The sequence below is a fragment of the Vipera ursinii genome (genome assembly GCF_947247035.1).
Source record: "Vipera ursinii genome assembly, chromosome: 6".
Taxonomy (NCBI): Eukaryota; Metazoa; Chordata; class Lepidosauria; order Squamata; family Viperidae; genus Vipera; species Vipera ursinii.
This window is the reverse complement of record NC_139515.1, coordinates 35,195,970-35,484,327: the sequence shown is the minus strand read 5'-3', so window position 1 is coordinate 35,484,327 and position 288,358 is coordinate 35,195,970. Positions and strand designations below refer to the sequence as shown.

The following is a 288,358-nucleotide window of genomic DNA, read 5'->3' as shown; positions in this document are numbered from 1 at the left end:
AGGCCCGGTGGAGCCTCCACGCTGTGCGGCTTTGGAGGAGCAGTAGCAACGCCTGCCTGCCAGGTGGAAGAAACAGGAAGGTTGGTGGTGGCAGCAGTGGCTGCTTTTGATGCAGCTTACTGCCCTTGCACAGATACTGGGCCTGGAGCACCTCCAGTATCTGTGCAAGGGCACTAAGCTGCTTCAACAGCAGCAGCCACTGCCACCGCCAACCTTCCTGTTTCTTTTGCCTGGCAGACAGGCATCGCTACCCCTCTGCCAAAGCCACGCAGGGGCTGCAACTTCCCCTGGCAAGGCAGCAGCATTGTGTGCGGAGGAGAGGAGCCAAGGAAGTTGCAGCAGACGGAAAAAGGGCCAGATGGCCCTGCTGCAAAAAAGTGGGGTGGAAAGAGAGTCAGGTGAGACAGCAGCGGTGTGTTTGGAGGAGGGGAGCCCGAGGAACTTGCAGCTGATGGAAAAATGGCCGAACGGCCCTGCTGTGAAACAGCGGGGTGGAAAGAGAGTTGGGTGAGATAGCAGCAGTGTGTTTGGAGGAGGGGAGCCCAAGGAACTTGCAGCAGGTGGAAAAGGGGCCGGACGGCCCTGCTGCAAAAAAACCAGGTGGAAAGAGAGTCGAGCAAGACAGCAGTGGTGTGTTTGGAGGAGGGGAGCCTGTGGAACTTGCAGCAGGTGGGGAAAGGGCCGGATGGCCCTGCTGCGAAAGAGCGGGGTGGAAAGAGAGTCGGGTGAGACAAAAGCGGTGTGTTTGGAGGAGGGGAGCCCTAGGAACTTGAAGCAGGTGGGAAAAGGGCCGGACGGCCCTGCTGCAAAATAGCCAGGTGGAAAGAGAGTCGGGCGAGACAGCAGCGGTGTGTTTGGAGGAGGGGAGCCCTAGGAACTTGCAGCAGGTAGAAAAAGGGCTGGACGGCGCTGCTGCAAAATAGCCGGGTGGAAAGAGAGTCGGGTGAGACAACAGCGGTGTGTTTGGAGGAGGGGAGCCCTAGGAACTTGAAGCAGGTAGGAAAAGGGCCGGATGGCCCTGCTGCAAAATAGCCAGGTGGAAAGAGAGTCGGGCGAGACAGCAGCGGTGTGTTTGGAGGAGGGGAGCCCTAGGAACTTGCAGCAGGTAGAAAAAGGGCTGGACGGAGCTGCTGCAAAATAGCCGGGTGGAAAGAGAGTCGGGTGAGACAGCAGCGGTGTGTTTGGAGGAGGGGAGCCCTAGGAACTTGCAGCAGGTAGAAAAAGGGCTGGACGGAGCTGCTGCAAAATAGCCGGGTGGAAAGAGAGTCGGGTGAGACAGCAGCGGTGTGTTTGGAGGAGGGGAGCCCTAGGAACTTGCAGCAGGTAGAAAAAGGGCTGGACGGTGCTGCTGCAAAAGAGTGGGGTGGAAAGAGAGTCGGGTGAGATGGCAGCGGTGTGTTTGGAGGAGGGGAGCCAAAGGCGGCAGCTCCGCCAGCCTCTGGCACCCCCTTCCACTTTGTTCGGTCCAGGCAGTGGAGGGAAGGTGGCAGCAGAGGCTGGCAGAGATTCTGCCTTCACCTCCTCTTCCTTCAGGCCAGGCAATGGAGAGAAGAGGGAGGTGGAGGCTGGTGGAACTGCTGCCTTCTCCTCCTCTTCCTTTGGGCCAAAGACGGAGAGCACAGCAGCTACCACACCAGCCTGGAGCACCTCCAGCGTCTCTCAGCAAGTGCACTAGGCTGCCCTAACAGCAGCAGCCACCGCTGGAGCGATTGCTCAGCCCTTGGGGCCCGCTGCTGCCATGGGGGCCAGCCCGGGAATTTATTTCTGCAGGGGAGGCGGAGGCTGATGGAGATGCGGCAGACCTCCAGCGTCTCTCTTGCCGCCACCTCCACCGCTAATGTCAGCTTCCACTATGGCCAAACCTGGGCAGCCTCCTCCACCCCCAGCAGTGGCATCCGGGGGTTCTCCGGTTTCATCGGAACCAAGCAGCAAGTGGAAAATTTAGCAGTAGCAGCACTACCGGGAGTGGTTTCAATCGGCCCCTTCATTGCCAAGTGTCCCCATGGAAGTCAATGGAGGCGCCGCAGCTGGCCTTTCGAGTGAATGAGAGCGAGAGAGAAGCTTTTCCAAACAAAACGTGAGTGAATGAGAGAGGAGGGGACAGGGTATTTGCATATCTCGCCTTGGCTCCACTCTTCAGTCAAACTGTGTTTTGCGCATGCATGCATGCGCACACATTTTTTGTGACTCCCAGTTTTTCCTTTTGTGAGGGAACCGGTTCCGAGTGGCTCTTTCACTGTTTCAGGTTGCTGACCCCTACAGTGGCCCAATGGATGTTCCTGAACTTCACAGCCAATGATGAAGGATACTGAGAGGACTTCTGAGCATGGATTTCCCAATCCTTATTGGAACTCAGTATCTTATGTATGCTTTAATGTTAAACTACTATGTAGCACTATGATATAAACCTCAGTTGATCTAGATATCAAAAAGTATTGATAGATGGCAAATAAAATGCATACATTTAGAGGGATCTTTATAAATATATATCATATTTATAGAGGGTGCATACTCCCACCAGGGTTTTTGTTAATTGTTGGTATGAACTTAATATGTAATTGGTATTTGGGAGAAGGGCTTCTACATACAAATGAGTTCCAAGTATATTTATTATACATGGTATACAAGTGTAACATCTTATTGAAGTATTTCACTAAATGTCATACACAAACACAGGCAGGCATATAATTCTTAACTACTACAGCCAAAAGGAAATAGATGGAGCTTGATAAAAAAAAAACTTCTGCTTAGGTAAGTAATCACTCTTGGGAGCCATTTAATCTTCCTTCTCCATGACATGTAGGTCAGTTCTTTCCCTTCCAAAATGGATTTACCTGCTACATAACAATGGCTTTCAGACATGATTGAGCCTGTGGATATGTTTGTCTCACTCCAATTTAATCTTATAGGAAGCACTTAATAGTTTCTAGCCTTCTTCAGCTTATCCAAGATTGCAACATTGGAGAGAAAAATATATTAGTTTCCAGTTCTCAGCATATCTGTTGCTATACTTTTCAGTAGTTTGTATAACGAAAATATTTCTGTCCATCCTTTTTCTTTTTTTTATTGAAAAGTTTTTCAATACATTTTATCTTTAACAAAACAACCCCTCCCCACCCCCACCCCCCCTTCCCAACCCTCCCCCCTCTCCTTCCCCCCTCCCCAACTTCCCAGAGCTAAATACAAGGTATAAAAGTAAAAAACAATCATAAACTACCATATACTAACAACAATAAACTATTAGGTCTATCGCACTTTAGCTCTTATAAAATGACTACAAGCAATATAAATGTCACATCGATACTTATTCAAATGCTAAATGAAACTTTTTAGTCCCATATTTATTCTGGATGTAATCAATCCATTTTTTCCACTCCACGATATATCATTGTTGCGAATGGTCTTTCAAATACGCCGAGATCTTTGCCATTTCCGCCAGGTTAGAAACTTTTAAAGTCCATTCCTCTATAGTCGGCAGTTCTTCCTTCTTCCAATATTGCCCTACTAAAAGTCTTGCTGCCGTAATTAAGTTCAACATCAACTTAATGTCCACAACAGTAGTATCAGTAATAATACCCAGTAAAAACAATTGCGGACAAAACTTTATCCTTTTTTTAAATATCTTCTGCATATTCCACCAGATTTTAATCCAAAATACTTTAACCTTTTTACAGGTCCACCATATGTGAAAATACGTTGCGTCTTCACCACCACACCTCCAACATTTAGGCTGGTAGTTCGGATACATACTTGCTAGCTTTTTGGGATCTAAATGCCACCTATAAAACATTTTATAAAAATTCTCTCTTAGATTTTGGGCTTGCGTAAATTTTACATTTCTCACCCAGATCTTTTCCCACGTATCCATTGTAATAACTTCTTGAATATTCTGAGCCCACTTTATCATGCAATCTTTAACAAGTTCTGTTTCTGAATCAATTTCTATCAATGCAAGATATATCCGTTTAATATGTGCTTGACCCTGATTTCTAATTTGCTTTACCAAATTTTCATCAGTCATTGAAAAACCAATTTTCTGGTCTTCTTTCCACCTGGCCTGTAGTTACCCATACTGAAACCAGGTTTGAACAATCTTTTCTCCTCGCAAAAAGTTATATGGCTTCAAACGCCATACATTCCTCTCCAAACTTAAAATTTCCTTATATGTAGTCACATCATGTTTAAACCCAACATTTATGTTTTCTATTGCGTGTTTCGGTATTGCCCATAAAGGTATCTTGTAATTTAACTTATATCTATACTTTTTCCAAACTCGCAACAAAGCATGTCTTAAAATATGCACCTTAAACACATTATCTACCTTCTTATCATACAATAAATATGCATGCCAACCAAATAACAAGTCATGACCTTCAAGATTTAATAATCTCCCTTGTGTTAAGTTAATCCAATCACTTATCGCTGACAATGCAGCAGCTTCATAGTATAATTTAAGGTTGGGCATTTTAAGACCGCCTCTTTCACGCGTATCCTGCATAATCTTAAATTTAACTCGTGGCCTTTTCCCTGCCCAAACAAATTTATTAATACCCTTTTGCCATTCCTCCAAATTTGAGTCCTTTTTAAGAATAGGTATCATTTGAAATAAAAATAGAAATTTCGGCAAAATATTTATTTTCACTGCTGCAATTCTTCCCAATAAGGACAATTGTAGTTTTCTCCAGCTGTCCAATTCTTTTTGAACTTTACCCCATAGCTTTTCATAATTATTTTTATATAACTTTGCATTTGAGGGTGATAAATATACCCCCAAATATTTAACCCTTTGACAATTTCAAATCCAGTTAACCCTTCTAAAACAGCCTTTTGTAATACTGTCATGTTTTTAGACAGCATTTTAGTTTTTTGTATATTAACCTTAAGTCCAGAAACTTTCCCATATTGCATTATTATCTCCATCAATTCTACAACGGAATTTTCTGGCTGGGTCACCGTAACAACCAGATCGTCTGCAAACGCCCTCAATCTATAATCCTGATCTCTTATTTGAATTCCCTTAATTTTTTCCGAATTTCGTATTTTAATCAATAATATCTCCAATGTTAAAACAAATAATAAAGGTGATAACGGACACCCCTGCCTTGTGCCCTTTTCAATATTACATACTTCGGTCAAACTGTTATTTACTATTATATGGGCTGTTTGCTTTTGACATAATGCCCTAATTGGTTGTAAAAATGTATCCCCAAAATTCATTTTATCTAATACTTTCATCAAGAATTGCCAATCCAATTGATCAAAGGCTTTCTCAGCGTCCAAAAAAATCAGCGCAGCAGGGATCTGGTTGTTTCTTTCCAGAAATTCCAACAAGTTAACTATATGCCTCACGTTATTTTTCATTTGTCCACCACTTATAAACCCAGTTTGGTCACCATGAATTACCTGTTGCAGTACCCTCATTAGTCTGTTAGCTAAGACCTTAGCAAATATCTTGTAGTCCGTATTCAAAAGTGATATTGGTCTATAGTTTCTTGCTTGAGTAACATCCTGATCTTCCTTCGGGATCAAAGAAATGAAAGCAGTTTTCCAGGACGGAGGCACCCCTCCTCCCCTTTGAATTGTCTGAAACAATTCCCTTAATGGCTTTATCATCTCAGACTGTAAATTTTTATAATACACAGCAGTCAGTCCATCCGTGCCTGGCGCTTTACCCACTTTCAATTGTTTAATTGCTAAAAGAATTTCTTCCTCAGTTATCAATTGATTCATCTCTTCCTTTTGTTCTTGCGTAAGAACTGGAATACTAGCATTTCTCAAATATACCTCAATATCTGCTTCATTAATCTTATCTCTAGCATATAATTTAGAATAAAAATCAACAAAGGTTTCCTTAATAAGATTCTGTTGATACACAACTTTACCCTTATGTTCTATTTTGTCTATATTAGAAGCCCTTTGCTTCTTCCTTAGCATATAAGCTAACCATCTACCTGGTTTATTGGCATTACAAAAAATATTATGTCTAGCAAACCGTAAATTAGTTGCCACCTGATCAGCCATCAACTTATCAAATTGTCCCCTTAATAAATTAATAACCTCTTTAATCTTCACATCCGATGGATTCAAAATTAAGGCCTTTTCTTTTTCCCTAATTTCATTCTCTAATTCTTTCCTCCTAAATTCCAAATTACGTCTATATTTATTATTCAAATATATTAACACACCTCGCATGTAAGCCTTACTAGCGTCCCAAACCATTTCCATAGAAGTACCCTTATACATATTAGTTTCAAAAAAAACCTTCATCTGTTTTTTACATTCTTCCACATTTTCCTGATTTCTAAATAGGTTCTCATTTAGACGCCAGGAGCGCCTATCTCTGTTGTCCTTATCAATCTCTAACCAGACTGGACTATGATCAGACATAGTTCTTGGACAAATCTTTATCTTCTTAATCCTAGAAAAGAAATCATTAGTGATTAATATAAAATCAATCCTAGAAAAAGATTGATGTCTATCAGAAAAAAAGTATAATCCTTTTCTTGTAGTTTTCTTTCTCTCCAGATATCTCGCAGCTCCAAATCATCCATCATCTCAAAAAAGGACTTAGGCAATTTAGCATGACTTGGAGTACTTCTAAAAGAGCCACTCTTGTCCATTTGTACATTCAAGACACCATTCCAGTCTCCCATAAAAATAAAAGATTTGTAATCCAATTGAGTGATCTTGCTGTGTAATAAACTATAAAAGTCTGCTTGTTGTTGATTAGGAGCATATAATCCAACCAAAAGCGGGGTTTTTGCCTTCTATTAACAAATCTACTATAACATATCTTCCTTGTTTATCTGCTTCAATTAACTCCGCTGTAATAGTATTCTTGACATAAATAACCACTCCATTTTTCTTATTCATTGCAGAAGCAATAAATTGTGTGCCCAATCTTGAATTTAATAAGTACTTTTGGTCCATAACTCTAATATGTGTTTCTTGTAAGCAAATAACATCAGTCTTAAATTGTTTTAAATATTGAAAGATTTTCTTTCTCTTCTGTGGTGAATTTAAACCATTGACATTCCAAGTTAGAAGCTTAGTTGCCATCCTTAGCGACCCGAAGCTTTTGGAGCACATCTTCCAGGATCCCCTTGACATTCTTAGGCCGTGCCCCTCCCACAGCTTCGCTATAGGTATGCTTTGGAGGTTCCATAACTTTCTGCTGGTCTTGTTCTTGATCTCGTCTCATTCGTCTCGAAGCAGCACGCGTCTTCCTCTGGTCTCTTGCTTCTTCCGATGATACTGAAACTTGATCCACTCCTGTAGCTTTCCCATCTGTCTGGGTTGTTCCTTCAGCACCTTGAGGCTTTCCCTCGCCATTCTTCTTTGTAGATTCCAAAAGTGGTATGGGGGTTGCTTTTAAAACATTACTATAAAAATCACGTGCTTGCATCACTGTAATAAAACGATGTCTCGTGACTTCATACATCACCACCATACCCACTGGTATCTCTCATCTAAACTTGATATCACATCGCCTGAGCTCTTGTGCTAGAAAAGCAAACTCCTTTCTTCTCCTTAAAATTTTTGGAGGGATCTCTTTTAAAACCAGAACTTCTTGCTCAGCAATTACAAGCTTAGTATTGTAAGAAGCTTGGATAACTTCATTCCTGATTGCTCTCTTTGTAAAATAAACAACCACGTCTCTAGGTAATTTCCTTTGTCTTGCAATCCACGAATTGACACGAAAGATTTTATCTATGTCTCCCACAATTCCATCTGCTGGCCGTCCCAGCACCCCTTCCAGAGCCTCAGAGACTATTTCCTTCAGATCTTCTTTAGGATTCTCTTTCAAGCCTCTGATTCTAACAGCAAACTCCATCTCGTGGTACTGCACCAAGGTCAAGTCACTGTCAATTTTATCCACCACATTCTCAGTCTCTAACATTTTTGCATCTAATTTAATATTATTTTGGCTGAGATCTTCCACTCTTTCATCCAAGCGCTCGATACATATTGCCTTGCCTTGAAATGCAAGCAAGATGTCCGCCCTTATTTCTGTTAACTTCTCATCCAGCTTTTCATCCATAACTTCAGCTAGTTTTTCTGTTAACTTCTCATCCAACTTTTCATCTATAATCTCAGCTATTTGCTGTGAGTGCTTTTCCAAAGCATCTTGCAAAACTTTAACTGTCAGAGCAGGCGAAGGTGGAGGTGCAGGAGGCAATAAAGCTTGCAACGAAGACTGCTGCACTGGGGAAGCCCCCGCACTTCTAATAACTTTGGAAGATTTAGCCGCCATTTCCCCCCACTATTACTTACTACTCACTTTCACTTTCAAAGTCTGCAAAGTCCGTTGAGCTAAAGATCAAAAGTCCACTTTCACCTTAATCTCCTGTATCGCTCTGCCTGCATCCTCGTTCTCCAAAATTCTTTCCTGCTGGCAGGGATGGTTGCGAACGCCTTGTTCTGCTCCTAAAAGCACGGAGCAGAAATGCTGCGCAGCCTGGAGCAAACCCAGGCTTCGGGGGGGCTCAATCCTTCAGCTGCCAGAACTTTAAGCTCTGGCGGCCCCAGAGAGCTCAACCCCTACCTGGGTACTCACCCCCTCCTCTTCTCCCGAGGAGGGGGCTTCCGAACTGCCAAAACAGCTGATAGGCGCTGTTTTCGGCGGTTCTACAAAGCCACGGAGCAGACAGCCTGAAAATGGCTGTCTTTGGCGGCGCCTTGCCACCCGGAAGTCCCTCCATCCTTTTTCTTTTAAAATGAAATGTAAGGTCCCAGTCCTTTTCTTAAACTTGAGATATCATATCAGTCTAATCAGATAACCCAAGCGGAGACTTCTTGATCAAGCAGCACTTTATTTGATCAAATTAAGCAGCTGGGTGGCCAACAATCTGGAACGCTGGCAGTTACATCCAGAAGTGCCACCCTTCAGAAAATTTTTAGCATTGCTTTATAAATTTTATTAGCCAATGAAAATCAGACAACAGAGCCATTACATCATAAGAAAGACATCAATCATTCCTGTACACTCCCTTATTCCCTCCTTCAGTATATCGCATCCATGTACATGTTTCCCACACTTGCATGGAATTTCTCTGGTGCCAAAGCTGATTACAAAAAGCAAGAAAGCAACAGTTAGACTAAACAATTTCCCTTCATCCCCCCCCCCGCCTTTATTTTTGAAATAGAATGCTTTCTGTTACTTGGTGATTGTAGTGATAATCAGGAGCTTGACTGGCTTATGGGGTTTATCACTACTTACAGAGGATTCTATGACCTCCATCCCTGAGATAGTAGAAGTAACTGTTTTTTTGATATCAAGAATCAAAGATGAAAAAACCAAAAGACCTCTAAATGCTAACATAACCAGAAAATTTTCCTTCACCAATCACTAAAGATCTCTCCAAACCAGCTTGTGACCATGGCAGCTGTCCAGATTTCCAAAGAAGCTGGGAGTACTTCCTCCACACATGTAGGCAGCAACATGTAAAAAGGAAAAACATATGCCCCTTTAATTTTGTACTGTTATTTTAACCAATTAATGTTCTTTATCTTTCTGTATGTGTACTTCTCACCTCGGACTAATGGAGGTTCCTGCACAAGCATAGTATAGAGAAGCAAAACAGCATTATGTTATTCTCAATGCCCTTGATTTGTAATTATTTCTAATACAGCTTGCAGTCTAACAGTTCTATTAAGCATATAAACAAGAGTCCTATAACTTATACATTCCATCTTCTTGCCACGTATTAGGTCCATCAATGGCAGTTCAGTTGAAGGTGGCATTTGTTAGATTGGTCCATCAGGTAGACAGTTGTGGAATGTTTGCCATGGGAGTTTGGGGTTAGGCCGAACCAGTGGTAATCCACCAAAAGGATACTGAGTGCTCACCTACAAGAGATGTTCACACCTAAGTGTCCCCAAGGTTTTTACTAGAGCCTTCTCTTTTTAAAATAGAGTCCCACTATGTTGAGACTCTGAAAGTCTCACTATGAAAGTGGTCAGAGTCCAAATGTTGGGTCTATTGGTGGCTTTTCCCAGTAAGATTTTGACTAGTCAGGACAGTAAAATTTATTTCATGTGCTTCGCCATTGTTCACCCATGCTAGTACCCACACACATATAGCAGTTAGTCACATTCAGAGATGAAGCAATTCTTTTGGACCAGATCAATAAAAAGATTCTTTGATACTGATGGAATTTCAATTGTGGTTTCCAGTTCATCATAAAAAGAATGAAAAACTCAAAAATGTTTTTGGGACGGTGGTATAATAGTGTCAAACTGAACCCATAATTGTGTCTGGTTTAATCGATAGCTGGTCCAAATGATGCTAAGAAGTCTGCTGCTCTAGTTATCTCGAAGCACACCAGGTTGCAGGAATCAGAGTTGTACTGAGAAGTGCTGACTTCTTTAATCATATTGAATTTTCCTTCGATTGTGTCAGGTTGGGTAGGATGTAGTTTGTGTTAAATGAGTAAGCCTGTCTCCATACTTAGTCCACTTATCTTGATTATAGTCAATAGGTTTAACATGCATCAAAGGAGACTCTGGCACTATCCATAAGTCTCGTGTTATTCTTCTCAAGAGGTATAGTCTTTGCGTCCTTCCATATATCTAGATTTGAAATTGTTGGTAGGGCTTTACTGTATTGACAGGAGCACAACAAATGACCCTATCCCCCACTTTGCAAGTGGAATACGTAGTCTTGTTATGAATACAACTCCCTTTTCTTCCTTTAAGTATCGGACCCATGGTCTGAAGAAAGGTGTGAGGGAAACAGCAGCAACAAAAATGTAGCAATACAGAGTCTAGATATTACGAACCCAAGTTCCTGGGTAATCCAGTCCATTGAAGCTTTTCTCCTGACCTAGTTAGATGGAAACAGTTCAATAGGCGAGGCAGATTGAAATTTCACTTTCAGGCTGTCCAGCTGCAGAGCTTGTCACTGGAGAGGGAATGATGGGACTTTCTATGGACTAATAGAAAGTCCATGGCTTCCATGACGGCCATGGACCTGATGCAGGTTATTCAGGGCCCAACTCATGGGGGGGTGTCACATGCTCGATTTGTTTTTTTCTATCCGGACGGTGGATAGATGATCTTGGGGGGGGTTCCCCAATTATTATACCCCTGTCATGGACCGAACATCATCTCCTGTGGCTGGTCTTCCATTTTGCCACTCCCCGTCATGGGGTTGCTGAGCCAATGAGATGGTTCCGCTCTAGGCGCCTGATGGACCCTGAGCGGTTTCAGGCGGCGCTTGGGCCCCCACCTGCCTCCTTTGCCCACAGCTCGGTCGATGCCCTAGTGGAAGCCTGCGAAAGGGCGGCCACAGAGGTACTCGACCAAGTTGTACCCATGTGGCCCTTGACCCGGCACAGATCCCAATGGGCTCCATGGTTCTCCATGGAGCTCCGGGAGATGAAGCATCGGAGACGGGGCCTAGAGAGCTGTTGGAGATCCAGCCAATCCAAATCCGACCGGTTACGACTAAGGTCGTTCACGAGAATGTATCTCGTGGTGATGAGGGTGGCAAGGTCTAACCACTTTGCCACCCTCATCGCGTCCGCAGATAATCGCCCGGCTGCCCTGTTTAGAGTAACTCGCTCCCTCCTTAATCAGGAGGTGAGGGAGGAGCCCTTGCAGGGTCGTGCCAAGGAGTTTAGTCGATTTCTGTCGGACAAAATCGCTCGGATCCGGACCGGTCTGGACTCCGACTGGGCAGAGTTTGACTATGAGGATACGGGCAGTCTTGTCGATGTTATCTGGGAGGAGTTCAATCCTGTGACTCCTGAAGAAGTGGACAGGATCATGGGGAAGCTGAGCTCCACCACGTGTTTGTTGGGCCCGTGTCCCTCCTGGCTGATGCGGCCCGGGATGGGACACGAGGCTGGCTCCAGGCAGTGATTACTGCCTTTTTGAGTGAGGGTAGCTTTCCCACCGCCTTGAAGGAGGCGGTGGTGAGACCCCTCCTCAAGAAGCCTGCCTTGGACCCAGCAATATTAAACAACTTTCGTCCGGTCTCCAGCCTTCGCTTCCTGGCGAAGGTTGTTGAGAGTGTGGTGGCGCAGCAGCTCCCTTTGTTCTTGGATGAAGCTGATTATCTAGACCCGTACCAATTGGGCTTCAGGCCCGGATACAGCACAGAGACGGCATTGGTCGCGCTAGTGAATGATCTCTGGCGGGCTCGGGACAGGGGTTGCTCCTCTGTCCTAGTCCTTTTAGACCTCTCAGCGGCTTTTGATACCATCGACCATGGTATCTTGCTGCGACATCTCAGGGGGTTTGGAGTGGGAGGCACAGTTTTTCAGTGGTTCTCCTCCTACCTTCTGGGACGTTTGCAGTCGGTGTTGGCAGGGGGGCAGAGGTCAACCTTGAGGCCTCTCATTTGTGGATCCCTGAATCCCTCAGGGATCGGTCCTCTCGCCTCTCCTATTCAACATCTATATGAAGCCGCTGGGTGAGATCATTCGTGGTTTTGGAGTTGGGTATCATCAGTATGCTGATGATACCCAGCTTTTTATTTCGACCCCAAACCACCCCAGTGATGCCCTCGACGTGATGTCCCGTTGCCTGGAGGCGGTCCAGGTCTGGATGGGGAGGAACAGGCTTCAGCTCAACCCTGACAAGACTGACTGGCTGTTCGTGCCGGCATCCCGGGAAATTCTGATTATTCCATCTCTTGCCATGGGGGTGAGCTATTATCCCCCGTAGATAGGGCGCACAACTTGGGGGTCCTTCTAGACTCACAGCTCTCTTTAGAAGAGCATATTGGAGCTGTGACTAGGGGGGCCTTTGCCCAGGTTCACCTGGTGCGCCAGTTGCGACCCTATCTGGACCAGGATGCCTTGCGTACAGTCACTCTTGTGCTCGTGACCTCTCATCTGGACTACTGTAATGCTCTCTACATGGGGCTGCCCTTGAAGACCACTCGAAGGCTCCAACTGGTGCAGAATGCAGCCGCGCGAGTTGTGCTGGGAGTCTTCCGATACTCCCATGTTACACCTTTGCTCCGCGAGCTGCATTGGCTGCCGGTTGCCCTCCGGGTGAGATTCAAGGTGTTGGTAATGACTTACAAAGCCCTACATGGCATGGGTCTGGATTACCTACGGCAACACCTGCGGCCGGCGTCAACTTCCCTGTGTCCAGTGCGCTCCCACAGAGAGGGCCTCCTCAGGGTGCCTCCGATCAAAGTATGTCGATTGGTGGCCCCCAGGGGGAGGGCGTTCTCTGTGGGCGCGCCAGACCTGTGGAACCGCTTGCCGGTTGAGCTCCGGATGGCCCCCGACCTCCGCTCCTTCCGGCGCAATCTAAAAACTTATTTATTCGAGCAATCTGACCTGGTTTGATGGTTTAGGGTTGGGGTTTTAATATGTCTTTTAATTACTGTTTTAAATTTGGGCATAATATTTAATTGTTTTTTAACTTTTGTATTTCGTTTTTATATTTATTGCCCTGTACACCGCCCTGAGAAGGGCGGTATAAATATAAATATAAATATAAATATAAATATAAATATAAATATAATGCTTCATTCCTTAACTCTGACTGCAGTTGAGTTCAAGAAGACTTGGCATGGTTGGGACCACTTGGGACTGTTACTTATAGGTGACAGTTCTTTTCACCTGAACCCACACTCCAGGAACAATGATCAGAGACAGGTGGTAGGGCAGCCTGGGCCTGTACTGGAATAGAAGACAAAACCTGTCCCAGATTGTGCAAATACTGAATAACATTCTTCTCTTCTTTATTGACATTCTTGAACCTTTGCGCAACTCTCCCATCCATCATTTCAAACAGGACAAGGTAAATTTTCCAGAGTTGAGGCCTTTATTGAAATGGCCTCACCACTAGATGTCACAACCTGTCCAGCCATTGTGTACCATCCACAACATCAGCCCAAAACAAAACACATAACTCCTCCCCCTCTCAACATTCGTTTCCTTCGTGTACCTGCCTTCAGCCTCCCATGTGTGTTCTCTTCTCTCAACTTTATGTAAGTAACTTTTTCCCTTTTACTATTAATCTTTCCAACTTTCAAAACTATCCATAAGTCTCTTCTCCTTCTTAGCCTGGCTCAGAACCCAGAACTACAGGGAGGGAAAGCCTCCCCCACAGCCTCTACTAACATTCTTTTCTCCCCATCCAACATTCACCACGTCTCTTTCTTATTAACTTTGCTATAAGTGTCTGTCCATAAATAATCAGGCTGAACCTTTATCTGCAATTCTATCCAGAATCAACATTCATAAAGAGATAGGACTTCCGGGTGGCTCTTCAGTGTCGCGGACGGTCGGAATCGACCGCCGGCCCTTCGTTTCTGTTTAAACTGTGGAGCAGCTGACAATCAGCTGCTCCACGGTGTGAAAACCCCACTCCTCGGGTGAAGAGGGGAGGGGGAGTTCCCAGGTAGGGGTAGAGCCCCCTTAGAGCCCCAGAGCATTTGTTCTGGGGCTTGAAGGGTGAGGGTTCCTCCAAAGCCTGGGAATCTCCGGAGTGAAGGACTCTTCTGCTCTTTGCAGAATAAGAAGATGAATCCACTCCTGCCAGATTTGATTGACATCTAGAAACATTGTTGCAGCAGAGCGGAGACAGGAGCCTATAAACAGCAAGTACAAGGCTTTAACCCTCGAAAAACAATTCTTTTTTCGTCTTGCTTACTATTTGGAAAAGAAAAGGGAAATGGCGTCTGAGTGAATAGGGAAGAGAGAGGGGAAGAACTTTTTTCCCCTTTTTTATAAGAGGTGAAGGGGTTTTTCTTTTTTCTTTCCCCTCTCTCACTTTTTTTTATAAGAAGGATATATAATGCATTGATAAAAATTGACTCAGAAGTGGAACTGGTTAAGGACTGCATGATAACATGGGCCCAGAACTTTCAAGAACCAATAATAATGGATACTTGGGAGAAAATTTGGGTTAGGAATGTTAAATTCACACAGGCACAAAATCTAAGGGAGAATTTTTACAAAATGTTTTATAGATGGCATTTAGATCCTAAAAAATTAGCATGTATGTATCCAAATTGTCAGCCAAAATGTTGGAGATGTGGTTGTGATGATGCAACGTATTATCATGTATGGTGGACCTGTAAAAAAGTTAAAGCTTTTTGGATTAAAATTTGGTGGAACATCCAGAAGATTTTTAAGAAAAAGATAAGATTTTTACCACAATTGTTTTTGTTGGGTATTATCACTGATTGTACTGCTATAGAAACTAAATTGATGTTGAATTTAATAACAGCTGCAAGACTTTTGGTAGTGCAATACTGGAAGAAGGAAGACCTGCCTACAATTGAAGATTGGACTTTGAAAGTTTCAAACTTGGCAGAAATGGCTAAAATTTCAGCATATGTGAAAGATCACTCGCAACAGAGATATATAGTGGAATGGAGAAGATGGATAGATTTTATTCAGAACAAATATGGGACTACAAAGTATCATTTAGCATTTGAATAGTTATTAGTTATTGTAATTAGAGGCTATATTATTTTTTTTCTATGGTTAAGGAGAGTTAAAGCGTGATAGGGTTTAAAGTAATTATAGTAATTAGAATATTTTAGAGTAAGATTGTATGATGTAATACCCTGTATTCGGCTCTGGGAAGTCGGGGGGGTGTTGGGAAGGGAGGGGTGGGGAGAGGGGTGGGGTAGATGGGGTATATGTTTCAAAAATATATTCTATAGAAGAGAACAACATTAGAACACACATCCTAGATACACAAAAGGGATCTCCAGCCAAATAACAAAAGAAAAGGTTTTTTTTTTATAATTTTGATATATTCCATAACATTGATTTGATTTGATTTGATTTTGATTTTGATTTTATTAAATTTATATGCTGCCCTTCTCCCTGAGGACTCAGGGCGGCTCACAACAATAAAAATTAAAAAACATAGAATAAAAATTTCTAAAAAAGAATTAAACAATAAATGCAAAATTATGAGACAATTTAAACCAGTAAAAAGCTTAATTAAAAACCATAGTCAGTCCAGGCCCACCTGTTGGAACAACCAGGTCTTCAGGTCATGGCAGAAGGACTGAAGGTCAGGGGCCATCTGCAGCTCCAGGGGCAGTTCATTCCAGAGGTTGACAATGGCAGCAGGTGGTCTCGCAAGTACCCCGGGCCTAAGCCATGTAGGGCTTTAAAGGTAATTACCAGCACCTTGAATTGCACTCGGAGGGTAACCAGAAGCCAATGCAGCTTGCGCAGGAGTGGTGTAACATGGGAGTACCGAGATACTCCCATAAGCACCCACGCAGCTGCATTTTGCACCAGTTGAAGCCCCTGGGTGCTCTTCAAGGGCAGCCCCATGTAAAGAGCATTGCAGTAATCCAAACAAGAAGTGACAAGGGCATGGGTAACCGTGCATAGGGCATCTCGGTCCAAAAAGGGGTGCAACTGGCTCACTAGGCAAACCTGTGCAAAGGCCCCCCTGGTCACAGCCATTAGATGATCTTCCAAATTAAGCCGTGAATCCAGGAGGACACCCAAGTTGTGAGCCCTTTCTGAGGGGGGCAATACCTCCCCCCCATCAAAAGAGATGGAACTTGTTGGACAATACAAGATGCCAGTATCCACAGCCACTCGGTCTTGGAGGGGTTCAGCCTGAGCCTGTTCCTTCCCATCCAGACCCACACTGCCTCCAGGCACCGGGACATCAGGTCAAGGGCATCACTGGGTTGGCTCGGGGTGGAGATGAACAACTGGGTATCATCTGCATATTGGTGATACCTCACCCAAAAGCCATGGATGATCTCACCCAGCGGCTTCATATAGGTGTTAAACAGGAGGGGGGAGAGAACTGACCCCTGAGGCACCCCACAAGCGACAGGCCTCGGGGTAGATCTCTGTCCCCCTGCCAATACAAACTGTGAGCAGCCCGAGAGGTAGGAGGAAAACCACCATAAAACAGTGCCTCCCCCTCCCAACCCCTTGAGCCGTCGCAGCAGGATACCATGGTCGATGGTATCAAAAGCTGCTGAAAGGTCAAGTAGGACCAGGACAGAGGAACAGCCCCTGTCCCAGGCCCACCAGAGATCATCCACCAGTGCGACCAATGCTGTTTCCGTGCTGTAGCCGGGTCTGAAACCAGACTGATATGGGTCCAGATAGTCTGCTTCATCCAGGAATTGCGGGAGCAGAGACACCACAACACTGTCAACAACCTTCGCTACAAAGCGAAGGTTGGAGACAGGACGGTACTTATTCAATGAGGCTGGGTCCAGAGCAGGCTTCTTGAGGAGCCACCACCACCACTTTTAAGGCTGAGGGGAAGACACCCTCCATCAAAGAAGCATTGACAACTGCCTGGAGCCAGCCCCCTGTCACCTCCCAGGTGGCCGAAACCAGCCAGGAGGGACATGGGTCCAGTAAACAAGTTGTAGTGCTCAGTCTACGCATGATCCCGTCCACATAATCCAGAGTCACAGGGTCAAACTCACCCCAAATGGTATGATCAAGATCTGCCCTCTCTACTCCGCCGGATTCTGCCCAGTCGGAGTCCAAGCCAGTCCAGATCTGAGCGATTTTGTCCTGCAGATACTGTACAAATTCCTCAGCCCTACCCTGCAAGGGATCATCCCTCGGTCCCTGATTAAACAGGGAGCGGATCACTCTAAACAGGGCGGCTGGGCGGTTATCTGCGGACGCAATGAGAGCGGAAAAGTAGGCACATTTTGCCACTTCCATTGCCACTAGGTAAGACTTAAGATAAGTTCTTAGCTGTGTTCGATCAGATTCGGATCCGCTGGACCTCCAACAGCTCTCTAGGCATGTTTTCCGGTGCTTCATCTCCCGGAGCTCCTCGGTAAACCAGGGGGCCACCTGGGGTCTTTGCTGGGTCAGAGGCCACAAAGGCACAATCCAAGGCCCCAGCAGCCGCCCTCTCCCAGGCTTCTACTAGGGCCTCAGCAGAGTCATGGGCAAGGGAAGCAGGAAATGTCCCAAGCTCTGTCTGGAACCTTTCAGGGTCCATCGGGTGCCTGGGGCGGAATCACCTGGTCGGTTCCGCCTCCCAGCGGCGGGGGGTGGCGTACTGAAAGTCTAGCCAGAGAAGAAAATGATCAGACCATGACAGGGGTTGGATGATTAAATCCCCCCTAACCAGATCAGTAATCCACTCCCCAGAGATAAAAACCAGGTCGAGTGTGTGCCCTCCATTATGGGTTGGGTCCTGAATTATTTAAGTCAGGTCCATGGCCATCATGGAAGCCATGAACTACCAGGCCAACTCAGACGCCTCACCCAAGGAAGGCAGATTGAAATCCCCCAGAACTATAAGCCTGGGGAACTCAATCGCCAACCCGGACAAGACATCGAGAAGCTTAGGCAGGACCAATGACACGCAGCTGGGAGACAGGTACGTAATCAATAGGCCCAACTGAACTCCAGGACCCCACTTCAAAAGGAGAGACTCACACGCGCCTATCTGAGGGACAGTGGCCACTCGCGGACAAAGACTCTCCCTAATAATAACTGCCACCACCACCCCTGCCCCTGCCCTGGGCCCACGGCTGGTGAAGCACCCGGAAACCTGGTGGGCATAATTCCGAGAGAGGGACACCCCCCTCTTGGCCCAACCAGGTCTCCGTGATGTTTAAATACTAAATATTTTTTTTTAAAAAAATACATTAGAATGTATGTGTTATTGTTCTGACAGTTGAAACCCTTCAAAAGAACTTTGAGGCATTGTTTACCTTAAAGAATCTTTTATTCAAGAAACAAAGTATCAGCACTACATATTTGAAACCAAAAACTAAATTCCCCTCTCCTGGATACAAAGTAACAAAGCACAATTCCCTCCTCCAATAAACAGTCATAAATCACATTCCCCTATTAGGGGGAGTTTGGGAAACCGAGGGTCCCTGAGGATATTCAGGTATTGGGCTGAACTCTTTTCCTGGGGCCACTTTAAAAGGCATTAAGCTTGTGCTGCTGTGAACAGAGTTATTGTAAGCCACCTCTGTGAAAGGGAGGTCAGTCCAGTTCATTTGTTGATAGCATCGAAGATACTGTTCTACCATTGAGTTCGCAGATTCAGCCACGCCATTGGTAGATGGGTGAAAGGCTGATGATAGTCCTTGAGATGAGCCAATTAGTTTAAGAAAACTCCTCCAAAACCTAGCTGTAAACTGCACTCCCTGGTCAGAGTTTATTCGTTTATTCGTTTATTCATTTTGGTGCACCATGCAGTCTGTAGATGTGTTTTAGAAACATCTTGGTTAATCTCTGGGTGGATGGGAGCCCTTTGCAGGCAATAAAGTGAGCTTGCTTTGAAAACAGATCTATCACAGTCCAGATGACTGTATTTCCCCTACTTTCAGGTAGATCTACTATAAAATCCATAGGATCCGCCACCGGTTGTAATAGCCCAGGGGTTTTCCCAGAATTCTTTTCATGGTGGCACATACATCACAAGTCCAGACATAGTTTTCTACATCATGTTTCAATCCTGGACACCAAAATTGCTGAGGTGTAGTGTTTTTAAATATCCAAAGTGCCCAGCCTGTTTTACATCATGGCCATGCCAGAGCTGGTTCTTTTCCAATAGCACCACATTGCTGGCATCAGCGTGAATCACAAAGGGCTTCCCTGGCAAGGATGCTTTAAGACCGGTTCGACCACAAATATCCTTTTTAAATTCTCAAAAGTGGTTTGACAGTTCATAGTCCATGCTAGTGATTGGCCCGGATGTGGCTTTCCTCCCTCTTTGCCTATTTTCAGTAATTCCATTAGGGGTAAGGCAATTTCGGCAACTAAGGGGATGGTGGTAGAAGTTGGTGAATCCCAGAAAGCTTTGGAGCTGTTTGCAAGTCTTTGGGGGCTGCCATTCAATTACGGTTTTCACTTTGGTTGGGTCCATTTCAATGCCCTCACTGGAAATTCTGTAGCCAAGATAATCTAGTTTGGTCTGGAGAAACTCACACTTTGATAGTTTAACATAAAGTTTGGCATTCAATAGTTTCTTTAGTATGCCTCTTATTAGTTTTACGTGGTCAGCCATATTCGTGCTGTATATCAGGATGTCATCAAGATACACCAAAACCCCTTTGTATAAATGGTCATGTAGTACCTGATTGATCAGCTGCATGAAGATAGCTGGAGCCCCCTGTAGTCCAAATGGCATGACTTTAAATTGGTAGCTCCCCATGGGACAGTTAAAAGCAGTCTTCTACTCATCTGTTGTGATTCCATGCCAGCCAGTGGACCCGGCAGCTGAGTCCAGGGAATCAGAGGAGGAGGGGCCTGGAGAGCCATCAGAGTTGGAGGAAGGCTCTGGTGAGCTCCAGGACTTACAATCTAGTGAAGAGTCTGGCCCTTCCATTCGTGCTCAGGCTGAGACCCAGCTGTGCTGGGAAGCTGAGTAACACTCTGAGGACTCACAGCTGGAAGACATCATAGATGCTTGCAAACACTGAAAGGCACCAAGAGCAGAACAGAGGGAGGCAATGGGGGCAGCTCCAAGGGAGGAGGAAAAGGCATTGAGAAGCCACAACTTGGGGCTACATAATAAAAAGGGAAGGTGTGAACAGTGCTGGTTGCTGAAGGCAACCATTTGCAAAGGACTCAAGTTTCATGGGATCATGTTCTGATTGCCTTGCCTGTGAACAATTCTCTGTTTGAATCGTGTTTTGTTTGCCTTTTGCTTTGGGACATTTTGCAGGTCTGCAAATACTATTAAAAAGGGGGTTGTTTTTCCTGCATTTCCAGCCTACTTGTTGAAAGAGGGGTTGGTCCTTGTGAGTTAACAGGACTCATGTAGGCTGAAACAGAACATCATCTCCCTCCTTTATCCTTACTATGTAATATGCCTCTCTCAAGTCCAACTTAGTGAAGACACTCCCCTTCCCCTGTATTTGTTTTCCACGCTTACCACATTTAATCCTTTATAGTCCATGCAGAGAGGAAGCGACCTGTCTTATTTTTCTTTAAATAACACTGGGGTTCCCACAGAAGACCTGGCCCATTCAATAAATCCTCTCACTAGGTTCTTGTCCACATACTGCTGCATCTCCACCATCTCAAGGTGAGACATAGTGTACATTCTCTGTCGTGGGAGTTTGGCTCCCAGTAACACTTTAATAGAGCAATCATTAGGTTGGTGGGGAGGCAGGGTGTCACATTCTTTCTCACTAAATGCTTCCACTAGGTCCCGGTACTTGCTGGGGATGAGTGGCTTGACTGGTTGAGACAGGGTGTTCTGTTCCAGCCTACGACTAGCAATGTTTGTGTGTCAGGGACAACCCCTTTTTCCTTTTTACAGTCAATAGGCTGGAAAAAACCCAACCCAAATTTATTTACAGTTCAAACAAAAAAGCAATAAATAAATCCTTCAATAAATAAATCAAAATATCAAACAAGAGTCAAGAAACAAGAGTTAAACAGAAGTATCAAGAAGAGACCAGGAATTCTCTTAGAATGTCTCCAAACGGTTGCCTTCAGCAACCAGCCCCGCCCACACCTTCTCCCAAGGTGTGGCTTCTCACTGCCTTCTCCTCCTCTCACTAAGTTGCCTCATTGATTTTCTCTGCTCTGCTTTGCTGGATTGCCTTCTGCTTCTAGCATCTCTGAACAGATTCAGCTGTGACTCATCTAAGTCCAACACCTCATACTCACAGCTGAGCCTCATGAGGAACATGACTGAAGGGGCCAGGCTGAGAGTCCTGCAGTGCATCAGAGCCTCCTTCTGACACCAAAGGCTATCCAAACTCCTCTTCCTCCTCAGATTCATCAGACACAGCTGCTGGGAGCACAGGCTGACACTGAATCACAACACAGGGCAGCTACTTGCACTAGCTTGTTAGGTGGGCTAAGCTCTCCTGTAACATCCGTTGAGTTAAGTGGGGGCTTGGGTCTTAGAGGTAATCTCACAGTCCTCATTCCCTTCTCCCACCAGATAAATGGCTTCCATTTGTCTAACCAGGCTAGCCCTAGAATCACGGCCTCAGTCATTTTTGGAGACACCATGAAATGAATGTTCATTTCCCAGTGCTCACCTATTTCTAAGCGTAGGGATTCAGTTAATTGTGTGACTAAAGTTCCTCCTATTAGGGAGCCATTGGCTTGCTCAAACCTCATGGGTTTGGAGAGCAGCCTAGCTTGTATGCCCATTTTCAGGGCAAGTGGCAAGCTAATAATGCATCGGGAGCATCCTGAGTCCTCTAGTACTTTCAGATCTACCTGTGCCTGCATCTTAGGGATTATGAGTTTGGCAGGTAGTGAAAAAGGTGGAATGGGTCGACTCACCATCAGGTTGTTCTCTCCTTCGTCATCGCTGTCATAGGAGGGTAGAGCGGCGGCAGGTCCGGCTTGAGCCTCAGCACTCTCCTGTGTGGAGGACATGCCTTGGGCAATGGGTTCCTGCACGATCCAGTTGGATTTCTCTTTCGTCGGCTACTGGGCTGGTTTCTTCCTCACTGGTGGTTCCAGTCTATTCTATTGTTAAGGGTAAGGGACTGGGCAACTCGCTGTTCAATATCCCTATTGTCCACATCTGAAGCATTTGATCGGTGGGCCTGCAGGTTGCTTGGGATTTTCAGTAGCCACGGTGGTTGGAGGCTTTTGGGGGGGGTGGCCGTTTGGATTGATCTGATCTCTGCCCAACTTCTTGTGGTGGTGGCTTCTTGTAGTGGGCAAGCTGGACATCCAGTCTTACTGCTGCCTGGTACAATTCTTGCAATTAATTAGGGACTGCTCGATAGACACAAGCTTGGGAGAGGTGGTCATCCAGTCCCTCCTTGAAGTGATGAACTAGGGATTGCTCGGGCCACATCTCTATTTGGCCAGCTATCTTGCAAAACTCTTGCATGTATCCAAGTGCAGGCCTGCCAGCTTGTCTTATCTTATGGACTTGTTCCTCTGCTTTGAGGGCAATGGATGGGTCCTCGAACCTTACTCTCAGTCCTAGGAGGAGGAGATGGAGGTCCCCCAACTTGGGTGCTTGCTCATTGTATAAATTGTTCAGCCACTTGGATGCTTCCCCTTCCATGTTGGATGCAACCCCGTCGACCATGGTGGCTCGGTTCAGGTAGAAATAGGCACAGTGGTTCTTGTGGGAACACACCTGGCTGAGGAAGAAGATCAGCTTCTCTGGGTCTCCATCAAAAGTTGCTCTAAGGGGGTTGCGCCATGAGCGGTTGCTGCGCTCCCCAGTGGCTTGCATTCCCGGTGGTTGCTGGCCTCCCCATGGTGGCTGCTGCATCCCCAGTTGCAGCAGGCCTCCCAGTGGTTGCTGCACATTTGGGGCCTATTTCCACCCCCACTACTGCTGACCTATGGGTGGTTGTGGCATCCCTGGTTATAGGCCTCCTGCAGCCCTGGCAGTGGTAGTTGCAAGATCCCCAGTGGTTGTGGGCCCATCAGCAGTTGCTGCAAATTTGGAGATGGCGGCCAGCCCCACTACTGCTGTTGCACTCCCAGCAGTTGCAGACCCCCTGGCAGCTGTATCATCCCCGGTTGCTGCAAGCCCCCCATCTGCTGCTGCTGACCATTCAGGGGCTGCGGCCACCTCCAATGTGGTTGTTGCACTGTCAGTGACTGTTGGTCTCCCAGCTGTGGGGGCTGTAGCATTCCCCCATCTCTGTATAGGCCTCAGTCTGGGTGGCCAGTAAGTATGTAGGTCCGGGCTTTAGCTGTCCTGGTGATGGCTTGGGCTCTTGTCTCGCCGGTGGCGATTCGGGCTTTTGGTGGGATGACGATTGAAGCTGTCCATCTCCGCAGGGCTGAAAGCCATGGTAGGTGGCTTCATGGATGCGGAAGCTGCTTGACCTGCACAGGTGGGGCTGGGGCTTTTCCTCATCATGAGTTGGTGGTTGCCTTGCTGATCATCATGATCACTCATATATGGAGAACGGGAGGGTTGTTCCCCACTTTTCATCTCTAGCTCCTCAAATCTTTCCACCAACGTCTCCACTGATTGACTGCAGACTGTGGACAGGTACTTCCACTCACCAGAATCCTCAGTAATATTCGATTTCGTGTCTCTCCACCAGTCCAGGGAATGTGCTTGCAGCAAGCCCTTTTTACAGCTCGACCTCTTCCGCCTTTGAAGCACTTGATTGTGGCAAGGCTGTCGCGAGGTGTCTGGAGTCTCCACTGGGTAAGGTCCATTCCGATGACTAGATAAGTTGTCTTTGTGGCTTGGGTCTTGCCCCCATCTGGAAGACCTGAAAAGGTTCCTTCTCCACTGGCATGCTGGCCTGCGCTCCCTCCTCTGAGATAGCAGCCACTGCCAGAGTGCTGGTTTCAGGTGCCCTTTCCTTTTCCATGTTCAGATCTTCCCCGAATCTTTGTCAGTCTATCCTTCAACTCTAGGGACAGGGACAGGGGCTCAGGACCTCAAGATAGATAGGTAAAAATTGTAGTTTTTGGTTTAATGTCATTGTTCTGACAAATGAAACCCTTCAAATGAAACTTCAAGGCATTGTTTACCTTAAAGAATCTTTTATTTGAGAAACAAAGTATCGGCACTACATATTTGAAACCAAAAACTAAATTCCCCTCCCCTGGATACAAAGTAACAAAGCACAATTCCTTCCTCCAATAAACAGTCATAAATCACATTCCCCTATTAGCTTGAAGTGTGGGCTTTCTCCCCAGCTCTCCAGCCTGCCAAAACACTATCAACTCTGGGCCCAATGTCCTTGGGTTCCCATGGCTGAGTTATTATTGTTATGACTAGCTGGACTCTCATCCCTATTCCCCCTCCCAGCACTGACTCATTATAAAAGCATAGAGAAAATGGTTGTATTTCCATCTGTTTTCAAAGCAAGGATATCTGTTGTTAGCAGCATTGACAGTATGTGTTAGAACCCACTTCAACCCACATCTTAAGAAAGAAGGACTCTTGAAGACAAGATTTTCCAAGTAGGAACTTTTACTAAGAAATAGGAGCTAGCAGGCATAATAGACAGGATCTGAGAAATTCCTTCACAGATCGATATTTTTAAATGTCCCGAAGCAAGCCCCACCCCACAGTTCATTCAGTCAGTTCCGGATCAGCCAAGTTCCAGGTGGTATGGCCCTCGTGGGAAGAGGAGAGACATCACTCCATTCATAGCAGGATCATTTCCACCCCCTCACATTCCATCCGGAGAAAGAAACCAGATTCCAGTGGGTTTCATTCCTCCCTTTCCCACCCCCTTTCTTAGTTGCCTATAAGATGAGAGGGAAATGCCTAGTGAGAGAGTAATTGGTTATACTGTGATGGATAGCAGGCAGGCAGAATAAACAAAAGGTTACATTTGAGGAAGGAAGTGAAAGCAATAAAAACCCATGCTTGTTCCCTCTCCTCCTTGGGAATGGCAGAATCCTGGGGAGGGGGGGGATGAGATTTGGGTTTTGCACAGAAGAGATAGTTAGAAATGAAATATAAATGGATTCTGACATCCTGCCCCCCTTAAAGATGGGAGAGATCCACCTGTAGAGGAAACAAAATTATAAATGTTAGTCTGGCTTGTTGGAATATTCTGTATGAAACTTCCTTAGCAGCTTCGGTGCTCTGATGTGGTGTTTATTGACCCACTCGTTTTCTGAGGAGGGAATGTGTTTCCAAGATACTAGATATTGAATTCCCCCATGATACTTTCTAGAATCTAGGATTTATTTTACTTCGAAGTGTTGTTCTCCTACAACCATGATAGGAGGTGGTAGTGGTGGGTTTTTGGCCATTAGAGTGACTGTGTTTCCCTTTTTAGCAAACTGCAGTGAAAGATTGGGTGTATTTGCCTAAGGTTTTTGGGTAGTTCTAATTCTACTGTTACTGAGTTTATGATTCTTTTAATTGGGGAGCTTACAAGGGGAGGAAACTGTATTTGCCTGAAGCCCTCCATCTTAATGTTCTCAAACACAGCCATGACGTAAAACAGGCTGGACACTTTGGATATCTAAAAACTCTATATCTCATCCACTGGCAATTTTGGTGGCCAGGGCTAAAACAGGGAAACTATGTCAAGAGACAGTGATAGCGAACCTTTTAGAGACCAAGTGCCCAAACTGCAACCCAAAACCCACTTATATATCGTCAGGTGCCGGGTGGGCATGGCCCTTTGGGTGGGTTTGGCCAATTGGTCGACGTGGCCCATTGGGTGGGCATGGCTGCAGTGGTAATGGCAGACTGGGTGGGACTAAAAAGTTCAATCAATCAATTCCTACTTTGCGAGAACTTTTTTCCCTGCAAGAAGTTGTAATTGACTGATTGAACCTTTTTTTTTGCACATGGTGGTGGAGGCCTAAGCGAAAAAGTTTTATAAAACCCAGCTGAAGGCCTAGGACTGGGGCGACAGCACACGTGCCCACAGAGAGGGCTCTGCGTGCCACCTGTGGCACCCATGCCATAGGTTCGCCACCACAGAGCTATGGACTTTATAGTAGACCTACCTGAAAGTAGAGGAAATATTGTCATCTGGACTGTAATAGACTTCAAAGGCAGAGAAGGTGGAGAGACGACACTGGCTACACACCTTTCAGTATAGCCACAGGAAAAGAATTCAGCCCAATACCTGAATACCCTCAGTTGCCCTCTGCTTCCCAGACACTTGATCCAATGGGAGGGGGGGTGGGAAGAAGTTTGGAGAAACACAAAAACTTCTGAGACCTATAAAAAGCAGGCTGATAAAAAGATGACTTCCCAAAGAACATTCCAAGTTGGGGAAAAGGTTTATCTGTTGACTAAATATTTACGCCTCAAATTACCCAGTAAGAAATTAGGATCGGAATTCTTGGGGCCTTTCCCCATCGTAAGGATCATCAACCTGGTCACAGTAGAATTGAAACTCCCTAGGCTTTTAGGAAGAGTTCACCCTGTTTTCCATTGCAGCCTGCTGAAACCTTTTCAGGGCTCCACTTTAAAACCTCCCCCTAAGAAGGCACCCAGGCCCCTTGTAGTGGTGGGTCAGACTCACTATGAAGTGAAATGTATTCTTGACTCTAGAATTTTTAAGGGGAAATTGCAGTATTTAGTACAATGGAAGACATACTCATTGTCTGAAGCCACTTGTGTGAAATCTAGCGATGTGAAAGCTGACAGACTCATCAAAAGCTTCTATAAGAAAGATGCCAACAAACCGAGAGATAGTCCCTAACATATGCTTTTGTTTACATTACATGATCCATCCTTTTTGTAATGGGGGCTGGATGTCAATGCTGCTATAACATTGGATGTTCTTTGACAATATATGAAGATGCAGCCGTTTTCTCTTTAACCTGTGTGTTACTTTTAGAGTTAGAATTAGATGATGCTGGGGGGAAGATGTGTATGGGGATTAGTTAGACATAATAACATAGCAGTAGAGCATTTTTCAAGGCTGTTTTGAAATAAGAGATGATAAAGAAATCGCGGGATGGAGAACGGGAGAGAAAGCTTGCATTTCAAACTAATTGGAGAATGTGAGTTATGACTGTAAATTAGGGGAGTGAATTGTGCTTTGATACTATGTGTTTAGGGGAGGGGAATTCAGATTTCGGCTTTGACTATGTATGTGCTGAAGCTATGCTACTCAAATAAAGTTTCTTTAAGGTAAACAATGCCTTGAAGAACTTGGAAGAGTTTCATTTGTTGGAACTATGACAATATATATTGTTTTCAAAACATATACATAAACATATTCAGTTAAGTGAAGCTCAGCCCAAAAAATGACCTCACTTTTTACTTTAAGAAATATTGACTTGCAACTATGTAGTATCAGTTTACTGTTTCCAATTCAAGGATCAAATAAACTTTTTTTTTTAAAAAAAAGCCATTTTAAAGGAAGCTAATAGTCATGTAAATAGATCAGGGCTTTTCAACCAGTGGTAGTGGTACCACCTGTGGTACATTGGCACCTGGCAGGTGGTACGTGACCAAACTAGAAAAGTGATAGCAGGGGAGGGGAATGAGCCGAATTCAGTAGCAGCACCGCTGAAGCCTGAGCAAGAGATTGCTGGAGCTGCAGGGGCTGTCAGGGCTCAGTGGAAGTGCCAGGATCAGCACCAGGCTCCAGGTGGAGCTTGGTGCTGATCCTGGCGCTTCTGCTGAGCCCAGAAGAAGTGCCAATCAGCTGGAATGTTGCAGCATCTCCAGGGTCTTGTGATTTACATTCAGATGCTTGGCAACTGATTCATGTTTATGACGGTCACAGTGTCCCAGTGAAGTGACCAAAAACTGCTGTAACCACCCAGCAGACAGGGGGAATAAAAACCAAACACCCCCCCACTCCACCCCCACTGCCAATGCTCAACAGAAATGCTCACAACAGTGAAAACCTCGGACAGGAGGAAGCGCACCACCTGGTGGGCAGGCAGGTGTCTTGCTCGGCTATGGCTTGGGGGGCACTTTTTTCAGTGACATTGTAACTTCGAACAGTCACTAAGCAAACTGTTGTAAGTCGAGGACTACCTGTACTTCATCACTTTTTTCCTCTTTTTTTGGGTCATCAAGTTTTTGACACCTTGCTACGCAACTGGTGGTACTCAGATGTTGCCATATCCTAAAAGTGGTACAATGGTTGAAAAGGTTGAAAAGCCCTGAAATACATAATTCAAAAAGTGTTTGGTCAGAAACAGAACATTAAAATAATGCAATTGCATTAAAGCTTAAATTAATGTAACATTTTTTTTATTGAAAAGTTTTAAAATACAGTTTTCCTTTACAAAAAACCCCCTTCCCCCTCCCTCCTCCCCCCCTACCTCCCCCCCTCCCCCCCTCCCTCCTCCCCCCCTACCTCCCCCCCTTCCCCCCTCCCCCCCGACTTCCCAGAGCTAAATACAAGGTATATATATAAAAAAAACAATCATAAACAACCATATACTAACAACTATAAATTCTAAAATCCATCACTCTCTAGCTTATATAGGATAAAACAAACCTTAGCAATATTAAATATATATAAAAAACTAAAATAGAAAAAGAAAAAAGAAAACGAAAGAAGACTTATTCGAATGCTACATAAAACTTCTTAACTCTATACTTGTTCTGGATAAACTCAATCCATTTTCTCCATTCCATAATGTAACGTTCTTGCGAATGATCTTTCAAATAGGCCGAAATCTTCGCCATCTCTGCCAGGTCGGAAACCTTTAAAGTCCACTCTTCTATGGTCGGCAGTTCCTCTTTCTTCCAATATTGACCTATCAAAAGTCTTGCTGCCGTAACTAAGTTCAACATCAACTTGGAGTCCACAACTGTAGCGTCAACAATTATTCCCAACAAAAAAAATTGCGGACAAAACTTTATCCTCCGTTTAAAAATCTTCTGCATATTCCACCAAACTTTTATCCAAAAAACCTTAACCTTCTTACATGTCCACCATATGTGAAAATATGTTGCATCTTCATCACCGCACCTCCAACATTTAGGCTGGTAATTCGGATACATACTTGCAAGCTTTTTAGGATCTAAATGCCATCTATAAAACATTTTGTAAAAGTTCTCTCTTAGATTTTGAGCTTGAGTAAATTTTACGTTCCTCACCCAAATCTTTTCCCACGTGTCCATTGTAATAACTTCCTGAATGTTTTGGGCCCATTTTATCATACAATCCTTAACAAGCTCTGTTTCTGAATCAATCTCTATCAATGCAAGATATATCCGTTTGATATGTGCTGGTCCCTGATTCCTAATTTGCTTTGTCAAGTTTTCATCAGTCATTGCAAATCCATTTTTCTGGTCTTCTTTCCACCTGGCCCGTAACTGAATATATTGAAACCAAGTTTGAACAACCTTCTCTTCTCGCAAGAGACTATATGATTTGAAACACCAAACATTCCTTTCCAACCTTAAGATTTCCTTGTACGTAGTCACATCATGTTTGAAACCAGCATGTATATTTTCTATTGCGTGTTTTGGAATTGCCCACAATGGTATCTTGCAGCTCAACTTATGTCTATACTTCTTCCAAACTCTCAGCAATGCCTGTCTTAAAATATGCATCCTAAACACAGTATCTACCTTCTTATCATACAACAAATATGCATGCCAGCCAAACAACAAATCATGACCCTCAAGATTTAATAACCTCGGTTGCGTCAAATTAATCCAGTCACTTATTCCTACTAATGCAGCAGCTTCATAATATAATTTAAAATTAGGCAATTTAAGGCCACCTCTCTCACGAGTATCCTGCATAATCTTAAGTTTAACTCGTGGCTTTTTCCCTGCCCACACAAATTTATTGATACCACGCTGCCATTCCTCCAAGTTAGAATCTTTCTTAAGAATCGGTATCATTTGAAATAAAAATAAAAATTTGGGCAGGACATTCATTTTCACTGCTGCAATCCGTCCCAACAAAGACAATTGCAATTTTTCACAACTCTCCAATTCTTTTCGAATTTTCCCCCATAATTTTTCATAATTATTTTTATATAACTTTGTATTAGAGGGTGATAAAATCACCCCCAAATATTTAACCCTTTTAACAATCTCAAATCCAGTTAATCCTTCTAAAAGAACCTTCTGTGAAACTGTCATATTTCTAGCCAAAATTTTGGTTTTCTGTATATTTACTTTAAATCCAGAAACCTTCCCATATTGTGTTATTATCTCCATCAGGTCCACAACAGAGTTCTCTGGCTGGGTCACTGTAACAACCAGATCATCTGCAAATGCTCTCAATCTATAGTCCTGATCTCCAACTTGTATCCCCTTAATTTTTTCCGAATCCCGAATTTTAACCAATAATATCTCTAATGTTAACACAAATAACAAGGGCGATAACGGACACCCTTGCCTTGTGCCCTTCTCAATATTACATGCTGCTGTCAGGCTATTATTAACTATAATTCGGGCAGTTTGTTTTTGATATAATGCCCTAATCAGTTGTAAAAAATTTTCCCCAAAATCCATTTTGTCTAAAACTTTCAACAAAAATTGCCAATTCAATTGATCAAAAGCCTTTTCAGCATCTAAAAAAATTAGCGCTGCAGAGATCTGGTTGTGCCTTTCCAAAAACTCTAACACATCAACTATATGTCTCACATTATTTTTCATTTGCCTACCACTAATAAACCCCATTTGATCCCCATGAATCACCTGTTGCAGAACCCTCATCAGTCTATTAGCCAAAACCTTAGCAAATATCTTATAATCTGTATTTAAAAGCGATATCGGTCTGTAATTTTTAACTTGAGTAGCATCCTGGTCTTCCTTCGGAATCAAAGAGATAAAAGCTGTTCTCCAAGACGGTGGCACCTTTCCCCCCCTCTGGATTGTCTGGAACAGTTCCTTTAACGGTTTTATCATCTCTAATTGTAAATTTTTATAATAGGCCGCAGTCAAGCCATGCGTGCCTGGTGCTTTATCCACCTTCAATTCCTTAATTGCTGTAAAAATTTCTTCTTCTGTAATCAGTTGATTAATCCCCTCTTTTTGTACTTGCGTAAGAACCGGGATGCTAGCATTCTCCAAGTATATATCAATATCTTTTGCATTAATTTCCTCTTTGGTATATAATTTCGAATAAAAATCCACAAAAGCATCCTTAATAAGATTCTGTTGAAACACAACCCTTCCTTTATACTCAATCTTATCTATATTAGAGGCCCTTTGTTTTTTCCTCAGTCTATAAGCTAACCATCTGCCTGGTTTATTAGCGTTACAAAAAGTATTATGCCTAGCAAACCGCAGATTGGTCGCCACTTGATCAGCCATTAATTTATCAAATTGTCCTCTTAGCAGTCTAATAGCCTCCTTGATCTTCACATCCTCTGGGTTCAAAATCAAAGCCTTTTCTTTTTCCTTTATTTCATTCTCCAGTTCTTTCCTTCTAGTTTCCACTGCACGTCTATGTCTATTATTCATATATATCAACACCCCTCTCATATAGGCCTTGCTAGCATCCCAAACCATATCCATAGAGGTACCCTTATTCATATTAATCTCAAAAAAATCCTTCATCCGCTGTTTACATTCTTCCACATTTCTCTGATTTCTAAACAAATTCTCATTTACACGCCACGAGCGCCTATCTCCTTTCTCCTTATCAATCTCCAACCAAACTGGACTGTGGTCAGAGATAGTTCTTGCACAAATCTTCACCTTTTTAGTTCTCAAAAAAAAATCATTAGTCAACAAAATAAAATCAATCCTCGAAAAAGATTGGTGTCTGTCAGAATAAAAAGTATAATCCTTCTCCTGCAAGTGTCTCTCACGCCAAATATCTCGCAGTTCCAGGTCATCCTTCATTTCAAAAAAAGATTTAGGCAGTCTAGCATGACTTGGAATGCGCTTAAAAGCTCCAGCCTTATCCAACTGTACATCCAAAACACCATTCCAGTCCCCCATAAAAATAAAAGATTTATAATCCAACTGGGTAAGCTTTGTGTGAAGTAAGCTAAAAAAGTCAGCTTGTTGTTGGTTAGGTGCATATAATCCAACTAAAAGCGTCTTTTTACCTTCTAACAACAGCTCAATCATAACATATCTTCCATGCTTATCTGCTTCAATTAAGTCTGCTGTTAAGGCACTTTTAACATAAACAACCACTCCATTTTTCTTGTTCTCAGCAGAAGCAACAAATTGCGTACCCAGCCTCGAGTTCGATAAGTACTTTTGATCCAAAACTCTAATATGCGTTTCTTGCAGACATATAACATCTATCTTAAATTGTTTTAAATATTGAAAAACTTTCTTCCTCTTCTGCGGTGAATTTAGTCCATTAACATTCCAGGTTAAAAATTTAGTTGCCATGCATATCCTCCAAAAGCTCTTGGACCACAGCTTTGATAGGACTAACTTCTTTAGGCCGTGCTCCTCCCACTGCTTGGCTATGAGTACATTGTGAAGATTCTTGCTGATCTTGTTCTTTTATTTTCTTTGCTCGTTTTAAAGCAGCACGCGTTACTCTTTGCTCTCTAGGATCATCCAAAGAAATTGTAGCTTGATCTCCTCCAGCACCATTTTCCTCTGTTTCATCCTCTTGATGTTCTCCTTCTCCAGGTCCCTTTGCAGCTTCCAGAAGTGTTAATGGGGTTGCTTTTAAGACATTATTGTAAAAATCACGCGCTTGCTTCACAGTAATCAGCCGATACCTTTTACCTTCATGCATCACCATCAGCCCATCTGGAACCTCCCATCTGAACCTTATATCTCTTTGCTTGAGCTCATGCACGAGAAAAGTATAGTCCTTCCTTCCCCTTAAAATCCTTGGAGGGATTTCTTTTAAAACCAAGACTTCTTGTTCAGCAATCACAACTTTAGCATCATAGGCAGCTTGTATAACTTGATCTCTAATTTCTCTTTTTGCAAAATAAACCACCACATCTCTAGGCAACTTTCTCTGTCTGGCAATCCATGAATTCACCCGAAACACTTTATCCATAGCTGCTCTTATTTCAGATGCTGGCTGGTTTAATACCACTTCGAGAGCCTCAGAGATCAGCTGCTTTAAATCTTCTTTAATATTCTCTTTTAAACCTCTGATTCTGACAGCAAACTGCATCTGGTAATATTGGGCAAGGCTTAACTCCCTTTCCATTTTGTCTCTTGCATTTTCATTCTCCCGTGCTTTTACTTCTAATATTGCATTCCTTTGAGCCAGATCATCCATTTTTTCATCTAAATCTTCCACACATTCCGCCACTTTATGCACTGAAGACAAAATGTCTACCTTCATCACGCTGAACTTCTGTTCCATCCTCTCTTCCATTCTCTCCTCCAGTTTCTCCAATTTCTCCTCCATCTGTGCAAATTTATCACCCATTGATTGATTAATTGATTCCAAAAGTACCTGGGCATGTTTATCCAAAGCATCTCGCAAATCCTTCGGTGTCAGCACTTCAGGAGGGTGCAATGCCTGTAGTGATGATTGTTGCACCGGCGAGGATCCACCACTCCGAAGAGTTTTAGGGGGAGGTTTAGCCGCCATCTTTTACTCCTCAATTATGACGCACTTTCACTTAAAGTTTAAAAAGTCCAACAAGCTGGAGAGTATAGTAAAATAATCCTCTTCACCTTTTCCTCTTGTACCGCTCTGCCTGCTCCTTTAAACCATAGTCCTTTCTTCAGGCAGGGATGGTTCGCAGACGCCTGGCTCTGCTCCAAGAAGTCCGGAGCAGAGACGCCAGCTAGCTGGGAGCAACCCAGGCTTCGGGGGAGTTCAATCCTTCAGCCGCCCAAGCTCCAAGCTCAGGCGGCCCCGGAGAACTCTACCCCTACCTGGGGCCTCACCCCCTCCTCTTCTCCCGAGGAGGGGGCTTCAAATTTGCCCGAACAGCTGATCGGCGCTGTTTCAGGCGAAAAAACAACAGCTGAGCCGCGGGCAGCCCGGGAAGGCTGTCTTCGGCGCCGCGCCGCCACCGGAAGTCATTAATGTAACATTTTTAAAAGGCTGGAGAAAATAAGATTCTTTGCTTGAACTTTTTGGGTTCTGCATTTCAAAGGAAAACAGAGTATATAATTAACATTTATTCTATTTAAGTGGTGGCTCCAAAGAAGAGTTTCAAATATGACTAGCAAGATTCGTTAAACTGTTTGGGATAACTAACAGCATTTAATATTCTGAACTATATTTGTACTATTAAAAGATGGTGTGTCTAACAATGAAAAGATGTATGGAGCCAAAAGAGGATGGCTTTGAAACCAATGAAAAAGTATTTTATTAATCAGTTCTTCTGAAAAGTATGTCACACATTCTCATTTTTCTGTGCTAAGCTTGCACTGAAAAAAAAACACATTACATTGCTGCTTCTGTTATTTATTGTAAAATATTCTAAGTTGATGTCTTTCCAAGACATGTAATATAAACTTCCAAGAGCAGTGCTCAGATCATGAGTTTTGAAAGCCAACCATGTGGTTGTGGTGCTGCTACCACAGCAATTTGATGCCCAGTTCTTTTTAAATGCAGATCAACCCTGTGCTTTCCATATTAAATGACAGAAACCAACATGTATCTGCATCAAGCAGCAATGTTCCCACTGAACAATGCAGATGTCAACTCTGCAACAAACCTGGCTGCAGCCATTATTATTTTTTGGGTGGCCACAAGAAGGGGAGGGGGGAGAATGTATTTCTGGTAGCCTAAACATGAGTAACTCTTGTGGGAACCAAGGTCATTCCTATGTCAGAGGAATGGAGGAGGATCGTTGAGTTAGAAAAGCCCACCAAGGAGTTCTACTGGGCAGCATGATCAGTGGGGGTGAGAATTGTTACATAGTATTACTTTGATTCTTGGGGGGAAGGTTTAGATCTGGTTTCACGTTTGAACATGCTGATATTATATATCCAATAAACATGTTCTTTGAGGAACTTTCTTGCCTCAAAGTTCTGATTTATTTTGTCTTATTGATTGGAACCTTAAAGCAAAGCATTGTGAGACAATATTGTGACATTTCCCAGGTGTTTTGCTCCTTGAATATGTGACCAAAAGCATATTAGGGGAGTCTCAAAAATTGATTAGATGGGCAGGAGCTAAATATTTAGAAAAATCTAAACCTCATTATGCTTTCTGTAATGTACGGGCTAGTCCACATGGGAACATATTGAATAGCTTTATTGACCTAAAGTTTGGTTTGAAAATTTTAATTTTAAAATAAAGCTTACTTTAACAGAGTTATTTGGATACAACTATTATATGCTTGGCAAGTTTTCACTTTTTAGTTGAAAAAACTATGGAAAAACGTCCTATTGCATTCAGAAAATAATCAAGCAATACAGTATAAATCAGTATTGTAAGCTTTGTAGAGCAGTAAATATTATTCAAAATGTTTTTAAATGAGATTATAGATATGGAAACATTTTTGTTTTGTGTAAAACTACAAAATATCCCATAAAATTGGAGATTATTAACATTAAATGCAAAAAAAATCTATTGATCACATAGTACAATTACAGTACAGATTAAAATTAAAGTCCATTTATAAAAATCCCACCCCATCCCATCAGGCCAGGCCAGCTTGTTTAAAGAGATGGGTTTTAAGTTTGCGCCGGAAGGAGCGGAGATCGGGCGCCATCCGGAGCTCGACCGGAAGATGGTTCCATAAATCCGGTGCACCCACAGAGAACGCCCTCCCCCTGGGGCCACCAGTCGGCATTCTTTGAACGGTGGCACCCTGAGGAGGCCCTCTCTGTGGGAGCGTACTGGGTGGAGGGAAGTTGACGCCGGCTGCAGGTGCTCCCCAAGGTATTCCGGACCCATGCCATGTAGGGCTTTGTAGGTCATTACTAACACCTTGAACCTCACTCAGAAGACAACTGGAAGCCAATGCAGCTCGCGGAGCAAAGGTGTGATATGGGAGTATCGGGAAACTCCCAATACAACTCTCGCGGCTGCATTCTGTACCAGTTGGAGCCTCCGAGTGGTCTTCAAGGGTAGCCCCATGTAGAGAGCGTTGCAGTAGTCAAGACGAGAGGTCACGAGCGCATGAGTGACCGTACGTAAGGCATCTCGGTCTAGATAGGGCCGCAACTGGCGCACCAGGCGAACCTGGGCAAAGGCCCCCCTAGTCACAGCTACTATATGGTCTTCTAGGGAGAGCTGTGAATCTAGGAGGACTCCCAAGTTGCGAGCCCTATCTACAGGAGGTAATAACTCACCCCCCATAGTGAGGGGTGGGATATCCTGAATATCCCAAGATGCCGGTACGCAAAGCCACTCAGTCTTGTCAGGGTTGAGTCAAAGCCTGTTCCTCCCCATCCAGACCCGGACCGCCTCCAGGCATTGGGACATCACATCGAGGGCATCACTGGGGTGGTTTGGGGTCGAAATGAAAAGTTGGGTATCATCAGCATACTGATGATACCCAACTCCAAAACCACAAATGATCTCACCCAGCGGTTTCATGTAGATGCTCTGCCCCCCTGCCAACACCGACTGCGAGCGTCCCAGGAGATAGGAGGAGAACCACTGAAGAACCGTGCCTCCCACTCCCAATCCCCTGAGACGCCGCAGCAGGATACTATGGTCGATGGTATCGAAAGCCGCTGAGAGGTCTAATAGGACTAGGACAGAGGAATATCCCCTGTCCCGAGCCCTCCAGAGATCATTCACCAGCGCGACCAATGCCATCTCCGTGCTGTACCCGGGCCTGAAGCCCGATTGGTACGGGTCTAGATAATCCGCTTCATCCAGGACCAGAGGGAGCTGATGCGCCACCACACTCTCGACAACCTTCGCAAGAAAGCGAAGGTTGGAGACCGGATGAAAGTTATTCAACACAGCCGGGTCCAAGGCAGGCTTCTTGAGGAGAGGTCTTACCACCGCCTCTTTGAAGGCGGCTGGAAAACTACCCTCACTCAAAGAGGCAGATATAACCGCCTGGAACCAGCCTCGTGTCCCCTCCCGGGCTGCATAAACCAGCCAGGAAGGGCACGGGTCCAATAAACATGTGGTGGAGCTCAGCCTCCCCATAATCCTGTCCACTTCCTCCGGAGTTACAGGATCGAACTCCTCCCAGGTAACATTGACAAGACCGCTTGTGTCCTGATCGTCCGATGCTGCCCAGTCAGAGTCCAGACCGGTCCGAATCTGAGCGATTTTGTCCGACAGATGTTGACTAAACTCCTCGGCACGCCCCAGCAAGGGTTCCTCACTCACCTCCTGATTAAGGAGGGAGCGGGTCACCCTAAACAGGGTGGCCGGGCGATTATCTGCGGACGCGATGAGGGCAGCGAAGTAGTTAGACCTCGCCACCCTCATCGCTGCGAGATAAGACCTAATATGGGTTCTTAGTCGCAATCGGTCGGATTCAGATCGGCTGGACCTCCAAACGCTCTCTAGGCCCCGTCTCCGATGCTTCATCTCCCGGAGCTCCGCGGAGAACCATGGAGCCCATTGGGATCTGCGCTGGGTCAGGGGCCGCAAGGGTACAACTCGGTCAAGTGCCTCCGTGGCCGTCCTTTCCCAGGCTTCCACTAAGGCATCTGCCGAGCTGTGAGCTGAGGAGGCAGGTGGGGACCCCAGTGCTGCCTGGAACCTCTCAGGGTCCATTAAGCGCCTGGGGCGGAAACATCTGGTTGGCTCAACAGCCCCACAGTGGGGAGTGGCAAAACGGAAGACCAGCCGCAGGAGATGATGATCGGTCCATGACAGGGGCATAACAATTGGGGAGCCCCCACCAAGATCATCTAACCACTGACCAGATAAGAAAACCAAGTCAAGGGTGTGGCCTCCCTTATTAGTCGGTCCATGAATTACTTGCGTCAGGTCCATGGCCGTCATGGAATCCATGAACTCCCGAGCTAACTCAGATGCTCCTCCCAGGGATGGTAGATTGAAGTCTCCCAAAACCATAAGTTTGGGAAACTCAAATCACCAGCCCTGAGAGGATATCGAGAAGCTCAGGCAGGGCTGCTGCTGCGCGACTAGGTGAAAGGTACACCAGCAGCAAGCCCAACTGCACCCTAGGACCAAACCTCAATAAGAGAGATTCGCACCCGACTATCTGAAGAACGGTGGCCTCCTGCGGACATAAGGTCTCCCTCATAACCACAGCCACTCCCCCACCCCTACCCTGAGTCCGAGGCCGGTGTAGCACCCGGAGGCCTGGTGGGCAAAGATCAACTAGGGGGATACCGCCCTCTGGGCCCAACCAGGTCTCCGTGATGCAGGCCAGGTCCGCATGCTCACCCTCGACCAGATCCCGGATGAGAGGAGCCTTGTTAGCAACGGACCTGGCATTCAGGTACACCAGCCGGAGCTCAGGTGGCTGCACATCCCCGCTCCCAGAACCTTGGGTCGAAGACAGAGGGTCGGAGCGCCTCACCGCTTGTAAATAGCAGAGCAGCCCTCCCGGAGGTCGGTACGGCCCTCTGATCTTACACCTGCTGCCATTCCCTATCGTTGTGGGAATAGGCAATCCCACCACCCGCTCCGGAGCTCCAGAGATGGCCGACCCCGGCTCCCTCTCTACGCGATCTATCCTGGGCCTGGCCTGAACAACAGTTGGTGGATTACCCCCCGTCTCCAACCAACCACAACCCTCCCCCTCCCTAACCCTACAAAAAATTTGGCTAAAAAAGTAATCAGGCCCCTGTTCCTGCCCAGCCATCTCTCAGGGTGTCCTTAAGAAAACAAAGGACAAAAACAGTGGTAGAAGATAAGAAAATAATTCAGCTATTTTTAGAAATACAAGTACATTTTTTCCTCGTCCATAAGTAGAATGAACATGGTATGAATTTTTGCCTAGATATGCTGTCCAAGATATTAATCTCTAAAAAAATTGCATGATGCCTAGGAAACTATATACTAGTAGGTTTCTCATAGAAGCATCAATATGGCATGTTGCTAAAAATCCCAAGACACTATGATGAGATGCTTTGAGATCATACTATGAATGTCTGCATAGGAGGCCTACTATATAATATGTCACCTGATACAACAGCAGAGAATTTGCAAGTTGGAATATAATATAAATAGAAGCCTGTAATACATTTAAATACTATATTTTTAATTACTTGTGCATTAGTTTTTCACATGTCAAGCAAAAAAGGTCTATCATAACTTTATACAGAGGATTCAGACATGTAATTCACATGTATATTCACATTTTTGAACTACCCATCTCCTTCAGGACTCTGGGAGGTATAAATGAAATGTTAAAATATAAAAACAGCATATAGAAACTGAAAATTTAGAATTTAAAATGAGGCAAGAATTGTTTAAATTTAGAAGTTTTAGAAATGTTAGAAATTAGTTTAAAAAGTGAAGGAGGGCTGTCAGGTCACTAACCACCCAAGGTTGTGCGTGCTTCATGCTTAGCTGCATGCTCCTCTATGTTTTAACTCCTTTGTGGAAGGCCAGGAGAGTGGGGGCTATCTCACTTGGGTGGGGCAGAGGATATTCCACAGAGTGAGGGAATGCCAGAGAAGGCATATTATTATGCCTATTATCACATAATTATTACAGCTTTTATAAAAATTGTGTTTCTAGAACACAATTTCTTTGTTCATCAATATTTTTTCTCAGGGCTTTTTTTCTCATAGAATGCTCAGAACGGCGTTCCGGAACCTTTTTTTTTTTGCAAAACAAAACACAACAAAACAAACAACCCAGCTCCCTTATTGGTTTTCCTAAGCCTATTGCAGGGCTAGCAATCTTGGCTCTTTTTTATGACTTGTGGACTTCAACTCCCAGAAATCCTGAGCCAGCCATGCTGAGGGGAAAGCGAGAGGTTTCCAAGCTGAGCCATGCTGGCTCAGGAATTCTGGGAGTTGAAGTCCATGAGTCATAAAAGAGCCTGCACTAGAGGAGGACATTAAAATTATTTACAGGATTACTTCTTTAGGAACTAAACTTTTAGAATCTAAAACAGCTAATTCAGAAAAGCCAACAGGAAAGAACCTCACATTTTTCATCTGCTTCTGTCTTTTGGAAGGTAAAATTAGATAACAAAATAATCTATTTCTTATGTTAACATCTCTGCAATGAAATCAAAGGTAACAGGAAAGAAATGAGAAACATTTTTCTCAATGTAATATGTCTAATTTAGCTGATTCTAGAAAAAACAGTATCTTTTGTACACTCTTGAAAACTATTTTGAATCTAAACAATTCTTAAGAATGAAATATTCTTAATTTGGACTTTACTTTTACTGTTTGGACTGTTGTGTGTTTTGAAAAATAGATTATTTAGAATCTAGTTACGTTGCACTTCAGTCTTTAAATAATTAACCTAGTATATACATAACAATATATGATGTTTTCCCTGGTGAGCTTAACATCAATAACAACATTTATTAAAAAGGCTAAAATAATTTCTCTGGGTATTATCTGTATAGTAAAATTTTGGACAAGCAGTGATCATGTTACTATGTGCATAAGCATGGTCAGTAGCATATGCCTTTTTAAAAATATCAAACATGCAAAGAAACAAAAATAAGTCCAAAATATCTGTATTACATCCAGAAATGCCAACTTTGCAACCAATATTTTTCATCCATAACTATGGCACCCTAAGGATACCTGCATACATGCAAATGTTTCTCTGGGATCAGTAATGCAACAGGGATTACTTTTTCCTTCCAGTAACATATACCTAAAACCAGTTTATTGCATTTGGCAATTGTACTAAAAAAATCTCATTCATTTAATTTGAAAAATTGATTAAAATTATTTTATTAAAACAAATTAATGGCAATTCTTTTATAAAAAGTTGCCTCAAACAAACTGAGTTTGGCATGCCTGCTCTAGATAGTTGAATGCTCCAAAATAAATTCTAGACCAGGCCTGTACATGCAGCCTACCAAGCACCCTTGGACAGAGCACAAACTTTTTTTTAAAGTAATAAAATCACCACCACTGCCCTGAAAGTCATGTTGCCTAGTGCCTCCATGGCTTACGATGACTACAAGCTCCAACACTGTAGATGCTCCTCTAGTCACCAAATCATTGATTAGCCCACCAACATTCCTTTGCAGACCACAAAGATTTTTAATTTATCACTGTGGGCCTTTCCTTTCTACAAGATAATAATAATAATAATAATAATAATAATAATAATAATAATAATAATAATAATAATAATAATAATAATAATAATAATAATAAGAAGAAGAAGAAGAAGAAGAAGAAGAAGAAGAAGAAGAAGAAGAAGAAGAAGAAGTAGTAGTAGTAGTAGTAGTTGGAAGGGACCTTGGAGGTCATCTAGTCCAACCCCCTGCTCAGGCAGGAAACCCTATACCATTTCAGACAAATGGCTGGCCAGTCTCTTCTTAAAAACTTCCAGTGTTGGAGCATGCACCACTTCTGGAGGCAGGTTGTTCCACTGGTTAGTTGTTCTAACTGTCAGGAAATTTCTCCTTAGTTCTAGGATGCTTCTCTCCTTGACTAGTTTCGATCCGTTGCTTCTTGTCCTGCTTTCAGGTGCTTTGGAGAATAGCTTGACTCCCTCTTCTTTGTGGCAGCCCCTGAAATATTGGAACACTGCTATCATGTCACCCCTCACCCTTCTCTTCATTAAACTACACATACCCAATTCCAGCAACCGTTCCTTATATGTCTTAGCCTCCAGTTCCCCAATCATCATTGTTGCTCTTCTCTGTACTCTTTCTACAGTCTCGACATCTTTTTTACATCGTGGTGACCAAAACTGGATGCAGTATTCCAGGTGTGGCCTTACCAAGGCATTGTAAAGTGGTATTAGTACTTCATGTGATCTTGATTCTATCCCTCTGTTAATGCAGCCTAGCACTGTGTTGGCTTTTTTGGCAGCTGCAGCACACTGCTGGCTCATATTGAAGTGATTGTCCACTAGCACTCCAAGATCTCTCTCACAGTTACTACTATTGAGCAAGGTACCACCTATACTGTACCTGTGCATTTGATTTTTCCTGCCTAAATGTAGAACCTTACTTTTTTCACCATTGAATTTCATTTTGTTAGATAGTGCCCAGTGTTCGAGTCTGTCCAGATCCTCCTGTATCTTAAGCCTATCTTCTGGAGTATTGGCTATTCCTGCCAGCTTGGTGTTGTCTGCAAATTTGATGAGTTCCCCATCTATCCCCTCATCCAAATCATTGATGAAGATGTTGAAAAGCTGCACAGACCTCTTCTAGATTTTCTTCTTGCCTTTCCGAGTTAACTCCTTGGTCTGTCATTGAGCAAGAATTGACTGTGTAGGGAAGCATATTATCATTTGATGTATATTTAACATATGTTCTACCTTTATTTACCAATTATATAATATTTGTATGCAATCCACATGGCGAGGTTTGGGGAAACTTACAATAGAAAAAATATATATTTAAAATCATAAGATTAAAACATCGCCTAGCCCACACTGCCTCCGCTGCCCGCATTGCACAGCCCCACCATATAGAGTGGGCTCTGCTGCTCCCACAGCACCAGCCGCACCGGCTCCAGCCCCAGGGAGGGGAGCCCGCTGCCAACACCCTTCGTACCTGTGACTGCAGCAGCACTGTCCCCCCACCCCGCCTCCTGCGCCCACCAAGATGAGAGTTCCGTCACCTTTTTTTTTTTTTAGAAAAAAAGCACTGCTTTTTTTCATAAAAAACTTTTGTAAAGAACAAGTTTAGCCTATATCATGAAACATGTTTGTTAGAGGCAATGGCAATTTAATATTTTAGGAAGTGTAGAAATGTCTTCTATTTGTCTCAATTTCTGTGGATAGAATGTACTTCTTCCCTGTTTCATTTATTTATATACTTTTTATACAGTGCATTAAGAAAGTATTCGGATCCCCTTCACTTTTGTCAATTTTGTTATGCTGCAACCAGATTTTACAGTTGTTGACATTCGTTTTTTCCACATTAATTTATGCTCAGTACTCTGGGGAAGATCCCATCATGGAGAAGGGAAAATTGCCTGAAGCCAGTCCCCAGCACCAGCAGCCACCCCAGGTGGGGAAGGGCCAGTGAAGAAGCCAGTAGGAAAAGAGTTTCAGCAATCCTCCCAGCTGGGAGCTAGACCCAAACAACCAGGAGAATTGGTCTGGTCATCAGAGTGGATTAAGCCCAGTGGATACTCCAGATGCGCTGAAGCAGCCTTGCCATCCCCAAGGGCTTCAAAGGCAGAGGAGGAGGAGCGACAACAAAGAGACATTTGACAAAGAGACAACACTAGCAAAATGCCTTTCAGAATAGCCACAGGAAAAGAATTCAGCCCAATACCTGAATACCCTCAGTTGCCCTCCGCTTCCCAGACACTTGATCAAGGGGTGAGGGGTTGGGAAGAAGTTTGGAAAAACACAAAGATGGCCTTAAAAAAGAACTTTGAGACCTAGAAAAAGCAGGCTGATAAAAAGAGAGTTCCCCAAAGGACATTCCAAGTTGGGGAAAAGGTTTATTTGTCGACCAAATACTTACGCCTTAAACTACCCAACAAGAAATTAGGACCAAAATTATTGGGGCCTTTCCCCATTGTGAGAATCATCAACCTGGTCACAGTAGAATTGAAATTCCCCAGACTTTGGGGGAAAATTCACCCGGTTTTCCAATGTAGCTTACTGAAACCTTTACAGGCCTCCACTTTAAGACCTCCCCCTAAGAAGGCACCCGGACCCCTCATAGTAGCAGGTCAGACCCATTATGAAATGAAACATATTCTTGACTCTAGAATTTTTAAGGGAAAATTGCAGTACCTTGTACAATGGAATGGATACCCATTGTCTGAAGCCATTGGGTGAAATCTAGCGATGTGAAAGCTGACAGACTTATCAAAAAGTTTTATGAGAAACACCTCAACAAACCAAAAGCCAGCTCCTAATTTGTGTTTTTGTTTACATTACAAAATCTGTCCTTTTTGTAAGGGGGAGGGCATATGTCAACGCTGCTAACATCGGATGTTCTTGCTTTGGCAAAAGATGAAGAAGCAGCTATTTCATATTTAAAACTTGTGTGTTACTTTTAGAGCTAGAATCAGTTGATGCTGGCAGGAGGAGGAAGAATGTCTCTCAAGGCTGTTTTGAAATAAGAGAAGATAAGAATTTGGTGGGTTGTCTAACAGAAGGGAAAACTGACCCTTCAAACTAATTGGAGAATGTGATTAATGACAGCAATGAAAGGAGGAGAATTGTGTTTAATATTATTGTGCTAAGGGGAGGGGAATTCAGATTCCAGCTTCCAGCAAGCATTGCCGATGTTATAGGGCTCTAATAAAAGACTTTTAAACAATGTCTCAGAGTCTTTTGAAGAGCTCATCTGTTGGAAACTTGACAGTGAAAACAAAATTTTAGAAATATCTGCAAATTTATTAAAAAGAAAAAACTGAAATATCATATTGGTATAAGTATTCAGAGCCTTCCCTCACTACTTAGTTGAAGAACCTTTGGCAGCAATTGCAGCCTTGAGTCTTTTGGGTATGATGCAACAAGCTGTGCACACCTGGATTGGATGGCAACCATCGGTGGACAAACATTTCAGGGTCCCTCCAGAGATCAATAGGGCTTTGGCTGGGCCACTCTAGGACATTCACTGAGTTGTCCCTAAGCCACTCCTGTGTTGTCTTTTCTGTCTGTTTAGGATTGTTGTTATGTTGGAAAGTGAACCTTCAGCCCAGTTTGGGGTCCTGAGCGCTGTGGGACAGGTTTTCATTGAGGATATCCCTATACTTTGCTGTATTCAGCTTTCCGGCAACCCTGATCAGTCTCCCAGTCCCTGCTGCTGAAAAACACTCCCACAGCATGATGCTGCCACCACCATGATTCACCACCATGGGATGATCTTGGGCAGCTATGCCTGGTTTCCTTCAGGCATAATGTTTAGAATTGAGGCCAAACAGTTCAATCTTGGTTTCATTAGACCAGAGAATCTTGTTCCTCACAGTCTGAGAGTCCTTTAGGTGTTTTTGGTTGGGGTTTTTTTTTGCAAACTCCAAGCAGGCTTTCATGTGTTTTGCACTGAGGAGAGGTATCCATCTAGACACTCTGTCATAAAGCCCAGATTGGTGGAGAGCTGCAGTGATGATTGTCCTTCTGGAAATCTCTGTCCCATCTCCACACAGGCTCTCGGGAGCTCAGTCAGAGTGACCATTGGGTTCTTGGTCACCTTACTTACTAGGAGCCTTCTCACCTGATTAACTGTTTGACTGAGTGACCAGCTCTTGGAAGAGTCCTGGTTGTGCCAAACATCTTTCATTTGAGAATTATGAAGGCCACTCTGCTCTTAGAAACCTTCAGTGGAGCAGAAATTTTATTGTAGCCATCCCCAGATCTGTGCCTTGCAATAATCCTGTCCTCTGAGCTCTACATGGAGTTCCTTTGACCCCATGGCTTTTGCTCTGTTACAGTATGCATTGTCAACTGTGAGGCCTTCTATAGAGAGATGTGTGCCTTTCCAAATCATGTCCAATTAATTTAATTTACCACAAGTGGATTCCAATCAAGGTGTAGAAACATGTCAGTAATGATCAAGAGAAATGGGAGGCACCTGAGCTAAATTTCAAGCATTGTTGCAAGGGGTCAGAATCCTAATGCCAATGTGATAGTTCAGTTTTTTCTTTTTTAATAAATGTACAGACATTTCTTAACTTCCTGTTTTCACTTTGTCATTATAGGGTATTGAGTGTAGATTAATGAGAAAGAAATGAATTTCAACAACTGTAGAATCAGGCTGCAGCATAATAAATTGACAAAAGTGAAGGGGGTCTGAATACTTTCTGAATGAACTGTATATATCAGCTATCAGCTGCCTATCTTTGTCTTCTTTGAAGCTCGCTAGCAACTGCCATAACTAGGGCACTTCGGAGGGGAACAGTGCTGGAGGTATGAAAGAATCTTGTGGGAAATTGGGGAGTATGGACACTGACAGGCACCAGAGGTGCTAAACTGAGTCATCATCCTGCCTTCAAAGACACTGGTCCTGGAGAATGAATTTGATGTGTCGCTGGAGGCACCATATTCCCAAAACATTGAAACAAGACCTGATTGGACTTCTCTCCCAGTGGGGAAGGTTTTGGGTATCAGGGATTGCTTTCAATATATGATTTTCATGCATTTTTTCTTTAGAGCTTGCCTTGCTCATGCTGCACTCAATGAGTTCCCTGTTGCCCTAGAGATGGGTTCAGCATGTTTGGTTTCTCTCTGCTGCGCTACTGCTCAAGATGGGATTGTACTTGATACTGGTTGGAGGCTGGAACAGGATTTGGGATGTTTCGACATTTTCCTGTTCCTGTGACCTCCCTGTGATATTCTGGAATGAGTCTGGGACAGAACCGTGTTGAGAGGGCGGCCCTGGACTGGCTACCAACCCCCTGCTGGTGTGAGAGACTAGCAGGGGAGATTTCTGTTTATCCAGCAATGTTGCCCTTATCCATCCCAGGCTGGATCTCATGGCTAGGTGAGAGGACAGTTATGGGCTGTTGTCTGGACCAGCTCAGGTGAGAGCAGAGCTGGATTGGCGGATTGCTGGATGAAGACATGTTTCCGGATTTAACGTTTTAACATCTTAATTAACATTTTAACATCTTAATAACATCTGACCCCATTTGTGAACAATGGCTTATACGGACATTGTTATTTCATGGCTTGGTTGCAATATTCTAGTTCGGACTTGTACGCCCTCAGGGGTTTTTTCCCTCCTGGATACAACCAGCCTCCCTTTCTATTATTTCCCTTGATGACGGGCCCAATTGTTGGGACCCCGAGAGGTGGCTGGGCTTAACTAGGGGACTCTGGTGGAGAAGCATTAAGAGGCCCCTGATACATTTTTAGCTGGGTATTTTAAAGGGTTAGGGAAGGGGAGGGATAGTAGGGTGGGGAGGGAATTTTTAATCGGTACTCAGTCTGGGCCTGTGAGGGGTCCCGGCGGGATAGGGTTGGGGGTGGAGACTGCTGGTTCTGTGTGTGCTGGGGTAGGGTTTCAAATCCCCATGACGATAGGGAATGGCAGCAGGTGGTTGCACGGAGGGCCGCATCAACACCTGGGATCACGCCCCTGCTGTCTTCACGCGGTGGCACACTCCGACCCTCTGGTTAGCACCCTCTCGCCCGGGGATGAGGGTGATCAGGTCCCTGAGCTTAGGCTGGTTTATCTTAATGCCAAATCTGTTGTTAATAAGCCCCCCTCATTCGTGACTTGATCGAGGAGGAATGCACGGATCTGGCATGCATTACGGAAACTTGGTTGGGCTCAGAGGGAGGAGTCCCTCTGACCGAGTTATGCCACCCAGGTTTCCATGTGCTACACCGGCCACAGGCTCAGGGTAGGGGTGGAGGGGTGGCGGTGGTTATTAGGGGGACTCTATGTGCACGGGAGACCACCATTGGCCAGATTGGCGGGAGTGAGACCCTCCTCCTGAGATGTGGCCCCCGGGTTCAGATGGACTTGTTACTCACATACCTGGCACCCAGCTGTGTGACAACAGCCCTGCCTGAGCTGCTCGACACCCTCTCAGGGTTGGCGGTGGAGTTCCCCAGGCTTATAGTGCTGGGTGACTTCAACCTGCCTTCCCTGGGAGGGTCGTCAGAGTTAGCCCAGGAGTTCATGGCTTCCATAATGGCCATGGACCTGACCCAGGTAATTCAAGGCCCGGCTCATGTGGGGGGTCACACTCTTGACCTGGTGTTCCTGTCCGGACAGTGATTGGATGATTTGGGAGGGGGTTCACCAGTCATTGTTCCCCTGTCATGGTCCGACCATTATCTCCTGCGGCTGGTCTTCTGTTATAGCACCCCCTGCCACTGGGCTGCAGAACCGACCAGATGGTTCCACCCCAGGCGCCTAATGGACCCAGAACGGTTCCAGATGGCACTTGGGTCTATATCCATCGCCCTCACTCACAGCCCAGTTGATGCTTTGGTTGATGCCTGGGAAAGGGCGGCCATTGAGGCACTCAACTGTGTTGTACCCTTGCGACCCCGTTGGGCTCCATGGTTTTCTGTGGAGCTCTGGGAGATGAAGCGTTGGAGATGGTGTCTAGAGAGCGGTTGGAGGTCCAGCCGTTCCAAATCTGACCGATTGCAGTTAAGAACCTCAAGATGAGCTTGTTGCTTACATACCTGGCGCCCAGCTGTGTGGCAACAGCTCTGCCCGAGCTGCTCGACACCCTCTCAGGGTTGGTGGTGGAGTTCCCCAGGCTTATAGTGCTGGGAGACTTCAACCTGCCTTCCCTGGGAGGGTCATCGGAGCTAGCCCAGGAGTTCATGGCCTCCATGACGGCCATGGACCTGACCCAGGTAATTCAAGGCCCGACCCATGTGGGTGGTCACACTCTCGACCTGGTGTTCCTGTCTGGGCAGTGGTTGGATGATTTGGGAGGGGGTTTACCGGTTGTTACTCCCCTGTCATGGTCCGATTATCATCTCCTGCGGCTGGTCTTCCGTTATGCCACCCCCTGCTGCTGGGCGGCGGAACCAACTAGATGGTTCCGCCCCAGGCACCTAATGGACCCTGAACGGTTCCAGATGGCGCTTGGGTCTATATCCATCGCCCTCACTCACAGCCCAGTTGATGCTTTGGTTGATGCCTGGGAAAGGGCGGCCATTGAGGCACTCAACTGTGTTGTACCCTTGCGACCCCGTTGGGCTCCATGGTTTTCTGTGGAGCTCTGGGAGATGAAGCGTTGGAGATGGTGTCTAGAGAGCGGTTGGAGGTCCAGCCGTTCCAAATCTGACCGATTGCAGTTAAGAACCTTTATAAGGTTTTATCTTGCTGCAATGAGGATGGCGAAGGTAGGGCTGCAACTGGTGTACCAGGCGAACCTGGGCAAAGGCCCCCCTGGCCACGGCTCCTATATGGTCTTCAAAACTGAGCCACGAATCCAGGAGGACACCCAAATTGCGAGCCCTATCGACGGGGAGTAACACCTCACCCCCCAATGGTTGGCCATTGGGGGCAGGAGTTCTGCCTGGGCATTATGATGTTACCTTTCATGTGTGTATTCTTCAGACCTTGCTTTGCTCTACTGCTATCACTAACTCTCAATAATTTAAGTTTCTTTTGAAACAATGCCTGTTTCAAGAGTTCTGCTTTCTTGGTGGATCATCATCATCATCAACAACAACAACATCAGACAAGGAATCTTCCAGGGGACTCACTTTCACCACTACTATTCAACATCGCATTAATTCCATTGACAATATTACGAAACACAAAACTGGGATACTACATCTCAAGCCAGCATGGCAAGATAAACCATCTACTATACATGGATGACTTAAAACTGTATGTGAAAAGCCACACTGAACTTGAATCAATACTCAACGCAGTTCAACTGTTTAGTAGCGACATCAGAATGGACTTTGGACTTGGAAAATGTGCTATATTATCCATGCAATGAGGAAAAATGGGGAAAATAGAAGGAATAGAACTGGGAAATGGAAGTATTATGAAAGCACTAGCAAAGGATGACGGTTACAAATACATAGGCATATTGGAAGCAGATAACATCTTGAATGGAAAAGTCAAAGAGTCAACACAAAAGGAATACATCAGAAGAGTCCGCAAAATACTAAACTCAAAGCTGAATGCAGGAAATATAATTAAAGCCATTAATACATGGGCAGTCCCAGTGATATGCTACCCAGCTGGAATTATCAACTGGACATTGGCTGAATTGGAACACCTAGACCGGAAAACGTGTAAACTTTTGAAAATGCACCATGCTCTACATCCACGAAGTGACATCGACAGATTGTAACCGCCAAGAAGAATAGGGGGCAGAGGGCTACTGCAAATCCACCAAACTGTAGAAGAAGAAAAATGAAGTTTGAATGACTATGTGAATCAAAGTACAGAAAAATTGCTGCAGGCTGTGAAAACAGAGAGCATTATCAAAATAACAGAAACAAAGGCAGAAAATAAGGAAAAATGGCTGGATGACAGATTAAATAGATGGAAAACCAAAGGTGTGCATGGACAACATTTGAAAAACATTGAAGGAAAATGTGATAACAACTTGGCATGGGCATGGCTTAAGATGGGAACCATCAAGAAAGAAACGGAAGGCTTAATACTGGCTGCTCAAGAACAAGCACTACAAACTAATGCCATGAAAGCGAAGATACAAAAATCTGACAATCCAAATTACCGACTTTGCAACAACAAAGTTGAAACTGTTTCACATTTAATATGTGAGTGCAGCAAAATCGTGCAAACTGATTACAAAGCTAGAGATGACTGAGTTGCTAAACTAACCCACTGGGCATTGTGTAAAAAATACGACTTGCCTGTGTCAGAAAAGTTGTGGGAACATAGGGTGGAAAAAGTTGTCGAGAATGAGAGGGTGAAGATCTTGTGGGACTTCCGAATACAGCCAGATTGCCATTTGGAACACAACACACCAGATATCGCAGTTGTAGAGAACCGAAGCATACAGCTGATTGATATCGCTGTACCAGGAGATGCCAGAGTCGAAGAAAAACAACTGAAAAAAATTATGAAATACCGCGACCTGGCCATCAAAACTGCATGATTATGGATGAAACGTGTAATGGTGATACCCATTGTCATCAGGGCACTGGGAACTATGTCCAAACACTTTGCAAAATACATCAAGAAATTGCAGCTTCCTGCAATAACTCCAGCAAAGCTACAAAAAACTGTGCTATTCAGAACATCTTACATTTTAAGGAGATACCTGGTTGATATCTAGGATTCTGGCAGCAACCTGTGTCAACCATTAGTGCCAGTCAATTTGAGTGTTCAGTTGACTGAGTTTCATGTTTTATGAATAAAAGTTTTATAATAATAATAATCATCATCATCCCACACCTAGTTGGAAAACTGGGGGTTCCCTTAAAAAGACTCAAAGACCCAATTGCTTTTTATCAGCTCAATGAGTCTGTGGCAGGGGGCATCCCAGCATTCTTTGTCACCGAACCCCTGGGACTAACCATGGGAAGCCACTCAGAGACTTTAGCTTTCATCGTGGCTCCTGGCATGGAGTGGCCTCTCGTTCTGGGGCTGACATTGCTAAAAAAGCGGAATCCCCTAATTGATCAGGGGCGATTAAAGTTCCCAAAGAAGAGAACCCTTTCCCAGGGTGTGCATGATTGTAAAGTAAAGAGCTCAAAGTGGGAAATGGCTTCTGTGCTGAGTGAGCAAGAGCTGCAGAGCATCCCAAGAAAATACCGTGATCTGGTCAAGATTTTCAGTGAGAAGAGATCAGATGAGCTCCCCCCTCACTGACCTATGGACTGTGTGATTGAGATCATTCTGGGGGCTAAGCTACCAAAGCCAAAGCTATACTCTATGATCCCAAGGAAGCTAGATGAATTACAAAAGTTTATTGATAAAAATTCAGCCTGGGGGTTCATTCAACCAGCCAGGTCCCAGGTGGCAGCCCCTGTTCTTTTCCAAGAAAAAAAGGATGGGTCTCTTTGTCTCTGTGTGGATTATAGGTCCTTGAACGCAGTGTCCATGGAGAATGTGTACCTCCTGTCCCTGATGAGGGACATGCTAGCTCATTTGTCAAAGGGGATTTTTTTTTGAAGCTAGAACTGTGGGATGTGTACTATTGTATCAGGATCAAGGAGGGAAACAAATCAAAAACAGCTTTCAACTGCCCCCTGGAGTGTTTCTAATTCAGGGTGCTCCCTTTTGGATTACAGGGAGCTCCAGCAGTGTTCATGCAGCTGATCAACAAAGTCCTCCATGAGAACCTATATAAAGGCATTTTGGTGTATTTGGGCAATATCCTAATCTACACCGAGACCAAAGCAGAGCATGTGAAACTGGTTAGGGTAGTCCGCTCTGCCAAATTATATGCTACATGTTCAAAGTGTGAATTCCACTGAGATAAAATTATTTGGGTTATCGCATTTCACATGAGGGGCTGGAGATGGATCCAGAAAAGGTGTGGGGTGTCCTGGAGTGGGCACCTCCCCACACTAGAAAGCAGCTACAAAGCTTTCTGAGGTTTGCCAATTTCTATAGGCAGTTTATCCCCTCATTTGTGCAAATTGCACTCCCCATTACAAATCTATTGAAAACGAAGGGAGAAAACAAGCCAAAACATGTTTCAAGAGTTCTGCTTTCTTGAGAAATCTAGTTGAGGCAAATCCTTATAGGAGGCCCCGAAACCCCAGTGGTTGCTCACCGTCAGAATGAAGGATGAGGAGATGGAGGAGAAAGCCCTCGGTATGACCTACACTCAAGGGAGCCGTGGAGCCAGGTGATATGAACCAGGTGGTTAAGGCAAGTCAAGAATTATTTCTCTTAACAAATGTTCCAGCCAATGGCCCTCCAACAACTGGTAAGGCTCCACCCTCAAGCTACCCTGAAGGCAGCCACCCTCAGTCCCCCAAGCAACAGCTCCTATCATACCAAGAAAGCACACAGAGTAGGAGCACACTCAAAGGGCAAACTCCAGGGTTCCAAGTCCAATCCATCAGGCAGGGTTCAGGCACATACAAAGGCAGTCCTCAGGCCAAGAAACAGTTCCCAGAAAACAAGCAGTTTCAAAGCCTCAGTGAAGCAAAGGCCAAACATAGGCCATAAGAGAAGGGCATGGTCCAAAAGAAAATGTGAACAGCAATCTTCCAAATGAGGCAAAGAAAAAGACAACAGGCATGAGTAAAAGCTGGGGAAGTGTAAGCCAAAGCAATTTTTCCTGGCAAAGACTGACTTCCCACAGCTTCTCCTGAAGTTACTCCCCTCCAGATAATCCTTGTGCGGAGGGGTGGGGCGATCTCCCAAGTAGCCTTGCAACCCTTCTCTGGGCTTGCTTATGCTCCACTCTCCTTTCCCTTGAATTGAGTGGAGTAGGCAGCTGCTCCTCATCAGACAAGTGTTTGGGCAGGCAGGCAGCTCTCTGTCTGGTCAACCACCTCCCCCAATGCCTGAGGGGCCCAGGACAGCATCATCCTTAGCCCCTGGTGTGCCTTCCCTGTTGGATGACCAACTCCAACTCTTTCTCCTCCTTCTCTGGCCTCTGAGGGGGCCATGACATCAAGAGATGAGAGTGGCATGGGGGCCAGGGTGAAGAAGAGCTTTGGGGGGAGTTAGACAAGCAGGAAAACCTATGGAACAAGTCTGAAGAGTGCTGAGAGACACCTTTGGAACCTGGCAAACCAAGGAACTCCTCACCCAACTGACCTACTGCAGGGCCAGCGGGAGATGGAGCCACAGTGCAAGTAGCTACAACCGGAGAGACAGCAATCCCACTTGGACCCATGCTGGCCCAGACTGCCCCGCCACCAGCAGCTCAAGCCAGGCTGCCTGTCCCACCAGGGGCCCCATCCTCTTGAGGCAGGGGATGCCAAGAAAGACATTCTGCCCTGGGTTTGAAATATGAAGGAGTCCATATTCCTCGCCCAGGTGTGGAACTATATGTAGGAATATGGAGCATGTCTTGCCACTGAAGCAGCTAGGGTCAAATGTGTGACCATGGCCCTGGAAGGCACCGTAGTGAAGTGGATGGTCTCTTTTCAAAACGACAATGCACCAGAACTCCAAAGCTTCGATTGATTCATGATGGTCCTGTGCAAATGATTCAAGGATCCACTCGTTCAATGCAAAGTGTGAACTTGCATCAAGACTATCAATCAAGGCAGCAGAGGGATAGCTGCCTACAACTAGGAGTTCCACAAATAGGCCTGCCAACTTGCCAAGACATCCTAATAGAATGCTTCCAAGATAGGCTTCCAGTTTTAATGTTGCAGCAATGCAGACGCAGGAAGACAGGGCTCCATCTTTCACGTTTGATTTCACCCCGCTCAATGACCCTGGAAATGGTGGAAAGTCATCCCATAGATGCGGCAAGCAAGGAGGGGACCCTCATTGATCATGGGGGGCATCAGCCCTCCCGTTTGATCCAAGGAAGCCCTCCAAACCAGCAGGGGAAAGACTGACTACATTCATGTAGCCAGTCAGAAGCTGCTGTCAAAGGAAGAAAACAAGCACTATCAAGCAATCTTACAGCAATTTGGATGAAACTGGGTGAGACCTAAGCCTCTCTTTATGACTTTAAGACTTCTTCCTGAAAATCTGCCCAAAGCACTCCCCTTGAGGAGGAGTGAAAGGGAATTTCCACCCCATTCCCTCAGGAAAGTGGTCAATTAATTACTTGGAGAAAAGGAGAAACCTACAAGATTAATTTGGGCTAGGTACATCGATGATACTTTTGTCATTATTAAACACCAAGATAAAACTGGATTCATGAAGAAACTTAATTCCATCTATCCTGACATCCAGTTTACAGCAGAGGAAGAAGCCAATAACACTCTGGCCTTCCTAGACACTGATCAGTCATGAGCATAATGGTGCTTTTTCCACCAGTGTCTACCGCAAAACTACAAACACTGACCAAATTCTTCACAATGACAGCAATCACCCTACCATGCACAAAATCAGTTGTATCCAGACACTGTTTAATAGAATTAACACCCATTGTAGCACAATAGCAGAAAAGTCCAAAGAATGGACACACCTTTACCAGGTAAGCATACAAAAAGGATATTCAGCAGACTTTATCTGACACTGCTTCTGGCAACGAGCACCATAACTTGTCGATGACAGAACAACGACTACCACCTGGGTGACACTTCCCTATGTCGATGGAGTTTCAGAGGCAGCCGCACGAATACTCTCGACTCACAAGATCAAAGTAGCACATAAACCTAGCCAGACCCTGTGCACAAGAATAATGCACCCCAAGGAACCCCTACCCAAAGGCGATATATCATCTTTGGTCTACCAAATCAATTGTAATGACTGCTCATGCAATTACATTGGACAAACCACAAAACGCCTCCAGACAAGGGTCCATGAGCACAAACTGGCTGTCAAGCACAACGAACAATGATCCCAGGTGTGGGCACATATAATCGAGCATAACCATACATTCAACTTTGCAGGGGCCAAAGTCATTGTCCATGATTCGATGAAAGGCGACCGCCTGCTGAAGGAAGCTGGTCAACACTCTATCAACTGACACATTGAGATGTTGCCAGCTTACCAGGCATTACGGCAACATGAATCATCACGCAGGGGGCCAGAATGGGTGAATCAACTATCACTTCTCTCCTGTGTAAACAGGAGAGTGAAAGGCCACGATTGCACATCAACTGACATATTGGCGCGGAAGGGGGCTACGTTGATTGGACAGACGGAAGAACAGACTGGACTTACAAACTCCAGGAGAGGACATCGAATTAACATGACCAATGATGCTGGCACAGTGGATAGATTGCAAGCTGTAATAATGGCACTGCATGCGGGGGACATACCCAGGCATGGCAGTGGGGAGAACAGTCAGGCGGTGGCGTTAGATGATTGTGCGCCACAAGACGAACGTTCTTGGCAGGATGGGCAGGTGGGGAGAGGCAGAGCAGTAAAATTCAAATGGATGTTGGCCAGCACAATAGAAACAGGATCGATGCAGCCAATTGTGGGTGGGCAGGGGACGGACAGACCTATGACATGCTCATTGTCCAAATTGTTAGCTTCTCAAAGACTATAAAGGCGAGTGTTCCCAGATCCTGGCTTATACTTTGACAACATCAGCAGTCGCTGATGAAAGCTAAGTTTTTAATAAAGTTTTTAGTCTCGGTGATCATGTTTTTATGACTTATGACTGTTGCAGCATCCCCAGGGTCATGTGATTTACATTCGAATGCTTGGCAACTGATTCATACTTATGACGTTCAGTGTCCCAGGGTCATGTGATCACCTTTTGCTATTTTTTGACAAGTGGAGTCAATGGCAGGGGGGCCGTGGCCAGCTCATCACTCAGATTGCAGGATGCCTGTGTGTGTGGGGGGGGGGAATCCGTGGGTCTCTGGTAGAGGGGGGTGGGACTGGGGTGGGTGTTTTCCTTCCCTCCCTCCCTCTCTCCCATTATCCCTTCCTTCCTTCCTTCCTTCCTTCCTTCCTACCTTCCTTCCTCTCACCTTTCACCCTTTCCTTTCTCTTTCCTTCTTTCCTCACCTTTCTCCCTCTCTTTTCCCTACTTGCTCTTCTTCCTTGTTTTCTCTCACATTTCTCTCTTCCCTTTCCTTTTCTTTCCTTCCCTTTTTCATCTATTTATTTCTTTTCCTTCCCTTCCCCATCCACGTGCTTTCCCTTTCCCTCCCTCCCCATTTGGTCAGCCCATAAAATTGTCTGACAGATCCTTTACTATCTGACAGGTAGAGACTCGAGGCTGCTCCTCTTTTTGATCCTGGCTGGAAAAGGTGTGTGTGTGTGTGTGTGTGTGTGAGAGAGAGAGAGGGGGGGGGGGAGACAGAGACAGAGACACATGGGATTCGGGCACAGGATGCATCTCCCCAGTCTGGAGAGCCCTGCTTTCCCCAGCATGTTCCTCCTGCCCTTATTCACAGGAGAGGAAGGCCACCTGCCATGCTGCCTTGGGACCGTTTGCAGAAGCCAAGAGGGCCAGGAGCGAAAGTGCAGCTTTGGCCAGGGGGGTTCAAGGAAAGGGTGCCTGGGAGCACTCTGGGGGCAAAGAGCTGGAGGGCTCCCCCGAGGGCATCTGGCCAGGCCACGCCACCATGAGGCCCCATTGGGGGCGGCAGACTCTGGCTTCCGGGCTCAGCTGGCAGAGGGTGAGCGGTGTCCGCAGGCCGCCCAGCACTCCCACCTCCACCAACCAGGCGAGCACAGGGAAGTGGAGCTGGGCCTCCCCCGACAGAGCTCAGTGCCTCCCCTACCTGGCCAAGAGGGAGCGGTGCCTGCCCTGCCTGCCCACCCGCCTGCCCCTTGCCAGGCGGTGGCTACTCCCTCCCCGCCCGCCCACCACCCTTTGCATTTCAGTTCACAGCATCTCCAGCCAGCAGAAGCCCCCTCCCCAAAAACCCTCTGTGCGGGACCAGCGGGGCTTTCCCTAGATAGAAGTCAATGACATTCAAGGTGACGGGGGGGGGGGAAGAATCCAGCAAGGTGAGGGTCTGCCAGATGTTGCAATACTGCCTCCTTCCCGTCCTCCCTCCCCTCCTCTCTTTGGGCACGTGCACCAAAGTTGCTGCTCATCTCCACGACTTGCTCAGTGGCAAAATGCTCTGTTTGGCTTCCTCCTTCAGGCAAAACTGCTGCTGCAAGGGAGAGCCAGCTTCAGTATTTCCTGTGGAAATCCCACAGCATTCAGCTCCTCCTCTCAATTCCTCCCCACCCCCGCACGTTTGCGGGTTGGGGACTGAGGAAGGAAGGGAGGAAGGAGCAGAGCTGTTGGCTGTTGTCACTTCTCACTTCTGCATCTGACTGCTGCCCCCTCCCCCTCCCTGCAGTGGAGACCCCGCAGAAACCCTGCTCAAGCATTCAGGAGGAAAGGCAGGGCTCCCTCCCTTCTTTCGGCAGGCACAAAAGACATCTGGACAGAACAAGCCTAGCCAGGTTGTGCCAGCTCCCACCCCCGCCCAGATGCCCTCACTACCCCAAGCGCTTTTTAAATAACCTTTCACTGCATTCTGTTTCTCTGCTTCTCTGCCTTCGCCACATGTTTATGGGACTAACGGTAAAAAAGAAAAAAACGTTCCATGAGACTTTCTAACTTCTCGCAAGATTAGAATGTCTCATGGAACTTTTTTGTCCCAAAAACATGCGGCTGAGAAGCGAATGGAGAAACAGAATGCAGCTGAAAGCAGGTTAGTAAAAAAACGCTTTTTACTTTTTTTTACAGTGCTGTTCAACCAGTCCTATGCATACCATCAGCCAGGTGCTAGTGGTACATGTACCACCAGTTGAAAAGTCCTGCTCTACATACACACACACGACTTGGAAATTTGGGGGCTGAAAGTGTTTTTAAGACCTTTTTTTAAAACTAAAGGCTTGAAAAGTTTACAATATAAGTTTTGGATTTAAAATCTGAAACACGGCATTGATGACATCTAGTGGTGAATTACAGAACTACAACTTATTGATGCCTAAAAGTAACCTGGCTTGAAGCCCAGAGTTAGATAAGACTTTGGCTGGCCTTGGAAGCTTTTACTTTTGAGAATTGCAGCTGAGAAAAAGGAACAGATTCGGGGGCTGCTTATCTATGTGGCAGAGACGATAATATTACTCTAAAATTGGCCTGTTTGAACTATGAACATAAATACTGACTTTCAGAACTGTATTGTGGAACTATTTTCCTGTAGAAGAAACATACACAATTGCCTGATATGATGGAATACTTTGGATTATAAATATTGATTGTTAAACAAACTTTAATGGTTCTTTTTTCTCCCTGGACAGAAAGGATATATTTCTCATTGGACAGAAAAATTTAAATTTTACTTATATCTACTTTGTTGTTGTTAGTTGCAAAGTCGTGTCCGACCCATCACGGCCCCATGGACAACGTCCCTCCAGGCCTTCCTGTCTATTTAAGCTATTTAAGTCCATTTAAGCTCATGCCTACTGCTTCAGTGACACCATTCTCTGTTGTCCCCTTCTTCTATTGCCCTCAATATTTCCCAGCATTAGGCTCTTCTTCATTGAGTCCTTCCTTCTCATTAGGTGGCCAAAGTATTTGAGTTTCAACTTCAGGATCTGGCTTTCTAAAGAGCAGTCAGGGTTTATCTCCTCTAGGACTGACCGGTTTGATCACCTTGCAGTCCAGGAGACTTGCAGGAGTCTTCTCTAGCACCATAGTTCAAAGGCCTCAATTCTTTGGCGTTCAGCCTTTCTTATGGTCCAACTTTCACAGCCATACATTGCAACTGGGAAGACCATAGTGTTATGTATCCAAGCCATCTGCATAGCAACAGCCACCAGGTGGCGTTGGCCTGGACGGTTTTGGCGGGAAACCTAGTTTTGGCAGGAAACCTAGGACCAACCCGATTGGCTGGTCGCCTACCTGGCTGGGTGTTTAAGGAGGCCAGGTAGCCGTTGTTCCAGCAGTACGCTACCCCCCCAATAAAGAGCTGAACACGTACTCCGGCTGGCGTCTCTTCTTTGCGTCAGACCCACTACATTACAGTGGCGATGAAGGTGGGATTTGCTGCCGACAAGGAGCTGAAGTCACTTGGGGAGTGCACCGCACGCTGAAGGAAGGAGGAATCTTCCCTTCCTCCCAACGCGACCACTAGCCACCGCCACCGGCCACCGCAAGACACCAGCTCAGGCCACCACGCTAGCAACGGAACCACATGCCGCAACAACCGATGGGACAATGGCACGAGCTGGGCAACCCCGCGAGTTCGACACCTGCCACCCAGAGAAATGGGCCCGGTACCTGTCGCACGTCGAGCTGTACATGAGATTTAACTAAATCTTGGAAGACGGCTCGAACGCGGCAGCCCTGCTCTGCCTGGGCAGACCAGCACTCCTCAAGGTCACCGCAAACCTGTTCGCTCCAGAAGCCATCGATACAGTCTCGTACCGGGACCTCGTAGCTAAGCTAAATGCCAATTTCTGGCCCCACAGATCCAAGCTGGCTGCCCAAGCCCAGTTCGAGAGGAGGAACCAGCGGCCTGACGAGTCCGGGGCCGATTTCATCACTGCCTTATGAGAAGCCTCTGTTGCCTGCAAGTTCTCAAATTTGGAGGAGCGGCTACGAGACAGGTTGGTTTGCGGCCTACGGGACACAAGGCTGCAGGAGCGCCTGTTCGAGAGGGAGGAGGTTTCGCTCCAGGAAGCCCAGGACGCCATCCTGGCCCATGAGGCAGCCTGCAGGGCCATCCAGGCCGTTCAGGAAGCCAAACCCAGTGGCCTGGCAGCCAGCGTCCACCAGCAGGTCGCCTCAGATAAGGGCGGACAAAGCATCGACCTCCTCCAGCGGAAGTCGACCCCCGACCATCGAGGCGGACACCCAGACAAGCCCAAGCCCTCTAGCAATGCTACCAACCCACAGAAGTGCGCAGGGTGTGGGGGAAACCACGTGCGCAGCAACTGCAAGTTCTGGTCGGCCACGTGTCGGGCCTGCAAGAAAACAGGCCACATAGCCGTGGTCTGTCATAGCCGCTGCCCCTGAGAGAAGATCCATGAGCTGCAACCGGAGGAATCGCTGTTTGAAGGTACTGGGGCCCCGACCAAAACGCAAATTGGCTATGTTGAGAGCCGGCTGGCCATCCACCACACGGGTAGCTGCCGGCTGCTCAAACCCAAAATTAGATTAACAATCCGCTTGCAAGGTGTTCCTTGCAGCATGGAGCTTGACTCCGGATCCACGGTCTCCATTATTTCGGACGAGACCCTTAACTACATTAACAGCCCGAGCAAGCAGCAGATTAAATTACGGCCTACCAAATTAACCCTGACCGATTTCCAGAATTCGCCGGTGAAGGTAAGGGGGGAGGCCACCGTTTCGGTGGGGTTTAAGGGTCGCAAAGAGCACCTGGAGGTTGTAGTGGTAGAGGGCCAGAGAGCCAGCCTAGTCGGTTTAGACTGGTTTGAGGCCCTGGGAATCACAGTCTCCAGGATCAACCGGATCCAGGGAGACTCCATCGAGGCCATCTGCAAGGAGTTCGCAGACATCTTCGATGGGATGCTGGGCAGGTACACAGGGCCCCCCATCTCGTTCAAGCTAAGCCCGAACGTCCCCCCCGTTAGGGTCCGGCCGCGGCAAGTCCCCTTCACGCTCAAACACAAAATTGAGTGCGAGCTGGATAAGCTGGTGGCCCAGGGAATCTTAGAGCCCGTAGATGGGGGGGAGTGGGAAACCCCAATCATCACCCTGCTCAAATCCAATGGGGAGATAAGGATCTGTGCCGATTACAAGTGCTCGGTGAACCGCGCCCTAAACCCGCACGCTTACCCGGTCCCCACGGTCAGCCACGTTCTCGCTTCCCTCCAAGGCGGCGCCATTTTTGCAAGGCTCAATCTTGTGCAGGCGTACCAGTAACTCACGGTTACTAGGGCAACAGCTGACATTCAGACTATAGTAACACACAGGGGAGCGTTCCGGGTGAACAAGCTGCAGTTCGGGATCAGCGTAGCTCCTGGCATTTTCCAGGAAATTATGGAGAAAACACTCAGGGGCATCCCAGGAGTCTGCCCTTATTTTGATGACATCCTGATTGCAGGAGCATCAGCAGAAGAGCTGGCAGGTAGGCTGAGGGAGGTACTATCCAGGCTGCGCACAGCTGGCCTCAAACTAAAGAGGGAGAAATTCAGTATAGGTGTTCCCTCCACAGACTTCTTGGGATTCAGGGTAGATGCCAAGGGAATCCACCCCACAGAGTCCAAGGTTTGGGCAATCAAACTGGCACCCACACCCAAGAACAAGGCAGAGCTACAGGCATTCCTGGGCTTGCTAAATTTCTATCATACATTTCTCCCACACAAGGCAGCCATTGCAGAGCCACTTCACAGGTTACTGGATAAAAAGGCAGCATGGGCCTGGACTTCCGTCCATGAGCAAAGCTTTAAAGCATTAAAAGCACTGCTGTCTGACAAGTCCACAGTAACACACTTCATAGAGACAAAGCCCATATGCATCGCATGTGATGCATCCCCTTATGGTGTGGGCGCAGTACTCAGTCACCTCGAGCCTAACGGGGCTCAAATCCCCATAGCCTACTATTCAAGGACGCTGTCTGGAGCAGAGAGGAACTATGCCCAAATTGACAGGGAAGCCCTGGCAATCGTGGCCGGAATCAAGAAGTTCCACGATTATCTGTATGGCAGGGAGTTCACTGTCTACACAGATCACAAGCCCCTGCTAGGCCTATTCACCACGGACAAGCAGACCCCCCAAATGCTGTCCCCCAGAATACTCCGGTGGTCCATCTTCCTTGCAGCTTACAATTGCAAGCTGGTGCACAAGCCAGGGAAGGAGATGGGCCACGCTGACGGCTTAAGTAGGCTACCCCTTGACACCACTGAACCAGACCCGGCACCAGCAATGCAGATCCTAGCTCTGCAGGAATTACCAGAATGCCCAGTTCATGCCAAGGACATTGCCAGCAACACAGCCACTGACAATATCATGAGCAGGGTACACGCATGGGTTTGCACAGGGTGCCAGGACAAGTCCCCAGGGCCTGAGTTCCAGGCCTATTTCACCAGGTGTCATGAGCTCTCCACACACAGGGGTTGCCTCCTCTGGGGAAGCAGGGTCATTATCCCCACCGCAGTCCAGGGCAGGGTATTGGAATCATTACATGAAGGACACCCGGGGGTGGTTAGGATGAAGGTGCTGGCCAGAAGCTACCTCTGGTGGCCAGGGCTAGACAAGGACATTGAGGAATGGGTCAAGGCCTGTTACACATGCCAGAGATCCAGGCCGGAAATGCCACACGCACCAGTACACAGGTGGGAGGCCACACACACACCCTGGTCCCGCATCCACATTGACTATGCAGGGCCATTTCAGGGCCAACTGTTCTTAGTGGTAGTGGACAGCCACTCCAAGTGGCTGGAGGTAGTCCCTGTTACCAACATGACCTTGGCTAGGACAATCCAGGTGCTCACAGCTCTCTTTGCCACACACGGCCTCCCCGATGTCATTGTATCAGATAACGGGCCTCAGTTTACCGCTACTGATTTCCAGGTGTTCTTGAAGGCGAATTGGATTAGGCACGCCACCTCCGTGCCCTTTCATCCATCGACTAACGGGCAAGCTGAATGGATGGTAAGGACGATCAACGACGCACTCCGGCGCATCATCAGCAGGGACTGGCATCACAGACTGGCGAAATTTCTACTTGCCCAACACACTACACCATGCGTTACTACCGGAAAGAGCCCAGCAGAACTTCGATGGGGACGGCGTCTCATCACCAAGCTGGACCGTTTACACCCTGACCGGGTAGCAGCAGAGATGGATAGGCCACCACCATCATCATCTTCATCAGCACACAGGGTTCTCAACATGGGGGACCTGGTCTGGGCAAGGAATTATGGGGCAGGACATCCATGGATTCCGGGAACAGTGGTTGAGAAAAATGGACCCCTCTCTTACATTGTGGGGGTGGAGGGGGACAGACACATAAGGCGACACATCGACCAGCTCAGAGGAAGGGTCCCTGAGTGCACCACACATGCCCAACAGGATGGCCACGCCCCAGGGGAGGTCAGCCCAACTGGAAACAACTCAGAACTGGAACCAGAGGAGGAGGGCCTCCTGCAACCATCTCTGCTCAACCCAACACAGAGGCTTCATGAGCCGGCTGTCCAAGTCCAGGGCCAAGCCACACCCAGATGGTCCACCAGGCCCCACAGGACACCTGCCTATTTAGCGGACTATGTGTGTAAGTGACCACCCCACAGTTGCATTGTATTAACACACAGTGTATATAGTTATAAGATTGTTCTATAGTTGTAATGTGGTTCTTCTCTAAGGGGGGAGGGGTGTTATGTATCCAAGCCATCTGCATAGCAACAGCCACCAGGCGGCGTTGGCCTGGACGGTTTTGGTGGGAAACCTAGTTTCGGCGGGAAACCTAGGGCCAACCCCATTGGCTGGTCGCCTACCTGGCTGGGTATTTAAGGAGGCCAGGTAGCCCTTGTTCCAGCAGTATGCTACCCCCCCCCATAAAGAGCTGAACACGTACTCCGGCTGGCGTCTCTTCCTTGCTTCGGACCCACTACATTATACATAGCCTTGACTATATGCACTTTTGTTGGCAGGGTGATGTCTCTGCTTTGTAGTGTGCTGTCTAGATTTGCCATAGCTTTCCTCTCCAGGAGCAAGCATCTTTTAATTTCTTGGCTGCAGTCTCCATCTGCGGTAATCTTGGAGCCCAGGAAAATAAAATCTGTCACTACCTCCATTTCTTCCCCATCTATTTGCCAGGAATTGAGAGGGCTGGATTCCATGATCTGTTTCTTGGTTCGTGTCTTGTTTGTTTTTGTTCCAATAAATTTGGCAGGCGTAATTCCAGCCTCTTGCCGTTTGTGGAGGGGTTGTCCCTGCCTTTTCTGCAGGGCCGGTAGCAGGCTGGTACAGAACAGTTTGCCTTCAGCCTCCCACCCCTTACTATTATTATGGAGCAGCTACGTGCTGAGAATGCTCAGCTCACCCAGGAACTCACTTTGCTGGCAGCTCAAGTGGCTCAACTGCAAGCTCAGGTTCATGCTGCACCCCCACCATCACCCCCACCCAGGAGAAAATGCCAAGTTGCAATGCCGGATAAATTTACTGGCAATCCAGAACTGTTTCCTGCTTTCCTGGGACAATGCCAGCTCTTTATCAGCGTGAGAGCAGCTGATTTCCCCACTGACTGGGATAAGGTGGGGTTTGTGTTAAGCCTTCTTTCGGCTGATGCAGCTCGTTGGGGCACGCCTCTGCTGGCTCAACCTAGCCCATTGTTGGACAACTTTGTGGGGTTTTGTGATCATATGCGTCTGATGTATGAGGACCCTATTAAGACGCAGACTGCTACTCGACGCCTGAAAGCTCTGAGGCAGGGTCATATCAGCGATTTCTGGCTGCTTAGCCAGGATTCCACCTGGAATGAGGCTGCGCTCGTGGATGCCTTCCAGGATGGATTGTCGGAGGAGATGTTGGATGAGCTGGCCCGTGTGGATATTCCCTCAGACCTGAATGGGCTGATCCATCTCTGCCTGCAGATCGATGCTCGGTTGCAGCAGCGAAGGAGTCGCCGTGCCACCCCACAGACCCCTGCAGCCCCTGTTGTGCGTGAGCCCCCAGTTCAAAGGGAGGAGCCAATGGAGCTGGGTGCCGCCAGCTCTCGTCTATCGGTGACTGAAATGAACAGATGACGATCGGGGGGGTTGCGTTTTTACTGTGGGGACCCTGGGCATTTGGCTGCTTTTTGCCCAAAGAAGCGACAGCGGGCATCAGTGACCAAGTCTGCCCCGAGAAAGTCCCCTACTTTTCTGTCGGGAAACACCCCAAGCCCGATCTAGACAGTGTGATAGATCGGGCTTCCCACAACAACACTGAGTGACGTCTTTCCGATGCTGCCTGTGGACCTCCACGGCATCTGATTTTGGAGGCATGTCTGATCCTTCCTGGCAAGCCAGAGGGGATTCCAGTCCATGCCTTAATTGACTCTGGGGCCACCACAAATTTTATGGACTCAGCATTTGTGGCCAAATGGGCTGTTCCCCAGTGCCCGGTGGATACGCCCATGTTAGTGGAGACTATCGATGGTCGAGTGCTCCTGTCTGGGCCAATTACGGCTGCCACGCAACCATTATGTATCGCCATCAGTTCCCATGTGGAGGCCATCCAGTTCTATATCACCTCAGATCTGCACTTCCCCGTGGTCTTGGGACTGGCGTGGCTCCGGGCGCATGACCCACAGATCTATTGGTCACAGAACTTGGTCACCTTCCCAAGCTTGCAGTGCGTGGACCACTCCCGCCATATCTGTGCCGGCCAGGTGGAGGGTTCCCCAGGGGTTTCCTTGCCTCCCGAACTGTCCGACTTTGCTGATGTGTTCAGCGAGACAGAGGCGGATCAATTATCCCCGCACAGGCCCTATGACTGCCCCATTGATTTAGTCCCTGATGCACCTCTCCCAGTGGGGCGTTTGTATTCCATGTCGGACCCTGAGTTGGCTGCATTGTGGGACTTTCTGGAGAAGAATTTGGCTTGCGGTTTCATCCGGCCCTCGTCCTCGCCAGTGTCTGCACCCATTCTCTTCGTCAAAAAGAAGTCGGGTGAATTGCGGCTTTGCTGCGATTATAGGAAACTCAACGCCATCACGGTGCGCAATCGTTACCCGCTGCCCCTCATCCCCGAACTCTTGGACCGACTCCGGGAGGCTAAGATCTTCACGAAACTGGACCTGTGTGGAGCTTACAACCTCATCAGGGTTCGGCCGGGTGATGAGTGGAAGACGGCGTTTGGTACTCGCTATGGACATTTTGAGTACACGGTGATGCCGTTTGGCCTGACCAACGCCCCCGCTGTGTTTCAGCATTTCATGAATGACATTTTCCGGGATTTGTTGGATCAGTTTGTTGTGATCTACTTGGATGACATCCTGATCTACTCCCCGTCGTGTGAGGTGCACCATCAGCATCTCCATCAGCTCCTGCAGCGACTCCGAGAACATCGGCTGTTTGCCAAGTTGGAGAAGTGCCAGTTCTATCGGGTGACCATCGATTTCCTGGGTCACCGCATTTCTCCTGAGGGCATCGCCATGGAGCCGAGTAAGGTTGAGTCTTTGCAGAGTTGGCAACCCCCACGTCGTGTGAAGGATGTTCAGCGACTTCTTGGGTTCACCAACTATTACTGAAATTTCATCCCTGGGTTTGCTGCCTTGACAGCCCCCCCACCCGGCTCCTGCAGAAGAAGACTCGGTTCCAGTGGAACGCTCCAGAACAATGGGCTTTCCAGACTTTGAAGGAAGCCTTCATGAAGGAGCCCATCTTGAAGCATCCTGACCCGCAACGGCCGTTTGTTGTGGAGGCGGACGCCTCCGACATTGCCATTGGGGTGGTGTTACTCCAGGCAACGACGCCCAGCGGTACCCTCTTCCCTTGCGCGTACCATTCACGAAAACTGAACCCTTTGGAGCGCAATTATACAATCTGGGAGAAGGAGCTGCTGGCCATCAAAGCGGCGTTCGAGGCCTGGAGGCATCATCTGGACGGAGCGCGGCATCAAATCGAGGTCCGGACGGACCATAAGAATTTGGAAAGCCTGCAGACCGCTCGGAATTTGAACCAACGCCAGATCCGGTGGTCTCTTTTCTTTGCGAGGTTTGACCTCCGGGTTCGGTACATACCTAGCGGGCACAATCAAAGAGCGGATGCTCTGTCCAGGAAGCCCGAATATTCCCAAGTGGAAGACAAGCTTCTGCCCAGGACAGTGATCCCCGTCGAGTCTTTTGCTGTGGTGTGGGAGCCGGTTGATATATGGGCTCGGATCTGGGAGGCACAGCAGCAGGAGGTGTGGGTGGCTCAGCAGAAGGAGGAGGTGGGGCCAGATTCTCCTTGGACGGTCACGGATGGACTCTTGTATTATCGTGACTGGCTCTACGTTCCGGGAGGGCCACCCAGGGGACTCATCCTCAGCTAGTGTCACGATAACCCGGCGGCGGGGCATTTTGGCCTGTTCAAGACCCTGAACCTGGTCTCCCGTACCTTCTGGTGGCCCCGAGTCCGACACGACGTCCAGTCCTATGTTACCTCCTGCATCCCCTGCAGGCAGGCCAAGTCAGCGACAGGGGCCCCGCCTGGATTACTGCAGCCTTTGCCGACACCCAAAAGACCCTGGGGGGCTGTGTCCATGGACTTTCTGACGGATTTACCCCCATCCTCTGGTTTTACGACAGTGTATGTGGTGGTGGACATGCTGACCAAGATGGCGCACTTCATCCCATCGCGGCTTACCGTCAGTCCGCGCTACTAGTCGTATGTTCATTCAGCAGGTGTTTCGGCTGCACGGCCTCCCTGATAGAGTCGTCTCCGATAGGGGGCCCCAGTTTACAGCCCGCTTCTGGCAGGAGTTGATGCATGTGTTGGATATCAAGATTTGCCTCTCGTCCGCACATCATCCTCAAACTGACGGGGGAACCGAGAAGGTCATTGGTATCCTGGAACAATATCTGCGCTGCTACGTCAATCTGCAGCAAAACAATTGGGTGGACTATCTGGCCATAGCTGAGTTTGCATTTAACAATTCGCAGCACACCTCCACACAGATGACACCGTTCTTGGCCAATGTGGGATATCACCCCCGGTTTTCCCCCCTTTCTCCCGTGGACTCACCGGAGCCGGCAGCGAACGACTTCATGGCAGAGTTACAGGCGATCCATTGATTAGTGCGACGTCAGTTAGAGAAGGCCAAGGCCAATTACAAAAGGTTTGCTGATCGGTCAAGACGGGATACGCCTCCACTATCGGTGGGAGATCAGGTCTGGTTGTCCACCAGGAACCTACTGTCAACAAAGTTATATCACCGATATTTAGGACCGTTCCCAGTCGAGGCTGTCATCAATCCAGTCGCCAATCGCTTAACTCTGCCACGTTCCCTGTGCATGCACCCAGTCTTTCAGCGGTCTCTGTTGGTCCCCGAGCAACCGGCCTGTCCACTCCGCCGAGCGGAACCTCCCCCATCAGGACCTCATGATGGAGGCAGCACCCCTGAGTACGAGGTCGCCAGCATCAGGGATTCCCATTAGCCGAAAGGTCGTTTCCAGTACCTGATTGAATGGAAAGGTTACGGACCAGAGGACTTCACCTGGGAAGACACGACTGCCGTTCATACCCCTGCATTGGTGACCGCTTTTCATGAACAATTTCCATCCCGACCGCATCCGGATCGGCAGACCTGGGGGAAGGGCCCTGTGGTGCGGGATAGTGTTGTGATTCAGGGTCAGCCTGTGGGTTTGGCAGTTGGGTCGGACGACACAGAGGAGGAGGGGGGTGTTGAAGACCTTGCTGAGGGGGTTGAAGATCTTGCTGATGATAGCCCTCAGCCAGGCCCCTCCCACTTGGTCACCACAGAGACCCAGCTGTGTGAGCCTGACAGTGTGGATGAAGATGACCCACAGCTGGCCCTGTTCAAGGATGCCCGACGGAGGAGGCAGTCAATTAGGAGTAAACAGAGGAAGGCAATGGGGCTTCTCGGAAGGAGGCAGAGAGAAGCCACGCCCTGAACTCTATATAAGGGGAATGTGGGAGGGCTGGTTTGCTGAAGGCAACCGCTCGGATGGTTCATGTTTCTTTAAGCTTCTGTTTCTTGGTTCGTGTCTTGTTTGTTTTTGTTGCAATAAATTTGGCAGGCGTAATTCCAGCCTCTTGCCGTTTGTGGAGGGGTTGTCCCTGCCTTTTCTGCAGGGCCGGTAGCAGGCTGGTACAGAACAGGGAACCTTTACTTTACCTTTACTCTTCACCTGCATCAAGAGGCTCTTTAGTTCCTCTTCATTTTCTGCCATTAGAGTGGTATCATCTGCATACCTTAGGTTGTTGATATTTCTCCTGGCAATCTTAATTCCAACTTTTGATTCATCTAGCCCTGCCTTTCTCATGATGTGCTCTGCATATAAGTTAAATAGGCAGGGCGACAGAATACAGCCTTGCCGGACTCCTTTCCCAATTTTGAAACAATCAGTGGTTCTGTGTCCAATTCTCACTGTTGCTTCTTGACCCGCATATAGGTTTCTCAAGAGACAAATAAGATGGTCTGGTATTCCCATCTCTTTAAGAACTTGCCACAGTTTGTTGTGATCCACACAATCAAATGCTTTAGCATAGTCAATGAAGCAGAAGTAGATATTTTTCTGGAACTCCTAGCTTTCTCCATGATCCAGCATATGTTGGCAATTTGATCTCTGATTCAATCTGCCTCTTCCAAATCCTGCCTGTAGTAAGTTTGTTCTTGTATAGTTCTTCTGTGTAATTTTGCCACCTCTTCTTAATCTCTTCTGCCTCTGTTAGGTCCCTGCCATTTTGGTCCTTTATCATGCCCATCTTTGCATGTAATGTTCCCTTCATCTCTTCAATTTTCTTGAAGAGATCTCTGGTCCTCCCTATTCTATTGTTTTCTTCTTTTTCTTTGCACTGTTCATTTAAGATGGCATTCTTATCTCTTCTAGCTATTCTCTGGAATTCTGCATTCAGTTGGGTGTATCTTTCTCTTTCTCCCTTGCCTTTCACTTCCCTTCTTTCCTCAACTATTTGAAAAGCTTCCTCAGACAGCCATTTTGCTTTCTTGCATTTCTTTTTCTTTGGGATGGTTTTAGTTGGTACTTCTTGTACAATGTTGCGAACCTCCGTCCATAGTTCTTCAGGCACTCTGTCTATCAGATCTAATTCCTTAAATCTATTTGTCACCTCTACTGTATATTCATTAGAGATATGATTTAGTTCATACCTGAGTGGCCTAGTGTTTTCCCTACTTTCTTCAATTTAAGCCTAAATTTTGCAACGAGAAGCTCATGATCTGAGCCACAGTCAGCTCCTGGTCTTGTTTTTACTGACTGTATAGCGCTTCTCCATCTTTGGCTGCACAGCACATAGTCAATCTGATTTCTGTGTTGACCGTCTGGTGGTGTCCATGTGTAGAGCCATCTCTTGGGTTGTTGGAAAAGAGTGTTTGCTATGACCATCGTATTCTCTTTACAAAATTCTATCAGTCTGTGCCCTGCTTCATTTTGTACTCCAAAGCCAAACTTGCCTGTTATTCTGGTTATCTTTTATATCTGCTTAGGGGAGGTTTAAGAATGGCTAGTTGGTTGGATAAATTTATAAAGGCTACTTAGAAAAATAAAATAGATGTTCCATACCTAGCTCTAAATAGTAAAAAATCATCTTTAACACCTGTCTCCAGAAGCCTCAGTTTTCCAATTCACTAAGAAAATACTGATGAACCACAGAAAGAAATTCTCTGCATGTTGAAATTAATACAAGAAACAATTGCTTTAGCTTGTGATGAGATTAAACATAACACAAAGGAGATAAAAGAACAATTTTCTAATTTAAATCTACAAACTCAGAAAATAACTACAGAGAAGGAACCAGTAACCCAGAAAATAGAATGCTGATACAAACATTGAGGATCTAAAGGAAGAAACTAACTACCAGACTCAGATAAATGAAGACTTTAGAAGGCACAACGATAATATTGGAAATGGAAAAGACATTTAACAGCTTTGACCTATTAGAGGGGATGTTATATTACCAATTAGATGTTTGAATAGAATAGATTGGTTAAGAATAGATTGCTAGAAATAGAAGTATTATTATAACTAGATAAGATAGGATTTGTAATCAGAATATAATATCTTGGTATGAAAAGGGAAATAAGAATATGCTAAGAACTTTGAATAAGGGAAACTTTTGGTTTCCCAAATATAATTTGTTCTGAAATTATAAATGATTGGGATACTTTGAACATGGATGGGAAATTAAAATTGAAAAAAAAACAAAATAGGATATGGACTGAATAAATGGATATTGAGTGCAAATGCAATTAAGATATGCTTTGGTTAGAAAAGATATTCTAAACTGATATTATTGACACTATTAGAAAAATGTAACAAATGTTGATAGGCAATTGTATATTTACAACAATAAAAATTGTATTTGTTTAGTGTGGGAAAATGTCTATTACTAGAAGAAGAAAGGAAGTTCTGGAGGGTATAATATTGGATTTAGTTTGAAGAAGCTTACATGTACCACGGAATCACTAATGGATTCAGTCATCACCTTGTCTATTAGATACTTGGTTGTAAAAATAGAAAATTAATAAAATATTTATATATATAAAAAAGAATTTATCCAAGATAGGCTCAATGACTATGTGTACAACACCTCTTCAGGGGTGCCTCCTGCACCCTCCGCCAGTGGTACATGCTAGGTGAAGAAGTGGAAATCGACCTGGCCAGGCCCTACAACTGCAACACCCATGGATGGCCCATCCTGAAAATGACATTCTGATTTATTCCAAGACAAAGCATGAACATGTCAAACTCATGTGAGCAGTATTAAAGAAACTGCAGGCAACTGAGCTGTATGCTAAGCTCTCAAAGTGCTAGTTCCACAAAGACAAGATTGAATACCTCGGGTACTGGATCGCAAATGAAGGGGTGGAGATGGACCCAGAAAAGGTTAAAGCGGTACTGGAGTGGGCCCCTCCTTGCAGGAGAAAGCAACTCCAAAGCTTCCTAGGGTTTCCTAACTTTTACCAGCAGTTTGTCCCTTTTTTTTTTTGCATGAATCGCCAGGCACTTGGTGCCAGCTTTAAAAAAAAAAAAACCTACGGAGCAGCAGCTTCCCATTTTGACACCACCACCGCCCCGCCATTGACTCTGCACCTGGACTCTGGCCTGCCACTCGATTGGCTGGGGGCTATTTGTCCTGTGCAGCCAAAGACCTGAGTCAAATGTTGTCTGGGCAAAAGGGCAATAACGAAGGGCCAGGGGCAGAGGGCCATGGAGAATGGCCAGAGGAGGGCCAGTGAAGGAGGAAATCTGGCTGTAAATTGGCTGAGGTGGGTGGCTGGGGGCCAAGGGTTGATGCCTAAACATGCCATTCCTGTTCACTCTTTTAATCTCTGTTTTCAATGTTCAGTGTTCAATATAACCAATTTAATCTATAATTTATTCCCATTATTGCTGTTGTATGAAAAAATGTTTCTGTAGTGGATATCCAGGATCTGAAACCATGGTTTAAATTAAAATTTTAATCAACACGTGAGAGTGAAGGGGAAAAAAATTAAATGGGAAGCATGCAATTCCAGTTCATATATTCACATGATTAATTAAAAAGCATTTTTCCTAAATTATACTATAATGTGTTAAAGCATAATCTGCATATAAAGTTACTTAATTCCAAAAATATTTTTATTTTTTCTTTGCCCATTAGAGCATGGTTAGCATGTAGAACCTTATTTCTGTTTTGTTCTAAAACACTCCACATGATTAGAAAAGCATTTTACCACTTTGAAAAAATAACCTAGAATAAAGTACAAGTATAGGACCACAGATAGTATGAAATCTGTGTGTTTTGAAGTAATAGCTACAGTATGCTTTTTATTGCAATATTTAACTTTTGAACTGTGTTTTTCTAGAACTCTTAATTGATGATCTACAACTGAACATCTTGATACTGTTCCACTGACCTGTGTCTTTTGGAAATGGAGCCAAAAGTTGGCAATTGTACATCTGGCTTCCAACGAAGTTCAACATCAGATGATGATTCTGGATGTGCCTTAGAAGAATATGCCTGGGTTCCTCCAGGTCTTAGACCAGAACAGGTAAGGGCCAATATTAACTGGCGTATGTTTCAACTGTATATTCAGAAACTAATTTTGTACTTAGGTTACCTTGATCTTCATTTTTCTTCATATAAATAATGGACAAAAAAGTGATACCCTTAAAATATATTTTTATTATTTTGGTTTTATATGGTAGCATTGTCATGATTAAAAAAGATAAGTAAACTTTGAAGTAAGCTAAGAAAGAAACAAAAAGACCATAACACATCTTCCTCATCAGCCAGTACCAGATAAGAAGGGATTAACACCATGCAGCAATAAAGCCGAAAACAATGCCCTAATCAAGGAACTATCATGGACGAAACCACACCCCCATTAAAAGTGGCTGGGCAAATTATTGTACTGAATTGTAAATAGGGAATAAATCACACATTCACTTACATTGATGATGTTTCCTGATTGAGTGGTGAAAGCCTGCAAGCAAACAACCAAGCTCAGCACCAAGAACTCAACCTTTCAACCCTGAGCTACATATATTATCTTCATATCAATTGAGAAGCTATGAGCATCCTAGACCAAGCTGAATCCTAGGAATTCCTGGAAGCTTGACTTTCAGACAAATAAGCCATCAGTAGACATATAGAAACAAGCCATATTTACATACCATTCAAGAGACAATAAACTGAGAAGGAAAGAAAAAGATCAGAACACATCCTTTCCAGCAGCGAACAGTCAAATAAATAGGGATTAACATCAGGCAATCAATCAAACAGAAAACAATATCCTTATCAAGGGGAAAACCAAACTACCAAAACTGGCAGGACAAGTTATTGTATATAAACAGGGAGCAAACCCTACACTTTTCTGGGTAGCTTTACACTGTTGTGTAATAAAATGCAGAGAGAGTATGTGGAATTTTAACCAACCTGCCAAATATCCTGAAGAAGGTGGAAGTGAGATGTGCATAATGGCAGCTGTAATTGCCACTGAAAATTGCATTCCAGGGAAGCAATTCAACAGCTGGGTGCTAGTAATCTTAGGTAACGTAGTTTTGCTTAGTTAGCTTAGTTCTTCTTTCTAAAAAAGGAATGCAAATTCTGCTAAAGATGCAAAAAAAAGTAAAATAGACTTAGCATACCCTATAAATAAAATACAGGTGAAACTCGGAAAATTAGAATATCGTGCAAAAGTTCATTTATTTCAGTAATGCAACTTAAAAGGGGAAACTAAGATATGAGATAGACTCATTTCATGCAAAGCAAGATAGTTCAAGACGTGATTTGTCATAATTGTGATGATTATGGCGTACACCTCATGAAAACCCCAAATCCACAATCTCAGACAAGCTTTATGGGGATTCTGACTTCATTTTCCAGCAGGACTTGGCACCTGCCCACACTGCCAAAAGCACCAAAACCTGGTTCAATGACTGTGGGATTACTGTGCTTGATTGGCCAGCAAACTCACCTGACCTGAACCCTATAGAGAATCTATGGGGCATTGCCAAGAGAAAGATGAGAGACATGAGACCGAACAATGCAGAAGAGCTGAAGGCCGCTATTGAAGCATCCTGGTCTTCCATAATACCTCAGCAATGCCACAGGCTGATAGCTTCCATGCCACGCCGCATTGAGGCAGTAATTGCTGCAAAAGGGGCCCAAACCAAGTACTGAGTACATATGCATGCTTATACTTTTCAGAGGTCCGATATTGTTCTATGTACACTCATTTTATTGATTGCATGTAATATTCTAATTTTCTGAGATTGTGGATTTGGGGTTTTTATTTTATTTTATTTTTATTCCATTTATATCCCGCCCTTCTCCGAAGACTCAGGGCGGCTTACAAGCTTAACAGTAGCCTTCATTCTATGTATATGCCTGCTTGTTAGGGCTTTCACACATACCCCAAGCGGCATTATTACAAAGTCAGCTTATTGCCCCCAACAATCTGGGTCCTCATTTTACCTACCTCGGAAGGCTGGAAGGCTGAGTCAACCTTGAGCCTGGTGGGATGCGAACCTGCACTAATTGCAGGCAGCTGGTGTTACTTAAGGAGGCATCAGCCCACTGCTCCACCAAGGCTCATGAGCTGTACGCCATAATCATCACAATTATGACAAATCAGGGCTTGAACTATCTTGCTTTGCATGTAATGAGTCTATCTCATATATTAGTTTCCCCTTTTAAGTTACATTACTGAAATAAATGAACTTTTGCACGATATTCTAATTTTTCGAGTTTCACCTGTATATAAGATAGCAGATGAAGATTTCTTACAAGGAAGTGCATGAATCAGATATGTGTTTGGCTTCTAATTCAGGTTCAGCTTTACTTTGCTTGCCTGTCAGAGGAAAAGGTCCCATATGTTAACAGTCCTGGAGAAAAATATCGAATTAAGCAGCTTCTCTATCAGCTACCACCCCATGACAATGAGGTAGGTATAGATAATCATGTTTGTTCTGTTGGGATGAGACAGAGGGACATATTCCCTTTTTGGGCAATAAGTCTATGGTTTCTCAAATACAATCTGATTCCCAAAACTATGTGACAAGATGTAACTAATTACAGTAAAATCTTGCCATGATAATTCCAGATTAAATACTGAAACATGATGGACTTTGAAAGTCTCCAATTGGTAAGTAATACAGTTCAGTAATTCTGACTGCGCCTCTGATTTAATTTGCATTTTGCTTCATGCAGATGATCTTGACTGATCTCAAAAAGTTAAGTTGTATCATATCTAACTAGTTTTTGGATGAAGACCACCAGGAAATTCAAGGATTTTAAGTTAGATTAGGAAGTTGAAAAAATTGTGTAAGATCACAAAGATACACTACTTCTATACTGTTAACAAAATACACATCCATCTGGTAACTAGGAATGAAGTCTCTTGAATGGAGGGCTTCTGCCTTACAGGAGCTTAATTTGTGGTGTGTTTCTGAGTCCAGTTCAGAGTACTAGAACACAAGTGCAAAGGTTTGTTCCTCCACTTCATTCCGCCAATGACTTTTGCTGTCTTAAAAGCCAAGGATGAAATTTTTTTCTAGATAAGCCCTTGGCCATCAGTATCAACAGTTAATACTTAGGGTTTTTTTAAAAAACAACTTGCTACCAGCAATGTGGCTTATTGTATTATTTTAGTGTTTTTAAATGTTTATAAATACTGTAGCCCCTTAATAAATAATAAAAATAAAAAATAGAGAATGGGCGGGGTGTGAGGAAAGGTATACTTGCCAGAAGGGCTTTTTTCCCCTCATAAAACGCCCAGAACAGAGTTCCGGCACCTTTTTTGGATGGAACCTTGTAGGGCTGGCAAGGCAGGTTGTATAATGTTTGTGAGTTCCAGCACTTTTTTTTTTTTACAAAAAAAAAGCACTGCTTGCCAGCATATAGAATAATATATGCAAATTGCATTTATATTTAGCACCCTAAAACTCTTAAATAACATTTCAGTTTACATCAAATGCATCCCCTTAAGCCTTATTTTTATGCTTTGCTTTCCACTTTGCAACAGTTAGTTACTGTGCTTTCCTACAGTAGCATCTGTTCTATGGAATAATAACTATTCACTGTTGTATCAGGCACCACTCCTGGTGTAATTTAGTGTTGTTGTTTTTTAAAGTATAATAACCTTGGTTAGCTTTCTCCCCAAAACTATTTTCTATCAATACTTTTATTTTTTCCTGCTATTGGATGGATAATTTTACATCATCATGAGTGCCTGAATGATCCCTCCTAGACAAAATAGAAGTATCTGATAAGAGATACATCAGTGAGATGGTCTTAGAAAATCAAAGGCATAGTTTTTATCATTATATATTCTGAAATGTAAGATGTAGGCAGATATTTACCATATAGCTCAATTCTTTGAAATAGATTCAAACAGCAAAGTTTAATTTGGACAGGCTGAGTTTAGAAAATGATTTTGTAATTAAAACCGTCAGTGATCTCATGTCTACTGTGGATGGAAATAGCACCAAAACTCTATGGTGCCACTTCTCCTTTCTTTTTATAGAGCATGAAGGAATAATATGCTTCTTCACTCTATACTTGTATGCTATAGAAATTTATCTTATATCCATAAACTAGTAAAACCAAATGCAGAAAAACTTTAATCTTCAAAATATGTCAGTATCAAGGGTGGAAATGCATAGACTGTAGCAGCTCCAATTGTTGAGACAGATCATTACATTGTGGTGAAAGCATAAGAAATTAGCTGTGTATGCAATTCTATTTGTAAATCTGACACAAATCCAAAAATGTGTATGTACACCTATTCATGCATGTTAATTCCAAATAGAACTTGTGTAGATTCTAAACATGTTACTTGCTTCTTTTGTTTTTTTTTTAGTTTTATTTTTTATTCTTTACATACATATATTAGTTTTTCAAACAGCATGTGAGCTGGGTTTATAACACACTGATACATATACAAATTCTACTCTTTGGTTCTCTCTTCTAACCATTTGTAAAATAGATTCCAGCTTTTATAGTATTCTGTTTCTTCTTTTTCTTTTAATCTCATTGTTAATCTGTCCATCTCTGCGCATTCCAATATCTTCTTTATTACCTCTTCTTCTGATGGTATTTGTTCATTTTTCCAGCATTGTGCATAACTTATTCTTGCTGCAGTTACAATATGTAAAACCAAATATAAATTTTGTTTGTTAGTCTTTTCTGGTACAATACCTAATTAAAATAAATCAGGTTTAAATGCTACATGTTCTTCTAACATTTTTTCTAGCCAAGTATGTATTTTTTTCCAATAAGCCTTTACTTTGTCACATGTCCACCAAATATGAAAATATGTACCTAAATTATGTTTACATTTCCAACATTTACCTGATACATTTTTAAACATTTTTGCTAATCTAGTGGGGGTAAATGCCATCTATAAAACATTTTATACAAATGTTCTTTGTATAAAATGTTTTATAGATGGCACCACCACATGTTTATTGGACCCGTGCCCTTCCTGGCTGGTTTATGCAGCCCGGGAGAGGACACGCAGCTGGTTCCAGGCAGTTATATCGGCTTCTTTGAGTGAGGGTATCTTCCCCGCCGTCTTGAAGGAGGCGGTGGTGAGGCCTCTCCTCAAGAAGCCTGCCCTGGACCCTGCTGTATTGAATAACTTTCGTCCTGTCTCCAACCTTCGCTTTCTTGCGAAGGTTGTTGAGAGTGTGGTGGCGCATCAGCTCCCTCTGGTCCTGGATGAAGCGGATTATCTAGACCCGTACCAATCGGGTTTCAGGCCCGGGCACAGCACGGAGACGGCATTGGTCGCGCTGGTGAATGATCTCTGGAGGGCTCGGGACAGGGGGCATTCCTCTGTCCTAGTCCTATTAGACCTCTCGGCGGCTTTCGATACCATCGACCATGGTATCTTGCTGCGGCGTCTCAGGGGATTGGGAGTGGGAGGCACAGTTTTACGGTGGTTCTCCTCCTATCTCTTGGGACGTTCGCAGTCGGTGTTGGCAGGGGGGCAGAGGTCGACCGCGAGGTCTCTCATTTGTGGAGTTCCTCAGGGGTCGGTCCTCTCGCCTCTCCTGTTCAACATCTATATGAAGCCGCTGGGTGAGATCATTCGTGGCTTTGGAGTTGGGTATCATCAGTACGCTGATGATACCCAACTTTTCTTTTCGACCCCAAACCACCCCAGTGATGCCCTCGACGTGATGTCCCGTTGCCTGGAGGCGGTTCGGGTCTGGATGGGGAGGAACAGACTCCAGCTCAACCCCGACAAGACTGAGTGGCTTTGCATATCTTCATCCCGGGTTTATTCGGACATTCCACCTCTAACTATGGGGGGTGAATTATTACCCCCCGTAGATAGGGCTCGCAACTTGGGGGTCCTCCTAGATTCACGGCTCACCTTGGAAGATCATATAGGAGCCGTGACTAGGGGGGCCTTTGCACAGGTTCGCCTGGTGCGTCAGTTGCGGCCCTATCTTAGCCGGGATGATCTGTGCACGGTCACTCATGCGCTCGTGTCCTCTCGTCTGGACTACTGCAACGCTCTCTACATGGGGCTGCCCTTGAGGACCACTCGGAAGCTCCAACTGGTACAGAATGCAGCCGCGAGAGTGGTGTTGGGAGTCTCCCGATACTCCCACGTTACACCTCTACTCCGTGAGCTGCATTGGTTGCCAGTTGTCTTCCGGGTGAGATTCAAGGTACTGGTAACGGTATTCAAAGCACTCCATGGCATGGGGCCGGAGTACCTCAGGGAACATCTGCTGCCGGCATCAAGCTCCCTGCGCCCTGTGCGTTCCCACAGAGAGGGCCTCCTCAGGGTGCCACCGATCAGAGAATGTCGATTGGTGGCCCCCAGGGGGAGATCCTTCTCTGTGGGCGCTCCGGAGCTGTGGAATCAGCTACCGGTAGAGCTCCGGATGGCGCCCGATCTTCGCTCCTTTCGCCGCGATCTCAAGACATTTTTGTTTGTACAAGCCGGCCTAGCCTGAGGGGGAGTGTTGGGGTTGTTTTATTTTTTGTTTTTTAATTTTTCTGGGGGTTTTTAGCGTTGTATCATATTGTTTTTAACTAGGGCAATTGTTTAATCTGTTTTTAATGTTTGTATTGGTTATTTTATTCTGCCCTGTGAACCGCCCTGAGTCCTCAGGGAGAAGGGCGGTATATAAATGTTATTAAATTAAATTAAATTAAAGTATGCAGTTGACATTGTCAATTTATAATTTCTCTCCCACAATTTTTGCCATTCTTCTAGATCTATGTTATAACCAAAGTTTTCCGCCCACCTTGTCATTGTCCCTTTAATTTGTTCACTTTCCATCTCTAAAGTTAACAACAATTATACAATCATTTAATTAATTTCTCATCAGAAGTTAATAATATCTTATCACATTTTGTTCTTTATAAAATCCATACATTTTCATATCTTTTTCATATCTGTTTTGTATTTGTAAGCGTACCCACCATGACATGTTGATACCCTGATGTTCCAGTTCTTGTTTCGATTTTAATGTCCCATCGATATTTAAAATGTCTCTATATGTCCAAGTTTTTTCAAAATCTAACAAGTTTACATGTGAAAAAGCTTCAATTGTTGATAACCACCCTGGAATTTTTACATATATTTTCATTTTAATTTTTTCTCATACTGTTATCAAAACATAACTTAAAAGCACAAAATTATAAACTATTGGAATATTCAAAGATTGGAAAACTTTACTATGCATCAGCACAACAGAAAAAAAGAGGAGTAGCTCTATATATTAAAGAGACAATAAATTCGAAAATGATATATTCAGATGAAGAAGGAAGAATATTAATGGTAGAAATTTATCTGCATCAAAAACAAATATTATTAGTGGCAATTTATGCACCAAATGACAATCAAGAAAAGTTCTATAAAAATCTACATAGAAAAATAATAGAAATGGAGTATCAAAATATTTGTTTACTAGGAGATTTTAATGCAATAAAAGATGGAAAAATTGATTATAAAAGTAACAAAACAAGGAAAAATGGTAGAAGAAGACTACCTAAGACATTTTTTGATATGGTGGAGGAAATTGGAATTCAAGATATTTGGAGGGAAATAAATCCACAAAAATTACAATATACTTTTTATTCAAATAGCCAGAAATCCGGGTCAAGAATTGATATGATTTGGATGACTGCTGATTTGAGAATGAATGTGCAGGACATTGAAATAGAAATAGGCACATGGGCAGATCACAACCCTCTGAAAATGACTTGGAAAGGGATAGAAAAAAGGCTAAGATGGACTTTAAACTGTTCCATATTAAAGGAAAAAGAATTCATAGAGTTAATAAAAAAGAGAAATGGAACTTTTTAAAAAGAAAATAAGAAAGAAATACTATGATACAAAATCTATGGGACACAGCTAAAGCATACTTTAGAGGTATAGCTACATTGTATATGGCAAGGAAAAATAAACAGAGAAAACAGCAATATGTATTATTAAGAAAAGAATTTGGAAAGTTAGAATCAGAATTGCAAAAGAATCCGCAAAAAAAGACTTTAATAAGAGATATGGATATGATAAAACATAAATTAAATTTGTTAGATTCAGAAAAAATGGCAGAACAGATAAAAAGAGCGAAGCAGAATTTCTTTGAAAATGCCAATAAGCCGAGAAGGTGGTTAGCTTACCAACTTAAAAAACAGAAAGAAAAAAAATGATACATAATCTATTGGATGGGAAAGGTCATTTACAATATAAAAATGAAGAAATAAAAAAGATAGTTAAAGAATTCTATAAGGATCTGTATGATAAAAAGGAGACTTCAAGAGAGAAAACTGTAAAATATTTGAAAGATAGTAACCTTCAGAAGGTTTCAGAGACATTTAAAAATATGCTAGATGAAGGAGTTACAATGATGGAAATAACAGAGGCTATAAAGAGACAAAAAAAATGATAAAGCTCCTGGCCCAGATGGACTCCCGGCAGAACTATGCAAAAGTCTACAAGAGATATTAAGTGATCTGTTGAAAGATGTTTGCAATGGTCTTTTATTAGAAGCTAAAATGCCGATGACGTGGATTGAAGCAAACATTACCTTAATACCAAAAGATGATTCAGATTTGACTCAGGTTAAGACCGATTTCACTACTTAATGTGGATTATAAAATTTTTACTTCAATAATGGCAGAGAGACTGAAAAAATATCTAGTTGAATTTATCCACCTGGATCAAAATGGCTTTTTACCAAAAAGACAAATTAAAAATAACTTAAGAATGATACTAGATGTATTGGAATATTATGAATTACATCCGGGGAAACAATTGGCATTAATATTTTTAGATGCTCAAAAGGCATTTGACAATCTTTCATGGCAGTTTTTGATTCATCAATTACAAATAATGGATTTTGGACAGAACTTCATAAATATGGTAAAGACAATATATAATAAACAAACCGCCAAAGTGATTGTGAATGGAGATTGTACTGAGAGTTTTGAAATAAGGAAAGGCACAAGGCAAGGATGCCCTCTATCTCCTCTGTTATTCATTTTCACCTTGGAGGTTTTAAATTGGAATATGATGAGATGCAGAAATTAGAGGTTTGGAGGTAAAGGGTGAAACATATAAATTACAAGCATTTGCTGATGATTTGGTATTTATTTTGGAAGAGCCCTTGGAGATGATTCCAAAATTGTGGGGGAAATTAGAATATGGTGAAGTAGCAGGATTAAAAATAAACAAGGAAAAAATAAGATAATAGTTAAAAATGTTACGGATAAGCAAAAAAGTCGAATATCAGAAGTGACAGAGGTACAGATAGTGAAAAAGGTAAAATATTTGGGTATATATTTATCACCTAAATGTTCAACATTAAAAGAAGATAACTATACAAGGTTATTGAAATAAATAAAGTTAGACCTGGAAAAATGGAAGAATTTAAAATTGTCTCTATTAGAAAGGATAGCTACAATTAAAATGAATATATTGCCTAAGATTCTGTTTTTGTTTCAGAAAATTCTGATAAAACTTGGGGGAATTTTTTTTAAAGAGTTGAATTCTTTACTTTTGAAGTTCGTATGGCAAGGGAAAAAAGCTAAAATAAAGAGGAAAACTCTGCAAGATACTAAAGAAAATGGAGGTTTTGGTTTACCTGAGTGGGCTTTGTATTATCAAGCATCTGTATTGACATGGGTGAAAGAATGGATAATGCTTAGGAATAAAAGGTTGTTATCCTTGGAGGGACATGACTTACAATTGGGATGGCACGCGTTTTTGTGGTATGGGAAAAACAAAATTCATGGATATTTTCAAAACCATTGTATTAGAAATGCTTTGATAATAGTTACTTGCTTCTTTTGATGAAGGTGCGATACTGCCAGTCTTTAAATGAAGAAGAGAAGAAAGAACTTCAACTATTTAGTGCACAACGTAAAAAAGAAGCATTGGGGCAAGGCTCAGTCAAATTACTCCCTAGAGCAATAATGCATGCACTTTGTGAACAGGTAACATTACTATTGTTAAAATAGAATTCTGTAATTCTGTGAAATTCAGGTACTGCTGAACATGGAATAAAGCACATTTAAATAAAACATGGGTTCATGCCTTTTAGGTTGAAAACTGATCAAACAGCATTTCTTGGCTTACAAAACCTATTTCTGTTCTTTACAGTATAACAATATGCTTAAAATATTGATCAAGAAAAATCTGATAAAGAGCAAGGTAAATCAAGGGGATAATAAAGATTTGATTAAAAGATGTTGATGAATCAGTATGAGTGTGCATGCATGCTTAACGTAATGGAATGCTCAAAGGAAGTGTTTAAGAAGTTATTTTACTGACAGTTAATATGAGTCAGTAATCTTGTATCAAGGAAGATCATAGTAATAGCATATGCTCCTTTAGTGTCCTGATCTGTCCTTTCCTCTCAGATGTGAGGTGGTCCCATTGTTCTAAGTTGTATATGTATACAAATTAAAATGCATGTGTGCAGGTTTATCTAGATGGATGGGGGAAAAATACTTAAATCCCTGTTTTTATTTCTAGTGTGGTACAAAAATAAATGGAGGTGAAGTTGCAGTATTTGCTTCAAGAGCTGGGCCTGGAGCGCTCTGGCACCCATCCTGTTTTATATGTTTTACATGCAATGAACTTCTTGTTGATCTAATCTATTTCTTCCAAGTTGGAAACATTCATTGTGGTAGACACCATGCTGAACTGCTCAAGCCACGGTGTTCAGGATGTGATGAGGTAAATTTCACATTCTCATGAAACTCACTTTCAAGTGTGATCTGCAATTTTTTCTTCTATAGCCCTCAGAAATATTGGAATCTAATTGCAGAAATGTAGGAATAATGGGAGATTTGACTGAATTTGTAAATTTTGTAATACTTGGAACATTTGTTGGGTCTTATTTACAGACTGTTCATGAAGACTCCAGGCCTTAACAAGTCAAAGACTATATAATGGATGCAGAATTAGAATATACAATAGAGATGCAATGAGAATTGTAATAGAAAAAGATAATTAAATTTACTCAGAACATTATACTCAGAGAAAAATATTTTATCATTTATTTCAGTTTTGATTGCTAAACAGGACAGTTTATCTTAAAAAAATTACTGGAAATCTAATGAGCAAATGGGGTCATTTGTTTCTCATATTTGGCATTAAGCTTTAATGCTGTACAACTCAACAATTTTGTAAAAGGATTCAGAATGAAACAATTCTTATATGCTCGAGATTCATCTTAGCTTAAACTATTCTTATTAAACTGTCAAACTATATATCCCTTCAAAATACGGTATATATAGATTTTTATGATAATTGCTGCAAAGATATTATGTGTTTCTTATTGGAAATGTCTGAACCTTTCAATGGAAAAATGGCTAACCAAGTTGTGGGAGTATACTCTGATATTAAAATAAGTTTGCACCTTAAAAGTAAATCAAACATAAATTTTAGCTTAAACTAGAAACTGTTTTTCAAGTATAATACACAGATTGGGAGCATATCCAATATTAGGGCTTGTCTCTGCATAGAAGTTATGCTTCAAGATACTTATTCAGAATAATTTTTTTACTTATTTTATATCCCAGCTTTATTATCTTTACAAATAACTCAAGGTGGAGAACACATCCAACACATCCTCCTATTGCATCACTTTGGCTGAGAGAGAATGACAGGCTCAAGGTTATCCAGCTGGCTTTTATGGCCAAGGCGAGACTTGAATTCATGGTTTCCTGCTTTCAAGCTGTGACTTAATCACTAAACCAAACTGGCTTTCTAATTCTTCTCTTATACATCTTTTAATAAGATTATAAATTATTATAAATAATAATTCTTAGCAATATGCACTGAACTTAATATATCATATAATTTATATCGTATTGACTATGACCGGCATGGGGGCTTAGTGGTGAAAACTCTCACCTCCCACTTGGAAGGTTGAGAATTCAATCCTAGGTAGTGACAGATGTTTCTCCCTTAGAGCACAAAGAAAAAATATCTGCTACAAACTCCGCATGAGTGGCAGAAAGGGCATCCAGCCAGTAAACGCTCAGCTCTAGTCACCCAAACCCTCAGCTCCATTCAGTCATCCACACCCTGAATAGGGACTACAAAGTTTTAAAAAAGGGAGGGTTTTTTTAATTGACCATAGTTCTTGACATTCATTCATTGGCCATTACTAATATCATTGGGTGGGTGGAAACCATTTATACTGTTGAAATAATGTGACATAATTATTTCTCTCTTTTAATATACCTTGCCAGCATTTATTTCCTAATTGCTACCTGTACCAAAAATTGCTGCTGCTAAAAGGGAGGTCTTGTCCACAGGTACACAATACTAAGTATCAATTGCTAAGTATCTTGGAAGGAACAGAGTCTTCTGTGAGTGCATTTGATTATGACTTATCATCTGATATCACCACACATACCCTTTGGGACAAAAATGATTCCCCACATCACTTAAAAACTAAATTTCACATACTCTTTTTTTTTTGTCCAAGATGGCGGCGGCTGCGGTCTGAGTCTCCTGCGCTCCGCAGCGGGCTTTATATGGGTCGGTAGGGACACCCGACCGAGGCACGAGGCGGTGGTCAGCTTTGGGGGAGTTGGATATGGAGATGGGCGCTGCTTCTGGTGGCGCTGGGCTCTCCCCCCCCTTGAATAGTGGCGTCTGCCTACCAGCTCGGAGTTTGTTTGCTTGTTTGCTGTGGTCGGGCCTGTCATCCGGGACTCGTCGAGTTTGCTGCAGGCTTTCTCCGGTTCCTGCGGCTTTCTTTGTTGCTTTTTCGCCATGAGCACTCCCTGCTTGTTGGAGGAGCAGTGGCGACAATCGGGTGACCTGAGGACTCGGTTTGGAGCTGAGGTTCGTGTCAGTTTGACGGGCGCTGCCTTCGGCGGTGCGGAGCCCTCCCTCTCCTCCCAAGTTGCAGCGGTGGCTTCCTTGTTTGGAAATCGGCCAGGGCTTGCTTGCAGGCTCTTTTCGTTATCTTGCCGTGGACATCTCTTGCCTGTCGGAGGAGCAGCGGCAATGATTGAGCGATCCGGAGACTTGGTCTGGAGTTGGGATTTAGATCAGCTGGCTGTTGCTGTTTTGGCGACGCGGAGCCCTCCCTCTCCCCGAATGGCAGAGGTGGTTTTCCGGCCTGGAAACTGGCCGTGGTTTCATCCTACCGTCATGGATTTGCTAGATCTGTTGGATTTGCTCCTTATGCTGGTTGGCAGGCACTGCTGTGGCCTGAAGATCGGCCAGGATTACGCTTCAATGCCCGGTTGGGGGTTAGTGCTTCCCATTAATATTCCGGACTGGACCTGGGACTGGACCGTAGTGGCAGGACGGTCTTGGATTGATCATCAACCGCCCCACTGGTGTGAGAGACCAGGTGGGGTAGGTTTACCCCGGGATCCTTTACTCTATCCATGATAGACTGGATTCCTCAGCCGTAGTGAGAGGACGGCTGGGGTTTCTTTTCTTCAGTTCCACCTCAGGTGAGAGCTGATCTGGACTAATGGACTGTGTTACATCTACCGGATTTTGTTATTAATACCATCAATCCACCCACTATTAACCATTATTAACATCAGCCCTATGCGGACATTTGTCACTATTGTATGGTCTCCTTACATTACTCTGGAGCTGACAGGGGGGTTTCTTCCTCCTGGATTCGACCTGCCGCCCTTTCCTGCATTCCCCTTAATGACGGGCCCAATTGTTGGGACCCCGAGAGGTGGCTGGGCTTAAATAGGGGCCTCGAGCGGAGACGTATCAAGAGGCCCTCTGATCTACTTTTTAGCCGGTTATTTTAAAAGGTTAGGGAGGGTGAGGGAGGGGAGGGGATTACTAACCGGCACTCAGTCCGGGCCGGTTTGGGGTCCCGGCAGGTCGGGGCTTGGGTTAGAGGCGGCTGGTTCTGGATGTGTTGGGGTGGGGCTTCAAATCCCCACAATGATAGGGAATGGCAGTAGGTGTGTGCACAGAGGGCCGTATCGACATCCGGGATCGCACCCCCGCTGCTTGCGAGCGGTGACGCGCTCCGACCCTCCGGTTAGCACCCTTTTGCCCAGGGGTGAGGGTGATCAGGCCCCTGAGCTCAGGCTGGTTTACCTTAATGCCAGATCCGTTGTTAATAAGGCTCCCCTCATTTGAGATTTGATCGAGGAGGAATGCGCGGATCTGGCATGCATTACGGAAACTTGGTTGGGCTCGGAGGGAGGGGTCCCTTTGATTGAGTTATGCCCCCCAGGTTTCCGTGTGCTACACCAGCCACGGGCTCAGGGTAGGGGCGGAGGGGTGGCGGTGGTTATCAGGGAGACTTTATGTCCGCGGGAGACCAACATTGTCCAGATTGGCGGGAGTGAGTCCCTCCTACTGAGATGTGGTTCTCGGGTTCAGATGAGCTTGTTGCTTACATACCTGGCGCCCAGCTGTGCGGCAACAGCTCTGCCCGAGCTGCTCGACACCCTCTCAGGGTTGGTGGTGGAGTTCCCCAGGCTTATAGTGCTGGGAGACTTCAACCTGCCTTCCCTGGGAGGGTCATCGGAGCTAGCCCAGGAGTTCATGGCCTCCATGACGGCCATGGACCTGACCCAGGTAATTCAAGGCCCGACCCATGTGGGTGGTCACACTCTCGACCTGGTGTTCCTGTCTGGGCAGTGGTTGGATGATTTGGGAGGGGGTTTACCGGTTGTTACTCCCCTGTCATGGTCCGATTATCATCTCCGGCTGGTCTTCCGTTATGCCACCCCCCGCTGCTGGGCGGCGGAATCAACTAGATGGTTCCGCCCCAGGCGCCTAATGGACCCTGAACGGTTCCAGATGGCGCTTGGGTCTATACCTATTGCCCTCACTCACAGCCCAGCTGATGTCTTGGTGGATGCCTGGGAAAGGGTGGCCACTGAGGCACTCAACTGTGTTGTACCCTTGCGACCTCTGACGCGGCGCATATCCCGTTGGGCTCCATGGTTTTCTGCGGACCTCCGGGAGATGAAGTGTCGGAGACAGGGTCTAGAGAGCGGTTGGAGGTCCAGCCATTCTGAATCTGACCGATTGCAGTTAAGAACCTTTATAAGGTCTTATCTTGCTGCGATGAGGATGGCGAGGGCTAATTACTTCGCTGCCCTCATCGCATCTGCAGATAATCGCCTGGCCGCCCTGTTTAGGGTGACTTGATCCCTTCTTAACCAGGAGGTAAGGGAGGATCCCTTGCAGGGACGAGCCGAGGAGTTTAGTCATCATCTGATGGACAAAATCGCTCAGATCCGGGAAGGCTTGGACTCTGACTGGGCGGAGTCTGACGTGGAGAAATCGGACGGTCTTGAGCATGTTATCTGGACTGAGTTCGATCCTGTTTCCCCTGATGATGTGGACAGGATCATGGGGAGGCTGAGCTCCACCACCTGTTTGTTGGATTCGTGCCCCTCCTGGCTGGTTTATATGGCCCAGGAGGAGACACGAGGCTGGTTCCAGGCAGTAATAACTGCTTCTTTGAAGGAGGGTGTCTTCCCCGCCGCTCTCAAACCTCGTCCGGAGAGCAGGAGATTCAAGCAACCGAGACGAAAGCTGAGTTTCCAAAACGGTTTAATAAGCAAAAGCAAACGATCTTCAAACGGAACAAAGCCAGCGTTGGCTGCTACCTGCATCCAACGCTGTTAAATACACATTGCAGGTACACACCCACGCCCCACCCGGTCGCACCCACCTCCGCCCATCCCCTACTTAACCCCCGTTTCTCCCAAACACCTCCCTTTGCGACACGCCCACCACCCAGCACCCTCCACCTCCCAGCTGAATTCCCTCGCGCACGCTCGTCCCGACGCCGCTCGCCGCCACCCCCACACCCGTCCCTGGACCCGGCAACCACATACAGCTCCACCCTGCCGCTTGCTGTCCCTACGCAAAGCTGGTGAGCCCCCAGTCCTCTTGTATTGGAAACGGGCTCCGCTGCCGTGGGCCCCGTCCGCCAGCACCGCAAAGGCCGAATCACAAGCTGGTCTAGGCCCAGGAGCCTGCGAGGCCACCGTAGCCGGCAGGACAAGGCTGGGCCTAGGACCCTGCGAGGCCACCGTAGCCGGCAGGGCTGGGCCGGGCTGCACGACGCACGCGCGCATCGTAGAGGCTCCAGCCGGCTCGGCGTGCACGAGTGGGGAAGCGCAGATGTCAGCCGGAAACTGATTATCTGGACCCGTACCAATCGGGTTTCAGGCCCGGGCACAGTACGGAGACGGCATTGGTCGCGCTGGTGAATGATCTCTGGCGGGCTCGGGACAGGGGTTGCTCCTCTGTCCTAGTCCTATTACATCTCTCAGCGGCTTTTGATACCATCGACCATGGTACCTTACTGCGACGCCTGAGGGGGCTGGGAGTGGGAGGCACTCCTGGGTCGTTCGCAGTCAGTGTTGACAGGAGGGCAGAGATCCGTCCCGAGGCCTCTCGTTTGTGGAGTTCCTCAGGGGTCGGTTCTCTCTCCCCTCCTGTTCAACATCTATATGAAGCCACTGGGTGAGGTCATTCGTGGTTTCGGAGTGGGGTATCATCAGTACGCTGATGATACCCAACTTTTTATTTCCACCCCGAACCAACCCAGCGATGCCCTCGCCGTGATGTCCCGTTGCCTGGAGGCGGTCCAGGTCTGGATGGGGAGAAACAGGCTTCGTCTCAATCCTGCCAAGACTGAGTGGCTGTGCATATCGGCATCTCGGACTAACCAGTTCATTCCACCTTTAACAATGGGGGGTGAGGTGTTACACCCCATTGATAGGGCTTGCAACTTGGGCATCCTCCTGGATTCACGGCTCAATTTTGAAGACCATATAGGTGCCGTGACCAGGGGGGCTTTTGCCCAGGTTCACCTGGTGCGCCAGTTGCGACCCTATCTGGACCGAGATGCCCTACGCACAGTCACTCATGCGCTCGTGACCTCCCGTTTAGACTGCAACGCTCTCTACATGGGGCTGCCCTTGAGGACCACCCAGAGGCTTCAACTGGTGCAGAATGCGGCTGCGCGAGTTGTGATGGGGGCCTCCCGATACTCCCATGTAACACCTCTACTCCGTGAGCTGCATTGGCTTCCGGTTGCCCTTCGGGTGAGATTCAAGGTGCTGGTGATGACCTATAAAGGCCTAAATGCCTTGGGTCCGGGATATTTGAGGGAACACCTCCTGCCAGTATCAAGTTCCCTTCGTCCAGTGCGCTCACACAGGGAGGGTCTTCTCAGGGTGCCGCCGGTAAAAGATTGCCGGCGGATAACACCCAGGGGGAGGGCTTTCTCTGTGGGTGCGCCTGCCCTCTGGAACCAGCTGCCCGTGGAGCTTAAGACCGCCCCTGACCTTCGTTCATTCCGCCGGGACCTGAAGACCTGGCTCTTTGAGCTCTCCGGCCCAGGCTGAGAATTTTTAACTGGGGTTTTTATTTAAGGGATAATTTAATCTTTTTTAATTCTTTTTTAACTTTTGTATTTTGTACTGTTTGATTTTAAATACCCTGTAAACCACCCTGAGTCCTTCGGGAAAGGGCGGTATATAAATTTAATAAAACTAAAATTAAATTACTTTATTATGCATTACTTCTAGTAAAAGTAATAATTAAATTGAAGAAATGTAACTTGCAAGAATACTGTTGGATTGTATATTACAGATAGTCTTATGTGTCAGTTTTGCCCCTCTGCGCTTTTTTGATATTTTAAATTTAAAAAAAAGAAAAAAGAATTAAAAATGATAGAATATCAGTAAGTAGACAAAGAAGTTGTAGAAGTGGTACACTAGTGATCAAATATATTAATATATCTGCTTCTATTAATTTTCATTAAGTTACTTTCAACAAGGGGAATGGTTTTAAAGATCCTTTATAACCTCTGAACTGAATACCTTATTTATACAGATAATCCTTGAATTATGACTGTAATGGAGCCTGTTGTAAGTCATAACAGTTGTAAAATGGGTTGTCACATGACCAACCTGGTTTTGCAACTTGTGTGGTTACATGAATACAGTGGTCATAAAACAAATGCCATGGTCACTAAGCAAATGCTGTGTTCCTTAAGCAAACCATTTATTCATTATGGCACATTATAGGCAAAAGCCAGAATTAAGTGCCATTTTTGGCAAAACCACTGTAAAATGCACTCACGTGACCATAAGATGTTGCATACAGCTATAAATGCAACCATATTGTGAGTGCCTGAAGTGCAGTAATGTGACCGTGGGGGAACTCTGTCGGAACTTTGGAACCATGTTGTAAATCCCCCTTTTCAGATAGGTTGTAACTTTGAAGGGTCACTAATTAAAATGTTTTATCATTAAAATGTTTTATCTCCACTGTTTAAGGATAAATCATTATCCCCCCCCACAAAAGAGTGAGAAATAAGAGAAACTCCTAAAAACTAAACTATTTCCTCCCCACTTACCATAGATCATTTTTGCTGATGAATGTACAGAAGCAGAAGGTCGTCACTGGCACATGAAACACTTCTGTTGTCTTGAGTGTGAAACCATTCTTGGAGGACAGAGGTATATTATGAAGGATGGACGCCCATTGTGCTGCGGCTGCTTTGAGTCTCTTTATGCAGAAGATTGTGAGACTTGTGGGGAACATATAGGTAAGTTTGCATCTTGACTGGCAAAAAATATTTGTTGAAGCTATTTAATTACAAAATCATGTTTTTAACCTGAGGAACAAGTTAAATCTCCTTTTGAATGGCTGTCATGACTCAATTGATAATTGACTTTTAGCTTATTTGTAGAATCTGAGATCCCTAGAATTATGTCTATTATTTTAAAATTACCATCCTGATGAGAAGAACATTTCAGGCCAGCAGCATCAATGTTGGCTGTTGATGCCAACATTATCATACTTCAGCAAAAATTCAAAGAAAATAAGATTAATTCTGTAAATGCAGGCTATCAGCAAATTGTTTTAATAGAAATTTTAGTATGGTGATAGTTTTTATATTTTTTATTATTCTTGCTGTTATTTTTAATTGCTGTGGGTAGCCCAGAGTCATGATAACTATACAAACTGAATGAATAAATAAAAATTAATTAATTCCACTCTAATTGGACAATCTTTTTTTAGCCATGGTATGTTAATGTAATTTAACTAATATTAACTGCCAGACTAGTTTGTGACTACTATTCTGATTCATGTCTATGCTCAGAAATATTTATTAGATTGTCTTTTATCTAGTTCTCTCTGGATATTAAGTTACCAAAGGCTAAAAATTAATCCTTTATTTTAGTGTATTTTAAAAATAAAATGATAGATGACTATCTGTAGACTGCTTTACTTATTCAAAATGAAAATAAAACTTTATGCCACAGCATATAGTTTAGTTTAGTTTTTTTCACCAGTGTAATGTAAATACTCAATCTCAAGTCTGAGTAAATAACATATTAATGTATGTTATTATTGAAGTATTTTATCTAATGACAAAGAAAAGTCACAAGAATCTTAGCAAACAAATTTAAACAGAAATCTTGTCTTAACAGGGCTTGATCACGCTCAAATGACTTATGATGGACAACACTGGCATGCTACAGAAACTTGCTTTTCTTGTGCTCATTGCAAAGTTTCACTACTTGGTTGCCCTTTTCTTCCCAAGCAAGGACAGATTTTTTGTTCTAAATCATGCAGTCTAGCAGAAGATGTTCATGCTTCAGATTCTTCTGATTCTGCTTTCCAGTCTGCTCGCTCAAGATACTCCAGAATGAGTGTTCGTATGGGAAAAAGCAGTCAAACCGCAGATCAGTGCAGGCAATCTCTCCTGTTGTTTCCAGCAATGAATTACAAATTCCCTGGTCTTTCAAGCACAGAAGATGATACACTTTCACGGAAACTGGATGACTTAAGTCTTTCTAGGCAAGAAGTAAACTTTGTTGACAAAGAACTCTGGAAAATGAGGGAAGATGAAACACCTCATGATCCAGAAGAATGGGCTGAGCATGAAGATTATATGACTCAGCTGCTCTTCAAATTTGGTGATAAAAATCTATTTCAGCAGCCAGTGGAAGCCCATGTTAGATCAAATGATCAATGGATTTGTGAAAATGTGGCTAAAGGGAGATTAGAATTGAAGAAAAATAACCAAAGCTTAGCAAGTAAGAAATACCAGGCAAATATGTATTGGGCACAATCCCAAGATGGCCTGGGTGATTCTGCATATGGTAGCCACCCAGGGCCTGCTAGTAGCAGGAAAATCCAAGAATTAGAGATCGAACATGGCACAAGATACAAACATGATCAAAAGCAATGGTATAATGATTCACTGGAATATTTATCAAACTTGAAACAAGAGCAGTGTGTTCAAGACTCAATGGATTCCCTTGTTTTATCTAACATCACAGGTAAAGCAGCTAATAACTAGGATTTATGGTTCATTCATTAAACATTTGTGATATATATACAATCAATTTTCATACCATAAAGCTTGATTCTAACCAGTGTATGCAAGGGTTTACAGATTAAGTTTTCTGTTTTTATGCATGCTCCTTTTACAAAGAAAGCCTGTTCAATGACTCAATGGCACAGGGCCTCAAGTATTTTATAATAGAATTTAAGTGCTTATGAATTTATCTTTTCCTTATTTATCAACTTGTACAAGTTCTTAAGATCATTGGTGACCTTCAAAATTACAATAGCAGTAAAAAAATGCAATCCCTGCATTTACAACCATTGCAGTGTCCTGGCGTTCATGTGATTAAAATTTGAGCACTTCACAACCAAACATATATTTACTATGGTTGTAGCATCCTGTGGTCATGTGATCATTTGTGACCTTCTCAGGAGTTTATGACAGTCAATGGGAGAACTGGATTATTTGTATTACTTAATTGGTCGTCCCAATTATAGTTGTAAATCAAGGACTACCTGTGAGTCACTTAATTATTACCTTGATTACCTTGACCCGTACCAATCGGGCTTCAGGCCCGGATACAGCACGGAGACAGCATTGGTCGCGCTGGTGAATGATTTCTGGCGGGCTCAGGACAGGGGTTGTTCCTCTGTCCTAGTCCTATTAAATCTCTCAGCGGCTTTTGATACCATTGACCATGGTATCCTACTGCGGCGTCTCAGGGGGTTGGGAGTGGGAGGCACTGTTTTGCAGTGGTTCTCCTCCTACCTCCTGGGCTGCTCGCAGTCAGTGTTGATGGGAGGGCAGAGATCCGCCCCGAGGCCTCTCGTTTGTGGAGTTCCTCAGGGGTCGGTTCTCTCTCCCCTCCTGTCCAACATCTATATGAAGCCGCTGGGCGAGATCATTCGTGGTTTCAGGGTGGGGTATCATCAGTATGCTGATGATACCCAGCTTTTTCTTTCCACCCCGAACCAACCCAGCGATGCCCTCGCCGTGATGTCCCGTTGCCTGGATGCGGTCCAGGTCACCCATTGATAGGGCTCGCAACTTGGGCGTCCTCCTGGATTCGCAACTCAGTTTTGAAGATCATATAGGACCCGTGACCAGGGGGGCCTTTGCCCAGGTTCGCCTGGTGCACCAGTTGCGGCCCTATCTGGACCGAGATGCCCTACGCACAGTCACTCATGCGCTCGTGACCTCCCGGTTGGACTACTGCAACGCTCTCTACATGGGGATGCCCTTGAGGACCACTTGGAGGCTTCAGCTGGTGCAGAATGCAGCCGCGCAAGTTGTGATGGGGGTTTCCCGATACTCCCATGTAACACCTCTGCTCCGCGAGCTGCATTGGCTTCCGTTTGCTCTTCGGGTGAGATTCAAGGTGCTGGTGATGACCTATAAAGCCCTAAATGGCTTGGGTCCAGGATATCTGTGCGCTCCCACAGGGAGGGCCTTCTCAGGGTACCGCCGGCAAAAGATTGCCAGCGGGTAACACCCAGGGGGAGGGCCTTCTCTGTGGGTGCGCCTGCCCTTTGGAACCAGCTGCCCGTAGAGCTCAGGATTGCCCCTGACCTTCGTTCATTCCGCCGGGACTTGAAGACCTGGATCTTTGAGCTTTCCAGCCAGGACTGAGAATTTTAATTGTAATTTTATTTAATTGGGTTTTAATTGGAGTTTAATAGGGGTTTTATTTTATTCAAGGACTAAATTTAATTATTTTAATTGTTCTTAACTTTTGTAATGTGTATTGTTATTTTAAATTCCTTGTGAACTGCCCTGAGTCCTACGGGAGGAGGGCGGTATATACGTCCAATAAACATAAACATAAACATAATTGTGATGGGCAGTATAGAAATTTGATAAATAATTACATAAATTAACAAAACCATGTTCTCCAACAGGGATCAGAGCTAAGACAGCAATAGAGTAGAAGCTTCCCTCTTGAACCCCTTATGATTGTATCAATGAACACTTGACTGAGCTGCACACTTTATGGATATACAGTAATTGCTTTGAATTGGAAGTGAGATCGTCAGAATCCAAGAGTAACATTTTGTGGTTACTTGGAAGAATTTTTTTTAGCCTATACTGTTAAGAAAGTGGACAACGTCCTTTGTTATATCAGTTCTGCTACTTGGAGGCTCTTACTCTTCATTGTTGGTTCAGGCTGTCAGGGAGGAGAATAACTAACTGAATCCTAGTGATAGTCAACCCTATTGTGGAAGGAAAATCATGCTTATGTTGAAAGAGGTGGTTTCCCTAAGAAACCTGCTTTGAAACCAGCAATTTCAGTTATCACTAATAATCAAAAGTTATTTCAAAATTTTATTGTCAATTTTGTTTAATATCTATAGCTAATGGGAAAGGCAATTCATTTTATTCTGAAATATGCATGTGGTTGATTGTATATCACCAAGTTAGTTGTCACTGAAATAATTCAGAAATCTGATACATTATGCTGTTGTTTTGTTCTCCTTGCACTGTGTTTGAAGAAGGAAAATTTGAATAGATAAGTAATTCACACATTCCACATTCAAAATCCAAATATGGCTTTTTAATAAACTTAAATTACATTTTTAGAATTTAACTGGATAAAATAATTTTTCCAACTGAAATTTAAAAAAATTCTTTTAATTCTTAGGTGCTTCAATTAATGAAATCAAACCAAGACCACCTCTGTACTCCTTTGAAGCCTATCAGGAGCTAGAGGCGGAGGATTGTGAGAAAATGAGCAACATGGGAACTCTGAATTCATCAATGCTTCATAGAAGCACTGAGTCTTTGAGAAGTGTGAGTTCTGAATTATGTCAGGCTGAGATACTGCCAGAAGAAAAATCAATGCATGTGCCAGTACTAAGAAGATCCAAATCGCAGATTAGGCCTCAGCAAGTAAAATTTTCAGATGATGTCATTGATAATGGAAACTATCACAATCTTGATATTCACCACCCTCCTATGAGTGAAAGGACTTGCAGACGTGTTTATCAGTTTGAAGACCATGGAAAAAAACATCATCAAAGGAACAGAAAGTCTCGATCTGACAATGCACTTCATCTGGTTGCAGAAAAAAAACCTTTTCCAAAACAAAGGCTTAATTTTTATTCCTCTCAGGATTATAATGCATTTATTCAGAATAAAAATCCTCAGGCAGTTCGGGCATATACTCCAACTTTTATCAGCCAATATAATCATCTTGCGCCTGACTATGCAATGGGGAAACCAAGAGATCAGTTTTTTGAATTTTTGGCTGAAGACAAAGATTCTTGGTGTTCATCTTCATCATCTTCAGATTCTGAAGAGGAAGGATATTTTTTAGGACAACCCATTCCACAGACAAGATCTGTGAGATATCCCTGCTATGCAGATTTTGTTTCTAGTCCAAGTGCTGAACTTCCTACTACCCAACGACAGATAACAAAATCTAAAAAAAGGAAAGCGCACAAAGGCAAAAACTGTATAATTTCCTAAAATGTACTGCCTATAAACTTTGTGTCTACACTGTGCTTCAAATCGTGTGTAACTAAATAATGTCAGCACAATCTGTAACATGGATAAATTTTGTCTATGTTCTTCATCAAGGCTTTGAAAGCAGTTTTAAGACACTACATCAAAAAATAAAAAATAAAACCTTTGATATTGATTACCTTCTTTAGAACTATTCTGGTTTGCATACAACTTGAGATTTAGGGAAAATAAACAAACATTTGAAATTTTCCCTCTGATTATATGAAAAGAGTATATGAATGCCAGGCTCAGGACACAGTCTTCCTTGTTTATGGTTGTTGTTAACTGCGAAGTCGTGTCCGAACCATCGCGACCCCATGGTCAACGTTCCTCCAGGCCTTCCTGTCCTCTACCATCTTCTGGAGTCCATTTAAGCTCATGCCTACTGCTTCAGTGACTCCATCCAGCCACCTCATTCTCTGTCGTCCCATTCTTCTATTGCTCTCAATCTTTCCCAGCAGTAGGCTCTTCTCCAGTGAGTCCTTCCTTCTCATTAGGTGGCCAAAGTATTTGAGTTTCAACTTCAGCCTTGTTTATGGATATAGTACTAAATCAGAGATGAGTCTGTACTTTGGATTTTATTGGATTCTTGTTCCCATCAGCTCTGTTAACATGATCAATAGAGATGATGGAAACTGGGCAGCTTTCCAAACAAAGATGAATAGTATGAAGAATTAATATTTTAGACAGATCCTGGCCTAATTTCAAAAGTTTCTGTTTTGAAGGGAGAAATGCAATATTTTAATTGGAATAAATTTTCCAAAGGATCAATTCAAGCTTCTGGCAAAAACAAGCTATCCAATCCAGTTTGTCTTTTCAAAAAGAAAAAAGAAAAATGGTCCTATTCATGGCATGAATCTTCAGAGAGACTATTACCCTCTGAGGGAATATGACCATTGACAGTAATGATTGCCCATTTAATGTTATGTGCAAATAATTTGATTTTTGCAATTTCTTTCCCTATATATGTATGTTTAATGTAACCCAACCATTTTGATGCCAAGCAATAATTACCTGATTCTGTGCTAGACATTAAACTGCTTCTTATCAAATTGACTATTCTTTTATATCTTCATGGGAGTGAATCCCAGGCAAATTTTGCTTAATATAATCTTAATCTACAGCTTGTAAAAATTTATGTGATGTGAGCTAATAATCCCTGCTTTCAAAATAAGATGTCACTGAATTTGCTTAAATTAAAACTTATGAAAATATGTGAAAATATATTTGGAACAGTATTTCAAGTTTCAAATGTAATACGAGCAGCAATTAAGAGTTATCAGAGATTTATTGTGTAGTATTTTACAATTTCCTCTATTCATAACTTAACAGTGCAATTAATGTATATATTGTAAAATTAAGATTTATTCAACTATTTTTATATTCCTGAATTACAAGGCATTTGTTTAAAATAGACAAATAATTTTTTTAGAAGGTTTAAGATCAGTTTGGTTTAGGCAGGAGTTTGTTAAATATTCATACATTTATAATGAAATGTTTAATTTTTGATAGTAAAGCTCTGTATGCATAGTGCAGCTATGTAAATAATGTTTTAGCTATGGTTCACAATATTAAATAATTATTGATGGGTCAATAAACTTTGTGTAAATTAAACAAGAAAAACTGGCATGTATAAATTGGGCTAAAGATTATAGTTTAAGCTAAATTTCAATGCTAGGTTCTAAACCTAAAACAGATAACATATTGCTTTCTTAAAAGGTGATTTATACAGGATACATTGTTATATCCTGTTTGGTTAAATTGTTGTTGTTGTTAGTTGCGAAGTCGTGTCCAACCCATCGCGACCCTATATGGAAAACGTTCCTCCAGGCTTTCCTGTCCTCTACCATCTTCTGGAGTCCATTTAAGGTCACGCCTACTGCTCAGTAACTCCATCCAGCCACCTCATTCTCTGTCGTCCCCTTCTTCTATTGCCCTCAATCTTTCCCAGCATTAGGCTCTTCTCCAGTGAGTCCTTCCTTCTCATTAGGTGGCCAAAGTATTTGAGTTTCAACTTCAGGATCTGGCCTTCTAAAGAACAGTCAGGGTTGATCTCCTCTAGGACTGACCGGTTTGATCGCCTTGCAGTCCAAGGGACTCGCAGGAGTCTTCTCCAGCACCATAGTTCAAAGGCCTCAATTCGTTGGCGCTCAGCCTTTCTTATGGTCCAACTTTCACTGCCATACATTGCAACTGGGAAGACCATAGCCTTGACTATATGCACTTTTGTTGACAGTGTGATGTCTCTGCTTTTTAGTGCGCTGTCTAGATTTGCCATGGCTTTCCTCCCAAGGAGCAAGCGTCTTTTAATTTCTTGGCTACAGTCCCCATCTGCAGTGATCTTGGAGCCCAGGAAAATAAAATCTGTCACTACCTCCATTTCTTCCCCATCTATTTGCCAGGAATTGAGAGATCCGGATGCCATGATCTTGGTTTTCTTAATGTTTAGTTTCAACCCAACTTTTGCACTCTCCTTCTTCACTCGCAACAAGAGACTCTTCAGTTCCTCTTCACTTTCTGCCATTAGAGTGGTATCATCTGCATATCTTAGGTTGTTGATATTTCTTCCAGCAATCTTAATTCCAACTTTTGATTCATCTAGCCCTGCCTTTCTCATGATGTGTTCTGCATATAAGTTAAATAGGCAAGGCGACAATATACAGCCTTGCCGGACTCCTTTCCCAATTTTGAACCAATCAGTGGTTCCGTGTCCAGTTCTCACTGTTGCTTCTTGGCCCGCATATAGGTTTCTCAAGAGACAAATAAGATGGTCTGGTACACCCATCTCTTTAAGGACTTGCCACAGTTTGTTATGATACACACAATCAAAGGCTTTAGCATAGTCCAGGGGTGTCAAACTCAATTTCATTGAGGGCCGCATCAGCATTGCGGTTGCCCTCAGGGGGCCGGGTGGGTGTGGCCTGGGTGGGCGTGGCCTACTGGGTGGGGGTGGCCTACATCATTCACATCAACGGTGCCTATGGGGGCCTGGGCAGGAGTGGTGACAGATCTGAGGATCTCTGGGCCAGGGCCAAGGCAGTGGGGGCCGTTCCCTCACTTTTCCCAGGATGGCTTTGCGGGCCGGATCTGGCCCCCGGGCCTTGTGTTTGACATGTCTGGCATATTCAATGAAGCAGAAGTAGATGTTTTTCTGGAACTCTCTAGCTTTCTCCATGATCCAGCATATGTTGGCAATTTGATCTCTAGTTCCTCTGCCTCTTTGAAATCCTGCCTGTACTTCTGGTAGTTCTCGATCCACATACTGCTGAAGTCTAGCTTGTAGGATTTTAAGCATAACTTTACTAGCATGAGAAATGAGTGCAATGGTGCGATAGTTTGAACATTCTTTGGCACTGCCTTTCTTTGGAATTGGAATGTAAACTGATCTTTTCCAATCCTGTGGCCACTGTTGAGTTTTCCAAATTTGCTGGCAAATTGAGTGTAGCACTTTTACTGCATCGTCTTTTAAGATTTTGAATAGCTCAGCTGGAATACTGTCACCTCCACTAGCTTTGTTGTTGCTCAGCTTTTCTAAGGCCCACTTCACTTCACATTCTAGGATGTCTGGCTCGAGGTCAGTGACCACCTCATTGTGATTATCAGGGACATTAAGCTCATTCTTGTATAGTTCTTCTGTGTAATTTTGCCACCTCTTCTTAATCTCTTCTGCCTCTGTGAGGTCCCTGCCATTTTCGTCCTTTATCATGCCCATTTTTGCATGACACATTCCCTTCATCTCTCCAATTTTCTTGAAAAGATCTCTGGTCCTCCCTATTCTATTGTTTTCTTCTATTTCTTTGCACTGTTATTGTTTTCTTCTATTTCTTTGCATTGGTTAAATAGCAGTACATAAAAGCTGATTTGGATGAGTGAGTTAATCTCACTCTACTTTGAACTCAGATTAATAAATTGCCCAATATATTCTTCTAACAACCAAAAAAGTGAATGTTTTCACAATCAGCAGAAAGTTATTTCTAAGATCAATTATATAAAATTATACCATACTTTCTACTAAGAATGGTTAATGGTGCACTGAGTTCAAATCTACATTTGTAGTTTCTTTGCTTAGTGTGATATGGATTTGTTTATTGAGTCTATCTTAAGTAGGCTCAGGTTCCATCAGCATGCAAGTGATATAATTTTCTACTGGCTTTTGCTGAATTTTATTTCTATTTAATTAGTGAGATCAATTCTTTAACTCAGTTTCTAATAACTAGCTTTCTGTAATTAGAATAGAATAGAGCTGGAAGGGACCTTGGAGGCCTTCTAGTCCAGCCTCCTACTCAAGCAGGAGAACCTATACCATCTCAGACAAGTGACTGTCTAGCCTCTTTTAAAAAAAACTCCAGTGATGGAATGCCCACGATTTCTGGGGGCATTTGTTTTCATAATTTATAAATTTGGTTTATTTCCATATTCTGTGTATAGCTCAGAACATTGAAATGTAATCTAGTATGTTCTAGCTGCTTTCAGTTAAAACTTTCACAGTCCCTTTCACTGGTCATTAGTTAACTGAGGTAAACTGAGGGACAGACTGAAGTGTTCAGAAGCATATCTGTATGTTTATCCATTTTTATGTGTTTAAACTACAAACTTACACCACGTTTCTTCCCATTCCTATGAATACAGGAGGTATTGCCGCCAAATCATCCATCTGTTTAAACAGAGGAAACTTACTTTTTGTTACTTCAGGATTGGGCAAACAACACTTGAATTTACAAGACCAAAATTGTTCTGTATATTACATGTGGAAAGTACACTTGAACTGTAATAGATAATCCTGCTGCCCATATGGCAGTCAATCATTTTATCAAGTATGATATGTGAATGTAACCAACCTTGTTGCAATTCTGGAAGAATCCTTTCAAGTACCCTAGACTCAAATTGTAACAGCAACATGATGTTGGATAAAGTTCAACAACTGCCATTGAATTGCAATTATGAGCTTACTTACTCTTCTACCCCACAATTATGGGAAATATCATCTTGTCTGAATTACAGTACCATTTGTGAAATGATGAATTACACAATTCTTATACTTTGAAAACACTTGTGTTGCCTTCACTAGACCCATTTCTAAAAATAATATCCCATAGTGGACTGGAAATTACAGAAACTGCAGAAGCAAATAAGAATATATATTTTCCATTACTATTAAAGACAAATATTGTTTATACAACTGTACAAACCTTTCAAGAACATTTTGACACAACTCTGAAGGAGTTATATTATACAGGCTATTTGAACTTACAAAACCATTAAGGTAAACAACTAGCTTAATGGAACTGTCCAAACAATGGTTTCAATCAAATTTATATAGCTACTCTAATTAAAGGCAACACATATGTAAAATTTATATACAGGTGCACATTACTATTTTATATACATTCATCAATATTAATAAAATTACCAAAAGGTCAGTCATACTCAAATAGCAACCTGTTTCAATAATTGGAGCAGCTCTTTTTGTTAAGGATTTTCAAAACATGGCTGACATGAATTGAACTTCATATATTCAACATATTTTCAAAATGGAACCAACTAAGTAAATAATATTGTATGTTTTGCAATTAATTCAATTTTATGAAGAGATCAAATGCAAGATGAGCAAATTTAGATCATTAGCATCCATGAATCAGGTAGCCTTTATATTTGAGTAACCCATAATTTATCTTACGTTTCTTCAAATTCTTGACTCGCAGAATCATATTCTGCAATGAAGTGTTTAAGTTCTTCGACACATCGCTCACCAATCTCATGCAAATTTTGTCTCAAAGAAAACTGAATGGGTTTTTCTAATGCAGGGTCTTTTTCGATCAGCATCTTCACCACAGCACCAAAAGTTTCACAATCCTGCCGATATACCTAAAAAAATGAGTTTTAGAAATGCATGCAATGAAATACATTACTCTATAGTATCTACCCCTAACTGAACTAAAGCTAGATTTATAGATCTTATAAAAAATGGTCTAAGTTTACACTTCCATTTTTTGGAATGAAGAAAAATGTATTTAGGAGGAGTGGCAGAACCTGGGAATGGAAATAAAAGAGGGAACAGCCTAGATCAGACACGTCAAACACAAGGCCCGGGGGTTTCATGTGGCCTGCGAAGTCATCCTGGAAACAGTGATGGAACGGCCCCCACTGCCTTGGCCCTGGCACAGAGACCCTCCTTCTGCCAGAGACCCTCAGATCTGTCCCACTCCTGCCCAGGCCCCCATAGGCACCCTTGATGCGAATGATGTAGAGCTGGCCACGCCCACCCTGTAGGCCATACGCACTCTAGCCATGCCCACCCAGTAGGCCACGCCCATCCTGGCCATACCCACCCAGCCCCCTGAGGGCAATCGCAATGCTGATGCGGCCCTCAATGAAATTGAGTTTGACACCCCTGGCCTAGATTCCCTACATAGCCACAAGCAGACTAAGTCCAACTGCCCCTTGAATTCTGTTGACACTCAACTAACTCCAAGCAGGTACTAACCATTAGTTGAGAAGATTCCTGTGCATAGGCTTTTTAGTAATAAAACCATGTGTGGACCTAGTTTTCGTGCCTGTTATTATGCATGTTTTCTGAGATTTGAAAACAAGTGTTAAGATATTGAAAATTTAATAGCCGGAGCAGTGAAGGGTTGAACAATGAGTAAGAACACACACTTATATCTAATTGGTTAAAGAGAGTTGGCTACTGCATGAGGGAATCTGAGCTGTAATTTGTTACTATGAGTTTTCTTGTTTCCTGCTTTTTTGCCCTGTGTGCCCTATATGCTCTATGTGATTTACCTGATGATGGAAGAAATAAGAAGATTAAAAGATTCCAGAAAGAAAGCAGAGATCAAAGAAAGAAAACAGATTTCTGTGGTGTAGGCAAACAAAAAACAATAACAAAGACATTTGGTTATTGGACAGTAGGGCTAAGTGAGCATATTATAAATAACCCATAACTTTTTTTCTGTCTGAGACCTGCTGCCCAGGAACATGTAAGCCTGGCAAATGGTAATCATTCTTTTGTACAAGGACAAGGAACAGTATATGTACCATGTATTGGTAAATTGATAAGGTTTTATATGTACCAGATTTAGATCACAATTTGCTGAGTGTGTCTTGCTTAGACAATGAAAGGTATGAGGTAATTTTTGCAAAGGGTACATGCAAGGTCATAAAGAATAACAGGGTGTGTGCACAAGGTTTGAAACTGAACAGTTTATATATTTTGAACCACAAGGAAACTGGTGGCAGTGCAGAGACAATCTTTTCTAATGAACCAAAGCCTAATGGGTGTGCACATTTATTGCACAGAAGGCTGGGTCATGCAAGCTTTAAAGTATTGCGGAAAACACCTGATGTGGCTGCATGCTGATTAAATTGGCTCTCTACTCCCATCAATGGGAGAGACCAAATTTGCTTTGGTAACTGTTGATGATTTCTCTAGATATGGATTTTGTAATTTACTAAAAAGCAAAACAAATGTTTCAACAATTTAAGCAGTGGGTAATGTTTATAGAGAGGAGGTATAATCAAAATGAATGTTAGCTACAAACACAGAGGAGCAGAATTCATATCTAACATGTTTCAGCAGTGGCTGAGAAAGAAAGGTACAACCCATAGAACAGGGCTTTTCAACTTTTTCACCCACTGTACCACTTTTAGGATATGGCAACATCCAAGTACCACCAGTCGCCTAGCAAGGTGTCAAGGTTTTCATTGTTGTGAGCATTTCTGTTGAGGTTTGGCAGTGGGGTGGGGTTGGGGTGTTTGTTTTGTATTCACCCCGTCTGCTGGGTGGTTGCAGCAGGTTTTGGTCACATCACATGACCCTGGGACACTGTGACCGCCATAAATATGAATCAGTTGCCAAGCATCTGAATGTAAATAACAAGACCCTGGAGATGCTGCAACATTCCAGCTGATCGGTGCTTCTTTTGGGCTCAGCAGAAGTGCCAGGATCAGCACCGAGCTCCAGCTGGAGCCTGGCACTGATCCTGGCGCTTTGACTGAGCCCTGACAGCCCTGAAGAAGCGCTGATCCTGGCGCTTCCACTCAGCTCTGACAGCCCTGCAGCTCCAGCCATCTCTCGCTCAGGCTTGTGCAGTGCTGCCACCGGTTCAGCTCATTCCCCTCCCCCGCTACTTTTCTAGATGGTCGCGTACCACCTGCCAGGTGCCAATGTACCACAGGTGGTACCCGTACCACTGGTTGAAAAGCCCTGCCATAGAAGAACCAATCTGTACACTTCAGCAGAGAATGGAGTTGCTGAAGGCAGGAATGATATGCTACAAACTATGAATGATGCACTGCTAGCAGATGCAGGAATGAATAAGCTGTATTGGAGAAAGGCAATTTTAACTGCCAATTATTTGGTCAATAGATTAATCAATTAATCAAGCTCCATATTACATGTCATATGGAAGACAAAATCTTTGGAACTTTTAAGAATCTTTGGCCACAGTGCATGGGTGAACATTCCCAAAAGAGTTAAAAAGAAAGGACAGCCAAAGGCAAAGAAATTAAAATTTATAGGTTATCAATCATGATCAAAGACAAACTTCCGGTGAAGACATGGCTGGCAGCTGAGACGCCCAGAGAAACTCCTCTCTCTGGACTGTCATTTTTCCAGCTCAACAACAGAAGGAACAAGCTTCCTCTTATTTTTTTTTATCCTCCTAGATTAGGGAATATCTCTGAATCAGCTCTTACAATCCTCCGATAAAGCATCAGTCAGCAAGCCATTTTAGAAGCTGAGCTGCAAAACAGCGAGTGAGCTGAAACTTGGGGGCAGGGTAGATAAAACAGCTGTTTGGGAATTTATTTTTCAAATGGACAATAAGCCGTGCCCTTCATTTCTTAATCAATTTATGAGACTATTATCTTTTTTTTTTAATTGAAAAGTTTTAAAATAGTTTTCCTTTAAAAAAACCCCCTTCCCCCTCCATGCTCCCCCCCTACCTCCCCCCAACCTCCCTCCCTCCACCCCTCCCTCCACCCCCCCCCCCAACTTCCCAGAGCTAAATACAAGGTATATATATATAAAAAGGCAATCATAAACAACCATATACTAACAACTATAAATTCCAAAATCCATCACTCTCTAGCTTATATAGGATAAGACACACCTTAACAATATTAAATATATATAAAAAACTAGAATAAAAAAAGAAAAAAAAACGAAAGAAGACTTATTCGAATGCTACATAAAACTTCTTAACCCTATACTTGTTCTGGATAAACTCAATCCATTTTCTCCATTCCATAATATAACGTTCTTGCAAATGATCTTTCAAATAGGCCGAAATCTTCGCCATCTCTGCCAGGTCGGAAACCTTTAAAGTCCACTCTTCTATGGTCGGCAGTTCCTCTTTCTTCCAATATTGGCCTATCAAAAGTCTTGCCGCCGTAATTAAGTTCAACATCAGCTTGGTGTCCACAACTGTAGCGCCTGCAATTATTCCCAACAAAAAAAGTTGCGGACAAAACTTTATCCTCTGTTTAAAAATCTTCTGCATATTCCACCAGACTTTTATCCAAAAAGCCTTAACCTTCTTACATGTCCACCATATGTGAAAATATGTTGCATCTTCATCACCACACCTCCAACATTTAGGCTGATAATTCGGATACATACTTGCAAGCTTTTTAGGATCTAGATGCCATCTATAAAACATTTTGTAAAAGTTCTCTCTTAGATTTTGAGCTTGAGTAAATTTTACGTTCCTCACCCAAATCTTTTCCCACGTGTCCATTGTAATAACTTCCTGGATGTTTTGGGCCCATTTTATCATACAATCCTTAACAAGCTCTGTTTCCGAGTCAATCTCTATCAATGCAAGATATATCCGTTTAATATGTGCTGGTCCCTGATTTCTAATCTGCTTTATCAAATTTTCATCAGTCATTGTAAATCCATTTTTCTGGTCTTCTTTCCACCTGGCCCGTAATTGAATATATTGAAACCAAGTTTGAACAACCTTCTCTTCTTGCAAGAGGCTATATGATTTCAAACACCAAACATTCCTTTCCAGGCTTAAAATTTCCTTGTACGTAGTCACATCATGTTTGAAACCAGCATGTATATTTTCTATTGCGTGTTTTGGAATTGCCCATAATGGTATCTTGCTGCTTAGCTTATGTCTATACTTCTTCCAAACTCTCAGCAATGCCTGTCTTAAAATATGCATCCTAAACACAGTATCTACCTTCTTATCATACAACAAATATGCATGCCAGCCAAACAACAAATCATGGCCCTCAAGATTTAATAACCTCAATTGCGTCAAATTAATCCAATCGCTTATTCCTACTAATGCAGCAGCTTCATAATATAATTTAAAATTAGGCAATTTAAGGCCACCTCTCTCACGAGTATCCTGCATAATCTTAAGTTTAACTCGTGGCTTTTTCCCTGCCCACACAAATTTATTGATACCACGCTGCCATTCCTCCAAGTTAGAATCTTTCTTAAGAATCGGTATCATTTGAAATAAAAATAAAAATTTGGGCAGGACATTCATTTTCACTGCTGCAATCCGTCCCAACAAAGACAATTGCAATTTTTGCCAACTCTCCAATTCTTTTTGAATTTTCCCCCATAGTTTTTCATAATTATTTTTATATAGCTTTGTATTAGAGGGCGACAAAATCACCCCCAGATATTTAACCCTTTTAACAATCTCAAATCCAGTTAATCCTTCTAAGAGAGCCTTCTGTGAAACTGTCATATTTCTAGCCAAAATTTTAGTTTTCTGTGTATTTACTTTAAATCCAGAAACCTTCCCATATTGTGTTATTATCTCCATCAGGTCCACAACAGAGTTCTCTGGCTGGGTCACTGTAACAACCAGATCATCTGCAAATGCTCTCAATCTATAGTCCTGATCTCCAACTTGTATCCCCTTAATTTTTTCCGAGTTCCGAATCTTAACCAATAGTATCTCTAATGTTAACACAAATAACAAGGGCGATAACGGACACCCTTGCCTTGTGCCCTTCTCAATATTACATGCTGCTGTCAGGCTAATGTTAACTATGATTCGGGCAGTTTGTTTTTGATATAATGCCCTAATCGGCTGTAGAAAATTTTCCCCAAAATCCATTTTATCTAAAACTTTCAACAAAAATTGCCAATTCAATTGATCAAAGGCCTTTTCAGCATCTAAAAAGATTAGCGCTGCAGAGATCTGGTTGTGCCTTTCCAAAAACTCTAACACATCAACTATATGTCTCACATTATTTTTCATTTGCCTACCACTAATAAACCCCGTTTGATCCCCATGAATCACCTGTTGCAGAACCCTCATCAGTCTATTAGCCAAAACCTTAGCAAATATCTTATAATCTGTATTTAAAAGCGATATCGGTCTGTAATTTTTAACTTGAGTAGCATCCTGGTCTTCCTTCGGAATCAAAGAGATAAAAGCTGTTCTCCAAGACGGTGGCACCTTTCCCCCCCTCTGAATTGTCTGAAACAGTTCCTTTAACGGCTTTATCATCTCAAATTGTAAATTTTTATAATAGGCCGCAGTCAAGCCATGCGTGCCTGGCGCTTTATCCACCTTCAGTTCCTTAATTGCTGTAAGAATTTCTTCTTCTGTAATCAGTTGATTAATCCCCTCTTTTTGTACTTGCGTAAGAACCGGGATGCTAGCATTCTCCAAGTATATATCAATATCTTTTACATTAATTTCCTCTTTAGTATATAATTTCGAATAAAAATCCACAAAAGCATCCTTAATAAGATTCTGTTGAAACACAACCCTTCCTTTATACTCAATCTTATCTATATTAGAGGCCCTTTGTTTTTTCCTCAGTCTATAAGCTAACCATCTGCCTGGTTTATTAGCGTTGCAAAAAGTATTGTGCCTAGCAAACCGCAGATTGGTTGCCACTTGATCTGCCATTAATTTATCAAATTGTCCTCTTAGCAGTCTAATAGCCTCCTTGATCTTCACATCCTCTGGATTCAAAATCAAAGCCTTTTCTTTTTCCTTTATTTCATTCTCCAGTTCTTTCCTTCTAGTTTCCACTGCACGTCTATGTCTATTATTCATATATATCAACACCCCTCTCATATAGGCCTTGCTAGCATCCCAAACCATGTCCATAGAGGTACCCTTATTCATATTAATCTCAAAAAAATCCTTCATCCGCTGTTTGCATTCTTCCACATTTCTCTGATTTCTAAACAAATTCTCATTTACGCGCCACGAGCGCCTGTCTCTTTTCTCCTTATCAATCTCCAACCAAACTGGACTGTGGTCAGAAATAATTCTTGCACAAATCTTCACCTTTTTAGTTCTCAAAAAAAAATCATTGGTCAACAAAATAAAATCAATCCTCGAAAAAGATTGGTGTCTGTCAGAATAAAAAGTATAATCCTTCTCCTGCAAGTGTCTCTCACGCCAAATATCTCGCAATTCCAGGTCATCCTTCATTTCAAAAAAAGATTTAGGCAGTCTAGCATGACTTGGAATGCGCTTAAAAGCTCCAGCCTTGTCCAACTGTACATCCAAAACACCATTCCAGTCTCCCATAAAAATAAAAGATTTATAATCCAACTGGGTAAGCTTTGTGTGGAGTAAGCTAAAAAAATCAGCTTGTTGTTGGTTAGGTGCATATAATCCAACTAGAAGCGTCTTTTTACCTTCTAACAACAGCTCAATCATAACATATCTTCCATGCTTATCTGCTTCAATTAAGTCTGCTGTTAAGGCACTTTTAACATAAACAACCACTCCATTTTTCTTATTCTCTGCAGAGGCAACAAATTGCGTACCCAGTCTCGAGTTCAATAAATGCTTTTGATCCAAAACTCTAATATGCGTTTCTTGCAAACATATAACATCTATCTTAAATTGTTTTAAATATTGAAAAACTTTCTTCCTCTTCTGCGGTGAATTTAGTCCATTAACATTCCAGGTTAGAAATTTAGTTGCCATGCATATCCTCCAAAAGCTCTTGGACCACAGCTTTGATAGGACTAACTTCTTTAGGCCGTGCTCCTCCCACAGCTTGACTATATGTACGTTGTGAAGAATCTGAAGACTTTTGCTGATCTTGTTCTTTTATTTTCTTTGATCGTTTTAAAGCAGCACGCGTTACTCTTTGCTCTCTAGGATCATCCAAAGAAGTTGTAGCTTGATCTCCTCCAGCACCACTTTCCTCTATTTCATCCTCTTGATGTTCTCCTTCTCCAGATCCCTTTCCAGCTTCCAGAAGTGTTAATGGGGTTGCTTTTAAGACATTATTGTAGAAATCACGCGCTTGCTTCACAGTAATCAGCCGATACCTTTTACCTTCATGCATCACCATCAGCCCATCTGGAATCTCCCATCTGAACCTTATATCTCTTTGCTTAAGCTCATGCACGAGAAATGTATAGTCCTTCCTTCCCCTTAAAATCCTTGGAGGAATTTCTTTTAAAACCAAGACTTCTTGTTCAGCAATCACCACTTTAGCATCATAGGCAGCTTGTATAACTTGATCTCTAATCTCTCTTTTTGCAAAATAAACCACCACATCTCTAGGCAACTTTCTCTGTCTGGCAATCCATGAATTCACCCGAAACACTTTATCCATAGCTGCTCTTATTTCAGATGCTGGCTGGTTTAATACCACTTCGAGAGCCTCAGAAATCAGCTGCTTTAAATCTTCTTTAATATTCTCTTTTAAACCTCTGATTCTGACAGCAAACTGCATCTGGTAATATTGGGCTAGGCTTAACTCCCTTTCCACTTTGTCTCTTGCATTTTCATTCTCCCGTGCTTTTACTTCTAATATAGCATTCCTTTGAGCCAGATCATCCATTTTTTCATCTAATTCTTCCACACATTCCGCCACTTTATGCACTGAAGACAAAATGTCTGCCTTCATCACGCTGAACTTCTGTTCCATCCTCTCTTCCATTCTCTCCTCCAGTTTCTCCAATTTCTCCTCCATCTGTGCAAATTTATCACCCACTGATTGATTGATTGATTCCAAAAGTTTATCCAGAGCATCTCGTAAGTCCTTCGATGTCAGCGCTTCAGGAGGGTGCAACGCCTGTAGTGATGATTGTTGCACCGGCGAGGATCCACCGCTCCGAAGAGTTTTAGGGGGAGGTTTCGCCGCCATCTTTTAGTCCTCAATTATGACGCACTTTCACTTAAAGTTTAAAAAGTCCAACAAGCTAGAGAGTATAGTAAAATAATCCTCTTCACCTTTGCCTCTTGTACCGCTCTGCCTGCTCCTTTAAATCATAGTCCTTTCTTCAGGCAGGGATGGTTCGCAGACGCCTGGCTCTGCTCCAAGAAGTTCGGAGCAGAGACGCCGGCCAGCTGGGAGCAACCCAGGCTTCGGGGGAGTTCAATCCTTCAGCCGCCCAAGCTCCAAGCTCAGGCGGCCCCGGAGAACTCTACCCCTACCTGGGGCCTCACCCCCTCCTCTTCTCCCGAGGAGGGGGCTTCAATTTCGCCCGAACAGCTGATCGGCGCTGTTTCGGGCGAAAAAACAAACAGCTGAGCTGCGGGCAGCCCGGGAAGGCTGTCTTCGGCGCCGCGCCGCCACCGGAAGTCACCGAGACTATTATCTTTATGAGCTAAAAGAGGCTCTCTTTAACTACAACTGAATATTCCTCTTTGAAGCTATACGCCTTTGTTGCTAAATGACAAGAGGGTTGCTGAAGGCAGCCAAAAGAAGGAAGCATGGAGTATTTTTCTTCCTGAAATATGAGGGCAAAAGTTGTGCTTTTAATTTACTATCTTTTAAACGATTATTGGCTATGTATTGTTTTGATGTGGGTGTTTGAAATTTTTCAATTTTTATGGTCTCTGATTAGCCAGGAAAGGAAAACAAATAAATAAATAAACAATAGTCTTTGACCACTAGAGGGAGCTATGAGGATGATTAATCCTGAGTTCCTTGTTATTATCAAAGAGACCCTCGACCAGTCATTACAAAAGATCTTTAATTTCATAAATCAATCAAACTATATTAATTATACAGAGGATATTGAAATTTATCAACCTACTGCGTCAACTTTACAAATACTGGACAATGAAAATAACCTAACTGTAACTTCAGAATACAAATCTGACATCTGTTTTTCCTACGAGAATGATGTGAGTACAACACTCCCAGTGCAACTGAAAGCAGATGGTTAAATTGATTCCTTTGCCCAAAGAAGAGAATATACTTAATCTTGTCTCTATTTTGAAATTGCTTCTGAATTTTGTGCTTGCAATGAGAAAAAAAATGAAACTTTGATTCTATTTTTGTAAACTAGGTAGGCTTATTGTTATAGAAATGGCTTGTACATCTATTGTGTAAAAGCAAAGTTGTGGTTATCTTCTACTGTGCTAAAGTCAGAAATCAGTGCCTTTTTCTTTTCTCCTTTACAGTATCTCCCTTTTTACCTCCTCCCTCTTCTTTTACTTTTGCACGCTTTTTTCTTTGTATTTTATACTTTAATAAAAAAATTACTAAAAGATTTTACACTTAAAAAATCTGGATCAAAGGCATATAGGTTTATAGATAGAAACAAAAATATAATTATTTCACGTTCTGCAAATTTTTCAGAACATGAGAATTGGGAAAATGAACATGCCAATACTGAAGTTAATACCTGTTAGAGTTCTCCAGTGGATGATCATTCACACAGGCATGTTGAACACAAATCCGGGATTAGTTCAGGGTCTAAGAATAGCTCAGAGAAATGTTTAGAAAGCGAGACACCAATAAAAAAGGAAAGGTTTATTCCAATGAGATCTAAAAGAGTAAACAAAGGTGTTCCTCCAGAGAGATTCACAGTTCATGAGATGAAGGTATGTGGCATTTTTTGTGGGCCTTGAAATTGCCAGGAGGTTTGTCTATGGTAGAACAAAAGAAATATAAAGAGTCTAGGAGAAATAAAGAACTATTTAGGAGTAGAAATAAAGAAACTATAAGAAGGAGTGTATGTCAGGGGTGTCAAACTGGCAATGTCATGTGACGTGTCGCGACGTATGAAGACTTTTTTTTTCCATTGCTGGCAATGAGGTGGGCACAGTTTTGGAATGATGCAGTTGGCCCACGGGCCGGCAGTTTGATACCCCTGTTCTAAGTTACAAGAAGAAAATATACAATTGTAGAAGGATTTGGATATTGAAATGGAAGGAGCTATACAGCACATATACAGATGGCAACAGGTGAGTGTGTAAAAAATCAGAAGCAAATATGTTGACATAAAATATTGTACTGTCAGAGAAGCAGTGAAAGAAAATGTAATAGACCTAATTTATTGTCTATTGGAAGATAATTTGGCTGACCTCATGACCATGCCATTGGGTATACAGAAACACAAGGATCTTGTGAAACAATTTAGTTTAAATGCTGTCCAGCTATAAATTGGAGGGGTGTTAAGATATTTATAATTTGATAGCTGGAGCAGTGAAGGGTTGGACGATGAGTAAGAACACACTAATAACTAATTGGTTAAAGAGCGCTGGCCACTGTATGAGGTAATCTGAGCTGTAATTGGTTGCTGTGTGTGAACAGGGGGAGTTTCCTTATTTCCTGCCTTTTTTCCTCTGAGTGCTGTATGTACTCACTTTGATTTACCTACTGATGTTCCTGCTGGGTTGATTTATCTGACAATGCTCCCGTTTGCCTGTCTTATTTACTGTAAATATATTTGTTTATATAAAACCACAAGTTCTTGTCAGCGTCTCTGACTCTATTTTGGACACCAGCTGCGCAATTCCAACAAGGGATTGAAAAATTCTTCTATTTACTAATCCCAAACATATAGCAGTTAACCTCATTGATCAACGTGCCAAGTAAGCATGCATAGGATTCTGATCCATAATACGGTGGCATGTATAGTGATGGGATTACTCATATTAGCACCTCTATGAAATGAGGTGCACTGGCTTCCAGTTTCTTTTGGGATACAAGATGCTGGTCATCACATAAAGTCCTCTATGTCACAGGGCCAGGTTATTTCCAGAATTGCCTTTCCTAAGGACATCTACCCATCCTACCAGATCATATAAGGTGAACATGCTCTGAATCCCTTCCTTGCCATTTTATGGGAGTTAAGCAGCTTGCCTTTTCCATGGCCATCTCTGCCTTGCAGAACACTCTTCCCTCTGTAATTTGGCAGGCCTCTACCCTCCTAACCTTCTGAATTGCACTGAAGAACTGGTTTTCCTCCAAGTGCTGGGATAAGATGACGTGACTGTAAGTTGGAAGCCTGACTTGGTGCCAGGGGTAAATTGTAGTCGTAAGTTGAGGACTACCTGTATTGTGTTGTTCAATTGTGTATAACTGAGACTAACAAAGAAACTATTGTAGTTGTGCTGGAATCAAGTACTGCTTTTCCACAACTATCTCACTGAAATGAAATTATATGCAACCCTTCTATATTATAGTAAAACTCTAGCAATATATTCAACTAAGCATGACTACCTCAAGAAATTGGTCACTTGACTTCCACAACATTTAAAGTATCTGGTCCTCCAAATATAAGCCAAAAAATTTATGATGGCATAAATCATAGTTAGACATGACTCTTTTAACGTCTTTAACTGATTGTAAAATATAAAAAGACAAAAATAAACATTTAAAAATACAACAAAGAATAATTCACTTTTCACTATAGAAAGGACCTCACCCTTCAATTATTACAATAAAAGTAACACGCTATCTGAATGCTGTTTTCTAAACCCCTTCCATAGTAAAATTGTTCTCCGCAAAAAAAGGAAGGGTGCAGGTTTATCTTAAAAACTGTTTGCTTAGTATTATTTGCTAGCTAGAAACGCATTGCTAATTCTGGTTTTCTGTTTATAGGTCACACAGGAAGGAATTTTAATTTAGACACATGTAAATGAGATGGTGGATTTCACTGTATAGTCTTGGAAATATATCCCATTTTTACTGGAGACAGAAATGTATGTTTTAAGATTCATTCCAAAATTCTAATAAAAATCTACAAACTGAATTTTCTTCTCAGAAAAAAAGACTATGTGGTAAAGCAGTTCAACTATCAGACTAAGAAAAAAAGGAATAAAATATGAAAGAGTAGTTATTGAAAATTTGTAATGGTTAGTTTAACCTATATTTCTTAATTTTACACAATTTCAAAGGTATTTACATAGAGAAACAGGTGGCAAAACTGACAGGTGTATTCAACACACTATAAAAACAGCACATTGTAGAAACAGCACAAAATATTTAAATATGAACTGAATATGTATGAAACTTTTCAAGGAGTTTTTTTTTTGAATAGCTAAAAGCAGTTTGTTATTTTGCTAAGAATTTATGTGTATGGGATGCAAGATATCATTACAGATAGCTTGATCCTACTTGGAAGGATTATTATGGTATATCCCTTCTTACAGTTCCTTGCTGCTAACCATTATACAAGCTTTTTAGCTTAATTTAACTGGCTAGCCATGATTCACACCCAGTCTCTAAATCAGAATTAGAAATTATCACATAATAGAATGCTATGCTTTACCCAATGCTATGGTTTATCCAAACAGGAAAATAAAAGTTCATAAGAATATAAAAAGGAAGAAAGCAAAGAGTTGATTAGTGACTGCTCTAGTTCAGCAAGGCAATGAATCACTATGTTTCCTCTACAATAATAAGAAGCATCCATGAATAGATATATTGTATACTCTCTCTAAAATGTAATCTTGGCATTTAATTATTCTAATTGTACTTATGGAACTGTATTTTATAAAGTAACAAAATGATATCAAAGCACTTGTTTAAATATTAAGTATATTTTATTTTTCTTTCTCCTTACTATTTTTCTCTAAAACGTTTTTCCCTATTCCTTCAATATGTTACTTTCTTTTCTAAGCTGCTTTTCTTAATATGCTGCTCTTTAGATATACTGGCCATTCTGCAAGATGTAGTCTCAATACATATAAAAAGCAGCATATTGGGAAAGGTTCAAAATAATCATTTTTAATACAGCCTAAAATAGATGTGGGTCCAAGCAGTTGTTGCTACAGTTTCATAAAAGGGATTAAACATACTAGACCTACACTGCTTCATTTTATAGATGACTAGCATCTATAAAGCTGAGGTGGCACAGTGGTTAGAATGCAGTACTGCAGCTACTTCTGCTGATTGTTGGATGCCAGCAGTTCGAGTCTCACCAGCTCAAAGTTGACTCAACCTTCCATCCTTCCAAGGTCGGTAAAATGAGGACCCAGATTATTGGGGATAATATGCCGACTCTGTAAACCACTTAGAGGGCTGTAAAGTACTATGAAGCAGTATATAAATTTAAGCACTACTGCTATTGCTAGCAAGAGCACCTGCCTCCAGTCTCAGCTTATTTTTAAACTCCTGTTAGCATTCTGTGCTGTTAAAAGCGTAATCCTATTCCTCAGGAAATTTACTCTACTTTCCCAGTAACAAATACCAAAATTAAAAACAGTGTAAGATGATTTAAATATGGAAGGTGAGTTAAAAATTTAGAGTTGTGAAGAAATGTATTTTGCTATCAGCATTTACTCCATTGCCCCACAAAAGTTAATAGATGTTCATAAACAGTAATACCAGAGATAGTCATTACTCTATCCATAAGATAATCATTATTGAATACCATTCCAAAATATAGTCATGACAAAGTTGCAAATTATAGTGAAAATACAACCTTATACTTCCAAAATTGAAGTCTAATTTAGATAGTGAAACAAGGTAACCTCACTAAGCATTCCTTTATATTGTCAATCCAATGAGTGACAACAAAAAACAGCAAAAGCAATTAAATCCTTTTTTGTACTAAAAGTGCCAGATTTATTTTAGAAATTTAAATCATTGTAATAAATTTGCTATTTATTTCAACTTAAACTATGTTGTGTAAATCAGTTAAAACCTTTAGTATAATTGCAAAGCAAAGTTAATTTAGAGAAAAAAAACCCTCACAAATATTCATAAAGGCAAAAAAAGTGTGGCTTACTTGTTCAATTTCCTTTGTCTTTGCAGCAATTGCCTTTGAGCGAGTAACATGATGGTTGTCTTCAAATAATTCATTGCTGTCAGTTATACTGGCACCTGCTTTTTCATGGTGTTCTATATATAATGGGTCTGAGGATGTGGCCTTTAAAAATGAAGAATAATTTCATGTGGCTAAAACCCATTATATGAAATATTATTAAATTAAATAATTGCCACCAGTTATCTGCATTCTTGTATTTCAAACAATCTTCACAGTTCACATTAGGAAAACAATCAAATTTATTATACTTATGAAATATGTATGTATACTTACATTAAACCAGATATCAAAATATATTACAAATCATTGGGTACACAGTAGATATTTCAGATCTGATGTGCTGTGATAGCAACCAGATGGAAAGCTTGGCCTAGTGATTAAACACCAGTCTAGAAACTGGAACATCAGGAGTTCTAACCCCATCTTAGCCATGAAAGCCAACTGAGTGATCTTATACCAACCTCAATGTATACATGTTGTACTTTGACAATAAACGTACATTAATTCATTCACCCTCTTATCTTATATATCTTTATATATTATACAACTCATCTCACAGGGCTGCTCTGTGGAGAAAACAGGAGGAAAAAGTATTAGCTATGTTCGCTGTCATGAGTTATTTATAAAAACAATAAAGACAGGATATAAATAAATAAATTTTAAGATATTATCTTTCAGATTTTAAATATGCATAAAGCAATGGACATGGACATCACCAGACGGTCAACAAAGAAATCAGACTGACTATGTGCTCTGAAGCCAAAGATGGAGAAGCGCTATACAGTCAGTAAAAACTAGACCAGGAGCTGACTGTGGCTCAGACCATGAGCTTCTCGTTGCAAAATTTAGGCTTAAACTAAAGAAAGTAGGGAAAAGCACTAGGCCACTCAGGTATGAACTAAATCATATCCCTGATGAATATACAGTAGAGGTGACAAATTGATTTAAGGAATTAGATCTGATAGACAGAGTGCCTGAAGAACTATGGACGGAGGTTCGCAACATTGTACAAGAAGTACCAACTAAAACCATCCCAAAGAAAAAGAAATGCAAGAAAGCAAAATGGCTGTCTGAGGAAGCTTTGCAAATAGCTGAGAAAAGGAGGGAAGCGAAAGGCAAGGGAGAAAAAGAAAGATACGCCCAATTGAATGCAGAATTCCAGAGAATAGCTAGAAGAGGTAAGAATGCCTTCTAAAATGAACAGTGCAAAGAAATAGAAGAAAACAATAGAATAGGGAGGACTAGAGATCTCTTCAAGAAAATTGGAGAGATGAAGGGAACGTTTCATGCAAAAATGGGCATGATAAAGGACCAAAATGGCAGCGACCTAACAGAGGCAGAAGAGATTAAGAAGAGGTGGCAAAATTACACAGAACTATACAAGAACGATCTTAACGTCCCTGATAAGCACGATGAGGTGGTCACTGACCTCGAGCCAGACATCCTAGAATGTGAAGTGAAGTGGGCCTTAGAAAGCTGAACAACAAAGCTAGTGGAGGTGACAGTATTCCAGCTGAGCTAATCAAAATCTTAAAAGATGATGCAGTAAAAGTGCTACACTCAATTTGCCAGCAAATTTGGAAAGCTCAAAAGTGGCCACAGGATTGGAAAAGATCAGTTTACATTCCAATTCCAAAGAAAGGCAGTGCCAAAGAATGTTCAAACTATTGCACCATTGCACTTATTTCACATGCTAGTAAAGTTACGCTTAAAATCCTACAAGCTAGACTCCAGCAGTATGTGGATCGAGAACTACCAGAAGTACAGGCAGGATTTCGAAGAAGCAGAAGAACTAGAGATCAAATTGCCAACATACGCTGGATCATGAAGCTAGGGAGTTCCAGAAAAAAATCTACTTCGGCTTTGTTGACTATGCTAAAGCATTTGATTGTATGAATCACAACAAACTGTGGCAAGTTCTTAAAGAGATGGGAGTACCACACCATCTTATTTGTCTCTTGAGAAATCTATATGCGGGCCAAGAAGCAACAGTGAGAACTGGACACAGAACCACTGATTGGTTCAAAATTGGGAAAGGCGTCCGGCAAGGCTGTATACTGTCACCCTGCCTGTTTAACGTATATGCAGAGCACATCATGAGAAAGGCAAGGCTAGATGAATCAAAAGTTGGAATTAAGATTGCTGGGAGAAATATCAACAACCTAAGATATGCAGATGATATTACTCTAATGGCAGAAAGTGAAGAGGAACTGAAGAGCCTCTTGATGCAGGTGAAGAAGGAGAGTGCAAAAGTTGGATTGAAACTAAACCTTAAGACAATCAAGATCATGGCATCTGGCCCTCTCAATTGCTGGCAAATAGATGGGGAAGAAATGGAGGTAGTGTCAGATTTTATTTTCCTGGGCTCCAAGATCAACGCACACGGGAACTGCAGCCAAGAAATTAAAAGATGCTTGCTCCTGGAGAGGAAAGCTATGGCAAATCCAGACAGCACACTAAAAAGCAGAGACATCACCCTGCCAACAAAAGTGCATATAGTCAGGCTATGGTCTTCCCAATTGCAATGTATGGCTGTGAAAGTTGGACCATAAGAAAGGCTGAGCGCCAAAGAATTGAAGCCTTTGAACTATGGTGCTGGAGAGGTCTTCTGCGAGTCCCTTGGACTGCAAGGCGATCAAACCGGTCAGTCCTAGAGGAGATAAACCCTGACTGCTCTTTAGAAGGCCAGATCCTGAAGTTGAAAATCAAACACTCTGGCCACCTAATGAGAAGAAAGGACTCACTGGAGAAGAGCCTAATGCTGGGAAAGGTTGAGGGCAAGAGAAGAAAGTGATGACAGAGAATGAGGTGGCTGGATGGAGTCACTGAAGCAGTAGGCATGAGCCAAAATGGACTCCAGAAGATGGTAGAGGACAGGAAGGCCTGGAGGAACGTTGTCCATGGGGTTGTGATCGGTCGGATACGACTTCGCAACTAACAACAAAAGCAACGAATACAAATTAAGTGAAATCAAATTATATTGAGGAATGCATAGTTTTAGTAATATAGTTACTGTGGAAGAAGACTGAGAAATTTGAAAAGAACATTAAATCCCTATTTCCAAATCTTTTCAACAAAAGCTGTACAATCCTGACTGCCTAATTCTTCAGGCACATTTTTTTTCCTTTTTTGAGAAGAGCTTTGCATTTTGGTGGCAAGCTAGATCTTGAACTAGCTGTGAATTTCTTTCAAACTTTCTGAGGATTAAATTTTAAATAAATGCCAAAAGGCATAATCTTACACCAAAGAAACATTTTACTCAGATAATTAAGCAAGATTGTTTAAGAAAAAAAAGATCATTTTTGATATGTAAGGATAAAAAGCATTATCAGATCTGAAAAGCTAGCACCTGTATTACAGTGGGGATAAAACAGAAGAAAGTACATTCAGCATCAAAGACACTGTTCCACCTTGGGATTGGAATCTCAGTCATAAGTCAGTATGGTCATAAAACAAGATGTCATGGGCCTGCACCAACTTACGATGGCAATCATGGTGCTCACTGTTGCAACCATTAACCAAGATCATGGGTCATTAACTGAGTATCTACTCAAATCCAAGCCTCGGTAAGGTAAAGGACTGCTTCCAATTCTCCCATCTGCTGATCTTCCCTCACATCTGACTTTTGGCCAACCTGTACCTTGTCTTATGGGGCAGTAAGCAGCCCCAGGATTGTACGGCTTGCTCAGCGGCCTTCTCTCCCAGTTCCCTGCACTAATCTTTCACCTTTTACACCCAGCTACCAAAACAGAAGTGCCTTATTGTCTTTGCTATCTTCTTTTTAGACTCTTTTTGCTGTCTCCATTTTGGACCCAACTTTTCCCACAGTTGTCTTTTGCATTATATATGAGATTGAATTGCTCCTGTAGTTGTAAGCACGAGTGAGTTGCCAAGAATCCAACATTTTACCATGTGCCCTGTCATGTAATCGAAAACTGGGAGCTTGGCAACTTGTTCATACTTACAAACGGTTGCAGTATCCCATGATCACCCCTTGCAACCTTCCCTGTTGGACTTCTGCAGAAAAATCAGTGGGGAAACTGGCAGATTATTAGAGTAATAATAAGAGAAATTTCCACTCACTGATTCTGCCCCAGCCCTTCTGCACTCATAGCAACCACACATAATTTTGTGTACTCTCCCTGACCTGCACCACACCTCCATGCATCCCTCCTAGCCCTCAGCACTTGTGCATTTCTTCAGACTCTTTAAACCTACATCAACTCTCTTCCACTCTCCATGCACTTCACTGTGCCTTTCCTACATCTGCACACATTCTCTTATTCCCTTTTGTATTCAGCAGCAGCCACCTATCTGCCTGGCACACGGGAGTGCAAGGATTGCCATTGCTAAGTGATCACATTTTATGACTACATCACTTAGCAATAGAAATGTGGTCCCAATTGCCATTGTAAGTTAAGTACTACCTGTATCTATTAAACAAATGGCCATGGTTGATTAACCTGGAAAATACATTATCCAATTAACTAAAACTAGGACTTTCAAATCCATGGACCTGATGCAAGTAATTCAGGGCCCGACTCATGGGGGGGGGTTCACACGCTCAATTTTGTTTTTTTATCTGGATGGTGGTTAGATGATCTGGGTGGGGGCTCTCCAATTATTATGCCCCTGTCATGGACCGATCATCATCTCCTGCGGCTGGCCTTCCATTTCGCCACCCCCCCGTTGCTGGGCCATGGAACCGACAAGATGGTTCCGCCCCAGGCGCCTAATGGACCCTGAGCGGTTTCAGGTGGTGCTTGGGTCCCCGCCTGCCGCCTTCACTCACAGCCCGGCCGATGCCTTGGTGGAAGTCTGGGAAAGGGCAGCCACGGAGGCACTCGACCGTGTTGTACCCATGCGGCCCCTGATCCAGCGCAGATCCCAGTGGGCTCCATGGTTTTCCATGGAGCTCCAGGAGATGAAGCGTCGGAGACGGGGCCTGGAGAGCTGTTGGAGATCCAGCCAGTCGGAATCTGACCAGATTGCAACTAAGGTCCTCTACGAGGTCTTATCTTGCGGCAATGAGGGCGGCAAAGTCTAACTACTTTGCTGCCCTCATCGTGTCAGCAGATAATCGCCCAGCCACCATGTAAAGGGTGACCCGCTCCCTCCTCAATCTGGAGGTGAGGGAGGAGCCCTTGCAGGGTTGTGCCGAGGAGTTTACCCAACATCTGGCGGACAAAATCGCTCGGATTCGGGCCGGTCTGGACTCCGACTGGGCAGAGTCTGACGGAGGTGACACGAGCAGTCTTGGTGATGTTATCTGGGAAGAGTTCAACTCTGTGACTCTGGAAGATGTGGACAGGATCATGGGGAGGCTGAGCTCCACCACGTGTTTATTGGACCCGTGCCCCTCCTGGCTGGTCTATGCGGCTCGGGAGGGGACACGAGGCTGGCTCCAGGCAGTGATAACTGCTTCTTTGAGTGAGGGTAGCTTTCCTGCCGCCTTGAAGGAGGCGGTGGTGAGGCCCCTCAAGAAGCCTGTCCTGGACCCGGCTATTTTGAACAACTATCGTCTGGTCTCCAACCTTCGCTTTCTGGCGAAGGTTGTTGAAAGCGTGGTGGCGCATCAGCTCCCTCTGTTCCTGGAGGAAGCGGATTATCTGGACCCGTACCAATCGGGCTTTAGGCCCGGGTACAGCACGGAGACAGCATTGGTCGCACTGGTGAATGATCTCTGGCGGGCTCGGGACAGGGGTTGTTCCTCTATCCTAGTCCTATTAGACCTCTCAGCGGCTTTCAATACCATTGACCATGGTATCTTACTGCGGCATCTCAGGGGGTTGGGAGTGGGGGGCACTGTTCTCCAGTGGTTCTCCTCCTACCTCCTGGGTCGTTCGCAGTCGGTGCTGACAGGAGGGCAGAGGTCGGCCTCGAGGCCTCTCGTTTGTGTAGTTCCTCAGGGGTCTGTCCTCTTGCCTCTCCTGTTCAACATCTATATGAAGCCACTGGGTGAGATCATTCGTGGTTTTGGAGTGGGGTATCATCAGTATGCTGATGATACCCAGCTTTTCATCTCTACCCCAAACCACCCCAGTGATGCCCTCGATGTGATGTCCCGTTGCCTAGAGGCGGTTCGGGTCTGGATGGGGAGGAACAGGCTTCGGCTCAATCCTGACAAGACTGAGTGGTTGTACGTTTCGGCATGTCGGAAATTCAGTCTATTCCATCTTTAACCATGGGGGGGTTGAGGTGTTACCCCCCCGCCCGTAGATAGGGCTTGCAACTTGGGTGTCCGCCTGGACACACAGCTCAGTTTGGAAGACCATGTAGGAGCTGTGACCAGGGGGGCTTTTGCCCAGGTTCGCCTGGTGCGCCAGTTGCGACCCTATCTGGACCGGGATGCCCTGCATATAGTCACTCATGCGCTCATGACCTCTTGTATAGACTACTGCAATGCTCTGTACATGGGGCTGCCCTTGAGGACCACTCGGAGGCTTCAGCTGGTGCAGAATGCGGCCACGCGAGTTGTGATGGGAATCTCCCGATACTCCCATGTAACACCTCTTCTCTGCGAGTTGCATTGGCTTCCAGTTGCCCTCTGGGTGAGATTCAAGGTGCTGGTGATGACCTATAAAGCCCTAAATGGCATGGGTCTGGATTACTTACGGGATCACCTGCTGCCGGCGTCATCTTCCCTTCGTCTTGTGCGCTCCCACAGAGAGGGCCTCCTCAGGGTGCCGTCGGTCAGAGAGTGTCGGCTGGCGGCCCCTAGGGGGAGAGCATTCTCTGTGGGCGCGCCAGCCCTTTGGAATCAATTACCGGTTGAGCTCCGGATGGCTCCTGACCTTCGCTCTTTCCGCCGTGATCTGAAAACCTACTTATTTGAACAGGCCAGCCTGGTCTAGGGTTTGGGGTTTTTTAAAACTATTTATTGTTAGGGCTAAATTAATTTAATCTCACTTTTAACTTTTGTATGTAGTACTTTTATTGCCCTGTATACCACCCTGAGTCCTTCGGGAGAAGGGCGGTATAGAAATTCAATAAAATAAATAAAATAAATAAAATCTGCCATCTGGGTTGTGTGGGAGAAAGAAGATGTGCTTGTTCAACTCATGCATGACAGTTTATCTCAGTACAGGTAGTACAAGAATTAAGTAATTTCTGGGACTTCCGGTAGCGCTGCCGCTCCGAATGGCAGCGTTTCAGAAGCTGCCCGACCTTGGGAAGCGTTAAGCGCTAGGAGACAGCGAATATCAGCTGTTTCGTGGCACCAAAGTCTCTCCCTTGGGAGAAGAGGGAGAGACAAGCCTGTCTGGGTAGAGGTAGAGCTCCCCTGTCAATTCCTCACCTAGTTCGGGGGTTGATAGGGTGAGTTCCCTCGGAGCCCAGGCTCTCTCCGCTCCCAGGACGCTTTCACTTCCATAAGGGAGTGGAACCAGACGCGACAACTACGTTTGCTGCTTAGATGGGACTGTGAGTATTTTTCTCTGAGAAGCAGGCAGAGCGAAACAGGAGGATTTGAATTTTCAAGTTGGATTTTAACTTTAACTCAAATTCATTATCTTCTTCAAGTTTTAAGCTGATTGAAACGGAGCAAAAATGGCGCTGGAATGTTGCTTTCTTGTATGAACTGACAGGTTTGGAAAGTTGTTACATTTTGTAGCAGAGCTTGAGATACAGTTTGCAATTGATTCTAACCAGTACCGGATTTTGTGTATTTGAGAGTTTGCCCTTTTTTTAAATAAGGAATTTGGGAGGAAAACTTTTATTCTTTCTCCCTCCTCCCTTTTTTTTCCTGAACTTTGATTCTGCTAGAAGAAAGAGGAAATCGAAACTTAAGAGATGGCTGCAAGGCTTGGGGGAGGTCCTCCAATTTCTAAAAGTGCTATTTATTCACCTTTATCACAAGCTGCAGGGCAAGCAACAATGAAACCTACAGCACAACCACCATCCCCCCCACCACCTGGATTTACATTGGCAGATATTCAGCAAGTTGTGATGCAATCAACACAGGTATTACAGCAATAAAGGAAACAAAAGAAGAATTTGTTAATCAAAATAAGCAAATGAGGGAGGATATAGTGCTTGCACTTCAGGGCTTGGCTGCACATACTGAACGCCTGGATGTTCGTGTGGATTCAGTTATGGAATATGTTGAGAATTTGGAAAATGAAATTATCAGTGCTGAACAGAAACTGGACAAGGCAGAGATTAAAACTGACAGAACAGAAGATGAAATTATTTTTTCTCAATATAGAAACATGGAGTTTGCATTGCGTATAAGGGGTTTGTGAGAGAACCCTAAAGAAGATTTGGAATGGGAAGTTGCAGAGGCTGTGGCTCCTGTCTTGAAATGTGAACCTGAAGAATTAGTTAAAGAGATGGATAAAACATTTAGGGTTAATTCCTGGATTGCTAAACAGAAAAATTTACCTAGAGATGTAGTGATATACTTCTCCAGGACATTAACTAGAAATGCAATCATCCAAGCTTTCTACCGGGAAAGATTTCAAATTGCAGGCCAAGATTTTAAAGGAGATACCTCCTAAAATTCTTAGAAAAAGGAAAGACTTCGCCTTTTTGTCTGATTAGCTTAAGAAGCGACAAATTCAGTTTAGATGGGAAATACACATTGGAATTGTGGTAAATTACGCAGGGACCAGATACAGATTGGATACAATTTTAAAAGCGAAAGATTTTTATACTAAGGTCCTTAAAGCAGGTTCACCACCGTCTCCTCGAGCTAAAAGAACAGAAGATCAGTTGAGTGAAGGGGCAATGTCACTGCCTCTTGAGATGCAACAGGCTGAGACTATGGAGCAGAGTTTAAAAGAGGACCCGAGAGAACAGAGGATGACTAGGGCTGCATACAAGCATAAGGAAAAAGAGCAAAAACAGAAGCTTGTATCTCATTTAACTACGCAACATGCGGCTGTTTCGGAGCCCGTGGGAGGAGCATGCCCGAAGAGAGCAACAGGTGATCTTCAGGTCATGTTCCAAAGGTTCCTGGTCACCAGAGATGGTGAAGTTCCTGACATGGAATGTTAATGGTTTAAACTCACCACAGAAAAGAAAGTATTTTACTATTTGAAACAACATAAAAATGACATTGTTTGCTTACAAGAGACTCATATTGATTTAAAGGACCAAAGGTTTTTGGTTAATTCCTGGCTGGGAACACATTTTGCAGCCTGTGCTCCGGACAAGAAGGTTGGAGTGGTCATTTATCTAAGAAAAGATTTTTCGGCTAGATTAATTGAATCGGATAAACAAGGGAGATATGTTAGTATTGAACTGTTGCTACAAGGAAAGAAAGTTCTTCTTATTGGATTATATGCTCCAAATCAACAACAGCAAAAGTTTTTAAAATTTTTACATCAAAGACTAATCGAATTGGATTATAAATCTGTTATTTTGATGGGGGACTGGAATGGAGTTTTGGACTCATTTGAAGATAGGAAGGGATCTTCTAAAAACCCTCCTAATTATTCGAAACTGCCTAAAGCCTTTTTTGAATTGGAGGAGGATTTGGAGCTGAGAGATGTATGGCGGGAAAGGAACATGAAGGACAGAGATTTTACTTTTTTTCCGGATAGACATAAATCTTTCTCTAGGATTGATTTTATTTTAATTACTACTGATCTTCTCTCTAGGGTTAAGAATGTTAAGATTTTTTCCTAGGACATTGTCGGATCATAGCCCTGTTTGGTTGGAGTTTTTTTGCTGAAGACGATAATAGAAGATCCTGGAGAATGAATGAAAATTTATTCACGAATGAGGTGTTTTTGCAGAAATGTAGAGAACATCTGAAAGTATTTTTTGTTATAAATATGCATAAAGGTACATTGATGGGAATGGTTTGGGATGCTAGTAAAGCGTACATGAGAGGGGTCTTGATTTATATAAGTAATGCTTATAGGCGTAGGCAAATGCAAAAACGTAAAGATCTTGAGGAAGAGATTAAATCTAAGGAGAAAGATTTTATTTTGAATCCATTGGATAATAATTTAAGGACCTCGATACATTTATTGAAAGAACAATTTGGTATGTTAATGGCTGACCAAGTAGCAACTAATTTGCGTTATGCTAAGCATAATGCCTTTTGTTAACGCTAATAAGCCTGGTAGGTGGTTGGCTTATCAATTAAGGAAGAAACAGAAATTACGTACTATAGATAAAATAGAATATAAAGGAAAAGAAGTCTATCAACAAAAATTGATTAAGAGGAGTTTCTTAGATTTTTACTCGAAATTATATTCTAGAGAAAACATACAAGTTTTAGATATAGATATTTACAGGAAGCACATTTTCCTAGGCTTTCAAAAGAACAACTTGAGATGAACTGTTTAATGACATCAGAGTAAATCTCTTTAGCTATTAAACAGTTGAAAGTGGGCAAGGCCCCGAGAACAGATGGATTAACAGCAATTTATTATAAAACGTTGTTGGTTGAAATGATTTAACCTTTAAAGATGTTGTTTAATGAAATTCAGACTGGAGGAGTAGTTCCTCCATCTTGGAGGACAGCCTTTGTATCGTTGATTCCAAAGGAGGATCAAGACCTTACTCAACCTAAAAATTATAGACCTATATCGCTTTTGAATATAGATTATAAGATTTTTGCTAAAGTATTGGCTAATAGATTAATGCAAGTTTTAAAAAAAATGATTCATAGTGATCAATCGGGATTTATATCTGGAAGGTATATGAAATATAATGTAAGACAAATTGTAAATTTGCTTGAATATCTGGATAAAAACAACCAAGTCCCTGCAGCGTTGATATTTTTGGATGCAGAAAAAGCTTTTGATCAATTGAATTGGCAATTTTTATTTAGAGTTGTTGAGGAAATGAATTTTGGAGAAGGATTTTTACATTCTATTAAAGCTATATATCAACAACAAACTGCACAAATTATAATTAATGGGGGGTTAACAGAGATGTTTAAAATTGAAAAAGGTACAAGACAGGGATGCCCCCTATCACATTGTTGTTTGTATTAACGTTGGAGATTTTATTAATTAAACTTCGAGAGTCTTCTATGATAAAGGGAATTAAAATAAAACAGAATGATTATAGATTGAGAGCTTTTGCTGATGACTTGGTTGTGACTTTATCTCAACTGATACAATCGGTTATAGATTTGATGGAAATTATAACTCAGCATGGTAAGGTTTCTGGGTTTAAGGTAAATAGTAATAAGACCAAGATATTGTCTAAGAATATGTCTATGAGTGAAAGGGAAATGTTAAACAAATTAACAGGTTTTGAAATAGTAAAAAAGGTTAAGTATTTGGGAGTGAATATTGCAGCTTCAAATGCAAAATTATATAAGAATAACTATGAAACACTATGGGTGAAGATACAAAAGGATTTAAATAATTGGAAAAAATTACAATTATCTCTATTGGGAAGAATTGCAGCTGTTAAAATGAATGTTCTGCCGAAGTTTCTTTTTTTGTTTCACATGATACCTATATTGAAAAAAGACGCCAAACTTGATAAATGGCAGAAGGGTATTAATAAATTTATCTGGGCAGGGAAAAAACCAAGGGTCAAATTTAAGATTCTGCAAGATGCTAGGGAAAGAGGGGGACTCAAGGCGCCTAATTTGAAATTGTATTATGATGCGGTGGTTTTGACATGGGTTAGCGATTGGCTTAATCTAACTAATAAAAGAATACTTCACCTTGAGGGTTGGGACTTGGTATATGGATGGCATGCATACTTGCTTTATGATAAGAAGGTAGACAGGGCTTTTAAATCTCATATTCTTAGAAGTGCTTTGTTACGTGTCTGGAAAAAGTATTATTATAAGTTAAATTATAAAATACCGATTTGGGGAATTCCCGGACACGCGATAGAAGGTGTATCTATGGGAGTGAGTTTGGATATGGTTTCCTATAAGGAATTACTTAAGATTGGAAGGGAATAATTGGCAACTTAAATTATTAGATGAGTTAAAACAAGAAAACATAAATTACTCTTGGTTCCAATACACCCAACTGAAAGCTAGGTGAAAGCTGGATCAGAAGGTTGGCATTACAATTATAGATGAAAATTTCGTAAAACAAATTAGAGATTCAAATCGTGCACATATAAAGAGGATATATAATGTTTTAATTGAATTGGACACGGAAACGGAATTAGTTAAAGATTGTATGATAAAGTGGGCACAAAACATACAGGAAAGAATTCCGTTGGATATTTGGGAGGTAAACTGGGATAGAAATGTTAAATTTACTCAGGCTCAAAACTTAAGAGAAAATTTTTATAAAATGTTTTATAGATGGCATTTGGATCCCAAAAAGTTGTCTAACATGTATCCTAATTTACAGTCTAAATGCTGGAGATGCGGTAGTTTAAGGTAAAGGTAAAGGTTCCCCCGCACATGCGTGCTAGTCGTTTCCGACTCTAGGGGCCGGTGCTCATCTCCGTTTCATGGCTGAAGAGCCAGCGTTTGTCCGAGGACGTCTCCGTGGTCATGTGGCCGGCATGACTAGACGCCAAAGGCGCACGGAACGCTGTTACCTTCCCACCATAGTGGTCCCTATTTTTCTACTTGCATTTTTACGTGCTTTCGAACTGCTAGGTGGGCAGAAGCTGGGACGAGTAACAGGCGCTCACTCTGTTACGCGGCACTCGGGATTCGACCCGCCAAACTGCCAACCTTCTGATCGACAAGCTCAGCGTCCTAACCCACTAAGCCACCGCGGTAGTTTAGATGCTACTTATTTTCATATGTGGTGGACTTGTAGAAATATAAAAGCTTTTTGGATTAAAGTTTGGTGGAACATTCAAAAGATTTTTAAGAGAAAGATAAAGTTTTCTCCGCAATTGTTTTTATTGGGTATTGTTATAGATTGTGACACTAAAGAAACTAATTTGATGTTGAATTTGATAACAGCAGCACGGTTACTGGTGGGACAATATTGGAAGAAGGATAGTTTGCCTTCTATAGAAGAATGGGTACTTAAGGTATCGAATCTTGCAGAAATGTCTAAGATTTCTGCTTATTTGAAGGATCATTCGCAAGAAATATATATTTCAGTTTGGAGGAGATGGATAGATTATATTCAGAATAAATATGGGACTAAAAAGTTCCATTTAGCTTATGAGTAGATCTTAGATTTTTATTAATTTCAGTATTAGTATTGATTATATTTTGTTTAAGTTATTATTATTATGTTTCTAATAATTTGAATGTATCAATGTTAGAGTTAAAGCACATTATGAATTTGGTTAATTTTATAATGGATAATTTTAGTTAGAATATGATTATATTTATGACCCTGTATTCAGCTCTGGGAAGTGGGGGGGAGGGGGGGTTGGGATGAGTGGGTTTTGGGGATGTTTTGTAAAAACGTTTTTGGTAAACTTTTTAATAAAAAAAAAGAATTAAGTAATTTCTGATACCACTATTTACTGTTGCGGTGAATGGCTACTTTCTTACTTTTAAATTCAAATAATCGTTAAAGCCTCTATTTTTTATATTTAATTTTTCATTAGTGTCTCAACTGAGGGTAGTACTTGATAAATCTCATAAACTGAATTCTATTGAAACTTTAGGAATATATAACTATTTTTCTAATTTTGTGCATCACACCAACATGGTACACTCCCTGAAAATGTGTAATAATATTTATTTTTTTAAAAGTTAAGATAGAAGAAATTCTGGCTAAGTGTAATCAATAAATATTGGTTTTACAAAAGTGATCTAAAATTCTGTATTACTAAACTATCTAGTTCATACTGTATCAAGGATGGTAATTAATTTTTTCAAGAGAAAAAAATGAGAAACTGGGACTGTTATAAAGGGCTGCCACTGCCCCCTGCTGCACTGCTCCTACTCCTGTCCTGTTCTTCACAGCCAATACCCCACCCCCACAGGCAGTTACTGGGACTGCCCGCAGGCCAGCTGTGGCCCACAGAGTATAAGGACTACAGACTTGCACAAGTTAAGTTGATAACTATAGAATTATCAAATTTAGTAATATGATGAGGTTAACAATTAGGAAACATCATCCACTCAACATATATAACTCATTATTTTACTGTTCAACTTATTTCACATGACTGCAAGCCTAATATTGAAGGAACTGATCTACAAAAGGAAAGGCAGAATATAAAAGAGTGAATAAAACAAATGATCATGGACAAATGTTTATTAGTGTTATTTTCACTCACATCATACTCTGAAATTTCAGGTACACTGCTTGCCTCTACTTTCTCTGCTTTTTCAGCTGCCCATCGGGTTGCAGCCTCTGCAAGCTCCTTTTCTGATAATCTGCTGCTTTTCTCCAAAGTCTGATGAACAAAAAAATCTGTTGTTGTATATGTATATATACATATATGTATATGTAATCCCCAAGTTATAAGCGTTCACTTAGAACCCATTCAAAATTATGCGACAAGCACTCACTAATATTTCCGAGCAAGTCCCAAAATTACAAAATTACAACACACAGCAATTGTTCGCCCTTAGGAAATGCTTGGAAATACTTTTCACACTGATAATGGAAGTTTCTGGGGTCCGTGATCTCACATGAGTTCAAATATTCATTCTCTGCAAAAGAGATCATGGTGTCCGGAAGCATCCATTCTCCAGGGGAAAAGTGTTTGCTTAATTTGCATGCCTATGGGACCATGCGTGTGTAAGGACCCGCTTCAAAACCTCTTCCCAAGAAAGCAAAACTCTTGGAACAGACATCCCAAAAGGAACTTTTATTAGGAGAAGTTGATAGCAGGCATAGAAGACAGGATCTGAGGGTTTCCCACTCAAATCAATAGGTTAAAGGAGGAAAAAGCAAACCCCACCCCAATAGTTCATCCGGTCAGTTCAAACAGGCCAATCCCCAGGTGTTAAGTACGCTGTGGGAATGAGGCTAATAAAACTCCATTCCCAAGGCTGTGAAAACGTTGTTGGGTATTCGCACCTTCTCTTCTGCAGCAAGAGATAAACCAGATGGCCAGAGACACATTTCTTTCTCACCCCAGGTTGGAATCAAGGGGAGAACAGTTCAAAGAGCAAGCATATAGAGGAAGCAGAGAGGATACAATGTAGCAGCTAAGTGAAAGGAAAAGATACATAACATTTCCCCAAAGGTTCCCCCCTCCCTGCCCAGGACTATGGCAGAACCCGCAGGGGAAAAAAAAAGACTCAACTAGTAAAAGTCCCCCCCCACCAAAGAAATGGGTTCTGACATGCCACCCCCCCTTAAAAGATAGAGGTCCACCTGTAAAAAGACAAAAAGGGAGATAAACAGAGTGATTAGTCTGGTTTATCAGGGTACATAGCATGGAACTTAATAAGCAGCCTAGGGGCTCTAATATGGTGTTTAAGGACCCATTCATTCTGGGATGGAGGCAAATGCTTCCAAGCTACTAAATACTGTTTTTTTTATTAAAGAGTTTTACAAAAACAAAATTTTACAATATATCCCCAAATCCCCCCACCCCAAACCCCCCCCACTTCCCCCCCACTTCCCAGAGCTAAATACAGGATTATAGTTACAATAATCATATTCTAAATAAAAATTATGCATAATATACAATTAACCAAATTCATAATGCGCTTTAACTCTCTTTTAACATAACTACAAACAACATACCAATAACAATATCCCACTAAAATCTACTCATAAGCTAAATGGTAATTTTTAGTCCCATATTTGTTTTGAATATAATTTATCCATCTCCTCCAAACTGAAATATATCTTTCCTGTGAATGATCCTTCAGATAAGCAGAAATCTTAGACATTTCTGCAAGATTCGAAACTTTAAACACCCATTCTTCTACAGTGGGCAAACTATCCTTCTTCCAATATTGTCCCACCAGTAACCGTGCTGCCGTTATCATGTTCAACATCAAGTTAGTTTCTTTAACATCACAATCTACAACAATGCCCAATAAAAACAATTGCGGGGAAAAGTTTATCTTTCTCTTAAAAATCTTTTGAATGTTCCACCAAATTTTAATCCAAAAAGCTTTTATATTTCTACAAGTCCACATGTGAAAATAGGTAGCTTCTAAACTACCACACCTCCAACATTTAGACTGTAAATTAGGATACATGTTGGACAGCTTCTTGGGATCCAGATGCCATCTATAAAACATTTTATAAAAATTTTCTCTTAAATTTTGAGCCTGGGTAAATTTAACATTTCTGACCCAAATTATCTCCCAGGTGTCCAACGAAATTGGTTCCTGAATATTTTGTGCCCACTTTATCATGCAGTCTTTAACCAGTTCCGCTTCCGAATCCAATTCAATTAAAGCATTATATATCCTCTTTATATGTGCACAATTTGAATCTCTAATTTGCTTTACTAAATTTTGATCTGTAGTTTTGATGCCAACATTTTGATCTGACTTCCACCTAGCTTTCAATTGGGTATATTGAAACCAAGAGTAACTTATGTTTTCTTGTCTTAACTCCTCTACTGGTTTAAGTTGCCAATCATTCCCTTGCAATCTAAGTAGTTCCTTATAAGAAACCATATCCATACTCACTCCCATAGATACGCCCTCTATCGCGTGTCCAGGAATTCCCCAAATCGGTATTTTATAATTTAACTTATAATAATACTTTTTCCAGACACGCAATAAAGCACTTCTAAGAATATGGGATTTAAAAGCCCTGTCTACCTTCTTATCATAAAGCAAGTATGCATGCCATCCATATACCAAATCCCATCCCTCAAGATGAAGTATTCTCTTGTTAGTTAGATTAAGCCAATCACTAACCCAGGTCAAGGCAACCGCATCATAGTACAATTTCAAATTCGGCGCCTTGAGTCCCCCTCTTTCCCTGGCATCTTGTAAAATCTTGAATTTAACTCTTGGTTTTACTAAATACTGTTTACATGATGTTTCCTAGAGTCCAAAATGTCTTTGATTTCAAAGTGCTGCTCCCCTTCTACCATGATTGGAGGAGGAGGAGGGGTTGCAGCTGGCCTTAATGGTGAGTTTAGTTCATGCTTTAAGAGGCTGCAGTGAAATACTGGGTGAACCTGTCTAAGTGTCTTAAGTGTCTTACTGGATTGATTATCCTTTTAATGGGGAAAGGTCCTACAAATTTTGGTCCTGGTTTCTTAGAGGGTTGCAGGGATTTCAGGTATTTAGTAGATAAGTATACTTTCCTCCCTAGTTGGAATGGTTTGGGCTCAGTTCATTTTTTACCTGCTTGGAAACTTATATGCTTCCCTAGCCTCATCTAAAGCTTTTCTCGCAACTGGTCAGGTGTTTTGGAGTTGTGCAACCCACTCTTTCAAGGAGGGGATGGTCGGTTCGGTGGAGGGTAGTTCAGGCATCAGAACTACTTGGAACATAGTGTAACTGGTGCTGGAATGCACTGCATTGTTATAGGCGACTTCTGTGAACGGAAGCAAGTCAGTCCAATTGTCTTGTTGGTAGTTTACAAAGCATCTTATTTATTTATTTATTTATTTGTTTTATATACCGCCCTTCTCCCGGAGGACTCAGGGCGGTGTACAGAGCAAAGTAAGTATACAATAAACCAACAATAAAACAAATAAAACCCCAGATCTACAAATAAAACCCCAAATCTATCAGGCCAGGCCGGCTTGCTGGAATAGATAGGTTTAAGTACTGCTCTAGTACTGAGTTTGAACGTTCAGTACCACCATTCGTTTGAGGATGATGACTAGATGACAGTCCCTGGGTGGTCCCCAAAAATTCTAGAAATTCCTTCCCAAACTCCAAAGTGAATTGCAACCCCCTATCAGATGTAATCCATTGTGGGACTCCATGTAGTTGATAAATGTGCTGCACGAATAACTTTGCTAAGGTTTTGGCGGTGGGGATTTTCTGGCATGGGATAAATTGTACTTGTGTTCTGACTCGGCTCCCCAAACAACAGACACGCCAAATAGTCTCTAACATTCCTTTATTTCAGGAACACCAGCAATTTCACACAGCCTCCAAACAATGGAGCTCACTCCCTTTTCCCCTGTAGGGATCTCCCAATACCCAGAGTTACTCTCAGCCTCACCACGCTTGCAGCCAAAAGTCCTTCAAGAAAGCTGGCTATTGTTTAACATAAGACATACCCATGCTCAGAAGCCACTCTGACTTCCAGCACCACAGTATCTGCAGAAAAAACTCTGGCAAAATTCCAAGGATAAGTGACAGGAGTTCCAAACACAAGTGGCTGACCAGCAGGAAGACAAATAATTGTCTGCCACACCTTTTATGCACAACTGAGGGTGGGGCTACGTTAGCAGCCGCCCCATAGCCTCTTGCTGTTCACCTCAGCTTCCACCATGCCAGCGCATCAATTACTGGCCCCATGTGATCCTCCTCTCCTGACTCACTTGCCTCTAGGCATGGAGGTCTCAATCTTTCCATCTGAGGGCTGGTGGACTGCCCAGGCTCCGCCTCTGTCCCTGGCTGTGATAGCTCCTTTCTTTCGTTGGAGCTTTCAGATGGCCCTGACGCTAAGCCCGGCGCCCATTCCTGTGCTTCCTCATCTGAATTGGTTGTTGAGTCTTTTGGCGGCCGACAGGCCACAACTTGTTTAGAGAATAAGTCCATAATGACCCAAATCACTGTACTATGAATATAGTACTGTAATGTATTTCCCCTACTTTCTGGTAATTCCACAATAAAGTCCATAGAAATCTCCCTCCAGGGTGCTGACAGGGTGGCTACCGTTTGTAACAGTCCTGGGATCTTCCCCTGTCTCCTTTTGGCTGCTGCGCATATTGGGCAGTTAGCTACATAGCTTTCAATGTCCTTGTTTATCGATGTCACCAAAATTGCTGTTTTACTAAATGGAGGGTTTTCACGCACCCAAAATGCCTGGTGGATTTGGAGTCATGGCAAAGCTGCATGAAGGTCAGTCTTTGGCTTTTTGGAATGTATAATTTCACTCCCACCCTTGGCAGTCCATCATTCATTGTGCGTACGTTTTTGTGGCTTAGAAACCATTCATCTTTTTTTAGCGCTTTCCTGAATTCCACTCCAGCTTGGCTTATTAGAGTCTTTGGGGTTTTGGCTTGCGCTCGAGTGGTGACTGGTGCTACTAACTGCTTTGATGACATGAGTGGATCTGTTATCTCTGTTTTGGTGCTGTTGTATTGCAGTAATTGTGACAGTGTGTCCACTAGGAAATTCCCCCCCCCTTGATAAATATTTTATAGTGAAATTAAACCGGTGGAAATACTGGGACCATCTTGCCTGTTTGGGAGACAGTTTCCTGGGCGCTTTTAGGGGTTCCAGATTCTCATGGTCAGTCCATACCTAGAAGGGGATTTTATTCCCAAGAAATTTTGCCATGTTAAGAGAGCCCATCTGACGGCATAAACTTCATTTTCCCAAACCGCCCATCTTTGTTCCGTCTCTGTGAGTTTCCTCAATGTGTATGCACAAGGCTGTAATTTCCCTTCATTATTTTCCTGAAGCAGTACTGCCCCCACTGCTACGTCACTAGCATCAGCTTGAATTATGAAAGGTTTCTCAATATCTGGGTGTTCCGCTGAGAATAACCTTTTTAATTTCTCAAAGGCAGCTTGGCATTCTACAGTCCATTTTAAAGGTTGGATGGGCTTCGGTTTCCCTCCCCTTTAGTCTTTTTTATTTTTGATGGGCAATGCAATTTGTGCAAGAGGGGATGAACTGGTGGTAAGTTTGCAAACCCAAGGAAGCTTTGCAGTGGTTGTCTCCTGGTGCATGGCAGAGCCCATTCTAACACAGCCCGCACTTTTTTGGGGGTCCATCTCTATGCCGTTTGATGAGATGCAATATCCAAGGTAATCAATTCTGTCTTTGTGGAACTCACACTTAGATAAATTGGCATACAAGCAGGCTCCCTGCAACTTGTTCAGCACCGCTCTGACCAATTTTACATGTTCATCCTTATTCTCAGTGAATATCAGGATATCGTCCAGGTAGACAAGCACCCCCCTATACAGGTGTTCCTGGAGCACCTCGTTTATCAGCTGCATGAATATTGCGGGTGCTCCCTGAAGCCTGAACGGTAGAACCCTGAATTGGAAACAACCTAAGGGGCAGTTGAATGCAGTTTTCCATTCGTCCCCTTCTTTAATTCTGACTCTATAACATGCCTCCCTCAAGTCCAACTTTGAAAAAATCTTCCCCTTAGACAAATGTGGCATTATGTCCTTCATCAGAGGGAGTGGGTAGAGGTTACTTTCACTCACTGCATTGAGAGACCTATAATCCACACAGAGGCGAAGAGACCCATCTTCTTTTTGCAAAATAGTACAGGAGCTGCTGTTTTTGGTTTTGCCGGTTGGATAAAACCCCTTGCTAGATTTTTCTTTATAAATTTTTGTAATTCCTCTAATTCCCGTGGGGTCATGGAGTATAATTTTGGTTTAAGTAACTTTGCCCCTGGGAGTATTTCAATAGCACAGTGGGTCAGTGAGGGGGTAATTCGTCAGACCTCTCTTTGCTGAATAATTCAGCTAGATCCCGATATTCCTCTGGTATGCCAACTCCCCCTTGCTTGCCACCACTGCACTTTCTGGGGTTTTCACCCCCATTTGGTCTGGCCTGATGTCAATTTTCCCCTTCGGGAATCTCAGCTCTCCAGTTCTCCAATCCAACCTCGGGTCCTATTTCATTAGCCATGCCATGCCTAATATGAGTGGGCATTCCATTCTAGGGGTCACCAGAGTCTCGGTCCCCTATGGTAAGCTGAATGGGCTGCGTGGCAAGAGTGGCCGGGATCCCCCCTGCAATGGATCCATTTAATTGGTCAAGTGAAATCTGCTTCTTCAGCCTCCTCACTGAAATTTCTAAGTTCCCCACAAAGGTTGGGCTTATAAGGCTGTGAGCGCAGCCGGAGTCTATCAGGGCTCTTAATGTGACCTTTTCCAGCATCCCTGAGCTAAACAGCTCTCCGGTTCTGTTGAACGGCACAATGGGTCCACTTACCAGGAGTTTGTCCTCTGAGCTGTCTTCCGAGAAGTCCGAGGGTTTTCTGGTCCTGGTTGCAGTGAGAGCCTCCACACTTTTCATGGCCGTTTCCTTCGGCTTTGGCGGGGTTTCCCCGGGTTTCCCCTCTGAAGCTCGGTCAGGCTTCCAAACTGGAGTCTTCAAGCGGCATTCGGTAGTGCAGTGACCATCCTTCCCACATTTGAAACAGCTTGTCGGTCTGGGAGTAGTAGGAGTCTGTTTTGCCAGTTCCTGGGGGTGCCTCTGCTGGACATCTTCCCCAGAATCTCCTCAGATGACGTTGCCTTCTAGCCCGATCGATCTCAGCCTCCTCAGCCAGGATGTACCAGTCGTGGAGCAGGTCAGGGAAGCCCCAGGGAATGCACGCATAATACAGGTCATCGTTAAGCCTATCTTTGAAATGTCCCACCAGAACATCTTCTGGCCAATTAAGTTTGCTAGCAAGAGCTCGGAATTCTTCTGTGTATTTTGCCACGGGGCGCTGGCCTTGCCTGACATTTTTATGCGCTCTCTGGCTTTCCGATGAGCTAAGGGATTCTCAAATCGTCTCCTGAGGGCTGCCATGAAATGGTTAAAATTCCACAATTCTGGAGCATCTGAATCATGGAAGTTCACCATCCACTCAGCTGCCGCCCCCCCACCTAGTGCCATGGTCATGATCCTCACCCGCCCATGGTCACTGGGGATGTCTCATCCATATTCCTCCATGTAGCTCAGGACCTGAGCTAAGAAGAACCCCAATATTTGTGATTCTCCACTATACTTTACCCCCAGTTACAGGAACTTCCAACTGGCACGGTGACCTTCTCCTGTGTTGGTGTCTTTCCCTGTCAGCTGGTATGGCTTGGGTAGGGGTGGCTGCTGCTGTGGTGGTGGCTGCAGTCTCCGAAGCGCTGGTGGAGGGACCCGGGTTTCCTGCCTTGATTCCAACACCACCTGCTTCCTCAGTTGGACCTGAGTAAGTCGAAGGCAACTCTCAGCATATCAAGGGCTTGCTCTAGGAACCAGCTGGAGTGGGCTGGCCTTTCGTCCTTGTCTTCACTGAGATGGAGCCATCTCTCCATCTCCAAATTCCAGCCTGGTTGGTGACTGCCGCATTTGAGGGTCACCTTCCTCGCCTTCTGTTCCCAGTCCTCCTTCTTCCCAACACCCATCGACCACCTCTGTTTATCTTGGTGCTTGGCAACCACTTCATTGGATGACCTGGAGAAATGCAAGTTGCATTTGCCTGGGCCAGCCTGGAGGGAAATCTCCCCCCCCAATGGTGGCTCCCTCCTTCTCTGAAACTAATTCAGACATAGTTTGCAGGGTCACTGTGGTAAGGGTCTTCCTTCCGGGCTGACCAACTTCTGCAGATCCTGCCTAATGTAAGGACCTGCTTCAAAACCTCTTCCCAAGAAAGCAGAACTCTTGGAACAGAAACATCCCAAAAGGAACTTTTATTAGGAGATGTTGACAGCAGGCATAGAAGGCAGGATGTGAGTTTCCCGCTCAAATCAATAGGTTAAAGGAGCAAAAAGCAAACCCACCTCAATAGCTCATCCGGTCAGTTCAAATAGGCCAATCTCCAGGTGTTAAGTCTGTTGTGGGAACGAGGCTTATAAGGAGTATGGCAGAACCCGCAGAAGGGAAAACACCCAACTAGTAAAAGTCCTCCCCCCAAGAAATGGGTTCTGACAGCGTGGAGTCAGCCAGGCGCAAGAACTAATGCCATCCGTGGCCTGGGTGCGCTGCTCACTTGCATGTGCTGGCCTTACTTTTAAGGGCAGGAATGAAGCCTTCAACTGAGCGGGGAGGCATCATAGGGCCAGGCCCCTCGTCCTCGCATCCAGCCTGCTGGAACTCGATGCGCCAGGGGAGGAATGAGACCCCGTTGTCCCGTGGAACCCACCACCATTTGAGTAAGGAGGACAAGGAGGAGGAGAAGAACGGTGAGGCCTTGTGCCAGCTGGCCATGCAGGTTGTAGCTCAGGCAGGGGTGCTGGCTGGCTGAGGAGGGAGGATTATGGCTGCTCACATGGCCTCTGCTGCCAGCAGCTCGGGTGCCCCAGTTCCATCTGAGCTGAAGAAAGCGAAAGCACAGCAACGGGATTGCTCTCAAACAGTAAGGCCCAAGGGCACTGTTTGCTTGCATGTGCAGCCTTAACAATGAAGCCTTCCGCTGATCAGGGGGAGGCATCACGCGGCCAAGTCCCTCACACCCATGTCCAGGCCGCCAAAACTCACCATGCCAGGGAGGAATGAGACTTCATTGTCTCACAAAGCCCACTACTGCTTGAGCAGGTAGGACAAGGAGAAGAGCAGTGAGTTCCGGCAGGTTGGACATAGCTACGAGGGGCTTTGCCCCATAGGCATGCAAACAAAGCAAACACTTTCCTCCCTGAGACTGGAAGCTTCCAGAGACCATGAACTCTTTTGCAGAGAATGGGTGCTTGAAGTCATGTGAGATCATGGACCCCAGAAGCTTCCATTGTTGGCATGAAAAGCATTTCCAAGCCAACTCTGCTCTCCCTCAAAGGAAAAGAAAATGCGGCAGGGAGGATACAGAACTTTGCAAAGTGAGTCCGGCATGGCAGATAGAGAGGGGGAAGCCTGAGGTATCTTAATGGGTCAGGGAGCCTTCGGGGCCTGTTCCATCACTAGCCCCCCCCTGGCCTTCCCCACCCTCAGATACCTCATAAGCACTTAATGAGCAGAGGATTCGATTAGTGAATGCATGGGCGAAAGCAGGGAGTGATCACATCCAAGGTACGAGATTCACTCCTACGAGTCTTTGAGTTATGAATGGAATAGACAGGCTCCACTACATCTGTAACTTGAGGACTACCTGTATACAATAAGGCAGAAACATTTTAGTGAACAATTTAAGAATTCTTAAGCAGACTCAAATGTCTTACTGTGGCAAAAGATATGTACTGGATAAAGAATGTTTAAATTCTTCTGCCAGCAAAACTCTCCCAACAATAAATCTGCAGAGAACTGAGAAACTTTCCAAAATAAACTAAGGACATACGTGTACTAAGACACAGAAGAGACTAACTGAAAACCCTGTTGCACTCTAGCTTAATGTAACCCTTTAAAATATAAGCACAAAATCAAGGGAGAAGCATGTAGCAAAAACATTCTCCATTCAAATTATTTTTATTGCTAAAGATTTAGCAATTTATATGATAAACTTACTTTTGCAGGTGACAGTGCTGTAGCTCCTGAAGGAGAAACATCTCTTGAAGTCTTCAAACTCTGAGTTGAAGATCTCTCTTTATGTAAAGAGGATACAAAAATATGAGTAGAAAAACATTTTAGCTGTGGTACTAAGTCTATGGTTAGGCTGAAAATACATTATAAAACAACTAAAATTCTGTGCATTAAATATAGATTAGACTAGTGGCTCTCAAACATTTTGGTCTGAGAAGCTCTTTAACATTCATGAAAATGATTGTGGTTCATCTTTTAAATGATTGAAAGAGTATATGTTTATGTGGGTTATATCTATCAATATCTGCTGTATTAGAAATTAAAAACGTTAAAAATATTTGACTTTGCAGACCCCTTGAAAGGTTTGGGGAAATCACCAGATTCCCCAGATCACACTTCAAGAACTAGGTTAGACCAATATTTTTCAACCTATAGTATGCATATCAGTGGTATGATGCAGAAATAAGGGTTTTTTTAAATATATATTTTATTTTCCTAGTATAATTATTAGGAAATGGGAATTTTCCTGATAATTAAGATTTGTTTCCCTTTCACTTTGTGACCAGCATGAAGTTTGATATATCTGGCACTTTCTATATTGCATCCATTAAAGAGCTTGAAGAATCTCTACCTTTTGGACTTCTGGTTTTGCCCAGTAGCGCACAGTCACAGGATTGCGAAAACTTCATTTCCCGTGGCTCTTTTCGCCCTGCCAGGGAACCCTAAATGGGTCTAAATCCGCCCCAAAGAGGCGGCAAAGAGGGGTGCCCCAACAATTTGGGAATGACGGCAGTGATCCCATTTGATCAGGAAATTCCCTCTAACCCGACAGGAGAAAGGCTGGCCCAACCTTGGTAACCAGCCCCAGCTACTTGCAGCCAAATTCCACAAATACTCACCAGAACATCGGTAAACAGCATGGTGAAACTGGGTGAGAAATTTGATCTTCTCTCTCCTACTATATATCCTGAACTTTTGGAAAAGATATTCAAGAAGCAAAAGAGCCTCGAAAGTGAAAAGGAAGGGGAGCTTTGCCCCACCCTTCCATGGAAGCAAGCGGTGAATTAAACTATTAAGCGGGACAAAAACATACTGTTGCTGACATCTAGTGATGGAAGAGAATATAACTTTAGCTGCTTTGTTATAAGTATTGGCAGGACGCCCAGAATGAGATAACCTACTTTTTGAACTTTAAAAAGAGCTAAACCAGACATGTCAAATGTATCAGGACTGTTTTGCCATTGCCAGCAATGGGGTGGACGTGGCTTCTGCATGAAGTGTCTGGCCGGCAGGCCAGCAGTTTGACACCCTTGAGCTAAAGAAAACATTCTGGGCCATCCACAATAAGCAAAGATTATAATTGAAAAACATAACTGACCTTCCTGGATGATAAACACCTAGTGACTGTAATTTTAAAGCTGATTTCAGAGAAAGAAAGAAAAATTGAATTCTAGGTATCATGGAATCTTAAGGACTTGCAAAAAGTATTTGTCCAGAAAAACCAAATACTTTACAGGAGGAAATGCTCACTATGTTGCAACTAATCCAAACAACAATGGCTCTAAACCACAATGAAATTAAAAACAACTTTGATGACATAAATGGACATATCTTTACATTAATCTCACAACATAAGAATTTTCAGAAAATGAAAGAATCTACTAATGGAAGGGATTGTGATTTAATGCAGATGGAGAAAACACACAAGATGTGACTAAAGCACCAGAACTGGAAGAGATAGTCCACACCCCAGAATCACGAAACAAAGCTGAAGATAAGAAGAAAAGCCTGACAAAATGGATTAGAGATACAAAAAAACTACAGTAGTGGCCAAAATTGTGGAAACCTTTTGGGAAAAGTGTACATTTGAGGTTTGATGGCTAATAACACAACTTTTCTTTGGAGTAGTACCAAAAAATTATATATCAATCGGAAGATAATTTAATCAAGAATGTAATGCAATAAAGCTTGCTCAATTATCTGTATTCTATGAAAGGTTATAGCCAAATAACCAGAAAAAGGAAGCACAACTTGCTTAGGTTGATATCAGGTAGCTTTTCTTCATCTGATTGTAGCCAATGAGTAAGAGTGTTTAGAGAGCCAATCAGGTGTCATCTTATTTTGGCAATTAGCCAATCAGATCAGAGTAGGATTCAGTCATTGATGTCATGTATTGAAGCTGAGAGGAGGACATTTGACAGTGTGTTATGTGATCGCTATCAAGTTGGTTGGGTTTTTTTGTGTTCTTTCATTTAGTGAGCTTGTAAAATGTAATAAAATTAAAGTAATGGTGCAAATAGTTGACTGGTCGCCCAGAAAGCAATGTAAAATAGTATTATTAAGTGAACAAGGCTACAGTTATAAAGAAATTAGAAGAAAAACTGGAGGAAACTTAACCAAAGGTGGCATTTCTCAGTTTTTGAAGAGGTATAAGGAGACTCAATCACTACAAAACCACACTGGTAAAGGCAGGAAAAGGTGCACAAAAGCAAGTGATGATACAAGAATTAAGAAACTGTGCCTATGTGACAGAAGAAAATCATCTGGGTGTATACAAGTTGAAATGACGCAATGCAATGTGAAGCTGAGTGCAAGGACTGTTCGGCACAGACTGCAGGAATTTGGCCTAAAATCTAGAATTCCACGAAAAAAGCCACCTTTATCTCTCAAACAAAGATTGAAAAGACTAAACTAGGCTAAAACCCATGTTACCTGAACAGAGGAACAACGGGACAGTGTTATTTGGATTGATGAGATGAAGATCTCCCTGTTTAGTAGTGATGGCATAAAATACGTAAGGAGAAGAATCAAAGAAGATTTGCATCCTGATTGCATTATATGTACCGTGAAACACCCAGTCAGTGTTATGATCTGGGGTTGTATGACATCAAAAGGTGGGCAGAATTTGTGTGATTAATGGAAATATAAATGGCCAAAAATACATTAATGAAATACTTGAGCCCAAACTGAAGCCTTCTGCACATGATCTTTCCCAAGACAATGAAGCATTTATATTTCAACAGGATTCAGCTCCATGTCATGCTGCTGATGTGTGCAAAAAGTGGTTTCAAGATAACCATATTCCACTGCTGGAATGGCCTGGGAATAGCCCACATCTTAACCCAAATGAAAATCTAGGGAGCCGATTAAAGAAACTTGTTAGTCAGAAGCGACCCAGCAATAAAACCCAGTTAATAGAAGCAATCATTCAAACGTGGTTTCACATTATAACAGCTGTAGGACTTGGTTCACTCCATGGGAAGACGTTGTAAGGGCGTAATTCATGCTAAAGGTTACTCAACTAAGTATTAACTGACATAGTGATAATTTTTGTATATCATTTTTTCTATGGTAATTTTTGTATATCTCATTTTTTCTATGTGTTTCACTTTTCTTCTTTATAACTGCTATTCTAATAGCAAATCCTTCATAAAGGTTTTTGGATTACATTCTTGATTAAATTATCTTTCACCGATATATAATTTTATGGTACTACTCCAAAAAAGTGGTGTTACTAGCCATCAATTTTCCCAAAAGGTTTCTACAATTTTGGCCACTACTGTACAACTTGAGAGACAAAAAAGATAAAAAGAAATCAACATCCTGCCTGATTTGTCTCTCTCATCTTTAACAACATCCACAAGAAAATGGCAAGACTTTTTAACTAAAGGGAATAGATGGATGAGAAAAAGCCATTTGGCGAAAGAGAGAGACTAAAATCAGATTCAAGGGATTAGAAGACTGGACCTATCAGAAGCAATTTTTAGAGGTTAACCATTTGTTTGAATATAGTTAAAATATAAAATGGTCTGCTCAACCAGTAACTATTGAATGGAAGTTAAAAAAATGAAAAAATGGGTGATATAAATGAAATTTAGTTTGAGAGAGATATGTTTCTCTCTCTCTTTTGCTTCTTTCTTATTCTGAGTAGTACTGTATTTTTTTATGATATAAGAAATGTAATTGTTGGGAGGATTATTGTGAGGGAAACAGCTTAGATATTTAACTGTAAACCAACTCTGACAAAATCGTAACAGATAAAAATGATTTCAATTTTGTAGGGTTTCTTTTTCTGATTACTATCTCGGGTGAGAGCTGAGCTGGATTAGTGGACTGAGGTATATTTAGCGGACCCAATATCATTGTCATCTGGATATTATTCTACACCATCGGACTACCCACTGTTAATATTTGCCCTATGTGGACGCTTTTATTATCATATGGCTCGCCTGTGTTATTCTGGAGCCGATTTGTATGCCCTCAGGGGGGTTCCTCCCTCCTGGGTACGACCTGCGGCCTTTTCCTGCATTCTCCTTAATGACGGGCCCAATTGTTGGGACCCCAAGAGGTGGTTGGGCTTAAACAGGGGCCTCAGGTGGAGAGGCCCCTGACATACTTTTTAGCTGATTATTTTAAAGGGTTAGGGAGGGGGAGGAATAGTAGGGTGGGGAGGGAATTATTAACCGGCACTCAGTCTGGGCCTGTTAGGGGTTCTGGTGGGATGGGGTTGGAAGTGGAGGCTGCTGGTTCTGTGTATGCTGGGGTGGGGTTTCAAATCCCCACAACGATAGGGAATGGCAGCAGGTGGTTGCACGGAGGGCCGCATCAACATCTGAGGGGTTTTAATTATTTATTAATGGGGTTTTAGTTTAAATTCAGGGACTTAATTTAATTTTAGTTTTAATCGATTTTAACTTTGTATGTATGTATTTTTAATTTTTCCCTGTAATCCGCCCTGAGTCCTACGGGAATAGGGCGGTATACAAGTTTAAATAATAAATAAATAATAAATAAATAAACATCTGGGATCGTGCCCCCGCTGTCTTCGAGCGGTGGCGCGCTCCGACCCTCCGGTTAGCATCCTTTTGCCCGGGGATGAGGGTAATCAGGTCCCTGAGCTTAGGCTGGTCTATCTTAATGCCAGATCCGTTGTTAACAAGGCTCCCCTCGTTCATGACTTGATGGAGGAGGAATGCGTGGATCTGGCATGCATCACGGAAACTTGGTTGGGCTCGGAGGGAGGGGTTCCTCTGACCGAGTTATGCCACCCAGGTTTCCGTGTGCTACACCGGCCACGGGCTCAGGGTAGGGGTGGAGGGGTGGTGGTGGTTATCCAGGAGACTATATGTCCATGGGAGACCACCATTGTCCAGATGGGCGGGAATGAGTCCCTCCTCCTGAGATGTGGCCCTCAGGCTCAGATGGGCTTGTTACTCACATACCTAATGCCCAGCTGTGTGGCAACAGCCCTGCCCAAGCTGCTCGACACCCTCTCAGGGTTGGCGGTGGAGTTCCCCAGGCTTATAGTTCTGGGTGACTTCAACCTGCCTTCCCTGGGAGGGTCGTCTCAGTTCGCCATGGACCTGACCGAAGTAATTCAGGGCCCGACTCATGTGGGGGGTCACACTCTCGACCTGGTTTTCCTGTCTGGACAGTGGCTGGATGATTTGGGAGGGGGTTCACCAACTATTGTTCCTGTCATGGTCCGATCATCACCTCCTGCAGCTGGTCTTCCGTTATGCCACCCCCTGCCGCTGGGCTGCGGAACTGACCACGTGGTTCCGCCCCAGGCACCTAATGGACCCAGAACGGTTCCAGATGGCGCATGGGTCTATACCCATCGCCCTCACTCACAGCCCAGTCGATGCCTTGGTGGATGCCTGGGAAAGGGCGGCCGCCGAGGCACTCGACTGTGTTGTACCCTTGCGACCCCTGACCCGGCGCAGATCCCGTTGGGCTACATGGTTTTCTGTGGAGCTCCAGGAGATGAAGCGTTGGAGACGGGGTCTAGAGAGCAGTTGGAGGCCCAGCCGTTCCGAATCTGACCGATTGCAGTTAAGAACCTTTGTAAAGTCTTATCTTGCGGCGATGAGGACAGCAAGGGCTAACTACTTTGCCGCCCTCATCGCGTCCGCAGATAATCGCCCAGCCGCCCTGTTCAGGGTGACTCGCTCCCTTCTTAAATCAGGAAGTGAGGGAGGAACCCTTGCAGGGTTGGGCCGAGGAGTTTAGTCATCATCTGACGGACAAAATCGCTCAGATCTGGGCCGGTTTGGACTCTGACTGGGCAGAGTCTAACATGGAGGAATCGGACGGTCTTGAGCATGTTATCTGGACTGAGTTCAATCCTGTTTCCCCTGATGATGTGGACAGGATTATGGGGAGGCTGAGCTCCACCACCTATTTATTGGACCCGTGTCCCTCCTGGTTGATTTATGCAGTTCAGGAGAAGACACGAAGCTGGTTCCAGGCAGTAATATCTGCCTCTTTGAGTGAGGGTGTCTTCCCCGCCGCTGGACCCAGCGATTTTAAATAATTATTGTCCGGTCTCCAACCTTCGCTTTTTGGCGAAGGTTGTTGAGAGTGTGGTGGCGCATCACCTTCCTCTGTTCCTGGAGGAAACTGATTACCTTGACCCGTACCAATCGGGCTTAAGGCCCGGATACAGCACGGAGACGGCATTGGTCGCGCTGCTGAATGATCTCTGGCGGGCTCGGGACAGGGGTTGTTCCTCTGTCCTAGTCCTATTAGATCTCTCAGTGGCTTTTTATACCATCGACCATGGTATCCTACTGCGGCGTCTCAGGGGGTTGGGAGTGGGAGGCACTGTTTTGCAGTGGTTCTCCTCCTATCTCCTGGGACGTTTGCAGTCGGTGTTGACGGGAGGGCAGAGATCCGCCCCGAGGCCTCTCGTTTGTGTAGTTCCTCAGGGGTTGGTTCTCTCTCCCCTCCTGTTCAACATCTATATGAAGCCGCTGGGTGAGATCATTCGTGGTTTCGGGGTGGGGTATCATCAGTATGCTGATGATACCCAACTTTATTTCTCCACCCCGAACCAACCCAGCGATGCCCTCGCCATGATGTCCCGTTGCCTGGAGGCGGTCTGGGTCTGGATGAAGAAAAACAGGCTTCGTGTCAATCCTGCCAAGACTGAGTGGCTGTGCGTACCGGCATATAATAATTCTTATTATATTCCTAACTCAAGACAGGTTCATGATGCAGACAGGGACAGAACTACTGTTCAGGTATAACATTGAATATAACATCCTTTACATGGAAAATTATTTTAATCAATTAATGATTCCATTTTCCCAGCATTACCTCCTTCAACATCCAGATGACTTTCCCCACTTTCCTGGAGGTAGTTTTTGAGACCAAGAAATGGAAGGTATAAATTGAAAGCATGCTTCCATGTTCAGAAAGATAAGGAGTCTTACAGGGATATCCTTAAATTATGTGGCTTGAGTAGCATAAGAAAATATGTAGTGACACACATAATAAGGAATGTGAAATGCTGGGTTAAATTTTTAAAGCAGGTCTTGTTTACTTTGTCAACAAAGATACAATATAAAAAATCTCAATGAAATGAGAATTAGCAATTTATATTGCTAATATATATTGCATACCAAAGAAAATGTGCGTACTGAAATGTATGGACAAGATAAATAATGAAACCACTTGCTTTTCCTCTCCTTCTCACTCCCTTTGTGTCTTTTCCTGTCTTGTGTTCTTTTAAGATTAAAGGGCTTTCTTGTTTGCTTATTACTATGTAAAATCACTACTTGTAATATTCTTTTACTTGAGAAAATATAAAACTACATGGTGCCAAGGACTGAATTTTTCCGGTTTTGAGTACTGTAAATTTCCTTTGCAAGGATAGCTGTTCCAGCTCATGGCTTTAGGTTTTGTTTTTGAATACAGTAAAACCTCCATAGTTGACCATCTCCCTAAGTTGACCTAATTTTCATAGACCAGACATATATGTACACAATAGAAAGCCAACCTCTATATTGACCACCTCTGTAAGTTGTATCTTGACCTCCTGGACCTTAACACACAGTATTAATTTACTCTCTATAACCTGACCAGCTCAGTCCAGTCTGCACCAAGGGCAAGAAAAGTGAAAAGCAGAATTGGTAGCAATGAATTTCTTTCAAGAATATCAAAGAATACAATATTTTTCACTTTGAATCAGCAGTAAAGACGATGACATCTTTAACGCTGACGAACATTCAAGGCAATACCTAACAGGAGCCTCATTATGAGGGGTGACAAATGTAAGAGTGGAAAACTTTCTAAAGAACCTTTCAAAGTTCTGCTGTATGCTAGCTTAACTGGAGAGAAGCTAAAACCTTTGGTGATTGGTAAATTGGCAAAGCCACACTCATTCAAGAACATGCAGTCCAAAGACCTTCCAATCCAAATCTAAGAAATCTGCGTGGATGACTGGTGCCCTATTTAAGGAGTGGATAAGAGGTATTGATTGAGAAATGAAGAAGAAACAGTCCATTCTCCTTAATGTGGACAACTGTCCTAGCCATCCCCAAGTGAATCATCTTACAAATGTGAAACTGAAATTTTTGCTTCCAAACACTACATCAAAAATTCGATCTCAAAACCAAGACATAATCAAAACATTCAAAACGCACTACAGAGCCCAGCTTCTGCAGTGGGTCACTGCTAAAACACCAACCTATGGTTCATCTGCAAAAGCAAAATCCCAGTCCTAACCTAACCCTGACCCAGAAGCAATTTTCCAATCAGTATTGACCGAGGTACACCCAGAGGAAAAGTGCTGGAAGCAACTGATGAAGCAAAAGAATTGAGGAGGACACAGAAATTGCAGATACTCCAAAAGGATATCAGTCATTTGATAATGCAGTTAAAGTCATTTGCTGTTGAAAAATGCCCAGGTATGCTGAGTGATATAGCCAGCATCAAGAATGCTTTCTCTGCTTTACCTTCATAAAAAGAATAAGACACAGACTAAAATTGACTCTTTTTTTCAGAAAGAATGATCAAACCATGAGAAAATGATACATATATGTATATGTATTGATTTGTATGATACAGTATTGTATGAATGATTTTCCAGTGTTTTCACAAAATGGGTTTCTGCATATTCTCTAATAAAAGCTGTACGATAAAATGAGGCATGTGTACATATCAGTGCAGTTGTTCCATATGTTGACCACCTCTGTATGTTGACCACTTTTGTTCAGTCCCTTGGGTGGGTCAACTTTCAGAGGTTTTTCTGTAATTAATTCTACATTACCTTGTAGGGAAATATTTCTATGTAAAGATGACATACTTTTGCTATGCTGGGTCTGATGGAAGGCGTAGGCTTTGCTTCTATCAGGCGAATAACTTCTGCTGCTGACACTGGAGCCAGATCTACTGTGAGGAGATTCTCTCCGGCCAATTGGTGATTCTCTGAAGTAAGGGGAATCCCTTTTATGTGGGGAGCGATCTCTTGCATAATGAGGATATACAGGTTTCCGTCGTATGCCATCTCTGACATCCCTTTAAACATCATTGCAATAAATAAAAACAGTCATTTATTCAGCAAGAGTGCCAAGTAAAAACTAATTTTCTTCTGAATCTTTCCTTAGAGAACGTTCTCAATTCTCTAACTAATGACAGAAATACAATGAAAATCAGTATTTTTTGAATAAAAAAACAAATGACTTAATCAGTTGAACAGGAATAAAATATCAATAAAAAGTATCATGGAAAGAGTTACTATGTAGAAGGCGAGTTCAAATTTTGAGCAATCTCAAAAATAAGTTTCATTTGCTAATTCATTTTAGGAATCTGGAAGATTTAATATATTTTTTCATTTTTAAATATTTTTCCATTAAAAATAGGATTTCATACATATTTATGACTGAAAATTCCTTTTTTAAAGGTTCTTGGATTGCAGTAACAATTGTCTAAACCCATCTACTAAATAATAAGAAGCAGAACATTTCCTGGTGCAGCTCTATGTTTTTATCAATTATTATGTTTTACGTTTATGGAAATCAATGTGCAGGGAAAAAATATGAGGTTTCCTTTGTTTCACACTATTTCATACTTTTATATAATGACCAATTGAAATCCAATGAAAACAAAATTCTACCCACCAGAAAACTAAATAGCCAGTTAAATGAAAGCAGAATCTACTAGGGAAAAAACACATAAGGATAATAAACAAAACTTCTAACTGTAGAGATACTCATAAAATTGATAAGTATGGAAATGCACACTAAGTAGATCTAGATTAGGGCTGTCCATTACAGCTAGGAAATAGGTGAAGGGGTACTTTTCAATGTATTGAAAAGTTCTCACCTCATCTCTAGGCTTTTACAGCCATTTTATTACGTGCAATAAAAAGGAACTATTTAAAGCAACCTGAAATAAGAGGTTCCGGTTTTGCATCGCGGAGAGACAGATTTCGCCCTGTTGGTGGCCCTGAAAAGGGCCTAAAGTCACTCCAAAGAGGCGATGAAGGAGGGGTACCTTATAACAAAGGCAGCAGCTTACAAAGAAAACCTATATAAAATGTTTTACAGATGGCACTTAACACCTATGAGGTTAGTGAAAATGTTTAAAAATATGTCTAGTAATTGTTGGAAATGTAGACAAAAACCAGACACATATTATCATCTTTGGTGGACATGTCATAAAGCCAAAGGTTTTTGGTCAAGAATACATATATGGTTGACTTCTGGTAGCGCTGCTGCGCCGAATGGCTGCGTTTTGAAGCTGCCCGATCCTGGGAAGCGTCAAAGCGCTCGGAGGCAGCGAAAATCAGCTGTCCCGTGGCGCTGGAGCTTCTCCCTCAGGAGGAGAGGGAGAGGCGAGCTTGCCTGGGTAGAGGTAGAGCTCCCCTGCGATTCTCTCAAGTAGTTTGGGGGATAACAGGGTGAGCCCCCTCGGAGCCCAGGCTCTCTCCGCTCTCAGGACGTTTTCGCTCCAAAAGGAGTGGAACCAGACGCGACAACTGCACCTGCTGCTTAGATGGGACTGTGAGTATTTTGTTTCTTTGAGAAGCAGGCAGAGCAAAGCAGGAAGATCTGAATTTTCAAGTTGGATTTTAACTTTAACTCGGATTCATTATCTTCTTCAAGTTTTAAGTTTGAAATGGAGTAAAAATGGTGCTGGAATGTTTCTTTCCTGTGTGAAGTGACTGCATTGGAAAACTGTTATATTTTGCAACATAGCAAGAGATACAATTTGCAACTGACTTTACCCAGTACCGGATTTTGTTTATTTGAAAGCTTGTTCCCTTTTTTCTTATTGAAGGTTAAGGAACTTTGGGAGAACTTTTATTTTTTCTTTCCTTTCCCTTCTTCCCCCCCCCTTTTTTTGAACTTTGATTCTGCTGGGTGAAAGAGGAAATCGAAACCTAAGAGATGGCTGCGAGACGTGGGGGAGGGCCTCCAATTTCTAAGAATGTTATTTCTTCACCTTTACCACAAGCTGTCGGGCAGACTTCGATGAAACCTACAGTACAACCACCCTCCCCCCCACCTCCTGCATTTACACTGACATTCAGCGAGTTGTGATGCAGTCAACACACGTTTTGCAGCAAGAAATAAAGGAAACAAAGGAAGAATTTGTTAACCAAAACAACCAGATGAGGGAAGATATAGTGCTTGCACTCCAGGGTTTGGCTGCACATATAGAACGCCTGGATGTTCGTGTGGACTTAGTTATGGAGTATGTGGAGAATTTGGAAAATAAAATCATTGATGCTGAACAGAAGATTGATAGAGCAGAGGCTAAGATTGACAGAACAGAGGACGAAGTTATTATATCACAATATAAGAACATGGAGTTTGCATTGCGTATCAGAGGCCTTAAATAGAATCCTAAAGATGATTTGGAATGGGAAGTAGCACAAGCAGTGGCTCCTGTTTTGAAATGTGAACCTGAAGAACTACTTAAAGAAATGGATAAGACATTTAGGGTTAACTCCTGGATTGCTAGGCAAAAAAATTTACCTAGAGATGTAGTGATTTATTATTCCAGGAGATCAACCAGAAATTCTATTATCCAGGCCTTTTATCGGGAAAGATTTCAAATTGCAGGCAAAGACATTATGATTTTAAAGGAGATACCTCCAAAAATTCTTAGAAAAAGGAAAGATTTTGCCTTTCTGTCCGATGAGCTTAAGAAGTGACAAATCCAGTTCAGATGGGAAATACCTAATGGAATTGTGGTAAATTACGCAGGGACCAGATACAGATTGGATACAATTTTAAAAGCAAAAGATTTCTATACTAAGGTCCTGAAAGCAGGCTCACCACCGTCTCCTCGAATCAAAAGAACAGAAGCAAGACAAGAAGATAAACAATTGAGTGAAGGGGCAATGTCATTGCCTCTTGAGGAGATACGGCAGGCGGAGGTTATGGAGCAGAGTTTGGCATTAAAGGAAGACCCAAAAGAACAGAGGATGACAAGGGCTGCATATAAGCGTATGGAAAAAGAGCAAACACAGAAGCCTGTATCTGGTCCAACTACGCAAGACGCGGCTGTCTCAGAGCCTGTGGGAGGAGCACGTCCGAAGAGAGCAACAGCTGATCTTCAGGTCATGTTCCAAAGGCTCCTGGTCACCAGAGATGAAGTTCCTGACATGGAATGTTAATGGCTTAAATTCACCACAGAAAAGAAAGAAAGTATTTTTTTATCTAAAACAACATAAAAATGACATTGTTTGCTTACAAGAGACACATATTGCATTAAAAGACCAAAAGTATTTGATTAATTCCTGATTGGGAACACATTTTGCATCTTTTGCTCCGGACAAGAAGGCTGGAGTGGTCATTTATTTAAGAAAAGATTTTTCGGCAAGATTGATTGAATCAGATAAACAAGGGAGATATGTTAGTATTGAATTAATATTAAAAGGAAAGAAAGTTCTTCTTATTGGATTATATGCTCCAAATCAACAACAGCAAAAATTCTTCAAATTTTTACATCAGAGACTAATCGAATTGGATTATAAATCTGTTATCATGATGGGGGACTGGAATGGAGTTTTGGTCCCATCTGAAGACAAGAAGGGATCCTCCAAAAACTTTTTAAATTCGAAATTGCCTAAAGCTTTTTTTGATTTGAAGGAGGATCTGGAATTAAGACATGTATGGCGGGAAAGGAATATGAGAGAGACACAGATTTTACCTTTTTCGGATAGACATAAATCTTTCTCTAGGATTGACTTTATTTTGATTACTACTGATCTTTTTTCTTCGGTTAAGAACGTTAAGATTTTCCCTAGGACAATGTCTGATCATAGTCCTGTTTGGTTGGAGGTTTTTTTTGCTGAAGATGGTAGTAGAAGATCCTGGAGGCTGAATGAGAATTTATTTACAAATGACTTGTTCTTGCAGAAATGTAGAGAACATATGAAAGAATTTTTTGTTACAAATATGCATAAAGGTACATCGATGGAAATGGTTTGGGATGCTAGTAAAGCTTATATGAGAGGGGTTTTGATTTATATGAACAACGCCTACAGGCGTAAGCAGTTGCAAAAACGTTTAGATCTTGAGGAAGAGATTAAATCTAAGGAGAAAAAGCTTATTTTGAATCCATTGGATAATAATTTAAGGATTTCAATACATTTACTGAAAGAACAATTTAACATGCCTACTGGCTGATCAAGTAGCAACTAATTTGCGTTATGCTAAACATAATACTTTTTGTAACGCTAATAAGCCTGGTAGATGGTTGGCTTACCAATTAAGGAAGAAACAGAAATCACGTACTATAGATAAAATAGAATATAAAGGAAAAGAAGTCTACCAACAAAATTTGATTAAGAGGAGTTTGTTAGATTTTTATTCGAAATTATATTCTAAAGAAAATACGGTATACAAGCTTTAGATATAGACAAGTATTTACAGGGAGCTCATTTTCCGAGACTCTCAAAAGAACAACAACTTGAGATGAATTGCCCAATTACATCAGAAGAAATTTCTTTAGCTATTAAACAGTTGAAATTGGGCAAGGCTCCGGGAACAGATGGATTAACAGCAATTTACTATAAAATGTTGTTGCTTGAAATGATTGAACCCTTAAAGTTTTTGTTTAATGAAATTCAGACTGGAGGCGCAGTTCCTCCATCATGGAGGACAGCTTTTGTATCATTGATTCCAAAGGAGGATCAAGACCTAACTCAACCTAAAAATTATAGACCTATATCGCTTTTGAATACAGATTATAAGATTTTTGCTAAAGTATTGGCTAATAGATTAATGCAAGTTTTGAAACAAATAATTCATAGTGATCAATCGGGATTTATATCTGGGAGGTATATGAAATATAATGTAAGACAAATTGTAAACTTGCTTGAATATTTGGATAAGAACAACCAAGTCTCCGCAGCATTGATATTTTTGGATGCAGAGAAAGCCTTTGACCAATTGAATTGGCAATTTTTATTGAGAGTTGTTGAGGAGATGAATTTTGGAGGTTTTTTACATACTATTAAAGCTATATATCAACAACAAACTGCACAAATTATAGTTAATGGGGGGCTAAAAGAGACCTTTAAAATTGAAAAAGGTACAAGACAGGGATGCCCCCTATCACCATTATTGTTTGTTTTAACATTAGAGATTTTATTAATTAAAATTCGAGAGTCCTCTATGATAAAGGGAATTAAAATAAAACAAAATGATTATAGATTGAGAGCTTTTGCTGATGACTTGGTTGTGACAGTATCTCAACTGTTACAGTCGGTGATAGATTTTTTTTATTAGAGTTTTACAAAAACAAAGTTTTACAATATATCCCCAAATCCCCCCCACCCCAAACCCGCCCACTTCCACCCCCCACTTCCCAGAGCTAAATACAGGATTATAGTTATAGTAATCATATTCTAAATAAAAATTATGCATAATATACAATTAACCAAATTCATAATGTGCTTTAACTCCCCTTTAACATAACTACAAACAAAGTACCAATAACAATATCCCACTAAAATCTACTCATAAGGTAAATTGAACTTTTTAGTCCCATATTTGTTCTGAATATAATCTATCCATCTCCTCCAAACTGAAATATACTGTATAGTCGGTGATAGATTTGATGGAAATTATAACTCAGTATGGTAAGGTTTCTGGGTTCAAAGTGAATACTAATAAGACTAAGATATTATCTAAGAATTTATCTATGAGTGAAAGGGATATGTTATCTAAATTAACAGGTTTTGAAATAGTGAAAAAGGTTAAATATTTAGGAGTATATATTGCAGCTTCAAATGTAAAATTGTATAAGAATAATTATGAAAAACTATGAAGGTACAAAGGGATTTAAATACCGGTAATTGGAAAAAAAATTACAATTATCTTTATTGGGAAGAATTGCAGTTGTTAAAATGAATGTTCTGCCAAAGTTTCTCTTTTTGTTTCAAATGATACCTATATTGAAAAAGGATGCCAACCTTGATCAATGGCAGAAGGGTATTAATAAATTTATTTGGGCGGGGAAAAAACCAAGAGTTAAATTTAAGATTTTACAAGATGCTAGGGAAAGAGGGGGACTTAAGGCGCCGAATTTGAAATTGTATTATGATGCGGTTGCCTTGACCTGGGTTAGTGATTGGCTTAATTTAACTAATAAGAGAATACTTCATCTTGAGGGTTGGGATTTGGTATATGGATGGCATGCATATTTGCTTTACGATAAGAAGGTGGACAGGGCTTTTAAATCTCATATTCTTAGAAGTGCTTTATTGCGTGTCTGGAAAAAGTATTATTATAAGTTAAATTATAAAATACCGATTTGGGGAATTCCTGGACACGCGATAGAGGGCGTATCTATGGGAGTGAGTTTGGATATGGTTTCTTATAAGGAATTACTTAGATTGGAAGGGAATGATTGGCAACTTAAATCATTAGATGAGTTAAGACAAGAAAACATAAGTCACTCTTGGTTTCAATATACCCAATTGAAAGCTAGGTGGAAGTTAGATCAAAAGGTTGGCATCACAATTATAGATCAAAATTTAGTAAAACAAATTAGAGACTTAAATTGTGCACATATAAAGAGGATATATAATGCTTTAATTGAATTGGATTCGGAAACGGAATTAGTTAAAGATTGTATGATAAAGTGGGCACAAAATATTCAGGAACCAATTTCGCTGGACAGTTGGGAGATAATTTGGGTCAGAAATGTTAAATTTACTCAGGCTCAAAACTTAAGAGAAAATTTTTATAAAATGTTTTATAGATGGCATCTGGATCCCAAGAAGTTGTCTAACATGTATCCTAACTTACAGTCTAAATGTTGGAGATGTGGTAGTTTAGAAGCCACCTATTTTCATATGTGGTGGACTTGTAGAAATATAAAAGCTTTTTGGATTAAAATTTGGTGGAACATTCAAAACATTTTTAAGAGAAAGATAAAGTTCTCTCCGCAATTGTTTTTATTGGGTATTGTTGTAGATTGTGATGTTAAAGAAACCAATTTGATGTTGAATATGATAACAGCAGCACGGTTACTGGTGGGACAATATTGGAAGAAGGATAGAGCCTTGGTGGAGCAGTGGGCTAATGCCTCCTTAAGTAACACCAGCTGCCTGCAGTTAGTGCAGGTTCGCATCCCACCAGGCTCAAGGTTGACTCAGCTTTCCATCCTTCCGAGGTAGGTAAAATGAGGACCCATATTGCTGGGGGCAATAAGCTGACTTTGTAATAATGCCGCTTGGGGTGTGTGTGTAAGCCCTAACAAGCAGGCATATACATAGAATGAAGGCTTACTGCTAAGCTTGTAAGCCGCCCTGAGTCTTCGGAGAAGGGCGGGATATAAATGGAATTAAAATTAAAAAAAAATAGTTTGCCTACTATAGAAGAATGGGTGTTTAAAGTTTCGAATCTTGCAGAAATGTCTAAGATTTCTGCTTACTTGAAAGATCATTCTCCAGGAAAGATACTGTATATTTCAGTTTGGAGGAGATGGATAGATTATATTCAGAATAAATATAGGACTAAAAAGTTCCATTTAGCTTATGAGTAGATTTTAGAGGGATATTGTTATTGATCTTAGTGTTGGTACTTTGTATGTATTTATGTTAAAGAGGAGTTAAAGCACATTATGAATTTGGTTAATTGTATATTATGCATAATTTTTATTTAGAATATGATTATTGTAACTATAATCCAGTATTTAGCTCGGGGAAGTGGGGGGGGGGAAGTGGGCGGGTTTGGGGTGGGGGGGATTTGGGGATATATTGTAAAATCTTGTTTTTGTAAAACTCTTTAATAAAAAAAAGAATACATATATGGTTAGATAAAATGACTAAAAAATACATAGATTTTAAGCCAGAATTATTTTTGTTAGGTATAATTGTAGGAAATTATGAGAAGGAATGTGTATACTTAATATTACATGTGTTAACTGCAGCAAGAATTTTATTTGCTCAGCATTGGAAAGATGAAGAATTACCAGCAGAGGAAGAAATAATTAAGAAAATTTCAGATTGTGCAGAAATGAAAAGATTGACACTGAAAATGAAAGAGAAAGAAGAAGCAGAATATTTTAGAACATAGGATATATTTTATCAACGGCTAGAAAAATGAGGTAGAAAGGAGTTTAACATGTATAGTAAGCTAAATATTGAATCCAGACAATATGTTGCTGATAAAATATTAAGCATTTATGACTATAAAAACTAATAAAATATTGAAATAAAAAAGAGGAGTGCCTCGTTGATCACGGAGAGATGGTGGTCTTTGTGTTCGATCCAAGCCCTCTAAACCAGCAGGGGAAAGACTGGCCACACCTCTGCGACCAGCCTTTAGCTTCTGACAACCGAAGAACAAAAGCATGTTTGGACTCGGTGAAATATTGATTCTTTCTTTACTATTTTACAACTTAATTTCCTGGGAAAGGCTCCCAAGAAGCTTAAAATCTCTGGATGTGAATGGAAGCAGTGTTTTAATTATTTTATATATATATAATTTTTAATTCATTTTTTCCATACATACAATAATAAATTTTCAACCAACATGCTGTCTGAGTTTACATTTGCTAATACCTATTTAATTCCTAATCCTTTCTTCTTTCCTCCAGCCAACGGTAAAATAAATCCCAAGTTTGATAATAGTCCGTTTCTTCTTTCTTTCAGTCTCATAGTCAGTCTTTCCATCTCTGCACATTCTAGTATTTTTTAATTATTTCTTCATCTGATGGTATTCCTTCATTTTTCCAGTGTTGCACAAATATAATTCTTGCCGCTGTTGTGACATGCAAAGTCAAGTATAAGGTTTGTTTATTAGTCTTTTTTGGCATTATACCTAATAAAAAAGTTCAGGCTTAAAATCAACTTGTTCTCCTAACATTTTTGTAGCCAGGTATGCATCTTTTTCCAATAATTCTTTACTTTATCACATGTCCACCAAACATGATAATATGTGCCTGACTTAATGTTTACATTTCCAATATCTATCTGATATATTTTTAAACATTTTTGCTAATCTTGCTGATGGCAAGTGCCATCTATAAAACATTTTATGTAAGTTTTCTTTAGAGGAAGTTGACATTGTCAATTTAGTTTCTTTCCCCTAAATTTTGCCATTTTTCTAATTCTATATTATAACCAAAATTTTTCGCCCATCTTATCATTATTTCTTTGACTTGTTCACTTTCCATTTCTAAAGTTTTGTGCACGACAAAACGGGTTAAAGAAGCCGGGGCTCCGGCTTCCCAGCTCAATTTTGTTCTGCCTGGAGACTCTAAGGGGTTGGAAAGTTGCCATGGAGGGGCAACGAAGAAGGAGGGATGTTTCAGGAATGCGGACCAGATGGCAATCGGTCTGGGCGGACTGAAGAAACCCTCTGAAAGGATGGAGGAAAGGCTGCTGGGTTTGCCCAGGCAGCCCAAGACATCACCAGATGGAAGAAAAGCGAGGAGCCGCAGCGCTCTGCTAAACAGCTCACTGTCAACAGCGTGCTGAAACTGGGTGAGCCAGTTCTTTTTTCCTTTTCCTTTTGGAACTGCAATTAAAAACGTTGACCCTGATTGGGAAGAGCAAAAAAAAAAGGAAAGACCCCAGAAGGACTAGAGGAAAAAGTCAGAGGAGGCGAGCAACTACAAGTGGAATAAAAATTGAACTCAGATTGATTCAAAGAAAGACTAATTTACAAGAGGTGGAAAATCTTTTTTAACTATAGATCTAAGACTATAAACAAGTACCAAGAACTTTAAAAGAAAAACTTGGTAAGAACTTTTTAAAACCAGACATTGATTAAACAGCCTACAAGGACATCTAGTGGTGAAAGAAGATATTATAGTAATATAAAACAATAAAATAATCTCACATTATGTGACGTTGAGAGAACACCTGTTCCAAACAAAGTGCCTTTGCATGAGTTTTTAAGTGAACACTCTTCATAGCTAGACTTGTTGACTCTGGATATAACTAAAACAGAAACTATTTGAAGACAGCGAACGTTTTACATCTGAGACCTGACTAGAGGAGTTGGATTTGCCCTAAAGAAGTGGATTTGATTTTTCCTGGCTGGATTTTAACCTAAGACAGCTGTTTTTTTTCTTGTTGCTTGCTTTATTCTGTTTTCTCTCCCTGAGATATTGAATTTACCGTAAAGAAGTTGGCTCCCTTTACATTTTGGGTTTTACCCTAAGATAGTTGGCTGGAAGAATGAGTACATTAAACCTTACCAGACTTATGAAAAAGACTTCTTCTGAGTGCTTCCAGTTTGCGATCGTGGCACCGGCGGACATGCGGGGAGATTGCTCTCTCCACTGTCTGGTTTTCTCCCGCCAGGAGACCCTGAAAAAGGTCGGAAGTCGCCCTGAAGGGGCGACGAGCGTGAAGAGGACTCCTGACTGATTGCAGAAGGGCGGTAGCCCTTCTGTTTGATCCGGGACAGCTCTTAGAACTGATGGGGAAAAGATCGGCCATTAACATGGCCTATCACTAAGCCGCTACCAGCCGAGGCCAAAATTACTATCAAGCACATTAAAAGCACCGCAGAGGAATTGGGTGAGATCCTACCTTCTTTGTATCCCAACCTCTAAAATGGCGGCATCTGACTACCTAGGGGAAATAAAGCCTTGAAAAGAACAACTAAGTAATTGGATTTGCATCTTCTTGATATTTGGGGACCCAAAAGGTTCCTACTTCCACGGGGACCTGTTTGTTCTGTACCAGCCTGCTACCGGCCTTGCAGAAAGGCAACCCCTGTACAAACGGCAGAGGCTGGAAAGCGTCTGAGGCTGGAAAACGTTTAATACACAAACAAACAACAGAACATGAAACAAGATACCGGAACTTTGATCCTCAAACGGAGCGGTTGCTTTCAGCAACCAGCCCATCCCCAAACACTCCCTTTATTAGAGTTCAGGGCGTGGCCTCCCTGTGCCTCCTTCCGAGGAGTCCCACAGCCTTTCTCTGCTTGCTCCTGCTTGACTGCCTCCTGCGTCGGGCGTCCTTGAACAGGGCCAGCTGTGGGTCATCATCATCTGCACTGTCGGGCTCGCGCAGCTGAGTCTCCACCAAGTAAGAGGGGCCTGGCTGGAGGCTCTGCGAAGCCTCCAAGCCCTCATCAGCAAGTTCGTCTTCAACACCCTCCTCCTCCCCCTCGTCTGAGTCATCCGAGTCATCCGACCCGGCTGCCGGACCCACAGGCTGACCCTGAATCACAACACTATCCCGCACCGCAGGGCCCTTCCCCCGGGGCTGCCGATCCGGATGCGGTCGGGATGGGAATTGTTCGTGAAAAGCAGTCAACAACGCAGGGGCATGAACGGCGGTCGCGTCTTCCCAGGTGAAGTCCTCTGGCCCGTAACATTTCCACTCGATCAGGTACTGGAAACGACCTTTCAGCCAACGGGAATCCCTGATGCTGGCGACCTCGTACTCGGGGGTGCTGCCTCCATCACGAGGTCCTGATGGGGGAGGTTCTGCTTGGCGGAGTGGACAAGCCGGTTGCTCGGGGACCAACAGAGACCGATGGAAGATGGGGGTGCACGCGCAGGGAACGTGGCAGAGTTAAGCGATAGGCGACCGGATTGATGACAGCCTTGACTGGGAACGGTCCTAAATATCGGTGATCTAACTTCCTCACTGGCCGTGTGGACGGTAAGTTCCTGGTGGACAGCCAGACCCGATCCCCCACCGATAGTGGAGGCGTATCCCGTCTTGACCGATCAGCAAACCTTTTGTAATCGGCCTTGGCCTTCTCCAACTGCCGTCGCACCAATCGATGGATCGCCTGTAACTCTGCCATGAAGTCGTTCGCTGCCGGCTCCGGTGAGTCCACGGGAGAAAGGGGGAAAAACCGGGGGTGATAACCCACATTGGCCAAGAACGGTGTCATCTGCGTGGAGGTGTGCTGCGAGTTGTTAAAGGCAAACTCAGCTATGGCCAGATAGTCCACCCAATTGTTCTGCTGCAGGTTGACGTAGCAGCGCAGATACTGTTCCAGGATACCGATGACCTTCTCGGTTCCCCCGTCAGTTTGAGGATGATGCGCGGACGAGAGGCAAACCTTGATGTCCAACGCATGCATCAACTCCTGCCAGAAGCGGGCTGTAAACTGGGCCCCCCTATCGGAGACGACTCTATCGGGGAGGCCGTGCAGCCGAAACACCTGTTGGATAAACATACGACTAGTGGCGCGAGCTGACGGTAAGCCGCGACAGGGGATGAAGTGCGCCATCTTGGTCAGCATGTCCACCACCACAAAAACTGTCGTGAAGCCGGAGGATAGGGGTAAATCCGTCAGAAAGTCCATGGACACAGCCCCCCAGGGTCTCTTGGGTGTTGGCAAAGGCTGCAGTAATCCAGGCGGGGCCCCTGTCGCTGACTTGGCCTGCCTGCATGGGATGCAGGAGGTGACATAAGACTGGACGTTGTGTCGGACTCGGGGCCACCAGAAGGTACGGGAGACCAGGTTCAGGGTCTTGAACAGGCCAAAATGCCCCGCTGCCGGGTTATCATGACACTGGCTGAGGACGAGTCCCCTGAGTGGCCCTCCCGGAACATAGAGCCGGTCACGATAATACAAGAGTCCATCCGTGACCGTCCAAGGCGAATCTGGCCCCACCTCCTCCTTCCGCTGAGCCACCCACGCCTCCTGCTGCTGTGCCTCCCGGATCCGAGCCCGTATATCAACCGGCTCCCGCACCGCAGCAAAAGACTCGACGGGGATCACTGTCCTGGGCAGAAGCTTGTCTTCCACTCGGGTATATTCGGGCTTCCTGGACAGAGCATCCGCTCTCTGATTGTGCCCGCTTGGTATGTACCGAACCCGGAAGTCAAACCTCGCAAAGAAAAGAGACCACCGGTTCTGGCGTTGGTTCAAATTCCGAGCGGTCTGCAGGCTTTCCAGATTCTTATGGTCCGTCCGGACCTTGATTTGATGCCGCGCTCCCTCCAGATGATGCCTCCAGGCCTCGAACGCCGCTTTGATGGCCAGCAGCTCCTTCTCCCAGATGGTATAGTTGCGCTCCAAGGGGTTCAATTTCCGAGAGTGATACGCGCAAGGGAAAAGGGTACTGCTGGGTGTCGTTGCCTGGAGTAACATTGCCCCAATGGCAATGTCAGAGGCGTCCGCCTCCACGACAAACGGCCGTTGCGGGTCAGGATGCTTCAAGATGGGCTCCTTCATAAAGGCTTCCTTCAAAGCCTGGAATGCCTGTTGTTCTGGTGCGTTCCACTGGAACCGAGTCTTCTTCTGCAGGAGCCGGGTGAGGGGGGCTGTCAAGGCAGCAAAGCCAGGGATGAATGTTCGATAGTAGTTGGCAAATCCAAGAAGTCGCTGAACATCCTTGACGCGACGCAGGGGTTGCCAACTCTGCAACGACTCAACCTTACTCGGCTCCATGGCGATGCCCTCAGGAGAAATGCGGTGACCCAGGAAATCGATGGTCACCTGGTAGAACTGGCACTTCTCCAACTTGGCAAACAGCCGATGTTCTCGGAGTCGCTGCAGGACCTGACGGAGATGCTGATGATGCACTTCACGCGACGGGGAGTAGATCAGGATGTCGTCCAGGTAGATCACGACAAACTGGTCCAACAAATCCCGAAAGATGTCGTTCATAAAATGCTGAAACACAGCGGGGGCGCTGGTCAGGCCAAACGGCATCACCGTGTACTCGAAATGTCCATAGCGAGTACCAAACGCCGTCTTCCACTCATCACCCGGCCGAACCCTGACGAGGTTGTAAGCTCCACGCAGGTCCAGTTTCGTGAAGATCTTAGCCTCCCGGAGTCGGTCCAAGAGCTCGGGGATGAGGGGCAGCGGGTAACGGTTGCGCACCGTGATGGCGTTGAGTTTCCGGTAGTCGCAGCAAAGCCGTAATTCGCCCGACTTCTTTTTGACGAAGAGCACGGGTGCAGACACTGGCGAGGACGAGGGCCGGATGAAACTACGAGCCAAATTCTTCTCCAGGAAGTCCCGCAATGCAGCCAACTCGGGGTCCGACATGGAGTACAAACGCCCCACTGGGAGAGGCGCATCAGGGACTAAATCAATGGAGCAGTCATAGGGCCTGTGCGGGGGTAATTGATCCGCCTCTGACTCGCTGAACACATCAGCAAAGTCGGACAGTTCGGGCGGCAAAGAAACCCCTGGGGAACCCTCCACCTGGCCGGCACAGATATGGCGGGAGTGGTCCACGCACTGCAAGCTTGGGAAGGTGACCAAGTTCTGTGACCAATAGATCTGTGGGTCATGCGCCCGGAGCCACGCCAGTCCCAAGACCACAGGGAAGTGCAGATCTGAAGTGATGTAGAACTGGATGGCCTCCACATGGGAACTGATGGCCATACATACTGGTTGTGTGGCGGCCGTAATAGGCCCAGACAGGAGCACTCGACCATCGATAGTCTTCACTAACATGGGCGGATCCACCGAACACTGGGGAACAGCCCATTTGGCCACAAAGGCTGAGTCCATAAAGTTTGTGGTGGCCCCAGAGTCAATTAAGGCATGGACTGGAATCCCCTCTGGCTTGCCAGGAAGGATCAGACGTGCCTCCAAAATCAAATGCCGTGGAGGTTCACAGGCACCATCGGAACGGCGTCGCTCGGTGTTGTTGTGGGACGCCCGATCTATCACACCGTCTAGATCGGGCTCGGGGCGTTTCCCGACAGCAAAGTAGGGGACTTTCTCGGGGCAGGCTTGGTCACTGATGCCCGCTGACGCTTCTTTGGGCAAGAAGCAGCCAAATGTCCAGGGTCCCCACAGTAAAAACACAACCCCCCCGATCGTCGTCTGTTCATTTCCGTCACCGATAGACGAGACCTGGCGGCACCCAGCTCCATTGGCTCCTCCCTTTGGACTGGGGGCTCACGCACAACAGGGGCGGCAGGGGTCTGTGGGGTGGCACGGCGACTCTTTCGCTGCTGCAACCGGGCATCGATCCGCAGGCAAAGATGGATCAGCCCATTCAGGTCTGAGGGAATGTCCACACGGGCCAGCTCATCCAACATCTCCTCCGACAATCCATCCTGGAAGGCATCCACGAGCGCAGCCTCATTCCAGGCGGAATCCTGGCTAAGCAGCCGGAAATCGCTGATATAGCCCTGTAGGGGGCGTTGACCCTGCCTCAGAGCTTTCAGGCGTCGGGTGGCAGTCTGTGTCTTAATTGGGTCCTCGTACATTAGACGCATATGGTCACAAAACCCCACAAAGTTGTCCAACAATGGGCTAGGTTGAGCCAGCAGAGGCGTGCCCCAACGAGCTGCATCACCCGAAAGAAGGCTTAACACAAACCCCACCTTATCCCGGTCAGTGGGGAAATCAGCTGCTCTCACGCTGATAAAGAGCTGGCATTGTCCCAGGAAAGCAGGAAACAGTTCAGGAATACCTGTAAATTTGTCCGGGCTAAAGGGAGATTTTGAGATAAAGGGAAATATGAATATAGATTTAAATACTGTGGAAAATGATAAAAAATAAGGGATTAATTGGCTTAATATTTAGGATTTAGATTTATAAGGGAAATGAAAATTAACTATTAGGAAATAACTTTGAATGATTGCTTAGCCCAGATAATATAGAAGATGGACTTGAGACAATAAAGGACACTTTATTAGTAAGTGGCGAGATACTAGGATGAGAAATAGAAAATGTTTAAGAAATAAAATAAGAATATATTTAAGTAAGTAATATGTGTATTTTAGATATAATTTTTATGTAGTGAAATAAAGGAAATTTGGGTTACCTGAAATTTAAATATTATGGATATTAAAGTTTAAATTGGAGTACTGTAATTAAAAATTGAAAATTAGGTAAAACTTAAAAACAGGATATGGATATGTATAAGCCAAAAATATATTGATAAATGTTTTAACTGACCGTGTTATAATTAGAAATTTACTAGTTTAAATATGATATAGCAAATGTTAAGGGAAACAGAGACAGAATTTTTGATGATGTAACCTGAGATATATACTAAAGATTTTGTTATTGAACTATTGATTACCCAATCACCACGCTGCTTTCCAAATACTTAAATGTAAAACTGGAAAACCAATAAAATTTGTTATATAAAAAAAGACTTCCTCTGCACCCTCTGTTGGAGCTCCTAGTCCAACAACTCAGGGATCTAATGATGTTGCAGTGTGAGAAAATAAGCACTGCACAAAATGAGATGCAATCCACATTAAAATTGATTCAAGAATCAATGCAAAAAAATAATGAAGAGACAAAAAAAATTGACAAATTAAGTGAAGAAATTTGAAGTTCACCATCAAATGATGCTTAAAAATGAACAAAGAATTCAGAAAATGGAAAATAAAACAAGATATTGATTAAAAAATGGAAATACTACTGCAAGAAAATGAGAAACTGGAACAAGCAAATCATAATCTTGAAGGAGCGGTGACGATCTTAGAAATGGAAAAAGCAGAACACTACCTAAGATTTCAAAATATCCCTGAAGATAAAGAAAATATAGCAGTTGTCATTATTGAGCTTTTGGCAGAGGCCCTGAAAGCAGAGATGCAAATGGAGATAGATGAAATATTCTGAATGAATTCAAGCTATGCAAGAAAACAAAAACTACCAAGAGAAGTGCATGTGAGATTCATAAAGAAAACAACACGGGATGAAATACTGAGAAGAGTTCGAGAGGAACCATTACAATATAAGAGTAAAGAAATTGTGGACTTAAAGCAGCTACATAAAAGAGTAAGAGATACTCAAAGACATTATCATTGTTTTAACCACAAAGCTTATTGCAAAAGGCATAAACGTTTAGATGGTTAATGCCAGAAAGGATTTTAATCAACTGGAATAATACAAGATACCGATTGGATTCAATCTGGAAAACAGTAAATTTCAACGAAAGAAACAGAGCATTTCTAGATGAAGGAGCGCAACATCGACAAGAGGACAAAAAAGAACAGAAACAAACAGAATTAGAACAGAAAGAGAAATCTCAGCAAAAGAGTGAAGGAATGGCCAGAGAACAGAGGATTACGAGATCTACTAGACCTAAATATAAATAATGGAGAAAGAAAATGGAATTTTTTCAATGAATATAAACGCATTAAACTCCCCATCAAAAAGAAGCAAAATCTTTAGGAAACTACAGAAATTAAATATAGATATAACTTGCTTGCAAGAGACACGTATAAAAAAAACATTATAAACTTTTTCAGTCCAGGTTGGTAGACAGTCGCGGCGATAGGGGGGCAGGGTGGGGGGTCTTGGGGCCTGAGGGGATGGGGTGGGGACAGTGATCCCCACGGTGATTGGGAATGGCGGCAGACGGATGAACAGAGGGCCATATCGAAATCTGTAATCGCGCCCCCGCTATCTTTGAGGGGTGGCGCGCTCCGACCCTCTGGCTTCATCCTGCTTTTCCGGGGGTGGGGGAGGACAGGTATCTGAGCTCAGGCTGGTCTATTTGAATGCCATGTCTGTGGTGAATAAAGCTCCCCTCATCCGGGATTTGATCGAGGAGGAAGACACAGACCTGGCATGCATTACGGAAACTTGGTTGGGCCCGGAGGGAGGAGTCCCTCTGATTGAATTATGCCCACCAGGTTTCCGTGTGCTGCATCAGCCTCGGGCTCAGGGTAGGGGCGGAGGGGTGGCAGTTGTCATCAAGGAGGCCCTTTGTCCGTGGGACACCACGGCCCCACAGATAGGCGGATGTGAGTCCCTCCTCCTGAGGTGGGGCCCTGGAGGTCAGTTGGGCCTGTTGCTCGCGTACCTTTCTCCCAGCTGCATGGCAACGGCCCTGCCCGGGATGCGCGATGCTCTCATGGGTGTTGGTGGTTGAGTTTCCCAGACTTATGGTTCTGGGGGATTTCAACTTGCCTTCCTTGGGGGAGACGTCGGGAGCGGCCCGAGAGTTCATGGCTTCCATGATGGCCATGGACCTGACCCAGATTATTCAGGGTCCGACCCACAAGGGGGGAAACACGCCCGACCTTATTTTTATCTCCGGGCAGTGGCTTAATGGTCTGGGTGGGGTTTCTCCATCTACTCAATCCCTCTCATGGACAGATCATTATCTCCTGCGGCTGGGCCTCTGTCATGCCACCTCCCGCTGCTGGGAAGCGGAACCAACCAGGTGGTTCCGCCCCAGACGCCTGATGGACCCGGAAGGGTTTCAGACGGTGCTTGGACTGATTCCTGCCTCCCTTTCCCACAGCCCAGTCGAGACTTTGGTTGACGCCTGGCAACGGGCTGCTTCTGAGGCTCTTGACTGCGTTGTGCCTTTGCGGCCTCTTACCTGGCGCAGGTCCTAGAGAGCGTTTGGAGATCCAGTCGGTCCGAATCTGACCGAACACAGTTAAGATCTTTTACCAGATCTTACCTTGTGGCAATGAGGTGGCGAAACGTGCTTACTTTGCCACCCTCATTGCGTCTGCAGATAATCGCCCGGCTGCCCTGTTTAGGGTGACCCATTCCCTTTTAAATCAGGGGACAGGGGAAGATCCCTTGCGGGGACGGGCCAAGGAGTTTAGTCAGCATCTGCTGACAAAGTCGCTCAGATTCGGACCGGTTTGGACTCTGACTGGGCAGTATCTGACAAGGGGGAAACGACGGGTCTGGCCGATATTATTTGGGAGGAGTTTGACCCTGTGACTCCGGATGAAGTGGACAGGATCATGGGTAGATTGAGTGCCGCCACGTGTTTGTTGGACCTGTGTCCCTCCTGGCTGGTTTATGCGGCTCGGGAGGTCACACGAGGCTGGCTCCAGGCAGTGATTAATGCTTCTCTGAGGGGTACTTCCCTGCCACCTTGAAGGAGGCGGTGGTGAGGCCCCTGCTCAAGAAACCTGCCCTGGACCTGGCCATTTTGAATAACTTTCATCCTGTCTCCAAACTTTGCTTTCTTGCGACGGTTGTTGAGAGTGTGGTGGCATGGTAACTCCCGTTGGTCCTGGAGGAAACTGAGTATCTGGATCCGTACCAATCGGGTTTCAGGCCCGGGTACAGCACGGAGACAGCATTGTTCGCGCTGGTGGATGATCTCTGGCGGGCTCGGGATAGGGATTATTCCTGTCCTAGTCCTATTAGATCTCTCAGCGGCTTTTGATACCATCGACCATGGTATCCTGCTGCAACGTCCCCAGGGGTTGGGAGTGGGAGGCACCGTTTTACGGTGGTTCTTCTACCGTTCGCAGTGTTGGCAGGAGGACAGAGGTCAACCCCGAAGCCCCTTGATTGTGGGGTGCCTCAGGGGTCAGTCCTCTCTCCCCTCCTGTTCAGCATCTATATGAAGCCACTGGGCGAGATCATTCGTGGTTTCGGGGTGAGGTATCATCAATATACGGATGATACCCAGCTTTTCATCTGACCTTCTTTCACTATATATACCTATTGAGCTTGGACTTTTAATCTCAAGAGCTAGTGGGAGAGAAAGAAAAAATTGACTTTTGAACATGTGTGGCTGCAGGGAGGTTGAACATTTTGAACACTGGGAACATTGTGGATTACAAACTTGCCTGACTACAGCAATAAGAGAAGACTTTTTGGAACTTCTCTCCAGATCAAGGAGAGGACAAGGATCACTCACAAGTTTGTTCCATACAGAGTCTACCCAAAAAGAGATTATAAAATACTGATCTCTGGCTGGTTTGAGAGCTCTGCGAACCATTTGTCTAAAGCCATGGTTGAGTATCTTCAAACAGATAGCAGATTCACCTACTTCCTCTCTTAACTTCTTTAGAAGTTGCTTATTACTGATTTTCTGGATGTTAAGAACTTTCTCAAAGACAGTTTCACTCATGCCAGGAAAGTTTTTTTCTGTCCTGGATTTAAAAAGGCTAATGTAAGAATTTAAGTTTAAGAATTAAAAAGAAAAACTTTATTTTTTGGAAAACAACAAAAGAGAATTGAAGGTTGATGTTGGAAACTTAAAGGCTAAGTTAAAGGGCTAAATAGATTCCCTTAGGGCAAAAATAACTGCAGCTATACATTTCCAATAAGCATTGATCCGACCTGCACATTGGCTTGGAGGAATTTTATCCCATCCCTCCTCTCAGAAAGAGCTCTTACATTTTTCAAAAGGTCATTTACAATTCTAAAACGACATAATTAAATACTCAAAGACTTTTACGAGACACTTTACGACATAGAAGAAACTTCTGAAGAAAAAATAAAACAATACATAAAAAACGCTGACTTACCAAAAATTTCAGAGAACATCCAAAACATGCTAAATGAAAAAATATCAATGATGGAGGTAAGGGAGGCCATAAAAATGCAAAAAATGATAAGACCCAAGGACCAGATGGGCTACCTGCAGAGATTTATAAATGCCTACAAGATACATTAAGCCCATTAATGAAAGAACTGTGTAATGAGGTACTTTTAGAGGCTAAAATACCAAATACTTGGATAGAAGCCAATATTTAATACCCAAAGAAGATTCATACTTGACACAGATAAAGAATTATAGACCAATATTCCTATTGAAAGTGGACTATAAAAGTTTTGCTTCAATAATAGCAGAAAGATTTAAGAGATTTTTGATTGAATTTAAACATACAGACCAAAATGGATTTTTACCTAAGAGATAAATAAAAAATAATTTAAGAATGATTTTAGATACTTTGGAATACTATGAAATGCACCCAGGGAAGCAGATGGCACTAATATTTCTAGATGCACAGTAGACCTTTGATAACATAAATTCGTAATTTATGATTCAACAACTAAACAAAATGGACTTGGGAGAAAACTTTATAAATATAATTAAAACAATTTATCATAGACAAATAGCTAAAGTAATCATAAATGGAGATTTTACAGAAAATTTTAATACTAAAAAAGGCATAAGACAAGGATGTCCCTTATCCCCATTATATTTATATTAACATTGGAAGTATTGAATAGAAATATTAGGCAAGACTCAGAAATTAAAGGAATGGAGATAAAAGATGAAAAATATAAACTACAAGCATTCGCAGATGACTTGGTTTTTATATTAGAAGAGCTGCTTGAGACAAGCCTCAAGCTTCTGAAAAAGATAGAAGAATTTGGAGAAGTGGCAGCACTGAAAATAAATAGAGAAAAGACCAAAGTGATAACCAAAAACCTTACAGATAAACAAAAAAATCAACTGTCAGAAAAAACAGATCTTCAAATAGTTACAAGTTAAATACTTGGGGATATACTTAAAAGCAAGATGTGCAACAATAAAAGAAGACAATTACGTAAAATTATTAAAACAAATAAAACTAGACTTGGAAAAATGGAAAAATCTACAACTTTCAATGCTAGGGAGAATAGCAATGGTGAAGATGAATATTTTACCAAAATTACTTTTTATTTCAAAAAATACCTATAAAACTGGAAAAAAATCTTTGATGAATTAAATACATTGATCTTGAAATTTATTTGGCAAGGAAAAAAAGCCAGAATTAGATTGAAAATGCTACAAGTGAAATAAAATGGAGGATTTGGGCTGCCAAATTGGGCTTTACATTATCAAGCATCTGTATTAACATGGTTAAAAGAATGGATAACTCTTAGACATAAAAGATTATTATACCTAGAAGGGCATGACCTACAACTTAGATGCCTTCCTATGGTATGGGAAGAATAAAACACATAAATACTTTCAAAGCCACTATTTAAAAACACACTTATTCTAGAATGGGAAAAAGTAAAAGTGAAAATTTACATGAAAATACCCGGATGGCTTTCAACAATGGAAGCGTTTGTTCACCCAAACGTGATTAACTACGAGAAAACTGTGACTTATACAGACATTTTGAATACTGAAGGGAAACTAAAATCTAGACAAGAACTGGAAGAACAGGGCACTGATCTATCATGGTAGCCACACCTGCAAATTCAAACAAAATATGAAAAAGATGCTAAACCATCTGGATTTTATAAAGAACAGACAGAATTTGACAAGGTATTATTAATATCAGATGAAAAATTGATTAAGAAACTGTATATGTTAAGTTTAAAGATAGAAGAGGAACAAGTTAAAGAAACAATGATAATATAGGCAAAAAACTTTGGGCGTAACATGTTAGAAAACTGGTAAAGCTTTTGGGAAAGAAACTCTAAAATAACAAAGGCGGTGGCTTAGAAAGAAAACCTACCGTATATACTTGAGTATAAGCCGACTCGAGTATAAGCCGAGACCCCCAATTTTACCCCCAAAAACTGAAAAAAGTTATTGACTCGAGTATAAGCCAAGGCTGGGAAATGCAGCAGCTGGAGGCTGGATCCCCCGAAAGACGTCTCTGCTGAGATGAGAGAACGGGGTGGCAAGCCGCCGAGAGAATGGGGCGGTGGAGTGCTCCGCCGAGAGAATGGGGCGGCTTGCTGTTCTCTCGGTGCAGCACGGCAGAGGCTGGATCTCGCGAAAGAAGTCTCCGCTGAGCGAGAGAATGAGGCGTCTCAGCGCCCATTTTCTCGGCGAAGACTTCTTTCAGGGGATGCAGCTTCTGCCGCCCCTTTCTCTCAGCTGCCCAGTGGAACAGCTTGCCACCAGAAATCAAGAGTGCTCCATCACTGGAGGTTTTTAAGAAGAGACTGGACATTCACCTGTCTGAGATGGTATCGGTCAGTGGTGGCGAAACTTTTAGAGACCGAGTGCCCAAACCGCAAGCCAAAACCCACTTGTTTATCACAAAGTGCCAAGGCAGCATTGGCATTCTGGTGCCCTCGGGGGAGGGGACAGGGAGGCGCCTCTGAGTGCCGCCTCTGGCACGAAAAAAAAGGGGGAGCAAAAAATGGGCCACCGTACCGCAAGGCACAAAAACGCCAACCGCCGTGCCGCAGGGTGCAGATACAAGGCACCGCACCACGTGAGAACGGGGCTGGGCTAGTGAGTATCACACAGGCACTAGCCCCGCCCCCTTTGCAGCATGTGCCTGCTCGTGGCCCCGTGCGCGCATGCACGCATGTAAAATGCTTCCCCCTCCCTTTTCTTCCAGTCCACCAACCAACAAGGACCTGCTGCTGGCAGCGGTGGTGGCGCACGTGCCAACAGAGAGGGCTCTGAGTGCCACCTCTGGCAGGCGTGCCATAGGTTCACCACCACTGGTATAGGTCCTCCTGCTTGAGCAAGGGGCTGGACTAGAAGACCTCCAAGGTCCCTTCCAGCTCTATTCTATTCTATTCTATTCTATTCTATTCTATTCTATTCTATTCCATTCACTTTCTATAATTCTATTCTATTCTATTCTATTCTATTCTATTCACTTTCTATTTTTCTATTCTATTCTATTCTATTCTTATTACCATTCTCTATTCTATTCTATTCTATTCACTTTCTATATTTCTATTCTATTCTATTCTATTCTTACCATTCTCTATTCTATTCTATTCTATTCACTTTCTATATTTCTATTCTATTCTATTCTATTCTTATTACCATTCTCTATTCTATTCTATTCTATTCTATTCACTTTCTATATTTCTATTCTATTCTATTCCATTCACTTTCTATATTTCTATTCTATTCTATTCTATATTTCTATTATATTCTATTCTATTCACTTTCTATATTTCTATTCTATTCTATTCTATTCCATTCACTTTCTATATTTCTATTCTATTCTATTCTATTCACTTTCTATATTTCTATTCTATTCACTTTCTATATTTCTATTCTATTCTATTCTATTCTTATTACCATTCTCTATTCTATTCTATTCTATTCTATTCACTTTCTATATTTCTATTCTATTCTATTCTTATTACCATTCTCTATTCTATTCTATTCTATTCTATTCACTTTCTATATTTCTATTCTATTCTATTCTATTCCATTCACTTTCTATATTTCTTTTCTATTCTATTCTATTCTATTCACTTTCTATATTTCTATTCTATTCTATTCTATTCTTATTACCATTCTCTATTCTATTCTATTCTATTCTATTCCATTCTATTCACTTTCTATATTTCTATTCTATTCTATTCTATTCTATTCTATTCCATTCACTTTCTATATTTCTTTTCTATTCTATTCTATTCTATTCACTTTCTATATTTCTATTCTATTCTATTCTATTCTGTTCTGTTCTGTTCTGTTCTACGTTCTGTTCCAATCCATTCCATATTTTCTATTCCATTCTGTTCCACTGTCAGAGCCCATCGGAGGCAACCCAGTCAGCCCAAACAGGAGTTACACTAAGGCTACGCAGCCTCTCCTATCAACCTGAACCCCTCCTTACCTTTCCTTTTATCTGCATCCTATTTTTAACTGCCGGCTCTGCCCAGCCCTATTTTGTCCTTGAGCACTCGTGAGCTCATCAAGAACAGAAGGTAACCGTGGGGGGAAAGGCAGGGCAAGATCTGCAAGATCCCCATTTGCATTTGACTTTGCCATCCCATCTGGTTCGAGATAACACACCACACACACACACACACACAGAGACAGAGACAGACAGAGAGAGAGAGAGAGAGAGAGAGAGAGAGAGAGAGAGAGAGAGAGAGAGAGAGAGAGAGACGCACACCTCAGCAAAAAAGAAAGAAAGAAAAAGAAGTAGTAGAAGAGGCAGAGAGCCCCTGTGGGTAGGAGTGAGGATGGGGAGAAACAGCAAGAAGACCGGGTGGGGTGGGGTGGGTTAATCACTAAACCTTCCAGTGTTTAACCAAAGCAGCTTTTGCATTTGTCAAGCTCTGCTAGCAGGGCACTGGACGGGCCTGGCGGAGCTGCTGAAGGTGAACGGGAGAAGGTGAGTCTTCGCCGAGAAAATCTCAGCGCCCATTTTCTCGGCGAAGACTTCTTTCGGGGGATGCAGCTTCTGCCGCCCCTTTCTCTCAGCTGGCAAGCTAAGAGAAGGGGTGACAGAGGCTGGATCCTCCGGAACAAGTCTCCGTGAGATGAGAGAACAAGGCGTTGGAGCGCTCCGTGAAGTGTGGGGTGGGGAAGCTTGCCGCCCATTGTCTCAGCGACGAAGACTTCTTTCGGGGGATGCAGCTTCTGCCGCCCCTTTCTCTCAGCTGCCCAGCTAAGAGAAGGGGTGACAGAGGCTGGATCCTCTGAAACAAGTCTCCGTGAGACGAGAGAACAAGGCGTTGGAGCGCTCCGTGAAGTGTGGGGTGGGGAAGCTTGCCGCCCATTGTCTCAGCGACGAAGACTTCTTTCGGGGGATGCAGCTTCTGCCGCCCCTTTCTCTCAGCTGCCCAGCTAAGAGAAGGGGTGACAGAGGCTGGATCCCCCGAAACAAGTCTCCGTGAGACGAGAGAACAAGGCGTTGGAGCGCCCCGTGAAGTGTGGGGTGGGGAAGCTTGCCGCCCATTGTCTCAGCGACGAAGACTTCTTTCGGGGAATGCAGCTTCTGCCGCCCCTTTCTCTCAGCTGCCCAGCTAAGAGAAGGGGTGACAGAGGCTGGATCCCCCGAAACAAGTCTCCGTGAGACGAGAGAACAAGGCGTTGGAGCGCTCAGTGAAGTGTGGGGTGGGGAAGCTTGCCGCCCATTGTCTCAGCGACGAAGACTTCTTTCGGGGGATGCAGCTTCTGCCGCCCCTTTCTCTCAGCTGCCCAGCTGAGAGAAGGGGGTGACAGAGGCTGGATCCCCCGAAACAAGTCTCCGTGAGATGAGAGAACAAGGCGTTGGAGCGCCCCGTGAAGTGTGGGGTGGGGAAGCTTGCCGCCCATTGTCTCAGCGACGAAGACTTCTTTCGGGGGATGCAGCTTCTGCCGCCCCTTTCTCTCAGCTGCCCAGCTAAGAGAAGGGGTGACAGAGGCTGGATCCTCCGAAACAAGTCTCCGTGAGACGAGAGAACAAGGCGTTGGAGCGCTCCGTGAAGTGTGGGGCGGGGAAGCTTGCCGCCCATTGTCTCAGCGACGAAGACTTCTTTCGGGGGATGCAGCTTCTGCCGACCCTTTCTCTCAGCTGCCCAGCTGAGAGAACGGGGTGACAGAGGCTGGATCCCCCGAAACAAGTCTTCGCCGAGAAAATGGGTGGCAAGCTTCCACCGCCCCATTCTCTTAGCGGAGGCTTGCAGAGGTGGCGGCGGAGCTGCGCGCGCAGCTCTCCAAACCGCCGCAACCCGTTTGGAGAGCTGCTGCCTTCGTCCATGTTTGATGAAAGCAGCAGCTCTCCAAACGGGGGTAGAAGTTCTTTTTTTTTTTGTTGTTGACTGGAGTATAAGCCGAAGTGGAGTTTTTCAGCCCAAAAAGTGGGCTGAAAAATTCGGCTTATACTAAAGTATATACGGTATATAAAATGTTTTACAGATGGCACTTAACATCTATAGTATGAGATTAGCAAAAATGTTCAAAAATATGTCTAGCCATTGTTGGAAATATAGACAAAAATCAGGCACATACCATCATCGTTGGTGGACATGCCCTAAAGCCAAAAGATTTTGGTCAAGAATACATATATGGTTAGAGCAGGGCTTTTCAACCTTTTTACCCATTGTACCACTTTTAGGATATGGCAACATCTGAGTAAAACCAGTTGCATAGCAAGGTGTCAAAAACTTGATGACCAAAAGAAAAGAAAAAAGAAAAGAAAAAAGTGATGTACAGGTAGTCCTCGATATACAACAGTTCGTTAGTGACTGTTCGAAGTTAACAATGGCACTGAAAAAAGTGCCCCAAAGCCACAGCCAAGCAAGACACCTGCCTGCCTGCCCAACAATGCTCTTCCTGTCTGAGGTTTTTATTGTTGTGAGAATTTCTGTTGAGGATTGGCAGGTGGGGTGGGTGTTTGGTTTTTATTCCCCCTGTCTGCTGGATGGTTGCAGCAGGTTTTGGTCACTTCACATGACCCAGGGACACTGTGACCCTCATAAATATGAATCAGTTGCCAAGCATCTGAATGTAAATCACAAGACCCTGGGATGCTGAAACATTCCAGCTGATCGGCACTTCTTCTGGGCTCAGCAGATGTGCCGGGATCAGTGCTGAGCTCCAGCTGGAGCCTGGAGCTGATCCTGGTGCTTCCGTAGAGCCCTGACAGCCCAGCAGTTCCAGCCTTCTCTTGCTCAGGCTTGTGTGGTGCTGCCACCGGTTCAGCTCATTCCCCTCCCCTGCTACAGTTTTTCTAGGATGGTTGCGTACCACCTGCCAGGTGCCAATGTACCACAGGTGGTACCCGTACCACTGTTTGAAAAGCCTTAGGTTAGAGAAAATGATTAAAAGAACATGTAGATCTTTAGTCAGAATTATTTTTGTTAGGTATAATTGTAGAAAAGTATGAGAAAGAATGTGTATATTTACTGTTACATGTACTAACTGCAGCAAGAATTGTATTTGTTCAACATTGGAAAGATGAATTACTAGCGGAGGAAGAGCTAATTAAGAAAATTGTTGACTGTGCAGAAATGGACAGACTTACATTGAAAATGAAAAAGAAGATTCAGAATGCTTCAGAACATGGGATACATTTTATCAATGGCTAGAAAAACGAGGTAGAAAGGGTTTAATATGTATTTGTAAGCTAAATATTGGAACCCAGACAACATGTTACTGATAAAATATTAAGGATTAGATGGCGTAAAGGTCACAATAAAATAATAAATCATAATATCACATCAAAGACATAAGCAGTATAGCAAATTATAAAGAATACAGGTAGTCCCCACTTAATGACTAAGTAGGACCAGAATTTTCTTTGTTAAGCAATTGGGTTGTGAAGTGCAACATCACAATTGCATTGTTTAGTGATGGCAATTCTGGCAGTCCCTGGTTGCTATCATTAAGCAGGTCATTAATGACCTTGCTATCACAAGTCATTAAACAAGCATTTTGTGTGATTGTGATTTCTCACTTCCTGTTGGCTTCCTTATTGACTTTGCTTGTGGAAAATCGGCAGGGAGTGTCAGAAATTGTGATCATGTAACATGTGGACAAGGTAACGATTTTAATTCCAGTCTTGTTAAGTGTCCAGATTGTAATCATGTGACTGCAGGGGTACTGTGATGGTCATATCTTCCAAGGATTGCTCATAATTACCATTCGTTCAGCATTATCATAAATTCGAACCACTAAATGAGAGCTCATTAAGTGAGGAATACCTATATCCCCAAATGTATACTTTCATTGCATCATGTCAACATTTAATCGCTTTAAATTTTGTATGTTTGGTATCTTAGTTAATTCTGAAATTAAGCCAGTAAGCAAACATATATTTTTCAAATTAAAATACTGAGATATTTGCCTCTTTCAAATCATGTAATATCTCATTTATGCTTTGCTATATCTTTCAAATGACAATGGTTCTGATATTTCATTAGCCAGGTTTTTTGGCAACCATTTGTCACTGAAGACTTCAATTTGCTGGACTCTCCTGGGTGCCTATAGTCAAATCTCAGAGTACCAGGTAATGTACACGAACTGTGTTTCCATTTCTGATTCTAGAGACTTCAGAAGTTTATTTAGCTAAATTGAAAAACAATACCTATAATCAGGTGGCCGACTATCAGGATGGTCTTCCCTTGACCATCTATATCCTGGATCATCCTACAATAGAATATTTCAGCATAAAGAAAAATTTAGTTTCAAGAAAATAATTTCCTTTAGTACCATTTATAAAATAACATATCTACTAGATGAAAACTGGTAACTCCAGAAAAATGAAGTAAGAATAACAATAAAAGGAAACAAAATGGGGAATAAACAATTCCCTCTATGAAGATGTATGTGTGAGCATACAGTGAGGTAGATATATGAATACAGGATGCGACATAACTCATACAGTTTATGAGCCATCAAACTGAAGAACATTCACATTTTCAAAGAAATCTGGTAGATGAAGTTCTGCTAAAAGATCTTCATTTTCTATTAGGAAAAACTATGTCTAACTAATAGTTACCAGATTTGAATGAATTTATTTTAATTTGTAGTTTTTTAGGTTCTAAAAAGGTAAAGGTTCCCCCGCACATACGTGCTAGTCGTTTCCAACTCTAGGGGCCGGTGCTCATCTCCGTTTCAAAGCCAAAGAGCCAGCGCTTGTCCGAGGACATCTCCGTGGTCATGTGGCCGGCATGACTAGACGCCAAAGGCGCACGGAACGCTGTTACCTTCCCACCGTAGTGGTCCCTATTTTTCTACTTGCATTTTTACGTGCTTTCGAACTGCTAGGTTGGCAGAAGCTGGGACGAGTAACAGGCGGTCACTCTGTTACGCAGCACTCGGGATTCGACCAGCCAAACTGCCGACCTTCTGATCGACAAGCTCAGCGTCCTAACCCACTGAGCCACCACGTACCTTTTTAGGTTCTAGTTACATATTTTTAGACAAATTTCCCAAAGACTTTTACAAATACTTTGCAATGACAAAAAATAAACTTAATAGCTAGATGTATACAAAGAACCTATTTCTCAAACCATTTTGAGCACAAAGCATATTTTCAGGTTTTCTGGTGCAGGTAGTTGAGTTACGAATGGAATGGAGCCTTCCCATTTCATTCGTAACTCAAGGATTCATAGAAGTGAATCTCCTACCTTGAACGCAATCACTCCCTGCTTTTGCTTTTGCCCATGCATTTGCTAATTTAATGCATGGACGAATGCGTGACTCATTAAGTGAACATGAGGTATCTCAGGGTGCAGAAGGCCATGGGGGGCCTAGTGTTAGAACAGGCCACCTGCTTCAGACCACCCAAGGCCTCCCCTGACCACTGAAATACCTCATTCTCCCTCCCCTGGGCTCCCCACAATTGCTTTCTCCCCCCACCATCCTGCTGCACCAGGTCATTTACCTTGTGAAGATCTGTCTCCTCTCCAGCCTGTTTATTTGTCTGCTTCCACAAGAGCAGAGGGAAAACAGGACAAGCTCACTCTGTTTGGCTTCTCTGACTCACCGGGCTGCTGGCCACTTCTGGAGTGGTGGGAAGCCTTGGTGAGTCTCCTCCAAAGGTTTCCAGGCTTGGTGCAGAAAAACGTTTGCATGCCGAAGGGAGGTTTGGGGCAGCAAAATCACGTTGCTTCAAGCCTCCCATTGGCGTGGACTTTTCACGCAGAACGTGGAAGCTTCGGAATGCCTTGATTTTGCAGGAAGTGAGGCACCCATTCTCTGCAAAAGCAGATGAGTGTCTGAGCACAAGATCATGGCCCCCAGAAGCTTTCAACCTCTGGCCAAAAATTGTTTATCCTGAAGTAGGCCTCTACAACCCAGAACTGACATCCGGAGCCACGCAGTCGCCACTCCTGACCTCCATTCTGGGCAGTAGAGACCTGGAGGCCTCCAATGCCCAGAATGGACCTCTGGAGCCACACGGACTGCCACCCTCAGCCTCCATTCTGGGTGGCAGAGGCTGCCTGGCTTCGGAGGTCCAGTATGGGCATTGGAAGCCTCCTCCAGGCCTCTGCTGCCCAGACGGAGGTAGCTCCGGAAGTCTGTTCTGGGCAGCAGAGGCCTTTCCGTGTTAATCTGGGGCTCCATTCTCGGTGGCAGAGGCTTTTTGCAAAGATGGCAAAAGGCTTTGAAATGGAGGGAAGGCTTTGATGTTTCAGCCTTTACCTTCATTTGCAAAGCCTTTTGCCACAGATCTTGTCCAAGCCAAAGTACTGTGAGATCACACAAGATCAGTAGTGTGTGATCTCGCGCTACAGATCTCTCGTGATCTTGCAGTACTGTAGACCTCCATTCTCTGCGAATGCACTGAAGGCCTGCAGCAGCGAAACAATCAAGAAAGCAAAGACTCTCTAGATTTTCACAAGGTGAGTATCCACTGGCCTAGTGCCTAAGACCTGGTGTGTGTGGGGGGGAGAGGAATAGCCAGAGTGAATGTTGCAGTGCCTATGCAGTCATTCATAAGGGTGAAAGACTGCCATGGTGTGGCAACATTCGTAATTTTGGGAGTTTTTTGTAAACACTAGGGGGCGCTTATCGCATGACTTCAAATGGAAAGGAAACGTTCATAACTTGGGGATTACCTATACTCTTTCATGCTTGAAACCACTTTGTGCAACTCTGTAAAAGTTTGAAACTATAAATAGCATTCGCTATCAATAGCAATAGCAATAAGCCAATAGCAATAAGATACTGTGAAACATCACTGAATGATTTTTTGTCGTAATTTCTTCAAAAAGTATTGATTAAAAGAAATTTAGCAGTGCCACTAAAATGTATTTAATATATTTTAAAGGGGAAAATAAATATTCATTGAACAAATATTAAATACAAAAATAAGAGGCCGATTTATATATTGCTGTACAAGAAATAGCCAATATATCATTAAAACAGACTGATGATTGCTACGCATCCAATGTTGTATTTTGCGTCAGACAATATTTGTGAATGAATTCTCTTCCTCTTCTGAAGCCCAATGCTCTTTCTCATGTTTTTTCCAAAGAGATGGAAGCTTTAAGCATTAATCTTCAAGATTTCAAAAGAACAATTGCTTTAATACAGTATTTTCAGAATTACAGAATAAAGTATAAATATCCAAATTATTTTTTAGTACTATTAATGTAACACATAGCTGTACCTAACAATTGTGGAATATTTAGCTTCCAGTCACATATTCATCATGAAAGGGAAACTCACAATTTTATGTGGTAGTCCACTCCTTCGTTCGTGGGCAAAACCTCGACCTTCACCATAGTCTCTATAGCCTACATGAGAATGGCCATATTCATATCTACTATAGCCTCCTTCACCAGGTCTTTCTGGAAGTGGTGGTTTCTTGGATGCAAAGCTGACTACTCGATGGTAGTCATCCTAAAATTATATATAATACCAACAATTTAAAATTATAATAAAAATAATCTCACAGATTAATATGGATGTTGAAGTTTCAGTAAAGCCGGTAATAAATACATTAGAAATCAAGATACAATCTTGTTTTAGTTCGTGCCTGTTAAAGAGCAGCTGAAGCAGCCTAAACTTAACAAGATTGAAAATGTGTATTTAACTGAAAGATAATTATATTAGGCTCATAAAAAAATGAACAAATACTTCAAGTAATTGTTTTTCTACAAGTTTAATATCAACTACCATATTATAAAACCTTTACCATTATTTGAAAATTGTTTAGAAAATTTTAAATTACCTAGCTATAACTGTTTAGACCTAAATAGGATTTTAAAAAACTAGAATTCAGAAAATGCAGAGCTAGCAAACCTCTTCATAACATTTTCTTTTCAATGGTTTAATGAAGTTTTAAAGCTTACTAATTGTCTTTAAAATATTTTTAATATTCAAGAATAATTTGTCCTGATATAATAGTCTACATTTTTTTACTTAGTTTCAAAGCAACCATTTCCCTTTGATAAATTTTATTTGTTTTTTTATCCCACCTTTTATTACTTTATAAGTAACTCAAGGCAGGGAACACACTTCATATTCCCTCCTATTTTCCCCACAACCAAACCCGTGAGTGCATTGGGCTGAGAGTGACTGCCCCAAAGTCACTCAGCCAGCTTTCCTGCCTAAAGCAGGGCTAGAACCTACAGTCTTGTTGCTGGGCCAGCACCTTAACCACTATACCAAAATGATAGTATCTAAGCTGCAATAACTTGCAACTGAAGTTTTATAGTTATATGAAATGGAATAGAAGAATGGAATTATATTATTTTTTCTAAACTGATTTCCAAAATAACTTATCTAAGATTATAGAAGATTCAGAAGACCAAAGGTCAGGATTCCAAAGGAATGCCCATAATATTCTATGTTCAGAAATGTTCTAAACTTGTTTCTATTAATTAAGCAATGTTATTCATTTAATATCCTAGGTCCTATGGCAAATTAGTTATTATTCAGATACGACTTCCCAAACCAGTTTGCGATGAGATGGGAACAATGCTATTTGGGGGGAGGAGCCTAATTAAACACTAAACCACCACATTCCTGCAATAGCTATTAGCTAACAATATAGTATTCTTATCATTCCTACAAAATTAATGTGTTGTTAAAATTAATTGTATGCTGAAACTTTATTTAGCATTTTTTCAACCATGCCCACTCACTCTGATGGAAAATAAATTGCTTTCAATTTTTTGTTTTACACATTTAACATTTTTGTTAAATTTGATGTGTGAGATATAGACGTTTTTTATTTATCATGGTTATAAGTCAGTCTAGGGGTAAATGTTGCACCTTTCATTATATAGTCTTCTCCCATCATCAGTTTTCTAGCCTTACTGAACTTTTAATGAAAAAAATCTGGAACCATAGGTAGCTAGTTTTAGGGAGACTGTGCATGCAACCAAACAAAAGAACCCATCAACACATAATAATGATAAAATAACCTCAAAAGTTCTGTCAAAAAAAGTTCAAAAGCAACTTGATAAATTTAACAGGGAAAACATATTTGGGAGAAGAAAACACCAGAGGAACCATAAGATAGATTTTGGTACAATATTATCTTAAAAATATTGTTGACATTAAAGTAAGGATGTGGCATTTGTAAACAATTCTGAAAGTGGAGCTGAACAGTATCATAGCTGAAATCTAACTTCTGTTTACATTTCCTATGGGCAGTTTGTAACTAAAACATATTACTGAAAAGCTATAATGGATCTCAGTAGCTTAGTTAGGCCTGCAAAATTTTATTTTAAACAAGAGAATTACATATTCGACTAAAGGATTAAAAAGGTTAGGTTTGATCATTTATAGTCCTTCAATTAGCTTGAGACAATAAAAAATAAATCTGTGAACTGGTACATATTATAGTGCCAGAAAGCAAATGGCTTCAGGAAACTGGAAAACCTTTGGGAACCACTTATAACATATCTTTGGCTATATAAAAAAGTAAAGGTTTCCCCGCCCAATTATGTCTCTAGGGGGCGGTGCTCATCTCAGTCACGGGTGAAAAGCCAGTGCTATCCAAAAACATTTCTGTGGTCATGTGGTTGGCATGACTATATGCCAGCATGACTACATGGTGCATGGAAAACTGTTACCTTCCCACCAAAGTGGTATCTATTTATGTTCTTGCATTTACAGGGTTTTGAGCTGCTAGGTTGGCAGCAGCTGGGGCAAGTAACGGATGCTCACTCCTTCAGGCAATACTTGGTCGTGAACCGCCAACCTTCCAATCGACAAGCCCAGCACCTTAACCACTCAGCTACTGTGCCACTTTTTGGCTGCATACTAGTCTACAGTTCCTTGACCAGCTTTGCAATAATCTGAAGAATTCTATGATGAAAAAAACCAGAAAAACAGCATCACCTTCTCAAGACTAAAAGCTAAGAAACAACTTTTGCAGTGAATTCCAAACCAGTAGGAAAATCTTAAGTTTTTAATGTGTCATTCTGTGTCATTGGAGACAAATTGTGATGGAGTTGTGCACAATAGTTGTGAAGAGTACATTCAGAGAAATGTATTCAAATAAGGATGTACCAGTTTCTATAAAGTGATCATAAGTTTGAAGCAGCTATTGTGTCATATTAATAACACCTTATAAATTAATATACTGTATACTTACGATATATTTTAATAAAAATAAATACCTGCTTATCATTTAAAATTGTATGTGTCTGTTCATTTTACACTTACATACTAAGGCCATACTATGATAACAATGATGGAGCAAAAAAAAAGATTTCATTACAATTTATAATGAAGCATAATTTAAAAAAAACACTTAAAGCAAACAGAATCTGAAATATAATTAGTTACCCATCGTTTGGGAAGATTTGATGGGACAATGCGTTGGTGATATTTTTACCATAACAACGTACAGTATATAGCCATTGTTGTTGTTACCTGCGAAGTCGTGTCTGACCCATCACGACCCTATGGACAATGTTCCTCCAGGCCTTCCTGTCCTCTACCATCTTCTGGAGCCCATTTAAGCTCACGCCTACTGCTTCAGTAACTCCATCCAGCCACCTCATTCTCTCTCATCCCCTTCTTCTATTGCCCTCAATCTTTCCCAGCATTAGGCTCTTCTCCAGTGAGTCCTTCCTTCTCATTAGGTGGCCAAAGTATTTGAGTTTTAGCTTTAGGATCTGGCCTTCTAAAGAGCAGTCAGGGTTGACCTCCTCTAGGACTGACTGGTTTGATCGCCTTGCAATCCAAGGGACTCGCAGGAGTCTTCTCCAGCACCATAGTTCAAAGGCCTCAATTCTTTGGCGCTCAGCCTTTTTTATGGTCCAACTTTCACTGCCATGTATTGCAACTGGGAAGACCATAGCCTTGACTATATGCACTTTTGTTGACAGGGTGATGTCTCTGCTTTTTAGTGTGCTGTCTAGATTTGCCATGGCTTTCCTCCCCAGGAGCAAGCGTCTTTTAATTTCTTGGCTACAGTCCCCATCTGCAGTGATCTTGGAGCCCAGGAAAATAAAATCTGTCACTACCTCCATTTCTTCCCCATCTATTTGCCAGGAATTGAGAGGGCCGGATGCCATGATCTTGTTTTTTTTTAATGTTAAGTTTCAACCCAGGTTTTGCACTCTCCTTCTTCACCCGCAACAAGAAGCTCTTTAGTTCTTCTTCACTTTCTGCCATTAGAGTGGTATCATCTGCATATCTTAGGTTGTTGATATAATCTTAATTCCAACTTTTGTTTCATGTAGCCCTGCCTTTCTCATGATGTGCTCTGCATATAAGTTAAATAGGTAGGGTGACAGTATACAGCCTTGCCGGACTCCTTTCCCAATTTTGAACCAATCAGTGGTTCCGTGTCCAGTTCTCACTGTTGCTTCTTGGCCCGCATATAGGTTTCTCAAGAGACAAATAAGATGGTCTGGTATGCCCATCTCTTTAAGAACTTGCCACAGTTTGTTATGATCCACACAATCAAAGGCTTTAGCATAGTCAATGAAGCAAAAGTAGATGTTTTTATGGAACTCTCTAGCTTTCTCCATGATCCAGCGTATGTTGGCAATTTGATCTCTAGTTCCTCTGCCTCTTCGAAATCCTGCATGTACTTCTGGTAGTTCTCAATCCACATACTGCTGGAGTCTAGCTTGTAGGATTTTAAGCATAACTTTACTAGCATGTGAAATGAGTGCAATGGTGCAATAGTTTGAACATTCTTTGGCACTGCCTTTCTTTGGAATTGGAATGTAAACTGATCTTTTCCAATCCTGTGGCCACTGTTGAGTTTTCCAAATTTGCTGGCAAATTGAGTGTAGCACTTTTACTGCATCGTCTTTTAAGATTTTGAATAGCTCAGCTGGAATACTGTCACCTCCACTAGCTTTGTTGTTGCTCAGCTTTTCTAAGGCCCAGTTCACTTCACATTCTAGGATGTCTGACTCGAGGTCAGTGACCACCTCACTGTGATTGTCAGGGACGTTAAGCTCATTCTTGTATAGTTCTTCTGTGTAATTTTGCCACGTCTTCTTAATCTCTTCTGCCTCTGTTAGGTCCCTGCCATTTTGGTCCTTTATCATGCCCATTTTTGCATGAAACGTTCCTTTCATCTCTCCAATTTTCTTGAAAAGATCTCTGGTCCTCCCTATTCTATTGTTTTCTTCTATTTCTTTGCATTGTTCTTTTAAGAAGGCATTCTTATCTCTTCTAGCTATTCTCTGGAATTCTGCATTCAATTCGCCGTATCTTTCTTTTTCTCCCTTGCCTTTCGCTTCCCTCCTTTCCTCAGCTATTTGCAAAGCTTCCTCAGACAACCATTTTGCTTTCTTGCATTTCTTTTTCTTTGGGATGGTTTTGGTTGCTACCTCTTGTACAATGTTGCGAACCTCTGTCCATAGTTCTTCAGGCACTCTGTCTATCAGATCTAATTCCTTAAATCTATTTGTCACCTCTACTGTATATTCAACAGGGATATGATTTAATTCATACCTGAGTGGCCTAGTGCTTTTCCCTACTTTCTTCAGTTTAAGTCTAAACTCTGCAATGAGAAGCTCATGGTCTGAGCCACAGTCAGCTCCTGGTCTTATTTTTACTGACTGTATAGAGCTTCTCCATCTTTGGCTGCAGAGCATATAATCAATCTGATTTCTGTGTTGACCGTCTGGTGATGTCCATGTGTAGAGCCGTCTCTTGGGTTGTTGGAAAAGAGTGTTTGCTATGACCATCGTATTCTCTTGAGAAAATTCTATCAGCCTGTCCCCTGCTTCATTTTGTACTCCAAGGCCAAACTTGCCTGTTATTCTGGTTATCTTTTGGCTTCCTACTTTAGCATTCCAATCCCCCATGATGATAAGGACATCATTTTTTGGTGTTAGTTCTATAAGGTGCTGTAGGGCTTCATAGAACCGGTCAATTTCATCCTCTTTAGCACTGGTGGTTGGGGCATAGACTTGGACTACTGTGATATTGAATGGTTTGCCTTGGATTCGAACTGAGATCATTCTGTCATTTTGAGGATTGTATCCCAGTATTGCTTTTCCTACTCTTTTATTGACTATGAAGGCTACTCCATTTCTTCTGAGGGATTCTTGCCCGCAGTAGTATATCTGATGGTCATCTGAATTAAATTCACCCATTCCTGTCCATTTTAGTTCACTGAAACCTAAGATGTCGATGTTCAGTCTTGTCATCTCTTGTTTGACCACGTCCAGCTTTCCTTGATTCATGGATCTTACATTCCAGGTTCCTATGGAGAAAAAATCTTTACAACATCGGACTTTCCTTTCACCACCAGACAGTACAGCTGAGCGTACTTTCGGCTTTGGCCCAGTCGCTTCATTCATTCTGGTGCTACTAGTACTAGCCCTCTGCTCTTCCTCAGTAGCATATTGGACGCCTTCTGACCTGAGGGGCTCATCTTCCAGCGTCAGATCGTATTGCCTTTTGGTACTGTCCATAGGGTTTTCATGGCAAAGATACTGGAGTGGGTTGCCATTTCCTTCTCCAGTGGATCATGTTTTGTCAGAACTCTCTATGACCTTTCCGTCTTGGGTGGCCCTGCACAGCATAGCTCATAGCTTCATTGAATTACGCAAGCCCCTTCGCCACGACAAGGCAGTAATCCATGAAGGGGTATAGCCATAACATATAGCTATAATTTTTGCAGTGTTATTTTTAATGTAATCATACCTCCAATTTAACTTGATTATTAATATGTGATAATTTATCAAAACCAAAACTATTTAAAAAACTTAAACAGGATGTCAAACAATATTATCATATGGATTAAGTGTATTAATCCTTAAAAGAAAAATGCTCAAATTAATGTCAGAACAGCATGAACAAATTGTAATATTGCTTTTCTTAGCATCCTATTACTGACTGATTACTAAGAGAATTGACTGTCCGATTATATATGTCCTGTTCCATCTCACTCAAAATCCAACTTGTTGAAAATGGAGAGCATTCTGGCTCCTATAAAAATAATTAAGAGATATAGCAAACAAAACAAACTTTTATTCTGAAGTAAGCATACACCTTCTTACTTGTCTATTCTAGGATAAGTATGAGACTCACATGATCAAAAGCTCTATTAAAAAGCATTTTACAAAGCACAACACTGGTATTTAAGAAGGACCATATTAGATATGATACAAAGTTTTACAAACACAGCGTTCACTGTGAACCATTGTAGGTTTCTTAACTGAATGTCCATCCATGTAGGTACTGTAATCCCCTTAAGTTTGAGATCACAAATTTAAATTCCTGATCAACAGCTAAAAAGATTAAAAAGAGAAAACCCATAACTATTAGCAATCTGCTTACATCAGGACGTGGAGGAAGTCTCTCTCGTGGTAATCTTTCATATTCATACCGTTCAGACCACATTTCATCTCTTCTATATGCCACTAAAAATAGATATTAAAGATGTATGTTTGAGTAACTATTAACATGAATTAAACAAAATACTGTATTATACAGTTAATAATTAAACATTGTACTAATATGCAAAGCTTGCAGTAGCTATTTTAAAATATCCCAAGGCTGAGATATTTAGCATTTTTCCTTTAGAAACTTAAGGTAAGGTAAGGTAAGGGTTCCCCCGCACATGCATTTCCAACTCTAGGGGCCGGTGCTCATCTCCGTTTCAAAGCCAGCGCTTGTCCAAGGACGTCTCCGTGGTCATGTGGCCGGCATGACCAGACGCCAAGGTAACGCTGTTACCTTCCCACCGTAGTGGTCCCTATTTTTCTACTTGCATTTTTACGTGCTTTCGAACTGCTGGTTGGCAGAAGCTGGGATGAGTAACAGGTGCTCACTCTGTTATGCGGCACTCGGGATTCAACCCACCAAACTGCCGGCCTTCTCATCGACAAGCTCAGCATCCTAACCCACTGAGCCACATTCATCATCAAAAATAGGTAAATACTCTCCAGCACATTATGTTAAAAAATATATTATTTGTATAATTTTGAGCTAGGTTACTCAGGTTCTATTTTTTGCAGCCCAAGTAATTTTCAGATAGAATCAGTAAAATACAATTGGAGCATGACTTTGGTTCATGGTACTTCTGAGTGCAGATATTTGCCACAATAGTGAGGGGGAAAACATAGATTGCTGATAAAATGGGCCAATGTATAAAGAAGTACCGGTACTCCTTGATTTCTTATATTTGTTGTAATGGTAAAGATAGTTGCGTAAGTATGTCTATGACCCTTTTAAACCAGTCAGACTCAGCAATGATAATCCATAATCAAATCCTTACAGTAATGCAGCATTCCTGAAATCTCTATGACTTGTTTCTTGAGATGCCCTATCATGAAGGGTTGACATTAATCTTGAAAACCTGTCCAAGTTTCTCTCTGCCCCATCTTATATTAAATAAAATCAAGGCAGAGGTATTTTGAGATACTCATGCTTCCGGCTATCTCTTAATTGTGTAATCTTTTATTTAACAATTCTCTTGCACCTTTTTCCAAATTAGTTCTATGCAATGATATATAGCTCTCAAGCAATGAAATAAGCTCCCTAAGGAGGGGTACATGGCTGCTACTCTCATAGCATTTGGGAACATAGGAAAAATGCATCTCTTTCACCAAGCTTTTGTCAGTTTCATGACTGAATTGAATTTTATTTTATTTAACTGCAATTTTATTATGTTTTCAATTTTACTTTTATACTTGTAAGCTTCTTCAATGTTGTAACAATGTGTAAATTTAATAATGATGCCTCATGTGCACTTAACAAGTCGCATGTATTTTAACGAGCAAGGGAGTGATCTCGTTCGAGGTACGAGATTCACTCTGAGTTTTTGAGTTACAAATGGAACGTGAAGGCTCCAATACACTCGTAACTCGAGGACTACCTGTATAGCGAGTAGTATTTTGAATATTTATCTCAATCATAAAGTAGTACTTCCATTTAGATAAATCATTAAGATGCAGATAATAAGCTATTTAGGTGAATTGCAAAGCATAGTGTCAAGGAATGGCATAAAATATTGAAAGGCTAATCCTTTTCAGAATATTTGTTTTAACTGACTACCTAGTAAGGCTTCATAAAAAGAATATTATAGAGGAGAAATCTAGTATCTCACTGTAAAGATTAAAAAGCATGCAGTTATTTTCACATGACCTTTAGAATGATATATGTAACTTTTGTTGCAGACTGAGGTGTCTTTTTTGTTTTTTTAGTATCACTTTACAAATTAGTTTCTCATCAAACTGGAGGGGCTCAAAGAGCATGACTAATAATTTACATGGCACAGATTTTGCACCCCTAATTTAGGAAATTACAGCTATTCCTTGTTTAACAATTTCCTTGTTTAGTGACCATTCAACATTATGACAGTAATGAAAAAAGTATTTTGATGACCAATCCTTGATTGACAACTTTAGGAAGTTTGTAAAGCAAAAGTGAACTTATGCACAATAGCAGTTTCTCTTAGCAACTACTTTGCTTAACAATCATGTTTCCAATCCTAATTGCTAAAGGACTATCTGTGCTAGAAACAAAATATTTCTGAATGACATTTTCAGTATTCAGAAATGGAAGTTATTTTCCTACCCCTTCTTATAATTCCCATATCTCAAAAATCTGGCATCTCGAATTAAAACTAAATTGAACAGAATTCAATTAAAGGAACAAAATTCTTTATCAGCTCCCAACCTAGCCACAAGCTATCATTAACAAGCAATGATCAAACCATAAAGCTAGAATTTAGAAAAATAAAAATCAATTTAAACAGCAATTGCTTCTACTAGAAGTCATTCTACTTCCATTGTCAAGACATTTTTAAAAAAATCACTTACTTCTGTGCTTCTTTCAACTATGCTTTAATCCCAATCCAACTAGTGCCTGCATTTTTTAAAAAAGCCAACGTTAGAAAATAGGTCAATAATAAAACTCCCAAATAAATAATCAAATACACTTTATTGGGATAAACCAAATGATACTTATGCAAGGGGCCTTGTGCTGCACCCAAATCAGCCATCCTTTCCAGTCAGAAGTTTAATACCTTTTTCAACTAATTCATGGAGCAGAAAATGGGGAATACTGTAGTCCATGGCATTCTATTCCACCCAAACAAATATAATGTATAAATACAGCTTCTTACATTTAGAATGTTTAAAAAGTGGATGATTTTGCTAAAGCTCAAAACTTAACCACCTCCCTACAGTAATTCAAATGCTGATGCAATCTATTTGTACAATCCAAAAATGCTTTTGCAGCTTGTGACTTCCTGCCAGCTTCTCCCTTGACTTTGCTTGTTGGAAGCCAGCTGTGAAGGTTGCAAATGGTGAGACATTGTGACCATTGTAAATGTATGTTGGTCTTGGGGCAACCAAATCACATGACCAGGAGGATGTTGTGACTACTGCAATTTCAAGGACCAATCATAAATCTCCTTTTTCAGTGCTACTGTAACTTCAATTGCTAAATGAGCAACCAATGAGTGAGGATTCTTGTAATGAAGACAGGCTTTATATCACTTCAGCAATGACTGGCTGCTATGAAAGTTCTAGTCACTATGGAAATGCTGCCCTAGATTCAAATCCACAGAAAACACTGAACTGTAGACTTACATATAAATTTGTTTGTGCATCTGATTTTACCTTTGATTCTTGATGTATATAGGACCAGGAAAATGATGTATATAGGACCAGGAAAATGGTGAGAAGTAAAGAATTAGAGAATTCATATTCCTCTTATTTTCCCCTATTATAATTTAATTGTTAAATCAAAATACAGAAATTTAATGCGTTTTAAAGGAGTCTTGCAACAGCAATGAAAAATAATGAAACACCTATTGTGATGTGGTAGTTAAGTTTTGAACTTTGTAGATCCATTCAAGTCCATCTTTAACTATGCCAGTTCCCTGGATGACAGTCATTTTCTCACGGTCAATGTACAGCAGAGACTTGTTGTGAGTAGAAGATACGGGAGCACAGAATTTATTGCTACTGCTTTAGCTTCTGAAGAAGAATGATGGATAGAAATCTAGTGCTATAACTAAAATATAATTTTAAAAAGGGTTTACCTGCTTGACAGCATGTGATAGGATGAGGAAATAGTAGTTAGGAGCAATTTATTTACTGGCTGTTGGAATTAGTCAAAAAATAATAATCTCAAACTGAGCACATTGCTTAATGAGTTAGCTTTAACCACTTTTAGGAGGCAGCTCATTAAGTCAGTGACAAACACTGAATATTATACCACGAGGTTTGGTGTACCGTACTAAATTATCACATTGTTGTTATTAGCTGCGAAGTCATGTCCGACTCATCACGACCCTAAGGGTTGTCCTCCAGGCCTTCCTGTCCTCTACCATCTTCTGGAGTCCATTTAAGCTCACGCCTACTGCTTCAGTGACTCCATCCAGCCACCTCATTCTCTGTCGTCCCCTTCTTCTATTGCCCTCAATCTTTCCCAGCATTACCACATTAATGAAGAAAATATGTACAATACTGTGAGTAGAAGGAATAAAAGAATCATCACCCACTATACACGCGACAGGAACTTACATCACAGGGAACTAGCCTACATGCTTGAATTGCTAATTCTAAACAAGAAAAGTTGCGCGAAGCAGCTTTTTTGAAGTCATATCCATAGCATGATGAAGGGCAAAAGTGGGCCAGAGCTACAAATCTTAGGCAGAGCTCCACGTGAAAGTCAATCCGACATCCCTTCCGAATGAACGAGTTCAAGCCAACCTCTTCCGGTCCAACACTGCTCTTACCCTTCTAGTTCATCCACCGGGAGCGCTAACAAAGCAGGAGGAAGCCCATGCGTGAGCGGGAAAAGCCGCTGTCTAGTGGGGTTGGCCTGAGCCGTGGTCGAGCGCCGAGGAGGCTACACAGCACGTCGCTCAGGACGGGAAAGCAGAAATAAGCTTCCCACGAAGGCCAGGGTGCTCACTCTTCGCGCACGCTTAGGCTGGTCGAAGCCCAATCAAGTCACCCGCCGCAAATCAAAGTCTCCGTTGCACAGTGGTGTGACCCGAAGCTTCCGGCGCGCCGGTTACGCCACCGGAAAAGCGTAAAAGCTTTTTCTTTCCCAAGTCCCGCCCCCAGTTGGAGGCCCAAGTACCAGCGGGCAAGCAGGTGGTGTCTTTGCTGAGCGCTGCAGTAGCAGCGGATAGCAGGAAAGTTAAGCGTTGCTGGTGCATAGCTCCTACCCCTCCGCGTGTAAATGAGGAGGGCGCTCTGCTTCCAGCTGCGCTTTCCCGAAAGCGACCCTGCGCGTCATTAGCAGAGCGTCGAGGGGAGGCTGCTAAGTCGGGCTGTTTTGGTGGAGGCAGCGGCGAAATATAGGAAGGGAGACAGCCCCGACTGAGTGGCGTCCCTCGGGCACAGTTAGTGCCTCAGTTGTTTTTCATTCTTGTCAAAGCAACCCGACCACTGAGAAATAAGTGGTCGGGTTCCTTTAAGCTAACTCCTGGGTCAAAAAGCGCCTTCCAATTTTGTTAAGGACCTTGCGTTGCCTCTAGTTACTACTTAATAGTGATCTATATTCTTTTTATTATTGATTACCAGAAATAAGGTATCTCAAAAGAATTAAGATTGATTCAAAGTCTGCAATTTGTGCATTCATTTTTCGAGCTATTTTTCTCCCAACTATAGTGGGGAGGGAGGTTGTCAAGTTGCTCCTGAGTTGTTTTTTTGTGCTCTCTCTTTTTCCCTTTCAAAATAAAAAAATTATTGGAGCATTTAAAATTCTTCAGTAAGTAGTATTGAATTTGGGTATGTATACTTTTGCTAACAGTATTATTTCCCAAATGAACTAGGAATGCAGGATTGCCTGACAAGCAAAGTAAATGGAGAAGCCAGATTAACTGAACAACCGTGTTACTAACTTAATAACTTCAGTGATTTGCTTAATTGTGGCAAGAAAGGTCATAAAATGGGGCAAAACTCACTTAACAAATGTCTCAACAACAACATTTTGGGCTCAATTGTGGTCGTAAATTGAGGATTACCAGTATCCACTTGGAATTATCTACTGTGCGTCAGTAACCATATTTATTTGTTAGTGTCATCTAAAGCCAGGTTGGACATCTGGCATCTCCCTTCCCATGTGGGTTCTAATCTGCATTGGATGATCCTAAGCATTATTTGATAGCATGTGAAATTAAGAGTATTATTCAATAGTCTGCAGAGTCAATTGAGTCTCCTTTATTTGCTATTGGCATGATTGAGTTATATTTAGTTATATTGTAAAATTAATTAAACTAGAATTCTCAGTTCAAAGTCTATGTGAATAGGATTATTATTTCCTTGCATAAATTGAAAGGAATGTAGAAAGTAGGGAGAAAATTTGTTCCCCAAAGATAAATATTGGAAAAAGTGTAACCAAGTGGCACATAGCCTAACCATCTTTTTTCTGAGATGATAGTTGTTTTCATTGTTAAACACTATTATGTTCAGGACAAATAAGATTGTTGTGAAATTGCCCAGTATATTTAAATATGTTTGAGACTTCCTTTTCATATGACTTTTTCTTTTTTGTTTCTAGAAAAAAATGAGTGGAGGATTAGCACCAAGCAAAAGCACAGTTTATGTATCTAATTTGCCCTTTTCATTGACAAACAATGACTTGTACAGAGTAAGTGTATCTTAAACATTAGAATTGAATTATCTGATTGTATGAATAATCATAGAACATTTATATTTACTTCTGTGTTTTGTGAAGAATTTACTTCCCTACAGTGAGGGGAAAAATATTTCATCTCCTGCTGATTTTGTACGTTTGCCCATTGACAAAAAAATGATCAGTCTTTAATTTTAATAGTAGTTTTTTTAACAATGAGAGACAGAATAACAACAACAAAAATCCAGAAAAACGCATTTCAAAAAAGTTATAAATTGATTTGCATTTTAATGAGTGAAATAAGTATTTGATTCCCTAACAATCAGCAAGATTTCTGGCTCCCAGGTGTTTTTTATACAGGTAACCAGCAGAGATTAGGAAGTGCTCCTAATCTCAGCTTGTTACCTGTATAAAAGTCACCTGTCCACAGAATAAATCAATCAGATTACAAATTGTCCACCATGGCCAAGATCAAAGAGCTATCCAAGGATGTCAGGGACAAGATTGCAGACCTACACAAGGCTGGAATGGGCTACAAGACTATCACCAAGCAGCTTGATGAGAAGGTGACAATGGTGGGATTATTCGCAAATGGAAGAAACAGAAAATAAGTGTCAATCTCTCTCGGTCTGGGGTTCCATACAAGATCTTACCTCGAGTTTCAGTGATGATGAGAATGGTGAGGAATCGGCCAGAACTACACAGGAGTATCTTGTCAATGATCTCAAGGCTGCTGGCATCATAGTCACCAAGAAAACAATTGGTAACACACTACGCTGTGAAGGACTGAAATCCTGCAGTGCCCGCAAGGTCCCCCTGCTCAAGAAAGCATATGTACAGGCCCGTCTGAAGTTTGCCAATGAATATCTGAATCAAAGAACTGGGTGAAAATGTTGTGGTCAGATGAGACCAAAATCAAGCTCTTTGGTATCAACTCACCATATTTGGAGGAGGAGGAATGCCACCTATGACCCCAAGAACACCATCCCCACAATCAAACATGGAGGTGGAAACATTATGCTTTGGGGGTGTTTTTCTGCTAAGGGGACAGGACAACTTCACTACATCAAAGGGACGATGGACAGGTCCATGTACCGTCAAATCTTGGGTAAGAACCTCCTTCTCTTAGCCAGGGCATTGAAAATGAATCGTGGGCTTCCAGTTTGCGCGTGCGGAACTCGCGGACATGCTGGGAGAAGCTCTTCCATTGCCGTCCGGTCTAACTTCATTGTAAGACCCAGCAAAGGGTTAAAAGTCTCCCTGGAGGGGCGACCACTGTGAGGAGGCTATCTCTCTGTGATCGCGGAATGGCAGTAGCCCTCCGTTTGATCCGGAGTTACTCCTGTGGCCCGAAGAATAGCCATTCCCTGCCGAAAGCCAAAATTACTATCAAGCACAACGAAGCAATCTGGAGGATTTGGGTGAGACCTTACACTTCTTACTTCCATAATTACTTTCCTGTGGGACTTTCTTGAAAATCTTTTTCCCCCCCTTCTTGAAAACTCGGTGACTGCTTACTTTGGGATTTACAACTTTAAAGCCTCAAAAGAAATTAAATGACTAAGCTAAATAATTAAGGAACTCTATCTATACCTCTGAAATTGTTGGGCCACTAAAAAGTTTTTATTGTCTATTTTTACAGGGACCTATTATCCCATTGACTGCTAAAAATGAATTAATTGGATGAAAGCCTTATATTACTCTGCAAAAGGTTTGTACATGCTATTGAGGACATCTTGTGGCAAAACCTGGTATATCAAGTAAACTTTTTTTTTTTTACTTTGAGACCTGGCTCTAACAGATTTGTCCTTGACACTATCTTTAAAGATAAAAATTGGGAACACCTGGCACTGAAAACAACCTTTTGGAATAGTGGAGGTGGACGTTTATTGGCTTTTATTAAAATAGCCTCCACTAAAGGCCTATCTGTAAAATATTAAAATGGAAGATTATATCCCACCACTTGATTATAAACTCATACTTGATACAATTCTGGCAATGACTGCAGAAATAAAAGCCAAATTTAAACACAAATTTGATAGCACAAACTCACCAAATGAGACTCTTACTTCAATTGATGAATTGACAATCCAAAAATGAACAGAATGAGGAATTTAACAACAAAACGGGACTTTAAAGTACCACAAGTACAATCTACTGATTTCAACTATAAAACCTACATTCTAACAAGCAACAGAATCTGAAGAAAGCAATACTAAGATGGAGGATGCCAAGGCCTTCAAATACAGTACACCAAGACTTCAATCTACCAAACAATAATTACAACACCAGATATGACCTCTTACATAAGCCAGATGGATTGGAAAGAAGACCAGAGTGAACCAAGAACAACTGTACCATGCCAAACATGGAGATTGGATTTACTGGAACGAAAATTTAATGACTACAAAGGGGTCACTATGATAAATTGATAACTGGATGGTCTCCCTGGATTCAAATAACGTGCGTAGGAAGAAAGGGAGATACATTTGAGAAGCTAAAGGCAATCATATGGAAGCCTGCCTGGCACAAAAAGAAAGCTAAAATTAGACTTAAATGAACTTCTCTTTTTTCTGTTATAAGTGTTAGGACTTGCAATAATAAAGCTTAATTTTTCTCTCTCAATTGTTAAAAGATATAAACTGAGTCTATATTTAGGATCTAGATCTTTAAGGGAATGAAAATTAGCTACAAATAAACATACTTTCTTAACTATAGATGAATTGTAAGGACAAATAGCTATGTATGTATTTCAGATATAATTACTATATAATGAAAGATTAGCTATCAGAACATAACAATTATATTATAGAAATTGCAATGATGTAATAAAAGATATTATTTTAAAAAATGGATCAACTACTAAGATGTTAAATAGAATATATTTGCTGTAATGATAGAGCTAAAAAAAATTCTTAATGGGCTAAGGGGAATCTTTAAAAGATACACATTGATTTTATACTTAACTTTCAGACCTTTAAAGGAAAGGAAAGTTAGCTATTAGAATTGACTTATATTACAGAATTTGGAAGGATACAACAAAAGGTATCTTCTCAATAATTAGTGAACTTTTAAGACCTTAAATAGAAAAAAATTGTATAACATAAGAATGTACTGAAATGAACAATATATGTATTCTAGACAGGATAATCACTATATAATGAAATGGGGCAATGTGGGCTACCCGAAAAGTAAGTTTTCTTTTATATATTATAGGCTAGTTCGGATTATCTTATTCCAATTAGGTAAAACGTAAAAACAGGACATGTGAAAATATACTGCTTAAAAAAATAAAGGGAACACGATAAGACATCCTACTATTAAATACAGTACATTGTGTTGTTTAAGTGTTCCCTTTGTTTTTTTTGAGCAGTATATAATGAAAATTGTTCTAACTGATTCTGTTATAATTAGAAATATATTAATTTGATTAATCTGACTATGCTATCGTAACTAAGGGAATTGGAGAGGAGAGGGAATTTTTGTTGATGTAACTTGACCTATCTACAAATGATTTTGTTATTTACTATTGTTTACTTTTAATTACTCAACCACTGTACTGCTTCATAAATATTTGGATGTAAAACTAAAAAATCAATAAAACTTGTAGTAAAAGAAAGAAAGAAAATGGATCGTGGATGGGTATTCCAGCATGGCAATGACCCAAAACACACAGCCAAGGAAACAAAGGAGTGGCTCAAGAAGAAGCACATTAAGGTCCTAGAGTGGCCTAGCCAGATTTTCTATAGAAAATCTGAAGGTTCAAACTGCCAAATGTCAGCAGCATGAAATCTTAATGACTTGGAGATGATCTGCAAAGAGGAATGGGACAAAATACCTCCTGAGATGTGTACAAACCTGATGGCCAACTACAAGAAACGTCTGACCTCTGTGATTGCCAACAAGGGTTTTGCCACCAAGTACTTATGTTTTGTAAAGGGGTCAGATACTTATTTCACTCATTAAAATGCAAATCAATTTATAACTTTTTTGAAATGTGTTTTTCTGGATTTTTTGTTGTTATTCTGTCACACTCTTAAAATAAACCTACCATTAAAATTATAGACTGATCATTTCTTTGTCAGTGGGCAAACGTACAAAATCAGCAGGAGATCAAATATTTTTTCCCTCACTGTGGGTAACTGCTTTTTTTTCTCTGTCTTTTCAGATTTTTTCAAAATATGGGAAAGTAGTTAAGTAAGTATAAATATCAAATTGTATGTAGCTTATTCTTTAATGTGTGTAATAATACCAACATCCTCAATTTAATATTTTCACGTGTAGTTTTTGTAATAGGATACGAAGACAGGTGCTCATTTGTAATGTTACTGCCACACCTGGTGTGAACTTGCCATGAAAATATTCTATTTATAGGTTGTGCTTTTCTAGGGGGAAAAAGTACTTATTTTACCATTTCTGTGTTGTTATTTATATTACATTTAGTGTGTTATGTTGTAAAAACATAGTGCCATGCTATAGCAAAAAGACAGCAAAAGCATGTTCTTGAGAAACACACAACACACACACACACACACACACACACACACACACACAGATGCAGGTGAACAGACAGATACTAGCCAATGAACCAGATATCATGGTAGTAGACAAGACCAGAGGGCAACAGTGATGATAGATGTAATGGTGCCAAGTGACATAAATATCAGAGGGAAAAAAGAGTATGAGAAGTTGGAGAAATACCAGGGCCTTGAAGGAGGATTAGAAATGATGTGGAAAGTAAAGGTCAAAGTGGCCCCAGTGATAGTAGGAGCACTCAGACTTATGACTGCTATGCCGGGAGAGTGGTTCCCACAATTCCCAGGAACTATATCAGAGTCCTCTGTCCAGAAGAGCGCAGTGCTAGGAACAGCTATGCTACTCCAGAAGAGCGCAGTGCTAGGAACAGCTATGCTACTGCAAAGAACTCTGAAACTCCTAGTCCTCTGAGAGAGAATCTGAGATTGAGGAAGAAAATAATGCTTATTTATACTTTCTGGAATCTTATCATAAAAATGGTTTTTTAAAACACCTACTCGGTTCTTTAGGTTAACTGTTGTACAGCATCACCTAGAATAACCTAGCAAATACGCCAAAGTGTTGTAGGTAATTATCTACCTATAACGCTTCAATTTGTTTACTTTTGTTTACATTTACTTCCAAAATGCTGCTAGATACTGTACCTCTATTTTATAAAATCAAGGAATCATCTACTTTGCATAGATGCTGGAAGAAAGACAGAATTGTAACTCATTTGCTCACTGATGACAACTCACCCAGATCACTGTATCTCTATAAATATTTATACTTTCCCAGAAACCTATAAAGTACTTCATCACAGCTGATACACATAAATAGAATCTGGCCCAGAATGATTTAAAAAATAGATTGGATTGTGTTCCAAAGAGCAAGTGACTCTCATCCTTTCAGGTATCTTGTTACTTCTTTAGAATGTACAAGCTGAAAGATATATGTAACAACAGGAATCAGATCTATATATATTTGTTTCTGATCTTAAGTCAAAACAGAAAGAATATTCCACTGTTTAATACAATGATCCATAAACATTCTGAACTTTTGTCACTAGTTAACCAGTTTAAGAAATTCTTTATTGACCATCATTGCCACAGAATAAATCTTGAGATGAACTGTAAAATATATTTGGTCTTGGTCACTTTACATTTTAAGCTTTTCCTTGCATAGCAGGAATGCAAAATCTTTGGCACTTCATAAATGGTTAAAGTATCTCCTAGCAGCCCAGCTAGCATGGTCAGTGAAGAGGGATATTGAGAGTTGCACTTCACCAATATCTGTATGGTCAAAGTTTCTCTATAGCTTGGCTTTGGATATTTAGGAACAATTGTTCTTATAACTAAACTATTTTTTGGTTCCTGAAATAAATAAGCTTAAAGAAGATTGTTGCCCAAATTTTCTATACTACTGAGGAAGCATTTGGTAGAGCCATCCTTTTAGAGGTTTGGGGGGGAAATGATCAGATACTATGTCCATAGTATAAATTGTATTCTTTTCACCCATATCAATTCTAAAATCCAAATCCAGATAATAGATTATTCTGTGTCTGGCTGTCTATAACTTTAAATAGGCCTACAACTGTCACAAGTAGCAATCACATCCTGAACTACATTGAATAATTGAATGCTGAAGCTTCTCGAATCCAAAGTACTTGGAGAGCCAAGTATCTTCAAGAACAGAGGTGTTATATCAGAAAATAAAGAGGCTGATTTTTATATCAACAGAATCTCAGTCCTATTACATTCCAATAATGCCAGATTTAAACAACTGGAATAAGAATCTGTCAAGCAGATTTATTAATTTTTATAAGCACTACTATTATGGATTTTTATTTTAATCTTATTTGAGAGGAAAAACTGAGAGAACGTGTTTTTATGAGAAAGGGTAATGGCACACAACACTCCAGGCATGTCAAACTGCTGGCACGCGGGCTGGATGCATCATACTAAAACTGCACCCACCACATTGCCGGCAATGGGAAAAAGTCGCAATACGTCACATGATGTCACATGACATTACAAGTTTGCCATGCCTGCACTACTCTGACAATATATTTGTTGATCTTAGTCTCATGCAGGCATTTGTAATATGAAGTTTCACAAATAGCTCATGAATATAATTGATTTATTGTCAGGTCTCTGTTTTTAGAAACACTTTTCCTATATCATGATTCTCAATAAAGGCTATTCTTCGAGTTTAATGTAGTAACCTTTTCTCTACTATCCTTTATTGTAAATGATTTGAGTTTCATGAATAGCTTTTATGGATGTTCTCATGCTGTGTTTACTTTGATAGCTGCCCTTTTGCTAGAATTTGAAATGAATGAGACTAATTTAGGCAACCTAAATAACAATAAGGCTTGCATCTCTGTGATTTAATAGTATGTGAACATATCAGTATTCTTTTCTAGAGTTACAATTATGAAAGACAAAGACACACGAAGAAGTAAAGGAGTTGCATTTATTTTGTTCTTGGATAAAGAGTCAGCGCAGAACTGTTCTCGGGCACTTAATAATAAACAAGTAAGTGACAAGGATTTATATATATATATATATATATAGATAGATATAGATATAGATATAGATATAGATATAGATATAGATATAGATATAGATATAGATATATAGATATTCTGAAAGCTAAAATTGTATTTGGTTTTTTTTTAGCTCTTTGGAAGAGTAATAAAAGCAAGTATTGCTATTGATAATGGAAGAGCTGCAGAATTCATCCGAAGAAGAAATTACTATGACAAGTCAAAATGCTATGAATGTGGAGTGAGTTGATGTCCCAACAACATAACTGTTTTTGTCATGTTCTTATGCTGACGCCATCCATTGGGTTATCGGTACAGTCAGTTCAGATAATTTTTTAAACTACATACAATGCTACATTTTCTAAGAGTAGTTATAAATGAATACAAATACACTATTTACAAGGTAAATTTATGAAGAAATAAAAAGTAATATTCTTCTGCTAGCCTTGTTCAGTAGTATTTCCTTTCTCTTAAGGAAATAGGACATTTAAGTTATGCATGTCCTAAAAACATGCTAGGAGAGCGTGAACCTCCCAAAAAGAAAGACAAAAAGAAAAGAAAGAAAGTAATTGAACCAGAAGAAGAAATGTGAGTAAAATATGTACAGCACATACTCCTATTCTTATTTACTGATTAAAATGCCTACTCTGTACAATTCAATATATGTGGGTTTTTCTGTTTCCTTTGTGCTATTAGAGAAGAAGAAGAAAGTGAAGATGAGGGTGAAGATCCTGCACTTGATAGTCTCAGTCAAGCTATAGCTTTCCAGGTACTAAAATATTTAATGAATCATTCGCCTCAGAACTTGCAGTTAATGATTGTTCTAATTTCTTTTTTTCGTATAATAATTACTAAGATTCTCATAGGAGGTTTTACTCATTCAGCTGAATGTATCTCTTCATATACAGTATATTATGATTCGTAACATGGTTTCTAAGAGAATGGATGCACTATTATAAATATGGCCTTTCTCCTCTCAGGCTACCAATTGCTATACATTGTTATTTGCTTCTATCTAAAGCTGAATTAAGCATATTTAGTTTTCCCCTTTGGTTTTAAACAATGGCAATTAATTAAAAATAGCATGCTTTAATTAGAGGTTTTGGAACATGGTGGAAAATATGATCAAACTATAACTGCAGTATTAATTATTTATGAATTAAGATAGTAAATCAGTATCTCTAAACTGTTCATGATTTTCAGAGGTGGGAACATGACTGAAAGACAACCTACCTTCTATTTGAGAGGGGGAACTATTTTTGGTATAAGCTTTATTGATTCTGAATTATGGCAGAATATTTATTTCTTAATTTTGAGTTTGTTATTTAATAAGCAAATTGATTTAATTATCAAATAGAGTCATGGTTAAACAGACTAGATTAATTTTTCAGAAAGATATACAAACATGAACAGTATATATGAATACACATGAACATATCCTGTGCACACTGTCCGTGTGTTGTGTCATTAAGGAATGAGCACATGTGAACATATATCACAAGGATACATGAACATACATCAGAAGGAACTATATTGGTAGTTCATTGACTAGGGTATTGGTTTTTTTACTTGATTGTTTTCGTCTGGTATTAATCCCTCCTTAGGAGCACGGTGGCTTGCATGGTTAGGATGCTGGGTTGACAAGCAACAAGTTCATGTTCGACACCTGAGTGCCACCATGGAGCAAGGTGATCTCCTGTCCTTTGTCCAGTTCATGCTGGGGATATGAAAGGAAAACCCAGCTGGGTATTACCTGGGCAACAAGGTCAGCAGCTAATCCTTTCAACCTGGAAGCACCTTGGTGCCTCTGACACAAGTGCAGTGAGGATCCTTGCTTATCTGGCTGTTGGCTGCAGGAAAGGATGTGTTGTGGTCTGTTTCCTCAGCCTTTTTATTGTCTCTTTTGAATGGTGTGTAAATGTGGTTTATTGTATCTACTGATGGCTGATATGTCAAGAGGGCCAAACTTCCAGGAATTCCTTAGCTTTTGGGAATATTGCTTAGTCTGGTATGCTCAATTTGCCAGCTGAGTCTATCCGTGTGTTGTAAGACTAAAGAATTTTGATTGTGTCTTCTGACTGCTAGTTGGTGCTCATGGATATGTTCTCCTAATTTTTTGTCTTTCTTGTCTTTATTATTATTATTATTATTATTATTATTATTATTATTATTATTATTATTATTATTATTATTATTAATATTATTATTTATTCAGTTTATATACCGCCCTATTCCCAAAGGACTCAGGGCGGTTTACAAGGCAAAATTTAAAAACAATCCAATATAAAATTAAAATTAAATTAAATTAAGTCTAGCCGCAAAAATTAAATCACAATTTAAAAACATTAAACCCCTCAGTCTAGACCAGATAGCTCAAAGAGCCAGGTTTTTAGGTCCCGGCGAAATGAAAGAAGGTCGGGGGCAGTCCGGAGTTCCGTTGGCAGTTGATTCCATAGGGCAGGCGCGCTCACAGAGAACGCCCTCTCCCTGTGGATCGCCCGTCAGGAATCCTTGACCGGCGGTACCCTGAGGAGGCCCTCCCTCTGGGAGCGCACAGGACGATGGGAAATTGACGCTGGCAGCAGGTGTTCCCTTAGATAATCCGGGCCCATGCCATTTAGGGCTTTATAGGTCATCACCAGCACCTTGAATCTCACCCGGAGGGCAACCGGAAGCCAATGCAGCTCGCGGAGAAGAGGTGTTACATGGGAGTATCGGGAGACTCCCATCACAACTCGCGCGGCTGCATTCTGCACCAGCTGAAGCCTCCGAGTGGTCCTCAGGGGCAGCCCCATGTAGAGAGCATTGCAGTAGTCTAGCCGGGAGGTCACGAGCGCATGGGTGACTCTGCGTAGCGCATCTCGGTCCAGATAGGGCCGTAACTGGCGCACCAGGCGAACCTGCGCAAAAGCCCCCCTGGCCACGGCTCCTATATGATCTTCCAAACTGAGCCGTGAATCCAGGAGGACACCAAGTTGCGGGCCCTATCAACGGGGTAACACCTCACCCCCCATAGTTAACGATGGAAAAGATTGGTTAGTCTGAGATGCCGGTATGCACAGCCACTCAGTCTTGGCAGGATTGAGACGAAGCCTGTTTCTCCCCATCCAAACCCGGACCGCTTCCAGGCAACGGGACATCACGTCGAGGGCATCACTGGATTGGTTCGGGGTGGAAAGAAAAAGCTGGGTATCATCAGCATACTGGTGATACCCCACCCCGAAACCACGAATGAGCTCACCCAGCGGCTTCATATAGATGTTGAACTTCATATAGATATAGCTTCATATAGATGTTTACTACACAGTGACTGTTCCAGTCCTTACAATGTATGTTTTATTTTTATTTTTTTTAATTCCATTTATATCCCGCCCTTCTCCGAAGACTCAGGGCAGCTTACAAGCTTAGCAGTAGCCTTCAATCTATGTATATGCCTGCTTATTAGGGCTTTCACACACACCCCAAGCGGCATTATTACAAAGTCAGCTTAATTGCCCCCAACAATCTGGGTCCTCATTTTACCTACCTCGGAAGGATGGAAGGTTGAGTCAACCTTGAGCCTGGTGGGATGCGATGTTGTAGGTAAGTCCTGTTCTTGGGCTACTGTGATGTTTTGGAGGGCATTAGTTGTTTTGTATGTTATGGAGATGCTGTATGTTTATAATAATCTGTTGGTTGTTTCTGACATATTTTGATGTGTGACAGTGTTATCCTCTTCATAGCTAGTGCTATAGTAGATTGAGGGGTCAGGCTTTTTAATAAAGTTGAATGGGTATCCATTTTGTTGGAAGATGAATAGGCAGTCTTTTTCCTTTTTTTAATTTAATTTAATTTTAATTAAATTTTATTGAATTTATATACCGCCCTTTCCCGCAGGACTCAGGGCGGTTTACAGGGCATAAAAACATCAATACAAAAATTAAGAACAATTTAAAAGATTAAACTAAATACCTGAAAAAATATAAAACATATAAAACCCCAGTTAAAACCCCAATTAAAACCGGAAAGCTCGAAGAGCCAGGTCTTCAGGTCTCGGCGAAATGATCGAAGGTCGGGGGCAGTCCTAAGCTCCACGGGCAGCTGGTTCCAAAGGGCAGGCGCACCCACTGAGAAGGCCCTCCCCCTGGGTGTTATCCGGCGGCATTCTTTTACCGGCGGCACCCTAAGAAGGCCCTCCCTGTGGGAGCGCACAGGACGAAGGTAGCTTGATGCCGGCAGCAGGTGTTCCCTCAGATATCCTGGACCCAAGCCATTTAGGGCTTTATAGGTCATCACCAGCACCTTGAATCTCACCCGGAGGGCAACCGGAAGCCAATGCAGCTCACGGAGCAGAGGTGTTACATGGGAGTAACGGGAAACCCCCATCACAACTCGCGCGGCTGCATTTTGCACCAGCTGAAGCCTCCGAGTGGTCCTCAGGGGCAGCCCCATGTAGAGAGCATTGCAGTAGTCTAAACGGGAGGTCACGAGCGCATGACTGACTGTGCGTAGCGCATCTCGGTCCAGGTAGGGTCGCAACTGGCGCACCAGGCGAACCTGGGCAAAAGCCCCCCTGGTCACCCAAGTTGCGAGCCCTATCAACGGGGGTAACACCTCACCCCCATCGTTAATGATTGAATAGTCTGGTTAATCCGAGATGCCGGTACGCACAGCCACTCAGTCTTGGCAGGATTGAGACGAAGCCTGTTTCTCCCCATCCAAACCTGGACCGCCTCCAGGCAGCGGGACATCACAGTGAGGGCATCACTGGGTTGGTTTGGGGTGGAGAAAAAAAGTTGGGTATCATCAGCGTACTGATGATACCCCACCCCAAAACCACGAATGATCTCGCCCAGCAGCTTCATTTAGATGTTAAACAGGAGGGGAGAGAGAACCGACCCCTGAGGGGCTCCACAAACGAGAGGCCTTGAGGCGGATCTCTGCCCTCCCGTCAACACCGACTGCGAGCGGCCCAGGAGATAGGAGGAGAACCACCGTAAAACGGTGCCTCCCACTCCCAACCCCCTGAGACGCCGCAGTAGGATACCATGGTTGATGGTATCAAAAGCCGCTGAGAGATCTAATAGGACTAGGACAGAGGAATAACCCCTGTCCCGAGCCCGCCAGAGATCATTCACCAGCGCAACCAATGCCGTCTCCGTGCTGTGCCCGGACCTGAAACCCGATTGGTACGGGTCCAGATAATCAGTTTCCTCCAGGAACAGGGGAAGCCACCACACTCTCAACACCCTTCGCCAGAAAACGAAGGTTGGAGACCGGACGATAGTTGTTTAAAACAGCCGGGTCCAGGGCAGGCTTCTTGAGGAGGGGTCTCACCACTGCCTCCTTCAAGGCAGAGGAGAAGATACCCTCCTTCAAGGAAGCAGTTATTACTGCCTGGAACCAGCCTCGTGTCCCCTCCCGGTCCGCAAAAACCAGCCAGGCGGGGCACGGGTCGAATAAACAGGTGGTGGAGCTCAGCCTCCCCATAATCCTGTCCACATCATCAGGGGAAACAGGATCGAACTCAGTCCAGATAACATGCTCAAGACCGTCCGATTCCTCCACGTCAGACTGCCCAGTCCGAGTCCAAACCGGTCCGTATCTGAGCGATTTTGTCCGTCAGATGATGACTAAACTCCTCGGCCCGACCCTGCAACGGATCCTCCCTCACCTCCTGGTTAAGAAGGGAGCGAGTCACCATAAACAGAGCGGCCGGGCAATTATCTGCGGACGCAATGAGGGCAGCGAAATAATTAGCCTTCGCTGTCCTCATCGCCGCAAGGTTTTGGGTTTTAGGTTGCTGGAGTGCATTTGGGATTATTTGAATAATATTTTTACACAGTTCTTGTGAGGTTTGGTTGTTACTTTGATAATGGAGCAGTTGGATAGTATAGGGTTTTAAATAGACTTGTATTTCTTTTTTTTATTCAAATGTTTTACAATACATTTTTTTAAAAGGACAAAACCCCTCCCCACCCCCTTCCCTCTCCCCAAACCTTCCCAACTCCTCCCTCCCCTCCCCCTCCCCCCTTCCCGACTTCCCAGAGCTCAATACAGGGTATAAAAATACAAACAATCATAGTCTACCTTGTGCAAACAACAATAAAATATTAAATCTATCGCACTTTAACTCCTGTAAAATAACTACAAGCAATCTAAATATCACATCAATACTTATTCAAATGCTAGATGAAACTTTTTAGTCCCATATTTATTCTGGATATAATCAATCCATCTTCTCCACTCCACAATATAACTCTGTTGCGGCTGGTCTTTCAAGTACGCTGAAATCTTTGCCATTTCCGCCAGATTGGAGACTTTTAAAGTCCATTCTTCTATAGTCAGCAGTTCTTCCTTCTTCCAATATTGCGCTACTAAAAGTCTCGCTGCCGTAATTAAGTCCAACATCAGCTTAGTGTCCACGACAGTAGTCTCAGTAATAATGCCCAGTAAAAACAGTTGCGGACAAAACTTTATCCTTTTCTTAAATATCTTTTGCATATTCCACCAAATTTTAATCCAAAAAGCTTTAACCTCTTTACAGGTCCACCATATATGAAAATACGTTGCATCTTCACCGCCACACCTCCAACATTTGGGCTGGCAATTCGGATACATACTTGCTAATTTTTTAGGATCTAAGTGCCACCTATAAAACATTTTATAAAAGTTCTCTCTTAAGTTTTGAGCCTGCGTAAATTTTACATTTCTCACCCAAATCTTTTCCCAAGTATCCATTGTAATGACTTCTTGAAAATTCTGAGCCCACTTTATCATACAGTAATCAATTTCTATCAATGCAAGATATATCCTTTTAATATGTGCTTGACCTTGATCTCTAATTTGCTTTACCAAATTTTCATCAATCATTGAAAAACCAATTTTCTGGTCTTCCTTCCACCTGGCCTGTAATTGCCCATACTGAAACCAAGTTTGTACAATCTTTTCTTCTCTTAAGATATTATATGGCTTTAATTGCCATACATTCCTTTCCAAACTTAAAATTTCCTTATATGTAGTCACATCATGTTTAAACCCAATATTTATATTTTCTATTGCGTGTTTCGGTATTGCCCATATAGGTATCTTATAATTTAACTTTTGCGTGGTGGTGGTAGGAGCTTAGGCCCTGAGCGGTTCCTATCAATTTCAAAAATTTGTGCCAAAAACGTGAATTGTACCCCCGATCTGAAATGATGTGGTCAGGGACACCATGGAGCCTATAAATGTGTTGCACAAACAATTTGACCAAGGTGCGGGATGATGGGATCTTAGGATATGGGATGAAATGGACTTGTTCTGAGAACAAGTCTGTAACTACCCAAATCATGTATTTCCTGCATTGTCAGGTAAATCTCCTATAAAGTCCATAGAAATTTCTTTCCAAGGTGCATGGGTCTTTGCTATCAGCTGCAGCAATCCCATGGGTTTTTCTGGTTGTCTCTTAGCCAAAGCACACATGGGGCAGCTAGCCACATAGCTCTCAATTTCTTTTTTGAGGGACAATCACCAAAATTGCTGTTTGACCAGATGTAAGGTTTTTACAAAGCCAAAATGCCCTGCTGCCTTTGAGTCATGGCAAGTCTGTAGAACAAGAGTTCGCAGGGGGCAGGTATGTATAGTTTCGCCCCCACCCAGGCTAGCCCATCCCTCATGGTGAACTCCTCTTTATGGGTTATCAGCCATTCATTGTCTGTTAAAGCAGTTTTCAGTTTGTCTATCGCTTTGCAGGGAATGTCCGCTTTAGCTCACCTCTGGTCTCATGGTTATTGCTGCTGCCAATTGGTTTGACGGGATGACTGGTTAAATGATTTTGGGTCTGGAACTGTTGTATTGCATTAGTTGGGACAAGGCATTTGCCAAGAAATTCTTTCCCCTGGGATGTAACATAGGCTAAAATTAAAGCAGTTGAAGTATTTCACCCAGTGGACTTGCTTAGAGGATAGTTTCCATGGGAGTTTTAAGACTTTCAAGTTCTTACAATGTGTCCAGACTTCAAATGGGTATTTAGACCCCTCTAGGGACGCGGTGGCTCAGTGGGTTAGGACGCTGAGCTTGTCAATCAGATGGTCGGCAGTTTGGTGGGTCGAATCCCGAGTGCCACGTAACAGAGTGAGCACCTGTTACTCGTCCCAGCTTCTGCCAACCTAGCAGTTCGAAAGCACGTAAAAATGCAAGTAGAAAAATAGGGACCACTACGGTGGGAAGGTAACAGCATTCCGTGCACCTTTGGCGTCTAGTCATGGCCACATGACCACGGAGTCGTCCTCAGACAAGCCCTGGCTCTTCGGCTTTGAAACGGAGATTAGCACCGGCCCCTAGAGTTGGAAACGACTAGCATGCATGTGCAGGGGAACCTTTACCTTTAGGAAGTGTAACCAGGTAGCATTGGACTGCATAAGCCTCCTTCTCCCATACTGCCCATTTCTGTTCTGTATCGCTTAATTTCTTGGAGGTATAGGCACAGGGTTGAAGGATCCCCTGGGGGTTTTCCTGTAGCAATACGGCCCCCACATCTACATCTCTAGCATCCGCTTGGATCACAAAAGGGGCATCTGGATTTGGGTGCCTTAGCATGGGCTCCGCTGTGAACAGCCATTTACGTTTTTTGAATGCTACCTGACATTGCATATTCCATTTTATGGGTTAACCAGGATTGGGCTTACTCTTCCCTTTGTCTTTAATAAATTCATGATAGGTAGGGTGATTTGTGCAAAAGAGAGAATAAATTGCCGGTAAAAGTTTGCAAACCCGATGAAGCTCTGAAGTTGCTTCCTAGTGCAAGGAGGACCCACTCTAGTGCCACTTTAATCATTTCAAGGTCCATTTCTACTCCCTCATGGGAGATCCAATACCCCAGGTACTTGATTTTATCCTGGTGAAACTCATATTTTGAGAGCTTAACTTATAGCTTGGTCGTTCACAATTTCTTTAACACTGCTCGCATGAGCTTCACATGCTCAGCTCTTATTTTGGTGTGGATCAGAATGTCCTCTAAATATACAAGCACCTTTTTGTACAGGTGTTAATGTAGGACTTTGTTATGTTAATCAGTTGCATGAACACAGCAGGGGCCCCTTGCAGACCAAATTGAAGCACTTTGAATTGGAAACACCCTAGAGGGCAGTTGAGCTCCATCTTCCACTGATCCCCCTCCTTAATCCTGACACAGTAATAGGCTTCACGTAAGTCCTATTTTGTAAAGATTTTTCCCTTGGCTAGATGGGCTAACATGTTCTTCATAAGTGGCAGGGGATACATATTCTCCACACAAACCATGTTCAGCCTACAATAGTCCACGTATAAGCAGAGAGAACCATCCTTCTTTTCTTGGAACAGAACTGGAGCGGCTGTCCAGCCTCTGGCTGCTTGAATGAATCCACGTTGCAAGTTTTTTGTCTATGAGAGTTCTTCCAGCTCCCAGAGAGTCACAGAGTATACTTTGGGTTTTCGCAGTCTAGCCCCAGGGAGGATCTCGATGGCACAGTCTGTTGGCTGGTGAGGCAGGAGCACATCAGGTCCCTTTTCACTAAAGACCTCCCTGAGATCCCAATATTCCTTGGGGATTTTAGGGTCCTGTCTTGGCTGGTTTCATGCCATCGCAGATAATTCCACCATACCCTGAGTGGTTTAGTTCTCCTCTCTTGAGCCCTCCCCTTTGGATTTTTAATAGTCCCTTTCACAGTTAACATAAGGGTTCCATTTTTGGAGCCATGCCAGCTCCAGTAAAAGGGGTCTCTCCAGTCCTGGAGCCACAATAAAGTCGTGGTTCCCCATTTGCATTTCTACCAGCTCTGTTATAAAATGGGCTGGGGCTCCTCCAGGCACAGTTCCGTCCAGTTGACAAAATGCTATAGGCACCCTCAATTGTCAGAGCCTCAGTCTCAGCTTCTCTACCACTTTACAGCTCACTATGCATTTAGTTTTCCCTTGGTGCCTGATGATGGCATGTTCAGTTCGACTGGGATGGGTTCATAGGGTGATGTACCAGGGGATTGTCATCAGACTGTCAACCTTGCAAACATTGGATGTTTTTGCTCTGACAATATAAGAGGCAGCCTTTTTCTTTAAACTGTTTGCTCTGATTAAAATGAAGGCTAACCCGGTTGTTTTAAACAAGATAAGGTATGGCACACTACAGATAGGAAGTGAAACATGGCATGTTAAACTAATTGGAGAATGTGATTAATGACGTGAAATTAAGGGAGGGAATTGTGTATGATACGATGTGTTCAGGGGAGGAGAATTCAGATTCTGGCATCCATCCATGAGTGTCAATGCTTCGTTCTCATTATTATAGACTTTTTAGAAAAACAATGCCTGAATGTTCTTTGATCTGTCTCATTAATTGGAACCATGACACAGAGTCTGTGTCGCTTCTCTCTGGGGTGGTTGGAATTCTCTGGTCCCCATAGCCAGACAGGAAGAACCCAATGACTTTAACTCCCTCTAAGGCTATTTCATGAGGTTTCGGTGTTAGCTTTCATGCCTTCTTCCCCACACCGCCACTGGTTTTTGGAACCGCTTTGGCGAGTCGGCAATCGATGCCCCTCCTTCCCACATTTGAAGTAGCCTGTAGGTCGGTGTTTGGGACTAAGGTTATGTCCAGGCATTGTCAGGGTATCCCTCTTCACTACGGGGGAGGAGCAACACCATCCGTGGGTGTTCCAGCTAGGGGACCTGGCCAGGTTGATTTCCACTTCCTCGGCTAGCACATACCACTGATGAAGGATGTGAGGGGCTTCTCCTGAGATGCAGGTGTTGTAAACATCCTTATTAAGCCCATCTTGGAATGCTTGATCAGGATGTCTTCCAGCCAATCAGCCAGCGAGCATGCCAGTTTACAGAACTCTTGATTATAAGCTGTCACACCTCTGCAACCCTGATTGATGGTTTTGATGCAAGTTCGTGCTTTGTGTTAGGTGAGTGGGTCAGTTGAAGCTGTGGAGTTCTGGGGTGTCATTGTTGTGGAGCGAGACCATCCACTCTGCTGTGGTGCCTTTCAGAGCCATGGTCACATGGTCCTACTGGTGAGGGGGCTGCACTGCTGGAGCAGCTGTTGGCAGGGTCACTTGTGCCAGAGTGGGTCCAGGTCAAATTGCTGCCCCTCTGGCTGTGGCTGCTGGCATTGCTGTGCTATCTCCATTGGTTCCAGTTCAGCTCAAAGTTTGGCTAGCTGGGCAAGAGTTCTCTGGTTCACCTGTTCCTGAAGGCATCTCTCAGTACCCTTTGGGCTTGTTCCACCAGATCCTCCTGCTTGTCTGGCTCTCCTTGGCCTTCCTCCTCACCCTGTCCGCTGTGTTGCTCTCATCTTCTGTCTCCACAGCTTCCCCTCATGTCGGTTATACTGAGGGTTTTCTCTTCTGCTTCTTCACCTTTCATCCCCAGGGTGATGTTGTGATTCAGTGTCAGCCTGTGCTCCCAGCAGTTGAGTCCAATGAATCTGAGGAGGAGGAGGAGGGGTTTGGAGAGCCTTTGGTGTCAGAGGGAGGCTCTGCTGTACTGCAGGACTCTTAGCCTGGCCCCTCCAGTCATGTTCCTCATGAGGCTCAGCTGTGTGAGTACAAGGTGTCTGACTTTGATGAGTCACAGCTGAATCTGTTCAGAGATGCTAGAAGCAGAAGGCAATCCAGCAGAGGAGAGCAGAGAAAATCAATGAGGCAACTCAGTGAGAGGAGGAGAAGGCAGTGAGAAGCCATGCCTTGTGACTGATAATAAAAGGGGAAGGTGTGGGCAGGGCTGGTTGCTGAAGGCAACCGTTTGGAGACATTCTAAGAGTATTCTTGGTCTGTTCTTGATACTTCTGTTTAACCCTTGTTTGTTGACTCTTGTTTGATATTTTGATTCAGTTATTGAAGGAAATATTCTGTTGCTTTTTTGTTTGAACTGTAAATAAATTTGGGTTGGGTTTTTCCAGCCTATTGACTATAAAAAAAGGAAAAAGGGGTTGTCCCTGACACACAAACAGGGCTGGTCATAGGCTGGAACAGAACAGGTGAGTGACCATCGGCATTTTGGAGCCTCCTTGCCGATACGCATTTCCCCCTCATTCAACCTCCTCTTTTGGCCGATGTGGTTTGGCCGGGGACCCTCTGTAAGGTCCAGCCTCCTCCAAGCTGCTTTCATGGCTTGTCAACGACCCTTGACTCATGAATGTTAGAGAAAAAGTATTTTTACTAGAGATACTGAGTGCAGTGTGAGTGAGACAAGGTCTGAAAGAAAACTGTATGAAAATCATATATTGAAAGCAATCTCCAATGTCCAAAACCCTCCCTGTGCCCAGAGCAGTCCAATCCAGTTCTGGCCCAATGTTTTGGGAACCTGGTGCCTTAGGCACCATTGTAAATTTATTTATTTATTTATTTATTTATTTATTTGTTTTTATAGACCGCCCTTCTCCCGAGAGACTCGGGGCGGTGTACAGAGGAAGGAAGGTATACAGATTGAACAATAAAAAACAATAAAAACAATAGTAAAAACAAACTGGGACCCCAATTAAAGCTATCATGCCAGGCCGGACTGCTGGAACAGGAAGGTCGGCGTCCTTGAGGGCAGGCAGATGGCAGTTTGGCATCTCTGGTTCCTGCTAATGTCCCTACTCCCCAAATTCTCACAGCATTATTTCACATGTCCAGCACTCTTTCCCTCCCAAATGCTCCCTCCCCCCTGGTTATGGCAGTTGCTAGAGAGCTTCAAAGAAAGCCAAGATAGGCATATGACAATGTGTGTGTGTGTGTGTGTGTGTGTGTGTGTGTGTGTGTTTGTGTGTGTATATATAGTGTATGTTTATTTGTCTGCATGTATGTGTATGGGTGCATGTATGGGTATATTTTCTGAGAGCATCAGAATTTCATTTTTTAATGTGTGCAGTGTGTTCACAGAAAAAAGTAATAATAAAAGTTATCTTGTCCCTTCCCATCCCATCCCATCTTACCGTGGTGTGACTTATGTGCAGCCATTGTGGTTTGGTTCATATTATCTGTGAACATAGCTACAAACACTATGATAAATTAGCTAAAACATAATATTCTATTATGGATTGTTGTATGATGAGTTGAGGAAAGAAGGCACCATTGTTGTTTTGCCTTCCATTTAATAATTAATTTGTAATGTCACCCATAGGATAGTACAGTTCAAAATAATAGAAATTACAGTGCTGAAGCAAACAACTGGGCCTGTCAATGTCTTAATTTTGGACAGCGTGTGTTACAGAATTTAATATAATTCTGTTTTCCATTTTTGTGTTTTATGCAATTACTTTGCAGCAAGCCAAAATTGAAGAAGAACAGCAAAGTTCAACTCAAAATGCTGGGAAGCCTTCCACATCTGATTCAAGACGACCACGCATCAAAAAAAGTGTATATTTTAGTGATGAGGAAGAACTTAGTGACTGATATAAATACTATGTAAATATACTTTGTGAGATTACTGTTGTTAACCATGGTCTCACTCTTGTAATTAAAATATAACTTGAAAGCACCAAACATTTATAGTATTATGTTTACTTCATACTATTATTTCAGTTCTGTTATTTGTTATATATTTTTAAATTTTATATCATTTATATAGCATCCCATTTGATTGACTGCAGATAACATACAGTGAGGGGAAAAAGTATTTGATCCCCTGCTGATTTTGTACATTTGCCCAATGACAAATGACTAGTCTACAATTTTAATGCTAGGTTTATTTTAACAGTGAGAGACAGAATAACAAAAAAAAAATCCAGAAGAAAACATTTCAAAAAAGTTATAAGTTGATTTGCATTTTAATGAGTGAAATAAGTATTTGATTCCCTAACAATCAGCAAGATTTCTGGCTCCCAAGTGTCTTTTATACAGGTAACAAGTAGAGATTAGGAGCACTCTCTTAAAGGAAGTATTACTAATCTCAGCTCGTTACCTGTATAAAAGTCGCCTGTCCACAGAAGCAATCAATCAAATTAAAAACTCTCCGCCATGGCCAAGACCAAAGAGCTGTCCAAGGATGTCAGGGACAAGATTGTAGACCTACACAAGGCTGGAATGGGCTACAAGACTATTGCAAAGCAGTTTGGTGAGAAGATGACAACAGTTGGTGCAATTATTCACAAATGGAAGAAACATAAAATAATTGTCAATCTCTCTTGGTCTGGGGCTCCATGCAAGATCTCACCTTGTGGAGTTTCAATGATCATGATAATAGTGAGGAATCAGCCCAGAACTACACAGGAAGATCTTGTCAATGATTTCAAGGCAGCTGGGACCATAGTCACCAAGAAAACAATTGGTAACACACTATGCCGTGAAGGACTGAAATCCTTGCAGCACCCACAAGGTCCCCCTGCTCAAAAAAGCACATGTACAGGCCTGTCTGAAGTTTGCCAATGAACATCTGAATGATTCAGAGGAGAACTGGATGAAAGTGTTGTGGTCAGATAAGACCAAAATTGAGCTCTTTGGCATCAACTCAACTCACCATATTAGGAGGAGGAATGCTGCCTATGACCCCAAGAACACCATCCCCACCATCAAACATGGAGGTGGAAACATTATGCTTTGGGGGTGTTTTTCTTCTAAGGAGACAAGACAACTTCACCATATCCAAGGGACAATGGACAGGGCCATGTACTGTCAAATCTTGTGTGAGAACCTCCTTCCCTCAGCCAGGGCATTGAAAATGGGTGGTGGATGGGTATTCTGGCATGACAATGACCCATAACATATGGCCAAGGCAATAAAGGAGTGGCCCAAGAAGAATGTCCTGGAGTGGCCTAGCCAGTCTCCAGACCTTAATTCCATAGAAAATCTGTGGAGGGAGCTGAAGATTCGAGCTGCCAAATGTCAGCCTCGAAACCTTAATGACTTGGAGAGGATCTGAAAAGACGAGTGGGACAAAATCCCTCCTGAGATGTGTGCAAGCCTGGTGGCCAACTATTAGAAATGTCTGACCTCTGTGACTGCCAACAAGGGTTTGGGCATCAAGTATAAGTCATGTTTTGCGAAGGGGTCAAATACTTATTTCATTCATTAAAATGCAAATCAATTTATAACTTTTGAAATGCGTTTTTCTGGATTTTTTTGTTGTTATTCTGTCTCCCACTGTTAAAATAAACCTACCATTAAAATTATAGACTGATCTTTTTCTTTGTCAGTGGGCAAATCTACAAAATTAGCAGGGGATCAAATAATTTTTCCCCCACTGTACATGAGCAAGTCAAACTAAAATATATCTGAAAAATTAAAAGTGTAGAAAAAAATCCATATTGTAATGGAAAATGGATATCCTGCAACTATCTTATGATTTGAAGATTCAGCTGAAATGGATTGATGTAAGGCCATCCTCAACACAAGGATATGAGGTGCTCCTTTGGTGGTAATGTATTCCACAATTTGGAATCTAGAGCGGTTTGCTCAGGTAACTGAGTAGTAGATTTTATTTTTTCTGTGTAGGAAAAACAGCTTGAGTAAGGATTATGTTGCTCAGAAGAAAAAAAATATCCTGCCTTCTGAAGAGTATTGTTCATTGCCTAGCTGTCAAACATCTTGGTATTGAAAGTAATCACAGCACACCTAAATTTTCTGTCTTCTAGACCAGGGTTCCCCAACCTTTCTGGGTTGGCAGCCTGGTGGAAAAGGGAGGGGCAGGCACCTTTATGCATGCGCACACACACATATGCAAATGTGGCTGTGTGAGTGTGCACCAAACGGTGCCATGAGCATGCATTCTCTGCAAATGGGGCTGCTAGCGCCAGCTCTCAGCTCGTCCCTGCAGTAGCAAGAGGCTTGTGACTCGGCTAGCAGCAACGAGAGGCTCACGGCTTGGCTAGCTGTGGCGAGAGGCTCGTAGATCATGGCTTGGCTAGTGCCGGCGAGAGGCTTGCAGGTTGCGGCTTGGCTAGCACTGGCGAGAGGCTTGCGGCACGGCTAGCAATGGTGCAAGAAGCGGTGAGTACATGCAGATGCGTGTGCACAATGGCCAGCCACTCATGCGGCCTGGTGGCCAAGAGGCCGCAGCCCAGTAATGGGCCACGGCCCATAGGTTTGGGACCTCTGTTCTAGATGTGCGAAAACTCCAGGCTTTGTTCAGGAATATTTCGGAAACTACACCTTGTGCAAGTATCTCTTTGCTCTTTATTAAAAGAGCAGTATCTTTTTTCAGAATTGTACATAAGCCTACCGTATTTTCCGGCGTATAAGACGACTGGGCGTATAAGACGACCCCCTACATTTCCTGTTAAATTATAGGGTTTGGGCTATACTCGCCGTATAAGACTACCCCTCTTCCAACGCACACCAAATAAAAGTTAAAAAACATCAGATTTGATTTTAATATGGCAATTTTAATTCAAATGCTTATGACATGCAGGTACTTAGTAGGAAAACTGTCACTTATAAACATAAGACTGTTTGTCATCAAACATGTAAACATAAAACAGTGCAAGTGGATTAAACTTTAATAATAATAATAATAATAAGAAGAAGAAGAAGAAGAAGAAGAAGTAGTAGTTGTTGGAAGGGACCTTGGAGGTCATCTAGTCCAACCCCCTGCTAAGGCAGGAAACCCTATACCATTTCAGACAAATGGCTATCCAGTCTCTTCTTAAAAACTTCCAGTGTTGGAGCATTCACCACTTCTGGAGGCAGGTTGTTCCACTGGTTAATTGTTCTAACTGTCAGGAAGTTTCTCCTTAGTTCTAGGTTGCTTCTCTCCTTGACTAGTTTCCATCCATTGCTTCTTGTCCTGCTTTCAGGTGCTTTGGAGAATAGCTTGGCTCCCTCTGCTTTGTGGCAGCCCCTGAGATATTGGATCACTGCTATCGTGTCACCCCTCACCCTTCTCTTCATTAAACTACACGTACCCAATTCCAGCAACCCTTTTCCTATTTTCCTAATTCACTTTTTCACTTTTCCTAATTCACTCTAAAGCTTTCCCTGCGCAGAGCCTTAAGTAACCCCAGCTGCCTGCAATTAGTGCAGGTTCTCATCCCACCAGGCTCAAGGTTGAGTCATCCTTCCATCATTCCGAGGTAGGTAAAATGAGGACTCAGATTGTTGGGGGCAATAAGCTGACTTTGTAATAATGCTGCTTGTGGGGGGTGGGGTGAAAGCTCTAATAGGCAGGCATATACATAGAATGAAGGCTATTGCTAAGCACATTGATTTGTGCTTTAAATTGTAAGCCGCCCTGAGTCTTCGGAGAAGGGTGGGATATACATGGGATTAAAAAAAAAGACCAAATGGGAGATCCACTCCAGGTTTTCCAGCCAGCCCGCCCAGTTCCTGAGTCAAATGTGTCCTTAGAACTAAACTGCTGCTCTGCTACGCATTCCCCACCTGCCTTTCAAATTGCTCTTGCATTCCCCACCTGCCTACAGCTGCTCTTCAACTTTAGAAGGAAAGAAGCCCAGACCCCAGCCTGTAAAAAATCACAGACTGCAGCTTCTACTCCAATTGGTCCCGCTTTCCCTGCGCAGACTAAATGGGAGATCCGCTCCAGGTTTTCCAGCCAGCCCTGTCCCTAAAGTTTCAGCACCCAGCGTATAAGACGACCCCTGACTTTTGAGAAGATTTTCATGGGTTAAAAAGTAGTCTTATACGCCGGAATCTACGGTAAATATTTTAATGAGAAGCAGTCTGAATCATTTTTGAAGTTTACATAATTCTACTGTTCTATAATTCTAAGAATTTGCAGCCACTTTTGGTCATACTGCCTGATGCAGTGTTTTTCAATCTTGGCAACTTGGTTTAACTTAAATCTTCAATATCCATAAAAATGGAAATATACAAAGAGAATAAGAATTGCAAATATATATGATTTAGAGGAAATTTTTTTTATTGAAAAGTTTTACAATACATTTCTGAATAAAAAAAACCCCTCCTTCCCCTCCCCTCTCCCCAACCCCCCCTCCCCTCTCCCCAACCCCCCCTCCCCTCCCCCCTCCCCGACTTCCCAGAGCTGAATACAGGGTATAATAATACAAACAAGCATAATCTAAAATATGCTAACAACAATAATAAAACATTAAATTCTATCACACTTTAACTCTCCATATTCAAAATATTAATAAAATAACTATTAACTAATGATACGTCATAAAAATCCGCTACTTATTCAAATGCTAAATGATACTTTTTAGTCCCATATTTATTCTGAATATATTCAATCCATCTTGTCCATTCCACAATGTATCTCTGTTGCGATTGATCTTTCAAATATGCTGAAATCTTTGCCATTTCCGCCAAATTAGAAACTTTCAAAATCCACTAAAGTCTTTTTCTTGCAAGTTCCTTTCTCTCCAAACATCTCTCAATTCCAAGTCATCCTTTATCTCAAAAAAAAGATTTAGGCAGTTTAGCATGACTTGGTGTGCTTTTAAAAAGGCCTCCCTTGTCCATTTGTACATCCAAGACGCCATTCCAATCTCCCATAAAAATACAAGATTTATAATCCCACTGAATAATCTTGCTGTGTAGTAAATTGTAAAAATCTCTTTGCTGTTTTTTTATTGAAGTTTTTCAATACATTTTATCTTTAACAAAACAACCCCTTCCCCACCCCCTCCCCCCTTCCCAACCCTCCCCCCCTCCCCTTCCCCCCTCCCCGACTTCCCACAGCTAAATACAAGGTATAAAAGTTAAAAAAAATCATAAACTACCATATGCTAACAACAATAAACTATTAGGTCTATCGCACTTTAGCTCTTATAAAATGACTACAAGCAATATAAATGTCCCATCAATACTTATTCAAATGCTAAATGAAACTTTTTAGTCCCATATTTATTCTGGATGTAATCAATCCATTTTTTCCACTCCACGATATATCGTTGTTGCGAATGGTCTTTCAAATACGCCGAAATCTTTGCCATTTCCGCCAGGTTAGAAACTTTTAAAGTCCATTCCTCTATAGTCGGCAGTTCTTCCTTCTTCCAGTATTGCCCTATTAAAAGTCTTGCTGCCGTAATTAAGTTCAACATCAACTTAGTGTCCACAACAGTAGTATCAGTAATAATGCCCAATAAAAACAATTGCGGACAAAACTTTATCCTTTTCTTAAATATCTTCTGCATATTCCACCAGATTTTAATCCAGAATGCTTTAACCTTTTTACAGGTCCACCATATGTGAAAATACGTTGCGTCTTCACCACCACACCTCCAACATTTAGGCTGGTAGTTCGGATACATACTTGCAAGCTTTTTGGGATCTAAATGCCACGTATAAAACATTTTATAAAAGTTCTCTCTTAAATTTTGAGCTTGCGTATATTTTACGTTTCTCACCCAGATCTTTTCCCAAGTATCCATTGTAATAACTTCTTGAATATTCTGAGCCCACTTTATCATGCAATCTTTAACAAGTTCTGTTTCTGAATCAATTTCTATCAATACAAGATATATCCGTTTGATATGTGCTGGACCCTGATTTCTAATTTGCTTTACCAGATTTTCATCAGTCATTGAAAATCCAATTTTCTGATCTTCTTTCCACCTGGCCCGTAGTTGCCCATACTGAAACCAGGTTTGAACAATCTTTTCTTCTCGTAAAAAATTATACGGCTTCAAACACCATACATTCCTCTCCAAACTTAAGATTTCCTTATATGTAATCACATCATGTTTGAAGCCAACATTTATGTTTTCTATTGTGTGTTTCGGTATTGCCCATAAAGGTATCTTATAATTTAACTTATGTCTATACTTTTTCCAAACTCGCAACAAAGCATGTCTTAAAATATGCACCTTAAACACATTATCTACCTTCTTATCATACAATAACTATGCATGCCAACCAAATAACAAGTCATGACCTTCAAGATTTAATAATCTCCCTTGTGTTAAGTTAATCCAATCACTTATCGCTGACAACGCAGCAGCTTCGTAGTATAGTTTAAGGTTGGGCATTTTAAGACCAACTCTTTCACGCGTATCCTACATAATCTTAAATTTAACTCGTGGCCTTTTCCCTGCCGATACAAATTTATTGATACCCTTTTGCTATTCCTCCAAGTTTGAATCCTTTTTAAGAATGGGTATCATTTGAAATAAAAACAGAAATTTCGGCAAAACATTCATTTTCACTGCTGCGATTCTTCCCAGTAATGACAATTGTAACTTTTTCCAACTGTCCAATTCTTTTTGAACATTACCCCATAGCTTTTCATAATTATTTTTATATAACTTTGCATTTGAGGGTGACAAATATACCCTCAAATATTTAACCCTTTTAACAATTTCAAATCCAGTTAACCCTTCTAAAACAGCCTTTTGTAATACTGTCATGTTTTTAACCAGTATTTTAGTTTTTTGTATGTTAACCTTGAATCCAGAAACTTTCCCATATTGCATTATTATCTCCATCAGGTCCACAACAGAATTTTCTGGCTGGGTCACCGTAACAACCAGATCGTCTGCAAACGCCCTCAATCCTGATCTCTTATTTGAATTCCCTTAATTTTTTCCGAATTCCGTATTTTAATCAATAGTATCTCCAAAGTTAAAACAAATAATAAAGGTGATAACGGACACCCTTGCCTTGTGCCCTTTTCAATATTGTATACTTCAGTCAGACTGTTATTTACTATTATACGGGCTGTTTGCTTTTGATATAATGCCCTAATTGGTTGTAAAAATTTATCCCCAAAATTCATTTTATCTAATACTTTCATCAAGAATTGCCAATCCAATTGATCAAAGGCTTTTTCAGCGTCCAGAAAAATCAGGGCTGCAGGGATCTGGTTGTTCCTTTCCAAAAATTCCAACAAGTCAACTATATGCCTCACATTATTTTTCATTTGTCTACCACTTATAAACCCAGTTTGATCACCATGAATTACCTGTTGCAGTACCCTCATTAGTCTGTTAGCTAAAACCTTAGCAAATATCTTGTAGTCCGTATTCAAAAGTGATATTGGTCTATAGTTTCTTGCTTGAGTGACATCCTGATCTTCCTTCAGAATCAAAGAAATGAAAGCAGTTTTCCAAGACGGAGGCACCCCTCCTCCCCTTTGAATTGTCTGAAACAATTCTCTTAATGGCTTTATCATCTCAGACTGTAAATTTTTATAGTACACAGCGGTCAAACCATCCGTGCCTGGCGCTTTACCCACTTTCAATTGTTTAATTGCTTAAAGAATTTCTTCCTCAGTTATCAGTTGATTCATCTCTTCCTTTTGTTCTTGTGTAAGAACCGGAATACTAGCATTCCACAAATATGCATCAATATCTGCTTCATTAATCTTATCTCTAGCATATAATTTAGAATAAAAATCAACAAAGGTTTCCTTAATAAGATTCTGTTGATACACAACCTTGCCCTTATGTTCTATTTTGTCTATATTAGAAGCCCTTTGCTTCTTCCTTAGCATATAAGCTAACCATCTACCTGGTTTATTGGCATTACAAAAAGTATTATGCCTAGCAAACCGTAAATTAGTTACCACCTGATCAGCCATCAACTTATCAAATTGTCCTCTTAATAAATTAATAACCTCTTTAATCTTCACATCCGATGGATTCAAAATTAAGGCCTTTTCTTTTTCCCTAATCTCATTCTCTAATTCTTTCCTCCTAAATTCCAAATTACGTCTATATTTATTGTTCAAATATATTAACACACCTCTCATGTACGCCTTGCTAGCATCCCAAACCATTTCCATAGAACTACCCTTATACATATTAGTTTCAAAAAAAACCCTTCATTTGTTTTTTACATTCTTCCACATTTTCCTGATTTCTAAATAGGTTCTCATTTAGACGCCAGGAGCGCCTATCTCTGTTGTTCTTATCAATCTCTAACCAGACTGGACTATGATCAGACATAGTTCTTGGACAAATCTTTATCTTCTTAATCCTAGAAAAAAAATCATTAGTGATTAATATAAAATCAATCCTAGAGAAAGATTGATGTCTATCAGAAAAAAAGTATAATCCTTTTCTTGTAGATTTCTTTCTCTCCAGATATCTCGCAGCTCCAAATCATCCATCATCTCAAAAAAGGACTTAGGCAATTTAGCATGACTTGGAGTACTTCTAAAAGAACCACTCTTGTCCATTTGTACATTCAAGACACCATTCCAGTCTCCCATAAAAATAAAAGATTTATAATCCAATTGAGTGATCTTGCTGTGTAATAAACTATAAAAGTCAGCTTGTTGTTGATTAGGAGCATATAATCCAACCAAAAGCGGTTTTTTTTGCCTTCTATTAACAAATCTACTATAATGTATCTTCCTTGCTGATCTGCTTCAATTAACTCCGCTGTAATAGTATTCTTAAAATAAATAACCACTCCATTTTTCTTATTCATTGCAGAAGCAATAAATTGTGTACCCAATCTTGAGTTTAATAAATACTTTTGGTCCATAACTCTAATATGTGTTTCTTGTAAGCAAATAACATCAGTCTTAAATTGTTTTAAATATTGAAAGATTTTCTTTCTCTTCTGTGGTGAATTTAAACCATTGACGTTCCAAGTTAGAAACTTAGTCGCCATCCTTAGCGACCTGAAGCTTTTGGACCGTGTCTTCCAGGATCCCCTTGACGTTCTTAGGCCGCGCCCCTCCCACAGCTTCACTATAGGTACGCTTTGGAGGTTCCATAACTTTCTGCTGGTCTTGTTCTTGCTCGCGTCTCATTCGTCTCAAAGCAGCACGCGTCATCCTCTGGTCTCTTGCTTCTTCCGATGATACTGAAATTTGATCCACTCCTGTAGCTTTCTCATATGTCTGCGTTGTTCCTTCAGCACCTTGAGGCTTTCCCTCGCCATTCTTCTTTGTAGATTCCAAAAGTGGTATGGGGTTGCTTTTAAAACATTACTATAAAAATCACGTGCTTGCATCACTGTAATAAGACGATGTCTCGTGCCTTCATGCATCACCACCATACCCACTGGTATCTCCCATCTAAACTTGATATCACGTCACCTGAGCTCTTGTGCTAGAAAAGTAAACTCCTTTCTTCTCCTTAAAATTTTTGGAGGGATCTCTTTTAAAACCAGAACTTCTTGCTCAGCAATTACAAGCTTAGTATTGTAAGAAGCTTGAATAACTTCATTCCTGATTGCTCTCTTTGTAAAATAAACAACCACATCTCTAGGTAATTTCCTTTGTCTTGCAATCCACGAATTGACATGAAAGATTTTGTCTATGTCTCCCACAATTCCATCTGCTGGCTGTCCCAGCACCCCTTCCAGAGCCTCAGAGACTATTTCCTTCAGATCTTCTTTAGGATTCTCTTTCAAGCCTCTGATTCTAACAGCAAACTCCATCTCGTGGTACTGCACCAAGGTCAAGTCACTGTCAATTTTATCCACCACATTCTCAGTCTCTAACATTTTTGCATCTAATTTAATATTATTTTGGCTGAGATCTTCCACTCTTTCATCCAAGCGTTCGATACATATTGCCATGCCTTGAAATGCAAGCAAGATGTCCGCCCTTATATCTGTTAACTTCTCATCCAGCTTTTCATCCATAACTTCAGCTAGTTTTTCTGTTAACTTCTCATCCAGCTTTTCATCTATAATCTCAGCTATTTGCTGTGAATGCTTTTCCAAAGCATCTTGCAAAACTTTAACTGTCAGAGCAGGCGAAGGTGGAGGTGCCGGGGGCAATAAAGCTTGCAATGAAGACTGCTGCACCGGGGAGGCCCCCGCACTTCGAATAACTTTGGAAGATTTAGCCGCCATTTCCCCCCACTATTACTTACTACTCACTTTCACTTTCAAAGTCTGCAAAGTCCGTTGAGCCAAAGATCAAAAGTCCACTTTCACCTTAATCTCCTGTATCGCTCTGCCTGCATCCTCCAGAATCCTTTCCTGCTGGCAGGGATGGTTGCAAACGCCTTGTTCTACTCCTAAAAGCACGGAGCAGGAACGCTGCACAGCCCGGAGCAAACCCAGGCTTTGGGGGGGGCTCGATCCTTCAGCTGCCAGAACTTTAAGCTCTGGTGGCCCTGGAGAGCTCAACGCCTACCTGGGTACTCACCCCCTCCTCTTCTCCTGAGGAGGGGGCTTCCGAGCCACCAAAACAGCTGATTGGTGCTGTTTTCAGCGGCTCTACAAAGCCGCGGAGCGGACAGCCCGAAAATGGCTATCTTCGGCGGCGCCTTGCCACCCGGAAGTCAAAAATCTCCTTGCTGTTGATTAGGAGCGTATAGTCCAACCAAAAGCGTTTTCTTGCCTTCTATTAATAATTCAATTATAACATATCTTCCTTGTTTGTCTGCTTCAATTAAACTCGCTGTTAAAGTATTCTTAACATAAATAACAACTCCATTTTTCTTATCAGACGCAGAAGCAATAAACTGTGTGCCCAACCTAAAGTTTACCAAGTACTTTTGATCAGCCACTTGAATATGTGTTTCCTGTAAGCAAATAATATCGTTTTTAAATTGCTTTAGATATTGAAATACTTTCTTTCTCTTATGTGGTGAATTTAGACCATTAACATTCCAGGTTAGAAGCTTTGTCGCCATCTTTTGCGACCTGAAGCTTTTGGAACGCCTCTTCCAAAATCACCTGCACTCTCTTTGGCCTCGCTCCTCCCACTGCTTCACTGTAAATAGGTTTTTGAGATGCCATCATAACTCTCTGCTGTTCTTGTCTCATTCGTCTAGCATCAGCACGTGTCATTCTTTGGTCTCTGACCTCCTCCGTTGATACTGAAATCTGATCCACTCCTGTAACTTTCTGGAATTCTCCATCTTTCAGCTGCGTGACTCCTTCAGCACCTTGTGTACTCTCACTTTGTGATTGACGCTCCCGTTCACCATTCTTCCTTTTGGATTCCAGAAGTGGTATGGGGACTGCCTTCAGAATGTTGGCATAAAAATCACGTGCCTGTAACACTGTGAGAAGACGATATCTCGTGCCTGCATACATCACCACCATACCTACTGGGATCTCCCATCTGAACTGGATATCCCGTCTTCTTAATTCTTCTGCCAAAAAAGCAAACTCTTTCCTTCTCCTTAAAATTCTTGGAGGGATCTCTTTTAAAATTAAAACTTCTTGCTCTGCAACTGCAAATTTGCTATTATAAAAGGCTTGAATAACCTCATTTCTAATTGCTCTTTTTGTAAAATAAACCACCACATCTCTAGGTAGTTTCCTTTGTCTTGCAATCCAGGAATTGACACGAAATATTTTATCTATATCCACCATAATATCTTCTGCTGAGCGCCCCAAAACCTCTTCAAGGGCTTCTGAAACTACTTTTTTTCAAATTTTCCTTAGGATCTTCCTTCATCCCTCTAATTCTCACAGCAAATTACATCTCTCTATGCTGAACCAATAATAAATCGTCGTCAATCTTTTCCATCACCGTTTCAGCATCCGTCATTTTAGCATCTAATCTCACACTATTTTGGCTAAGTTCTTCCACTCCCTCATCCAAACGTTCAATACAAACAGCCATGCCTTGAAGTGCAAGTAAGATGTCTGCCCTTATTTCTGTGTTCTTCTCAATAAGTTCAGCTAATTGTTGAGATTGCTTTTTCAAAGCCTCTTGCAAAACATCCTGCAGATCTTTTATTGTCAAGGCTGGTGCGGGTGCAAGTGCCGGGGGGGGGGGGCTTTAAAGCCTGTAATGAAGATTGCTGAACTGGCGAAGCCCCCGCGCTTCTAGGAACTTTAGATGATTTGGCAGCCATTTTCACCCACTTAATTCTGTTGCGCACTTTCATTTTTAAAAGTCTCCACAAAATCTACTGAGTTAAAGTTCATATACTTGCTCTGACAACATTCTCCTGTACAGCTCTGCCTGCATCCAAGTAATCCAAAGTTCTCTCTTGCTGGCAGGGATGGTTGCTGCGTCCTGCTCTGCTCCAAAGCCCTGGAGCAGAGGCCTCTCGAAGTCCAGAGCAAACTCAGGCTTCGGGGGGGCTCAATCCTTCAACCACCAGAGTTTCAACTCTGGCAGTCTGGGAGAGCTCTACCCCTGCCTGGGCGCTCACCCCCTCCTCTTCTCCGAGGAGCGGGCTTCCGAGCCACCAAACAGCTGATCGTCGCTGTTTTTGGCGGCTCTACGGAAACAATGGGGCTGACAGCCGAAATGGTTGCCGGCAACGGAGCCTTGCCACCCGGAAGTCGATTTAGAGGAAATGTTAAATGGGTTGTAGTGCAGCATGTAGATTTGTCCTACAGAAAAGAGCACATGTTAAAAGATTGTATGGGATGAGGTTTGAATGTGAATGAATTGTTCTTCAAAAGGGGCCAGTTGAATCAAGTTTTATTTTCAAACCTCTGAAAATTACAATATTTCCTTCTGAACATTATTAAGGTAAAGGTAAAGGTTCCCCCGCACATGCGTGCTAGTCGTTTCTGACTCTAGGGGCCGGTGCTCATCTCTATTTCAAAGCCGAAGAGCCAGCGCTTGTCCGAGGACGTCTCCGTGGTCATGTGGCCGGCATGACTAGCACGGAACGCTGTTACCTTCCCACCGTAGTGGTCCCTATTTGTCTACTTGCATTTTTACGTCCTTTCGAACTGCTAGGTTGGCAGAAGCTGGGACGAGTAACAGGCGCTCACTCTGCTACGCGGCACTCGGGATTCGACCCGCCAAACTGCCGACCTTCCGATCGACAAGTTCAGTGTCCTAACCCACTGAGCCACCGCGTCCCTTCTTGAACATTATTATATGTACTTAAATAAAAATCATGAACAGTGATATATGCTGTGCCCTTGATTTTAAGTACATTTGGAGAGATTTGGAACCTAGTTTAGGATTGTTAGCTTAATACTTATACTTTCTTAATAGTGAAATCTGTACCTGCATATATCTTAATTGCGAAAGATCAGAAGACTTGCATTATTCAGAAATCAGCACATTTCATATAAAGTTTAAAAAAACTGTGTTTAATAAGAAAAAGCTTTGGAAACTGTCAGAAAAATGGAAATTCAATTAAGTTAGTTGTCTGTTACCTTTTTTAGTAGATACTTTTAGGTACTTCATTTTTTTGTCACTGCTTTAAAAAAAGTAAACACTTTTTGAAAAATGAAAGTGCAAAGTATTATACATGTTTCAGAATAAGGAATGATTGCAAGGAAATGTGGGAAATATGAATTCAGGTTCTATATATTTATCATTATCAATAGTTCATATTTGGCCAGAAAATTTAATTATGACTTTGAGCACTATTTTAATAAATGAACATTATGATTTTACATTAAAAATGTCATCTTGCTGATTCTGCTGTGTTTAGAGTATAACATATTATCATAATATTGTCAGGACCCACCCCAATCCACATCTTAGGAAAGAAGAACTCTTGGAGACAGGATTGTCCAAACAGGAACTTTTACTAAAACATGATTGACAGTAGATAATCTAGACAGGATCTGGAAACTGTGTCGCAGATTGATACTTTTAAATTGTACCCGAGTAAAAACCCCTCCCCTCAGTCCATCTGGTCAGTCTCGGATCAGTTAAGTTTCATGTGTCAAAACCCTTCGTGGGAAAATAGATCTTCCATGCATTTACAACATCGTTACTTCTTCCCCTTCAAATTCCAATTGGAGATACAAACCAGAATCTCCCCCCTCTTTCTTTGTTCTTCTCAGTTCAAAGGTTCTTTCCCTGGTCTTTGATGATGGTCCCCAGACAGGCTGAATAAACAACCTTGCATCTAATGGATAGGAATGGCCAATTAACATCTTCTCTTCCCCTCCTTGGGAATGGCAGAATCCAGTAAGGGGGTGAGATTTAGGTTTGCACAGATAGGGTGTTAGGGATGGAATATAAATGTATTCTGACAAATATACATTATTTTTTCAATGTGACCCTGTCTTGCCAGATTTGAATAATTAAGCATTAGGATAGAAAACCTCTTATATTCTGTTTGTTCCTTGATGACTTAATTGCAGAATTTGGAAACAGGAGAAATGGAAAGAAGCTTCAAAAGATCTGCTTGGCTAAACTACAGTTGATCTGGCAGACACAGAAACATAACTAGGTTTTTCATATCCCTTATTATGGTGTTGAGATTATCATTTTTTTAATTTCATTTTGGTGGGTTTATTTGTAAGGGGGAATTTTATATGATATTTGTAATAGTTAGCTACTGAAAGCCTTCAGGAATAAACAGCATAAATAAATAAACAAAAGTGAAAAAAAGCAGCAATCTGTAATACTGACCAGTGATTGTAAGTGCTTCCATGTGTGTTCTTGGCAAATCAACAGATATGTAGGCATGGCTTTATAGAGGCTTATGTTTAGTGCCACATATAAAATACTATGTTGTAAAGGCTACTTGGAATTGTGTTGAGGAATGGCTTCAGTAGCATATGAAGCTTTAGTGACGGAAAATAAGCAGGATGGATATATTAATGCACATACATATAAGATCTTCCATGTTTATTTACTCTGGCTATTATCAAACAAGATATTTTTTTTATTGAAAAGTTTTAACATACAATTTTTCTTTAAAAATCCCCCCTCCCCCTCCCTTCTCCCTTCCCCTTACCTCTCCCCCCTCCCCCCCCCGACTTCCCAGAGCTAAATACAAGCTAAATACAAGGTATAAAAAAACAATCATAAACAACCATATACTAACAACTATAAACTCTAAAATCCATCACTCTCTAGCTTATATAGGATAAAACAAGCCTTAGTAATATTAAATATATATAAAGAAACTAAAATAGAAAAAGAAAAAAAAGAAAGAAGACTTATTCAAATGCTACATGAAACTTCTTAACCCTATACTTGTTCTGGATAAACTCAATCCATTTTCTCCATTCCATAATAACAAGATATTTTTAGTAGTTCATAAACGTTAGCAGTGGGGGAAATCTCATTAAAATAAAGCTGCTCTGGTGTCATATCTAATATTTAACAAGAAGGAAATTGTGAGCATCCTAGACCAAACATTCTGTTCAAAAACAGAGAATTCCTGGAAACCTAGCATTCAGACATATTGGCCATCAACAGGCACATAGAAATAAACAATATCTACACATCATTTAAAAGTTTCAATTAAATAGCCAAAAAGGAAACAAAAAGACCAAAATTCCTCCTCACCAGCAATCAACACGAGCAAAGATTAATACCAAGATCAACATTAGACCAATAATCTAGAAGCAAACAATACCCCAATCGAACTAACTGTAAACAGCCTAATGAAGGAACCACCAAGACCACTCCCACCAACACTGAATAGTATATAAAATGAGAACAAACTCCACTGCCTACTACTAGCATTGATGGTGTTACCTAGTTTTGTAATGAAACATTGCAAAAAAACACAACCAAGCTCAGAGAGCACCAAGGATCCCTGCTCAGTTCAACCCTGAGCTACAAATATTCTCTTCTATCAGGGTTACAATTCCCACAGTCTTTGGCTATGCTGGCTGTGAATTTGCAAATGATCCTATAAAAGGAAGTAGGTTGTGGAAAGTTGCCCACTGGATAACTATATGGACAAGCCATTCTAGAATCTCTCCAGTACTGGATTCATCTAAGAGCAATTTTTCAAGGGTTTTATGAATATAATTGAATTAATACATGTGAGACACTTCAGATCCCCCAAAGATAGTATGAATATCTTTGGAAAAAATAACATATTTCTGTGATCTGAGGATACTACAAACACAAAGACTGAAGACTGATACCTGCTCACCCATAAAAAGATTGAGGCTTCATGCATATGAATCCCAGCATCACATAATATTTTCTTCACCAATAGCACTTAAATTTATATACTGCGATTTACAGCACTCTCTGGGCAGTTTACAAGGCCAGCATATTGCCCCCAACAACCTGGGTCCTCATTTTACCGATATCGGAAGGATGGAAGGCTGAGTCAACCTTGAGCCCCTTCAGGATCACCCTTGAGCTCTGCATTCTAACCACTGCACCACCAGGGTTCCTCTTTAGCAATGTGCAGTGAGAGCAAATGATCCATAGTTTGTAAAATTATATTAACATCCAATTAGCTTTATTGTGCTTTCATGTTTCTACATTAGAAATTTTTTGCCTAAGAGATGGAAGTTGAAAAATTGGCAGAGTAATAGCAATTAATTGGGTCACCAGAATAAGATAAAAACATGCATGAAAGGCTCAATCCCTAGTGATAGACATCAATCTTCCTGTCTGATTAATATGATGATTCCTCACGAGCATTTCAGATCAAATGCATTTCCATGTTTATAAAACCATTAAAAGCAACTATTAAATTGTAAAACAGGGAAGGAATCTGGTTTGTTTCTCCGGATGGAATGTGAGGGGGTGGAAATGATCCTGAAACAAACGGACTTTGTCTCTCCTTTCCCACGAGGGGCTTATCACCTGGAGCTTGGCTGATCCGGAACAGACCAAATGAACTGTGGGGTGGGGTTTGCTTGGGGACACTTTAAAACATATTCATCTGTGAGGGGATTCCTCAGATCTTGTCTATTATGCCTGCTATCTCCTATTTCTTAGTAAAAGTTCCTACTTGGAAAACCTTGTCTCCAAGAGTCCTTTCTTAAGATGTGGGCTGAAGTGGGTTCTGACATTAGACAGGATCTGCATTAAGAGTCAACCTGGAAGGAAGAACCTTACCGGAGGACTTTGCAAAAAACACAATATCTAGCGACGAGGCAGGGAAGGACGGAAGCCCCATGGAAAGGGAGCTTTCCTCCCGACTGAAACCCCATCAACTATAGGAAGCTGAAGTGTCATATTCCTCCGGGAAGAGGTGGTGGAGACACGCGACCACAAACCGCGGTGTTCAATGGGCGTTGGAAGGAAAAGCGAGTGGGAAAAGGCATCGAGGAAAGTGACCATGAGATGGGGCAGCCACCAATCCTAATGGAAGCAAGAGATGGAAAACTCCCTGCATGTCAGCGGAGAGGATGGGAGTTATGCACCACACGCAGACTGGATCCTAGAGAAAGCTATTGACCTGATGAAAAAAACCCTTGGCTCTCTAAGGGAAGAGAAACCTGAGTCCCGCAGCCACACCAGCACCTGGAGCTGCAGATGGAGAGACAAGGGGGGGATCCGGAACCCGTAACATCGGCGTCCGCTGAACTTGGAACTACCACTTTAGCAGCACCCACCCCCGCCCAACTGCAGATGGGGATCAGGATGGGGGGCAATACCGCCAGTGGAAAAGGCACCGATCCATTCAAAGACTCCTGAGTCTGGAAGTGAAATTCAGGGGGGAGCTGCCAGGCTTGGGTTTTTTCCTAACTCAAGTCCTCAGTTATATGGAAGAATACATCCCCAGCGACAAAGTCCGCATCCACATCGTACAATCTGCCCTGAATGGACTGGCTGCAGACTGGGTGATGAATCTGCATGACTCCGATGCCCCAGAACTCAATGACTTCAACTGGTTCATGTCATCCTTGAGAAGGCAATTTGAGAACCCCTTGGCTGATCGTAAGGCCCTGGAAAGAATCAAAACAGTGAGGCAGGGCAGATGGCCAGTGGCTGAATATACACAAGAATTCCAGGCCATTGCCAACAAGCTGAACTGGCCAGAAGACATCTTCCTTAGACATTTTAAAGCAGTAAAAATAGATAACATAATTGTCAAGGTATAAATCACCTTAGTAGAGGGCGAAGGACCGTGCTTCAGAGAATGCATGATGTGCATGAAGGAAGGTAATAAAAAACGACGCATAATCCTACTAAATACCTTTTAATTTCAAAAATATAAAAACAAAATATATATTATAAAAAGAGCTAGCTGACTACATCCTAACGGAACAGACAGTAACAGCAAAGTGAAAGACAATAAAGAAATAACTGTGAGAACTTTTTCTAGACATGCGCACTAAACAGACTGAAACCATAACATAACTAGTCATATGGGATTCACTATGGTTACCAGATAAGTTATCACAACAGGTGCAGAGAGCAGGGGAAATGTACAGTTAGAAATGAACTTTTCTGACGAACAAAAAAAAACGTGCAGTGACAATAATTTCTATATCCAAATCAATACTCATCCAGATATATTATGAACAATGATTTTAATATGCTTTAAATATTATTTCCATTTCTGTAAAACTTGGACTTTCTGCCAGATTTGTATGGTTTGAAAAGAACTACAAGAGTGAATTTTAAAGGTGGCCTAAGCTATGACCTGTATGATGCTTCCCTGCCTCAAGGGAACCCACAGCACCTCAATCACTGGTATGTTCTGGCAGAGGTGGCAGAGATAGACCTACTGAAGAGGCACCGCCAAGGAAAACCATGGGGCCGCCCACTCCCCGAGCAGACGCACGAGCCAGCGAAGCCACTGGCTATGGCTAAAAAGTCAACAGCTGTTTCAAATGCAGGAGAGAGGGCCACTGTGCCGCAAAATGCCGCTCAAAAGCCCCTCAGAGCAAATCAGACCCATCACTGGCCAGGAAATCAGGGAAGTCCCCAGCCAAACCAAAAGAACCCGTCATGAGGGGGATAGAGGTTGTACAGTCCCCAACCCCTGCCAAAGAATGGGAGGGATCTCTGGCCTACACTGCAGAGGCATGGGACAGCTTGGAGGGCAAAATCCTGGTAAGTGGATCCATTCCACCCGTCCTGAAGACAGTGACTATATTATCTTCCTCCATGCCCGAAGCCGTCAAAGTAAAAGCCTTAATAGACTGACTGCACCCGTTGCCTCATTTAGCCTGACACTAGTGGGGAATTTGGGCATTCCGGTGAAGAGACTAAAGCAACCAATCACTTTTGGCCAGTTAGATGGGTCCATAGCAGGGTGGGTACCAGCTACCCTAGCCACCTTACCAGTTCACCTGTCCGTGGGGACCCATGAGGAAGACATAACATTTGTAGTGATCCCAGGCATGGAATTCCCAATATTTTAGGGCAGGAATGGTTAAAGAAATGAAACCCCTGGGTAAATTGGAGGACAGCAGAACTCAACTTCCCGGAGGGGGAGTGTGCAAACTTAAAACCCCAAAGGAGTTGGGGAGACAGCATCAGTGGGGAAAGAGAAGGGGCTATCAGAAATACTGGAAGAATACTGGGACCTTGCTGAAGTTTTCAGTGAGGAACGGGTGGATGAGCTGTCCTCTCACCAACCCACAGACTGTGCTATAGAAATCAAACCCAGGGCAAAACTCCTTAAGACAAGGCGGTACTCCATGAGCCCTAAAGAGATGGAGGAGATGGAAAGATTCATAAATAAAAACTTAGAAAGGGGATTTATGCCAAACCCAAAGTGGGCTCTCTAGTCCTGTTCAGGGAGAAGGACGGCACTATGCGTTTAAGCATGGATTAGTGGGCCCTTAATGCAATTAGTAAAAGCAACCTGTACCCCCTACCCCTAATGAAGGGCATGCTATTGCACCTATTAAAAGGAAGGATTTTTTACCAAACTAGACCTAAGAGAAGCATACTACTGCATTAGGATCAAGGAAGGGGACGAATGGAAGACCGCATTCAATTGTCCAATGGGTTGCTATCAGTTCAAAGTTCTGCCATTTGGACTACAAGGGCCCCCCGCAGTTTTTATGCAATTAATTAATGAAGTGCTAACAGAGCAATTATTTAAGGGAGTCCTGGTTTACTTAGATGACATCTTTATCTTCACTGAGACCAAAGAGGAGCATATTAATCTAGTCAGAACATTTCTAAAAAAATTCCGGCCACCCACCTATATGCAGAATTATCAAAAGGTGAATTCCACCAGGAAAGAATAGATTACCTGGGGCATCGCATATCCCCGTAGGGCATCAAAATGGACCCTCAGAAAGTAAGGGCAGTATTAGAATGGGCACCACCCCGCACAAGAAAGCAATTGCAAAGTTTCCTGGGTTTTGCAAACGTCTACTGCCAATTCATCCCTTCCTTCACCCAAATAGCCCTTCACCTCACAACTTGTTGAAAATGAGAGGGGGTTTGTTCCCAAATGAAACCCAGCCAGCTCATGAAGTGGACAATGGAATGTCAAGCGGCATTTGAGAGGCTAAAGAAACTTTTTTCTGCTGAACCTGTACTGAGACACCCAGATCCTGATAAACCTTTCATAATACAGGCAGACGCAAGCGATGTGGTGGTGGGAGCTGTATTATTACAGGAAAATGATGAGGGGGCATTGCAGCCATGTGCATATACATCCAAGAAACTCAGACAGACAGAACAACATTGGGCTGTGTGGGAAAAGGAGGTGTATGCTGTGAGGTGGTCATTACGTGGTGACATACCCAGCTTTTTATTTCGACCCCGAACCACCCCAGTGATGCCCTTGACATGATGTCCCGTTGCCTGCAGGCGGTTCGGGTCTGGATGGGGAGGAACAGGCTTCGACTCAACCCTGACAAGACTGAGTGGCTGTACGTGTCGGAATCTCAGGATATTCAGTATATTCCATCTCTTTCTATGGGGGATGAGCTATTACCCCCCGTAGATAGGGCTCGCAACTTGGGGGTCCTTCTAGATTCACAGCTCTCCTTAGAAGATCATATAGGAGCTGTGACTGGGGGGGCCTTCTCCCAGGTTCGCCTGGTGCGCCAGTTGCGGCCCTATCTAGACCGGGATGCCTTGCGTACGGTCACTCATGCGCTCGTGACCTCTCGTTTGGACTACTGCAATGCTCTCTACATGGGGCTGCACTTGAGGACCACCTGGAGGCTTCAACTGGTGCAGAATGCAGCCGCGCGAGTTGTGTTGGGGGTCTCCCGATACTCCCATTTTACACCTCTGCTCCGCGAGCTGCATTGGCTACCGGTTGCCCTCCGTGTGAGATTCAAGGTGATGGTTATGACCTACAAAGCCCTACATGGCATGGGTCCGGATTACCTACAGCAGCACGTGCTGCCAGCATCAACTTCCCTCCGTCCAGTGCCCTCCCACAGAGAGGGCCTCCTCAGGGTGCCTCCGTCAGAGAATGTCGATTGGTGGCCCCCAGGGGGAGGGCGTTGTCTGTGGGCGCGCCAGACCTGTGGAACCGCCTTCCGGTTGAGCTCCGGATGGCCCCCGACCTGCGCTCCTTCCGGCGTGATTTAAAAACCTATCTATTTGAACAATCTGGCCTGGTCTGATGGGTTTGGGGTTGGATTTAAATAAGTTTTAACACATTTTTAGTATTGTATTCTTGGGCATAATTATTTAATTCTTTTTAATCTCTTTTTTAACTTTTGTATTTACATTTTGATATTTATTGCCCTGTACACCGCCCTGAGTCCTTCGGGAGAAGGGCGGTATAAAAATTTAATAAATAAATAAATAAATAAATTTCATTAAAGGAAATAAAATCCCCTTCCAGGTCTGGACAGACCACAAAAATTTGGAAGCGTTAAAAACACCAAGGTAACTCACTCCTAGGCAAGCCCAATTCCGTTTCACACTTAAACACTTACCAGGGGGAAATAATTCTTGGCGGATGCATTATCTCGCATGCCCCAATATAACAGCACACGAGTCACTGACTCTAAACCACTTATGCCGAAACAACAACTGGCAGTACCAGTAACCACCAGATAGCGAAAGTGGAATCAAATTCTGAAAGTCTTTGGAAACAGATGAATGGTTCCAGAAAAATAGACCTGTGTGCACAATCAAAGACAGACTATCCTGGGTGGGGTAGAGGTTATACATACCTGCCACCCAGAGGATCAATTTCATGCAGTTGTGCCATGATACAAAATCAGTAGAACATTTTGGGTTTGTAAAAACTTTACTAAAAGGCAATTTTGGTGGCCATCCATGGAAAAGGACACAGAAAGCTATGTGGCCAGCTGCCAAACATGCACAATGGCTAAGAGGCTGCAAGGGAAGTCACCCGGACTGTTACAACCAGTGGCGAAACCCTCAGCCCCCTGGAAAGAAAGACTCATGGGTTTGATAGTGGAATTACCAGAAAGCAATGGGAACACTGTCATCTGGGAGGGTTACAGATTTGTTTTCCAAAAAGTGCACTTTATGCCTTGCCAAAACATTCCCACTGCAAAAACCTTAGCAAAACTATTCGTGCAGCACATTTACATACTACATGGAGCACCCCAATGCATCTTATGTGATAGGGGAGTGCAATTTACGTAAAAGTTTTGGAAGCAATTTTTATCCCTCTTAGAACTACTCAGGGACTGACATCTAGTCATCATCCTCAGGGGAACAGTCATTCGGAACACGGGAACTCAGTACTTGAGCAATACTTAAGATGCTTTATTAATTTCCAACAAACAAATTGGACGGACCTACTCCCCTTTGCAGAAGTTGCTTACAATAATGCAGTCCAATGCAGCACAGGCTACACTCCTTTTCAAATAGCCACCAGTCAGAGTTTCAACCCTATGCCAGAACTAATCCCAAACGAACCAGAAATGCCATTGCTGAAAGAATGGATTGCACAATTGAAAAAAAAACTGGCCAATCGTTAGGAAAGTTTTAGACAAAGCTAGGCAAGCATACAAAATACAGACAGACAAAAAGAGAGTCGATCCCACACCATTCAGGGTAGGAGAGATTGTATATTTAGCTACAAAATACCTAAAATCCCTACAGCCATGTAAAAAACTCAGACCAAAATATATTGGACCTTTTCCAATTAAAAGAATCATAAACCCGGTAATAGTAGAATTAGAATTACACAATAATCTTAGGCAAATACTCCCAATCTTTAACTGCAGTTTGCTAAAAAGGGAACAACAGTCACCCTTACTGCCAAACCGTAAGGTAAAAGAAATCCTAGATTCTAGAAAGTACCACGGAGAAATTAAATACCTAGTAGCTTGGAAACACCTTCCCTCCTCAGAAAACGAGTGGGTCGAAAAATGACACATTAGAGCACCTAAGTTGCTAAAGAGGTTTCATACAGAATATCCCAGGAAACCAGGTTAACATCTATATTTTTGTTCCCTCTATAGGTGGATCTCTCCTATTTTTAAAGGGGGGCAGGATGTCAGAATCCATTTATATTTCATTTCTAACTATCTCTTCTGTGCAAAACCCAAATCTCACCCTTGATCTGAAGTGGGTTCTGACACCGTTCTTTTCAGTACAGGTAGTCCTCGACTTACGATAACTGGCCCCATAATTTCTGTTGTTAAGTGAGACATTTAAGTGAGTTTTGCCCCATTTTATGATCTTCCTTGCCAAAGTTGTTAAGTTAATCACTGCAGTTGATAAGTTAGTAACACAGTTGTTAAGTGAATCCAACTTTCCCATTGATTTTGCTTGTCAAAAGATTGCAAAAGGGGATCATAGGACCTTGGGAAACAGCAACGGTCATAAGTATGAACCAGTTGCCAAGCATCTGAATTTTGATCACATTATGGGGATGCTAAAAAGGTTGCAAGTGTGAAAGTGTGAAAAACAGTCATAAGTCCCTTTTTTCAGTGCTGTTGTAACTTGGAACGGTCACTAAATGGACTATTGTAAGTCAAGAACTACCTGTATGCACTTTAAGGAAATTAGAGGGCATCCCAGTTTAGATAGCAACAATATCATATTGAAAGTTGAGAGCCAGTTTGGTCTAGTGGTCAAGGCACCAGTCTAGAAAGGGGGAAACTGTGAGTTCTAGTTCTGCCTTAGCATGAAAGCCAGCTGGGTGATCTTGGGCCAGTCTCTCTCACACATGTGTGTGTGTGTGTGTGTGTGTGTGTGTGTGTGTGTGTGTGTGTGTATAGCTCCTGTTACTCGTCCCAGCTTCTGCCAACCTAGCAGTTCGAAAGCACGTAAAAATGCAAGTAGAAAAATAGGGACCACTATGGTGGGAAGGTAAAAGCATTCCTTGCGCCTTTGGCGTCTAGTCATCCCGGCCACATGACCATGGAGACGTCCTCGGACAAGCGCTGGCTCTTCGGCTTTCAAACGGAGATGAGCACCGGCCCCTAGAGTTGCAAACGACTAGCACACGTGTGGGGGAACCTTTACTATATATATATATATATATATATATATATATATATGTATGTATGTATGTATGTATGTATGTATGTATGTGTGTGTATGTGTGTGTGTATGTGTATATGTATATATATATATATATATATATATATATATATATATATACATATATATATATATATACATATATATATATATATATATATATATATATATATATATATATATATATATATATATATATATATATATATATATATATATATGTTTGTATGTATGTATGTATGTATGTATATGTATATCCCCTTCATGGATTACTGCCTTGTCGTGGCGAAGGGGCTTGCGTAATTCAATATGAAGCTATGAGCTATGCCGTGCAGGGCCACCCAAGACGGAAAGGTCATAGCAGAGAGTTCTGACGAAACGTGATTCACTGGAGAAGGAAATGGCAAACCACTCCAGTATCTTTGCCATGAAAACCCTATGGACAGTACCAAAAGGCAAAACGATATGACGCTGGAAGATTAGCCCCTCAGGTCAGAAGGCGTCCAATATGCTACTGGGGAAGAGCAGAGGGCTAGTACTAGTAGCGCCAGAAAGAATGAAGCGACTGGGCCAAGGCCAAAAGGACACTCAGCTGTGGATATGTCTGGTGGTGAAAGGAAAGTCCGATGCTGTAAAGATTTTTTTCTCCATAGGAACCTGCAATGTAAGATCCATGAATCAAGAAAAGCTGGACATGGTCAAACAAGAGATGACAAGACTAAACATCGACATCTTAGGTATGAGCGAACTAAAATGGACAGGAATGGGTGAATTTAATTCAGATGACCATCAGGTATACTACTGCGGGCAAGAATCCCTCAGAAGAAATGGAGTAGCCTTCATAGTCAATAAAAGAGTAGGAAAAGCAATACTGGGATACAATCCTCAAAATGACAGAATGATCTCAGTTCGAATCCAAGGCAAACCATTCAATATCACAGTAGTCCAAGTCTATGCCCCAACCATCGGTGCTGAAGAGGATGAAATTGATCGGTTCTATGAAGCCCTACAGGTAGTCCTCGACTTACGATAACTGGCCCCATAATTTCTGTTGTTAAGTGAGACATTTAAGTGAGTTTTGCCCCATTTTATGATCTTCCTTGCCAAAGTTGTTAAGTTAATCACTGCAGTTGATAAGTTAGTAACACAGTTGTTAAGTGAATCCAACTTTCCCATTGATTTTGCTTGTCAAAAGATTGCAAAAGGGGATCATAGGACCTTGGGAAACAGCAACGGTCATAAGTATGAACCAGTTGCCAAGCATCTGAATTTTGATCACATTATGGGGATGCTAAAAAGGTTGCAAGTGTGAAAGTGTGAAAAACAGTCATAAGTCCCTTTTTTCAGTGCTGTTGTAACTTGGAACGGTCACTAAATGGACTATTGTAAGTCAAGAACTACCTGTATGCACTTTAAGGAAATTAGAGGGCATCCCAGTTTAGATAGCAACAATATCATATTGAAAGTTGAGAGCCAGTTTGGTCTAGTGGTCAAGGCACCAGTCTAGAAAGGGGGAAACTGTGAGTTCTAGTTCTGCCTTAGCATGAAAGCCAGCTGGGTGATCTTGGGCCAGTCTCTCTCACACACATATGTGTGTGTGTGTGTGTGTGTGTGTGTGTAGCTCCTGTTACTCGTCCCAGCTTCTACCAACCTAGCAGTTCGAAAGCACGTAAAAATGCAAGTAGAAAAATAGGGACCACTACGGTGGGAAGGTAAAAGCATTCCTTGCGCCTTTGGCGTCTAGTCATCCCGGCCACATGACCATGGAGACGTCCTCGGACAAGCGCTGGCTCTTCGGCTTTCAAACGGAGATGAGCACCGGCCCCTAGAGTTGCAAACGACTAGCACACGTGTGGGGGAACCTTTACCATATATATATATATATATATATATATATATATGTGTGTGTGTGTGTGTGTGTGTGTGTGTGTGTGTGTATGTGTATATGTATATATATATATATATATATATATATATATATATATATATATATATATATATATATATATATATGTTTCAAATGTTAACTATTTAGATTACCTTGCTAGGCCCCAAACATGGGGCAAATCTTTATTTCCTGTTTTCAGCCTATCTTGAAGGCTATCGAACAGGCAGTAGTCACACCGGACAATTCATATATATATATGTTTGTATGTATGTATGTATGTATGTATGTATGTATGTATATGTATATCCCCTTCATGGATTACTGCCTTGTCGTGGCGAAGGGGCTTGCGTAATTCAATATGAAGCTATGAGCTATGCCGTGCAGGGCCACCCAAGACGGAAAGGTCATAGCAGAGAGTTCTGACGAAACGTGATTCACTGGAGAAGGAAATGGCAAACCACTCCAGTATCTTTGCCATGAAAACCCTATGGACAGTACCAAAAGGCAAAACGATATGACGCTGGAAGATTAGCCCCTCAGGTCAGAAGGCGTCCAATATGCTACTGGGGAAGAGCAGAGGGCTAGTACTAGTAGCGCCAGAAAGAATGAAGCGACTGGGCCAAGGCCAAAAGGACACTCAGCTGTGGATATGTCTGGTGGTGAAAGGAAAGTCCGATGCTGTAAAGATTTTTTTCTCCATAGGAACCTGGAATGTAAGATCCATGAATCAAGGCAAGCTGGACGTGGTCAAACAAGAGATGACAAGACTAAACATCGACATCTTAGGTATCAGCGAACTAAAATGGACAGGAATGGGTGAATTTAATTCAGATGACCATCAGGTATACTACTGCGGGCAAGAATCCCTCAGAAGAAATGGAGTAGCCTTCATAGTCAATAAAAGAGTAGGAAAAGCAATACTGGGATACAATCCTCAAAATGACAGAATGATCTCAGTTCGAATCCAAGGCAAACCATTCAATATCACAGTAGTCCAAGTCTATGCCCCAACCATCGGTGCTGAAGGGGATGAAATTGATCGGTTCTATGAAGCCCTACAGCACCTTATAGAACTAACACCCAAAAATGATGTCCTTATCATCATGGGGGATTGGAATGCTAAAGTAGGAAGCCAAAAGATAACCGGAATAACAGGCAAGTTTGGCCTTGGAGTACAAAATGAAGCAGGGCACAGGCTGATAGAATTTTGTCAAGAGAATACGATGGTCATAGCAAACACTCTTTTCCAACAACCCAAGAGACGGCATTACACATGGACATCACCAGACGGTCAACACAGAAATCAGATTGACTATATGCTCTGCAGCCAAAGATGGAGAAGCTCTATACAGTCAGTAAAAACAAGACCAGGAGCTGACTGTGGCTCAGACCATGAGCTTCTTGTTGCAAAGTTTAGGCTTAAATTAAAGAAAGTAGGGAAAAGCGCTAGGCCAGTCAGGTATGAATTAAATCATATCCCTGTTCAATATACAGTAGAGGTGACAAATAGATTTAAGGAATTAGATCTGATAGACAGAGTGCCTGAAGAACTATGGACAGAGGTTCGCAACATTGTACAACAGGTAGCAACCAAAACCATCCCAAAGAAAAAGAAATGCAAGAAAGCAAAATGGCTGTCTGAGGAAGCTTTGCAAATAGCTGAGGAAAGGAGGGAAGCGAAAGGCAAGGGAGAAAAAGAAAGATATGCCCAATTAAATGCAGAATTCCAAAGAATAGCTAGAAGAGATAAGAATGCCTTCTTAAATGAACAATGCAAAGAAATAGAAAAAAAACAATAGAATAGGGAGGACCAGTGATCTTTTCAAGAAAATTGGAGAGATGAAAGGAACGTTTCATGCAAAAATGGGCATGATAAAGGACCAAAATGGCACGGAACTAACAGAAGCAGAAGAGATTAAGAAGAGGTGGCAAAATTACACAGAAGAACTATACAAGAATGAGCTTAACGTCCGTGATAATCACAATGAGGTGGTCACTGACCTCGAGCCAGACATCCTAGAATGTGAAGTGAAGTGGGCCTTAGAAAAGCTGAGCAACAAAAAAGCTAGTGGAGGTGACAGTATTCCAGCTGAGCTATTCAAAATCTTAAAAGACGATGCAGTAAAAGTGCTACACTCAATTTGCCAGCAAATTTGGAAAACTCAACAGTGGCCACAGGATTGGAAAAGATCAGTTTACATTCTAATTCCAAAGAAAGGCAGTGCCAAAGAATGTTCAAACTATCACACCATTGCACTCATTTCTCATGCTAGTAAAGTTATGCTTAAAATTCTACAAGCTAGACTCCAGCAGTATGTGGATCGAGAACTACCAGTAGTACAGGCAGGATTTTGAAGAGGCAGAGGAAGTAGAGATCAAATTGCTAACATACGCTGGATCATGGAGAAAGCTAGAAAGTTCCAGAAAAACATCTACTTCTGCTTCATTGACTATGCTAAAGCCTTTGATTGTGTGCATCATAACAAACTGTGGCAAGTCCTTAAAGAGATGGGCATACCAGACCATCTTATTTGTCTCTTGAGAAACCTATATGCGGGTCAAGAAGCAACAGTGAGAACTGGACACGGAACCACTGATTGGTTCAAAATTGGGAAAGGAGTCCGGCAAGGCTGTATACTGTCGCCTTGCCTATTTAACTTATATACAGAGCACATCATGAGAAAGGCAGGGCTAGATGAATCAAAAGTTGGAATTAAGATTGCCGGAAGAAACATCAACAACCTAAGATATGCAGATGATACCACTCTAATGGCAGAAAGTGAAGAAGAACTAAAGAGCCTCTTGTTGCGGGTGAAGAAGGAGAGTGCAAAACCTGGGTTGAAACTTAGCATTAAGAAAACCAAAATCATGGCATCTGGCCCTCTCAATTCCTGGCAAATAGATGGGGAAGAAATGGAGGTAGTGACAGATTTTATTTTCCTGGGCTCCAAGATCACCGCAGATGGGGACTGCAGCCAAGACTGCAGCTAAGACGCTTGCTCCTGGAGAGGAAAGCCAAGGCAAATATAGACAGCACATTAAAAAGCAGAGACATAACCCTGCCAACAAAAGTGCATATAGTCAAGGCTATGGTCTTCCCAATTGCAATGTATGGCTGTGAAAGTTGGATCATAAGAAAGGCTGAGCGCCAAAGAATTGAAGCCTTTGAACTATGGTGCTGGAGAAGACTTCTGCGAGTCCCTTGGACTGCAAGGCGATCAAACCGGTCAGTCCTAGAGGAGATAAACCCTGACTGCTCTTTAGAAGGCCAGATCCTGAAGTTGAAAATCAAACACTCTGGCCACCTAATGAGAAGGAAGGACTCACTGGAGAAGAGCCTAATGCTGGGAAAGATTGAGGGCAATAGAAGAAGGGGACAACAGAGAATGAGGTGGCTGGATGGAGTCACTGAAGCAGTAGGCGTGAGCTTAAATGGACTCCAGAAGATGGTAGAGGACGGGAAGGCCTGGAGGAACAGGCCCCAGAGAAAGATTATTAGATGGTGTATTATAGGATTAAATATTGTTGGAATATAGCCAAAAGAATAGATAAAGCTTGTAAAGGGGCCCTATAGTAAGAGGAATAAGATATATAAGTAGTATAATATTTTTAGAATATATGAAATGTTAAAACATTGAGAGGGTCTATTTAAATGAAAAGTTTGGATATTTAAAGGTAATGAATTTTGAGAAAGTTATGACTGATAAGAGTGGTCTGAATACTGAGGGGAAGCTAAGCTTCAATAAGAATCTTGAAAAAGACTTTAATAAATCTTTAAAAAGATTTTAATAAGATGACTTTTATAAATAGAATGGAAATAATCTGATTAAAACATGTTATATGTTGATATTATTATATGCATAAATACTAAAAATGTTTACATTCAACTTTATTTTGTACTGAAAATATTAAGAATTATATTTGTTTAATGTAGACAAAAGGAGAATATTATAGGAAGAAATGAGGATCAAGAATTATATTATCAACATATTAATTGTAGAAATTATCAATGATTGTTTTAAATATATGAACCCAGACAACACACAAAGCACTAAAGACTGTTATTGTAAAAAAATAATAAAATATTTTTTTTAAAAAAAGAATATTGTAGAAATGGCTGCCCTGATTCCCCCATTCCGATAGGTCCACATCCACTTGACAGACCAAAGAAATCTGGGGTGGAAAAACATTTCCCAAGTTAAAGCAAGAATTTTGCTGCTTTAAGGCATGTGCAGCTTGATTAATCCTGAACAAGAATTAATTCTCTGCCTATTATTAAACTTTGTTTAAAGCAAAGGGGTGCAGAGCCATTCTAAGAAATCTGCTCTCCCAATCACATGATTTGAACCGTGAAAGAAAGGGAGGGGAAAAAGGTTGGCTCCCAATTACTTTTTTTCTTTTGCTTCTGTAACATTTTAGGAATTAAGATGATTCAAAACCTGCTAAGAACCATCTAGGGATGTTGAAGTGTATTAGATAGACATTTTAACTTTTGTAACTGACAGTTATTGTGTGTCTTCACCACCCATCTGCATTCTCAAAAGCTGCAAATGGGATAGTTCTTGTTTTGGGGCCAGTGGAACTCTTGACTCCCCCCTTGAGCTTCTGATTTATCAATTTTGTTTTATTGTCTTTGCACATGTCCTATATACTCACTGCTAATGCACAAAAAACCTGTACCATCTCAGACAAGTGACTGTTCAGTCTCTTCTTAAAACCTCCAGTGATGGAGCACCCATGATTTCAGAAGGCAAGCTGTTCCACTGGTTAATTGTCCTCACTATTAGGAAGTTTCTCCTTAATTCCAGGTTGCTTCTCTTTGATCAGTTTCCAACCATTGTTTCTTATCCTGCCCTCTGGTACTTTAGAGCAGGGGTGTCAAACTGCTGGCCCATGGGCCGGGGGTGTCATCTGGAAGCCGTGCCTACTCCATTGCCGGCAATGGCAAAACTGCCCCGATACGTTGTGCGACTTGTGACATCACAAGTTTGACATGTCTGCTTTAGAGAATAATTAGACCCCCTCTTTTTTGTGGCAGCCTCTCAAATACTGGAATATTGCTATCATGTCACCCTTATTTCTTCTTTTCTTTAGACTAGCCAATCCCAAGTCCTGTAGCTGCTCTTCATATGTTTTAATCTCTAGGCCTTGTATCATCTTAGCTGCTCTTCTCTGAACCTTTTCCAAGGTCTCAACATCTTTCTTGTAGTATGGTGACCAAAACTGGTTGCAGTATTCCAGGTGTAGTCTCACTAGGGTTTTATAAAGTGCTACTAATACTTCATGTGATCTTGATTCTATGCCTCTGTTTATACAATCAGCTCTGCTTTCTCCCTATTGCTTGTTACTTCCTTGCCATCTTCTCTCTTTAGTGGACCTACAGTTTCCTTGATTTTTTCATGTTATTAATATGTTGAAAGATACTTTTTTTTATTATCCTTGATTTCTGTTACAAGTTTTTGTTCATTCTGAGCCTTTGCTTTCCTTTGCATGTTCTGACTGTCCGTGGATAATCAGCCTTATTTATGTGTCCCTCTTTCCATTTTTTGTACTTGTCCTTTTTGTCTTTCAGTTTGTCTGAGATCTTTGTGCAGCCATGCTGGTTTCTTCTTGCCTCTCTTGTTTTTCTTTTTCAATAGTATTGTGTTGGACTGGGCTTTTATGATAACATTTTTCAGAGTTTCCCATGCTTCTTGAGTTGTTTTCCCCTTTAGGATTTTCATCCCTGGAATCTTTCCTAGGTTCTCTCTGAGTTCGTTAAAATCAGCTCATTTGAAGTTTAAGACATTAGTTGAATTATTTTCTATTGCTTGTGTTCACATTATATTGAATTCTAGTATGACATGGTCACTTTCCCCCAATGTCCCAGTAACATCAACTCCCTCTATCACTTCTTCTCTATTAGTAAGAATTAGGTCCAGTATAGCTTTACTTCAAGTTCCTTCCTCTACCTTTTCAAACTTGGAAACTGTCCTATCTATAAACAAATCACTAGTCTACAAGGACAGATTATTTATCTAGGGTCTGTAATCTGTGCTCTTCAGGCAGAAATTAGGTGTCCAGTTCTACTCTATTAGAGCTTACGTGCTATCAGCCCCCTCTACCACAAAGATCCTGCAGGAGAAGGGCAGTGTGGACAACCATGGGATCTGGCAGGGTGAGAGCTGTGAACCATAAACAGAAAGCTTTCGTTGTGTACCTGCATAACAGATACAGTGACCTTGCTGATCTTAATAGGGACATTAAGGAGACAGGTCAAGGTAATTGTGATGATAACTCAAATAAGCAGGGGATCGTGGTCTGAGATGAAGAATTTGTTTTTGATAGGGAGAAGTGCAAATCAGGTATTACACATCTGTCATGCAAGAAGAGAAAGGCATCCAAAAAGAGAAGCCACCTTCTGGTTGGTGATTCAATTATAAAGGATGTAAATTTAGAAAAGGACACAGAGTTTCCAGATGCTACTACCAGTTAGGACAAGAACCATATTCTTAAAATAGTCAAGAATGCCAGCAAGGACTGTGATGTGGAGGCTATTGTACATCTTGGCACTAATGATCTGTCCCAAAAAGATGTACTCTCTGTGCAGAATCATTTCCAGACCTTGGGGCAGGAATTTAGCAGGATAGGCTGTAGGCTTACTTTTTCAGAGGTTTTACCAGTGTATAAGGAGCAAAATGGAAAAGGCCAGCGTACAGCAGAACTCAATATGTGGCTAAAGGAATGGTGTAAAGGGGAAGACTTTGGTTATATTAGTCACGATGTCTGTAGCTGGTCCAATGAAAAAATGTACAAAAGAGATGGTTTGCATCCATCAAAGAAAGGGACTGAGTTACTCGGCAACACATTCACAGATTTTCTGGAGGTATATTTACACTAAACAACAGGGACAGTGAGTTAATTTATTAAGAACATCCCTGTCCCCAGCAATCTAAAAATTATAGGGCTATCAGTGTATTTAACATAGATGTGTGTGTGGACAAGAATATCAACCTTGCTGTCAAGCAAAATCAAGCTTTTAATAGCGAGTGCTACACAAAGTGCACTAACCAAACAGGTAGTAAGAAAATAGGGGAACTTAGGCACCACACAGGTTATGTAGAAAGTAAACACAGGGTCGGTCATAAAGGACTCAAATGTCTATACACAATGCACAGAGTATGAACAATAAACAGGGTGAACTAGAAATTCAGGTTAATGAGGGCAGATATGATATTGTTGCCATTACGGAAACATGGTGAGATGAAACCCACAAATGGAACACACAGCTAGAGGGATTTAAATTATTTAAAAGAAACACACCAAATAAAAGAGGAGGTAGAATTGCTCTCTATATAAGAAATAACTACATCTCTACAGAAATAGAGCACAACAATGATGAAAACTGTCTTGAATGCATTTGGGTCAATATAAAAAGGGAAAAAATGACATTACCATAGGTGTATACCTATGTATACACCCAACCAAACAGAGGTAATAGATGGACTTTTTGCTAGTCAGTTAACTAAAGTATGTAGCAAGCACATCACAATAGTAATGGGGGTCTTTAATTACCTTGACATCAATTTGGAGACAAACTCTGCACCAAGTGGAAGATCAAACATATTTCTGACAAACCTAGCAGACAACTTTGTCTCCCCAAAAGTAGAGAAGGGAACTAAGGGATTAGCCATGTTGGATCTAATTCTCACTAACAAAGATGAAATGATAGAAGGTGTTGAAGCCACAAGAACCTTGGGGGGAAAGTGATCATGCAGTATTGGAATTCAACATTATGGAAGCACAAGCAATAGAACACAGTCAAACTAAGGTCTTGGACTTTAAGAGAGCTAATTTCAATAAACTTAGAGAGAGCTTGGGAAGGAATCCATGGATGAGAATCCTCAAGGGGAAAACAACTCAAGAAGCTTGGGAAATTTTGAAAAGTGAGATTATAAAAGCCTAGTCTAGCACAATACCAACAAAGAAGAAAAATAACAGCTCTCAAAAAACCAGCGTGGCTGCATAAAGAACTCTCTGATCAATTGAAAGATAAAAAGGACAAGTATAAAAAGTGGAAAGAGGGGCACATAACTAAAGCAGAATATCAGCAAATAGTCCAAGCCTGCAAAGATGAAGTGAGGAAAGCTAAGACTCAAAATGAACTAAGGCTTGTCACCAAAGTCAACAATAACCAAAAAAGAACTTCTTTCAACATGTGAAAAACAAGAAAAAGGTTAAGGAAATGATTGGTCCATTAGTGGGTGAAAGTGGCAAGAAGGTGACAAGCAATAGGGAGAAAGCAGAACTATTTAACTTGTTTTTTACATCTGTCTTTACACAAAGGGAAAAACCAGTCCAACCTATCAAAAACAGTGCCATAAAAAACAGAAACACAAGTTAATATAGGCAAGAAAATGGTAAATGAGCACTTGTCCAGCCTAGATGAGTTCAAATCACCAGGACCAGATGGATTACACCCCAAAGTTCTCAAGGAACTGGCAGATGTGATCTCAGGACCGCTGAACTATATTTTTCAAAGATCCTGGAACACTAGAGAACTACCAGAGGACTGGAAAAAAGCTGATGTAGTTCCCATCTTCAAAAAAGAAAAAAAAATGGATCCAGGAAATTACAGACCAATCACCTGACCTCAATACCTGGGAAGATTCTGGAAAAGATAATCAAACAACAAATCAGCGAACACCTAGAGGCAAACAGTCATTTCTAAAAGACAACATGGGTTTGTCAAAAACAGATCATGCCAGACAAATCTTATTGACCAAGTGACAAAATCAAAATGGCACGGAACTAACAGAAGCAGAAGAGATTAAGAAGAGGTGGCAAAATTACACAGAAGAACTATACAAGAATGAGCTTAACGTCCGTGATAATCACAATGAGGTGGTCACTGACCTCGAGCCAGACATCCTAGAATGTAAAGTGAAGTGGGCCTTAGGAAAGCTGAACAACAACAAAGCTAGTGGAGGTGACAGTATTCCAGCTGAGCTATTCAAAATCTTAAAAGACAATGCAGTAAAAGTGCTACACTCAATTTGTCAGCAAACTTGGAAAACTCAGCAATGGCCACAGGATTGGAAAATATCAGTTTACATTCCAATTCCAAAGAAAGGCAGTGCCAAAGAATGTTCAAACTATTGCACCATTGCACTCATTTCACATGCTAGTAAAGTTATGCTTAAAATTCTACAAGCTAGACTCCAGCAGTATGTGGATCGAGAACTACCAGAAGTACATGCAGGATTTCGAAGAGGCAGAGGAACTAGTGATCAAATTGCCAACATACGCTGAATCATGGAGAAAGCTAGGGAGTTCCAGAAAAACATCTACTTCTGCTTCATTGACTATGCTAAAGCATTTGATTGTGTGAATCACAACAAACTGTGGCAAGTTCTTAAAGAGATGGGAGTACCAGACCATCTTATTTGTCTCTTGATAAACCTATATACGGGTCAAGAAGCAACAGTGAGAACTGGACATGGAACCTCTGATTGGTTTAAAATTGGGAAAGGAGTCCAGCAAGGCTGTATACTGTCACCCTGCCTATTTAACTTATATGCAGAGCACATCATGAGAAAGGCAGGGCTAGATGAATCAAAATTTGGAATTAAGATTGTTGGGAGAAATATCAACAACCTAAGATATACAGATGATACCACTCTAATGGCAGAAATTGAAGAGGAATTAAAGAGCCTCTTGATGCGGGTGAAGAAGGAGAGTGCAAAAGTGGGCTTGAAACTCAACATTAAGAAAATCAAGATCATGGCATCTGGCCCTCTCAATTCCTGGCAAGTAGATGGGGAAGAAATGGAGGTCGTGCCAGATTTTATTTTTCTGGGCTCCAAGTTCACCACAGATGGGGACTTCAGCCAAGAAATTGAAAGACACTTGCTCCTGGGGAGGAAAGCTATGGCAAATCTAGACAGCATACTAAAAAGCAGAGACATCACCCTGCCAACAAAAGTGCGTATAGTCAAAGCCATTGTTTTCCCAGTTGCAATGTATGGCTGTGAAAGTTGGACCATAACAAAGGCTGAGCACAAAAAAATTGAATTATGGTGCTGGAGAAGACTCCTGCGAGTCCCTTGGACCGCAAGGCATTCAAACCAGTCAGTCCTAGAGGAGATCAACCCTGACTGCTCTTTAGAAGGCCAGATCCTGAAGTTGAAACTCTCTCCTGACCTCACTGGGCAAAACAGTGGAGCCCAAGCAAGACGCAGCAGACAGAAAAGCAGCTGAATGGCCTTGCCACGAAAGAGTGGGGTGGAAAGAGAGTCGGGCGAGATGGCAGCGGTATGCTTGGAGGAGGGGAGCCCAAGGAAGTTGCAGCAGATGGAAAAATGGCCGAACGGCCTTGCCACGAAAGAGTGGGGTGGAAAGAGAGTCGGCCGAGAAAGCAGCAGTGTTTTCGGAGGAGGGGAGCCCAAGGAAGTTGCAGCAGATGGAAAAAGGGCCGGACGGCCCTGCTGCGAAAGAGTGGGGTCGGGCCGGGTGGCTCTCCAGCGTAGCAGATGGTCGGAATCGACCACCGGTCCTTCGTTGCTGTTTAAACTGCGGAGCAGCCGACAATCAGCTGCTCCACGGTGTGAAAACCCCACTCCTTGGGTGAAGAGGGGAGGGGGAGTTCCCTGGTAGGGGTAGAACCCCCTAGAGCCCCAGAATGTTTGTTCTGGGGTTTGAAGGGTGAGGGCTCCTCCAAAGCCTGGGAATCTCCGGAGCGGAGGACTCTTCTGCTATCAGCAGAACAAGATGCTGAATCCACTCCTGCCGGATCTGATTGACATCTAGAAACATTGTTGCAGCAGAGCAGAAACAGGAGCCGTACAAATAGCAAGTACAAGGATTTAACTCGAAAAATAATTTTTTTCCGTCTTGTTCACTGCTTGGAAAAGAAAGGGAAAATGGCACTCGAGTGAACAGGGAAAAGAGAGGGGAAGATTTTTTTTTTATAGGAAGTGAAGGGTTTTTTTTTCCTCTCTCACTTTTTTATAGTGAAAGTGTTTGCTGGGAGATTGAGGAGGAATTGGACTTAAAATTTGCTCTGCCCAAACTTACAAGATTTGGTTTTAGTTGTTAAAGGAGAAGAAAAGTTAAAGTGTGTATGGAGAGTTAATTGGCTATAAAATGGCTTCTAAGCCTCCTAGAATCCCTGTTACTAAAAGTGCAGGGACATCGCCTGTTCAGCAATCTGGATTGCAGTCTTTGACATCATCCCCCACAGCTTCTCCACCTGTAACGTTAAAGGACTTACAAGATGCTTTAAAGTGGCCTTAGCCACTCAGTCTGAAAAAAATGACTGAAAAAATAACTGAACAGGTGGCTGTGTTTATTGAGGATAAGAACAAGGAAATGTGGGAGGACATTCTGTTAGCACTTCAGGGGCTAGCAGGATGTATTGAGACTCTGAATGAACGGGTGGAAGAAGTGAAACAAAATAATTTGACGTTGGAGGCCAAAATGGGTGAAGTTGAATTTAAAATGGATAAAACGGATGAAGAGGTTGTGATGATACAATATAGAGATATGGAGTTTGCCCTGAGGATCAGAGGTTTGAAAGAGAATCCTCAGGAGAATTTGTAAGAGATGCTGGTGGATGCCTTGGCACCTAATTTGGGGTTTCAAGCCAAAGATTTCTTTGGCGAGATAGATAAAGTTTTCAGAGTTAACTCTTGAATTGCCAGGCAGAGGAAATTGCCAAGAGATGTGGTGGTGTATTTTACGAAGAGAGAGATAAGAAATGAGATTATTCAATTTTTTTATAATAAGAGATTTAAAATTGCTGGTCAGGAGGTTTTGATTCTGAAAGAGATTCCCCCAAAAGTTTTGAGAAAAAGAAAAGATTTTGCTTTTTTGGCAGAAGAATTGAAAAAACAACAGCTTCAGTTCAGATGGGAGATACCAAGGGGATTGTGGTGAATTATGCTGGAATAAGATACCGTCTTAATACAGTTTTGAAGGCATGAGATTTTTATACTAATATATTGAAAGCAGGTTCACCGCCATCTTCAGAAGATAAAGAAGGAAAGGATGAAGGAGAGCGGCAGTCACAAGAAAAACAGCAATCTTCTGAAACTGTGCAACCCTTGGCTTTAGTAGAAGAACCTATGACTCAAAGAATAACTTGGGCAGCATCTAGACGTAAGGCAGAACAACAACGACGAACAGGATCAATGTTTGATGATTACAACTCAAGAATCAAGTGAAGCAGTGGGAGGAGTGAGGCCGAAGAGACATATCTCTGAAGATCTTCAGGAGGCGCTCCGGAGGCTTCAAGTCGCAAAGGATGGCGGCAAAATTCCTGACTTGGAATGTTAATGGTTTGAATTCACCACAAAAGAGGAAGAAAATATTTCAGTATTTGAAACATTTTAAAAATGACGTATGTTTGCAAGAGATGCATATTCGGGTATCTGATCAGAAATATTTGATAAATTTGAGACTGGGTACACAATTTATTGCATCCACTCCAGAGAAGAAAAATGGTGTAGTAATATATGTGAAGAAGAGTCTGATAGCCAAATTAATTGAAGCAGATATACAAGGAAGATATATTTATTTATTTATTTATTGAATTTGTATACCGCCCTATTCTCGTAGGACTCAGGGCAGTTTACAGGGCAGTTAAAACCATGAAATACAAAAATTAAAATCAATTAAAACAATTAATTAAGTTCAAGCCCCAAAAGTAAATCTAAAACCCAATTAAAATTAAAAACCCCTCAGTATCGGCCAAACAGCTCGAAGAGCCAGGTTTTCAGGTCCCGGCAAAATGAGCGAAGGTTGGGGGCAGTCCTAAGTTCCGTAGGTAGTTGGTTCCATAGGGCAGGCGCACCCACAGAGAACGCCCTTCCCCTGGGAATAACCCACCGGCATTCATTAACCGGCGGTACCCTGAGAAGGCCCTCCCTGTGGGAGCGCACAGGATGATGGGAAGATGATGCAGGCAGCAAGTGTTCCCTTAGATAGTCTGGACCCAAGCCATTAAGGGCTTTATAGGTCATTAGTTGAGAAACACTGGCACAAATCTTTGCGTTTGATGGGGAACTCATCAAATTTTCAGACGACACCAAGCTGGCAGGAATAGCCAATACTCCAGAAGATAGGCTTTAGATAGAGAAGGATCTTGACAGACTTGAACACTGAGTGCTATCTAACAAAATAAAATTAAATGGTGAAAAAAGGAAGGCTCTACAATTAGGCAAGAAAATTTGCAGATGACACCAAGCTGACAGGAATAGCCAACGCTCCAGAAGATAGGCTTAAAATACAGGAGGATCTGGACAGACTTGAACACTGGGCGCTATCTAACAAAATGAAATTCAATGGTGAAAAAAGTAAGGTTCTACATTTAGGCAGGAAAAATCAAATGCACGGGTGTAGTATAGGTGTTACCTTGCTCAATAGTAGTAACTGTGAGAGGGATCTCAGAGTCCTAGTAGACAATTTCTTAAATATGAGCCAGCAGTGTGCTGCAGCTGCCAAAAAAGCCAACACAGTGCTAGGCTGCATTAACAGAGGGATAGAATCAAGATCACATGAAGTACTAATACCACTTTACAATGCCTTGGTAAGGCCACACCTGGAATACTGCATCCAGTTTTGGTCACCATGATGTAAACAAGATGTTGAGACTCTAGAAAGGGTACAGAGAACGGCAACAAAGATTATTGGGGGACTGGAGGCTAAAACATATAGGGAACGGTTGCTGGAATTGGGTATGTGTAGTTTAACGAAGAGAAGGGTGAGGGGTGACATGATAGCAATGTTCCAATATCTCAGGGGTTGCCACAAAGAAGAGGGAGTCAAGCTATTCTCCAAAGCACCTGAAGGTAGGACAAGAAGCAACGGATGGAAACTAGTATACAGAATACTGCATTCAGAAGTCCCACAAGATCTTCACCCTCTCATTCTCGCCAACATTTTCCACCCTATGTTCCCACAACTTTTCATACACAGGCAAGTCATACTTTTTACACAATGCACAGTGGATTAGTTTAGAAACTCGGTGAGGGCTAGCTTTGTAATCAGTTTGCACAATTTTGCTGCACTCACATATTAAATATGAAACAACTTTGTCGTTGCAAAGTCGGCAATTTGGATTGTCAGTAGATTTTTGTATCTTTGCTTTCATGGCATTAGTTTGTTGTGCTTGTTCTTGAGAAGCCAGTATTAAGCCTTCTGTTTCTTTCTTGATGGTTCCCATCTTAAGCCATGCCTATGTCAAGTTGTTTTCCTTCAACATTTTTCAAATGCTGTCCATGCAAAGCTTTGGTTTTCCATCTATTTAATCTGTCATCCAGTTGTTTTTCCTTATATTCTGCCTTCGTTTCTGTTATTTGTATACTTGCTTGGTTCTGTGCTCTTTTCAGGGTCTTTCATTATCAAGTATGTTCGACCAGCTGTTAACCATTCTTCACTTGTGGCATTTTGAAGCATTTCATCAAACTGAGTGGTCATGCGGTGATGGAGGCTGGTCAGGTGTTTCAACCAGTATCCATGCAGCTCGTCCAGGCCAGGTGCACTCCAGTTCTTGACCTTCTTTACTTGTTTTGCAACCATATCGGTGGTTATTGCAATATTCTCCATTTTGTTTTGTGTTGCTTGTTTTTGGATATCTTTGATCCAGGAGGCAGTATTATTATGTTCCACTGGGTTTTCCCACAATTCTTTCCAAAAGTTTAAAGTTTTTTCTTTATATGGACTTCCGGGTGGCAAGGCTCTATTGACAGCAGCCATTTCGGCTGTCAGCCCCGCTGTCTCCGTAGAGCCGCCAAAAACAGTGACAATCAGCTTTTTGGCGGCTCGGAAACCCGCTCCTTGGGAGAAGAGGAGGGGGTGAGCGCCCAGGCAGGGGTAGAGCTCCCCCAGACTGCCAGAGTTGAAACTCTGATGGTTGAAGGGTGTGAGACCCCCCCGAAGCCTGAGTTTGCTCCGGACTCCGGGGCGCCTCTGCTCTAAGGCTTTGGAACAGAGCAGGACGCTGCAACCATCCCTGCCAGTGAGAGCGAACTTTGGATTACTTGGATGCAGGCAGAGCTGTGCAGGAGAATGCTGCAAGAGCAAGTATTTGAACTTTAACTCAGTAAACTTTGTGGGAAACTTCTAAGTGGTGCGGAAAGTGAAAGTGCGCAATAGAATTAAGTGGGTGAAAATGGCTGCCAAGTCAACTAAAGTTACCAGAAGCGCGGGGGCTTCGCCTGTTCAGCAATCTTCATTACAGGCGCTAATGCTCCCTCCTCCGGCACCCGCACCCGCACCAGCTTTAACAATAAAAGATCTGCAGGATGTTTTGCAGGAGTCTTTAAAAAAACAATCTCAGCAATTAGCTGAGCTTATTGAGGAGAAGAATACAGAAATAAGGGCAGACATTTTGCTTGCATTTCAAGGAATGGCTTGGATGAGAAAGTGGAAGAACTTAGTCAAAATAATATGAGATTAGATGCCAAAATGATGGATGCTGAAACAGTGATGGAAAAGATTGATGATGATTTATTATTGGTGCAGCATAGAGAGATGGAGTTTGCTGTGAGAATTAGAGGCTTGAAGGAAGACCCTAAGGAAAATTTGAAAAAAGTATTTTCAGAAGCTCTTGAACAGATTCTGGGGCGTTCAGCAGAAGATATTATGGTGGATATAGATAAAATATTTCGTGTCAATTCCTGGACAAAGGAAGCTACCTAGAGATGTGGTGGTTTATTTTACAAAGAGAGCAATTAGAAATGAGGTTATTCAAGCCTTTTATAATAATAAATTTACAGTTGCAGAGCAAGAAGTTTTAATTTTGAAAGAGATCCCTCCAAGAATTTTAAGGAGAAGGAAAGAATTTGCTTTTTTGGCAGAAGAATTAAGACGACGGGATATCCAGTTTAGATGGGAGATCCCAGTAGGTATGGTGGTGATGCACGCAGGCACGAGATATCGTCTCATCACAGTTTTACAGGCACGAGATTTTTATGCTAATATTTTGAAGGCAGGCCCCCTACCACTTCTGGAATCTAAAAGGAGGAATGGTGAAGGGGAGCGTCAACCACAAAGTGAGAGTATACAAGGTGCTGAAGGAGTTACGCAGTCAAAAGATGGAGAATTCCAGAAAGCTACTGGAGTGGATCAGATTTCAGTACCAACGGAGGAGGTTAGAGACCAAAGAATGACACGCGCTGCAGCTAGACGAATGAGACAAGAGCAAGAACAGCAGAGAGCCATGATTTCATCTCAAAAACTTACTTATAGTGAAGCAGTGGGAGGAGCGAAGCCAAAGATAGTGCAGGTGATGTTGGAAGAAGCGCTCCAAAAGCATCACAATTATAGATCAAAATTTAGTAAAACAAATTAGAGACTTAAATTGTGCACATATAAAGAGGATATATAATGCTTTAATTGAATTGGATTCGGAAATGGAATTAGTTAAAGATTGTATGATAAAGTGGGCACAAAATATTCAGGAACCAATTTCGTTGGACACTTGGGAGATAATTTGGGTCAGAAATGTTAAATTTACTCAGGCTCAAATTTTTATAAAATGTTTTATAGATGGCATCTGGATCCCAAGAAGTTGTCTAACATGTATCCTAATTTACAGTCTAAATGTTATAGATGTGGTAGTTTAGAAGCCACCTATTTTCATATGTGGTGGACTTGTAGAAATATAAAAGCTTTTTGGATTAAAATTTGGTGGAACATTCAAAAGATTTTTAAGAGAAAGATAAAGTTTTCTCCGCAATTGTTTTTATTGGGTATTGTTGTAGATTGTGATGTTAAAGAAACCAATTTGATGTTGAATATGATAACAGCAGCACGGTTACTGGTGGGACAATATTGGAAGAAGGATAGTTTGCCTACTATAGAAGAATGGGTGTTTAAAGTTTCGAATCTTGCAGAAATGTCTAAGATTTCTGCTTACTTGAAAGATCACTCACAGGAAAGATATATTTCAGTTTGGAGGAGATGGATAGATTATATTCAGAACAAATATGGGACTAAAAAGTTCCATTTAGCTTATGAGTAGATTTTAGAGGGATATTGTTATTGGTACTTTGTATGTAGTTATGTTAAAGGGGAGTTAAAGCACATTATGAATTTGGTTAATTGTATGTTATGCATAATTTTTATTTAGAATATGATTATTATAGCTATAATCCTGTATTTAGCTCTGGGAAGTGGGGGGGGGGAAGTGGGCGGGTTTGGGGTGGGGGGGATTTGGGGATATATTGTAAAATCTTGTTTTTGTAAAACTCTTTAATAAAAAAAGAGAAAGAAAGTATTTCAATATCTAAAGCAATTTAAAAATGATGTTATTTCCTTACAGGAAACACATATTCGAGCGGTTGATCAAAAGTACTTGATAAACTTTAGGTTGGGCACACAGTTTATTACTTCTGCGCCTGACAAGAAAAATGGAGTTGTTATTTATGTCAAGAATACTTTAACAGCGAGTTTAATTGAAGCAGATAAACAAGGAAGATATGTTATAATTGAACTATTAATAGAAGGCAAGAAAACACTTTTGGTTGGATTATATGCTCCTAATCAGCAGCAAGGAGACTTTTACACATTACTACACAGCAAGATTATTCAGTGGGATTATAAATCTTGTATTTTTATGGGAGATTGGAATGGCGTCTTGGATGTACAAATGGACAAGAGAGGTCTTTTTAGAAGTACGCCAAGTCATGCTAAACTGCCTAAATCTTTTTTTGAGATGAAGGATGACTTGGAATTGAGGGATGTCTGGAGAGAAAGGAACTTGCAAGAAAAAGACTTTACTTTTTTTTCCGATAGGCTTCAATCTTTTTCCAGGATTGATTTTGTATTAATTACTAATGAATTACTAATTACTTTCTAGGATTAAGAAGATCAAGATTTGTCCAAGAACTATATCTGATCATAGTCCAGTATGGTTGGAGATAGAAAAAGATAATGGAGACAGACAGTCTTGGCGTTTAAATGAAAATTTGTTTAGATACCAGGAAAATGTGGAAGAGTGTAAAAAACAGATGAAAGAATTTTTTTAAATTAATATTTATAAAGGTACTCCTATTGAGATGGTTTGGGATGCAAGTAAAGCTTATATGAGAGGTGTATTAATATATTTGAATAATAAACATAGACGTAAATTGGAATTTAAGAGGAAAGAATTAGAGGATGAAATTAAGGAAAAAGAAAAGGCTCTAATTCAGAATCCATCTGATGGGAAGATTAAAGAGGCAATTACTTTATTAAGAGGTCAGTTTGATATGTTAATGGGAGATCAAGTGGCAACTAATATTATTATTGAACTTTTGATTGAAGGGAAGAAAATACTTGTAATTGGAATATATGCTCCTAATCAACAACAAGAAGAATTTTATAAATTGCTACGTAACAAAATAATTCAATGGGATTACAAGTCTTGTATTTTAATAGGAGACTGGAATGATGTTATGGACACGCAGAAGGATAAGAAAGGATCTTTTAAAAATACTACTAATCATGCTAGATTGCCTAAATCTTTCTTTGATTTGAAAGATGATTTGGAATTGAGAGATATTTGGAGAGAAAGAAACGTGGATGAAAAGGATTTTACTTTTTTTTCTGACAGACATCAGTCCTTTTCTAAGATTGATTTTATATTAATTACTAATGATTTTTTTCTAGGATTAAGAAGATCAAGATATGTCCAAGAACCTTTATCGGACCATAGTCCAGTTTGGATGGAATTGGATAAGGGTAATGGTGACAGAAGATCATGGAGATTAAATGAAAATGTATTTAGATATGTAGAAAATGTGGAAGAATGTAAAAAGCAGATAAAGATTTTTTTATTACAAATATGCATAAAGGTACTTCTATTGAAATGGTATGGGATGCAAGTAAAGCTTATATGAGAGGAGTCTTAATATATTTGAACAATAAATATAGACGTAGAATGGAATTTAAGCGTAAAGAAATAGAGGAGAAAATAAAGAGGAAAGAGAAAGCTTTTATTATGGATCCATCTGATAAGAGGCTAAAAGAATCAATTAATTTGTTAAGAGGTCAGTTTGATATGCTATTGGCGGACCAGGTGGCAACTAATTTAAGATATGCTAAACATAATATTTTTAATAACGCAAATAAACCTGGTAGGTGGTTAGCTTATTTATTAAGGAAAAAACAAAGATCTCGTCATATAGATAAGATAGAGTATAGGGGTAAAGAAGTGTTTCAGCAAAATCTCATTAAAAAGGCCTTTGTTGAATTTTATTCTAAGCTGTATGCAAGGGATAAAAGTCAAGGTTTAGACATAGATAGTTATTTGCAAGGAGTGAATATCCCGGCGCTCACACAAGAGCAATGGGAAGAGATGAATCAATTGATAACCACTGAAGAAATTATTCTAGCAATTAAACAATTAAAAGTAGGTAAGGCAACTGGGACAAATGGATTGACTGCTATTTATTATAAAAATTTACAACTAGAGATGGTGGAACCTTTAAAAGAACTGTTTAGAACAATTCAATCCAGAGGGGAGGTTCCTCCATCATGGAAAACAGCATTTATAACGTTGATTCCAAAGGAAGATCAAGATCTTGTACAAACTAAAAATTATAGACCTATATCGTTGTTAAATACTGATTACAAGATATTTGCAAAAATTTTAGCAAATAGATTGATGAAGGTTATGCAACAAATGATTTATGCTGATCAAACAGGATTCATAAGTGGTAGGCAAATGAAAAATAATGTGAGATACAATGTAAATGTATTAGAATATTTAGAAAGAAATACCCAAGTCCCTGCAGCGCTGATTTTTTTGGACGCTGAAAAAGCTTTCGATCAATTGGATTGGCAATTCTTATTTAAAGTGTTAGAGAAGATGCAGTTTGGGGATAGGTTTTTACAACCTATTAGGGCTATATATCAAAAACAAACAGCACAAATAATAATGGTAGCTTATCAGAAGCTTGTAAAATTGAAAAGGGTACAAGACAGGGATGTCCACTATCACCATTGTTGTTTGTTTTAACATTGGAAATATTATTGATTAAAATACGTGACTCAAAGAAAATACAGGGAATTAAAATTAGAGATCAAGAGTATAGATTGAGAGCGTTTGCAGATGACTTGGTTATTACGTTAAGTCAACCAATTCAATCAGTTTTGGATTTAATGGAAATAATTTTACAATATGGACAAATTTCTGGATTTAAGGTGAACAGACAAAAAACTAAGATATTGTCTAAAAATATGACTATAGAACAAAAGGTAGCCTTCGAAAAATTAACGGGATTTGAAATAGTTAAAAAGGTTAAATATTTGGGGGTACATCTTTCAGCCTCAAATACTAAATTATATAAGAATAATTATGAATTTTTATGGTTAAAAATACAAAAAGAGCTTGATAGTTGGAGAAAATTACAACTGTCTTTATTGGGAAGAATTGCAGCTGTGAAAATGAATGTTTTACCTAAATTTTTATTTTTATTTCAAATGATACCTATACTTAAAAAAGATTCAAATTTGGAGGAATGGGAGAGAGGTATTAATAAATTTATTTGGGCAGGGAAGAGACCGAGAGTTAAATTGGCTGCATTGGCTTCCGGTTGCCCTCCGGGTGAAATTCAAGGTGCTGGTTATCACCTATAAAGCCCTACATGGCCTGGGTCCGGGTTATTTGAGGGAACACCTGCTGCCGGCATCAAATGCCCTTCGCCCAGTGCGCTCCCACAGGGAGGGTCTGCTCAGGGTTCCGCCGGTGAGAGATTGCCGGCGGGTGACACCCAGGGATAGGGCCTTCTCGGTGGGAGCGCCTGCCCTCTGGAACCAGCTGCCGGTAGAGCTGAGGACTGCTCCTGACCTCCGATCATTCCGCCGGGGCCTGAAGACCTGGCTCTTTGAGCTCTCGGGCCCAGGCTGAGGAGAAAATTTTAACTGGGGTTTTAATCTACAGGGTGAATTTAATGCTTTTTTAATTGGTTTTAACTTTTGTATGTTTCGATTTTAATTCCCTGTAAACCGCCCTGAGTCCTCAGGGAAAGGGCGGTATACAAATGCAAATATTAAATTAAATTAAATTAAATTAAATTTAAGATAATGCAAGATGTACGCGAAAGAGGTGGTCTCAAAGTGCCCAACCTTAAATTATATTATGAGGCGGCAGCATTATCGTCAATTAGTGATTGGTTTAATTTAACACAAAGGAGTTTATTGAATATTGAAAGGTGTGATTTGTTATATGGGTGGCATGCTTATTTATTGTATGATAAAAAAAGTGGACAAAGTTTTTAAAACACATATATTAAGGTCTGCCTTGTTGAGAGTTTGGAAAAAATATCGACACAAATTGAATTATAAAATTCCTATTTGGGCAATACCTAAACATGCAATAGAAAACATAAATGTGGGATTTAAACATGATGTGATAACATATAAAGAAATTCTTAGATTGGAAAAGAATGAATGGCAATTGAAGTCTTTCAATATTTTAAAAGGAAAAAAAATAGTACAAACTTGGTTTCAGTATGGGCAGTTACAGGCTAGATGGAAAGAAGATCAGAAAATTGGTATTTCAATATCAGATGGGAATTTGGTAAAGCAAATTAGAGATCAAAGTCGAGCGCATATAAGAAGGATATATAATGCATTGATAGAAATTGACTCAGAAGCGGAATTGGTTAAAGATTGCATGATAAAATGGGCCCAGAATTTTCAAGAACCAATAATAATGGATACTTGGGAGAAAATATGGGTTAGGAATGTTAAATTTACACAGGCACAAAACTTAAGGGAGAATTTTTACAAAATGTTTTATAGATGGCATTTAGATTCCAAAAAATTAGCATGTATGTATCCAAATTGTCAGCCAAAATGTTGGAGATGTGGTTGTGATGATGCAACGTATTATCACGTATGGTGGACTTGTAAAAAAGTTAAAGTTTTTTGGATTAAAATTTGGTGGAATATGCAGAAGATCTTTAAGAAAAAGATAAGATTTTTATCACAATTGTTTTTGTTGGGTATTATCACTGATTGTACTGCTATAGAAACTAAATTGATGCTGAATTTAATAACAGCTGCAAGACTTTTGGTAGCGCAATACTGGAAGAAGGAGGATCTGCCTACTATTGAAGAATGGACTTTGAAAGTTTCGAACTTGGCAGAAATGGCCAAAATCTCGGCATATGTGAAAGATCACTCGCAACAGAGATATATAGTGGAATGGAGAAGATGGATTGATTATATTCAGAACAAATATGGGACTACAAAGTATCATTTAGCATATGAATAGTTATTAGTTATTATAATTAGAGGCTGTATTATTTTTGTTTTCTATGGCTAAGGAGAGTTAAAGTGCGATATGGTTTAAAGAGTAATTATAGTAATTAGAATATTTTAGAGTAAGATTGTATGATGTAATACCCTGTATTCAGCTCTGGGAAGTCAGGGGGAGTGTTGGGATGGGAGGGATGGGGAGGGGGGTGGGGGAGATGGGGTATATGTTCTAAAAATGTATTTTAAAACTTTTCAATAAAAAAAGAGTGGGGTGGGGAGGGAGTTGGGCGACACAGCAGCAGCGTGGTCGGAAGAGGGCAGCCCGAGGAAGGCACAGCAGGTGGAAAAAGGGCCGGATGGCCCTGCTGCGAAAGTGTGGGGTGGGGATGGAGTTGGGCGAGACGGCAGCAGCCCTTTTCCCACCTGCTGCGCCTTCTTCGGGCTCCCCTCCTCTGAAAACGCTGCTGCTGTCTCTCATACCTTTCATTATTTTTTATGATGATGAGGGAATTGCAGGAAAAAGAGAGGGCCGGCGAGCTCGAGGCTTGGAGGAGGGAGGAGCCACGCAATTGGATGGCTGGAGAGAAGCCATCATTAAACAATGAAAGCAGAGTCCCTTCTGGCCTCTGCGCCAGGGCTGCTACCCTCTTTGTGGTGGTGGCAGCGGCGGCATCACCTTCCATGCTAGTCCCATTGCAAGCTAGGAAGGACAGGAAAAAGGGGATGGGCTGTGCCGGTGTCAGGGTGGGGGGAGGAATAAAGGATGCATGGAGATGGGGTGTGTGGGAGGAAGAGTCGAAATCCAAGGTGTTCAAATCTGGGCGGGCTCCCAGCAAACGCGCCAAAGAAGTGATGGGAGAAGGAAGAGAGGAAGAGAAACAGCGGGTGGGGGGGAAGCGCCCCGTTTCTTCTTCTTCTGGCACAAAGTCTGTGCTCAAGCCAGAATGAGGAGGAGGAAGAGGAGGAGGAAGAATGGTGATTGACAAACTGCCAGCCAAACTCTTTGGAGAGGGGTGCAGGATGGAGAGGAGGGCAGCTTGCCTTGGAGAGGAAGGGAGGAGCCCTCCTCGTCTGCCTTTCGTTCTCTCTTTCTCTGCCCTATTCCCCTCACTGCTCCGCGCTTCCTCCTCCTCCTCCCCCCCAAGTAAACTGCATGCAAAAATCCCACAAAAACCCTCAAATCCCAAAGCAAACTGAGATAGGCAAGTCCGAGCAGCAGCCTTGGAAGATTTGCTGCAGCAGCTCCTTCTCCCCTTCGGCCTCTTCCTCAGCTCCCTCAGAGCAGTCTTTTCCAAGGGGAGGAGAAGCGATGGGGGCAGGGCTGGTGCATGTCTCGCCTTAGGGTGGCTCTACTCTTCAATCAAGCCCCCTGTTGTACGTATGTGTGTGTGCGCGTGCATGCGCACACACATTTTGCGGCTCCCCAGGTGTTTTTTTTTGAGGGAACCGGTTCCGAGTGGCTCTTTCACTGTTTCAGGTTGCCGACCCCTGCCCTAATTGACTTTATGATGGTTACTTTGAAATATTAAAATAAAGAGAAAAAAATTCTTGCATTCTCTCTTTGGTGCATCTCAACACCTACCTATTTTCCTTGCTTCAGTTATTTCAATCTGAAAGGTTGCAGATAGTACATAAAACATAAATATAATGATAACATAGACTAGTATAATAATGCAGCTGATAGATTATAAAATTATCTATTCTGGAAACAACGGCTGAATACAATCAACTTCCAAAATATGAAGAGTACGGAAGATAATTTTTTTCATACAACTTTATTTTATTCAAAAGAAAAAAAATAAAGACAAAAAAAAATAAAAATGTAAATTGACAAGAGTAAGGAAGATGATCTTGACTGAGGTATACTATATGAGCTCCATTATCAAAACCAGTTTGGTGTAATGATTAGGTATAAGGCATCAGGCTAGAAATCAAGAGATCGTGAGTTTTAGTCCTGCTTTAGGCATGGAAGCAGACTGGGTGAGTTTGATCCAGTTACTCTGTCTTTCAGCCCAACTCACCTCACAGTGTTGTTATTGTGGGGAAAATAGGAAGAGAAAGGAATATTAGGTATGTTTGCCACTTTGAGTTATTTATAAAATATAAAGGTAAGCAAAAAAAGGAATCTAAACAACAACAAAAACATCTGTGTCCACAATAAGCAGAATATTTGTGAAAGATAGATACCTCCCTAATTCACAAGAGTAAAGAAGGGGAGGACAAACAGATTTACAAAATTCTGTTATTATAACCACTCTCTATAAAAGTAGTTTTAGCTTTTCTGATTCCTGGTCTAGTTTAATTGATGGGGGCTGAAATAGATCCAGCCCTTCTAGGTAGCCATAAGTAATAAGATCTTGGGGATAAGCAAGTTTCAAAGCATGGGATCTTCCATACAGGATGGCTATATCATGCTCCTTCTCATTGCACTTTACAGAATGGAAGAATCTTATATGTAAGATTCTAAGATTATATATGTAAGAGAACACTACATAACTACAGAAATGCACATGATCCAAGATAAAATCTCTCCAGAATGCATATGGGTCAATATAAGAGAAAAAAGTGACATTGCCATATGTGTATTTTACAGGCCACCCAACCAATCAAAAGAAACAGATGAACTCTTTGCCAACCAGTTAACAAATGTATGTAGAAGTGTTAAACTATTGAATGCCAAGCTTTATGTCAAATGTCAAAATGTGAATTTCACCAAACCCTATTGGATTATCTTGGCTATAGAATTTCCGACGAGGGCATCGAATGGACCCAGGCAAAGTGAAAACGATAATTGAATGGCAGTCCCCAAAGACTTGCAAACAGCTCCAAAGCTTCCTAGGGTTTCCCAATTTCTACAGTCAAGCAATAGGTGACAAGCAATAGGGAGAAAGCAGAACTATTTAACTCATTTTTTACATCTGTCTTTACACAAAGGGAAAAAACAGTCAAACCTACCAAAACCAGTGCCATAAAAAACAGAATAGAAATGCAAGTTAAGATTGGCAAAAAATGGTAAGTGAACACCTGTCCAGCCTAGACGAGTTCAAATCACCAGGACCAGATGGATTACACCCCAAAGTTCTCAAGGAACTGGCAGACGTGATCTCAGAACCACTGAACTATATCTTTCAAAAATCCTGGAGCACTGGGGAACTACCAGAGGACTGGAAGAGAGCTGATGTAGTTCCCATCTTCAAAAAAGGGAAAAAAATAGAACCAGGAAACTACAGACCTATCAGCCTGACCTCAATACCTGGGAAGATTCTGGAAAAGATAATCAAACAACAAATCAGCGAACACCTTGATGCAAACAAAGTCATCACTAAAAGCCAACATGGGTTTGTCAAAAACAGATCATGCCAGACAAATCTTATTACATTCTTTGACCAAGTGACAAAACTAGTGGACCAGAGGAATGCTGTAGATATAATTTACTTGGACTTCAGTAAGGCATTTGATAAAGTAGATCACAACCTACTACTTGATAAGATAGAAAAATGTGGGTTAGATAGCATCACCACCAGATGGATTCATAGCTGGCTGACAGGCCGTACTCAGCGTGTGGTCCTCAATGGAACTGCATCTCGCCGTGATGTCCCGGTGCCTGGAGGCGGTCCAGGTCTGGATGGGGAGAAACAGGCTTCGTCTCAATCCCGCCAAGACTGAGTGGCTGTGCATATCGGCATCTCGGGTCAACCAGACTATTCCATCTCTAACGATGGGGGGTGAGGTGTTACCCCCCCGTTGATAGGGCTCGCAACTTGGGCGTCCTCCTGGATTCATGACTCAATTTTGAAGACCATATATGAGCCGTGACCAGGGGGGCTTTTGCCCAGGTTCGCCTGGTGCGCCATTTGCGACCCTATCTGGACCGAGATGCCCTACGCACAGTCACTCATGCGCTCGTGACCTCCCATTTAGACTACTGCAACGCTCTCTACATGGGGATGCCCTTGAGGACCACTCAGAGGCTTCAGCTGGTGCAGAATGCGGCCGCGCGAGTTGTGATGGGGGTTTCCCGATACTCCCATGTAACACCTCAGCAAGCTGCATTGGCTTCCGGTTGCCCTCCGGGTGAGATTCAAGGTGCTGGTGATGACCTATAAAGCCCAAAATGGCTTGGGTCCGGGATATCTGAGGGAACACCTGCTGCCGGCATCAAGTTCCCTTCGTCCAGTGCGCTCCCACAGGGAGGGTCTTCTCAGGGTGCCACCGGTAAGAGATTGCTGGCGGGTAACACCCAGGGATAGGGCCTTCTCAGTGGGGGCACCTGCCCTTTGGAACCAGCTGCCAGTGGAGCTGAGGACTGCCCCCAACCTCCATTCATTCCGCCGGGGCCTGAAGACCTGGCTCTTCGAGCTCTCTGGCCCAGGCTGAGGATTAATCTTATTTTAACTGGGGTTTTATTTATGCAGGGACAAATATAATTTTTTTTAAAATTTGTTTTTTAACTTTTGTATCTTTGTTTTTTAATTACCCTGTAAACCGCCCTGAGTCCTTCGGGAAAGGGCGGTATATAAATGTAATAAAATAAATAAATAAATAAATCTACATGGAAGGAAGTGTGTAGTGGGGTGCCCCAGGGCTCTGTTCTGGGCCCAGTGCTCTTCAATATCTTCATTAACGATTTGGATGAGGGGATAGATGGGGAACTCATCAAATTTGCAGACGACACCAAGCTGGCAGGAATAGCCAATACTCCAGAAGATAGGCTTAAGATACAGAAGGATCTGGACAGACTCGAACACTGGGCACTATCTAACAAAATGAAATTCAGTAGTGAAAAAGTAAGGTTCTACATTTAGGCAGGAAAAATCAAATGCACAGGTATAGTATAGGTGGTACCTTGCTCAATAGTAGTAACTGTGAGAGGGATCTCAGAGTCCTAGTAGACAATCACCTCTATATGAGCCAGCAGTGTGCTGCAGCTGCCAAAAAAGCCAACACAGTGCTAGGCTGCATTAACAGAGGGATAGAATCGAGATCACGTGAAGTACTAATACCACTTTACAATGCCTTGGTAAGGCCAACTGGAATACTGCATCCAGTTATGGTCACCACGATGTAAAAAAGATGTCGAGACTCTAGAAAGGGTACAGAGAAGAGCAACAAAGATGATTAGGGGGCTGGAGGCTAAAACATATAGGGAACGGTTGCTGGAATTGGGTATGTGTAGTTTAACGAAGAGAAGGGTGAGGGGTGACATGATAGCAGTGTTCCAATATCTCAGGGGATACCACAAAGAAGAGGGAGTCAAGCTATTCTCCAAAGCACCTGAAAGCAGGACAAGAAGCAACGGATGTAAACTAGTCAAGGAGAGAAGCAACCTAGAACTAAGGAGAAACTTCCTGACAGTTAGAACAATTAACCAGTGGAACAACCTACCTCCAGAGGTGGTGAATGCTCCAACACTGGAGGTTTTTAGGACGAGACTGGACAGCCATTTGCCTGAAATGTTATAAGGTTCCCTGCCTGAGCAGGGGGTTGGACTAGATGACCTTTATTATTATTATTATTATTATTATTATTATTATTATTATTATTATTATTATTATTATTATTATTATTTCATTCCCTCTTTTGCTGAGATTGCTCTACCCCTTACAGAACTACTCAAAATGGGTAAGGGAGGGGGAAAACCGCAACCTGGCCAACCACTAGCATGGACTATGAGTTGTCAGAAAGCTTTTGAGAATTTAAAAAGACTATTTGTGGCTGAACCAATCCTAAAGCACCCCTGCCCAAGGGAGCCCTTTGTAATTCAAGCGGATGCCAGCAACGTGGCAGTCTGAGCTGTATTACTACAAAAGAATAAAAGTGGAGTCCTACAATCTTGTGCCTACACCTCTAAGAAATTCATGGAAGGCGAAAGGAGATGGACAGTCTGGGAGAAGGAGGCCTTTGCAATTAGATGGGGGCTATTAACTTGGCAACAGTATGGACAGATCACAAAAATTTAGAGGCACTAAAAACTCCCTGCGAATTGTCCGCAAAGCAAGTACGATGGGCACAGTACTTTAACCGTTTTAATTTTACTTTAAAGTACATACTGGGAAGGAAAAACTTCCTAGCTGATGTGCTGTCTCAATTGCCACAGTACAAAAGTGAACGTGAAGAGGTCTACGAGGCAATTATCCCCAGTTCACAACCTGTGGCACAACTCACACCTCGCAGAACCCCTAATCCTGATGACCCAGGAGTGAAGAAGTTAAAATGAGAGCACCTTACTGATCAATGGTTCAAAGATAATCAAACCTCCCTAACATGCAGAGATGGCTGGCATCATAAGCTCCGACCCCCTGGTTTCAGCCTATGGTTCCGGGGGCGGGGATGAGCAGCCACCTGAGCTCAGGCTCGTGTATCTTAATGCCACGTCCGTAGCTAATAAGGCTCCCCTTATATGTGATTTGATTGAGGGGGAGCATGCGGACCTGGCTTGCATCACGGAGACCTGGTTGGGCCCAGAGGGCGGTGTCCCTCTGGTTGATCTTTGTCCATCGGGTTTCTGGGTGCTGCACCAGCCTCGAGCTCAGGGTAGGGGTGGAGGAGTGACGGTAGTTGTGAGGGAGACCTTATGTCCGCGGGAGGCCACCGTTGTCCAAATAGTCGGGTGTGAGTCCCTCCTCCTGAGATGTGGCCCTAGAGCTCAGTTGGGCTTGCTGCTGGTGTACCTTTCGCCTAGTCGCACAGCAGCAGCCCTGCCCGAGCTTCTCGACATCCTCTCAGGGTTGGTGATTGAGTTCCCCAAACTTATGGTTTTGGGTGACTTTAATCTACCATCCCTGGGGGGATCATCTGAGTTAGCTCGGGGGTTCATGGCTTCCATGACGGCCATGGACCTGACGCAAGTTATTCAGGGTCCAACTCATGGGGGGGGTCACACGCTTGATTTGGTTTTCCTATCTGGACGGTGGTTAGATGATCTGGGTGGGGGTTCTCCAATTGTTATACCCCTGACATGGACCGATCATTACCTCCTGCGGTTGGTCTTCCGTTTTGCCACTCCCCATCGTGGGGTGGTTGAACCAACGAGATGGTTCCGCCCTAGGCACTTAATGGACCCGGAGCGGTTCCAGGCGGCGCTTGGGTCCCCACCTGCCTCCTTTGCTCACAGCTCGGCCAATGCCCTAGTGGAAGCCTGGGAAAAGGCGGCCATGGAGGCACTTGACCGGGTTGTACCCATGCGGCCCTTGACCTGGTGCAGATCCCAATGGGCACCATGGTTTTCCATGGAGCTCCGGGAGATGAAGCGTCGGAGACGGGGCCTAGAGAGCTGTTGGAGATCTAGCCGATCTGAATCCGACCGGTTGCGGCTAAGGTCTTTCACGAGATCTTATCTTGCAGCGATGAGGACGGCAAGGTCTAATCACTTTGCTGCCCTCATCGCGTCCGCAGATAATTGCCCGGCCGCCCTGTTTAGGGTAACTCGCTCCCTCCTTAATCAGGAGGTGAGGGAGGAGCCCTTGCAGGGTCGTGCTGAGGAGTTTAGTCAACATCTGTTGGACAAAATCGCTCGGATTCGGACCGGTTTGGACTCCGACTGGGCAGAGTCTGACGATGAGGACGAGGGCAGTCTTGTCGATATTATCTGAGAGGAGTTTGATCCTGTGACTCCTGAAGATGTGGACAGGATCATGGGGAAGCTGAGCTCCACCACGTGTTTGTTGGACCTGTGCCCCTCCTGGCTGGTTTATGCAGCCCGGGAAGGGACACGAGGCTGGCTCCAGGCAGTGATAACTGCTTCTCTGAGGGAGGGTAGTTTTCCCGCTGCCTTGAAGGAGGCGGTGGTGAGACCCCTCCTCAAGAAGCCTGCCCTGGACCCAGCTGTATTAAATAACTTTCGTCCGGTCTCCAATCTTCGCTTTCTTGCAAAGGTTGTTGAGAGCGTCGTGGCGCATCAGCTCCCTCTGTTCCTGGAGGAAGCTGATTATCTAGACCCGTACCAATCGGGCTTCATTGTACCGTATGTGTCACCATGAAAAGAATTCCAGGGAAAACCCCTGGGCTACTGCAGTCGGTAGCAGACCCTTCTCAACCATGGGAAGAAATAGCTATGGACTTCATTGTAGACCTACCCAACGTTAGAGGAAATACTGTCATATGGACTGTGATAGATCTGTTTTTGAAGCAGGCTCATTTTATCACCTATAAAGGACCCCCATCTGCACAATGACTAACTAAATTGTTCCTGAAACATATCTACCGACTGCATGGTGCCCCTAAGTGAATAATTTCAGATAGAGGAGTGCAGTTCACAGCAAAATTTTGGAGGAATTTCCTTAAATTAATTGGATCATCTCAAGGCTTATCATCTGCTTTTCATCCAGCTACCAATGGGGCTGCAGAATCGGCTAACAAAATGGTGGAGCAATACCTCAGATGCTATGTTTCTTACCAACAGACAAACTGGACTGACCTTCTCCCTTTCGCCAAGGTGGCCTACAATAATTCTGTTCACGGCAGCACTGGCTACATGCCTTTCAGAGTAGCCACAGGAAAAGAGTTCAGCCCGATGCCTGACTATCCTCAGGTGCCCTCCACTTCCCAGACACTTGATCAATGGATAAGGGGGTGGGAAGAGGTTTGGAGAAACACAAAAATGGTGTTAAAGAAGACTTCTGAGACTTATAAAAAACAGGCTGATAAAAAGAGGGCTCCCCAAAGAACATTCCAAATGGGGGAAAAGGTTTATCTGTCAACTAAATATTTACGTCTCAAATTACCCAGCAAGAAATTGGGACCAAAATTCTTGGGGCCTTTCCCCATTATGAAAATCATCAACCCGGTCACAGTAAAATTGAAACTCCCCAGACTTTTGGGAAAAATTCACCCGGTGTTCCATTGCAGCTTATTGAAACCTTTTCGAGCTTCTGCTTTAAGACCTCGCCTTAAGAAAGCTCCTGGACCCCTCATAGTAGCGGGTCAGACCCATTATGAAGTGAAACATATCCTTGACTCTAGAATCTTTAAGGGAAAATTGCAGTACCTAGTATAATAGAAGGGATACCCATTGTCTGAAGCAATTTGGGTGCGGTGTCTTCAGGGGTTGGGAGTGGGAGGCACCGTTTTACGGTGGTTCTCCTCCTACCTCCTGGGACGTTCACAGTCGGTGTTGGCAGGAGGGCAGAGGTCGGCCTCGAGGCCTCTTGTTTGTGGAGTGCCTCAGGGGTCGGTCCTCTCGCCTCTCCTGTTCAACATCTATATGAAGCCGCTGGGTGAGATCATTCGTGGTTTTGGGGTTGGGTATCATCAATATGCTGATGATACCCAGCTTTTTATCTCCACCCCAAACCACCCCAAACCACCCCAAACCACCCAAACCACCCCAGTGATGCCCTCTCTGTGATGTCCCGCTGCCTGGAGGGTCTGGATGGGGAGGAACAGGCTTCGGCTCAACCCTGACAAGACTGAGTGGCTGTGTGTGCCGGCGTCTCGGGAAATTCAGAATATTCCACCGTTAATTATGGGGGGCGAGATATTAACCCCCGTAGATAGGGCTCGTAACTTGGGTGTCCTCCTAGATTCACAGCTCTCCTTGGATGATCATATAGGAGATGTGACCGGGATGCCTTGCGCACAGTCATTCATGCACTCGTGACCTCCCGTTTGGACTACTGCAATGCTCTCTACATGGGGCAGCCCTTGAGGACTACTCGGAGGCTCCAGCTGGTGCAGAATGCAGCCGCGCGAGTGGTGGTGGGAGTTTCCCGATACTCCCATGTAACACCTCTACTCCGTGAGCTGCATTGGCTTCCAGTTGCCCTCCGGGTAAGATTCAAGGTGCTGGTTATGACCTATAAAGCCCTAAATGGCATGGGCCTGGGTTACTTACGGGAACATCTGCTGCCGGCATCAACTTCCCTTCGTCCAGGGCGCTCCCACAGAGAGGGCCTCCTTAGGGTGCCGTCAGTGAAAGAGTATTGACTGGCAGCCCCCAGGGGGAGGGCATTCTCTGTGGGCGCGCCAGACCTGTGGAACTGTTTACCGGTGGAGCTCCGGACGGCTCCCGACCTTCGCTCCTTCCAACGTGACCTAAAAACATATTTATTTGAACAAGCCAGCCTGGTCTGATGGGTTTGGGTTTTTTTTAATGTTTTGTAATTTATTAAATTTATTGTATTTAATATCTTTTTAATTTTTATATATTGTATTTTATTGTATTGCCCTGTACATCGCCCTGAGTCCTTCGGGAGAAGGGCGGTATAAAAAATAAATAAATAAATATGAAAGCTGACAGACTTATCAAAAAGTTTTATGAGAAACACCCCAACAAACCAAAAGTCAGCTCCTAACTTGTGTTTGTTTACATTATGGGATCTGTTCTTTTTGTAAGGATGGCTGGATGTCAATGCTGCAAACATTGACATGTTTTTACACTGACAATGTAAGAGACAGCCTTTTGTTTAAACTGCTTCACTTTGAATCTTGCAAGAGGGAATTTTTAACGTCTATTTTAAGAAGATAAGAAGCCTGTGTACAGAATGGGAGGAGAGACCTTGGTGGAGCAGTGGGCTAATGCCTCCTTAAGTAACACCAGCTGCCTGCAATTAGTGCAGGTTCGCATCCCACCAGGCTCAAGGTTGACTCAGCCTTCCATCCTTCCGAGGTAGGTAAAATGAGGACCCAGATTGTTGGGGGCAATTAAGCTGACTTTGTAATAATGCCGCTTGGGGTGTGTGTGAAAGCCCTAATAAGCAGGCATATACATAGAATGAAGGCTACTGCTAAGCTTGTAAGCTGCACCGAGTCTTCGGAGAAGGGCGGGATATAAATGGAATTAAAATAAATAAATAAAATAAAATAAATGTGAAACTAATTGGATAATGTGATTTATAATGTGTAGATAAGGGTGGGGATTGTGTGTGTGTTACAATGGGTTTGGGGAGAGGAGATTTCAGATGCTAGCATCCCTCCATGAGCGCTGATGTTTTGTTTCATTACTAAGACTTTTTAGATAAATAATATGACTGCAACTTGTTTGATTTGTCTCATTCATCGGAACCATGACATCAGAAACAAACAAATTTATAACTAGTAGCCAGCACGGGTTCATTAGAAACAGATCACGTCAAACCAATCTTATTTCATTCTTCGATAAAGTGACTAAACTAGTAGACCAGCAAAATGCTGTGGACATAGTATACGTAGATTTCAGTAAGACATTTGACAAAGTAGACCAGAATCTACTGCTTCGTAAGCTAGAAAAAGGTGGAATAGACAAATCACCACCAGATGGATCTGTAGTTGGCTGGCAAATAGAAATCAACAAGTAGTCCTCAATGGTACTACATCCACATGGAGAGAAGTAAGCAGCGGGATACCACAAGGTTCCGTCTTAGGCCCAGTACTCTTCAATATCTTTATAAATGACTTAGATGAGGGAACTAAAGGGGAACTCATCAAATTTGCAGATGACACCAAACTGTCAGGAGTAGCCAACACCCCAGAAGACAAACTCAGGATCCAAAAACATCTTGACAAACTTAAATAATGGGCCCTATCCAACAAAATGAGTTTCAACATGGAGAAAAGCAAAGTTTTACATTTAGGCAGGAAAAATCAAAGGTACGAGTACAGATTAAGTGAGACCTGTGAGAAGGACCTTGGAGTCCTAGTGGCTGATCACTTGACAATGAGCCAGCAGTGTGCAACAGCAATCAAAAAAGTTAATACAATCCTGGGTTGTATAAACAGAGGCATATAATCAAGATCACATGAAGTATTACTACTGCTTTATAAAACCCTAGTAAGATCACACCTGGAATACTGCAGCCAATTTTGGTCACCATATCAAAAAAAAGATGTTGAGAGTTTGGAAAAAATTCAGAAAAGAGCAACTAAGATGATCAAAGGCCTGGAGACTAAAACATACGAACATAAAACATAGAACGGCTGCGGGACTTGGGTTTGGCTAGTCTAAAGAAAAGAAGAAATAGGGGAGATATGATAGCAGTATTCCAGTATTTGAGGGGCTGTCACAAAGAAGAGGGGGTCACGTTATTCACCAAAGCCCCAGAGGGAAGGACAAGAAACAATGGTTGGAAACTGATCAAAGAGAGAAGCAACCTGGAATTAAGGAGAAACTTCCTAATAGGACAATTAACCAGTTTGCCTTAACAGCTTGCCTTCAGAAAGTAGTTCGAAGGGTGACAGACCCATGTCTCATTGAGGCCTGGTTCTTAGGTAAAACAAAGCAATGGATAGGGCTTGTGGCCATGTTAAATGTGTCTCCTGGCAAAGTTTACCCGGGAGAATATTTCCAGGTTAGCGCTTCCTGTTCCTCCAGAACTAGTTGGAGAAAAGGGGTGTGTAGGTTTTATCTGATACCAAGGGTTTGGTATATGTGGGTAAGGATTTGCACTAAAAAATTTCTCCCTCTATCCCTGTCTATAATGCTGGCCACCCCAAATCATGGCACTATATCTTTTAATAGATGCCTGGCTGTTTCTAGTGCTGTAGCATGGTGGCATGGGAAAGCCTCAATCCAGTGGGTTAATTGGTCCCTGCATACAAGGCCATATTGAAAACCATTCACTCTGGGCAGCTGTATGTAATCCATTTGTAATTTTTCGAATGGGTGTTGAGCCCATGGTCTACCTCCAATGTGGGTAGCCTTCCTGGAGGTGGCGTTATTAGTCTGAGAAGTTTTACACGTCCCTGCTACTCTTGTGGCTTTTTGATATACTCCTGGTGCATACCAGACTCCTTGTATAGCATCTACCATTGCTTGAGTTCCACAATGGCCTTTGGCATGCAACCTTTGACAGATAAGTCGTAGGAGATGGAGGGGGATATAGGTTTTCCATCAGGGACCCTCCAAAACCCCTCCCTAAAATCTGCCTCTAATTTTTCTTTGCAGTGTTCCCCCTCCCCCTCCTCCAGTTTGTCTTTCTATGGGATTTCTGTGTCTACCCTCAAAGCAGGGGCTATTGGGTTTGCTGGTAGAGGCTGTATGGCAGCCCATTTGGCAGCTTGATCTCCAAAGTGGTTACCCTTCGTTATTTCCGAATTATCCCTTTGATGTGCCCTGCAATGTATAATTGCTATTTTAGAGGGCAACTGAACAGCAGTTAGTAATTTAGAGACCAATTTGGTGTGTACTATGGGTTGTCCTGACGACGTCAGGAATCCCTGTTGTTTCCATAGCACTCCAGTAGCGTGACAGATCACAAACGCATATCTTAAATCTGTGTACACATTGGTAGATGATCCCTCGCCTCCTTGCAGGCTTGTATTAAAGCCATGAGTTCAGCAGCTTGAGCGCTGTAAGAAGGTGGGAGCAGCATTGCCCACGCTATCTCGTGGAGAGAGACGACAACTGCTCCTATCACTCTACCCCCTTCATGCATATATGAAGAACTGTCTGTGAATAGTAGAAAATCCGGATTTAACCGGGGGATATTGGTGAGGTCGGGTTGGGGCAGCTCTGTGTCTTGGATAAGATGTAGGCAATCATGCAGGTTTTCCTTTGCTTGCTCTGTTGGTAATAGGGTAGCCAGATTTAAGTCATACACCTCTCGAATGAAATGTGATCGGTGGTGAAGAGCTCGGCTTCATATTGAGCTAGACATTGCTGGGTGAAGGCTTGCGTTTGTGATTTCAGAAGGATAGCAAGCACATCATGGGGTACTTTTAGGACAAGGGGGTGGCCCAGAACTAGGTCTTTTGATCTTTTTACAATTTCTGTGGTGGCTGGTCTCAGGCATGGGACCATTCCCTTTGCTGCTGGATCGAGCTGTACTGAGTAATATGTGACCAGTCGTAGTGAAGATCCAAATTGCTGAGCTAAGACCCCTGATCCCACTCCCTGGTTTTCATGGATAAACAGCAGAAAAGATTTTTGTAATTGGGAAGACCCAGTGCTGGCGCTGATGCTAGCATCTGTTTTATCTTTGAGAAAGTAAGGTTAGTGGTTTGGTCCAGGCAATTTGATCCGGCATGTCTTTAACAGTTAGTTGAATGAGAGGTTTAGCTAACTCCCCAAATGATGGAATCCATGGGCGGCAGAACCCCAGGACACCCAGTAGGGTTTGCACCTGTCTTTTTGTACAAGGGGGTTTCATCTTAAGGATAGTTTCAACCCTCCCTGGAGCTAACTTTCAGATTCTGGGGGCAATAATATAGCCCAGGAAGGTGACCTCCTGTTGCAGGTATTGCAGTTTGGAAGGTGACGCCTTATGCCCCCTCTGTACTAATGATAAAAGCAGCTTATGGGTGTCAGCCTTGCAGATCTGGTCAGTGTCTGAGGCAAGCAGAAGATCATCCACATATTGGACCATCAGGGCTATGGAGGAAAGGTCTGCTTTAAGGATTTGCAAAAAAGGGTGGAGAACTCTGTATGTCCTTGGGGTAGCTGGGTTAGGGACTATTGGGGCATGGGGTATCACGTGACTGTTTTACCAGTCTTAGATTGTGAATGAATCTGAAGACTGGATTTCCGTCCTGGTCTAATTTTGGCTTGCGGACTGGAAAAATAGGTGTGGCACAGGGGGAGGTGCATTTACGAAGAACCTCCTGTTTTAGGTACACCTCAATTAGTTTCTTGATGGGCTTTGTCGCTTTGGTTTGGATCTGGTATTGGGGAACGCACAGGGGTGGTCCCTTTTTCACCTGGATCCTGACTGGAGTGGCTCCTTTCAAATATCCTACTTTGGTAGAGTCCCAGCCCCAGAGGGAGGCGGGGAAGTTTCTAAAATCTTCGTGCAGCTGTTCCTTGTTTAGGACTAAAAAATGTTTGTGCTCTGCAGGAATATCTAATATTACTCCAGTTTTGTTACACTTTATTGTGGCCCCTATTTTGCACGGCAAGTCTCAGCCCATAAGGGACAAAGGAGACTGTGGGCAAATAGGCATGATTCAAAAAGAAAGGGCTGATCTCTACTTTCAATTCTTTGGTGAATTTTACGGAGATAATTCCCCCCCACACACACACACTACTACTATATTATCCTGGGCTCCTGGTATTATGGAGCCCTTAAAGGGAGGGGTAGTGATGAGAGATGAGGTGGCTCTGGTATCTACCAAACATTCATACTCTTTTCCCCCTATTGTGATTGTAATGAGGGTTCCCCGTCCTGACTGCTCCTTAGGGGAATGGCCAGCCCGGCAAAAGTGGCTAGAAATTCCTCTTTTCCTGAGTCTAGTCATTGATATGGGAGTTCGTTTTCCCTTTTCTGTTCCCAAGGGGGCTCTTCCTGATATCTCCTTTCCCTATTTTGAAAGGATCTCTTCCTAGGAAAAGGAGCTCTGGGTGGCAACTGGCGGTGTCACAAGGGTTTTTTCTGCAGTTATATTTAAAGTGGCCCGTTTTGCCACACTTAAGGCAGTGCTGACACTTATGTTCAGGCAATCCCTCCTCCTCACACTGTGGGCACTGATGTCGCCTCTCAAATGACAGGTTGTTTGTTTGTCTGGCTTCATTATGTATGGCTGCGAAGATTTGCAGGTCCTCCTTCCTTTCCTTTCTACTTTTCCTGTCTCTCTCTCTATCTCTTTTCATTCTTTTTCTTCCTCTCTCAGCCTCTCTCTCTGGTCATAGATGAAGTTTGCAATTCTCTGCAACTCCGAAAGCTCCAGGCTGGACCAATTTGACACAATTCGATGGAAATGTGTTTTAATGATGTTGGTAGATTGGTCCACAAAGGTGGAGGTGAGGATTCTCTGGTCTTTCAGAGAATTAAGATCTAAGTGAGCATGGGCTATGGCTGCCTCCTAGAGGCAGACCCAAAAGGCGTCTGGGTTTTCTGTTTCTGGGTCATTCTTTGAAACTCTTGCCAATTTAAACTTTTTGTCTATTTCTTGAAGGGCTACCATCAGGTTATCTTTAGCCTGGTTATATTCGTCCCAATGGTTGTCAGCATTATAGTCTCAGTCAGGACAACTGGTTGGCCAGGCAACTCGTACTGGGGCTATCTGCCCTGGGGTAACTATTGTTGGTCATCTGGCTATTTTCACGATCTTTTTGAACAGCTTTAGCAGTTCGTCTTTCATTAAGAAGACGTGCAGCAACTGAGTCATGTCCCCCCCATGAAGGGTTATGGCTGTCTATTATAGTTTTTAACATATGAATCACAGCCTGGGGGTTAGACCTAAAGGAGGAAGTGTCCCTTTTCCAGTTGACTATGTCAGATGTGGAAAACAGCTTATGTGTCAGCACGTATTCCAATTGCCCTCTTGTCCTTCCTGGGACTGGTTTACTGAAGGGGAGGCATTATCATTGGCTCAAACTTGCCTGCAGTGGGAAGGGAGGCTCCTTTATCTCCCTCTTTCTTTGGGGCAGGATTTTTAATCCTGGATAATTCCGCCCAGCAATACCAATAGGGTATTTGGCTGGGTCTATTAGTGGTCTAAGTGCTTTTAATGTTGCAAAATCAAAAGTACTGTCTCTTGGCCAAATTGGTCTCCCAGTTCCATCTTTCAGCAAAGCCCACTCATTACAAATTTTCTGTGCTCGTTTCTTTTTTATGCCATCCAGGATGGGTACTCACCTCTCCCACACCTTGAACAAATCTCCAATAGGTGTCCTAATTCTGACCCTCGAACTACAGCTACCCATGTTCCCCTTCTGATGTGGGGTTCAATCAGCTTAGTCAGGTCCTAGCGGCACTTCCCAGTCACTCTTAGTGACAGTATCCCTGCCTCCCCGCCTGTCAGTTTTTGGGCACACAAAAGAAATTGCCCAGGAGGACTTCAGTTCCCTAACAAAGTATGGGCCCCTCCTAGTTAGGGAACTCCCTGCTGTCACTTTGCAGACCATAAGGGGGTCTGGGGAGGACCTGCCACCCTCGGCTCAGACAGGTACGCGGCATCCTTCTACCTCAGTGCCTTCAGTTTTCAGACTCAGGAGGAGTCTGGGAGGACCTATGCTTTGTGCACTAGTATGAGCCCCTCCTACAGATGAGCTTTGCTTATGGACTTCTGACAGGATTTCCTGTTAATCCACCCTTAATTCTCATTCAAGACACATTTGGCTCCCCCACTCTTTTCTATCACGCAAGGTTCCATGCTCCGGCTTTAACCCCCTTGCGTTCCAAATTTCTGCTGGTTACGGCTTGGTGAAGCTAGCAGCAGACCTGGTGGTGGCTAGGAAAAAGCATGAGGGAGGTGAAATCCTAGTTGTGATCAGAGGAAGAAGCCCACCCACTGACACATACGCCAGCCCCTTGTCCCCAAACTTATAATTTTGGTGGTACTCACCAACTTTCAGGCAGCTGTTGAGCACAAGACTCAAGGACTCCCTTTGCTTTCCACGCAAGGTCTGTGGGCTTATCTACAGACTGAAGGGAGTCTGCTGCTGGCGAGGTAGGAGCCCTATGGGCCTGGTCTGGTGGCTGAGTTGGCTGGAGCCTCTTCGTGGTCGCCAAATTGTGAGAAGAATTTTCCCTGGTTCAGTTTTCCAGCTGGGAAGCAAACCTTCAGCTCAGACGGAAGGATTGACAGTAAATGAAGCAAGCTGCCAAAAAGTAGATTTTATTGCAGAAACCGGATGGAGTAGTGAAGCGTCGGTGGTTTCTGGACTAGTTAGTGTCTTTTCAAGGTGAGGGGTCCAGTTCTTATATCCTAGGAGTTATTGAAATTATGATTAAGATTTTGTAAAGGTATTTGTTCCCTTAATTTCCCTTAGCTTGTGTTTGGACCGGGAGTGATCAATCTTGCCCTTAGGAGATATTTTTTATTCATGCAAATAGGTTTCTATATTGTTCCTATCTACTGGGGTTGATGGGTTTTGATTGTTTATACAAGGCGTGGGTCTGTGGTTTCCTGCCCTCAGGGTGTTTCTTTTAGCTAAACGGTTCTTGGCTGTCTGCCCAGAATTGCTCAGGGTAGGGGAAGGAGAGCGAAAGAAGAGGGGAAAAAACCCCCTCTTCTTTGGTCTTTTAAATTCTTATCCCTTAAAGAAAAAATAATGGTCGTTCTCTTGAAGCATTCCCTACCCTTCCCTGAGTCCTCAGGGAGAAGGACGGCATATAAATTTAATAAACCTTAAACCTTCCCGAGTGCATCTGCATCTGTGATGGCTAGTTCATGAGTCTGAGACTTGGTGGAGCAGTGGGCTAATGCCTCCTTAAGTAACACCAGCTGCCTGCAATTAGTGCAGGTTCGCATCCCACCAGGCTCAAGGTTGACTCAGCCTTCCATCCTTCCGAGGTAGGTAAAATGAGGACCCAGATTGTTGGGGGCAATAAGCTGACTTTGTAATAATGCCGCTTGGGGTTTGTGTGAAAGCCCTAATAAGCAGCCATATACATAGAATGAAGGCTACTGCTAAGCTTGTAAGCCACCCTGAGTCTTCGGAGAAGGGCGGGATATAAATGGAATTAAAATTAAAAAAATAAAAATATAATCCTTCATTTCTTTGATGTTTTACAGATAGGTCTTTCGTGCAGGCTGTTTTAATAAGAGTCAATGATTGTCCACCTCCAGTATTCCTAAAGATTGTTTTCAATGCCAGGTGTTCCCAATTCTTATCTTTGAAGATAATGTCAAGGACAGATCTGTTATTCAGCCAGCTCTCACAATAAAAAAGGTTTACTTGCTATACCACATTTCGCCACAAGATGTCATCAATAGGATATAGAATAAGATGTAGAATCTTTTTCCAGACTAATATGAGGCTTTTATCCAATTAGTCCATTTTTTCTTTTTCCCTTCTTTTACAGCTTAAGCAGAAAATAGGGTAGTAGGTCCCCACAAAAATAAGAGCTTTTTAATAGGTACAAATAAGGTTGCTTAATTTTTTAGCTTAGCCATTTGATTTCTTTTAAGGCTTTAAAGTTTATCATATGGGATTCACTATGGTTACCAGATAAGTTATCACAACAGGTGCAGAGAGCAGGGGAAATGTACAGTTAGAGATGAACTTTCTGACGAACAAAAAAAAAACGTGCAGTGACATTCCCCTTCTTTCGTCAGCAAAGTGAAGACTCAAGTAAGGCACATCTTCGGACTTCTGGTAGCGCTGCCGCTTCAAATGGCGGCGTTCTGAAGCCGCCCGATCCTGGGAAGCGTCAAAACGCCCGGAGGCAGCAAAACCAGCTGTTCCGTGGCACTGGAGCTTCTTCTTTGGGAGAAGAGGGAGAGGCGAGCCTGCCTGGATAGAGGTAGAGCCCTCATATGGTCCTCCCAAGTAGTTTGGGGGATAAAAGGGTGAGCTCCCTCGGAGCCCAGGCTTTCTCCGCTCCCAGGACGTCTTCGCTCCAAAAGGAGTGGAACAAGACGCGACAACTGCACCTGCTGCTTAGAGGGGACTGTGAGTATTTTGAAAAGCAGGCAGAGCAAAGCAGGAAGATCTGGATTTTTAAATTGGATCTTAACTTTAACTCAGTTTCATTATCTTCTTCAAGCTTCAAGTGTGAAATGGAGTGAAAATGGCGCTGGAGTGTTTCTCTCCTGTGTGAAGTGACTGTGTTTGAAAAGTGTTATATTTTGCTACAAAGCAAGAGATACAATTCGCAATTGACTCTATTCAGTATTGGATTTTGTGTATTTGATTTTGTGTATTTGAAAGCCTGTTCCCTATTCTTCTTATTGAAAGTTAAGAACTCTGGGAGAATTGTTACTTTTTTTTTCCTTTTCTTCCTGAACTTTGATTCTGCTGGGTGAAAGAGGAAATTGAAACTTAAGAGATGGCTGCGAAACGTGGGGGAGGGCCCCTGCTTTCTAAGAACGCTATCTCCTCACCTATGCCACAAACTGCAGGGCAGACTTCGATGAAACCTACAGTACAACCACCCTCTCCCCCACCTCCTGCATTTACACTGACAGACATCCAGCAAGTTGTGATGCAGTCAACGCAAGTTCTGCAACAAGAAATAAAGAATCAAAACAACCAGATGAGGGAAGATATAGTGCTTGCACTCCAGGGCTTAGCTGCACATATAGAACGCCTGGATGCTCGGGTGGATTCAGTTATGGAGTATGTGGAGAACTTGGAAAATAAAATTACTGATGCTGAGCAGAAGGTTGATAGAGCAGAGGCCAAGATTGACAGAACAGGGGATGAGGTCACTATATTAGAGTATAAGAGCATGGAGTTTGCTTTGCGTATTAGAGGCCTCAAAGAGAATCCTAAAGAAAATCTGGAATGGGAAATAGCACAAGCAGTGGCTCCTGTTTTGAAATGGGAACCTGAAGAATTACTTAAGGAAATGGATAAGATATTTAGAGTTAACTCCTGGATTGCTAGGCAAAAAAGTCTACCTAGAGATGTAGTGATCTATTTTTCCAGGAGATCAACTAGAAATTCTATTATCCAGGCCTTTTATCGAGAAAAATTCCAGATTGCAGGCCAAGATATTATGATCTTAAAGGAGATACCTTCAAAAATTCTTGGAAAGAGGAAAGACTTTGCCTTTTTGTCTGATGAGCTTAAGAAGCGACAAGTCCAGTTCAGATGGGAAATTCCTATTGGAATTGTGGTAAATTATGCAGGGACCAGATACAGACTGGATACAATCTTAAAAGCAAAAGATTTCTACACTAAGGTCCTGAAAGCAGGTTTACCACCATCTCCCCGAATTAAGAGAACAGAAGCTAGACAAGATGATAAACAATTGAGTGAAGGGGCAATGTTACTGCCCCCTGAGGAGATCCAGAAACCGGAGGCCATAGAGCAGAATTTGATATTAAAGGAAGACCCAAAAAAACAGAGGATGACAAGAGCTGCACATAAGCGTATGGAAAAGGAACAAAAACAGAAGTCTGCAACTGGTTCAGCTACGCAAGATGTGACTGTTTTAGAGCCCGTGGGAGGAGCACGTCTAAGAGAGCAACAGCTGATCTTCAGGCCATGTTCCAAAGGCTCATGGTCACCAGAGATGGTGAAGTTCCTGACATGGAATGTTAACGGGCTAAATTCACCACAGAAAAGAAAGAAAGTATTTTTTTATTTGAAACAACATAAAAATGACGTTGTTTGTTTACAAGAGACACATATTGCATTAAGAGATCAAAAATATTTGACTAATTCCTGATTGGGAACATATTTTGCATCTTCTGCTCCGGACAAGAAGGCTGGAGTGGTTATTTACTTAAGAAAAGACTTTTCGGCAAGATTGATTGAATCAGATAAGCAAGGGAGATATGTTAGTATTGAATTAACATTACAAGGAAAGAAAGTTCTTCTTATTGGATTATATGCTCCAAATCAACAACAGCAAAAAAAATTAAATTCTTACACCAAAGGCTAATTGAACTGGATTACAAATCTGTTATTATGATGGGGGATTGGAATGGGGTCTTGGTGCCATCTGAAGACAAGAAGGGGTCTTCTAAAACCCTTTGTAACTCAAAATTGCCTAAAGCCTTTTTTGATTTGAAGGAAGATCTGGAATTAAGAGATGTATGGCGGGAAAGGAATATGAGAGACAGGGATTTTACTTTTTTTCGGATAGACACAAATCTTTTTCCAGGATTGACTTCATTTTGATTACTACTGACCTTTCCTCCTCGGTTAAGAATGTTAAGATTTTCCCTAGGACAATGTCTGACCATAGTCCTGTTTGGCTGGAGCTCTTTACTGAAGACACTAGTAGGAGATCCTGGAGGCTGAATGAGAACTTATTTACAAATGACTTGTTCTTGCAGAAATATAGAGAACATATGAAAGAATTTTTTGTCACGAATATGCATAAAAGTACTTCGATGGAAATGGTTTGGGATGCTAGTAAGGCCTATATGAGAGGGGTTTTGATTTATATGAATAATGCTTATAGGCATAAGCAAGTGCAAAAACGTTTAGATATCGAGGAAGAGATTAAAACTAAAGAGAAAAAGTTTATTTTGAATCCATTGGATAATAATTTAAAAATCTCAATACATTTATTGAAAGAACAATTTAATATGTACACCGCCCCGAGTCCCTCGGGAGAAGGGCGATTTATAAAAATAAACAAATAAATAAATAAATAAATAAATATGCTATTGGCTGATCAAGTAGCAACTAATTTGCGTTATGCCAAACACAATACTTTCTGTAACGCCAACAAGCCTGGTAGATGGCTGGCTTATCAATTAAGGAAGAAACAGAAATTACGTACTATAGACAAAATAGAATATAAAGGAAAAGAAGTCTACCAACAAAATTTGATTAAGAGGAGTTTCCTAGATTTTTATTCGAAATTATATTCTAAAGAGAATATACAAGCTCTAGATATAGATAAGTATCTACAGGGAGCTCATTTTCCAAGACTTTCACAAGAACAACAACTTGAGATGAATTGCCCAATTACACCAGAAGAAATTTCTTTAGCTATTAAACAGTTGAAATTGAGCAAAACTCCAGGAACAGATGGATTAACAGCAATTTATTATAAAAAGTTGCTGCCTGAAATGATTGAACCCTTAAAGATTTTGTTTAATGAAATTCAGACTGGAGGCGCAGTTCCTCCATCATGGAGGACAGCTTTTGTATCGTTGATCCCAAAGGAGGATCAAGATCTTACCCAACCTAAAAATTATAGACCTATATCGCTCTTAAATACAGATTATAAGATCTTTGCTAAAGTATTGGCTAATAGATTAATGCAAGTTTTGAAACAAATGATTCATAGTGACCAATCGGGATTTATATCTGGGAGGTATATGAAAAATAATGTAAGACAAATTGTTAACTTGCTTGAATATTTGGATAAGAACAACCAAGTCTCCGCAGCACTGATATTTTTGGATGCAGAGAAAGCCTTTGACCAATTGAATTGGCAGTTTTTATTAAGAGTTGTTGAGGAGATGAATTTTGGAGAAGGTTTTCTACATGCTATTAAAGCTATATATCAACAACAAACTGCACAAATTATAGTTAATGGGGGATTAACAGAGACTTTTAGAATTGAAAAAGGTACAAGGCAGGGCTGCCCCCTATCACCATTATTGTTTGTTTTAACATTAGAGATTTTACTAATTAAAATTCGAGAGTCCTCTTTGATAAAGGGAATTAAAATAAAATAGAATGATTATAGACTGAGAGCTTTTGCTGATGACTTGGTTGTGACAGTATCCCAACCGCTACAGTCGGTTGTAGACTTGATGGAAATTATAACTCAGTATGGTAAGGTTTCTGGGTTTAAGGTGAACAGTAATAAAACTAAGATATTATCCAAGAATTTATCTATGAGTGAAAGGGATATGTTATCTAACTTAACAGGTTTTGAAATAGTGAAGAAGGTTAAATATCTAGGAGTGCATATTGCAGCCTCAAATGTAAAATTGTATAAGAATAATTATGAAACACTATGGTTGAAGGTACAAAGGGACTTAACTAATTGGAAAAAATTACAATTATCACTACTGGGAAGAATTGCAGTTGTTAAAATGAATGTTCTACCAAAGTTCCTCTTTTTGTTTCAGATGATACCTATACTGAAAAAGGATGCCAACCTTGATCAATGGCAGAAGGGTATTAACAAATTTATCTGGGCGGGGAAAAAACCAAGAGTTAAATTCAAGATTTTACAGGATGCCAGGGAAAGAGGGGGACTCAAGGCGCCGAATTTGAAATTGTACTATGATGCGGCTGCTTTGACCTGGGTTAGTGATTGGCTTAATTTAACTAACAAGAGAATACTTCATCTTGAGGGATGGGATTTGGTATATGGATGGCATGCATACTTGCTTTATGATAAGAAGGTAGACAGGGCTTTTAAATCCCATATTCTTAGAAGTGCTTTACTGCGTGTCTGGAAAAAGTACTATAATAAGTTAAATTATAAAATACCGATTTGGGGAATTCCTGGACACGCGATAGAGGGTGTGTCTATGGGAGTGAGTATGGATATGGTTTCTTATAAGGAACCACTCAAATTGCAAGGGAATGATTGGCAACTTAAATCAGTAGAGGAGTTAAGACAAGAAAACATAAATTACTCTTGGTTTCAATATACCCAATTGAAAGCTAGGTGGAAGTCAGATCAAAAGGTTGGTATCACAATTACAGATGAAAATTTAGTAAAGCAAATTAGAGATTCAAAATGTGCACATATAAAGAGGATATATAATGCTTTAATTGAATTGGATTCGGAAACGGAATTGGTTAAAGATTGCATGATAAAGTGGGCACAAAATATTCAGGAACCAATCTCGTTGGACACCTGGGAGATAATTTGGGTCAGAAATGTTAAATTTACCCAGGCTCAAAATTTAAGAGAAAATTTTTACAAAATGTTTTATAGATGGCATCTGGATCCCAAGAAGTTGTCCAACATGTATCCTAATCTGCAGTCTAAGTGTTGGAGGTGTGGTAGCTTAGAAGCTACCTATTTCCACATGTGGTGGACTTGTAGAAACATAAAAGCCTTCTGGATTAAAATTTGGTGGAACATTCAAAAGATTTTTAAGAGGAAGATAAAGTTTTCCCCGCAATTGTTCTTACTGGGTATTGTTGTAAATTGTGATGTCAAAGAGACTAATCTGATGCTGAATATGATAACGGCAGCACGGTTACTGGTGGGACAATATTGGAAGAAGAACAATCTGCCCACGGTAGAAGAATGGGTGTTTAAAGTTTCTAATCTTGCAGAAATGTCCAAGATTTCTGCTTATTTAAAGGATCACTCACAGGAGAGATATATTTCAGTTTGGAGGAGATGGATAAATTATATTGAAAACAAATATGGGACCAAAAAGTTCCATTTAGCTTATGAGTAGAATTTAGTGGGATATTGTTATTGTTAATAGTTATGCTAAGAGAGAGTTAAAGCGCAGTACGAATTTGGTTGATTGTATATTGTGTAAATTTTTATTTAGAATATGATTGTTGTAACTATAATCCT

At 42.3% G+C, this 288,358-nt stretch overlaps 2 protein-coding genes across 7 annotated transcripts; one reads left to right on the top strand and one right to left on the bottom strand.

The window, feature by feature from the left end:
• Window positions 1-76,857: 76,857 nt before the first annotated feature.
• Window positions 76,858-192,255, bottom strand: PPHLN1 (periphilin 1). Of its 3 annotated transcripts, XM_083365222.1 has the most exons (13): window positions 191,649-192,255; window positions 190,845-190,890; window positions 188,359-188,441; window positions 181,315-181,488; window positions 178,223-178,284; window positions 149,717-149,928; window positions 140,611-140,687; window positions 131,672-131,722; window positions 130,674-130,793; window positions 116,499-116,639; window positions 102,246-102,433; window positions 91,124-91,297; window positions 76,858-77,390 (listed from the first exon to the last, which is right to left on the bottom strand). In XM_083365222.1, coding segments are annotated over exons 2-13 (1,317 nt in total). In that variant the 5' UTR covers window positions 190,846-190,890; window positions 191,649-192,255; the 3' UTR covers window positions 76,858-77,356. The 3 variants fall into 3 exon arrangements, with proteins under 3 accessions (XP_083221348.1, XP_083221349.1, XP_083221350.1); XM_083365223.1 differs by lacking the exons at window positions 131,672-131,722; window positions 191,649-192,255 and having other exon boundaries at window positions 76,865-77,390; window positions 190,845-191,103; XM_083365224.1 differs by lacking the exons at window positions 91,124-91,297; window positions 191,649-192,255 and having other exon boundaries at window positions 76,873-77,390; window positions 190,845-191,103.
• A 1,257-nt stretch (window positions 192,256-193,512) lies between these two features.
• Window positions 193,513-240,159, top strand: ZCRB1 (zinc finger CCHC-type and RNA binding motif containing 1). 4 transcript variants are annotated; one of them, XM_083365229.1, is made up of 8 exons: window positions 193,513-193,755; window positions 194,548-194,637; window positions 198,791-198,819; window positions 201,563-201,674; window positions 201,819-201,926; window positions 202,161-202,273; window positions 202,382-202,454; window positions 240,130-240,159. In XM_083365229.1, the coding sequence occupies exons 2-8, from the start codon at window positions 194,554-194,556 to the stop codon at window positions 240,142-240,144; spliced, it is 534 nt and encodes a 177-aa protein (XP_083221355.1). In that variant the 5' UTR covers window positions 193,513-193,755; window positions 194,548-194,553; the 3' UTR covers window positions 240,145-240,159. The 4 variants fall into 4 exon arrangements, with proteins under 4 accessions (XP_083221355.1, XP_083221354.1, XP_083221352.1 ...); XM_083365228.1 differs by lacking the exon at window positions 240,130-240,159 and adding an exon at window positions 203,290-203,480 and having other exon boundaries at window positions 193,518-193,755; XM_083365226.1 differs by lacking the exon at window positions 240,130-240,159 and adding an exon at window positions 214,933-215,151 and having other exon boundaries at window positions 193,526-193,755.
• Window positions 240,160-288,358: the final 48,199 nt, after the last annotated feature.

Excerpts from the sequence above, each read along its gene's own strand:
- PPHLN1 (XM_083365222.1), bottom strand. Across the intron at positions 116,640-130,673 it reads CTGAAATTTCAGAGTATGAT|GCCACATCCTCAGACCCATT; the intron begins GTGAGTGAAAAT and ends TCATTTTTAAAG. Across the intron at positions 77,391-91,123 it reads ATCAGCAAAAATGATCTATG|CAAGAATAAGTTATGCACAA; the intron begins GTAAGTGGGGAG and ends TTGTAACTGCAG.
- ZCRB1 (XM_083365226.1), top strand. The coding sequence starts at position 194,554 with ATGAGTGGAGGATTAGCACCAAGCAAAAGCACAGTTTATGTATCTAAT. Across the intron at positions 194,638-198,790 it reads CAAACAATGACTTGTACAGA|ATTTTTTCAAAATATGGGAA; the intron begins GTAAGTGTATCT and ends CTGTCTTTTCAG. Across the intron at positions 198,820-201,562 it reads AAATATGGGAAAGTAGTTAA|AGTTACAATTATGAAAGACA; the intron begins GTAAGTATAAAT and ends ATTCTTTTCTAG.